At 51.2% G+C, this 280,333-nt stretch overlaps 11 protein-coding genes, 1 long non-coding RNA gene, 1 other non-coding gene and 1 pseudogene across 29 annotated transcripts; 9 read left to right on the top strand and 5 right to left on the bottom strand.

The window, feature by feature from the left end:
* Window positions 1-45,798: 45,798 nt before the first annotated feature.
* Window positions 45,799-51,001, top strand: LOC120382902 (zinc finger protein 300-like). The gene is made up of 4 exons (XM_039500376.1): window positions 45,799-45,852; window positions 46,472-46,585; window positions 46,898-48,063; window positions 50,517-51,001. Exons 1-4 carry the CDS (start codon window positions 45,819-45,821, stop codon window positions 50,520-50,522), a joined length of 1,320 nt encoding a protein of 439 aa, XP_039356310.1. The 5' UTR covers window positions 45,799-45,818; the 3' UTR covers window positions 50,523-51,001.
* A 4,573-nt stretch (window positions 51,002-55,574) lies between these two features.
* LOC120382940 lies at window positions 55,575-58,287 on the top strand. 2 transcript variants are annotated; one of them, XR_005588280.1, is made up of 3 exons: window positions 55,575-55,622; window positions 57,631-57,718; window positions 58,239-58,287. It is a non-coding gene; the product is annotated as an uncharacterized LOC120382940 (long non-coding RNA). The 2 variants fall into 2 exon arrangements; XR_005588279.1 differs by lacking the exon at window positions 55,575-55,622 and adding an exon at window positions 55,861-56,128 and having other exon boundaries at window positions 58,239-58,283.
* A 29-nt stretch (window positions 58,288-58,316) lies between these two features.
* LOC120382903 (zinc finger protein 470-like) lies at window positions 58,317-74,457 on the top strand (the record flags this gene model as incomplete). The annotated part of the gene is made up of 3 exons (XM_039500377.1): window positions 58,317-58,365; window positions 72,856-72,969; window positions 73,286-74,457. Coding segments are annotated over exons 1-3 (1,320 nt in total), but the record flags the coding sequence as incomplete, so codon positions are not given.
* A 15,707-nt stretch (window positions 74,458-90,164) lies between these two features.
* Window positions 90,165-196,741, top strand: LOC120382873 (zinc finger protein 501-like). 9 transcript variants are annotated; one of them, XR_005588266.1, is made up of 4 exons: window positions 188,242-189,410; window positions 190,053-190,166; window positions 190,480-194,074; window positions 195,553-196,741. XR_005588266.1 is itself a non-coding variant. In XM_039500311.1 (3 exons), the coding sequence occupies exons 1-3, from the start codon at window positions 90,181-90,183 to the stop codon at window positions 192,117-192,119; spliced, it is 1,788 nt and encodes a 595-aa protein (XP_039356245.1). In that variant the 5' UTR covers window positions 90,165-90,180; the 3' UTR covers window positions 192,120-194,318. The 9 variants fall into 9 exon arrangements, 8 of the variants coding, with proteins under 8 accessions (XP_039356245.1, XP_039356250.1, XP_039356249.1 ...); XM_039500311.1 differs by lacking the exons at window positions 188,242-189,410; window positions 190,053-190,166; window positions 195,553-196,741 and adding exons at window positions 90,165-90,214; window positions 90,840-90,953 and having other exon boundaries at window positions 190,480-194,318; XM_039500316.1 differs by lacking the exons at window positions 188,242-189,410; window positions 190,053-190,166; window positions 190,480-194,074; window positions 195,553-196,741 and adding exons at window positions 90,165-90,214; window positions 90,840-90,953; window positions 91,268-92,553.
* Window positions 98,895-98,966, bottom strand: TRNAD-GUC. The gene has a single exon. It is a non-coding gene; the product is annotated as a tRNA-Asp (tRNA).
* On the bottom strand, window positions 111,538-117,202 carry LOC120383447 (zinc finger protein 250-like). The gene is made up of 5 exons (XM_039501601.1): window positions 117,152-117,202; window positions 116,413-116,526; window positions 115,157-116,099; window positions 114,801-114,997; window positions 111,538-111,557 (listed from the first exon to the last, which is right to left on the bottom strand). Exons 1-5 carry the CDS (start codon window positions 117,183-117,185, stop codon window positions 111,538-111,540), a joined length of 1,308 nt encoding a protein of 435 aa, XP_039357535.1. The 5' UTR covers window positions 117,186-117,202.
* LOC120382877 (zinc finger protein OZF-like) lies at window positions 133,593-138,926 on the bottom strand. Of its 3 annotated transcripts, XM_039500325.1 has the most exons (5): window positions 138,785-138,844; window positions 138,053-138,166; window positions 137,866-137,951; window positions 136,455-137,740; window positions 133,593-134,070 (listed from the first exon to the last, which is right to left on the bottom strand). In XM_039500325.1, exons 2-4 carry the CDS (start codon window positions 138,064-138,066, stop codon window positions 136,461-136,463), a joined length of 1,380 nt encoding a protein of 459 aa, XP_039356259.1. In that variant the 5' UTR covers window positions 138,067-138,166; window positions 138,785-138,844; the 3' UTR covers window positions 133,593-134,070; window positions 136,455-136,460. The 3 variants fall into 3 exon arrangements, with proteins under 3 accessions (XP_039356259.1, XP_039356256.1, XP_039356257.1); XM_039500322.1 differs by lacking the exon at window positions 137,866-137,951 and having other exon boundaries at window positions 138,785-138,926; XM_039500323.1 differs by lacking the exon at window positions 137,866-137,951 and having other exon boundaries at window positions 136,455-137,737; window positions 138,785-138,926.
* Window positions 144,804-149,949, bottom strand: LOC120382893 (zinc finger protein OZF-like). Of its 3 annotated transcripts, none has more exons than XM_039500356.1 (3): window positions 149,904-149,949; window positions 149,172-149,285; window positions 144,804-145,276 (listed from the first exon to the last, which is right to left on the bottom strand). In XM_039500356.1, exons 1-3 carry the CDS (start codon window positions 149,935-149,937, stop codon window positions 145,161-145,163), a joined length of 264 nt encoding a protein of 87 aa, XP_039356290.1. In that variant the 5' UTR covers window positions 149,938-149,949; the 3' UTR covers window positions 144,804-145,160. The 3 variants fall into 3 exon arrangements, with proteins under 3 accessions (XP_039356290.1, XP_039356288.1, XP_039356289.1); XM_039500354.1 differs by lacking the exon at window positions 144,804-145,276 and adding an exon at window positions 147,331-148,859; XM_039500355.1 differs by lacking the exon at window positions 144,804-145,276 and adding an exon at window positions 147,331-148,856.
* Window positions 161,791-167,233, bottom strand: LOC120382859 (zinc finger protein 271-like). Of its 2 annotated transcripts, none has more exons than XM_039500286.1 (3): window positions 167,183-167,233; window positions 166,465-166,578; window positions 161,791-165,081 (listed from the first exon to the last, which is right to left on the bottom strand). In XM_039500286.1, exons 1-3 carry the CDS (start codon window positions 167,214-167,216, stop codon window positions 162,872-162,874), a joined length of 2,358 nt encoding a protein of 785 aa, XP_039356220.1. In that variant the 5' UTR covers window positions 167,217-167,233; the 3' UTR covers window positions 161,791-162,871. The 2 variants fall into 2 exon arrangements, with proteins under 2 accessions (XP_039356220.1, XP_039356221.1); XM_039500287.1 differs by having other exon boundaries at window positions 161,791-165,078.
* LOC120382856 (zinc finger protein 850-like) lies at window positions 179,203-184,754 on the top strand. 2 transcript variants are annotated; one of them, XM_039500283.1, is made up of 3 exons: window positions 179,203-179,253; window positions 179,879-179,992; window positions 180,715-184,754. In XM_039500283.1, exons 1-3 carry the CDS (start codon window positions 179,220-179,222, stop codon window positions 183,042-183,044), a joined length of 2,478 nt encoding a protein of 825 aa, XP_039356217.1. In that variant the 5' UTR covers window positions 179,203-179,219; the 3' UTR covers window positions 183,045-184,754. The 2 variants fall into 2 exon arrangements, with proteins under 2 accessions (XP_039356217.1, XP_039356216.1); XM_039500282.1 differs by having other exon boundaries at window positions 180,712-184,754.
* Window positions 196,742-204,090: 7,349 nt separating the features above from the next.
* LOC120382908 (oocyte zinc finger protein XlCOF6.1-like) lies at window positions 204,091-206,558 on the top strand. 2 transcript variants are annotated; one of them, XM_039500387.1, is made up of 3 exons: window positions 204,091-204,141; window positions 204,689-204,802; window positions 205,119-206,558. In XM_039500387.1, exons 1-3 carry the CDS (start codon window positions 204,108-204,110, stop codon window positions 206,240-206,242), a joined length of 1,272 nt encoding a protein of 423 aa, XP_039356321.1. In that variant the 5' UTR covers window positions 204,091-204,107; the 3' UTR covers window positions 206,243-206,558. The 2 variants fall into 2 exon arrangements, with proteins under 2 accessions (XP_039356321.1, XP_039356320.1); XM_039500386.1 differs by having other exon boundaries at window positions 205,116-206,558.
* An 11,794-nt stretch (window positions 206,559-218,352) lies between these two features.
* Window positions 218,353-221,652, top strand: LOC120383484 (zinc finger protein 501-like). The gene is made up of 3 exons (XM_039501643.1): window positions 218,353-218,400; window positions 218,948-219,061; window positions 219,378-221,652. Exons 1-3 carry the CDS (start codon window positions 218,367-218,369, stop codon window positions 220,616-220,618), a joined length of 1,389 nt encoding a protein of 462 aa, XP_039357577.1. The 5' UTR covers window positions 218,353-218,366; the 3' UTR covers window positions 220,619-221,652.
* Window positions 221,653-233,746: 12,094 nt separating this feature from the next.
* On the top strand, window positions 233,747-237,865 carry LOC120382871 (annotated as a pseudogene).
* Window positions 237,866-265,471: 27,606 nt separating this feature from the next.
* LOC120382918 (zinc finger protein 707-like) lies at window positions 265,472-278,070 on the top strand. Its single transcript, XM_039500401.1, has 5 exons — window positions 265,472-265,613; window positions 266,240-266,353; window positions 270,182-270,265; window positions 277,356-277,556; window positions 277,943-278,070. Exons 1-5 carry the CDS (start codon window positions 265,487-265,489, stop codon window positions 277,978-277,980), a joined length of 564 nt encoding a protein of 187 aa, XP_039356335.1. The 5' UTR covers window positions 265,472-265,486; the 3' UTR covers window positions 277,981-278,070.
* Window positions 278,071-280,333: the final 2,263 nt, after the last annotated feature.

Here is a 280,333-nt window from a genome sequence, read left to right as displayed (position 1 = left end):
GCTCATGGGTCCCCCCTTTGAGCCTCTAGCTACTTGCTCGTTGTTGTATCTCTCATGGAAGACAGCTTTTCTCGTCACTATCACATCAGCTAGACGAGTCTCGGAACTTCACGCTTTCACCGCGGATCCCCCTTATACTGTCTTTCATAAGGACAGGGTACAGCTCTGACCACACCCAGCTTTTCTCCCTAAAGTGGTTTCTACCTTCCACGTCAATCAAGACGTCTTCCTCCCAGTTTTTTTCCCGAAACCTCACTCATCACGTCGGGAACAACAACTACATAACTTTGGATGTCCGTAGGGCTCTCGCCTTTTATACTGAGAGAACCAGACCCTTCCGGCGTTCACCTCAGCTCTTTGTAGCAGTCGCAGACCGAATGAAGGGCATGCCGGTATCCTCACAATGAATTTCTTCTTGGGTGACATCCTGTATCCGGGCATGCTATGAATTGGCACATGTTCCGGCTGGACATCTCACCGCCCATTCTACTCGGGTTCAAGCCTCCTCTGCCGCCTTCCTGGCCCATGTTCCCATCCAGGAAATTTGTCGTGCAGCTACTTGGTCTTCCATCCACACCTTTGCATCACATTACGCATTGGTCCAACAGTCTAGCGACGATGCCGTCTTTGACTCAGTGGTCTTACATTCTGCGACGTCTCACTCCGACTCCACCGCCTAGGTAAGGCTTGGGAATCACCTAATTGGAATCGATATGAGCAAGCACTCGAAGAAGAAAAGACGGTTACTCACCTTTGTAACTGTTGTTCTTCGAGATGTGTTGTTCATATCCATTCCAAACCCGCCCTCCTTCCCCACTGTCGGAGTAGCCGGCAAGAAGGAACTGAGGGGCGGATGGGTCGGCAGGGGTATATATCTGGCGCTATAGCGGCGCCACTCCAGGGGGCGCCCAGCCGACTCACCAACTGTTGCTAGGGTAAAAATCTTCTGACAAACGTGCACGCGGCGCGCGCACACCTAATTGAAATGGATATGAGCAACACATCTCGAAGAACAACAGTTACAAAGGTGAGTAACCGTCTTTTAAATATAAAGTATAAATAATGTCGCTCTTTTCAAGTGTTTTCTACAAGACTAGGAATTATTTGAGGAAAGTTCTCTGGCCTGTTACACAGGAGGTCAGACTAGATGATCAGTGGTCCCTTCTGGCCTTAAACTCAATGAATATCCATAGAGCCCAAAGTGCCTAAAAGCAAGGTCAATAACATTACCCCTGTTTTTATAGGTTAGGGAAACTGAGGCACAGAGCAGGGGCGTTCCTGGGAGCAGAAAGCAGCCCTTTATGGATGTTTGGATTCAGCTGCATGCTAGGCCTGGTAGATGGGTCCAGAACCTGGGATGCCAATCCACGTTTGGATGTGCTGCTTCCATCTGCAGCTCAGGTTTGCACCTGTCCTCAAGCACAGCAGTCTGAGGTGCCCAGTGCTTCCTGGGAGGTCACTGGGAGCTGGGGACTCTCACCCCTTGGATATACCTGCCCCTGGAAATTTCCACTACTTGCATCCGACGAAGTGGGTATTCACCCACGAAAGCTCATGCTGCAAAACGTCTGTTAGTCTATAAGGTGCCACAGGATTCTTTGCTGCTTTTACAGATCCAGACTAACCCGGCTACCCCTCTGATACTTCACCCCTTGCGGACAGATCTGTAAAAGTAGCTCAGCCCTGAGGTTTCTTCTCCCAGCCGGGCTCCTGAGGGATGACAGCACTTCTGAGCAAAGAGGAGGAAAATGAAGTTTTGTAGCAGCAAAATAGCTGGGAGCCAATAAAAGGACAAACCAGCAGAGCAGGCGTTAAGTGCTGACCGCCAGGCTAAGAAGGTTCCTGTCAGGAGCAGGGCAGGCTGCGAAAGCCTGATTCATTCAGTGGTTGGCAATTGCAAGAGACTCTGGGTTGGTTATTGCAGATTTATAGGCTCACTTTTTTTTTTTAACCTGTTTGATTCAGGAAAACGTTGGGGGTTTTTCCCCCGAGTTTACCGCTCAGCAGCCAAAGCGGGGCCATTGTAATACAGGAATGTGATACCTGGGGCTTTGGGCCCTGGTGCTGCCCATGCAGTTCCCAGATGGCTCCTGAAATAGCCAACCCCGGCTGGGGCCCAGCAGAGACCAACGGCAGCATGCGAATATCCCGGGCCTTGTCAGCTGCTGCCCCAAGCCCTCTGTGGATAAGGAACTGGACTGTGATTCAGGGGAGCTGGGTTAAATTCTGGCTCTGTCCAGAGGCACAACCAGAATTTTCCTAAGGATACTGATTTGGGGAGTGTCCCTGGGGCCAAGTACATGACAGGGTGGCCCCATTGCACAGAGTTATGGCAGGGGCTTCGCCTTTGAGGGATCATAATCTTGAGTTCCCAGCAGCCCTGAGCTCTTCCCAGCCAGGTGTCCCGGTGCTGGACCATGGCCTGTATGGCTCTAGCCGGGCTGTGCTGTGGACTCGGCTGCCCTCGCAGCGGTGGGGGGAGCTCAGCAGCCTGGCCTTGCTCAGCAACTCCATGTGCGGGCTGGAGCTCTGGCTCCTGCACACACCACCTGTGCCATGGAGCTGTCCAGAGGGGTGTGTGGGGGGGGGAGGGGAACGGGGGGCTGCTGGGTAGGGCTTTCTGCAGACCCTTAGGGGATGTGGCTCTAGGGGGGGTTGAGCCCCAGGCAGGGTTAATGGGACCTGTTGCAGTCTGAACCTTGACTGATGTCTTTGGCCAAGGGGGGAAAGGGGACTGCCCTGGCTCTGTCACAGACTCACCGTGTGAACTTGGGCAAGTCACTCAATCTCTCTGGGCCTGATCTTTGCCCATGCGCAGGCACAGAGAGGAGGCAGCTTGTGCCTCCTCCTGGGGCAGCAAGGGGAGGATTCGATTCCTGGCTGTATCTGTGTCTGGCTGCACAAGGCCTCTCTGGGCCTCACAGCAGCTGGAGGAACACCCAGAGTTCAGGACCGCTTTGCCCACACCCACTGAATGCTTCCTGCACTGGGGCATCTTGCAGAGGGTCTCTGGAGCAGGGGTTCCCATGTGGCTGCTTTGTGTCCCCTTTGTGCTGGCATACCTGGCTCAGAGGGACTGTAGGACAACAGTGAACTGGGCTTGTTCCCTGCCTCAGTTTCCCTTTGACAAGGGATGGTGATCTCCCCAGCACATGTTGGTGGGACTCAGATACATGGTGAGGAGGACTACAAGGGAAGAGGAATCCAGACAGCTGGGTTTTTCTGCTAGCAAGAGGCTAGTTTTTTAATAGCAACCCCTCACCGTCAGGCTGCCAGGAGCTGAGCTAAGGGTGGAGTTTTCCTAGGAGAACATCTGCTGCTGGCTGGAGACAGCAGGCTGGATAAACTCTCCATGTGCACTATTAGCTCCATTTGTTTATTGCAGTTAAGAGCCCAGTTCCTTCAATCTGGGGGTCAGGAGGCTTTGAACAGCCGGCCCCAGGCTGCGCACTGGGGACCCTGTTAGAGGGGAGAAGTTAAGTTCAGGTAGAAGAGCAGTTTGTTTACTGATGTGATAATGATTAATTTTAACCCAAGCTCGGGGCAGGGTGGAGAAAGGAAGTGCAGTTCTAGGCCAGGTTGGAAGGGTGCTGTATTAAATGTAAATTTCACCATCGCTGCTCACAAGGTGTTTCCCTAGTTTTAAATTCCAATTAACTTCTCTCTAGCCTGAATCCCCATCCTCCTGTGCACCAGCCTTACACAGCTTGTCTCTTTCACATTCTCCTCACTGCTTTGTTGCCTTTGCAGCTTCCTCTTATACCATGCCATCTCCCATGACCGCCAGACAAATGTGGGCACATGGTTGCTTTTCCAAAAGTCCCGAGGGACACAGAAGAATTCTTGGGAACATGAAGGGGTTGGAGCTCGGTGGGGAGTGGGTCCAGGCTTACTTGCATTAGCTGGGGATCTGGCACAAGATACAGACTGTGATTTGGAATTGGAGTCCTAGCAATCTGCTATACCCAATGCTTCCAACTTGCATGCTGTTTAGTGCTGATCTTAAAGCCCCAGCTCCTGGAGTCAGGTGATGATTGGAAAATGTTGGCTTTCATTTTTCAAAACCAGTAAGTCTAGTCCCTGTGTCTGCAGAGAAACACTTGAATGTGATTCAAGTGGAGCTGCTCAGGAATTCTTCAATAAATGGTTCTTTGTTGAAAAATGCAGATCTGTTGAATCTAAAGCTATTCATGACACAAGGCTGGGTTCAGCAGATGCTCTGGCTCAAAAACGTTCCAAGGGGAAAAATAGAAATTGTTGAAATGAATCTTTGACACTCTTGTGAGGAAAAATTCCAATTTCTGTTTTGAAATTTAAGACAATTAGACTGGGTGTGGAGGGGGGAGGCTGAAAACATTTTGAGTGGCCTGAAGCAAAACCAATTTTTTGGTTTGAATATTTTCAAGGTGGGTTTTTTGTTTTTGTTTTTTAATTTTTGTTCTGATTTGAGGAGAAAAAAATACAGCTTCAATAGCTGTGGGCTGGGAAACCCATTTCCCACAAAGTTCCAGAGCCGGGTGCACCCTCAAGGCTCACTTATCAGAAAGCAAATGGCCCCAGCTTACTACTGTCTGCAAAGTCTTATGACTTTCCAGCTGATCTCATGATTCTTAAAGGCTTGGCTTGGCAGTGGTAATATCTCCTTTCTGCTCCAAGGCTGGCAGAGTAGGGAAGATCAGCTGGCTGTCTAGGGCAGGGTGACACCATATCAGGGTTCTCAGCTGCGCTGTGGTGGCTCAGCAGGGTGTGTGCAAGGCTGCTCAGGGTTGAGGCGTAGCAGCGAGATCTCCCACCGCTAATGACAGTGGATATGGGCCCGCACTGAGATGCTGAGCACTCTCCTCGTCCTCACCCCCACAGTGGCTTCCACAGGAGGCAAAGGGGATCAGCACCCTGCAAGATCAGGCCTGTTCAGTGAGGATTGTGTCAGAGCTATGCCCAGAGGGAATGGGGAAGGATGACAGGAAGCGGCTGTGTGGCTCATGGGGAAAGGAGGTGCTGGGTTAGGGGTCTCATTGGACCACTCCTGCAGCGGATGCCCATGTAGCGGGAGCAGTTGCTTGTCCCTCATGGCTGCATTATTCACAAATCACTATGGTCAGTTACATCAATGGCCCTAGACACTGCAACTTCCCCCAGCCTTTTTGCAGCATTTGGGGCCCTTACGGTAAATGGTGCACCACTCTCCTCCAGGTGCAGAGCCACTCTGGGACATCAGACTCCCGCCTCCCCCACCCCTCCCACCTCCATACCAACCCTTCCAGGGCAGTGGCATCTGATTAGATGCAGATGTGGCTTCAGGCACTGGGGAAGAGGCTGGAAATCTTCCAGCTGGGCCTAACCACTGGTATGTCTTGCAGGGTCTTACAGACTCTCTGTCAGCAAAGCCTGTATCTGTCCCCACGTCACCGAGGTGAAGCAGCAGGCTGACCGCGGGGCAGCGGTTACCCAGACCTGCAATCTAATTGCAGGGTCCCGAGAAACCCTAGCGACTCCTCATCATTTCACGGCTGTGACTGAGACGTGTGCTGCCACTTAACCCTTTCGTAGCTGGGCAAGAGAGCAGGCTTGATTTGTAACCGCTAAGAGCATTTGACCCAGTGAACTGGATGCAGTGGGCAGAGACTGCCGGACTCTCTGGCTGTGGATGTTCCTTGCAATATGCCCCCAAACCAAAGGCCTCTCTGGTCTCCCCAGGAACCTGCGGTGTTCTCTGCGCTGAGATCCATCCCTTCCTGCTTTCTCAGTGCTGCCACTGTGACCTCCAGTGCCCCCTTCCCTGCACTCTGCAGGGTCCTATCCCTACTCCTAAAGGCCAGACAACCTGCAGGGCTCTGATTTGGGGCTTCAGGGGTTAAGATCCAGCCCCCTGTGCCCCAGTTGAGTACAGGGGTGGGGGGAGCTCTGCTGGCAGTACCTGCAACAGTTAGGTGCAGGCAGAGTGTTCACCACCATGGGTTGTCTGCCGCGTGTCAGCGCTGACTCTGGAATAAGTCAGGCTGCGTCCAGCAATATCCACATTCACAGCAGGGACTAGAATGCAGCAGTGCGCATCTATGCACTGTTCTGGGCCCAGTGACTATGAATCAAACCCCTCACCTTCCCTGTGTGGCTCTCTAAGCCCAGCCCCACAATCGCTGTGACCCTGAAGTTCTTGTGGCTGTTCACAATCTCAGCCCCACATTCTGTCACCTTTAAATCCCCCGGGCTCTTACCCTGATCCAGGGCTGCGTTCTCTTAATCCAACTGGGTGTTGTCCTGTCCCCTTTCTCATTCCCTGTGCATTTCCCGGAGCTGATGCCCAGAGGCAGCAGCCGTGCATTATCTGGTACAAACAAAAACAACGAGGAGTACTAGTGGCTCCTTAGAGACTAACACATTTATTTGGGCATAAGCTTTCGTGGGCTAAACCCCACTTCATCAGATGCACGGAGTGGAAAATACAGTAGGAAGATATATATAGCAGTACATGAAAAGATGGGAGTTGCCTTACCAAGTCAGGACTCAAGACAATTCAACTAAAGTGGGCTATTATGAACAGGACGAAAAATCACTTTTGTGGTGGTAATCAGGGTGGCTCATTTCAAACAGTTGACAAGAAGGTGAGAGTTACAGTCGGGGGAAATTTTAGTTCTTGTAGTGACTCATCCACCCCCCGTCTTTATTCAGACCTAATTTGATGGCGTCCAGTTTGCAAATTAATTCCAGTTCCGCAGTTTCTTGTTGGAGTCTGTTTTTGAAGGGTTTTTTTTGTTGAAGAATTGCCACTTTTAAGTCTGTTATTGAGTGTCCAGGGAGGTTGAAGTGTTCTCTGACTGGTTTTTGAATGTTATAATTCTTGACGCCTGATTTGTGTCCATTTATTCTTTTGTGTAGAGACTGTCTGGTTTGTCCAATGTACATGGCAGAGGGGCATTGCTGGCATATATCACATTGGTAGATGTGCAGGTGAATGAGGCCCTGATGATGTGGCCGATGTGGTTAGATCCTATACTGCTAAATTCTTGGCCACATCGATGTCTTGTGGCAGTTAGTTCCGCAGGTGAACCTTTTGTCTGATAGGCCCGTATCCCTTTGTAAAAAATGCCGTGCACTGAGAGATGATTTTGCCTGAACAGAAGCACAGCTCAGCTGCATCTCGCAGCATCCAAAAACCTGAGGGCCAAATCTAGCCCTGGTGTAAACAGGAGTAACTCCCTGGGCTCAAACATCTGCTTTCACCACAGCTAGACTTGGCCCCTGATCTCTGTTAGGATCTGGGCAACTTCTTAAATGTTTGGCCCCTTGTCAGGGTCCCATAGAGTATTTCCTAAAGGCAGCTAAGGTGATGGAGAGCACAATGTAGGCTGCATTTGACCAATATCGCTGAGGACAGTCTAGAATTCAGACCTCTGGAGCCCTGGCAGCAGGCTGGGGACAGGGAGAGACAGCACAGTCTCTTCCGTCGGGCCAGCTTTGGTCTCACGGTGACCTATTGGGTCTGAGAGATCTGGGCAGAAATGGGGGAGCTCTGCCCCAAACTATTGGGGCTGAGGGATTTTGTGTGAGCCGTGATGGGGGAGCTGCCCCCTCCTCACATCCCCTTGGGTCTGCAGGATCCACTCCAGGCTCTGAGCAGGGAGCTGCCACCCATCCTATGAGGATTAGAATGAAGACATTAGGAAAAACTTCCTGTCAGGGTGGTTAAATGCTGGAATAAATTGCCCAGGGAGGCTGTGGAATCTTCATCACTGGAGATTTTTAAGAGTAGGTTGGACAAACACCTGTCAGGGATGATCTAGATAATACTTAGTCCTGCCATGAGTGCAGGGGACGGGACTAGATGACCTCCTGAGGTCCCTTGCAGTTCTGTGGTTCTATGAGGGGTCGAGATCATGAGCAAGGAGCTGCACCCCACCTACTGGGCTCTATCCGTGGCCGTTATCCTTTGCACACCAGTGGTAGGCTTTCCTGCGACTCTGCAGCTGATCCCTAGGCCCAGCGAGGGGCTGGCGGAAGGAGTGCATTCCGCAGCCTGGACAGGGCTGCCTGCCCATGGGAGGGTCCAGGGCGGCCAGCCGGCAGCCAAGCATGACTCAGCGGTAACGCCTTTGCAGAATGGCAGGAGGAGTGATGAGTGTGCCGGCTTTGCAGAGACCCTCTGCCCAGTCCCCTGATTGCCGCTCTGTCATCGTCCTGCAGCCGGGGCTGAGGGAAAGTGCTGGGTCACCGTTGGCTGGGGAGAACGCATGGTCCCTGTCAAGTTTGAGACATCCTCTGGGGAACGGGGAGGACACCCCAGCAGCAGAGGACATTAGGAGCCTCCTGCCGGATGCCTGTTTAGGAGGCAGCTTTCCCTGTTTGATAAGCCTAATATTTATCCTCTTGCCCCATCGCTCTGTCCTGCCCCAACAGTCTCTCCCAGCATAATGGGGATGGTCCCTGAGAGTACTAGTGGGAGAGGAGAGGAGAGGCAGGGCTGGGCTACATTGGCTATAAAGGGCTGCTGGACTCAGACAGAACCTGTGGTTCTCTCTAGCTGCCAGCCTGTGCTGCCTAGTGTCACCACACCAGGGCCTCCCTAAGCCCTGGTCTGGGCTCAGCAGCTCTGGGAAGTGCATGGTGACTTTACTATAGGCCTGAGTCCTGAGCCACAAGTGACTGTGGGTGCTTCCATTCTGGGGCAGGGGCCCACCTTGAGACACCTTAAAGGGGCCCGGTTTTCAGAAAGTGCTGAGCACCCGCCCCCCTGAAAATGTCTTTAAATCGTGAGTTCCTAACACAAACCTTGTGCCCGAACCAAATGACTGCTCAGATCTGAGCCCGTTTCGAAACATCTCCACTGCCCCAAAGGGGCAGAACCAGAACCCTGGCTCCAAAGACTCCTGGACTCCCACGTGGTTTGCATCTGGCTCTGATCTGCTGCGAGGTGGGTCCTATTTATAGCTCTCCAGAATTCAGATGACACAATGGGAAGCTGGTCAGCCATGCAGTGGGAAATTCCCTGCGGCTCTAGAGCAGGGGGAGGGGGTTGTTGTGAGGTAGCAGTGGGCTCCCACTTTTGTGGGTGCTCTCTGCATTGGGAGCTCTTCCCTAGATGAAGGCTCCCTGCTGTGCCGCCTTGCATGCTTGGCAGTAGGGAAGGATGCCAGAAGGAAAGGTCAGGAGGCCCTGTGCTATGCTGTGCTGTGCTGTGCTGTTAACCATCTCATCTCTGAGGAACTCCTCCCACTGCTGCATGATGTTGGAACAGGCAGCTGGCAGGGCTCCCCGTTGTTGGAAAATCATAGTGCTAATGAAGCCTTTCCGTATTAGGCCTGAGTAAACCAAAGTTATGTTATGCTTGTCCAAACTGTGTTGGAAAGCTTACAGAACTCATTAGACTGAAGGCCGTGTATCTACCTAAGTCAGCTATTTCGCTTACCAGTTTTGTTTGGCTCCCCAAGTATATGTTGGCTCCCCAAGTGTATGCAGCTGCGTTCACATGTATGCATCCAAAGTATCTAGTACAAAGGGTCAACGGATGTATCTTGTGTCCCCTTCAGAATGACAAATGTATCCTCAACAGATGTATCTTGTAGCCCCCACAAAATGATATATGTATCCTGCATATCCAATTATCCCCTAACAGATGCATGTACAGGTTCTACAGGTCAACCAAATGACGTAGACAAACGTAGGCTAAGTTGTTTGTTTCGGGGTATGAAGGTAAGCCCATCTGGCCATGTAAGGTGTGTCTCTTTCTCTGGCACTAGCCGAGAGGAACACCCGCTCAGCTGACCGATCAATAAAGGGTGTGGTACTTGTCTTCCTGTCTCCGTGCCTCCTTGGTGTAATTAGGTAAGCTCCGGGGGGAAAACGAGCCCTTTTGGCTAACAAAATGGCGACTCCACGCCGGGACTTCTCTCCCTGTTGGGGGCGCTGACCGGCGGCCGAGGACGGCTCAGGAGAGTGGCCACCTTGAGCTATTGGTTTGCTCAAGCTCCGGGTCGCCGCAATCGGCCGGGACGGCTACGCCCCCTCCATAGAGAACTCCAAACGACACGGAGGCAAGACAGTACCAGAAGAGGGGAGTCCACCTGCCGGACGCGGCCACTCCGGGCGTGGTAAGTGCATTACCTCCTGGGTTTGAGGATTAACGCCCCCGAAGAGTGAGGGTTGGGACCTTGGGCCCCTAATGGTAAAGGAACCCACAAATAGGAAGGTGTGTGGGTAAAAGCTTTCTGGTTAAGGTACCTAGGTTCAGACACGGCTAATGAATAATTCCATTAACTCCACGAGTCCGTGGGCCGTGCTGAACAATTACTGGGACTTAGAGCAGCCCCAGGGCTGGCTTTTCTTTTTGGTAGGGGTACTTTTGTTTCTTGTTCTATTGGTATGCTGGAAGCCAAAACTGTAACCGGGTCTAGGAGCGTGTGAACCCATCTTCTCTCCCCCCCCCTTCTTTTCCGTGTGGGTAAGGGACAGTCTAAACATTCCACCTCACCCCCTAAGGGTACCCCAGCATACTATATGTACGTACATTATGGTTCTAAAACCTGCAGGTATTTAGAGAATTGGAATCTTTATACGCGTGAAGATCCATCTAAACAATGCCCATTAAAAGGTACCTTTAATCTAGATAAGATCATATATCTCAGAGGAGCTTTTAATCACCAAAGAAAAGCCTCTGACACAGTGTGAGCAATTTGTCTAGAAACGGGTTAATTTAAAACTCAGCTTCGCCCAGAGATAAAAAGAGAAAGTTGTTTTATGCTCAAGGTCAAGCAAACCAAAGGCAGTACAAGTTACAGAACTGAGATTACATTTGCAAAGCTTAACTGTTTGGTGAGATCCAACAGTCTGACTTTGTGACGGATGCCGGTGCTGGTGTGGCTTGGTGACACTGGAGAAGCCAGAGGTAGCTGACCTGGACTAGAATCTCTGAAAGAGACACCGCAGGAGATTCCAGGGTGTAAAAGAACAGCCTTCCCAAGAGCAGAAGCATGTTGGAAATTCTGAACAAGCTATATACAGGATAATCTCCCGTCCACCTATTCCCCTTTTCTGAATGTTATATACAGACGTGGCCAGTCTGGATATGTGTAAGTATGGGGCATTCGTATTTTTTATGAGTGATGTGGAAGCGTTCCCAACACTCTCCATTGTTGTTTTATCATTTTAATGAAGCTTTAAAATTTGGTTATATGGTGTATTTTCTCTATCCTCCTGCAACGTCCTGCAGTGTCAGTTTGATCACCTGACATGAGGGATAATTGGTAACAGAAATTTGTCACAGTTTGGTGAGCAATAGAGAATGGGGGAACCCTGTAGAATTTACACCATCTATTTGTTTTACCCTTGTTGTTTTATGTTTGTTTTATTTGGTTCTGTTGGTGTTATATGTTGAGGATTGCATAATTAAAGGTGTGCCCATTCTCAGCTGCAGTAAGTCTGAGAACTGGAGAAGGGTTTAGCATTCCTCTCTCCACCCTGGTTGACCAGGAAGGGTGGCAGGTGAAAGGATCTACCCCCAGTCGTAGCAGGACTGGGCAATAGAGTAGTTGGAGAAAAGGAAGCCCTGGCTAAGCAAGTACCAGTCCTTCAGGGACTTGTTAAAATTTAACCATTTGTGCTCAGCATACGCCGTAACAGCAGTGTGTTTGGTACAAGAGGCAATTAAATAGTTAACGCCAGTGGGCCATGTGTTTTGCCCAGGTGGCGAGCCTCACACGGGAGGACTCGGGTAGTCTTGTGAATAAAATGTTTTAGGGAAAAGACCAGAAAGGTGGGGGCAGAAGCCCATGAAAGAAACGGTTCAGCGCAAAAAAAAAAAAAAAAAAAAAAAAAGGATCGGGCCCAGGCGGGCAGGCAACAGACAGAGAGCTTGGAGAACAGGTTGGAAACTTTTGAGGGTCTAGTGGAAGGAAGAAGTAAGTGAGTGTAAGCATGGGGATTTCAAATACTCAGAAGGATATTTGGAATGGTGATTTGAATTGGTAAGTGGCTGTTGAAAGACAAAGCAAGTGATATAAGGAAAGAGCAAGTGATTTGAAGGAGAGTGAAGAGTTAACTCTGTAGTTGCTGGAGGGAATAGTAGTTGAACTTTGTAAAAATGCTAAAGAGAAAAGTTCTTGGTGTTTTTTTTTAAATGTTTGTAAATAAATTCAGGCAAAGAAATTATTAGATTGCAATCATTTGGCTATGAACAATTTTGTTGCATTAGCTGAAGAATGTATACAGTGCTATGTAAATGAAAATTTATTAGGCTCTAAGGCACTATAAGTGGTGATGTTTTCTTTCAGTGTTTAAAAGCAGGAGTTAAAAGTAAAAAGCAAGCCAGAAAGCATCTGTATTAATGCAAATTATCTAACTGATAAGGTAAAAGCCACTGAAACCTGGGCTGCCTATAAAACATATACAAGAAAATATGGGGTAATTCCCCTGTTTTGCCTAAAATCAACAAGGGTATTTGTATATTTTAAGCAATAATTGACTGCCCAAAAGGGGTAGACCTCTGCTTTTGTCTTTCAGATAATCAAAGAAAACTAATGCCAGCTAAACAGCATACAACATACCATGATTTACTGGCAGAGTAAAAATTATGTTTTGTGTTCTATGTTCTGTCTTGTGGTGTCTGTCTCGTGGTCAGAATTGTTGTGTTTAATATTTTCATGGGATGGTCTGGTTTGAAATAAAGCAGAAGGCTTGAATTGAAATGCAGATATTTGTTTTGTTCAACTTAAAATACAAAGAGTTTGGATACATCAGAAAAATGTGATATACTAAAGTCTTATGTATTTTCTTAAGTAAAAGAAAAAAACTGCATTGGCCAAATTGCATACTAACAGTCTTTGGAAGCAAGGACATAAAAAGTTAACCCACTCCCCATATTGTACATGGGATCCTTCTGGCTACCTCAGATTTCTAGCCAGAGGACTGGGGATGGTGGGAAGCTATTGAACTAGAGCTTGTATTAAATGAACTCATCAAAGTGGGTGTGCTTGTCCTGGCTTGTTGTTCCAAAGCTCTGTAATAAGGTTATTTTAGTAGAAGGGTATATGTGGCATACATTAAATAATAAGACTAATGTACTGTATAACACCAATGTGTATGTGTTCATTGTTAACAAAAGGTGTATAAGTAAAAAGTAAAAGTTTCCTTTGTCGGTTAAAAAGAAGCCAAAAAGGGGAAAAGGAAAAAGAACGGGTTAACTGAGAAAAACTTTAATTAGCAAGCTCAGTCCAAAAAAAAAAAAAAAAAAAAAGAGATACACTGACTTCGTTCAAGGACACTGTTCACAGTTAGCCAAGTTTTAACAACCAGAAAAGGGGGGCTTGAATATACCCAAGCAGATGTAAAATCTGCACAGACACTAATGCAATGTGTTAGGTTTCTTTTCTCACAGGTAAAGAAACACTATCCGAAGACCCTAGCAGCCCCGCTACTCCATGGAACCTGGAGACCGGATCAATGTACAGGTCCACCAACGAAAGACTGCTTTGGCTCCACACTGGAAAGGCCCTTATTGAGTCCTGCTGATTACCAACACCGCTGTGAAATGCCAAAGACTGATTGCTTGGACCCATGATTCTCACTGCAAAAAGACCCGTCCACATCAGGAGAACTCTCCTATATGATTAGCCTATTCTTTCTTCTAGTTCAACTGTGCTTCTGGACAGCAGGGAAAAAGGACAAGGTGACGTGCTAGCTAACCTCTCCCTTGTCCGCTGACAGACCTACTGTGCCTTTGAACTTTTCTAGAAGAAACACTCACTCCACTGACACTGCCAAAGTCCAGGAATTCCTGACTAAAAAGGACATTGAGAACTGACCCTGGTAAAGAAACAAAAATTCTACACTGGCAGGAAGAAACTTGTGGGATCCTGTTTGGAAATGTGGTATTAATTGAATTTTGGGGTTTATTCTACAGGCTGCGCCCTGTGTTTTGGATAAATCCTTTAGTATGTATTGCCCTCCCTAATTGGATTTTAAATGACATTGCCTTTATCCAGTTTTCAGATCACTTTTACATACCCAGATTGCTCACAAGGGGCTGCCATTAGATTAGCACAACAAAGAGCCTGGGTTATTTCCTCTGGAGAAAGGGGAATTGACCAGATCCCTGTGGGCTGGGGCCAATAGTGTTGCAGTCATCTGAATTATTTTTCAAAGCCAAGAATATGCTAAGAAATTGGGCCAACTAGAAAAGGCCACTAGCCTTATTTTTGAAGCTCAGCTATCTTAAGTATAGGCTGGAGTTGGTAAGTTACATGTCATTTCCACCCTTAGTTCTATGACCCAGAAGTTACTGACAGAAATGGTGTTAAATATCACTAAGACTGGGAAGGCATTGCAGTGGGATCTAGTATGTTTAGAAATCCAGGATTTCCTGAATGACCAGCTGATGGCCATTTGGAGTAATCTTGAGCACCAGACTTGGCCCACTGCCCTTACAGACACATCTGAAGTACCATCTGATCTGTGGTCATGGAAACATATTTGGACACTTTCTGGATGAAAGTGTGTACATTTACAGTGCTCCTTCCAAGCATATGAACCGGTTAGGGTGGGTGTGGCTACCACATACCGAATCCTGCCGGGTCCATGGGGAGGATGCATATGGGACTAAATTATTCACTGAGACATCTGGGAAATTAAACCATTAGGTATACCTACCTGAGTTATAGTCAGTGCCCCAATCCCTTAGTTGTTCAATGAACAAGGTTCCACTCTTGTGTCCATGCATTCATTCCTGGGTTGGGGTGACTAAGCTTAAAAGAGCAGTTGTAAATATTTCTGCAGAGCTTCATTGCTTTTTGGCCTCAAAGTGTGAGAAAACTCAGCCAAAAGGTTTGGTGAGTATTCTCAAAGGGGGGAGTTGTTGGAAAATCATAGTGCTAATGAAGCCTTTCCGTATTAGGCCTGAGTAAACCAAAGTTATGTTATGCTTGTCCAAACTGTGTTGGAAAGCTTACAGAACTCATTAGACTGAAGGCCGTGTATCTACCTAAGTCAGCTATTTCGCTTATCAGTTTTGTTTGGCTCCCCAAGTATATGTTGGCTCCCCAAGTGTATGCAGCTGCGTTCACATGTATGCATCCAAAGTATCTAGTACAAAGGGTCAACGGATGTATCTTGTGTCCCCTTCAGAATGACAAATGTATCCTCAACAGATGTATCTTGTAGCCCCCACAAAATGATATATGTATCCTGCATATCCAATTATCCCCTAACAGATGCATGTACAGGTTCTACAGGTCAACCAAATGACGTAGACAAACGTAGGCTAAGTTGTTTGTTTCGGGGTATAAAGGTAAGCCCATCTGGCCATGTAAGGTGTGTCTCTTTCTCTGGCACTAGCCGAGAGGAACACCCGCTCAGCTGACCGATCAATAAAGGGTGTGGTACTTGTCTTCCTGTCTCCGTGCCTCCTTGGTGTAATTAGGTAAGCTCCGGGGGGAAAACGAGCCCTTTTGGCTAACACCGTGTTGGTGGATTCACATCAGTCTGGTGCAAACGTTCCTGCCAGCAGGAGCCGGTGGTTCAGATGCTCGTGGAATGGCAAAGCAGCCATGGGTGTGGAATTGTCTGCAGGTCCGAGTGCAATGAGCTTAGATGGAGGAAACCATAGGAGCTGGGCTATTGGCATTTGCAGTCTGAGTCCCCAGGCAAGCAGGTGAGTAATGCTAACCACTCCCTGTGAATATCCACTCGGACCTGCAGACAATTCCACACTCATGCCTGCTTCACCATTCTGTGAGCCATCGATTTCTGCTAGACAGGAAGGTTTGACTGATCTGAATGCACCAGCACAGGGAGCCCTGCCAGCTACACTCATCCAATCAGGGAGAAGATGCAAAACCATGTGACTTAGCTGGCCAATGTCTGCAAAACAACAGAGCTTGACTATTGGTGATCGATCCATGGAATAAAGATTTGAGGAGGCAACCATGCGTTAAATTGCAGCCATGAGTGAATTGGAGGAAATTGCAGCCAGACCATGGATATCCTGCCAGAGAGGAAAGAAGCTATATTCAGTGGATTCGTTAGCCATTGCCATTAATAAACTCAGGTCTAATCCTGATCAACCTGGATCCATGAGGAGCAGAGAGGCCTTGGTACAGCTCATCAAAACCTCCACTGAGCCCTGGAGGAAAGAGGATTCTAGGGAGGTATTTTCCCCTCTGCTACACAGCATGGTGCCAAGGAACTGCTGTCATCGAGATAAAACAGACAGGAACCTGCAGAACCAAGACACGACTTCATCCGTCTATGATCAGGCTCCTAGCATTCTAGGAGGGGATTTCCAGCTGGTGGGACGTGTGACTATTCAGTGGGCTGTGGGGGTTACCTCTGGCTCTGCCTATCTTGTTTCTGGAGGCCTCTCTTTACCAGCTCCCCTCTTACACAGTCACCTCTCATCAAGGGTTTGCTTTTCCATGAATACATAATCCACTTTCTCCCAGCTCCGGAGAGAGAGACACACAAACTCCTTTCCGCTGGAACACCTCTTCTAGCTTGAGCTTGCTCACCCCTTCCTTGGTTTTGTGAATGTGTTGGCTTGTCACCAGCTGTTCTGTTTAGAGCACAGATGCCAGGACTGACAGATCTGAGAGATAAGAAAGGGCCAAACTGACTTGTCTGATTTCAAACAGTGGCCCTCTTTTGCCCCCACTGTGATGAATCATCAAGGAAGGAAATTAAGATCTCAGGCACTTTCTCTCTGAAAAATAGTCTACTCTGAGAAAGGCTGGTCTGGTTTTCAGAGATACAAATGTTATATCCTTGGGGCAGCCGGTGTAGGAAGCAATAACTTGAGGCCAGAGAGCAGGCAGCTAACCAAAACCTCCATTTTATTTACATATATACAGAGAGCTCCTCAACCGGTTGAAACCGGTTGAGCTAACCCATAATAATCTAACTCAGTTGCCATAGCAACAAAACCATGACAACCAAATACACAACATATTCCTCCCCCCCAATAAGAACATTCCCTAAATAAAACACACACTAGACTAGAGAAGGAGGGTAGACTGCCTCCATTCCTGGCTAAACCCTGGGGATTATTTTGCCCCATAACCGTGGGTTCGCCCTAGCTAAAGATCCAGCCGATGAGGAGGTCTTCTGTCTCTAGGTGGATTACGGCGAACTACTGGTGTTGTTGCACCCGAAAGCACTAGGGGCTCAGGGTCCGCAGCACGAACAGGTGAGGAGGGGGTATCAGCTCGTGCTGGGCAAAGGGGTATCTCAGCCGCCGGCAGTAATGGAGGAGAACAGTCAGAAACAGGTGACTCATGATTCGATCCCTCACCAGAAGAGGTGAAGTCAGACCCCTCAACTGCAGATGGGTCCTGAGGACTGGCATGACCTGGCAACAGCTGATCTACATGTCGCCAGGTAAGATTCTCTGCAGTCCGGACTGTGTAGGAAACAGGTCCTGTTTGAGTGATGACTGTGGCCGGAACCCATTTAGCTCTGGAAGTATAATTCCGAGCCAAAACTGGCTGTCCCGGGCTAAAGGTTCGGTCTTTTGCTCTGGGTGCCCGTCTGATGACTTGATATTGCTGCTGATGTTGCACAATTTGTCGGGGTTCAGAAGGTTTCAGCAGATCAAAGCAAGTGCGCAGCTGTCGTCCCATCATTAGAAAGGCCGGAGATGCGTGGGTCGTAGCATGAGGTGTGTTTCTGTAGGAAAGTAAAAAGGTATCCAGACGCTTTTGAATGGAGTGATGTCCCCTTGCTGATTTCAAAGAGTTTTCATTGTCTGCACAAATCTTTCAGCTAATCCGTTGGTGGACGGATGATATGGTGCTGACGTGATGTGGTGTATCCCATTTGCTTTCATAAAATTTTGAAACTCCTGAGAAACGAACTGCGGTCCGTTGTCGCTCACAAGTTGTTCTGGCAGACCAAAACGACTAAAGAGTCCTCGTAGTTTTGGATAGTACTCTCTGCAGAAGTGGACTGCATTATAGAGACTTCTGGCCATTTAGAATAGGCATCTATTGCCACCAAGAACATGCTTCCTTCAAGGGGGCCAGCAGAGTCAACGTGAATACGTTGCCACGGGTTTTCAGGCCAGTCCCATGGGTGTAGGGGTGCCCACTGGGGTGCATTCCTCACACCCTGACATGACATACAAGCTTTTGCCTTCTCTTCAATAGCGCTGTCCAGTCCAGGCCACCAAAAATAGCTTCGTGCAATTTCCTTCATGCGCACTATTCCACAGTGACCGGAATGTAGCTGTTCTAACATCTGTGATCTCAGTGGTGGTGGAATAATGACACGTCTCCCCCACAACAAACAACCAGATTGGACCGATAACTCAGTCCGCTTGGACATGTAGGGAACAAGGTCAGATGAGACCGGAGAGGTTTGTCGAGATATTCCATGCATCACCAGGTCCATAACGTGGGACAATACTGGGTCAACGCGAGTTGCCTTCTTTATCTGAGTAGCAGTGATGGGTGTATTCTCTACCTGTTCAAAGTAGAAGATTTCCTTGTGGGCACTATCGTGGTGTTTGACCGGCAAAGGCAACCTTGAGAGGCCATCTGCATTGCCGTGTAGAGTGGATTTCCGATATTTGATTTCATATGTGTGTGCTGAAAGTAACAATGCCCAACGTTGCATACGACTAGCAGCTAATGGGGGAATGCCTGTGTAAGGTCCAAAAATTGATGTCAGAGGTCGATGGTCTGTGAGAAGAGTAAATTTTCGCCCAAACAGGTACTGATGAAACTTCCGAATTCCAAAAACAATTCCTAATGCCTCACGTTCGATTTGGGCGTAGTTAGTTTCTGCTTTGCTTAAAGTGCGTGAAGCAAAAGCAATAGGTCTCTCTTCTCCTGAAGGCATAATATGTGACACGACTGCTCCCACTCCATAAGGGGAGGCATCGCAGGCCAATTGCAGTGGTAAGGATGGATCAAAGTGCGTTAGAACTTCAGAATTTAGCAATGCATCCTTAGCTTTGTTAAACGCAACATCACAGGCTTCAGTCCACTTCCAGGCCCAAGGAGCTCATGAAGTGGTTTTAGCAGTGTGGCTAACTGTGAGATGAACTTTCCATAATAGTTCAGGAGTCCTAGAAACGAGCGCAGCTGGCTTACATTTCGAGGTGGGGGAGCCTCCACAATAGCTTTAACTTTTGCAGGGGCCTTATGAAGACCTGCAGAATCAATGATGTGTCCCAAATATTCAACAGAGGGCTTGAAGAATTCACACTTGTCTTTGCGAACTCGTAGGCCATACTCTTCCAGTCTTTGTAGGGTAGCCTCTAAATTCTTTAAGTGATCCTCTTCATTTCTTCCAGTGACCAGGATATCATCCAGATAGCACTGAACTGCTGACAAGCCACACAAGATCTGGTCCATAGCCCTCTGGAACAGGGTGGGAGCAGATGTTATTCCGAAGGGTAGACGACAGTATCGATAAAGCCCCTTATGAGTCACAATAGTCAACAGCTCTTGGGACTTTTCATCGACGTGCATCTGTAAATATGCTTGACTCAGATCAATCTTACTGAACTTTTGTCCCCCAGCCAGGCCTGCGAAGAGGTCATCGATGCGGGGAAGTGGGTATTGCTCTGCACACAACACTGGGTTGACAGTGACTTTTAAATCACCGCAAATCCGGAGAGAGCCATCTTTCTTCACGATTGGAACGATAGGAGTGGCCCATGAGCTATGGGTAACTGGTATTAGGTCTCCATTGGTGACCAGGCGCCCAGGTCTGCTTCAACTTTTGGCCTGATGGCATATGGCACAGTTCGGGCTTTCAGATATTTTGGTGGACTGCCAGGTTTAATGTTCAATGTCACAGTGATTCCCTTCATACTTCCCAAATCATCTCCAAAAACAGCAGCATGTTTCCTTAGTATAGGGGTTAGACTGGTTTCTTCTTTAGTCATCCGGTGCACTTCTGCCCAGTTCAGTTGAATCTTCCCAAGCCAAGACCTACCCATTAAGGCTGGGTAGTTACCTCTCACCACAAACAGTGGCAATTTAGCCACCTGTCCATTGAGCTCCACCTTAACATCAATAGTGCCCAGCATAGGCACAGCTTCTCCCGTATACGTCTTCAGAACAGTTTTTGTTGCCTTAAGCGGAAGATGCTGTAGCTTTTCTTTATACACAGTCTCGGAGATCAGTGAGACGGCTGCACCGGTGTCCAGTTCCATGCGTATACATTTGCCATCCAATAACGGGGTTACCAACTCCACCAGAGAGGTCCTTTGGGGCCATCTGCCTGTCCCAAGTCAGGGTAAAGGAGGAGGGTTGGGCGTGGGGCTAGCAACTCCACCCTGTAAAAATCAGCTTGCTACAGAAACGCCAACAATAGAGTTAACAGAGACTTTTAGCCTAGAAAAAGAAGGGTCTTCAACTCGAAGATGCATGACGCTGGGTGGTGAAAGCCGCGAGGAAGCCACTAAGCCGATCACCCTTCTTGCAGCCAGGAGGATTACCATCGGCACATGGAACGTGAGGACCATGTACGAGTCAGGAAAGACGGCGCAGGTTGCAGCAGAGATGAGGAGCAACAACCTGACCCTACTAGGCATTAGCGAGACAAGATGGACGCAAGCTGGACAGAGACGACTGTTGACAGGAGAGCTGTTGCTGTATTCAGGACATGAAGAGAGCGACGCACACCACACACAGGAGTAGGCTTCATGTTGTCCAAGCAGGCACAGAGAGCACTGATTGGTTGGGAGGCACATGGTCCCAGGATCATCACAGCATCCTTCAGAACTAAAATGAAGAGGATTAAGATGAATGTTGTTCAGTGCTACGCTCCAACCAATGACAGTGAAGAGGAGGACAAAGACTACTTTTACAACAGACTCCAGAAAATATTAGAGACTCTCCCAGACAAAGACATTACCATCCTTATGGGAGACTTTAATGCCAAAATTGGACCTGATAACACAGGATACGAACAAGTCATGGGGACCCATGCTCTGGGAGAGATGAGTGAGAATGGAGAGAGATTTGTGGATCTGTGTGCACTTAACAACCTGGTCATAGGAGGCAGCATCTTTCCTCACAAGCGGATCCACAAGAGTACCTGGGTATCGCCAGCAGGCATGACAGAAAACCAGATCGACCATGTCTGCATTAGCAAGAAGTTCAGAAGATCCTTGCAGGACGTTAGAGTTAGAAGAGGAGCAGACGTGGCGTCCGACCATCACTTAGTGGTGGCCAGATTGAAGCTGAAGCTGAAGAAGAACTGGATAGACGCGTCAGACAGAAGAGCGAAGTACAACGTCAACCTTCTGAAGGACCATAAGACCAAGGAAGATTTTGGATTGACGCTGAAGAATAAGTTTTCAGTACTACAGGATCGGTCTGAAGAAGAGGAAGACAGTGTACTCAACAGATGGCAGAAAGTGAGAGACACACTTAGGTCAGCATGCCAGGAAGTGCTTGGAATTAAGAAACACCAGCAGAAAGAGTGGATCACAGCAGAGTCCTTGACAAAGATAGAAGACAGAAAGAAGAAGAAGGCAGCAGTCAACAACAGCAGGACTAGAGCAGCAAAGCCAAAGCTCAAAAGAGTATGCTGAAGCCCACAGAGCAGTGAAGAGGAATATTAGGAAGGACAAGAGAGATTATGTGGATGGACTGGCAGCAGAAGCAGAGCAGGCAGCATACAGCGGTAACATGAAACAGCTGTACGATACTACCAAGCGACTGTCTGGAAAGTTCAGCAAGCCAGAACGTCCCGTTAAAGACAAGCAGGGAAAGTCTATAACAGGAATAGAACTACAGATGAACAGATGGGCGGAGCACTTTGAGGAACTCCTGAACAGACCAACACCACCAAATCCACCAGACATCGACCCAGCCAACGAGGACCTCCCAATCAATTGCGATAAACCAACCAGAGACGAGATCAGAAAAGCCATCACCATGATGAAGAACAGGAAGGCGGCTGGACCTGACGATATCCCAGCAGAGGCCCTGAAAGCAGACCTGGATGCTTCAGTGGAAATGCTGTACCCTCTTTGAGAAAATATGGGAAGAAGAAGTGATTCCGGCTGACTGGAAAGAGGATATCTCATCAAAATCCCCAAGAAAGGAGACCTCAGCAACTGTGCCAACTATAGAGGAATCACACTCCTGTCGGTGCCATGGAAGGTCTTCAACCGAGTCCTCTTAGAGAGAATGAAGGATGCCGTCGATCCACAGCTACGAGATGAACAGGCAGGTTTCCGCAGAACAGATCATGCACGGACCAGATAGCAACGCCCGCATCATAGTCGAGCAGTCTATGGAGTGGAACTCTCGTTGTACATCAACTTTGTTGACTATGAGAAAGCATTCGATAGCGTGGATCGAGAGACCCTCTGGAAGCTCCTTCGGCACTATGGCATCCCAGCAAAGGTGGTCAACCTGATCAAGAATTCATACGACGGCATACACTGTAGAGTGATCCATGGAGGGCAGCTCACAAACAGCTTCCAGGTGCGAACCGAGTCAGACAAGGATGCTTGTTGTCACCACTTCTCTTTCTTCTCGTCATCGATTGGATTATGAAGACATCCACTTACAAGCGTAGGAATGGAATCCAATGGTCATTGTGGACCCAGCTTGATGACCTGGACTTTGCCGACGACCTTGCACTCCTTTCGCACAGTAAACAGCAGATGCAAGAGAAGACCAACGTAGTGGCAGCCACGTCATCACAGGTTGGCCTCAACATCCACAAGGACAAGACCAAGATCCTTAGGATCAATTCCATCAGCAACGACCCAGTCACACTGAATGGAAGCCCCCTGGAAGAAGTGCAGTCCTTCACCTACCTAGGTAGCATCATCGACCAGCAGGGTGGCACAGACGCAGACATCAAAGTAAGGATTGGTAAGGCAAGAGCAGCCTTCTTACAGCTCAAGAACATCTGGAGCTCCAGAGAGCTGTCTTTGGCAATAAAGATTCGACTGTTCAACTCCAACGTGAAATCAGTCTTACTGTATGGAGCTGAAACCTGGAGGACAACCAAAACAACCACCAGGAAGATCCAGACCTTCATTAATAGCTGCCTCAGAAGGATTCTCCAGATCCGCTGGCCAGACACCATCAGTAACATCCACCTCTTGGAGAGGACCCATCAACTCCCAGCAGAGGAAGAAATTAGAAAGAGAAGGTGGGGCTGGATAGGACATACACTACGCAAGCAGCCAACCAACATCACCAGACAGGCACTGCAGTGGAACCCCCAAGGCAAGCGGAAAAGAGGCCGCCCAAGAAATACCTGGCGACGCGACCTTCAGGTTGATAGCAAAAAAATGGGCTATACCTGGAACCAGCTAGAGCGAATGGCCCAGGATAGAAGACTATGGAGATCTGTGGTTGGCGGCCCATACCCCGGTTGGGGTGACGGGCATGAATGAATGAACGGGGTTACCCAGTATTCATGTGAGCCCATTGCCAAAGACAAAACATGCAGTGGCACTTCCTCTTGCGATGAGGTGTCACCTTGATCATCCTGGGTCTGCTCTAGGGTATGCAGGGTTCCTCTTTTTGTCGGCCAGACCACAGGCCTCTTTTTCTTTTGTTTACAGGCACACTCAATGTGTCCCTTTTTGCCACAGTGTCGACACACCAGGTCCTTACACCAGCATTCTGATGCCTGGTGACCCGGCTTACCACAGCGGTAACATTCTTGACTCTGCACAGTTTTGTGGGTCGGTTCTTGTGACACTTTTTGCACCCTAGGGGGTGCACCGATGTATTGTGCCTCCCTTGTAGCCAGTTCCATGGAGACAGCAATATCAACAGCCTTCTGTAAGGTAAGCTGAGCCTCTGTCAGTAGGCGCTTCCATAGCTTCACTGTACAGGCCACACACTAACCTGTCACGCAGGGCATCATGTAACATTTCTTTAAATTCACAGTGTTCTGCTAGCTTTTTTAAAATGGCTACAAATTGTACAACTGTTTCATCTTCCTTTTGGTCTCTTTTGTGGAACCTATATCTTTCAGCAATTACCAGTGGTTTTGGGGAGAAATGAGACCCCAGGATTTCCACAATGTCACTGTAAGATTTAGTCTCAGGCTTAACAGGGTGTAGTAAGCTGCGTAGCAGAGAGTAGGTTTTAGCCCCTACAACAGTTAAGAATATTGGCACCTTCTTCGCTTCTGTAATGTCATTTGCAATACCAAAAAGCTCAAAACGCTCAGTATACACATGCCACTGCTCTGTATTCTCATCAAAAGGCTCCAGGGGCCTGGTCAGAGTAGCCATGATTTTTAGTTTCACTTTCACAGTCAGTGCAAAGAAGCAGCTTTTTTTCCTTTGTTTGGTCTTTACCTTGACTTCTACTTCCTTCTGTTACTGGAGCAGCACCGGAATCCCATCCTCGTCGCCAGTGTTATATCCTTGGGGCAGCCGGTGTAGGAAGCAATAACTTGAGGCCAGAGAGCAGGCAGCTAACCAAAACCTCCATTTTATTTACATATATACAGAGAGCTCCTCAACCGGTTGAAACCGGTTGAGCTAACCCATAATAATCTAACTCAGTTGCCAGAGCAACAAAACCATGACAACCAAATACACAACAACAAATTCCTGAGATGAAGTTTGATGCTGATTGTTCCTGGTCTGAGACAATGCAACAGCTGACCAGCCAGGTGTCACACCTATCCTGGAGAGAAACTGGAATCTCTTCCCCCAGCTCATTCTGCATCCGATGTGGATCTGCTTGCAGCTTTCCACCAAGAATCCAGCCTGTCAGGTTATTTCAGTGCTGCACATAATGCTCCCCAAAGACTGAAGCTGTTCTAGCGGAACTACAGAGAAAGGTGTGCAATTGAGCCTGGAGCTGGACCAACTTCTGTCTGCATTCACACTGGTGTTAATGAGGAGTGTATCCCACCCTGGAGTCAATGGGGGCTCAGGGTGCTGAGCACCTCTGAAAAATCAAACCACTCAGGGCTTGGACCAAAGCCATTTGAAGTGAATGGCTGACCAATGGGAGGCAGTGATATGTAGTGGTTAGGGCTCTAGCTTGTGAGATAGGAGACATGAGTTCTATTCCTGACTCTCCCTCTGACCTGGGGCAGTCATAAGAATGGCCCTACTGGGTCAGACCAAAGGTCCATCTATCCCAGTATCCTGTCTTCTGACAGCAGCCAATGCCACGTGCATCAGAGGGAACGAACCTCATGCTCACATTGCACACCTGACAGAGATCTTCCATTTTGCATACATGCCTTTGCACACCCAGCTCCATGACTATGCATTGGTTAAATCTATTCCCTGGGGCCCTCTGACCCTTGGAAGGGACAGGTAAGCCAGCACCAGCTGTGCATGGTTTCCATGGGAGCTCTAACTCGGTTTCCTGCCAGAGGATATCAAAGAAGTGGTGGATGGAAGAGGGTGGGAAAGGGTTCATTTGAAAACCAGAAGGTGCTACATGCCTGAAGAATACTGACTTCAAAGGGCTTTGGATCAGGTCTTGTGTGAGCACAACATAGGGTAAGGTCCATATCTTGTGCATATAGACTTAGAGAACTCACTCTTTCTCCCAGCTTCACTGATGCCTTCCCAGGAAAGCCAATGGATGGAGAACTGTGCTGGCAAATTGAATCATACTGAAGGCCCAGCTGCAGTGTGAAGTTACATGTTCAGATGATGCTGAATTCTGGGAGGAGATGGAAGGGTTGAAGAGGAACGCCCAGAGCTCAGTTGCTGCAAAGCCATCGGCTTCAACCTCAGTGCTGACAGAAAGCCGGGCAGGCACAACAAACCCCACGTCCTTTGGACAGTTGTGGGACAGGGAGCTGCAGAGCTGGTGAAGGGCCCTGGCCTAGACAATGAAGGGCAGGCAATTGAGGAGCACCAGGAATGTCAGAGTAAACAAAGCCAGTGCAGGAGCATGCCAAGGTAGGGATGCAGCAGGCAGATGAGGCAACACCCTGATGGGATTGTGCTCCCGGTATAAATCAGTGTCGCTTCAGTGCAAAGCATTATTCTCATCCAATCAGGGATCAGAAACGTGCCATATGCGCTAAGTGTTCTGGCAAAACTATCCCGCGCCGATCAGCGGTTGGCGATTGAATGCTCACATAAGCTGCTCGCATGCAGCCTATAACAACAAACGCTCAGTGGCAAGTGTCCAGCAAATATCACGTACGGCAAATAAACACAAGACGCTCCCATACTGCCATTGCAGGAGGTAAGTATTATCATCAGCGCCGTTTTACAGATGAGGAACGCAGTGCACAGGGTCTTGCCTAAGGACCCCCCCATGAGTCAGAGGTGAGATGAGGCCCACGGTCTCCTGACTCCTAGTCTTATGTTCTAACCATTAGACCATGCTGTTTCCTAGAAATGTGAATGAGGTTCCTTCTGCATTTCCGATGACTGAGTTTGAACTGGCCTACGCCATTCACACTGTGAAGATGCCACCCTATTATAAGACATTCCCCATGGCCCATGAACTTGAGGTATTACAGAACACTGACATGTCATATACACAAACCACATTTTTATTGCTATTAGTTTCATTTCCTCTCCTCAGGGTTCCTGCCTATGGTCGTGGAGGCTAATTTTGTGTTTTGTTTTGTTTTTTAATATTCCCACTACCAGTCCAAGAGGAAGTACAAACATATATGCAAATACAAAGTGGGAGGTATTTATAGAAAAGAGCCTAAATCCCAGGTTTGGATCCAGATTCTGATCTGGAAATGAACTTTGTGGCTGGTCACCTCCCCTCACCATGAAATTTGGGGAAGTTCAAATCCCAGTCTGCCCTGCAGCTCAAGGTGAGCTCCCCAGACTAATATCAATTTTATGATCATTAGTAATAACTCAGGAGCATTTGGTACCCAGTACTCAGCTGCTTCTCCATCAGCCACTCCCCTGGGCCTTCCTGAAATGGTTAATGTGTTGACATTTTTACATCTGATGTGGATGGGAGGAGACGATCAGGAGTTGGTTTGTGCAGGTTGGCAGATCCTGGAGCAAACCCAGAAGTGCCAGCCAAAAGAATAGCGTTGGCTTCTGTCATAAACAGATAGTTAAGGGTTAAGGTCTCTTTTACCTGTAAAGGGTTAACATGCAGTACCTGAGGAACACCTGACCAGAGGACCAATCAGGGACAAGATAATTTCAAATCTCTGTGGAGGGAAGTCTTTGTCTGTGTTCTTTGTGTAAGTGTTCCTTGTTGGCTCTGTGCTCTTTTTGGATCTAAGAGAGGCCAGACATGTCTCCAAGTTCTCCTGGAGTAGTTCCTACTATCCAATAGTGAGTATTAATTAGAAAGGCGGATTAGTCTTATAATTTGATTTCTACATTTGCAATTGTGTGTTTGCTGAAGGAAATTCTTTATTTCTGTTTGCTGTTACATTGCTTTTACTGAGAAAGAAAGGAGGGGGAATTCTCTCCAGAGATTGATAAGTTTAGACCCTGTATTTTTGCATCCTGGTATAACAGAGATGGTGTACTTTCTTTTTTTGTTCTTTTAATAAATTATTTTCTTTTCTGGTAAGGACTTGGTTGATCTTTCCTTGGGTATTCTCAGGGAAAGGGGAGGAGGGAGACATCCCTCTGTAGTGGATCCCAGTATCTCTCCTAGGAAAAGGGAGGGGGGAGGAAGCAGGGGGGAATGGTTTATTTCTCCTAGGTGTAAGAACTCCATGGATTTGGGGCTCTTGGGATCCCCAAGGATTTTGGAGAAGGACTGTGTCCCAATACACGTACATTATTGGGTGGTGGCAGCTTTTACCAGATCTAAACTAGGATTTTAGTTTAGGGGAGCCAAGGCAGGTCCCCATTTTGGAACCCAACAGCTCTAAGTGGGGTTGAGACCTATGACAGCTTCTCTTCAGTGAGTGGTATGAGCCCGCAGGTGGATGATCAGATATAACACAGTGCAGGGACTTCCTCCACTTTGCCCTAAATAGCCTGCAGCATAATGTATACACAACAGGTAACTCACCACATGACTTTGGACATGAGTCTTCCAGCCACTTAAAAGGAAACAACTTGGAGAAATTAAAGAAATAGGGCCAGATCCTCAGAAAAAGTCAGCTTCATTCGGTGGAAACATGGGCAAATGAGTCCACAAGACTAGCATGAGCATGTAGGGACAAAATGAGAAAAGGCACAAAAGGAGTTACCCCTAGCAAGATTATATAAATACAGAAGGAACAAGAGAATGATGAAGGAAAGTGGAGATCCTCTACTTAGCAGAGAAGGAAACCTAATAACAGATGAGATCAAGAAGGCTGAGATGTTTAATGCCTATTTTGCTTGTCTTCACTGACCAGATACTTGACACATTTAAAACAAACCAGGGGGAAGGAATGCAATATTTAGATGTATTCAGGTGGCAGGGCCTGATGAAATTCCTCTTTGAGGAACTAGCTGAAGCAATCTCAGAACTGCTGGCGATTGTTTTCAAGAACTTATAAGGGATGGAAGAGAACTGGAGAAGGGCAAACATAGAAACTATCTTTAAAAAGGGGAACAAAGCAGACCTAGGGAATTAGTCAGCCCAGCTCTGATACCTGGAAAGATATTAAAACAAATTGTTAAACAATCAATTTGTAAGCACCTAGAGGATTACAGGGTTATAAGTACTAGCCGATATGGATTTGTCAAGAACAAATCATGTCAAACCAACCTAATTTCTTTCTTTGACAGGGTTACTGGCCTCGTGGATGGGAGGGGGGGGAAGCGCTAGATGTGATGTATTTTGCTTTTAGTAAGGTTTTTGACACAGTCCCACGTGACGTTCTCGTAAGAAAACTAGGGAAATGTAGTCTAGATTAAATTACTATAAGGCAGGGATGCAAAACTGATTGCAAGACTGTACTCAAAGAGTAGTTATCAATGGGTTTGCTGTCAAACTGGGAGGATGTATCCTGAAGGGTTTCACAGGGGTCTGTCCTTGGTCTGGTATTATGCAATGTTTTCATTAATGATTCCAGAACTGGAGAGGAGAGCATGCTTATAACATTTGCAGGTGACACTAGCTGGGAGGCTTTGGAAGAGAGGGTTAGAATTCGAAACAACCTTGACAAAGGATCTGAAATCAACAAGATGAAAGTCAATAAAAACAAGTGAAACGTACTGCACTGAGGACAAAAAAAAATCAAATGCACAAATATAAAATGGGGAATAATGGGCTGGGCAGCAGTACTGCAAAAAAGGATCTGGGGGTTACTGTAGGTCACTAATTGAATGAATCAACAATGTGATGCAGTTGCAAGAAAGGCTTCTATCCTAGTGTGTGTTAACAGGAGTGTTGTATGTAAAACACAGGAGATTATTGTCCAGCTCTAGTTGGCACTAGTGAGGCCTCAGCTGGAGTGTTGTGTGTAGTTTCGGACACCAGACTTTAAGAAAGATGTAGACACATTGGAGAGAGACCAGAGGAGAGCAACAAGATAAACATTTTAGAAAACTTGACTTAGGAGGAAGGGTTAAAAATGGGCACGTTCAGTGTTGAGAAAAGAAGTCTGAAGGGGGACTAAGGGCTGTTGTCAAGAGGACAGTGATCAATTGTTCTCCTGAAGGTAGGCCAAGAAGTAATGGGCTCAGTGCCGTAACAAGGGCAAGGTGAGTGAGGTACTTGCCTTGGGCGTGCAAAGCAGAGGGGTGCAGCTCTACCGCGATTGGCGGCGCATCAGTGGCACTTCTTCGGCGCCGCCACTTCTTCAGCGGCAGATCCTTCTCTCCAAGAGGGACTCGGAGACTTGCTACCGAAAAATGAAGTGGCTATGGCAATTCAGCGGCAGGTCCTTCCCTCCAACAGGGACTCAGGGACCTGCCGCCGAAGTGCCCCGGAGGCCCGCAGTGGGGGACCCCCCCCCCCCGCTGAATTACCACCGAAGCGGGACCTGCTGCCGAAGTGCAGCCGGGTCTTCGGTGGTAATTTGGTGGCGGGTCCCACCGCAGGTCTCCGGGGCACTTCGGCGGCGGGTCCTGGAACGGAAGGGCCCCCCGCCACCGAATTACCGCCGAAGACCCGGCTGCACTTCGGCGGCGGGTCCCTGTTGGAGGGAAGGACCTATCGCTGAATTGCCATCGCCACTGCCAGCAAAGACCGGGAGTGGAGGAAGCTCTGGGGGCCCAGGCCCCGCAAGAGTTTTCCGGGGCCCCCGGAGCGAGTGAAGGACCCCGCTCCAGGGGCCCCAAAAAACTCTTGTGGGGGCCCCTGCGGGGCCCGGGGCAAATTGTTCATCTTGCTCCCCCCTCTGGGTGGCCCTGCATGACCCCAGCTGAGGATCTGGTTCCTAGGCTATACAAATGGTTCCCTTTCTCTCACCTTTGGACACCACCCCTCCCACTACCACTCTGCCACTCCCTTGGTGTCAGCTGAGTTCTGTCCCTATGATGTTACCCTGTGAATCAAAGAAAACAGATGTGATCAGATTACTGAATGGAAAAACTTGACTTTCTGGTGTGGGGTTTTTTCCCCCTCATGGTTCCTATTTTTAATATAATGACACTGAGCCCTGAAGAGGAATTTATCCAGAATCTCTCTGACTCTGCCTGGAGCAGTTGTTAAAACCAGTGCTCATGCCAAGTGTCGGGGGTCATGGAACCAACCCAAATACATCCCAAGTCTCACACAGTTCTGCCTTCCAGTTCTAGCCCTGGGAACGAAACAACACGTGGGAATAAGACATGCATGTTGTGGCAGAGCTCTGACCTTGCTCCCGTGGATCCTGTGCTTCTAGGCGGTTTATGCTAGCCTCAGTGGCTCACTGTGACCCTCCACGTAGCCCTTCTCTCTCTAGGGCCAGGGTTACAGTCTACTGAGCCCTTTTCATCATAGGCTGCAAGGAGGTTGGTGAGAGAACTCCCACAGTCTCTGTTGAGCCTCCTGTCCTGACAGGGACCTGACTTCCCCTCTCAGGAGATGTTCCTGTAGTGGTGGCTTGGGGGGAACCTGGGCCCGCTCTCTACTCCGGGTTCCAGCCCAGGGACCCTAATGGTAGCAGTTGTTGGCAGCCGACCTTTCACTGCCAGAGTTGCTACATTTCCCTGGGCCACTTCCCCACAGCTCTCCTGCTTCTCCCTTCTTCACCCTTACCTTAGGGCTCCTTTAACGATGGTTTGCGGGTGTCTTCAGTAACCAGCCCTTCAGCTGCACTTCCTCTCCTCTGGCTCCCTCACTCCCCTGCCTGATTGGAGTGAGCCTTTTTTATAGTATCAGCAGGGCCTTAATTAGAGTCAGGTGGTCACATTAACTGAATGGCCTCATCTGACTCGTTACAGGTTAATTAGAGTCAGGTGTTCTCATTAGCCTGGAGCAGCCCCTGCTCTGGTCAGTCAGGGAACAGAAAACTGTTAATCCAGTGGCCAGTATATCTGCCTTCTGCTATTCTGCTGTACCCAACTGGCCTGGGTCTATCACAATGTATAATGTATATGTATGTGGATGCATGCCCACGAACACAGGTCCACATACATTGTGCACACAGAAGTACAGGCATCTACATTTTCACACTGACATGCTCACACCTTTGCATGTGTTATCCATGTTTACACACAAAATACACATACACAAGCACCACACAGATGCAAATGAACACAGATGAACAACGCACATGCAGGTGCCCTTGCACACGCACAGACATATGGAGATACACAGACATTCCTTGTGTACACAGCCATTAATAGACAGGCATCAGCACATATGCACCTATAGACACATATCACACCCGTAGACATACCTGCGCGTAGATACACAAACACATCGGCTTGCACACCCACATACATAGATGCCCATGATCAGATATACACACACTTGAACAAATTTGATTGGGAATGGGCAATATGGGGTGGATCACTCAATGATTACTGTTCTAGTCATTCCCTCTGGGGCACCTGGCATTGGCCACTGTCAGAAGACAGGATACTGGGCTAGATGGTCCTTTGGTCTGAGGCAGTATGGCCGTTCTTATGTACTATCGGTATGACAAGGGAATATTATAAACAGACACATTAATTTCCCTAAAGTACTCATCAGACCTTTAATTATTTTAATTTCCAGTCATTTTCAAGATCCAATTTGAAGCTGCAAAGAATCCTGTGGCACCTTATAGACTAACAGACGTTTTGCAGCATGAGCTTTCGTGGGTGAATACCCACTTCGTCGGATGCATGTAGTGGAAATTTCCAGGGGCAGGTATATATATGCAAGCAAGAAGCAAGCTAGAGATAACGAGGTTAGTTCAATCAGGGAGGATGAGGCCCTGTTCTAGCAGTAGAGGTGTGGAAACCAAGGGAGGAGAAACTGGTTCTGTAGTTGGCAAGCCATTCACAGTCTTTGTTTAATCCTGAGCTGATGGTGTCAAATTTGCAGATGAACTGAAGCTCAGCAGTTTCCCTTTGAAGTCTGGTCCTGAAGTTTTTTTGCTGCAGGATGGCAACCTTAAGATCTGCTATTGTGTGGCCAGGGAGGTTGAAGTGTTCTCCTACAGGTTTTTGTATATTGCCATTCCTAATCTCTGATTTGTGTCCATTTATCCTTTTCCGTAGAGACTGTCCAGTTTGGCCGATGTACATAGCAGAGGGGCATTGCTGGCATATGATGGCGTATATTACATTGGTGGACGTGCAGGTGAATGAACCAGTGATGGTGTGGCTGATCTGGTTAGGTCCTGTGATGGTGTCGCTGGTGTAGATATGTAGGCAGAGTTGGCATCGAGGTTTGTTGCATGGATTGGTTCCTGAGCTAGAGTTACTATGGTGTGGTGTGCAGTTATTGGTGAGAATATGCTTCAGGTTGGCAGGTTGTCTGTGGGCAAGGACTGGCCTGCCACCCAAGGCCTGTGAAAGTGTGGGATCATTGTCCAGGATGGGTTGTAGATACCTGATGATGCGTTGGAGGGGTTTTAGCTGGGGACTGTATATGATGGCCAGTGGAGTCCTGTTGGTTTCTTTCTTGGGTTTGTCTTGCAGTAGGAGGCTTCTGGGTACACGTCTGGCTCTGTTGATCTGTTTCCTTATTTCCTCGTGCGGGTACTGTAGTTTTGAGAATGCTTGGTGGAGATTTTGTAGGTGTTGGTCTCTGTCTGAGGGGTTAGAGCAGATGCAGTTGTACCTCAGTGCTTGGCTGTAGACAATGGATCTTGTGGTGTGCCCGGGATGGAAGCTGGAGGCATGAAGGTAGGCATAGCGGTCGGTAGGTTTTTGGTATAGGGTGGTGTTAATGTGACCATCACTTATTTGCACCGTGGTGTCTAGAAAGTGGACCTCCCGTGTAGATTGGTCCAGGCTGAGGTTGATGGTGGGGTGGAAGCTGTTGAAATCGTGGTGGAATTTTTCCAGAGTCTCCTTCCCATGGGTCCAGGTGATGAAGATGTCATCAATGTAGCGTAGGTAGAGAAGGGGCGTGAGTGGACGGGAGCTGAGGAAGCGTTGTTCCAGGTCGGCCATAAAAATATTGGCATATTGTGGGGCCATGCGGGTGCCCATAGCGGTGCCACTGATCTGGAGATATATATTGCCATCAAATTTGAAATAGTTGTGTGTGAGGATAAAGGCACAGAGCTCAGCAACCAGTTGTGTTGTGGCATCATCAGGGATACTGTTCCTGACAGCTTGTATTCCATCTGTGTGTGGGATGTTTGTGTAGAGAGCCTCTACATCCATGGTGGCTAGGATGGTGTTTTCTGGAAGGTCACCAATGCATTGTAGTTTCCTCAGGAAATCAGTGGTGTCACGGAGATAGCTGGGAGTTCTGGTGGCATAGGGTCTGAGTAGAGAGTCCACATATCCAGACAGTCCTTCAGTGAGAGTGCCAATGCCCGAGATGATGGGGCGTCGAGGATTTCCGGGTTTGTGGATCTTGGGTAGTAGATAGAATAACCCTGGTCGGGGCTCTAAGGGTATGTTGATTTGTTCCGGTGTTGGTGTAGGGAGTGTCCTGAGTAGATGATGCAGTTTCTTAGTGTATTCCTCAGTATAGGCGGCAGGTTATATCTGTGTGAGGTGCCCGGGCTCCAGGAATATTCAGGGCCGGGTGCCCTGCTCCAGCAATATTTGGAGCTGGGTCTCTCCCCCGGCCCTGCCTGGACCGGGCCCCGGCCCTCGCGGGCCGCCCCCGCGCCGCGTCCCTGCCTGGAGCAGGTCCCAGCCCCCTCCTGCCACCCCCCCCCCCCCGCATGTCCCCCTTCCCCGCCGCGCTGCATCCCTGCCTGACAAAAAGCAGCCTTGTGTCTGCCCTGCCTGCTGGAGCTGTCAGAGATCGGCTCGGCAGAACGGCTGTCTGCTGCCCCAGGGTCCTAGTGCCTGACCTCCAATAATGGCAGGGCAGGCTGCCCTTACCCTGCCATTCCGCCCTCGCCCTGAGCCTCCCCAATGCCCCAAACCCGTCATCCCCAGCCAGAGCCCTCATCTCCCCGCACCCTAATCCTCAGCCCCAGCCAGAACCCTCATCCCCCCGCACCCTAATCCTCAGCCCCAGCCAGAGCCCTCATCCCCCGCACCTAATCCTCAGCCCCAGCCAGAGCCCTCATCTCCCGCACCCTAATCCTCAGCCCCAGCCAGAGCCCTCATCCCCCAATCCTCAGCCCCAGCCAGAGCCCTCATCCCCTGCACCCTAATCTTCAGCCCCAGCTAGAGACCTCATCCCCCAGCACCCTAATCCTCATCCCCGGCCAGAGCCCTCATCCCCCCGCACCCTGATCCTCATCCCCGGCCAGAGCCCTCATCTCCCCGCACCCTAATCCTCAGCCCCAGACAGAGCCCTCATCTCCCCGCACCCTAATCTTCAGCCCCAGCCAGAGCCCTCATCCCCCCTGCACCCTAATCCTCATCCCCAGACAGAGCCCTCATCCCCCCGCACCCTAATCTTCAGCCCCAGCCAGAGCCCTCATCCCCCCGCACCCTAATCCTCAGCCCCAGCCAGATCCCTCATCTCCCCGCACCCTAATCCCCAGCCCTGAGCCCCCCTGCATCATGAACCCCTCATCCTCAGCCCCACAGCCCTCACCCCACACCCCCACCCTCTGCCCTGAGCCCCTCCTGCATCATGAACCCCTCAGCACCAGCCAGAGCCCTCATCCCCCGCATCCTAATCCTCATCCCCAGCCAGAGCCCTCATCCTCCGCACCCTAATCCTCATCCCCAGCCCCAACCTTCATCCCCGCACCCTGATCTTCATCCCCAGCCAGAGCTCTCATCCCCGCACCCTAAACCTCAGCCCCAGCCAGATCCCTCATCCCCCCGCACCCTGATCCTCAGCCCCAGCCAGATCCCACAACCCCCCCCACCCAGATCCACAGCCCCACCCCAGAGCCCCCCAGCACCCAGGACCCCACAACCACAGCCCCACACCCCACACCCCTGCACTACCTCCTATCCCCAAACTCCCTCCCTGAGGGTGCACCCCTCACGCCTTCCTATGTCCCCACCCCCAGCCCAGAGCCTGCACCCAAACTCCATCCCAAAGCCTGCACCCTGCACCCCTCCTGCACCCTAATCCCCAGCCCAGGATCTGCACCCCAGACCTCCGCCCTAAAGCCCCCTTCCAGAGCCTTAGGCAGGTGGGGGCGGAGTTTGGGGGGGCGGAGTTGGGGAGCGGGTTCTGGGCACCACCAAAATTTCTACAAACTTGCCACCCATGTTCCTCAGTGGGATCTGAGGGAAGTGGCCTGTAGAATTTGGTATTGGAGAGTTGTCTGGCGGCCTCCTTTTGGTCGTCAGACCTGTTCATGATGACTACAGCACCTCCTTTATCAGCCTCTTTGATTATAATGTCAGGATGGTTTCTGAGGCTGTGGATGGCATTGCGTTCTGCACGACTTAGGTTATGAGGCAAGCGATGCTGTTTTTCCACAATTTCTGCCTGTGCACGTCGGCGGAAGCATTCAATGTATAGGTCTAGACTGTCATTTCGACCCTCAGGAGGAGTCCATGTGGAGTTCTTCTTCTTGTGCTGTTGGTGGGAGGGTAACTGTGTATCAGTGCGCTGTTCAGTGTTGTCCTGAAAGTATTCTTTGAGTCGGAGACGGCGAAAGTAGGCTTCCAGATCACCGCAGAACTGTATCATGTTGGTGGGGGTGGCAGGGCAGGGCAGAGAGTCCCTGAGATAGGACAGACTTTTCTTCTGGGCTGAGTGTGTGGTTGGATAGATTGACGATATTGCTGGGTGGGTTAGGGGTACCACGGTTGTGGCCCCATGTAGCAGATAGGAGTTTAGACAGCTTACAGTCCTTTTTCCTTTGTAGAGAGGTGAAGTGACTAATGTAGATCTCCTGTCTTATTTTAGTGAAGTCCGTTTGTATGGAAGTTTGGTTATTAATGAGAGTCTCCAGGTTGGAGAGCTCTTTTTTGATGTTTTCCTGTTTGTTGTATAGGATGCTGATCAGGTGGGTTCCTCAGTTTCTTTGATAAAGTATGGCATAATCTCTCACTGTGGTCTGTGTAGTATGTAGATAGCAGTGGATTTTTTACCTTTAGTCCATTTGGTATGATGTCCATCTGTTTGCATTTGGAAAGGAAGATGATATCTGTCTGTATTTGTGCAAGTTTCTTCATGAGGTTGATGGTGTCAAAGTTAGACTCAGGACTCACAGTTTGTCAGACCACTCTGTTTTATTAGCACAGCGCTCTGCTAATGACACCCAGATAATGTGAGCACCATGCAAGACACAAACTGTCTTATTTATACAGATAAAAGGGTGAGAACTTAACAAGATAACAAAGGAAGCAGAATCAGATAAGTTTACCTGGGCTAGGCATGCATATCTTATTTCCTTACTAACTATTACCCATCTTCTGTTAATGTTTTGCCATTAGCACCATTGTTTATGCCTAATGTTTCTTTTCCTGGCACCTGTATTTCAACATTTCTTATTTCTGCTTAAAGGTACATACAACATTTCTTTAATCCATTCTTATTTTTACAATATAATTCATTCTACTTTCACAATCCCTCCTTTTGGTCAAGCTCACGCCATGACCAAAATTTTACTGGGTTCCACATATTAACCGTTCTTTATCTCTTTGTTCATCAGCAATATTCAAAATTATCATATTAGCACTCTGTTCTGGGGCAGTCACCTGAGTGGCATGCCTTACGCAATTTTGGGTACAACAGGAGACTAACTGAAAACATACAAAAATTATTAGGATTCCAAACAGGATAGTCAGGGCTCCCTGAAACAACCAGTTTCCTATGCCAGAGAAATTGAACAGGTTACTTAGCCACTTCCATAAAGAACTCGGCTCTTCATGGGGAAGATATGCAATTTGTTCTAAGTGGCTAGTGTGATCTATTACCTCATTGGTATCGTCAGGTATAAACACACAACATTGTTTTCCAATGAGAGCACAGGTCCCTCCTTTGGCCGCCAGCGCTATGTACAATGCCTGACGGTTTTGGAGGCCACCTGTCGGATTGCCCCTGTTTCTTTGGCCAGGGCTCTTAAACTTTCTTCAGTTTTATTTGCCATTATTTTAACTACTTCTTTTAACCTCAGGAGCCTTTTTTTTGCCTGGTGTATTACTCCCCCAAGTGGGTTAAAGGAACTGCCAATAGTCTCTTCCCAGGTGTCATTACTGTTCCATATTGTGTTAAATGGACAAGGTCCTCCAGTGAGGTCTGGAGAATTGAGTGGGATAGCCAGGATAGGAACATCAGTTTGAGAGTGGGCTGGGATGTGGCTGCAGACCCAGCATTTAGAAATATTAAGGGTCTGAGCTATCCACACTTGCTGCTGGATAAAAGAATTGTCATTGTGGACTCCCCAGACCTTCAGACACCAACAGCCGAGGAACAGGCACCACCAGAGGTGCATGTTGGAGGCAGGGCCCTTCTGGTTCTGACAACCTCAACTGAGGGAACTGCAGTCACAGTTTTATGTCCACCAGGCAGCAGGCGCTAGGCTCACTACTGCTTTTTCTTGGGCCTTGCTTTAGGTAGTCGTCTGCTTCTGGCAACTCTTACGAGAACGTAGATTGTAAGGTATTGCAGGCTGTTCCTCTACGTCATCTTCTGGAGTCAAAATTGACTCTGCGTGGTCCTGAGGTGATGATTGGTTCACTGGGGGTGGTGCATTCTTACACGGCAAAGCATGTATCCATGCTGCGGATGCCAGAAAGTTTAACAGCCGTCTGGGTAGTAAGCAGTGCCTGATGATTCTTTGATGCTCTTTAAGGGTATGGCTACACTGGCGAGTTGCAGCGCTGGTAGTTTGCAGCGCTGGTCGTCCAGCTGTGCAGGGCCAGCGCTGCAGTGTGGCCACACTGACAGCTACCAGCGCTGCAGTGTGGCCACATTGGCAGCATTTCCAGCGCTGTACTGAGAGGTGCATTGTGGGCAGCTATCCCACAGAGCACCTCATCCCGTTTTGGCGCCGTTTTGGCGCTGAGTATTGTGGGAAGGGGAAGGAAGTGTGTGGGTCATTCCGCTTCCTGTTCCAACGCCCCGTGGTGCATCGCTTCACTTCCCAGCAGTCACACTTTTGCCGTCCACGTTTCTTGCCATTGTGAGTGCAGCACGCTGTGAAATGGAGCCTGAGCTGCTGAGGAATTTGCTGCTGACTGTTGCCAGCACATCACGTTTGGCAGTTGAGCTATTCCTTCAGCTCCAAAGTGACAGTGAGGATTCCGATGATGATATGGATTTGCCTAAAGCGGGTGACATGAAATTGCTTGTGGCGGTAACAGAAATGCTCAGCACCATGGAACGCTGCTTTTGGGCTCATGAGACAAGCAGTGAGTGGTGGGATCACATTGTCATGGAAGTCTGGGATGACGAGCAGTGGCTGCAGAACTTTCGTATGAGAAAAGCCACTTTCATGGGACTGTGTGCTGAGCTCGCCCCACCCTGTGGCGCAAGGACACAAGATTGAGAGCTGCCCTGACGGTGGAAAAGCGGGTGGCTATTGCAATCTGGAAGCTGGCAACTCCAGACAGCTACCGGTCGGTCGGGAACCAGTTTGGAGTGGGAAAGTCGACCGTTGGAATCGTGTTGATGCAAGTTTGCAGGGCCATTAATCGCATCCTGCTAAGGAGAACCGTGACTGTGGGGAACGTGCAGGACATTGTGGATGGCTTTTCAGAAATGGGTTTCCCTAACTGTGGAGGGGCAATAGATGGGACGCATATTCCTATTCTGGCACCACCCCACCTAGCCTACGAGTACATTAATCGCAAGGTATTTCTATGGTTCTCCAGGCGCTTGTGGATCACCGTGGGCGTTTCACTGATATTTACACAGGCTGGCCTGGAAAAGTGCATGATGCACGCTCTTTCGGAACAGTGGCCTGTTCAGGAAGATGCAGGAAGGTACATTTTTCCCAGACCGAAAGATCACAGTAGGGGACGTTGAAATGCCCATTGTGATCCTTGGGGACCCCGCTTACCCATTAATGCCTTGGCTCATGAAACCCTATACAGGGAAGCTGGACAGGAGCCAGGACCGTTTCAACTACAGGCTGAGCCGAGGCCGAATGACTGTGGAGTGTGCTTTTGGCCGTTTAAAGGGGCGCTGGCGGGCGCTGTATGGGAAGCTAGACTTGGGGGAAAGCAGCATCCCTGCGGTTGTATCCGCGTGCTGTACCCTCCATAATATTTGTGAAGGGAAGGGTGAAACATTCAGCCAGGCATGGAACAACGAGGTGCAAGTCCTGGAGGCTGAATTTGCACAGCCAGACAGCAGGGCTACTAGAGACGCCCACCACAGGGCAACAAAGATTAGGGATGCCTTGAGGGAGGAATTTGAGGCAGAAAGCCAATAGTAATGTTTTTTTGCCTTGACCAGGAGTGACGTGCACTGGTTACAGTGCTTTTAAGTGCCTGTGTTTTCCTTGATGTTTGTTACCTGTGTTTTCATTGGGGTTTGTTATCTTTCACTTTATGCAGTAATAAAAACTGTTTCATAATCAAAGAAATCATTTATTTAAAAAAAAGGAAGTACACGGGCAGGGGGGTTGGTTGTTGAACTGTACATTCATAGTTTTGCATATGTACTGCCAGGAGTGCTGTGCACCTCAGGATTGTACTGTTGCATGGTGATGGGGGTTGAGTGCAGAGGGTAAGGGTCGTAGTTCTCTGGGCTCATAGGTGACCGTACAGGTGTCGGGGGCAGCTGGTGATGGTGTAGGTAAGAACCTGGATGCTGGGGAACGGGACTTGGAGCTGACATTGGTGCATAGGGAAAAGAGGTTTGGGAGGGTGGGGGTTTTGCACGGTAGTGCTCTGCCTGCATTGCTACCAGTGACTGCATACAGTCTGTTTGGCACGCAATGAGGTTTATAAGCTGCCTCGTGGTTTTCTTCTGCGTCAACGCCTTTCTCCTGCTTTCTGTTTCCCTCCAGTGCTGCATCTTTTCTCTCCATTTCTGCGCATTTTTATTCGCTGCTGCACACTGGTTCATAACTGCCTTCACCAGTTCTTCTTTGCTCTTGTTCGGTTTCCTTCTCAGGTTCTGAAGCTTTCTTTCAGTCACTGATAAGACCGGCCCAGGACTACTCAAGGTCACTATAAAAATACAGCAAATGATACATTTTAAGAGAGCTTGCATTGTGTATAATCTGAAGTAAAAGTCTCACACAAGCATTCCTCAGACATTTCAGCAACTGCTAGAGAATTCACAGCCTCCCAGAAATGGTAATGGTAATTAACCCTGGGGTTCCTGCCTGCCGCGGTATGCTTGGGCAGGGGGCTTCAAGCTTCATGGCTAGACTGCCTGTTTTGGGGCTTTGTTAAAGGCAGCACTGCCATGTCCCTCAGGAATTAACCCTGGGGTTCCTGCCTGCCGCGGTCTGCTCAGGCAGGGGGCTTCAAGCTTCATGGCTACACTGCCTGTTTTTGGGCTTTGTTAAAGGCAGCACTGCCATGTCCCTCAGGAATTAACCCTGGGGTTCCTGCCTGCCGCGGTCTGCTCGAGCAGGGTGCTTCTTGCTTCATGGCTAGACTGCCTGTTTTTGGGCTTTGTTAAAGGCAGCACTGCCATGTCCCTCAGGAATTAACCCTGGGGTTCCTGCCTGCCGTGGTCTGCTCGAGCAGGGGGCTTCTTGCTTCATGGCTAGACTGCCTGTTTTTGGGCTTTGTTAAAGGTAGCACTGCCATGTCCCTCAGGAATTAACCCTGGGGTTCCTGCCTGCCGCGGTCTGCTCGAGCAGGGTGCTTCTTGCTTCATGGCTAGACTGCCTGTTTTTGGGCTTTGTTAAAGGCAGCACTGCCATGTCCCTCAGGAATTAACCTTGGGGTTCCTGCCTGCCGCGGTATGCAGTTGGGGAAACCATCACTGAAACACTCCTTCCATTTCCCACAGGAGTTAATACTTGAAGATATCTCCCTTCTGCGGGTTACCAAAGAAGCAAGGGAGGGTCTCCTACAACAATGCGGATTCTGCCCAGGTCCTTATGCAGCGTGCCTCTGTGCAAGCATGGTTCCCCCACCCCTCCTGGAACAGTGGCGCGGACGCGTTAGCCTGAATGGGACAGGGACCACAATGGCTCTCCCTTTAAACTTGGTCACGCGAATTGTCTATGCTCTTGCAGAAACTTTTGAAGAAATTACAGAGGCAGATTACTGCGACGTGATAGACCACATCAATGGGATATTCCATGTCTAGGCATGCAGGCATGCAGCCATACCATCCCCCCTCCTCTCCCAAAACCTTTGCATTGCAATAAAAGCTGCTTACCTGGGACCTGCTCCTGTGATTCTTCTGCACCAAGTTCCAGGGGCTGCGACTGGCTAGCTTCCTCCTGGCTTGAGAAGAGCTCCTGACTGCATGCCTCCTCCGGGGTGTCTTCCCCCACCACAGTAGCCTCACTGTCTGCCTCCCCCTCCCCCTCCTCTACTGGCTCTGAACTGTCCATCGTGGTCCTTGGATTTACAGAGGGGTCACCCCCATAAATCGCATCCAGCTCCTGTAAAACCGGTAGGTCGTGGGGGCACTGCCGGATCTGCGGTTCCCCTCACGTGCTTTGCAATAGGCACTCCGGAGCTCCGTCACGTTTCTCCGGCACTGCAGCGCGTCACGCTCATGGCCCCTTTCCAGCATGGCTCTCGATACCTGAGCAAAGGTATCATAATTCTTACGGCTAGAGCGCAGCTGTGCCTGCACAGATTCCTCCCCCCAAACACTGATGAGGTCCATCAGCTCACCATTGCTCCATGCTGGGACTCGTTTGCCACGTGGCGGCATGGTCACCTGTAAAGATTCACTGATTGCATTCCATACCTGGCTGAGCAAACAGGAAGGGGATTTTTAAAATTCCCGGGGCATTTAAAGGGCGGGTCACCTGAGGCCAGGGAAGTAGAGTCTGACCTGATGAGCAGAGTGGCTGAACAGGCATTCTGGGATACATCCTTATACCCTGGAGGCCAATCACAGCGCTGGTGTGTGGCCACACTTGATGACCAGCGCTGCAGAACCAGCGCTGGAATCCTTATTCCCCATGCCGAGTGAGGTGTACGGCCAGCGCTGCAGCCAGGGAGTTGCAGCGCTGGAAGTGACTTGCAGGTGTGGCCACTTACTAATTGCAGCGCTGGTGGAGGCTTTCCAGCGCTGCAAATCGCCAGTGTAGCCATACCCTGAGTTTGATTCTCAGTAGCCCCAGTGAAGCATTTGGCCAGCGTATTGCGAAGGAACAATTCAAATTGCATGGCCCATCAAGAAGTACCTGACTGACAATGGGCCTCGGGAGATGCCAGTCCACATCTGATGAGCCTTCCTGGGAACATTCAAACTAGTGTGTGCGCCATGGCTTCTGCCTGTAAAGTCATGCGTGGATGGGTTATTTGCCCATGTGATGGCTCATGTGACTAGACATTGTTACTGTTCTTTTCAATGGGATTCCCTGCACATGATGCAAGATATAAAAGACCCTGGATACATCTCCATCTTACCTCTTTCCTGCTCCAGCTTCTCTGCTGCTCAACCCCCTGGACTATGCATTTATACGAAGGGGAGCGTTCCAACCGGGGAACGGAGGTCCTTCTAATGATTTGGGAGTAACCAGAAACTTGATATAAGCCTGCAGTTTATTCCATCACTGCAGAATCAAGAGCTTTGTGATTATTGTATGTATTTGATTCCTTGGACCAATTTTAACTCACCTTTCTTTTTATTAATAAACTTTTAAATGTTAGATACTAAAGAATTGGCAACAGCATGATTTCTGGGTAAGATCTGATTTGTATATTGACATGTGCGTGCAGCTGATCCTTTGGGATCAGGAGAACCTTTAACTGGGGACACTGATTTTAATGACCACTCATCCCTCTAAGCAATGCTTCTAGTGGTGATACAAGGGGACTGGAGTATCCGAGGGAATTGCTCCTCTGACCTTGTTAGCCAGAGCGATGACAAAGAAGTTCGCTTTTTGCTGTACCTTGTGAGTGAAGGACTACCTATCATGGGCTGTGCCTGCCCTTGGTCTCAGCAGTTCATCCTGAATTGGATACTCTCAGTAGTGTCCCACTAAAGCAAACCTTTACACCGCAGAAAGGGGGGGAACGGAGTTTGGGGCTCAGCCAGAGGGCTGTACCCCGAAGAGGACACTGGTCCAGGAGAGATGCGGCTCTGGCTTCTGAAGACATGGAGCCAGCGAAGCGGTGACAGAGCGTGAGACGCCACCAGAGGAGGGTGCCCTGCTGATGGACTGAGATAATTCCCTGGAGGACCAGCAGCAGCTCTCTCCTAGCAATGCGGCTGCACTACAAGCTGTGTGTGACCTGCTGGGCTGCCCCCCTCCACTGCCTCTTCCCCGCAAAGAGTGAGGCAGGAACGTTCCCACCTCTTACCTCTGTGCATATTTATTGGTTTCTCCTAACTTTAGTTAGGATTATAGGGAAAAGTGTCAGAGCGTCAACCAGCGAGAGTTGCTGGCCACACTCTGAGGCCACCAAATTTGGTCATGAGACCCCCTGGGCCAGATGCTCATGACAGGCCCTTCTCATCATAGCGCCTGGGAGTGGAACAGGAGCCGGACCCAGAGATGCTGCAGCGCGATCCCTTCAGCGCTAGGACCCAGGAGCAGCCGGGAGGCGGCTCCGGGCAGCGAGCGCTGGGCTCCGGCCCGGCCGCAGGAAGTGACTCGCAGCCGCTGCGGTGACTCTGGCTCCCAGGCTCCTGGCGAGATCCCCGAGCCCCGGGGGGCGGCTGGTGCTGGGAGCCCGGAGCCCTGGCTGCAGCCGGGAGAGGGGAATCTCCAGCAGGGCCCTTCCCGCTGCTCCCCCCCAGGAGCCTCTCCCAGGGCAGAGCCCCCAGCCCGGCCCGGCCCCTGCCCCGGGGGGCCCCGCTCGGAGGGAAGGTGAGAGAGACCCGCCCCCCCGGCACCCCCGGGCTGCAGGGGGCGGAGGCTAAAGAGGTGCTGGGGGTGAGGGCAGGCGGGGGAGCGGGGTGGGGGCAGGAAGCGGGTGCGGGGTGGGGGCAGGAGGCGGGTGCGGGGGCTGCGGGGGGCAGGCTGGGATGGAATGCGGGAAGGTGTGGGGGGGGGCACTGCGAGGGAAGGGGTGTGTGGGGAGGCGGGAGGGGGACAGAGGCAAAAACCCAGCCCCACGCACCCCCACCCCGTTCCCAGTGTGTGTTATTGTCAGACACCCCCGGGCTGGCGGGGTCTGTGTCTCATGAGTTTTGGGGTCTGCTCGGGGCCCTGCTCTGATTTCTGGGCAGGATTCACATCTCAGCCCCACCGGAGTCACTGCTGCTTTGGGCAGGCAGGGAGTGTGGATGGGCCACTGGGTTCAGCCTCTGCCTGCCTGTCCCTGGGGGCTGCTGGGGGAGTCCAGGGCAGCTCGTTCTTCAGGTGATGCCACCAGAGGGCTCCGGCTGTTCCTCAGGGAGAGGAGTTTACAGGGCAGTGCGAGGAAATCCCCTAACGTGGCCCCTTTAGTTCTGCTCTTTTTCTAGCATTTGGCTCAGAGATGCTGTTACTGGGAGGGTCTGAAGAGTCTGGATGGGAATCCGGGTGTGACATGGACTGAAGCCCCTTCTGTAACCTCTCTCATTGCCTCTCTCGCCCTGAGAGGCTCAGGAATCACTTCCATGTTTCGGTCCAGATGGGCCCATCTTCCAGGACGCAGGGAAGGGAAATGTCTGTGATGGAGCCAGTTTGGGTAGGGGATTTTCAGGGAGCTCCTGGGCAGGGGCAGGGAGGAGACAGGGTGTGATAAACCTGCTGATTCTCTGAGTGGGCCCATTGGTGATGGGGGAGAGGAGACGGGACATTCCCCCATTTCTCAAACAGGATACAACCCCCTTGCACTGGGCTGGAAACATTTTCAAGGCTCCCAGTGCTGGAGTGAGACTCCACTAGCCTGAGGCTGCTGTGAAATAGGCAGGGAAGTATTGTGTATTTGGTTGTCATGGTTTTTGTTCCTATGGCAACTGAGTTAGATTATTAGGTGATAGCCCAGCCAGCTTCCGCCGGTTGGGACAGCTCTGTGTCTGTAAATAAAATGGTAGTTTTGTTAGCTGTCTGCTGTCTGGCCTCAAGTGATTTCTTCCTAAACCGGCTGCCCCCAAGGATGTAACAGGAAGTTGTTGGAATTCCTGTCCCTGTCCCGGGCTCAGAGCTCTGCTTCCCATATCAGCCTGTGTCTGGAAGGAGTGTGAAAAATGAGAAGACCCTGCCTTGCTCCGTGTGCTGGGGGGACAAGGAGCTCTCACCTTCTCCCACCCCCTGAAGCCTCCTGGCTGCTGTGAGCAGAGTGGGGGTGGGATTCTGCTACTCAGGCGCTCCCAGAGCTTCCATTTCTTTATCCTTCCTCCCACGTGACTAGAGGAATTGTGGCTGGAGCAACAGGTAATGACTGGGGCCTTTTGTTGTTTCAGATGCCGGTGACCTTCGAGGAGGTGGCTGTGTATTTCACACAGGCGCAGGGGGCTCTGCTGGACCCCTCTCAGAGAGCCCTCTACAGGGATGTCATGCAGGAGAACTACGAGACGGTGACCTCGCTGGGTAAGGGATTCCCATCCCCTCAGATACCAGATGCCGTGGGGTCTGCATGTCTGAATCTGATCATGTTCTTCCCATGTCAGTTAAATCAGAGGTGAGTGGGTTCCATAATGCACAGCTGCCATGTGAGGGAGACTTGCATCTCCTTGCCCTCTGCAAGGGGGACATGGTTGCAAAACGCAATGGACGAACTAAACCATCCCCACCCCTCCAGCTTTCAAAGGGGCATCATTGTCCTGTCTCTGTGTTGTTTCTTGGCTGCATACACAATCCCTTTTCACCTCCCTCCTTGGGTCTAGCTCCAGCCCAGGGGAGGGCTCTGGACTCTGCAGGTTTAGAAAGAGGCAGGGTTTTAAGTGCAGAGATGTGTGTGAGTCAGCAAGGCCCCCAGAGCGCACAGATTCTGGGATCGCCCAGTGAGGGTGTAGTAATAATTCAACTCCCCTCCCCAGACAAATTCCTCTGCGCAAGGGGGCTCAGTGACCATATTTCCGTCCTCTTGGATTCCACGTTGCTCCAGCAGAGCACAGGGACAGGTTCCGCTCACGGAATGTCCTTTCTGACAAATACTCCACCAATACTCCAGGCACCTTGATCTGGTCTGATTTCACCCTCTGCGCAGGATTTCCCATTCCCAAACCTGACCTGATTGTCCGGCTGGAACAAGGGGAAGAGCCGTGGGTGCCGGATCTCCAGGCCTGCGAGGAAAGAAGGCTTCTGAGATGCCCCCATTCAGGTGAGGACTGACACAGAACCATCTAGGGAGGGAAGGAAAAAGTTGAGAATCCCCAAATATGGTGTGAGTAAGCACCCTCAGTTCTTCCTCATCTCAACCAGGGCAGGGCTGCAGTCATCAGATGTAGCTCACGCCATTCCACCCAGCCTCTTACCTGCAGGAGTTTGCTTCCCAGCTTTCCTTCCCTGTGAGTGTTTGGGTGGGATGTGGAGACAGAGTCCAATTGCTCAGTCTTTGTGTTGGGTTTTCCCTCGGTGCTATTCCTCTTTCTCCCCAGCACAATGACTCGTGTCTGGATTGTGTCTCTCCCAGCAGGTGCTGAGCGAGGGAGTGAGAACGTGGAGGGGAATCATCATGAGGAAGATCCCGGGGAAGTGGAACCACAGGGGACCTTTGTGGAAAGAGCTGAAGGAAATTTTTCCCAGTGCTTGGAGCAGGGAGAATCCTGGGGAAATTACCACAGATCAGAGAGGCTTCTGGGAAAGCTCCCAGGGAAGAAAGTGGATGAATCTATTAACGGTAGGGGAGGAGAGGAGGATCCCAGAGCGCAGCAGACAAATCCCAAGGAAGAGACACCCTGGCAGTACCTTCAGTGTGGGAAAGGGTTCACTGTGAGATCACAGCTTGTGACACATCAGACAATCCATACTGGAGAGAAACCCCTTCAATGCTTGGACCGTGAGGAAAGCTTCAGTAAGCTCTCCGATGTTAATAACCACGGGAGAAGCCACAGTGGAGAAAAACCCTCTCAATCCCTCGAGTGTGGGAAAAGTTTCATTTCGAAGACGCAAATAATTAGACATCAGTTAAGCCACACAGGAGAGAGACCCCACAAGTGCTTGGACTGTGGGAAAAGTTTCATAAGAAGGTCACACCTAGTTCGTCATCAGGCATTACACACAGGAGTGAGACCCCACAAGTGCTTGGAGTGTGGGAAAGATTTCGTACTGAAGTCACACCTAGTTCGTCATCAGGCATTACACACAGGAGCGAGACCCCACAAGTCCTTGGACTTACTGGAAAGTTTCGTACAAAGATCAAACCTTGTTAAGCATCAGGCAATCCACACACGTGAGAGACCCCACAAGTGCTTGGACTGTGGGAAATGTTTCATACAGAGGTCACATCTTGTTGTACATCAGGCAATCCACACAGGAGTGAGACCCTACAAGTGCTTGGAGTGTGGGAAAAGTTTCATAGAAAGGTCAGGCCTTGTTAGACATCAGGCAATCCACACAGGAGAGAAACCCCACAAGTGCTTGGACTGTGGGAAAAGTTTCATACAAAGGTCAGATCTTGTTAATCATCAGGCAATCCACACAGGAGTGAGACCTTACAAGTGCTTGGAGTGTGGGAAAAGTTTCATAATAAAGTCAACCCTTGTTGAACATCAGGCAATCCACACAGGAGAGAGACCCCACAAGTGCTTGGTCTGTTGGAAAAGTTTCCTAAGAAAGTCAAACCTTGTTGAACATCAGGTAATCCACACTGGAGAGAGACCCCACAAGTGCTTGGACTGCGGGAAAAATTTCATACTGAAGTCACACCTAAGTCATCATCAGGCATTACACACAGGAGCGAGACCCCACAAGTGCTTAGAGTGTGGGAAAGGTTTCATATGGAGGTCTGAGCTCATTAAACATGGAAGAATCCACAAAGAATCTAAACCTCTGTGACACATGGCAAGAAAGGGTTAAGCAATTTGCGTGTAATTCACTCAGATTCAACTTTTAGAGAGAGATTTTAAAAGTTTGCCCACCTTAGATAAGCTAGAGTTTGACATGGAATTGTGTATTTTTAGAGACTTGAAAGAAGAGGGCAAGTCATGTCTGAGTAACTAATTGCCTTCTATGAGGAGATAAGTGGCTCTGTGGATGAGGGAAAAGCAGTGGATGTATCATTCCTTGACTTTTGAGCTGTATAAGTAGGGGCATTGCCAGCAGATGGAGGGAGATGATCGTTCCCCTCTATTTGACATTGGTGAGGCCTCCTCTGGAGTATTGTGTCCAGTTTTGGGCCCCACACTACAAGAAGGATGTGAAAAAATTGGAAAGAGTCCAGCGGAGGGCACCAAAAATGATTAGGGGGCTGGAGCACATGACTTATGAGGAGAGGCTGAGGGAACTGGGATTGTTTAGTCTGCAGAAGAGAAGAATGAGGGGGGATTTGATAGCTGCTTTCAACTACCTGAAAAGGGGTTCCAAAGAGGATGGATCTAGACTGTTCTCAGTGGTAGAAGATGACAGAACAAGGAGTAATGGTCTCAAGTTGCAGAGGGGGAGGTTTAGGTTGGACATTAGGAAAAACTGTTTCACTAGTAGGGTGGTGAAGAACTGGAATGGGTTACCTAGGGAGGTGGTGGAATCTCGTTCCTTAGAGGTTTTTTAGGTCAGGCTTGACAAAGCCCTGGCTAGGATGATTTAGTTGGTGATTGGTCCTTCTTTGAGCAGGGGGTTGGAGTAGTTACCTCCTGAGGTCCCTTCCAACCCTGATATTCTATGATTCTAAGAGGCGTAACTGTAGTAGTCTATGTTTAGCTATCCAAAGGTTTCCTGTATTCTGTTAAATCAGGGATCAGCTAGGTGCTAAGTGGCCAGTAATTGCTCAGCCAGCCATTAAGAACATAAGAACGGCCGTACCGGGTCACACCAAAGGTCCATCTAGCCCAGTATCTGTCTATCGACAGTGGCCAATGCCAGGTGCCCCAGAGGAAGTGAACCTAACAGGCAATGATCAAGTGATCTCTCTCCTGCCATCTGTCTCCATCCTCTGACGAACAGAGGCTAGGGACACCATTCTTACCCATTCTGGCTAATAGTCATTTATGGACTTAGCCACCATGAATTTATCCAGTCCCCTTTTAAACATTGTTATAGTCCTGCCTTCACAACCTCCTCAGGTAAGGAGTTCCACAGGTTGACTGTGCGCTCCATGAAGAAGAACTTCCTTTTATTTGTTTTAAACCTGCTGCCTATTAATTTCATTTGGTGACCCTAGTTCCTCATATGGGACCCTCTCCAAACCCCTAATCATTTTAGTTGCCCTTTTCTGAATCTTTTCTAGTGCTAGAATATCTTTTTTGAGGTGAGGAGACCACATCTGTACACAGTATTCGAGGTGTGGGCGTACCATGGATTTATATAAGGGCAATAATATATTCTCAGTCTTATTCTCTATCCCCTTTTTAATGATTCCTTACTTCCTGTTTGCTTTTTTGACCGCCTCTGCACACTGCATGGACATTTTCAGAGAACTATCCACGATGACTCCAAGATCTTTTTCCTGACTCGTTGTAGCTAAATTAGCCCCCATCATATTGTATGTATAGTTGGGGTTATTTTTTCCAATGTGCATTACTTTACCTTTATCCACCTTAAATTTCATTTGCCATTTTGTTGCCCAATCACTTAGTTTTGTGAGATCTTTTTGAAGTTCTTCACAATCTGCTTTGGTCTTAACTATCTTGAGTAGTTTAGTATCATCTGCAAACTTTGCCACCTCACTGTTTACCCCTTTCTCCAGATCATTTATGAATAAATTGAATAGGATTTGTCCTAGGACTGACCCTTGGGGAACACCACTAGTTACCCCTCTCCATTCTGAGAATTTACCAATAATTCCTACCCTTTGTTCCCTGTCTTTTAACCAGTTCTCAATCCATGAAAGGACCTTCCCTTTTAGTCCATGACAGCTTGATTTACGTAAGAGCCTTTGGTGAGGGACCTTGTCAAAGTCTTTCTGGAAATCTAAGTACACTATGTCCACCGGATCCCCCTTGTCCACATGTTTGTTGACCCCTTCAAAGTACTCTAATAGATTAGTAAGACATGATTTCCCTTTACAGAAACCACGTTGACTATTGCTCAACAGTTTGGTTTTTTATGAGTCTGACAATTTTATTTTTAACTATTGTTTCGACTAATTTGCCCAGTACTGACGTTAGACTTACATTCAGAGCTGTGGAGCCAGGAACAAGAGAGCTACAATTCACCGGAAGGACGGTTGTACCCTCAATTAGGCCACAGACTGATTGTCGCCTGTCCCCCAGCTGGGGGGTGAAGCTCAAAGAGGAGAGTGGTACAAAAGCACAAGGGAGAATTGCCTCCATTTTCACCTCTCCTCTCCCATCTTTACAGAAGTCAACAAGATGGCTTGAAAGGCAACAGGGGCCTTGCAGTGGGGAGGGCAGGCCAAGGCTGGAAGGAAATCCAGCCTGGGTATTCAGAACTGTGAACTGCCTGCAACAGGGGGTGGAAAATCCTGTTTGCTTCACATCTTCCTTAGTTTGGTAAAATGTAGGATTTAAATGCATGTTTTAAATTTTGTAGTTTTAACCTTTTGTGACCTTTTACGTCTTTCTCCCTTGTAATCCCTGTAAACCCCCTTGCTCCAGTTAGTAAAGTGGTTTTAGTGTTTTGTCTGGACCTGATTGTTTTCATTGAAATGTTTGGGGGATTTGACTGGAGAGAACAAGGCTGTGGCCTAATCCGGCCCCTCTGTGGAGGTGACCCACTAATGACTGAGTTTGTTCAGCCCAGTGACCAGACTGAGCTGTCCAAGATGCACATTCCCAGGGTGCAAGGCTGGGAGTCGAAAAGTGGCTGATGTTACTGTGTCGTTTGGTAAGTTCCTGAGTGTCTGGCAAGTCACACTCAGTACAGTGCAGCCAGGCGTGACTTTGAAGGCTGGTGGCTGTGTGTGAGCAGAGCGTGGAGGGGTTTGTTGTTCACACAGGGAAGCAGCAGGGTGGATTTGATATAAATCACTAGTCAGGAAGACTCGATTTAATCATGGTTTTCTACATAAAAATTTATTCTTGTTGGTTGTTATAACCTTAATACATATTCTTCAGAATGCAGAGATAGATGTAGGTTTCATTTTTGGAAGGTACACTACATTTTTAAACAATGATTTATTTTGAAAACTTTTTAGATGAGTTTTACAGCTATATCAGACAATGAATGTTTGATTATTTAATTTCATTTTATTTCATTGTTTGGTTATTCCATTCGTGCCATGTTGTATGAGGAGGAGAACATCAGCAGACAGACATTTAAATTGTTTTATTTAACTAAAATAACAATGTTAAGTATTCTGGATTTTTTTCTTCAACAGCAAATATATAATATTGTATCAGAAAAGCAGATGTCCCTCGCTTCTCACATGTCTCTGCAGGCTTCTTTTCCCTGTCCAGATCTATTACGCCTCCAACAGTCTTCTATTCATTCAACTTTTTGAAACTTTGCACTTTTTGAGAGAGGTAAGGGATTAACTCTGTGTACCCACATTTGCAGAGGGACAATAGAGGTGAGGTCTGCTATTTCTCGCCTCTATATATTAATTTATTTTAAAACATTTTTGCTGTTAACAAGCATGTTACCTCTGGAGAGACAAAGCCACAGTTTGAGAACTGGAAAACTAAGCATCTCTGATGGTATCTTCTAGAATGAACACTGAGTCTAAAAAAATTAACCTAAGTAATGTGTACAGAAGCCTGTGGATCCCCATAAGACTGGGTCGTTAACGTATGAACTGTAGGAACTCATTGACAAAACTTTTCTTAAACAAGACGTGTCTATTGTCTCATACTATAGAATTAGAATTTTCAATCCCTATTCCATGAGATACATTATAGCTCAATTACAACTATCTTTAGATAAAAGGGTTTTTGAGGAAAAAAATCCGATTTAAATAACAGAAGTCTGATTTTCTTGATTTTTTTTTTAATGTCATTGATTTTTATTCTCCCTGGGAAGCAGTGTAAAACGTGCCCTGGGATGGAGAATTAAGCGGTTCAACAGTCCAGATTGTACCCTGGGGTATGTCTCACACCCGCTTTCTCCTGGGACACACATGGCACTCTTGGACTTTCATCATCCTGATCCTGAAAGGGAAGCTGAGCAGGGCAAAGCAGAGAAGAGGAACCAACCAACGTCCTCAACTGCTTCAGCTTCAGCTAAATCCTGAACTCCCCCTGGGATTTGAGACTTGAGGTTCTGCCGCCAGCCTTCCCCGCACGCATCTGTTTCCTTCCCAATAGTCAGGGGTAAAAGTAACTTAAAGGACTTAGCAATATGCCAGAGTCCTGAGCAGGGGGAGGGGCCTCAACCAGAATTGGTGGGATCTTTAAATCCCTGGTCCCTTTACATTGAGAATTAAAGGGCCTGGGACTCCGGCTGCCATAGCAGTGGCTGGGAGCCTCAGGCTCTTTAAAGTATGGCGGGAGCTGCGGCAGTGGCCGGGAGCCCCGGGGCTCTGGCAGCAATGTAAAGGGCCCAGGGCTCTGCTGCAGTAGCGGCGGCCAGAGCCCCTGGCCCTTTAAATCGCTGCCAGAGTCCTGCTGCCAGAGCCCCAGGGTAGCAGGAGCAGCCGGGAGCCCCGGTATTTGGGTAGTGATTTAAAGGGTCCAGGGCTCCATAACACAGGAGGCTGAACCTAAAGATGAGGAACCTGGAGTATGAAAGGGGGTTCTGCAGTGAATAAGAAAACAGGAGAGGAAAAGTGGGTACCTGAGAAACTTTAAAGAGAAGAGATCATTAACCTGTGTCAATCTATGGCCCACCGAGGAATAGAAAATACTCTCTTTTAAGGTAAAACCAGTTTGGAATACGGCCTAAGGTGTGAGAGGTAGAAAATTTGGTTAAAAACTGCATAAGGTGTGCAGCAGATGGGAATATACCACCGAATGTGGGACCCTTGTGGCACCAAAGACTTGCAGGGCCATGGAGTAGAATACAGGTTGATTATATTAAGACCCAAAGAGGGAATCAGTATTTATTAGTGATAACAGATTCTTTTTGTGGCTGGGCGGAGGCAATTTCCACCAGGAATCATTCTGCAGAGACCACCACCAATAAGTTGTGGAAAGTTCTGTTTATTAGATATGGGACTCCAAAAGTAATTGGTTCAGAGGATGGAGCACATTTTATAGGAAAAGTAATTATAAAAATATTAAAACCTTTAGGAGTAAAGCTACAGTACCTATCCCCTACCATCCTCAATCGTCAGGGGCAGTAGAAAGGATGGATCAGACTATCAAGCAAGCCCTTCGCAAAGTGGTGCACGTCACTGGCAAAGGTTGGGACAATAAATTACCGATGGTGTTGGCAGCCATCCGGAGCAATGATGGATTGAATACTGACTACCAGCCATATCCCATTCTCTTTGGAAGGTCTATGAGTTTGTGGAACCCTTTAGTGTGGAACCCTTTATTATATGGAGGAGGAGGAGGAGGAGGAGTCTCTGTTGTCCTGGGCCTTCATCTGCAACTCCAAGGAGCCAGTCTTGGGCAGGAAGCCAGGATCCAGGGGGTGCCATTTCCTCCAATTCTTACACAGTTTTAAAGCCGTCCCGCTGGTGTTATTTCCTTTCTTGCCAATTCTTCATTTTTTTCCAGGGACATGACAAAACTGGTGTATTATAAACAGTTCTTTTTGACCAATTCACCCTTCAGTTCGCACTTTGGTTGCCAAAATGCAAATCATGCACTCATGTCGAAACACACTCCAGCCACACTTTGTCGCAAGACCTATAACATGTTACATGGATAGATGGGTTATATATGTACATATCCCAACATTGCCTGCGTCTCCCAAGGGGGCTCAGTGACCCTGTTTCCATCCTCTGGAATTGAATTATTCCTTCAGCTGGTTGGCTGAGGGCTCTGGCTCTACCCAGGATCCCCCTCACCAACTCCCGGGAGCTCAGAGCTGCGCGGAGCCCCTCCCTGCCTGTGGTGGGGGCCCTATGAGACCAGCCAGCGCCAGGAGCAAAAGTTTGTAGCTTGTGAGTGAGCAGGGCCGGGGGAGTGAAACCCGGCAGGGGGGTTGAGCAAGGCTGGGAACAGGCTCTGGAGGCTGGGAAGAGGGGGGTTGGAGCCAAGCCTGGTAGAGCCGGGCATGGGACTTTGTGAAGTGGAGGAGGAGGAACCAGGCTGGGGATGGCTGGGGTGAGCCAGGTTGGGAAGGGAAAAGAGCAAGGAGGGGGAGTGTCTTTGTCTGACTCAGTGAGCTAGCAGCCATAGGTGCTGACTCCATGGGTGCTCTAGGGCTGGAGCACCCGTGGGGAAAAGTTGAAGGGTGCTGTGCACCCACGGGCAGCCAAGCTCCCTGCCCCAGCTCACCTCACCTCCGCCTCCTCCCCTGAGCGCACCGCATCCCCGCTTCTCCTCTCAGCACTTGCTACCGCAAAAGAGCTGTTTTGGGGTGTAAAAGCTCTGGGAGGGAGGGGGAGGAGTGGAACAGTGGCCTGCTCAGGGGAGGAGGTGGGTCCAGGACAGGGATTTGGGGAAGGGGTTGGAATAGGGTCAGGAAGGGGGTGGAATTGGGGTGGGCACTTCTGTGAAGGGGTTGGAATGGGGTTGGGGTAAGTGGGGGAGTCAAGCACCCTCCGGCGCAGGCAGAAGTCGGGGCCTATGTTAGCAGGGAATGTGCTGGGGCTTCCTGGGGAGCAGGCTGGTGCCCCCGGAGGGAGCAGCTGTTCCGAGCTGCCCCATTCTGCATCTCCACCTCTCCCTCTTCTCTCTCCCACAAGTCTGGCTCCCCCAGCCCAGCCAGCTCCAACTTTTGCACCAGTGCTGGTAGGGTGACCAGATGTCCCAATTGTATAGGGACAGTCCCGCTATTTGGGGCTTTGTCTTATACAGGTGCCTATTACCCCCCATCCCCTCCTCATTTTTCACACTTGCTGTCTGGTCACCCAGTGCTGGTAACATGAGCCCAGAGATGCTGCAGAGGGATCCATTGAGCGCTAGGACCCAGGAGCTGCCGGGAGGCGGCTCCGGGCAGCGAGCGCTGGGCTCAGGCCCGGCAGCAGGAAGTGACTCGCAGCCGCTGCGGTGACTCTGGCTCCCAGGCTCCTGGCGAGATCCCCGAGCCCCGGGGGGCGGCTGGTGCTGGGAGCCCGGAGCCCTGGCTGCAGCCGGGAGAGGGGAATCTCCAGCAGGGCCCTTCCCGCTGCTCCCCCCCAGGAGCCTCTCCCAGGGCAGAGCCCCCAGCCCGGCCCGGCCCCTGCCCCGGGGGCCCCGCTCGGAGGGAAGGTGAGAGAGACCCGCCCCCCCGGCACCCCCGGGCTGCAGGGGGCGGAGGCTAAAGAGGTGCCGGGGGTGAGGGCAGGCGGGGGAGCGGGGTGGGGGCAGGAGGCGGGTGCAGGGGTTGCGGGGGGGCAGGCTGGGATGGGGAGGTCCCAGTGTGTTATTGTCTAGGGTGACCAGACAGCAAGTGTGAAAAATCAGGACAGGAGGTGGGGGGTGATAGGAGCCTATATATGAAAAAGACCCCAAAATCGGGACCATCCCTATAAAATTGGGACATCTGGTCACCCTATGTATTGTCAGACACCCCCGTGCTGGCGGGGTCTGTGTCTCATGAGTTTTGGGGTCTGCCCAGGGCCCTGGTCTGTTTTTCCTGCAGGATTCAGTTCACAGCCCCACCGGAGTCGCTGCTGATTCTGGCCGGTAGGGAGAGTGGATGGGCCAATGGAATCAGCCTTTGTCTGCCTGTCCCTGGGGGCTGCTGCGGGAGTCCAGGGCAGCTCGTTCTTCAGGTGATGCCACCAGAGGGCTCCGGCTGTTCCTCAGGGAGAGGAGTTTACAGGGCAGTGCGGGGAAATCCCCCAAAGTGGCCCCTTTTTTTCCTTTTCTTTTTCTAGCATTTGGCTCAGAGTTGCTGTTATGGGAAGTGTCTGAAGAGCCTCGGGGGAATGTGGAAGTGTGAAAAGGGGATTTGCAGCAGCCATCTTGGTGTTTTTAAGAGACAGAGCAGAAGACAGGCTGTGAGGGAAAATTTAGCCGGCCTTAAACTTAAGACAAGGGCCTGAGTTTGGTCAAGCTTGCTTACAGGCCTTGAACTAAGATCCTGCTTGTTTCTGTGTACAAGGGGCAGAAGGAGTCAGAAAGGAAAAAATCCCCTCCCCAGGCTCGACCCAGGTCCACCAGAGCTGCTGGAGAGAGGAACCCCTCCCTCAGCCCGGCTCAGGACCACAGCAGCTGCCGTGGCTGGGGAGAGGTGCCTCTCACGCGGCCCCGAGCTGCTGCGGTGAGAGAGGGCTGGGGGGTGTCCTCTCCCCACCGCAGTCTGCACCCCAGACCCCTTGTAAGGGAAAATCCAGTGGCATCCAAACCTTATAGGCCCAAGCCTCATGTCGAGCTGCCAAGGTCAGCTCGCTGAAATGAGGGCACAGAGGAGGCAGTGGAAAGTATCCTACAGTCCCCTAGCCAAAAACAATTGTGCCATATCCTTCACGGTCACCGTTTAACCGCAAAAGGACAGACAATAAATACCAGGAGAGGCCTAACATGGGAAGAATTTAAGTCTGTTCTAATTTATATTGATTTTGCAACATTTCTAATAAGGAAATAACAATAGCGGTCCTCCCCTGTGCGCTGGTAATAAATCAAAGGCCTCAGGCTGTTCTGATCCAAACACAACGCCTGGTCGTTTTTCCACGACAAGGCTAACCCTAACCCTAACGTCACGAGATTTGTAGAAGCGGGGATTGTGCGAGGCGGATGGGGAAACGACATGGGAAGCTGTTTTCTAACCTTGCTTTCAGATAAGAATGGGAAGGAAAATGTATAACAAGATTCAGCTGTATCCGTTGATATATGTGAGGGGAACCTATAAATATGTGCTTTAAACTGTTGTACTTTGGAGCAGGGGCAGCTCTAGGAATCCGGCCACCCCAAGCAGGCGTCATGCCGCAGGGGGCGCGCTGCCGGTCGCCAGTCCCGCGGCTCCGGTGGAGCTTCCGCAGGCATGACTGCGGAAGGTCCGCCGGAGCCGCCTGCCGCCCTGCTGGCAAAATGCCACTCCAAGCGCGCGCTTGGTGCGCTGGGGTCTGGAGCCAGCCCTGCTTTGGAGACCTGCCTAAGAAAGGGAACCCCGCCTCTCTGTAGGCTCCCCCTGCAATTGCTTGAAATAAACTGCCTCTGACTTGCTGCTAACAAACACAAGAGTGAAGACTCTGTTTCTTCCATGGGAATCTGCGGGTGACATGGACAGAAGCCCCTTCTGTAACCTCCCCCATTGCTCCTCTCGCCCCGACAGACTGAGGAATCACGTCCACATTTCGCTCCAGATGGTCCCGTCTTCCAGGAGACTGGGAAGGGAAATGGCTGTGATGGAGCCAGCTCAGGTAGGAGATTTTCAGGGAGGTACTGGGCGGGGTGAGGGAGAGGCAGAGAGGAGACAGGGTGTGAGAAACCTGCTGATTTTCTGAGTAGGCCCATTGGAGGCGGGGGAGGGGAGAGGGGCCATTCCCCCATTTCTCAAACAGGAATCAACCCTGTAAGCAGGCCTGGGAACATTTTCCAGACTCCCAGTGCTGGAGTCTGGACCCACTGGCCTCAGGCTGCTGTGAAATACGAAGGGAAGCTGTTGGTATTCCGGTCCCTGTCCCCGGCTCAGAGCTCTGCTTCCCATGTCAGCCTGTGGCTGGCAGGCATGTGGGAAATAAGAAATCCCGGCCCTGCTCCGTCTGATGTAGTGGACAGGGAGCGCTCACCTTCTTCCCACCCTGAAGACTCTGAGCTGGGTGGTGGTGGGATTCTGCTAGTCTGGTCCTCCCAGAGCTTCACATTTTTTTCCCCTTCCCGTGACTAGTGGGATTGTATCTGGGGCAGCAGGTGCTGAGGGAGGGACTCTTGTTGTTTCAGATGCCGGTGACCTTCGAGGAGGTGGCTGTGTATTTCACCCAGGGGCAGGGGGCTCTGCTGGACCCCGCTCAGAGAGCCCTCTACAGGGACGTCATGCAGGAGACCTACGAGATGGTGACCTCGCTGGGTAAGGGCTTCCCGTCCACTCTGTCATTAGAAGCCGTGGGACCTACGTATCTGAATGTGTTCAGGTTCTTCCTCAGTCAGTTACATTAGAGGCGAATGGGTTCCATAATGCACAGCTGCCATGTGAGAGAATTGCATCTCTGTGCCCTCTCCAGTGGAACATGGGTGTCAAAACCCAGTGGACAACCAAACCATCCCCCCACGCCACCTTTCAAAGGGGCATAAATCCAGCATTGTCCTGTCTGTGTTGTTTCTTGGCTGCACACACAATCCCTGTTCACCTCCCTCGTTGGGACAGGTTCCACTCACGGAATGTCCTTAGTAACAAATACTCCACCAGTGCTCTATGCACCCTGATCTGGTCTGATTTCACCCCCTGCACAGGATTTCCCCTTCCCAAACCTGAGCTTATCGCCCGCCTGGAGCAAGGGGAAGAGCCGTGGGTGCCCGATCTCCAGGCCTGCGAGGAAAGATGGCTTCCGAGATGCCCCCATACAGGTGAGGACTGACACAAAAACCATCTAGGGAGTGAAGGAAAAAGTTGAGAATCCCCAAATATGGTGTGAGTAAGTACCCTCAGTTCTTTCTCGTTTCAGCCAGGACAGGGCTGTAGTCAGCAAATATCGCTCAAGCCTTTCCACCCATCCTCTTAGCTGCAGCAGTTTCCTTCCCATTTCTCCTTCACTTTGAGTGTTTGGGTGGGATGTGGAGGCAGAATCCAATTGCTCAGTCTCTCTGTTGGGTTTTCCCTCGGTGCTATTCCTCTTTCTTCCAAGCACAATGACTCCTGTGTGGATTGTCTCTCTCCCAGCAGGTGCTGAGCGAGGGAATGAGAATGAGGAGGAGGAGAATCATCAGGAAGTTCCTGGAGAAGTACAACCACAGGCGACCTTTGTGGGAGGAGCTGAAGGGAAATGTTTCAGTCCAAAGTCAGCACAAAAGTCACTTAACAAAAGCCATACAGGAGAGAGACCCCATAAGTGCTTTGAGTGTGGGAAAAGTTTCACGCAAAGGTCACACCTTGTTAAACATCAGGCAATCCACACAGGAGAGAGACCCCACAAGTGCTTGGACTGTGGGAAGAGTTTCATAAGAAGGTCAAACCTTGTTCAACATCAGGCAATCCACACAGGAGCGAGACCCCACAAGTGCTTGGACTGTGGGAAAAGTTTCATACAGAGATCATACCTTGTTCAACATCTGGCAATCCACACTGGAGCGAGACCCCACAAGTGCTTGGACTGTGGGAAAAGATTCAAACAGAGGTCACACCTTGTTCAACATCAGTCAATTCACACAGGAGATAGACCCCACAAGTGCTTGGACTGTGGGAAAAGATTCAAACACAGGTCACACCTTGTTCAACATCAGGCAATTCACACAGGAGATAGACCCCACAAGTGCTTAGACTGTGGGGAAAGTTTCATACCTAGGTCAGACCTTGTTAAACATCAGGCAGTCCACACAGAAGAGAGATCTCATAAGTGCTTGGACTGTGGGAAAAGTTTCACATATAGGTCGGAACTTGTTAATCATCAGCCAACCCACACAGGAGAAAGGCCACATAAGTGCTTGGACTGTGGTAAAAGTTTCAAGCAAAGGTCTCACCTTGTTAAACATCAGGCAATCCACACAGGCGAGAGACCCCACAAGTGCTTGGACTGTGGGAAAAGTTTCATACAGAGGTCAGACCTTGTTTGTCATCAGGCAGTCCACACAGGAGAGAGACCCCACAAGTGCTTGGACTGTGGGGAAAGTTTCATACGAAGGTCAGTCCTTGTTTGTCATCAGTTAGTCCACACAGGAGAGAGACCCCACAAGTGCTTGGACTGTGGGAAAAGTTTCATACAGAGGTCAAACCTTGTTCGACATCAGGCAATCCACACAGGAGAGAGACCCCATAAGTGCTTGGACTGTGGGAAAAGTTTCATAGGGAGGTCACAGCTTGTTCAGCATCAGGCAATCCACACAGGAGAGAAACCCCATAAGTGCTTGGACTGTGGGAAAAGTTTCATACGAAGGTCAGACCTTGTTTGTCATCAGTCAGTCCACACAGGAGAGAAACCCCACAAGTGCTTGGACTGTGGGAAAAGTTTCATACGAAGGGCAGACCTTGTTTGTCATCAGTCAGTCCACACAGGAGAGAAACCCCACAAGTGTGTGGACTGTGAGAAAAGTTTCATAAGAAGGTCAAACCTTGTTCGACATCAGGCAATCCACACAGGAGAGAGACCCCACAAGTGCTTGGACTGTGGGAAAAGTTTCCTAAGAAGGTCAGACCTTGTTTGTCATCAGTCAGTCCACACAGGAGAGAGACCCCATAAGTGCTTGGACTGCGGGAAAAGTTTCATACGGAGGTCAGAATTTGTTTATCATCAGGCAATCCACACAGGAGAGAGACTCCACAAATGCTTGGACTGTGGGAAAAGTTTCCTAAGAAGGTCAGACCTTGTTTGTCATCAGTCAGTCCACACAGGAGAGAGACCCCACAAGTGTGTGGACTGTGAGAAAAGTTTCATAAAAAGGTCAAACCTTGTTCGACATCAGGCAATCCACACAGGAGAGAGACCCCACAAGTGCTTGGACTGTGGGAAAAGTTTCCTAAGAAGGTCAGACCTTGTTTGTCATCAGTCAGTCCACACAGGAGAGAGACCCCATAAGTGCTTGGACTGTGGGAAAAGTTTCATACGGAGGTCAGACCTTCTTAGACATAAAGTAGTCCACACAGGAGAGAGACTTCCACAAGTGCTTGGACTGTGGGAAAAGTTTCCTAAGAAGGTCAGACCTTGTTTGTCATCAGTCAGTCCACACAGGAGAGAGACCCCATAAGTGCTTGGACTGTGGGAAAAGTTTCATACGGAGGTCAGACCTTCTTAGACATAAAGTAGTCCACACAGGAGAGAGACTTCCACAAGTGCTTGGACTGTGGGAAAAGTTTCAAACTGAGGTCACACCTTGTTCAACATCAGGCAGTCCACACAGGAGAGAGATCCCCACAGGTGCTTGCTCTGTAGGTAAACATTCAGACAGAGATCAGTCCTGGTTAAACACCAGAAAATCCACACAGGAGAGTGACTCTGTAAGTGCTTGAACTGTAGGAAAAGTTTCACATGGAGATCAGACCTCGTTCCACATGGGAGAATCCACACAGGAGAGAGACTCCTCACAAGTGCTTGGACTGTGTGAAAAGTTTCATACAGAGATCACAGCTCATTAAACATGAGAGAATCCACACAGGATCTAAACTTCTGTGACACATGACAAACCCTTAACAAGGGTTAAGCAGCTTCCATGTAATTGACTCAAATCAGGCCTTGTTACACGTCAGGGAAAACTAAATCCTCAGTACCACTTCCAGTGCCGGCTCCAGGCACCAGACGAGGAAGCACGTGCCTGGGGCGGCACTTTTTGCTTGGGGTGGCAAAAAAAGCTTGAGCTGGCCCTGATCACTTCAAACTAATCTTATTGAGAGCGGCAACAGTTCCTCAGTACCTCTCTGCATTTGATTTTGTTACAAAATCAATAAGTTCAGATGGCATGAGCCCCAGAGGGACAGACGGTTCCACAGGCAGTCCTCCTTCGATACCCCATTAGAGATTTCAGAAGGTCTCTTACCTCTTGATTGGCGCCTTGGGGTTCGAAGTGGAACAGTCCGCAGTAGCTGCTGCGGGCTCAGCTGAGCGTTACCATCCGAGTCACGGCATCAATAATTGTGGAAGAAAAAAGAGTTTTTACTTTTAGGTTGGTTGTAACAAATCAGAGACAGTTTATTCTTAAGCAATTGCAAGAGAGGAACTGCACACCCGGCAGGGAATCTCTCTTACTCCGGGTATGGCTCCAAAGATAAACAGTTGGAGCAAGACTTTCTACCTTTTTTTTAATCGACAATAATGATTATACATGAACAACCTTGCCACTTGCTGAAACCAGAAAACTGGATCTACATAAAGGTCCATCAGCGAAAGACCACCCTGGCTCCACGCTGGAAAGGGCCTTATCAAGTCCTGCTGACTACCAACACCGCTGTAAAATGCCAAGAACTGACTGCCTGGACCCGTGCTCCTCACTGCAAAAAGGCCTCTCCACCTCGAGGACTTTATGATTGATGATCAGCCTGTTTCTCCTTCTGGTGCCGCTGTTTTTTTGGGGCAGCAGGAAAAAAGGACAAGATAAAGTGCTAGTAACCTCTCCCTTGTCCACTGATGGGGTAGAGAGGTGCTGCCTCTCTTCACTCAGCCCCTCTGCCCCAGCCCGTCTGCATGCAGACAGCACCACTGAGAGGGACTGGTTCCTACAAGGCCTTTTGTGGGAGGCCTGGAGACCCCTCCTCTGCCTCCGCAGCATCAGCCTCTGAAGTTCTGGCTCCACTAGGAGGTGTGATGGGGATTAACCAGCAGATCTCTGTGACCCTCCACCAGATTTCCTAGTGTAAACTCACTCTGAGCATCTTATGTGCTCTTACCAGTGCTCCCTCATCTTTTACATCCATGTGCGGAATGAATTTGGTTCTATGCACCAGGATGTGACACATCATCTCCATATTGGCGCACAGAAGATAATTCATGTGGTGGGGGTGGGGCCAAGGGGTTTGGAGAGTGGGAGGGGGCTCAGGGCTGGGCAGAGGGTTGGGTGTGGAGGGGTGATGGCTCTGGCTAGGCCTGTGAGGTGGGGCTGGGAATGAGGGAATTGGGTTGCAGGCTGCGATGGGGACAGGACTCTCCCCAGCCCACTCTCACCACAGCAGCTCGGGGCCAGGTGAGAGCAGGGCCGGCTCTGGCTTTTTTGCCTCCCCAAGCAAAAAAAAAAGGGGGGGCCCCCGCCGGAGTGGCAAAGCAGGGGAAAAAAAACAAAAACCCACAGTGCGACCAGAGCGGCAAAGCGGGGTAGGAGGAACAAAAAAACGGCGCGGCTGAAACGGCAATGCAGGGGGGGGAAAAAACCCCAAAAAACACTGCACGGCCAGAACTGCAAAGCAGGTGAAAAAAAACTAACCTGCGGAGCGGCTGGAGCGGCAAAGCGGGGTGTGGGGCGGGGGGGGAACAGCGCGGCCTGCAAAGCAGGGGAAAAAACAAAACCCTCCAGGGCTGCCGGAGCCAGGGGACTCCCTGTGCTGCAGTGCACGCCTGGTCTAATGGGGAGGGAGCGGGGGCCAGAGAGAGAAGGGGGTGGCCAGTGCTTCAGCGGGGCGCTCACCCCGCGGCCCTGATCGCCACGCCGCCTGCCGGGAGGGCTCTGTGCTGCTCCGGTCGGCGGGGAGGGAAGGACGCGGGCTGCCCTGCCGAGTTTGCTGCAGAGCGCTCCCCTCCTCCACACTGCCACCCCCTAAAGGGAGGCCAGAGCAGGAAACAACGTGCCGCCCTAGCCTTGGGCGTTGCCGCCCCGTAGAATCTGCCGCCCCAAGCAAGAGCTTGCTTGGCTGGTGCCTGGAGCCGGCCCTGGGTGAGAGGCACCTCTCCCCAGCCATCGCAGCTCCTGTGGTCCTGGGCCGGGCTGAGGGAGGGGTTCCTCTCCCCTGCAGCTCCAGTGGACCCGGGCTAAGCCTTCAGAGGGGCCCCTCCCTGCCTGCCTCCACGGCCCTCGATAGCCTGCAGTGCAGCTGCGTAGCCTGCAGGGAACACAGTTTCTGACCCCCACCCCCACCCCAATCTCCCATTAGCAGAGTGATTGCTAGTTCCTGAGTTCCCCCTTGGCGGATAGACTTTCTCGTTCCCAGATAGTCTCGCATTACACCAGGCCGTGCCGGAAAGCATTTAGTGTTTGTACATTTTATCCCTTATGCACCAGAATTAACTAGATGCTAAAAAAGTGGGGAGCAGGGACAGTAAAATGGGGTGTTTTAGCTTCTCTGCTATTTCAGGGCAACGGGATGAGTGTGAGAGATTCCCTCTTTCCCCTAAAAAAACAATGAGGCGTTCTTGTGGCACCTTAGAAACGAACACCTTTATTTGGGCATAAGCTTTTGTGAGCTAAAACCCGCTTCAGATGCACAGAGTGGAACATACAGGAGGAAGATATACATACAGAGAACATGAAAAGATGGGGGTTGCCACACCAACTCTGAGACTAGTCAATTAAGGTGAGCTATTAGGAGGAGAAAAAAACGTTTGTAGTGATAATCAGGATGGCCCATTTCAAACAATTGACAAGACGGTGTGAGTAACAGTAGGGGAAAACATAATAGCTCACCTGAGTTGATTAGTCTCACAGAGTTGATATGGCAACCTCCATCTTTTCATGGTGTGTGTGTGTGTGTCTTCCTACTGTATGCTCCACTCCATGCATCTGATGAAGTGCGTCATTGCCCACGAAAGCTAATGCCCAAATAAATTTGTTAGTCTCTAAGGTGCCACAAGGAGTCCTCGTTCTTTTTGCGAATACAGACTAATACGGCTCCCCCTCTGAAACCCCCTTCCCCTGTCACTGTCACGCTCCACTCTCAACACAGCAGGCTCTGTTCCAGCCATGGAAAGTTTAACCTGTCTCCGTTCTATCCCTCCATCTCCCAAGGTGTCACTTACCACCCTATCCCTGGCTCTCCAGGCTTAGGAGTCACAGCTTTGATGTCTATGGTCTTAGGTCAGACGCCTGAGTGCTGGAGAAGGAAGTGTCACAGAGTTGGGAGTGGGCAGGGAAATCTCAATGAACTTCAAAGCACAGTTTGACCTTCAGATTTTATAGCCCTGTTTCCATCTATTGGTAAAATTGCTTCCTGGCTTTTTCTAGGTTTAGTCCAGATCATTTATAGATGGGAAGGTTGTATTGTCTTTCATTCTCTTTCTTTTATGATGATGATGCTAAAACTTTTGTAACTCATACAGCCGAATAAGGAGGTGAGAAGTGAAGCTGGTTTAGCCACTTCAGAAGAAAATGGGTAAATTTCTTAAGAGTCTCTGAGATTTTACTTTATGAATGTGAAATCATTTTATAGTCCACCCTGGCCTGTGGGTTTTTCTCTCTTCGTGAAGGCCGTGAGGTCACGTATTTGATATTAGTTTAGTTGGATAGGTTGTAGCTCAGATTTCCTGCAGATTTCAAGAGACAAATGGTCATTTGCACGAATCATCCTTTTTTAGATATTATTTTATTTTAATGTTTGTGTAACCCTTTGTCGTGAGATTTTTGTGTGTGCGGTTTGAACAATGACAGTAATAATAATAATAATTGGAGATATACCAATCTCCTAAAACTGGAAGGAACCTTGAAAGGTCATCGAGTCCAGCCCCCTGCCTTCACTAGCAGGACCAATTTTTGCCCCAGATCCCTAAGTGGCCCCCTCAACCCTGGGTTAGCAGGCCAATGCTCAAACCACTGAGCTATCCCTCCAGTGATCAGTGTCTCTCAGCATGAACACTGATGGTGAGAGCTAGGGTACGTCCAGACTACCCGCCATATCCGCAGGTAGCAATCGATTTTTCGGGGATCGATATATCGCGTCTCATCTAGCCGCGATATATCGATCCCCGAACGCGCTCCTGTCAACTCCGGAACTCCACTGGAGCGAGTGGAGGTAGCGGAGTCGACACGGGGAGCCGCGGACGTCGATCCTGCACCGTGAAGACCTGAGATAAATCGATCTAGGATACTTTGACTTCAGCTATGCTATTCATGTAGCTGAAGTTGGGTATCTTAGATCGATACCCCCTCCCCCAGTGTAGACCAGCCCCTAGATTCAGAATGCGAGAGGCAGAGACTGAAATGGAAGTTACTGCCTGTGAAAGCAATGTTAAGTGAGCCTAAACTTTTGTCAAGTTAACTGTGTACATGATAAAGAGGGGGAATGAGGGAGCTCCGAGAAACACAATTCCAACAGGTAATCTTAAGAAAGCCGTTAACCGCAAAAGAACAACTCTTTCAAACGGGACAACTTGGTTTTGCTGTGTTCCTAATAAGCACATTTCCTCATTAATATTTCCTTATCTGTATATTGTTAAAAATCTATGTAAGCTCTTATTGTTTTCATCTTTGCAGAGCGGCTGGGTGCAGCTGTCTCTCCCTGCATGCTTGTGTTACAATAAAGAAGCCTCAGGCTGTCTGTTCCAAATGTAAGGCCTGGGTAATTTCCATGACACTGTCTGATCCCTGCAGAGATGTGAGATACCGTTGGGAGGGGGAGAAGTTGGGGGAACAGAGCTGGGAAACTGCTGGGTTTGCTCCTCCGAGCCTGACAGCCAAGGCTGAGAACTGTGAACTCGCTGCACTGGTACCAGAGAGGGAGGGACTCAACTTGGACTGGCTGTGTCGTGTGAAGCTGCCCCTGAACTCTAAAGGTCCATGAACGATACCCCGGACAATGATAGGGGAGGCAGTAGCGTCTCCCTATTCTTGAGATGCCAAACTTGGGCTGAGGCAAGAAGGGAGCCGGGGATGTCAACAGACCTGGGCAGCCTTGAAGCCAGGCCGACCCCCATCACTGAGGCCAAAGGGAGATGAGGAACCCGACAGTCCCCCCGGTCACCCCTTCCCCATCTACCTCAGTGTCCTGTGTTGGGATGACAGAGACTCTCTTTGCCCCCCATGCTCACCACTTATGTATGGTTCTGATATATCGTGTACAATGTAGGCCTGGTGAGGGATCATTGGAAAAGTCATGATCTGCCATTGAAATGCGTGTAACACCAGTGCATGTAGAATGGTGAGTTTTTAGTGTATGTTTGTTGCTAGGGTGACCATATCCCAGGTGCCCAAAAAGAGACACTGATGAAGGTGGGAGCTGGAGGGGGTAGAGTGGGTGCTGGAGGGGATGCGGCAGGGGTATTCACAAGGTGAGGTGTAGTTAAGGTGACCAGAAGTCCTGATTTTTATAGGGACAGTCCTGATTTTTGGGTCTCTTTCTTATATAGGCTCCTATTACCCCCACTCCCCCATCCCAATTTTTCACATTTGCTGTCTGGTCACCCTAGGTGTAGTGCAGTTTCCCACTCTGGGAGAAGAGGGGTTAAAGCAGCCCTTGGGGAGGCTGTGCAAAGCCCAGCCAATGAGAGGAGGACTTGCGGACAGAGCCAATGGAAAGGAGGCTTGATGGAGCAGCCAGCGAGGGCCATATAAAAAGGACTGTTCTGCAGAGCAGAGAACAGTCTCTTTCTCCAGCCTGATGGAAGAGGACTAGCTGTCTATAAAGAGAAGTGTCAGGAACAGAAGGGTGGGGTCAGGCGAGTAAGCGGAGCTGCAGCCTGACTGGCTGCCAGACAGAAGCCCCGATAGGAGGCAGGGAAGGGGCTGGGGCTACAGGGAAGTGGCCAGGGATAAAGAGGTAAGCAGCAGCACTTGGAGGGGAGGCATTTAATGCTGCTGCTAGAGGGTCCTGGGGGAGGGGCCCAGAGAAGCAAGCGGGTCTGTCCCACTTGCTGCCAAAGAGAGTGACCCATCGAAGAACCGCAGTTTGCCCCTGAGGGAAGGGCTGTACTAGGGGCTGCAGTTTGGCGCCACGGCGACAGGCTGGGAGCAAGGGCTGCTGGTTCTCCTGTATGATGTGACCTGATTAAAATATCATATGGATCATTGTTGCAACCACTGTTCTACGTTTGCAAGAAATCTTGTGCAAAGGTGGTCAAGAGAGGTGCCTATGGAAAGGATTGCAATAGCTGGGTATGATTGTTCTATTTGCATGCATATGTTATTGATGTGTTTGAAATTATGAGTATTGGCTACATACTTGTACTTCCATGAGTTTGAGTCTCAGTAGCCCCAGTGAAGCATTTGGCCAGCGTATTGCGAAGGAACAATTCAAATTGCGTGGCCCATCAAGAAGTACCTGACTGACAATGGACCTTGGGAGATGCCAGTACACATGTGATGAGCCTTCCTGGGAACATTCAAACTAGCATGTGGGCCATGGCTTCTGCCTATAAAGTCATGCGTGGATGGGTGATTTGCCCATGTGATGGCTCATGTGACTAGACATTGTTACTGTTCTTTTCAATGGGATTCCCTGCACATGATGCAAGATATAAAAGACCCTGGAAACATCTCCATCTTACCTCTTTCCTGCTCCAGCTTCTCTGCTGCTCAAACCCTTGGACTATGCATTTATACGAAGGGGAGCGTTCCAACCGGGGAACGGAGGTCCTTCTAATGATTTGGGAGTACCCAGAAACTTGATATAAGCTTGCAGTTTATTCCATCGCTGCCGAATCAAGAGCTTTGTGATTATTGTATGTATTTGATTCCTTGGACCAATTTTAACTCACCTTTCTTTTTATTAATAAACTTTTAAATGTTAGATACTAAAGAATTGGCAACAGCATGATTTCTGGGTAAGATCTGATTTGTATATTGACATGTGCGTGCAGCTGATCCTTTGGGATCAGGAGAACCTTTAACTGGGGACACTGATTTTAATGACCACTCATCCCTCTAAGCAATGCTTCTAGTGGTGATACAAGGGGACTGGAGTATCCGAGGGAATTGCTTCTCTGACTTTGTTAGCCAGAGTGATGACAAAGAAGTTCGCTTTTTGCTGTACCTTGTGAGTGAAGGACTACCTATCATGGGCTGTGCCTGCCCTTGGTCTCAGCAGTTCATCCTGAATCGGATACTCTTAGTAGTGTCCCACTAAAGCAAACCTTTACACCGCAGAAAGGGGGGGAACGGAGTTTGGGGCTCAGCCAGAGGGCTGTACCCCGAAGAGGACACTGGTCCAGGAGAGATGCGGCTCTGGCTTCTGAAGACATGGAGCCAGCGAAGCAGTGACAGAGCGTGAGACACCACCAGAGGAGGGTGCCCTGCTGATGGACTGAGATAATTCCCTGGACGACCAGCAGTAGCTCTCTCCCAGCAATGCGGCTGCACTACAAGCTGTGTGTGACCTGCTGGGCTGCCCCCCTCCACTGCCTCTTCCCCGCAAAGAGAGAGGCAGGAACGTTCCCCCCTCTTACCTCTGTGCATATTTATTGGTTTCTCCTCAAGTTAGTTAGGATTATAGGGGAAAGTGTCAGAGCGGCCACCAGCGAGAGTTCCTGGCCACACTCTGAGGCCACCAAATTTGGTCATGAGACCCCCTGGGCCAGAGGCTCGTGATGGGCCCTTCTGACCTTAGCGCCTGGGAGCGGAACAGGAGCCGGACCCAGAGATGCTGCAGCGCGATCCCTTCAGCGCTAGGACCCAGGAGCAGCGAGCGCTGGGCTCCGGCCCGGCAGCAGGAAGTGACTCGCAGCCGCTGCGGTGACTCTGGCTCCCAGGCTCCTGGCGAGATCCCCGAGCCCCGGGGGGCGGCTGGTGCTGGGAGCCCGGAGCCCTGGCTGCAGCCGGGAGAGGGGAATCTCCAGCAGGGCCCTTCCCGCTGCTCCCCCGCAGGAGCCTCTCCCAGGGCAGAGCCCCCAGCCCGGCCCGGCCCCTGCCCCGGGGGCCCCGCTCGGAGGGAAGGTGAGAGAGACCCGGCACCCCCGGGCTGCAGGGGGCGGAGGCTAAAGAGGTGCCGGGGGTGAGGGCAGGCGGGGGAGCGGGGTGGGGGCAGGAGGCGGGTGCGGGGGCTGCGGGGGGCAGGCTGGGATGGGGAGGTCCCAGTGTGTTATTGTCTAGGGTGACCGGACAGCAAGTGTGAAAAATTAGGACAGGAGGTGGGGGGGTGATAGGAGCCTATGTATGAAAAAGACCCAAAAATCGGGACTATCCCTATAAAATCGGGACATCTGGTCACCCTATGTATTGTCAGACACCCCCGTGCTGGTGGGGTCTGTGTCTCATGAGTTTTGGGGTCTGCCCGGGTCCCTGGTCTGATTTTCCTGCAGGATTCAGATCTCAACCACACCGGAGTCGCTGCTGATTCTGGCCGGTAGGGAGAGTGGATGGGCCAATGGAATCAGCCTTTGTCTGCCTGTCCCTGGGGGCTGCTGCGGGAGTCCAGGGCAGCTCGTTCTTCAGGTGATGCCACCAGAGGGCTCCGGCTGTTCCTCAGGGAGAGGAGTTTACAGGGCAGTGTGGGGAAATCCCCCAAAGTAGCCCCTTTTTTTCCTTTTCTTTTTCTAGCATTTGGCTCAGAGTTGCTATTACGGGAAGGGTCTGAAGAGCCTCGGGGGAATATGGAAGTGGGAAAAGGGGATTTGCAGCAGCCACCTTAGTGTTTTTAAGAGACAGAGCAGAAGACCGGCTGTGAGGGAAAATTTAGCCGGCCTTAAACTTAAGACAAGGGCCTGAGTTTGGTCAGATCTAAGATCCTGCTTGTTTCTGTGTACAAGGGGCAGAAGGAGTCAGAAAGGAAAAAATCCCCTCCCCAGGCTCTACCCAGGTCCACCAGAGCTGCTGGGGAGAGGAACCCCTCCCTCAGCCCGGCTCAGGACCACAGCAGCTGCCGTGGCTGGGGAGATGTGCCTCTCACGCGGCCCCGAGCTGCTGCGGTGAGAGAGGGCTGGGGGGTGTCCTCTCCCCACCGCAGTCTGCACCCCAGACCCCTTGTAAGGGAAAATCCAGTGGCATCCAAACCTTATAGGCCCAAGCCTCATGTCGAGCTGCCAAGGTCAGCTCGCTGAAATGAGGGCACAGAGGAGGCAGTGGAAAGTACCCAACAGTCCCCTAGCCAAAAACAATTGTGCCATATCCTTCACGGTCACCGTTTAACCGCAAAAGGACAGACAGTAAATACCAGGAGAGGCCTAACATGGGAAGAATTTAAGTCTGTTCTAATTTATATTGATTTTGCAACATTTCTAGTAAGGAAATAACAATAGCGGTCCGCCCCTGTGCGCTGGTAATCAATCAAAGGCCTCAGGCTGTTCTGATCCAAACACAACGCGTGGTCGTTTTTCCACAACAAGGCTAACCCTAACCCTAACGTCACGAGATTTGTAGAAGCGGGGATTGTGCGAAGCGGATGGGGAAACGACATGGGAAGCTGTTTTCTAACCTTGCTTTCAGATAAGAATGGGAAGGAAAATGTATAACAAGATTCAGCTGTATCCGTTGATATATGTGAGGGGAACCTATAAATATGTGCTTTAAACTGTTGTACTTTGGAGACCTGCCTAAGAAAGGGAACCCCCCCTTCTCCGTAGGCTCCCCCTGCAGTTGCTTGAAATAAACTGCCTCTGACTTGCTGCTAACAAACACAAGAGTGAAGACTCTGTTTCTTCCATGGGAATCTGCGGGTGACATGGACTGAAGCCCCTTCTGTAACCTCCCCCATTGCTCCTCTCGCCCCGACAGACTGAGGAATCACGTCTACATTTCGCTCCAGATGGTCCCGTCTTCCAGGAGACTGGGAAGGGAAATGGCTGTGATGGAGCCAGCTCAGGTAGGAGATTTTCAGGGAGCTACTGGGCGGGGTGAGGGAGAGGCAGAGAGGAGACAGGGTGTGAGAAACCTGCTGATTTTCTGAGTAGGCCCATTGGAGGCAGGGGAGGAGAGAGGGGACATTCCCCCATTTCTCAAACAGGATACAACCCCGTAGGCAGGCCTGGGAACATTTTCCAGACTCCCAGTGCTGGAGTCTGGACCCACTGGCCTCAGACTGCTGTGAAATACGAAGGGAAGCTGTTGGGATTCCTGTGCCTGTCCCCGGCTCAGAGCTCTGCTTCCCATGTCAGTCTGTGGCTGGCAGGCATGTGGGAAATAAGAAATCCCGGCCCTGCTCCGTCTGATGTGGGGGGCAGGGAGCGCTCACCTTCTTCCCACCCTGAAGCCTCTGAGCTGGGTGGTGGTGGGATTCTGCCAGTCTGGCCCTCCCAGAGCTTCACATTTTTTTCCCCTTCCCGTGACTAGTGGGATTGTGGCTGGGGCAGCAGGTGCTGAGGGAGGGACTCTTGTTGTTTCAGATGCTGGTGACCTTCGAGGAGGTGGCTGTGTATTTCACCCAGGGGCAGGGAGCTCTGCTGGACCCTGCTCAGAGATCCCTTTACAGGGATGTCATGCAGGAAACCTATGAGATGGTGACCTCGCTGGGTAAGGGCTTCCCGTCCACTCTGTTATTAGAAGCCATGGGACCTACGTATCTGAATGTGTTCAGGTTCTTCCTCAGTCAGTTACATTAGAGGCGAATGGGTTCCATAATGCACAGCTGCCATGTGAGAGAATTGCATCTCTGTGCCCTCTCCAGTGGAACATGGGTGTCAAAACCCAGTGGACAACCAAACCATCCCCCCATGCCACCTTTCCATGGGGCATAAATCCAGCATTGTCCTGTCTGTGTTGTTTCTTGGCTGCACACACAATCCCTGTTCACCTCCCTCGTTGGGACTAGCTCCAGACCAGGGGAGGGCTCTGGGCTCTGCAGGTTTAGAAAGAGGCAGGGGTTTAAGTGCAGAGCTGTGTGTGAGTCAGCAAGGCCCCCAGAGTGCAGAGATCCTGGGAACGCCTAGTGAGGGTGTAGTAATAATTCAACTCACCTCCCCAGACAACTTCCTCCCCAAGGGGGCTCAGTGACCATATTTCCGTCCTCTTGGATTCCACGTTGCTCCAGCAGAGCACAGGGACAGATTCCGCTCACGGAATGTCCTTTCTGACAAATACTCCGCCAGTGCTCCATGCACCCTGATCTGGTCTGATTTCACCCCCTGCACAGGATTTCCCCTTGCCAAACCTGAGCTTATCGCCCGCCTGGAGCAAGGGGAAGAGCCGTGGGTGCCCGATCTCCAGGCCTGTGAGGAAAGAAGGCTTCCGAGATGCACCCATACAGGTGAGGACTGACACAGAAACCATCTAGGGAGTGAAGGAAAAAGTTGAGAATCCCCAAATATGGTGTGAGTAAGTACCCTCAGTTCTTCCTCATTTCAGCCAGGACAGGGCTGTAGTCAGCAAATATCGCTCAAGCCTTTCCACCCATCCTCTTAGCTGCAGCAGTTTCCTTCCCATTTCTCCTTCACTTTGAGTGTTTGGGTGGGATGTGGAGGCAGAATCCAATTGCTCAGTCTCTCTGTTGGGTTTTCCCTCGATGCTATTCCTCTTTCTTCCAAGCACAATGACTCCTGTGTGGATTGTCTCTCTCCCAGCAGGTGCTGAGCGAGGGAATGAGAATGAGGAGGAGGAGAATCATCAGGAAGTTCCTGGAGAAGTGCAACCACAGGAGACCTTTGTGGGAGGAGCTGAAGGGAAATATTTCAGTCCAAAGTCAGCACAAAAGTCACTTAACAAAAGCCATACAGGAGAGAGACCCCATAAGTGCTTTGAGTGTGGGAAAAGTTTCATGCAAAGGTCACACCTTGTTAAACATCAGGCAATCCACACAGGAGAGAGACCCCACAAGTGCTTGGACTGTGGGAAGAGTTTCATAAGAAGGTCAAACCTTGTTCAACATCAGGCAATCCACACAGGAGCGAGACCCCACAAGTGCTTGGACTGTGGGAAAAGTTTCATACAGAGGTCATACCTTGTTCAACATCTGGCAATCCACACTGGAGCGAGACCCCACAAGTGCTTGGACTGTGGGAAAAGATTCAAACAGAGGTCACACCTTGTTCAACATCAGTCAATTCACACAGGAGATAAACCCCACAAGTGCTTGGACTGTGGGAAAAGATTCAAACACAGGTCACACCTTGTTCAACATCAGGCAATTCACACAGGAGATAGACCCCACAAGTGCTTAGACTGTGGGAAAAGTTTCATACCTAGGTCAGACCTCGTTAAACATCAGGCAGTCCACACAGAAGAGAGATCTCATAAGTGCTTACACTGTGCGAAAAGTTTCACATGTAGGTCGGCACTTGTTAATCATCAGCAAACCCACACAGGAGAAAGGCCACATAAGTGCTTGGACTGTGGGAAAAATTTCAAGCAAAGGTCTCACCTTGTTAAACATCAGGCAATCCACACAGGAGAGAGACCCCACAAGTGCTTGGACTGTGGGAAAAGTTTCATACAGAGGTCAGACCTTGTTTATCATCAGGCAGTCCACACAGGAGAGAGACCCCACAAGTGCTTGGACTGTGGGGAAAGTTTCATACGAAGGTCAGTCCTTGTTTGTCATCAGTCAGTCCACACAGGAGAGAGACCCCACAAGTGCGTGGACTGTGAGAAAAGTTTCAGAAGAAGGTCAAACCTTGTTCGACATCAGGCAATCCACACAGGAGAGAGACCCCATAAGTGCTTGGACTGTGGGAAAAGTTTCCTAAGAAGGTCAGACCTTGTTTGTCATCAGTCAGTCCACACAGGAGCGAGACCCCATAAGTGCTTGGACTGTGGGAAAAGTTTCATACGAAGGTCAGAATTCGTTTATCATCAGGCAATCCACACAGGAGTGGGACTCCATATGTGCTTGGACTGTGGGAAAAGTTTCATAGGGAGGTCACAGCTTGTTCAACATCAGGCAATCCACACAGGAGAGAGACCTCACAAGTGCTTGGACTGTGGGGAAAGTTTCTTACGAAGGTCAGACCTTGTTTGTCATCAGTCAGTCCACACAGGAGAGAAACCCCACAAGTGCTTGGACTGTGGGAAAAGTTTCCTAAGAAGGTCAGACCTTGTTTATCATCAGTCAGTCCACACAGGAGAGAGACCCCATAAGTGCTTGGACTGTGGGAAAGGTTTCATACGGAGGTCAGACCTTGTTTGTCATCAGTCAGGCCACACAGGAGAGAGACCCCACAAGTGTGTGGACTGTGAGAAAAGTTTCATAAAAAGGTCAAACCTTGTTCGACATCAGGCAATCCACACAGGAGAGAGACCCCACAAGTGCTTGGACTGTGGGAAAAGTTTCCTAAGAAGGTCAGACCTTGTTTGTCATCAGTCAATCCACACAGGAGAGAGACCCCATAAGTGCTTGGACTGTGGGAAAGGTTTCATACGGAGGTCAGACCTTCTTAGACATAAAGTAGTCCATGCAGGAGAGAGACTTCCACAAGTGCTTGGACTGTAGGTAAACATTCAGACAGAGATCAGTCCTGGTTAAACACCAGAAAATCCACACAGGAGAGTGACTCTGTAAGTGCTTGAACTGTAGGAAAAGTTTCACATGGAGATCAGACCTCGTTCAACATGGGAGAATCCACACAGGAGAGAGACTCCTCACAAGTGCTTGGACTGTGTGAAAAGTTTTACAGAGATCACAGCTCATTAAACATGAGAGAATCCACACAGCATCTAAACTTCTGTGACACATGACAAAAAGGGTTAAGCAGCTTCCATGTAATTGACTCAAATCAGGCCTTGTTACATGTCAGGGAAAACTAAATCCTCAGTACCACTTCCAGGGCCGGCTCCAGGCACCAGACGAGGAAGCACGTGCCTGGGGCGGCACTTTTTGCTTGGGGTGGCAAAAAAAGCTTGAGCTGGCCCTGATCACTTCAAAGTAATCTTATTGAGAGCGGCAACAGTTCCTCAGTACCTCTCTGCATTTGATTTTGTTACAAAATCAATAAGTTCGGATGGCATGAGCCCCAGAGGGACAGACGGTTCCACGGGCAGTCCTCCTTCGATACCCCATTAGAGATTTCAAAAGATCTCTTACCTCTTGATTGGCGCCTTGGGATTCGAAGGGGAACAGTCCGCAGTAGCTGCCGCGGGCTGAGCTGGGCGTTACCATCCGAGTCACGGCATCAATAATTGTGGAAGAAAACAGAGTTTTTACTTTTAGGTTGGTTGTAAGAAATCAGAGACAGTTTATTCTTAAACAATTGCAAGATGGGAACTGCACACCCGAGCAGGGAATCTCTCTTACTCCAGGTAGGGCTCCAAAGATAAACAGTTGGAACAAGACTTTCTACCTTTTTTTTAATCGACAATAATGATTATACGTGAACAACCTTGCCACTTGCTGAAACCAGAAAATTGGATCTACATGAAGGTCCATCAGCGAAAGACCACCCCGGCTCCACGCTGGAAAGGCCCTTATCAAGTCCTGCTGTCTACCAACACCGCTGTAAAATGCCAAGAACTGACTGCCTGGACCCGTGCTTCTCACTGCAAAAAGGCTTCTCCACCTCAAGAGGACTTTACGACTGATGATCAGCCTGTTTCTCCTTCTGGTGCCGCTGTTTTTTTTGGGCAGCAGGAAAAAAGGACACGATAAAGTGCTAGTAACCTCTCCCTTGTCCACTGACAGGGGTAGAGAGGTGCTGCCTCTCTTCACTCAGCCCCTCTGCCCCCGCCCGTCTGCATTCAGACAGCACCACTGAGAGGGACTGGTTCCTACAGGGCCTTTTGTGGGAGGCCTGGAGACCCCACCTCTGCCTCCGCAGCATCAGCCTCTGAAGTTCTGGCTCCACTAGGAGGTGTGGTGGGGATTAGTCAGCAGATCTCTGTGACCCTCCACCAGATTTCCTAGTGTAAACTCACTCTGAGCATCTTATGTGCTCTGACCAGTGCTCCCTCGTCTTTTACATCCATGTGCGGAATGAATTTGGTTCTTTGCACCAGGATGTGACACATCATCTCCAGATTGGCGCACAGAAGATAATTCATGTGGGGGTGGGGCCAAGGGGTTCGGAGAGTGGGAGGGGGCTCAGGGCTGGGCAGAGGATTGGGTGTGGAGGGGTGAGGGCTCTGGCTAGGCCTGTGGGGTGGGGCTGGGAATGAGGGAATTGGGTTGCAGGCTGCGTTGGGGACAGGACTCTCCCCAGCCCACTCTCACCACAGTAGCTCGGGGCCAGGTGAGAGCAGGGCCGGCTCTGGCTTTTTTGCCGCCCCAAGCAAAAAAAAAAAGAGGGGGGGGCGCCGGAGTGGCAAAGCAGGGAAAAAAAAACAAAAACCCACAGTGCGGCCAGAGCGGCAAAGCGGGGTAGGGGGAACAAATAAACAGCGCGTCTGTAACGGCAAAGTGTGTGGGGGGGGAGGGGAATGCAGCAAAGCCGGAGCAGCAAAACAGGGGAAAAAAAAAACAAAAAAAACCCACGGTGCGGCCGGAGCGGTAAAGCAGGGTGGGGGGAACAAAAAAACGGCGCGGCTGAAACGGCAAAGCAGGGGGGGGAAAGAAACCTGCAGCACAGCCGGAGCGGGAAAGCACGGGGGGAAAAACAAAACAAAAAACACTGCACGGCTCGAGCTGCAAAGCAGGTGAAAAAAAAACAACCTGCGGAGCGGTTGGAGTGGCAAAGCGGGGTGTGGGGTGGGGGGGAACGGCGCAGCCGGCAAAGCAGGGGAAAAAACAAAACAAAACCCTCCAGGGCTGCCGGAGCCAGGGGACTCCCTGTGCTGCAGTGCACACCTGGTCTAATGGGGAGGGAGCGGGGGCCAGAGAGAAAAGGGGGTGGCGAGGGCTTCAGCGGGGTGCTCACCCCGCGGCCCTGATCGGCGCGCCACCTGCCGGGAGGGCTCTGCGCTGCTCCGGTCGGCGGGGAGGGAAGGACGCGGGCTGCCCTGCCGAGTTTGCTGCCGGTCGCTCCCCTCCTCCACACTGCTGCCCCCTACAGGGCGGCCAGAGCAGGAAACAACGTGCCGCCCTAGCCTTGGGCTTTGCCGCCCCATAGAATCTGCCGCCCCAAGCAAGAGCTTGCTTGGCTGGTGCCTGGAGCCGGCCCTGGGTGAGAGGCACCTCTCCCCAGCCATCGCAGCTCCTGTGGTCCTGGGCCGGGCTGAGGGAGGGGTTCCTCTCCCCTGCAGCTCCAGTGGACCCGGGCTAAACCTTCAGAGGGGCCCCTCCCTGCCTGCCTCCATGGCCCTCGATAGCCTGCAGTGCAGCTGCGTAGCCTGCAGGGAACACAGTTTCTGACCCCCCCCCACCCCAATCTCCCGTTAGCAGAGTGATTGCTAGTCCCTGAGTTCCCCCTTGGGGGCCAGACTTTCTCGTTCCCAGATAGTCTCGCATTACACCAGGCCGTGCCGGAAAGCATTTAGTGTTTGTACATTTTATCCCTTATGCACCAGAATTAACTAGATGCTAAAAAAGTGGGGAGCAGGGACAGAAAAATGGGGTGTTTTAGCTTCTCTGCTATTTCAGGGCAACGGGATGAGTGCGAGAGATTCCCTCCTTCCCCTAAAAAAAGAATGAGGCGTTCTTGTGCCACCTTAGAAACGAACACCTTTATTTGGGCATAAGCTTTTGTGGGCTAAAACCCACTTCAGATACATAGAGTGGAACATACAGGAGGAAGATATACATAGAGAGAACATGAAAAGATGGGGGTTGCCACACCAACTCTGAGACTAGTCAATTAAGGTGAGCTATTAGGAGGAGAAAAAAAACGTGTGTAGTGATAATCAGGGTGGCCCATTTCAAACAATTGACAAGACGGTGTGAGTAACAGTAGGGGAAAACATAATAGCTCACCTGAGTTGATTAGTCTCACAGAGTTGGTATGGCAACCTCCATCTTTTCATGGTGTGTGTGTGTGTGTGTGTCTTCCTACTGTATGCACCACTCCATGCATCTGATGAAGTGCGTCATTGCCCACGAAAGCTTATGCCCAAATAAATTTGTTAGTCTCTAAGGTGCCACAAGGAGTCCTCATTCTTTTTGTGGATATAGACTAATACGGCTCCCACTCTAAAACCTCCTTCCCCTGTCACTGTCACGCTCCACTCTCAACACAGCAGGCTCTGTCCCAGCCATGGAAAGTTTAACCTGTCTCCGTTCTATCCCTCCATCTCCCAAGGTGTCACTTACCACCCTGTCCCTGGCTCTCCAGGCTTAGGAGTCACAGCTTTGATGTCTATGGTCTTAGGTCAGACGCCTGAGTGCTGGAGAAGGAAGTGTCACAGAGTTGGGAGTGGGCAGGGAAATCTCAATGAACTTCAAAGCACAGTTTGACCTTCAGATTTTATAGCCCTATTTCCATCTATTGGTAAAATTGCTTCCTGGCTTTTTCTAGGTTTAGTCCATCATTTATAGATGGGAAGGTTGTATTGTCTTTTATTCTCTTTCTTTTATGATGATGATGCTAAAACTTTTGTAACTCATACAGCCGAATAAGGAGGTGAGAAGTGAAGCTGGTTTAGCCACTTCAGAAGAAAATGGGTAAATTTCTTAAGAGTCTCTGAGATTTTACTTTATGAATGTGAAATCATTTTATAGTCCACCCTGGCCTGTGGGTTTTTCTCTCTTCGTGAAGGCCGTGAGGTCACGTATTTGATATTAGTTTAGTTGGATAGGTTGTAGCTCAGATTTCCTGCAGATTTCAAGAGACAAATGGTCATTTGCACGAATCATCCTTTTTTAGATATTATTTTATTTTAATGTTTGTGTAACCCTTTGTCATGAGATTTTTGTGTGTGTGGTTTGAACAATGACAGTAATAATAATAATGATTGGAGATATACCAATCTCCTAAAACTGGAAGGAACCTTGAAAGGTCATCGAGTCCAGCCCCCTGCCTTCACTAGCAGGACCAATTTTTGCCCCAGATCCCTAAGTGGCCCCCTCAACCCTGGGTTAGCAGGCCAATGCTCAAACCACTGAGCTATCCCTCCAGTGATCAGTGTCTCTCAGCGTGAACACTGATGGTGAGAGCTAGGGTACGTCCAGACTACCCGCCATATCCGCAGGTAGCAATCGATTTTTTGGGGATTGATATATCGCGTCTCATCTAGACGCAATATATCGATCCCCGGACGCGCTCTCGTCGACTCCGGAACTCCACTGGAGCGAGTGGAGGTAGCCAAGTCGACACGGGGAGCCGCGGACATCGATCCTGCGCCGTGAAGACCCGAGATAAATCGATCTAGGATACTTTGACTTCAGCTATGCTATTCATGTAGCTGAAGTTGCGTATCTTAGATCGATACCCCCTCCCCCAGTGTAGACCAGCCCCTAGATTCAGAATGCGAGAGGCAGAGACTGAAATGGAAGTTACTGCCTGTGAAAGCAATGTTAAGTGAGCCTAAACTTTTGTCAAGTTAACTGTGTACATGATAAAGAGGGGGAATGAGGGAGCTCCGAGAAACACAATTCCAACAGGTAATCTTAAGAAAGCAGTTAACCGCAAAAGAACAACTCTTTAAAACGGGACAACTTGGTTTTGCTGTGTTCCTAATAAGCACATTTCCTCATTAATATTTCCTTATCTGTATATTGTTAAAAATCTATGTAAGCTTTTATTGTTTTCATCTTTGCAGAGCGGCTGGGTGCAGCTGTCTCTCCCAGCATGCTTGTGTTACAATAAAGAAGCCTCAGGCTGTCTGATCCAAACACAAGGCCTGGGTAATTTCCACGACACTGCCTGATCCCTGCAGAGATGTGAGATACCGTTGGGAGGGGGAGAAGTTGGGGGAACAGAGCTGGGAAACTGTTGGGTTTGCTCCTCCGAGCCTGACAGCCGAGGCTGAGAACTGTGAACTCGCTGCACCGGTACCAGAGAGGGAGGGACTCAACGTGGACTGGCTGTGTCATGTGAAGCTGCCCCTGAACTCTAAAGGTCCATGAACGACATCCCGGACAATGATAGGGGAGGCAGTAGCGTCTCCCTATTCTTGAGATGCCAAACTTGGGCTGAGGCAAGAAGGGAGCCGGGGATGTCAACAGACCTGGGCAGCTTTGAAGCCAGGCCGACCCCCATCACTGAGGCCAGAGGGAGATGAGGAACCCGACAGTCCACCTGGTCACCCCTTCCCCATCTACCTCAGTGTCCTGTGTTGGGATGACAGAGACTCTCTTTGCCCCCCATGCTCATCACTTATGTATGGATCTGATATATCGTGTGTAGTAATGAATGAAGCCAAGTCCGTCAGTCTGTTCCAGTGGAGCGCCCCAAGCGGGGGTTTTCCACGTCTTTTATTATAATGGTTACATAAATCATTCTATTATGCGCATGTGCTAACATAAGCCAACTACTTCGCCCCCTCCCCTGATTGGTGCCTTATGCCCTGTGTACTCCAGAAATATGCACCTGGTCGGCGCTTTATCTATGTGTCTCCTGATCGGGAGTGTGGGGGTGTGGGAATCACTTCAGCCGCTCTAAATCCGGGGGCGGCATTCCAACCCCCTTAGCGCTTAGGAAGTGTAACATTCCTACATCCCCTCCTTTTCTGTTTTGTCGACCCGTGCCTGGTCCGCATGTTTCATGATTCTATGGGCATACATGACGGCTTGGAATGTAGGCAGGGGTTTGCGCCGACAGGGTGTAAAACACATCCTAATATTATTAGAAATACACTGAGCAAAGCAACAAAAACCAGTCAAGCAGGCGATAACAATCAAAGCATATTGCAAAACAGTTCGGACCCATCCCATGGATGGCAGCCACGCCCAAAGGTCATCCCACCATGATGGGTTCCTGTCCTGCTGAATGTATTATGCCAATTCTTGGAGGTTATCTATGTGTGCATAAATCCGTTTAAAATTGTCTGTCAGATTAAAACAACACATGTCATATACCTCCTCACAACCCACATGGCTAAGCAATAGCAGATAATCAATTGCCGCTCTATTATCTAATATGGCATTTATAAAATTAAACATCCCCATTGCATGTGCAGCACTGCCCAGCGCCTTACATACTGGGACCAGGCAAGTGCCCAACAGGCCATACATCTCAGGGGCCTGCTGTAAACAAGGGGAGGATTGATTGGCAAGGATCACAAATCAAGCCCATATATTATAACACATACGGTTATGCAATTTGAGTTCGGCCCTAGCCTGTAACACACAAAAACAACACAACAATATGGTAAAAAAATTAGCAATCAAACAAGCAAAAATAACAGCAGTAAAATTCTCGGGGATAGGCTTGGCCTTGTTATTCTCCAGCGTTTGCTGAGCCTGCTGCGCCAGTCGTTTCACCTGCCCCCAGGTAACCTTTGGTGCCGTCTTTGTGGCTCAGCACGCTGGAAAGGTCTCGGTTAGGGTCAGATTGAAGTTGGGTATCGGATTCTTGAGGCTTTGATGCCACGTCATTGTGCCACGGTCGCACATTCTTGGCAGGGACCCACAACAAACCTGTGGGAGTAAGCACAGCGGCATGCCCCCGTCCCCAGATTCTCAATGGAACGGGGCCATACCAATTAGGGTCTGGGCTCTGCCTATAATTGACAGATGGGCATGGGAGCGGGGTTTCCATCTTAAAATGTCATTCAGTGGCTGTAAAATTCTGAAAGATATTTAAAATATTTAGGGTAAACAATACTATCGCTAATTAATTTTGCTTGGCTCCCATGGTTGGCCCATCATCCCCCACTGTTTTGTTTTGCTTTTTCAGGGACTCTTTAAGTGTACGATTGGTTCATTCCACAATGGCGTGACCCGTGGAATTATACAAAATACCAAAAACATGGTTAATTTGCCACTGCGTGCAAAAATCCGCAAATCTGTGAAAAATGTAGGCAGGGCCGTTATCGATTTTTTATCTATCGAGGGCGGCCCATAACGGCCACCGCAGCAAAAACAAAATTAATTACATGTTTGGTCTATTCGCCCCGTTGGGGGGTGGCCCAAATGTAATAAAAGTAGGTATCAATGGTAACATGTAAATATTTCCAGGGGAAAAAAAAAGGGGGATAAAGCGTGACATCCATTTGCCAAATTTGGTTGGAGTAAAAACCGCGGGGATTAACACCCAGTTCGGGGTAATGATGAAGACTTGCACAATAATTACAGATTCAAACAATACATTGGGCCTGAATTAGGGGGATCTTAAAATGCTTCACTAAAAATTTAGCATTTTAATAAAAAATGCATAACTATCAATGAAATCCAAAAGGAACAAAATGGGTTAACTGAAAAAAGCTAAAGGAAAAAAAAACACTGGCCTCAAGGACACCCCGTGCAACTGAAACTTGGCGGACAGCCAAGAGAAAGGGGGGGGCTTGGCAAACAGCCAAGAAGAAGGGGAACTTGGCGAACAGCCAAGAAAAGCTGCAATGAAAACGGCAGGACTCAGCCAGACAACAGCAAAATATATTAACCAAAAAGGGAAGGGAAGGATCACTATCTGGGCCCATGAGTCCCCTTGGTGCTGCTGTTTTGGCGTATGAGCCCAAATCTGAACATAAATTCTTCCCACATAATCACTATCTATTACCCTGGGGACTATCTAAACGCCATATTTCCCAGCATGGGAACGAGGGAGGATTAGCCCCATCGTGCCCGGGGGCAGGGGTCCAAAAAATTAAATAAAAACCATCACCACCTCCCTGGGGAAAAATAAGCTCCCTATCTTTAAAACCAAGGAAAAATCATTAAAAAAAACCTTTAAAACCTATCATCATAAGCTAATAATCATATGGAATAAAACTGGAATTTGGGGTTCCACACTGCAGGGGTCCCATGGATTAAATGCAGGCGTTAATAACTCTAAAATCATGGAGCATTCGCCATTTACCAAATTTTTACTTGATAACCAAAACAGGCGAATGCCAGGGGCTAGTGGATTTTTCCACATGGCCCGCCTGGTATTGTTCCTCACATAAATGATACAATGCAAAAAGCTTCTCCTGGGGCAGTGGCCACTATTCCACCCACACAGGGGTACTGGTTAGCCATACAAGGGGAAGGGCAAAAACTCAGTCATGAATGGTAAAATGTAAACAAAATGAATTAACTGAAAAAGGCTGAAAATAAAACACTGGCCTCAAAAACACCACTAGCTACTAAAACCTGGCAAACAGCCAAGAGAAAGGGGGGCCTAACTACACCCAAGCAAAAGCGGCAAAACTTGGCCAGGCACTAACAGCCCCGGCCTCAGTCATAAATAGTAAAATGCAATCCACATTTGCTTAACAAGTCTTTTCCCCATAGGGATACAGCAATATCCATGATATAGGGCTTAAGGAGAATCTCCTTTCCCCCTTCTCTCAAAGTTATAGCAATCCATTGGGTGCTTTGTTGAGCAGCCTGCAATCCACCCACTCCCCAAATGGCTGGCACTTCAAACCTGTCCCAGGTGAATGGCCACTGCCAAGCGGAGATGACTGTAACGTCAGCTCCAGTATCCGCCAGTCCCTCAAGGGGATACCGATAAGCGAGTTTCCTCATTAATTTCCACTGGGCATCAGGATTATCTGCCTGCTCTCGTATAGCGGCGAACTGTCCTGCTCCATACAATCGCTCGGGAGTATAGGCCCCCCCCAATGCCTGCCTCTGTTGTACGGGCTTAAAAGCATCCTACAAGGATCCTTCCAATCTTGGGGGAGCATGCTATACCCATTTGCAATCCCTTCTAACATGCCTCAGGTAAAGGTGGATTCCAATCCAGACTCAATAACTGCTCGTCTCGCCTCTCGGAGAACAGGATAGGGGAGGGCTGTGATCTCCCCTTCAGCCAGACCCTCTGCGTTGCCAGGGCGATGTGTCACTGGGAACGCAGCCAATAACTTTCTTATCTCCTCAGAGCTCAGTGCTCCCTCCGCATTTTCCCTATGTAACACTGCCTGAAAAGGGGACAGCTGAAAATTCAGCTGTGAAGAGCCATCCGTACCCGGACATGCATCATGGCAGTCGGGTACCGCCTCAGGCGGCAGAGGGGGCAAGATCCGAGGGTAAGGAGGGGGGGCCGAAGGCGCGGGGGTGAGAAGGATAGCCCTGGATAACGCTCCAACTCTGATTGAATCCAGAGCCTCTGTACATCGCTGCCAAAGCAGGAGCCACTGCACCGTGGCTCTAGGCTCTGCGTGCAGTGTCGCCCCTATCTTTATCCAATCATCCACTGACAGTGACCCGTGATCCGGGTACCAAGGACATTGGCGATTGATTTCAATTAGTAGCTTTTCTAACTGACCCAGGGAAACTGGCCTGCCAGTTTGTCGTATGATATCTTGCAGCTCTTTCGCATGAGCCGTCTGCCGAGCTGACAATTTCCCCCACATACTCACGAAATGGGGCTATTTAGCGAGGGTCGATGCATCGAAGGCTGTTCCAGCCGGTGAGCAGGGGGAATCACGTCGGGGTTACCAGATGTAGTAATGAATGAAGCCAAGTCCGTCAGTCTGTTCCAGTGGAGCGCCCCAAGCGGGGGTTTTCCATGTCTTTTATTATAATGGTTACATAAATCATTCTATTATGCGCATGTGCTAACATAAGCCAACTACTTCGCCCCCTCCCCTGATTGGTGCCTTATGCCCTGTGTACTCCAGAAATATGCACCTGGTCGGCGCTTTATCTATGTGTCTCCTGATCGGGAGTGTGGGGGTGTGGGAATCACTTCAGCCGCTCTAAATCCGGGGGCGACATTCCAACCCCCTTAGCGCTTAGGAAGTGTAACATTCCTACAATCGTGTACAATGTAGGCCTGGTGAGGGATCATTGGAAAAGTCATGATCTGCAGTTGAAATGCGTGTAACACCAGTGCATGTAGAATGGTGTGTTTTTAGTGTATGTTTGTTGCTAGGGTGACCATATCCCAGGTGCCCAAAAAGAGACACTGAGGAAGGTGGGAGCTGGAGGGGGTAGAGTGGGTGCTGGAGGGGATGCGGCAGGGGTATTCACAAGGTGAGGTGTAGTTAAGGTGACCAGAAGTCCTGATTTTTATAGGGACAGTCCTGATTTTTTGGGTCTCTTTCTTATATAGGCTCCTATTACCCCCACTCCCCCATCCCAATTTTTCACATTTGCTGTCTGGTCACCCTAGGTGTAGTGCAGTTTCCCACTCTGGGAGAAGAGGGGTTAAAGCAGCCCTTGGGGAGGCTGTGCAAAGCCCAGCCAATGAGAGGAGGACTTGCGGAGAGAGCCAATGGAAAGGAGGCTTGATGGAGCAGCCAGTGAGGGCCATATAAAAAGGACTGTTCTGCAGAGCAGAGAGCGGTCTCTTTCTCCAGCCTGATGGAAGAGGACTAGCTGTCTATAAAGAGAAGTGTCAGGCAGAGCAGGGTGGGGTCAGGCGAGTAAGCGGAGCTGCAGCCTCACTGGCTGCCAGACAGAAGCCCCAATAGGAGGCAGGGAAGGTGCTGGGGCTACAGGGAAGTGGCCCAGGGATAAAGAGGTAAGCAGCAGCACTTGGAGGAGAGGCAGTAAGTGCTGCTGCTAGAGGGTCCTGGGCGAGGCGCCTAGAGAAGCAAGCGGGTCTGTCCCACTTGCTGCCATAGAGAGTGGCCCATCGAAGAACCGCAGTTTGCCCCTGAGGGAAGGGCTGTACTAGGGGCTGCAGTTCGGCACCACGGCGACAGGCTGGGAGCAAGGGCTGCTGGTTCTCCTGTATGACGCAATCTGATTAAAATATCATATGGATCATTGTTGCAACCACTGTTCTACGTTTGCAAGAAATCTTGTGCAAAGGTGGTCAAGTGAGGTGCCTATGGAAAGGATAGCAATAGCTGGGTATGATTGTTCTAGTTGCATGCATATGTTATTGATGAGTTTGAAATTATGAGTATTGGCTACATACTTGTACTTCCATGAGTTTGATTCTCAGTAGCCCCAGTGAAGCATTTGGCCAGCGTATTGTGAAGGAACGATTCAAATTGCGTGGCCCATCAAGAAGTACCTGACTGACAATGGGCCTTGGGAGATGCCAGTACACATCTGATGAGCCTTCCTGGGAACATTCAAACTAGCATGGGCCATGGCTTCTGCCTGTAAAGTCATGCGTGGATGGGTGATTGGCTCATGTGACTAGACATTGTTACTGTTCTTTTCAATGGGATTCCCTTCACATGATGCAAGATATAAAAGACCCTGGAAACATCTCCATCTTACCTCTTTCCTGCTCCAGCTTCTCTGCTGCTCAAACCCCTGGACTATGCATTTATACGAAGGGGAGCATTCCAACCAGGGAACGGAGGTCCTTCTAATGATTTGGGAGTAACAAGAAACTTGATATAAGCCTGCAGGTTATTCCATCGCTGCCGAATCAAGAGCTTTGTGACTATTGTATGTATTTTATTCCTTGGACCAATTTTAACTCACCTTTCTTTTTATTAATAAACTTTTAAATGTTAGATACTAAAGAATTGGCAACAGCATGATTTCTGGGTAAGATCTGATTTGTATATTGACATGAGTGTGCAGCTGATCCTTTGGGATCAGGAGAACCTTTAACTGGGGACACTGATTTTAATGACCACTCATCCCTATAAGCAATGCTTCTAGTGGTGATACAAGGGGACTGGAGTATCCGAGGGAATTGCTTCTCTGACTTTGTTAGCCAGAGCGATGACAAAGAAGTTCGCTTTTTGCTGTACCTTGTGAGTGAAGGACTACCTACCATGGGCTGTGCCTGCCCTTGGTCTCAGCAGTTCATCCTGAATTGGATACTCTCAGTAATGTCCCACTAAAGCAAACCTTTACACCGCAGAAAGGGGGGGAACAGAGTTTGGGGCTCAGCCAGAGGGCTGTACCCCGAAGAGGACACTGGTCCAGGAGAGATGCGGCTCTGGCTTCTGAAGACATGGAGCCAGCGAAGCAGTGACAGAGCGTGAGACGCCACCAGAGGAGGGTGCCCTGCTGATGGACTGAGATAATTCCCTGGACGACCAGCAGCAGCTCTCTCCCAGCAATGCTGCTGCACTACAAGCTGTGTGTGACCTGCTGGGCTGCCCCCCTCCACTGCCTCTTCCCCGCAAAGAGTGAGGCAGGAACGTCCCCCCCTCTTATCTCTGTGCATATTTATTGGTTTATCCTCAAGTTAGTTAGGATTATAGGGGAAAGTGTCAGAGCGGCCACCAGCGAGAGTTGCTGGCCACACTCTGAGGCCACCAAATTTGGTCATGAGACCCCCCTGGGCTAGATGCTTGTGATGGGCCCTTCTGACCTTAGCGCCTGGGAGTGGAACAGGAGCCGGACCCAGAGATGCTGCAGCGCGAACCCTTCAGCGCTAGGACCCAGGAGCAGCCGGGAGGCGGCTCCGGGCAGCGAGCGCTGGGCTCCGGCCCGGCAGCAGGAAGTGACTCGCAGCCGCTGCGGTGACTCTGGCTCCCAGGCTCCTGGCGAGATCCCCGAGCCCCGGGGGGCGGCTGGTGCTGGGAGCCCGGAGCCCTGGCTGCAGCCGGGAGAGGGGAATCTCCAGCAGGGCCCTTCCCGCTGCTTCCCCCAGGAGCCTCTCCCAGGGCAGAGCCCCAGCCCGGCCCGGCCCCTGCCCGGGGCCCGCTCGGAGGAAGGTGAGAGACCCGCCCCGGCACCCCGGGCTGCAGGGGCGGAGGCTAAGAGGTGCAGGGGTGAGGGCAGGCGGGGAGCGGGGTGGGGGCAGGAGGCGGGTGCAGGGGCTGCAGGGGGCAGGCTGGGATGGGGGCGGGGGCACTGAAGGGAAGATGGGGCGATGCGGGGGGATTGTGGGGCCGACGGGAGCAAGGCTGGACTGGGGGAAGAGGTGGGGGGGGCACTGCGAGGGAAAGGGGGATTTGGGGAGACTGCCGGTGGTAGGGGGGGAGATGCCCAGGCAGCTTCTCCGCCCCACGGGACACGAGGGGGGAGGGGCGGAGAGAAGCTTTTCTTCTCCTGGAACTGATCAAACTAGCTTTGGGAGTGATGAGGAGAAGGGGGGGACCAGGGCCGCCCAGAGGATTCCGGGTCTTCGGGGCACTTCGGCAGCGGGTCCCGGAACGGAAGGGCCCCCCGCCGCCGAATTACCGCCGAAGACCAGGCTGCAGTTCGGCAGCGGGTCCCGCTTCCGCGGTAATTCGCCAGCGGGGGGTCCTTCCGCCCCGGAGCGGAAGGACCCCCCCGCCGGCGAAGACCGGGAGCAGAAGAAGCCCCTGCGCCCGGCCCCGCAAGAGTTTTCCGGGCCCCCCGGAGCGAGTGAAGGACCCCGCTCCAGGGGCCCCGAAAAACTCTGGTGGGGGCCCCTGTGGGGCTCGGGGCCTGGGGCAAATTGCCCCTCTTGCCCCCCGCTCTGGGCGGCCCTGGGGGGGACTAACTCCTCAGGGCGCAGAGGCTACAAGGCAAAAACCCAGCGCCCCACCCACACCCTGCTCCCTGTATGTTACTGTCACACACACCCGTGCTGATGGGGTCTGTGTGTCCTGAGTGTTGGGGGCTGCCCGGGGGCCTCATGGGATTTCCCTGCAGGATTCAGATCTCAGCCACCCTGGAGTCAGATCGGAGTCACTGCTGGCTCGGGCGGAGGGTGGTCGGGAGGGAAGGGGAGTGTGGATGGGCCAATGGGCTCAGCCTCTGCCTGCCTGTCCCTGGGGGCTGCCAGGAGAGTCCAGGGCAGCTCTTTCTTCAGGTGTTGCTACCAGAGGGTTCCTGCTGTTCCTAAGGGAGTGGGGTTTACACTGCAATGGGGGGCAATCCTCCAAAATGGCCCCTTTGATTCTATTCTTCTTCTAGCATTTGGCTCAGAGATGCTGTTACTGGGAGGGTCTGAAGAGTCTGGGGGGAATTGGGGTGTGACATGGACTGAAGCCCCTTCTGTAACCTCCCCCATCACCCCGACAGGCTGAGGAATCGTGTCCACATTTCAGTCCAGATTGGCCCATCTTCCAGGAGACAGGGAAGGGAAATGGCTGTGATGGAGCCAGGTCAGGTAGGGGATTTTCAGGGAGCTACTGGGTGGGGTGAGGGAGAGGCAGGGAGGAGACAGGGTGTGAGAAACCTGCTGATTTTCTGAGTAGGCCCATTGGTGGCAGGGGATGGGAGAGGGGACATTACCCCATTTCTCAAACAGGATACAACCCCCTTGCACAGGGCTGGGAACATTTCCCAGACTCCCAGTGCTGGAGCCTGACCCCACTGGCCAGAGGCTGCTGTGAAATACGAATAGAAGCTGTAGGGATTCATGTCCCTGTCCCCGACTCAGAACTCTGCTTCCGTATCAGCCTGTGGCTGGCAGGCGTGTGGGAAATGAGAAGACCCTGCCCTGCTCTGTGTGCTGGGGGGACAAGGAGCTCTCACCTTCTCCCACCCCCTGGAGCCTCCTGGCTGCTCTGAGCAGGGTGGGGGTGGGATTCTGCAACTCTGGCCCTCCCAGAGCTTCCATTTCTTTATGCTTCCTCCCTTGTGACTATTGGGATTGTGGCTGGAGCAGCAGATAATGACTGGGGCCTTTTGGTGTTTCAGATGCCGGTGACTTTCGAGGAGGTGGCTGTGTATTTCACCCAGGGGCAGGGGGCTCTGCTGGACCCCGCTCAGAGAGCCCTCTACGGGGACGTCATGCAGGAGAACTACGAGACGGTGACCTCGCTGGGTAAGGGATTCCCGTCCACTCTGTTATTAGAAGCCATGGGACCTACCTATCTGAATGTGTTCAGGTTCTTCCTCAGTCAGTTACATTAGAGGCGAATGGGTTCCATAATACACAGCTGCCATGTGAGGGAGACTTGCATCTCTGTGCCCTCTCCAGTGGGACATAGGTGTCAAAACCCAGTGGACAAGCTAAACCATCCCCACCCCTCCAGCTTTCAAAGGGGCATAAATCCAGCATTGTTCTGTCTGTGTTGTTTCTTGGCTGCACACACAATCCCTGTTCACCTCCCTCGTTGGGACTAGCTCCAGCCCTGGGGAGGGCTCTGGGTTCTGCAGGTTTAGAAAGAGGCAGGGGTTTAAGTCCAGAGCTGTGTGTGAGTCAGCAAGGCCCCCAGAGTGCACAGATCCTGGGAACATGTAGTGAGGGTGTAGTAATAATTCAGCTCACCTCCCCAGACAACTTCCTCTGCCCAAGGGGGCTCAGTGACCATGTTCCCGTCCTCTTGGATTCCACGTTTCTGCAGCAGAGCACAGGGACAGGTTCCGCTCACGGAATGTCCTTTCTGACAAATACTCCACCAGTGCTCCATGCACCCTGATCTGGTCTGATTTCACCCCCTGCACAGGATTCCCCATTCCCAAACCTGAGCTGATCGCCCGGCTGGAACGAGGGGAGGAGCCGTGGGTGCCCGATCTCCGGGCCTGCGAGGAAAAAGAGATCCCGAAAGGAACATGCACAGGTGAGGATTGACACAGAATCCATCTGGGGAATGAAGGAAAAAGTTGAGAATCCCAAAATATGGTGTGAGTGATGCCCTCAGTTCTTCCTCATCTCACCCAGAGCAGGGCTGTGATCAGCAGATATTGCTCACGCCATTCCACTCAGCCTGTTAGCTGCAGAAGTTTCCTTCCCAATTTTCCTTCCCTGTGAGTGTTGGGTGAGAAGTGGAGGCAGACTGAGCAATTGGATTCTTTGTGTTGGGTTTGCCCTTGGTGCCATTCTTCTTTCTCCTCAGCACAATGACTCTTGTCTGGATTGTCTCTCTCCCAGCAGGTGCTGAGCGAGGGAGTGAGAATGAGGAGGGGAATCATCATAAGGATGTTCCTGGGGAAGTGGAACCACAGGGGTCATTTGTGAGAAGAGCTGAAAGGAATTTTTCCCAGTGCTGGGAACAGGGAGAAGCCTGGGGAAATCGGCACACATTAGAGAAGCTACTGGAAAACCACCCAGGGAAGACAGTGGATGAATCTATTAACAGTAGGGGAGGAGACAAGGATCCCACAGCCCAGGAGACAAATCCCAAGGAACAGACATCCTGGCCCCGCCTGCAGTGTGGGAAAGGATTCATTGTGAGATCACAGCTCGTGACACATCAGACAATCCTTACTGGAGAGAAACCCCTTCAATGTTTGGACCGTGGGGAAAGCTTCAATAAGCTCTCAGATCTTAATAACCATGGGAGAAGCTACATTGGAGAGAGATCCATTCAGTGCCTCGAGTGCGAGAAATGTTTCAGTTCAAAGTCAGCACTAATTTCACATCAAGAAAGCCACACAGGAGAGAAACCCCATAAGCACTTAGATTGTGGGAAAAGTTTCAAGCGGACATCAGACCTTGTTAATCATCAGGCAATCCACACAGGACAGAGATCCCACAGTTGCTTGCACTGTGGGAAAAGATTCAGACAGAGATCAGACCTTGTTTCACTTGAGAGAACTCACAGGAGAGAGGCCCTATAAGTGCTTGTACTGTGGGAAAAGATTCAGACAGAGATCAGATTTTGTTTCACATGAGAGAATCCACACGGGGAGAGACCCCATAAGTGCTTGGACTGTGGGAAAAGTTTCATATGGAGGTCAAACCTTGTTAAACATCAGATAATCCACACTGGAGAGAGACCCCATAAGTGCTTGGAGTGTGGGAAAAGTTTCAGACAGCGATCACACCTCATTACACATGGGAGAATCCACACAGGATCTAAACTTCTGTGACACGTGACAAGAATGGGTTAAGGAGCTTGCATATAATTCACTCAGATCAGGCATAAATATACTGGCCCATGAAGAGAAGGGAGTTACCTTAGGAGTGGAGAACCAGAGTTGACAAGGCCAATTCAGTCAGGGTGGATGTGGTCCCCTCCCAATAATTGAGGTGGAGGTGTCAGTACCAAGAGAGGGAAAATTGCTTTTGTAGTGAGCCAGCCACTCCCAGTCCCTATTGAGGCCCAAATTGACTGTGTGAAGTTTGCAAATGAATTGTAGCTCTGCAGTTTCTCTCTGAAGTTTGTTTTTGAAGTTTTTTGGTTGCAGGATGGCTACTTTTCAATCTATTATTGAATGTCCAGGGAGATTGAAGTGTTCTCTTACTGGCTTTTGTATGTTACTGTTCCTGATGTCTGATTTGTGTCCATTTATTCTTTTGCGTAGAGACTGTCCGTTTTGGCCAATGTACATGGCAGAGGGGCATTGCTGGCACATGATGGCGTATATCACATTGGTAGATGTGCACGTGAATGTGCCCCTGATGGTGTGGGTGATTGGTTGAGTCCTATGATGGTGTCGCTAGAGTAGATATGGGGACAGAGTTGGCAATGGCGTTTGGTGGGATAGTATTTCTGTGTGTAGTTGCTGGTGAGTATTTGCTTCAGGTGGGGGGCTGTGTGTAAGTGAGGACTAGCCTGCCTCAAGGTCTGTGAGAATGAGGGATCATTTTCCAGGATAGGTTGTAGATCCTTGATGATGTGCTGGAGAGGTTTTAGCTGGGTGCCGTACGTGATGGCCAGTGGTGTTCTGTTATATTCCTTGTTGGGCCTGTCCTGTAGTAGGTGACTTCTGGGTACCCGTCTCACTCTGTGAATCTGTTTCCTCACATCCCCAGGTGGGTATTGTAGTTTTAAGAATGCTTGATAAAGTTCTTATAGGTGTTTGTCTCTATCTGAGGCATTGGAGCAAATGCGGTTGTATCTTAGGGCTTGGCTGTAGACAGTGGATCGTGTGATGTGTCCTGGATGGGAGCGGGAGGCATGTAGGTAAGTACAGCGATCAGTAGGTTTCCAGTATAGGGTGGTGTTTATGTGGCCATCACTTATTTGCACTGTAGTGTCCAGGAAGTGGTTCTCTTGTGTGGACTGGTCCAGGCTGAGGTCAATGGTGGGGTGGAAATTGTTGAAATCCTGGTGGAATTCTTCAAGGGCCTCCTTTCCATGGCAGGGGGGGCTGCAGTGTGGTGGGTTTGGGGGCTATTTGGAGAGGGTTTGGCCCCTGGCTGCGATTGCCTGCCCTGGGCCCAGGAAAGCTGCCGCCAGCTCCCGACGTGTGCACAGTTGGGGGCAGGATCATGTTACCACCCATCTCTCACCACCCCACACACTCCCATCTGCTGCTTTGTTTCCCTGACCCTGGCCTTGCTGGTGTGGATGGAGGCTACAGGTCAGGGGGATCTGAGGGGGGCAAATAGGGAGGGGTGGAAGGTGGGCCAGGGCCAAACTGAACACAGAGTGAGGGGGGCCCAGCTGGGGCCGGGGAAGGAGAGGGGCCCAGGGGCACAATCAGGGTGGGGAGGGGGGCAGCACAGGTGCTGGACCGGGACTGGGATCTGGCTGAGGTTCTGCTGCGGCCACGTGGCCGAGACGAGCGCTGGGGTCCCAGCACCAGGGGGTCCCTCCAGCCAGCATGGGGGTGCCGGAGTTAATGGTTAAGGCCGGTTAACTGAGAAGCCTAATGTTTACCGGTTAAGTTTTACATCCCCCTCAGCAACCACATCTCCCGGTGTGTCTGGTGTAACAGTTCCTGTGTCTATTGCAATGGCGTAATGTGAGCGCAGCGCTGACTGATTTCCTGGGCTGGTCTCAAAACTCCTTCAGCTTCCTTTGATCCCCCAATGGGGGTTGCCTTAGCCAATTGCTATTTTGTCTCTCTGTCCAGCACCCCAGTGCTTTATCCCATGTCCCATTTGTGTGTGGAACTTGGTTCCCAAATACTCACTAGCAGCTTCAAGGTTGAAGGCACCTGGATACTTTGTAATATGCCACTAGTGGCCAAAATCCCTTTAGAAATCTGTCCCTACGGGCCTTAGAGTGTGTCCTATACAGGGCTTCTCAAAAGGAACTTTGTGATTTCCACCCCCCAAACATAAATATACAACCCCAAGAATTCAAATCCCGTGAGTCCTGCACCCAACAGTTTAGAATTTAAATAAAGAAATGAATAAACTTTGTTTTTTGTCTTATTATCTTTTTGTGTTTGAGCCTTTGGGGTGTACTAGCTTCTTAATTTTACTGCTCCCTGTTCCAAATGGTCCCTATATCTAGGATGGTTGTACAATCCTGTAACATTTGATGCTATTCTACACTTCTGGGAAAATGTGATTCCCTCCACCACTTGCAATTGAAAATTGATTTTAAAACCTTATTTCTGTAAGTAACCCCCGCCTCCCCCCCCCCCCACACACACTCTGAATGGCCCACTTGACTTTTCTATGACTTCATTTATTGCATGCAGTGATGTAGATTTTTCTACCATGTTGTTTGTACTTCTAATTGTGAAGGCTAGGACTATAACAGGGTTTAAAAGAGAACTGGATAAATCCATGGTGGTTAAGTCCATACATGGCTATTAGCCAGGATGGGTAAGGAATGGTGTCCCTAGCCTCTGTTTGTCAGAGAGTGGTGATGGATGGCAGGAGAGAGATCACTTGATCATTGCCTGCTAGGTTCACTCCCTCTGGGGCACCTGGCATTGGCCACGGTCGGTAGACAGATACTGGGCTAGATGGACCTTTGGTCTGACCCGGTACAGCCGTTCTTATGTTCTTAATTGCCTATTTAAGTTCCCAGTCTTTTTTGCATGCTACATTTTTTGTTGTGATACAGGTCGGTCTCATCTCACGCTGGGGTTATGCTCCGCAGTCAGTGCGTAAAGCGAACATTGCGTATAGTCAAAATTACATTGAGTGTAATGGCGGGCGGAATCGCCCACACTACAGAAACGGTATTTTAATTGTTATTTTTCTCCTTTTTTTTTTTTCTTGTTTTTTTTCCGACCGCGTAAAGCTGAAATTGTGCATGTTAAATGCGCCTAAGATGCGACAGACCTGTACATTTCAGGGATGTTCTTCCTTCTGGCAACTGTACCGATTTCTACGGCTCAAGTCAAATAATTTTTAAAACAAATTGCTCTGTTTCTCCTTTGCATTGGTCAGGCCGGGGGACACCATGCCGACCTCACCCTTTCTTTTATGTTTTCGCAGTAGGCTAGTTAATGCAGGTTAGTTTTCCCATGGTAAATGTGCCCATTTACTTATAGACACAGACTCTATTGCTGATTCCGATGTTAAACGACCCATTATTGTTCATGGACTGAAAACTCTGACACCGATTGTGTGGCTACTGCTCCTGTTCCTTTGCCAAGCGCTGCCTCTGAATGTCTGCACCTGTTTGGGGGGGGGGGGGCATCATGGAAAAGAAAAGAAAAAATTTAAAACTAAAGAGTTAGCACTCTCCCACCACCACCGATTTCCCACATTCCCTTTCCTTTCCTTCCTCACGGCTTGTCTGATGCTATGGTCAGAAGTAAGGTGGCCTTAGTTTCGACAGTGGCAGTCAAGGCAACCACAGATAAGTGCAGGAGACCTTCCCCCCAACACTAAATCCCCAGCCCACACCCCCAACCCTCTGCTCACCCTGACCCCTGCAACCCTCCGCCCCAGCCCCCTGCACCCCCTCACACACCCCCAGCCCCTGCATCCCTCACATACCCTGAGCCCCCTACCCTGACTCCTGCACCCTCCACACACACACCCAGCCCCCTGCACCTCCTCACACACATCCAGCCCCCTGTCCTGACCCCTGCACTCCCCTCACACCTCCCCAGCCCTGACTCCTGCATCCCCCCTCATGCCTTCCAGCCCCTGCCCTGAAACCTGCACCCCCTCACACATCCCCAGCCCCCTGCCCTGACTCTTGCACCCCCCCACGTCCCCACCCCCCTCCTGAGAACCAAACAGGAGCTGCCCCACACAAGCGCTCCACACCCCAACCTCCTGCCCCAACCCCAAGTCCCCTCCCTCGCCCTAGCTCCTGGCCAGACCCCGCACCCCAATGTTTTTTTACAATATTTGGAAAGCTCATTAAGTAGTCAGTCAAGACCCTCTGTGATTTTCAAATGGTCTGTGGAAAAATAAGTTAGACTCCAAGAACAATCAAGGTTCCTCACTTTATTTTCATTTACTTGCTATTACTTATAGGAGGAGGATGAAGAAAAAAAGAATGAAAAACGGGGGCAGGAGGAGATACGAGAGAATGGTCTTTTTCTTGGCCGGATCCCAAGGAGGTGCCCCCGAAATGAAGCTGAGCACAGGGCCAGGGGGGCCCCACTAACTCTAAATCCACCACTGGCTGTCACGTCACCTGGGCTGGGGATACTGTCAGGGCCGGTGTAACTACTAGGCGACCGCCTAGGGCGCCAAGATTTGGGGATGCCAAAAAGGGGTGTCCCAAAAACTTTTTTTACACTACAGTGGAATCACATCTTACACGGGGGTTAGGTTCTAAAGTCACCGTGTAAAAGGAAAATCGTGTATAGTGAAAATTACCATAAAGTACAGTATACGCTAGAACAGGGGTCCTCAACCTACGGCAGGCCTGCACAACATGTGGCCCGGGGGCCACAGGCGGCCCGCGTGGGCTCACTGGTGGCCCGCAGGGGGTGAGTAGGCAAGTGGCAGGTGAGGGAGGGGGGCTGAAGAGGCGGGTGGGCAGTGGTAGGGGGTGAGGAGGTGAGCCGGGGATGGGGGGGCTGAGGAGGTGAGCGGGCGGGCAGTGGTGGGGGCTGAAGAGGTGAGCCAGTGGGGTGGGGGGCTGAGGAAGCGAGTAGGTGGGGGGTGAGGAGGCAAGCTGGGGGGATGGGGGGCTGAGGAGGTGAGCGAGCCGAGGGGTCAGTGGCTGACCTGTTCTACTGATCTGGTCTGGCTCCCAGCCCCTCTCCAAGGGTTGCAGCTGACGGGAGGTGCTGCCTTCCAAGTCTTCCTCATTCACACCTCGTTCCTTCAACAGGACAATCGATTACAAAGTGGGGGGAAGATCTTATTCTACTTCTGGCAAAAAGACATTTTTCTTTTACCTTAATTATCCTACCTTAGGGGGCCCCTATAACATATTACCAAGGTTCAATACAAAGTCATATAAAACTTATACAAAAATGCATAATGCAGAGATTTATCTACAACTGCATTGATTGACTGCTGTGTGCAGTAATATAGTCATCCCTGGGCAGGGCCGGCTCCAGACCCCAGCGTGCCAAGCGCGCGCTTGGGGCGGCGTCCCGCGGGAGGGTGGCAGGCGGCTCCGGTGGACCTCCCGCAGGCGTGCCTGCGGAGGGTCCGCTGGTCCTGCGGCTCTGGTGGAGCATCCGCAGGCATGCCTGCGGGAGGTCTACCGGAGCTGTGGGACCGGCGACTGCCAGAGCACCCCCCGCGGCGTGCCGCCCTGCTTGGGACAGCGCAAATCCTAGAGCCGCCCCTGTCCCTGGGTCTTTGAATGAGGCTTTATACTGGGGGGGTGAGCAGCGAGCAGGGGTGGGAGCGGGAGGACAAGTGGCAGGTGAGCAGTGAGCCAGCAGGAGTTCTAGGAGCGGGAATGGGGGTTTCTGGCAGGGGAGGGAGAAGGTGAAAGGAGGCGGTGAGTGGTGGATGGGGGACAGACTAGGACGGATGCAGCAAGCCATCAGGATGCTAGGGGGTAAAGAGGGGTGTGATGGCGGGGCCATGCAGGGGAGAGGGCAGCTCCTATTTTACTGTTGTGGTCTGGTCACCCTATGCATGCCGTTTCTCTCACACACACACCCTTCCTTTTCGGCCCACAGTTGTTTCGGTGGGGCGGCGCTGGGGAAGGAGGGTTTGTTTCCATGGGGTGGGCAGCGCTGGGGGGTATCTTTCCACAGGGCTGGGCAGCACTGGGGGGGTGCTTTGGGGGGCTGGGTGAGGCGGCGGGGAGGCACAATTTTATATTCTTGCCTCAGGCGCAAAAATAGCTAGTTACGGCTCTGCCCCCAACCAAGGGTCTCACAAAATCTCATAACCCTGGCCCACAGGAGGGTTAATCCGGCCCTGCTCACAGAGCGGGGTGATGTGTTTTCCTTTCACCTTTCCCATTTTTTCCTTAATTTTCTTTATTACTTGCTGCTTAATCAATTGTATTTGTTGTGAACTCTATGCAATAGTCAGGGAAGCGTCGAAGGAGAAGAGAGCACCCCGGAGTGGAGACGCCCTAGTCTCCTTCCTCAGTGATCCCAACAAGATTGCAGGTTAAGTCCCCTCAGGAATCCTTGGTCCAACACCGTCAAAGTCTCGGGGACTAGTCCTTGAGGTCAGGCAGGCTTCTGGGTCAACGGAGTGGGAGCAAGGACTCCGATCCTTCTGCTATTCTATTCCACCAGGGTGGTGTATAAGCCAGGAAAGTTCCCCACAATAGCCCTCCCCGCTTACCTAAGACCATATTTATTAGTTTTGCCAATCCAGGCCATAAAAACTTGTAAGGAAGGATGGAGATTCCAGCAGCTCCCTAGGGAACCCATTCCAGTGCTTCCCCACCCTCCTCATGAACCAGTGTTTCCTAATCTCCAACCTAGATTTCCCCCATTGCGATTTAAGATATTGCTCCTTGTTCCAGCCAAAAGACATTACACTCCCCGTCGGGGAATCGAACCCCGGTCTCCCGCGTGACAGGCGGGGATACTCACCACTATACTAACGAGGAAGTGGTTGTATGGGCTCTGGGCGAGATGCTCATGACGGGCCCTTCCGTCCTGAGCGCCTGGGAGCGGAACAGGAGCCGGACCCAGGGATGCTGTATGGAGCCGGGTTGATCGCTAGGACCCAGGAGCAGCCGGGAGGCGGCTCCGGGCAGCGAGCGCTGGGCTCAGCCCCGGCAGCAGGAAGTGACTCGCAGCCGCTGCGGTGCCTCTGGCTCCCAGGCTCCTGGCGAGATCCCCGAGCCCCGGGGGGCGGCTGGTGCGGGGAGCCCGGAGCCCTGGCTGCAGCCGGGAGAGGGGAATCTCCAGCAGGGCCCTTCCCGCTGCTCCCCCCCAGGAGCCTCTCCCAGGGCAGAGCCCCCAGCCCGGCCCGGCCCCTGCCCCGGGGGGCCCCGCTCGGAGGGAAGGTGAGAGAGACCCGCCCCCCCCCGGCACCCCCGGGCTGCAGGGGGAGGTTTGGCCCCAGGCTGCTCCCAGCGGAGCTGGCTGCGATTCCCGCCCGGGGAAGCTGCCGCCAGCCCCGGTGGGGGCGGGGCTGGGGAGCCGAGGCACAGGCCCTGCCAGACAGGGCGGAAGTGGAAACTCAGGCATGAAGCGGGGAGAGAATAAACATTGCCCCCAGATGGGTTGAGGCGGGTGCAGTGGTTGCAAAAATAGGGAGGGGGCTTTTCCTCCCCCCTTTCTCAGGAGCTCAGCTCCCATTTCCCAGGGTCGTGTCTTTAAAGTGCATCGCTGGCTAGGGCTGCTCCCGTCCCCCATAAGATATTACTGAGCTGCTAGAGGGGACTTCATCCAGTAAAATATTTACAGACACCCCCACAAAGATCTCACTGTCACATCTGCTTCGAGTGTTTAAAGAATCCGGGTCTCAGTTCCTGTGTCTGCGTAAAGCCGCCCAGCGCTTCACCCGTGTGTCCTCGCCACTGTCCCTGTTCCTAGGGTGACCAGATGTCCTGATTTTACAGGGACAGTCACTATATTTGAGGCTTTTTTGTATATAGAAGCCCATTACCCCCCACCTCCTGAGCCGATTTTTCACACTTGCTGTGTGTTCACCCTACCTGTTCCCCTGAGTTTCACTCCTCTTGGAATCCAGTCTGGGCAGTTTCACTCCTTTACGTTAAAAGCAGCAGAGTCTTGTGGCGCCTTATAGACTAACAGACGTTTTGGAGCATGAGCTTTCGTGGGTGAATACCCACTTCGTTGGATGCATGGGACGAAGTGGCTATTCACCCACGAAAGCTCATGCTCCAAAACGTCTGTTAGTCTATAAGGTGCCACAAGACTCTTTGCTGCTTTTACGGATCCAGACTAACACGGCTACCCCTCTGATCCTTAACATTAGTTCCTTATGAAAATATTCTTTTCATTACTCTGAGCTCTTCATCTTCAACTCCATTAGTGTTGTGCGGAGGAACATCACTGTGCCCTGGAATTCATATTTTTAATGGCAAATAATCATGGGAAATATTAATAGTTGTGATCACATCTCAGGGTGACACTGTAACAGTTCCTGTTTCTATTGCAATGTTGTCATTTGAGTTCAGTGCTGACTGAGTTCATAGGCTGGTCTGAAAACTCCTTCAGTTTCCTTTGCTTTAGGTAATTGTTATTTTCTCTATCTAGCACCCTAGTGTTTTTTTCTCATGTCTCATTTGAATATAGAACTTGGTTCCCAAATATTCACTAAAAGACAGAAGTTTCAAGGTTAGAATAATAGAATATCAGGGTTGGAAGGGACCTCAGGAGGTATCTACTCCAACCCCCTGCTCAAAGCAGGACCAGTCCCCAACTAAATCATCCCAGCCAGGGCTTTGTCGAGCCTGACCTTAAAAACCTCTAAGGAAGGAGATTCCACCACCTCCATAGGTAACCCTCCACCTCCAGTGCTTCACCACCCTCCTAGTGAAAAAGTTTTTCCTAATATCCAAACTAAACTTTTTCCACTGCAATTTCAGACCATTACTCCTTGTTCTGTCATCTGCTACCACTGAGAACACTCTAGATCCATCCTCTTTGGAACCCCCTTTCAGATAGTTGAAAACAGCTATCAAATTCCCCCTCATTCTTCTCTTCTGCAGACTAAACAATCCAAGTTCCCTCAGCCTCTCCTCATAAGTCATGTGCTCCAGCCCCCTAATAATTTTTGTTGCCCTCCGCCAGACTCTTTCCAATTTTTCCACATCCTTCTTGTTGTGTGGGTCCCAAAACTGGACACAGTATTCCAGATGAGGCCTCACCAGTGTCGAATAGAGGGGAGTGATCACATCACTTGATCTGATGGCAGCACCCCTACTTATACAGCCCAAAATGTCATCAGCCTTCTTGGCAACAAGGGCACACTGTTGACATTCACCCATTTCAAAAACAGGACAGACCCCCATGCACAGGGTTGGAGCCTGACCCCACTGGCCCGAGGCTGCTGTGAAATACGCAGGGAAGCTGTTGAGATTCCTGTCCCTGTCCCCGACTCAGAGCTCTGCTTCCCGTATCAGCCTGTGGCTGGCAGATGTGTGGGAAATGAGAGGACCCTGCCCTGCTCCGTGTGCTGGGGGGACAAGGAGCTCTCACCTTCTCCCACCGCCTGAAGCCTCCTGGCTGCTCTGAACGATAGGGGTCAGATTCTGCTACTCTGGCCTCCCAGAGCTTTGAGGTTTTTTCCTTTTCCTGTGACTAGCGGGATTGTGGCTGGGGCAGCAGGTGCTGAGTGGGGGACTCTTGTTGTTCCAGATGCCGGTGACCTTCGAGGAGGTGGCTGTGTATTTCACCCAGGGGCAGGGGGCTCTGCTGGACCCCGCTCAGAGATCCCTCTACACGGACGTCATGCGGGAGAACTATGAGACGGTGACCTCACTGGGTAAGGGATTCCTGTCCCCTCGATTAGAATGTTCTGCATAATGCACAGCTGCCATGTGAGAGAGACTTGCATCTCCGTGTCCTCTTCAGTGAGACATGGTGTCAAAACCTTATGGCCATGCCAGCTCATCTCCACCCCTCCAGCTTTCAAAGGGGCAGAATTCATTCATTGTCCTTTCTGTATTGATTCCTATTTGCACACACAATCCTTATTTACCGCCCTTCTTGGGAATAGCTCCTGCCATTGAGACAGCTTAGAAACAGGCAGGGGTTTAATGCCAGAGCTGTGTGTACATCAGCAAGGCCCCCAGACTGGGCAGATCCTGGGAACTCCTAGTGAGGGTGTAAAAATTCCCCTCACCTCCCCAGACATCTGCCTCTCCCAAGGGGGCTCAGTGACCACGTTCCCGTCCTCTTGGGTTCCATGTTCCTCAGCAGAGCACAGGGACACGCTCCGCTCACAGAATGTCCTTTGTGACAGATGCGCTCCCAATCCTCCATGCACCCTGATCTGGTCTGATTTCACCCCCTGAGCAGGATTTCCCATTCCCAAACCTGAGCTGATCTCCCGCCTGGAACGAGGGGAAGAGCCGTGGGTCCCGGATCTCCAGGTCTGCGAGGAAAGAGAGAGCCTGAGAGGTGATCGCACAGGTGAGGACTGACTCAGAAATGGGGAATGAAGGAAAAACTTGAGAATCCCAAAAATATGATGCGCCCTCAGTTCTTCCTCATCTCACCCAGGGTAGCGCAGTAGTCAGCAGATATCACTCATGGCTTTCTACCCAGCCTGTTGGCTGCAAGAGTTTCCTTCCCATCTCTCCTTCCCTGTGAGTGTTTGGGTGGGTTGTAGATGCACAATCCAATTGCTCAGTCTTTGTGTCATGTTCACCCTTGTTGCTATTCCTCTTTCTCTCCAGCAAAATAATTCCTTTCTGGATCGTCTCTCTCTCCCAGCAGGTGCTGAGCGAGGGAGTGAGAACGAGAAGGGGAATCATCATCAGGAAGTTCCTGGGAAAGCAGAACCACTGGGGACCTTTGTGGAAAGAGCTGAAGGGAATTTTTCCCAATGCTGGGAACAGGGAGAAACCTGTGGAAATTGGCACAGGTCAAAGAAGCTGCAGGAAAACCACCCAAAAAAGAAAGTGGATGAATCTATTAATTATAGGGGAGGAGACAAGGATCCCATAACCCAGCAGACAAATTCCAAGGAAGACAAATGCTGTGAATGCCTCAGTTTTGGGAAAGGATTCATTCTGAGATCACATCAGACAATCCATACTGGAGAGAAACCCCTTCAGTGCTTGGACAGTGGACAAAACTTCAATAATCACTCAGACCTGAATAACCATGGGAGAAGCCACACAGGAAAGAAACCCTATCAATGCCTCAAGTGTGGGAAATGTTTCCTTTGGAAGTCAGAGCTAATTAGACATCAGCTAAGCCACACAGGAGAGAGACCCCATAAGTGCTTCGAGTGTGGGAAAAGTTTCATACAGAGGTCTGACCTTCTTAAACATCAGGCAATCCACACAGGAGATAGACCCCATAAGTGTTTCAACTGTGGGAAAAGTTTCATACAGAGGTCAGACCTTTTTAATCATCAGGCAATCCACACAGGAGAAAGACCCCATAAGTGCTTGGACTGTGGGAAAAGTTTCATACGGAGGTCAGATCTTGTTAAACATCAGGCATTACACACAGGAGAGGGACCCCATAAGTGGTTAGTCTGTGGAAAAAGTTTTGTATGGCAGTCAGACCTTATTCAACATCAGAGAATCCACACAGGAGAGAGACCTCACAAGTGCGTGGACTGTGGGAAAAGTTTCAAACGGAGGTCAGTTCTTTTTAAACATCAGGCATTACACAGAGGAGAGGGACCCCATAAATGTTTAGTCTGTGGAAAATGTTTTGTATGGAGGTCAGACCTTGTTAAACATCAGGTATTCCACACAGGAGAGAGACCCCATAAATGTTTAGATTGTGAGAAAAGATTCATACGGAGGTCAGACCTTGTTAAACATCAGGCAATCCACACAGGAGAGAGACCCCAGAAGTGCATGGAATGTGGAAAAAGTTTCATACGGAGGTCAGACCTTCTTATACATCAGAGAATCCACACAGGAGAGAGACCACACAAGTGTTTATTCTGTGGAAAAGGTTTCATATGGAGGTCACGCCTTTTTAAACATCAGAGAATCCACACAAGAGAGAGAGATCTCACAAGTGTTTAGATTGTGTGGAAATTTCACTTATAAACTTCTCTGATGCAGGGACAGAAGGTTTTAAGGAAATTGCATGTAATTGACCTAGATTCAACCTTTAGAGACATGTTAGAAAAGTGTGTCCTCCTCAGATAAACTAGAGCTTCGAGAGGTAACCGTGTATTGTTAAAGACATGGAAGAAGATGGTAACTGTAGTAGTCTTTGTTTAGCTGTATCTTGTTAGAGGTTAACAATGGAAATAAACAGTTCCTGTCTAGGGCTGTATTCTGTGAATTCAGAGATCAAAAAGGAATATTAACATTTAGACAAAACTTGGCTGTAATAATGTCACTGTTTGTCTCCTGAAAGTTTGTGGTAAACTGTCTATGAACTGCTTTATGGAGAATCACCTCATGTTAATCCATGTAATTAATTACCAGTGATGTTTAGGAAATAGGTTATTTCAAAAGCCTATTGTTCAGCCAATGACTGTGTGCTGTCTAGATGCTGCAAAAATTATCCTTTTGTCTCTGATCTGCTTAAGCAGGTTTTGTTGTTTTTTTGGGGGTGGGGTGGGGAAGGGAGAGTCAGAAGACAGAGATCTCCAGTCCCTTCTGGACCACCCTGACATTGAAATTGGACATTGGACTAGAACTTGATGAAATGATTCTGTAAAGGACTCTTTGCAATTCTAAAGCATCATCTCTACAGTGAAACTGACCTAAGAACTCTCTGCATCGCTGTATGGATAATGATCGTTTAAGCAGCACACACTCTCGTTTCTTCTTTTAATAAATCTTAGTTGAGTTAATAAGAATTGGCTGCAAGTGTGTATTTGGGTCAGAACTGAAGTATTCCTTAACTCGGTGGATAGTGTATAGCATCCTTTGGGATTGGTGGAACTTTGTAATGTGATGAATAAGATTTTCCACAATCCCCATCTTGTTGAAGTGGGCTGTCTGGGAGGGAGCCCAAGGCTGGGTTGCTGGGAGGGAGCTGTGTTTTGGCCTCTGTGTAGCAGCAAGGTATTGCAGGAGCTGCTTTGTTGCTGGCTTGGTGACTCTAAGGATTGCAATATCCCCCCGTTTTGAGGATTGTCGTCCCCATTCTTTGCAGTTTGCCCTATTTGAACAATTGCAGTGTGGATCCCTGGAACCCTGGCCACAATTTCATAAATGCCTCACGTGTGGTGGAAGTTTCATTCCGCCGTCGTGAAACACACCCCGCAGATTGCAAGCCACCACCAACGGAGGTGGGGGAATCCACCAATGATCCCCAATTCTCGTGGGCCCATGGCTCCCAACTCTTCCCGGGCACTGGGGAATGCCCCACAGGTCCCCACTACCCGCAGGCATTGTGGAATACCTCTCAGTTCCCAGTCGCCATGCAAATCCGCCCCCAGCGCAAGGTGCAGGGAGGAAACCCTTTAGGCATCTGGGTGAGGAGGATATGGAACTTGGGGAGGAGGGCAGGCGGTTATACAGGGGCTGCAGCAGCAGTCTGTGCTCTTGCTGCCTTTCCCGCATCAGATCCACCAGACACCTGAGCATGTCCGTTTGCTCCCCCATTAGCCTGAGCATCGCATCCTGCCTCCTCTCTCTGAGCTCCTGCCTCCTCTCATTGCACTCACTTAATGCTTTCCTGGACTCTGCCATTGTTTGCCTCCACACATTCAACTGTGCTCTATCAGTGTGGGAGGACTGCATGAGCTAGGAAAACATGTCATCACGAGTGCGTTTTTTTGTTTGTTTTTGCCTTCTAATCTGCGATAACCTCAGGGATGGAGATGATAGACATTTGCATCTGTGGGAGGAAAAAAAGGGAGAGTAGAATTTTAAAAGATACATTTCAGAAAAGAAAAGGGAGACTCTTTCACAGTGAATCAAGCAATTCTCAGCAGACTGCACATGTGCTTTAGGTACAAGGTCGCATTTTGCCTTTTATATCAAGTGCTTGCTGGTATGGTGTGACACATCACACACGGCTGGGCAATAGAGTTCGGTTTGCAGGCAGCCATGGTAAGCCAAAGGGTACGTGGGGTTGGCTTCTTCCTCCATAACATATGGGAATGCTTTTGAACTGCAGCACCCTCCTTTCCCATAGCAACCAATACCACTTGGGTTGGCCATTTAAAAGCAGGGGCTGCGGTTTTCGGGTGGATGTGCAGCACAAACCCTCCCCCAACCCAATTCTCTGGGCTGATCCCTTCACCCCTCCCCACACCGCGTGGCTATTATCAGGGGTGATCCCTTTCAGCTAAACGCAAACAGCTCAGCATGAACTGGCGCCTCTGACTGTCCCCTTAAACAAATTCCCCTATTTCAACCAGGTGACCATGAATGATATCACTCTCCTGAGGCTACCACAGAGAGATAAAGACCGAGTGTTGCTTGAATGCGACCAAAGCCCAGGCCCATTCCCTGCCATGCTTTGTGCTGCAATGATTCCAGACTACTTGCTTCTGGCTTGACGTGGTAAAATGTCCAACCATGGAGGATGGAATAAGGCAGCCCTACCCAGAAACCTTCTGTGAAGGCTTTTGGAGTACCTCCAGGAGAGCTTCATGGAGATGTCCCTGGAGGATTCCTGCTCCATCCCCAGACACATTAACAGACTTTTCCAGGGGCTGTACTGGCCGCGAATGCATCCCAAGTCTTCAGGGCAAATGAATCATTAAACACGTTGCTTTTAAACCCTGTAGTGTATTTACAAAGGTACACTCATCAGAGGTGCCTTCTCAGGCTTCGTGGTCCGGGAGCCCGCCTTTGGACTCAGCGTATGAAAAATAATATTTTCATAAGGAACTAATGTAAAGGAGTGAAACTGCCCAGCCTGGATTCCAAGAGGAGTGAAACTCAGGGGAACAGGGACAGTGGCGAGGACACACGGATGAAGCGCTGAGCGGCTTTACGCAGACACAGGAACTGAGACCTGGATTCTTTTAAACACTCAAAGCAGGTGTGACAGTGAGCTCTGGGGGGGCGGGTGTGTGTGTCTGTAAATAGTTCACAAGATCAAGTGTCCTCTAAGAGATCAGTAACATCTTGGGGGAGGGGGGGGGAGAGCGTGGCCGTGTCTGGGCACTGTGATGCACTGGGCCTTTAAGGACACGGCCCTGGGAAATGGGTGCTAAAAGCCTAGGAAAGGGGGGAGGAAAAGCCCTAATGCCCCCCCCACACACACACAATTTTGCAACCACTGCAGCTGGCTCAGCCCATCTGGGGGAGCTTTTATCCCCTCTGCTCCTCCCTATGCCTGGGTTTTCCCCTGCAGCCTGCCTGACAGGGCCTGTACCCCGGTTCTCCTCCCTCAGTCCCCCCGACATGCCTCTGTCCCAGCCCCCAGCATGGCCCAGCCAGGCTCCCCCTGACCCCCCACACACCAGGGCTGGCGGCAGCTTTCCCGGGCCCCGGGCAGGAATCGCAGCCAGCTCCGCTGGGAGCAGCCTGGGGCCAAACCTCCCCCTGCAGCCCGGGGGTGATGGGGGGTGGCGGGTCTCTCTCACCTTCCCTCCGAGTGGGGCCCCCGCCCAGGGCAGGGGCCAGGCTGAGCAGGGGCCCTGGCCAGGCTGGGGGCTCTGCCCTGGGAGAAGCTCCTGAGGAGCAGCGGGAAGGGCCCTGCTGGAGATTCCCCTCTCCCGGCTGCAGCCAGGGCTCCGGGCTCCCAGCACCAGCCGCCCCCCGGGGCTCGATGATCTCGCCAGGTGCCAAAGTCACCGCAGCAGCTGCGAGTCACTTCCTGCGGCCGGGCCTGAGCCCAGCGATCGCTCCCCCCCCCCAGCTTCTCCTGGGTCCTAGCGATCAACCCAATGCGCTGCAGCATCTCTGGGCGCCTGTTACCAGCATTTGGTGACCAGACAGCAAGTGTGAAAAATCAGGACGGGGATGGGGGGTAATAGGCACCTATATAAGACAAAGCCCCAAATATCGGGACTGTCCCTATATAATTGGGACATCCGGTCACCCTACCAGCACTGGTGCAAAAGTTGGAGCTGTCTGGGCTGCCTGAACCAGAGTTGTGGGCCCCCCTGAGGAATGAAGAGGCCGGGGGCAAGAGCACAGCGGGCAGGGGGGATTTGATTTAAATCACTAGTTAGGAAGACTCAATTTAATCATGGGTTTTTACATAAAAGGCCATTCTTGTTGGTTGTTATAACCTTAAAACATATTCTTTACAACTCAGAGATAGATTTAGGTTTCATTTTTAGAAGGTATGATGAATGGTTGGTTGGTTACTTCATTTCATGTAATTTCATTTGGTTATTTCATTGTTTGGTTATATCATTCGTGCCATGTTGTATTAGGAGGAGAACATCACCAGACAGACATTTAAATTGTTTTATTTAACTAAAATAACAACGTTAAGTATTCTGGATTTTTTTTTCTTCAACAGCAAACATATAATATTTTAACAGAAAAGCAGATGTCCCTCACTTCTCACATTTATCTCCAGACTTCTTCTCCTTGTCCAGATGTATTATGCCTCCAACAGTCTTCTATTCATTCAACTTTTTGAAACTTTGGCCTGGTCTACACTACGCGTTTAGGTCGAATTTAGCAGCGTTAAATCGAATGAACCCTGCACCCGTCGACACAACAAAACCATTTACTTCGACATAAAGGGCTCTTAAAATCGATTACTGCGGTCCTCCCTGATGAGGGGAGTAGCGCCGAAATTGACATTGCCATTTCGAATTAGGGTTAGTGTGGCCGCAGTTCGACGGTATTGGCCTCCGGGAGCTATCCCACAGTGCACCATTGTGACCGCTCTGGACAGCAACCTGAACTCGGATGCACTGGTCAGGTAGACAGGAAAAGCCCTGTGAACTTTTCAATTTCATTTCCTGTTTGCCCAGCATGGAGAGCACAGGTGACCATGCAGAGCTCATCAGCACAGGTGACCACGCAGAGCTCATCAGCACAGGTAACCATGCAGTCCGAGAATCGAAATAAGAGCAACAACATGGACCATATGGGAGGTACTGGATCTGATCGCTATATGGGGAGAGGATTCCGTGCTAGCAGAACTTCGTTCCAAAAGATGAAATGCCAAAACATTTGAAAAAATCTCCAAGGCCATGATGGAGAGAGGCCACCATAGGGACTCACTACAGTGCTGCGTGAAAGTTAAGGAGCTCAGACAAGCCTACCAGAAAACCAAAAAAGCAAACGGAAGATCCGAGGCAGGGCCGCAAACATGCCGCTTCTACGCTGAGCTGCATGCAATTCTAGGGGGGGTCTGCCACAACTACCCCACCCCTGACCGTGGATTCTGAGGCCAGGGTAATCTCAGCCATGCCTGAGGATTCTGCAGAAGGGGAGGAGGAGGAGGAGGCCGAGCTTGCGGAAAGCACACAGCACTCCATTCTCCCCAACAGCCAGGATCTTTTTCTCAGCCTGAATGAAGTACCCTCCCAAGGCAGTATCCTGGACCATGAAGCAGTAGAAGGGACCTCTGGTGAGTGTACCTTTGTAAATATAAAACATGGTTTAAAAGCAAGTGTTTTTTAATGATTAATTTGCCCTGAGGACTTGGGATGCATTCGTGGCTAGTACAGCTACTGGAAAAGTCTGTTAACGTGTCTGGGGATGGAGCAGTAATCCTCCAAGGACATCTCCATGAAGTTCACCTGGAGGTACTCCAAAAGCCTTGGCAGGTTTCTGGGCAGTGCAGCCTTATTCCGTCCTCCATGGTAGGACACTTGACCACACCATGCATGTAGCCAAGAATTCCGGTATCATTGCATGACAAAGCCTGGCAGCATAAGGTCCCAGAGTTTGCTGGCATTCAAACAACATTCATTCTGTATCTCACTGTGTTATCCTCAGGAGAGTGATATCATTCAAGTCTCAGTGATTTACGCAGGAATTGGATTGACAGTGAAATTTACAATGGGAACTGGCTGAACAGCTATGACTCTTAACAAGCATCTTAATTCTCAATTAGCCAGTTATTGGGGTAACCGGTTTTATGAATGAATGTTGTTTCATTCATAAACTTTACTTATGAAGTTACATTTAAAAAGTGAACAATTAAAAACAATTTCATTCATCAGTTCTACAGGCTTAGGGACCCAGTCTTATGGTGTTCCACAGACTTCTGTATAGATTATTTAGGTTAATTTTTCTATCTACCCAATGGGACTCAGTGTTCAGTCTAGAAGATACCATCAGAGATGCTGTTTTGCAGTTCTCAAATTGTGGATTTGTGTCTCCAGAGGTAACATGCTTGTTAACAGCAAAAATGTTTTTAAATAAATAAATAATGTATAGAAGTGAGAAATAACAGACCTCAACTCTATTGTCCCTCTGCAAATTTGTGTACACAGGGTCAACCCCTTACCTCTCTTTAAAAGTGAAAAGTTTCAAAAAGTTCAATGAATAGAAGATTGTTGGGGGCAGAATAGATCTGGACAAGGAGAAGTCTGGAGATAAATATGAGAAGTGAGGGTCATATGTTTTTTTGTTAAAATATTATGTTTGCTGCTGAAGGGAAAAAAATCCGGAATACTTAACGTTACAGTCTTAATTAAATAAAGCAATTTAAATGTCTATTTGGTGATGTTCTCCTCCTAATACAGCCTGGCAAGAAAATCCTCCAAATATTAATGATTAACCTCTTGAATTGGCGATAGTTCACCTCCCAGTGACTTCATAAATATTTGCTTCAATGATCTTTGGTAAATGAAATAACCAAACAATCATTTATTTTCTGATATAGCTGTAAAACTCATCTGAAAAGTTTTAAAAATAAATCACTGTTTAAAAATGTATAGTGTGTACCTTCCAAAAATGAAACCTACATCTATCTCTGCCTTGTGAAGAATATGTACTAAGGTTATAACAACCAACAAGAATACATTTTTATGTAGAAAACCATGATTAAATTGAGTCTTCCTGACTAGTTATTTAAATCAAATCCATCCTGCTGCTTCCCTGTGTGAACAACAAACCCCTCCACACTCTGCTCACACACAGCCACCAGCCTTCAAAGTCACTCCTGGCTGCACTGTACTGAGTGCGACTAGCCAGACACTCAGGAACTTACCGAACGACACAGCAACAACAGCCAGTTTTCTCCTCCCAGCCTTGCGCCCCGGGAATGTGCATTTTGGACAGCTCAGTCTGGTCACTGTGCTGGACAAACCCAATCATTAGTTGGTCACTCCCACAAAGGGGCCGGATTAGGCCACAGCCTTGTTCTTTCCAGTCAAATCCCCCAAACACTCCAATGAAAACACATGGGTCCAGACAAAACACTAAAACCACTTTACTAACTGGAGCAAGGGGGTTTTCAGGGATTACAAGAAAGAAGGATGTCAAAGGTCAGAACCGGTTAAAACTACAAAATTAAAACATGCATTTTAAATCCTAAATTTTACCAAGCTAAGGAAAATGCAAAGCAAGCAGGTTTTCGCACCCCACCCGCTGTAGTAGGCAGTTCAGAGTTCTGAGTACCCAGGCTGGATTTCCTTCCAGCCTTGGTCCGTCCTCCCCACTCAAAGGCCCCTGTTGCCCTTCAAGGCATATTGTTGACTTCTGTAAAGATGGGAGAGGAGAGGTAAAAATGGAGACAATTCTCCCTTGTTCTTTTGTACCACTCTCCTATGTGAGGTTCACCCCCCAGCCGGGGGGCAGGCAACAATCAGTCTGTGGCCTAAGTGAGCGTCCAGCCGTCCTTCCGGTGAATTGGAACTCTCTTGTTCCCAGCTCCACAGCTCGTGAATGGCCGGCTGAGCAATTACTGGCCACTTAGCACCTAGCTGCTGTGCAGGTGCCACTGTCTCTGGGGAGCTCGTTTGTGGGCGTTTTCCAGCTTTACAGAATGTAACAAACATACAGCAAACTCTCCGAGCTCCACGGACATTGCTGATAGGCACATTTTAATGGGACAATAATATTCCGCAGATGATGGCTTTTCCTATGATACCTCACAGGACATACTTTGGAGAAGATTTATCATTTTGTAAAAATTGGTGACCATAATAGTGTAGACCAGTATTTCTCAAAGGTGTTTCATCAGCACCCCCACTCTCCCTCCCCTCCACATGCACACTTTGTGTCTGTGGTCATTTACGCCCCCGCCCTCACAAGCACATATATCACCACCCAGCTCTAACAGCAGAGTAGTTGCTGGTGATGCACCCAGCTCTGAAGCCCTCCAATAGCAGCACAGCACAGCGGGTGGCCACGTGAAAAGTGATGTTCCTCAATATCGCTGTTCACAGCAGACTTATCACCCCATTGACACCTACTTCTGTGCTGCTGCTCCACCTGGGTTTGAGAGCCTGAGCATTTATCCCCACCTCCCAGATGGGCCTGTTCCTCCTTCATGAGCCCCAGCCACCTGGGGACGAGAGCCAGTGCTCTTTAAAAAACAAACAACCCACACTGATCACGCCTCCCTTGACACATTCCTGTGCCTCCATTGGGAGGCTCTGCCCACAGTTTGAGAATTGCTAGTGTAGAGTCACCGTGGGGATTGGTAGCCAAGATGGTAACACCTGCTTCTTTCCGTCTCCGGGATCCCCAGAGAAAATGTCCGAGCAGGAGAGCGGAACAGATCCGATTAACACTAACCTTGCAAAACACATTTTGGTGATTTCAGCTATAAACGTTCCCTCGATCTTTCAGCCCCAACCCCCAGCAAAATTTAATGAGACTGGGCTAGAATTGGGAAGGTGGCCTGGGTGACGGGTATAATCGCTGAATTATTGATCTTTGAGTGAACAGAACACAGGAACCCTTTGGATAGCTAAACATAGACTACTACAGTTACCCTTCTTAGAATCATAGAATATCAGGGTTGGAAGGGACCTCAGGAGGTCATCTACTCAAAGCAGGACCAATCACCAACTAAATCATCCCAGTCAGGGCTTTGTCAAGCCTGACCTTAAAAACCTCTAAGGAAGGAGAGTCCACCACCTCCCTACATAACCCATTCCAATGCTTCACCACCCTCCTAGTGAAAAAGTTTTTCCTAATATCCAACCTAGGCCTCCCCCACTGCAACTTGAGACCATTACTCCTTGTTCTGTCATCTGCTACCACTGAGCACAGTCTAGATCCATCCTCTTTGGAACCCCCTTTCAGGTAGTTGAAAGCAGCTATCAAATCCTCCCTCTTTCTTCTCTTCTGCAGACTAAACAATTCCAGTTCTCTCAGGCTCTTCTCATAAGTCATGTGCTCCAGCCCCCTAATCATTTTTGTTGCCCTCTGCCAGACTCTTTCCAATTTTTCCACATCCTCCTTGTAGTGTGGGTCCCAAAACTGGACACCTCACCAATGCCGAATAGAGGGGAACTATCACGTCCCTCGATCTGCTGGCAATGCCCCTACTTATACAGCCCAAAATGCTGTTAGCCTTCTTGGCAACAAGGGCACACTGTTGACTCATATCCAGCTTCTGGTCCACTGTAACCCCTAGGTCCTTTTCTGCAGCACTGTTGCCTAGCCATTTGGTCCCTAGTCTGTAGCAGTGCATGGGATTCTTCCGTCCTAAGTGCAGGACTCTGCACTTGTCCTTGTTGAACCTCATAAAATGTATTTTGGCCCAATCCTCTAATTTGTCTACATCCCCCAGTATCCTATCCCTACCTTCCAACGTATCTACCACTCCTCCCAGTTTAGTGTCATCTGCAAACTTCCTGAGAGTGCAGTCCATACCATCCTCCAGATCAATAATAAAGATATTGAACAAAAACGGCCCCAGGACCGACACTTGGGCACTCTGCTTTATACCGGTTGCCAACTAGACATGGAGCCATTGATCAATACCCACCGAGCCCAATGATCTAGACAGCTTTCTATCCACTTAATGGTCCATTCATCCAGCCCATACTTCTTCAACTTGCTGGCAAGAATCCTGTGGGAGATCATACCAAAAGCTTTCCTAAAGTCAAGGAATAACATATCCACTGCTCTCCCCTCATCCACAGAGCCAGTTATCTCCTGAAAGAAGGCAATTAGGTTACTCAGACATGACTTGACCTCTTCTTCCAAGTCTTTAAAAATACACATTTACATTTCAAACTCTAGATTATCTAAGGTGGACAAACTTTTAAAACCTCCCTATAAAAGTTGAATCTGAGTCAATTACATGCAAGTTGCTTAACCCTTTCTTGCCTTTTGTCACAGAAGTTTACATCTCGTGTGGATTCCTCCATGTATAATGAGGTCTGGCTTCCGTTTGAAACTTTTCCCACAGTCCAAGCACCTGTGGGATCTCTCCTATGTGGACTGCCTGATGTTTAACAAGGTGTGACTTTCTTATAAAACTTTTTCCACAGTCCAAGCACTTGTGGGGTCTCTCTCCTGTGTGGATTGGCTGATGTTCAACAAGGTGTGACTTTCTTATGAAACTTTTCCCACAGTCCAAGCACTTGTGGAGTCTCTTTTTTGTGTGGATTGCCTGACGTTTAACAAGGTTTGACCTCTCTATGAAACTCTTCCCACAGTCCAAGCACTTGTGGGGTCTCTCTCCTGTGTGGATTGCCTGATATTCAACAAGGTGTGACTTTCTTATGAAACTTTTCCCACACTCCAAGCACTTGTGGAGTCTCTCTTTTGTGTGGATTGCCTGATGTTTAACAAGGTTTGACCTCTCTATGAAACTTTTCCCACAGTCCAAGCACTTGTGGGGTCTCTCTCCTGTGTGGATTGCCTGATGTTGAACAAGGTATGACCTTGTTATGAAACTTTTCCCACAATCCAAGCACTTGTGGGGTCTCTCTCCTGTGTGGATTGCCTGATGTTCAACAAGGTGTGACTTTCTTCTGAAACTTTTCCCACACTCCAAGCACTTGTAGGGTCTCTCTCCTGTGTGGACTGCCTGATGTCCAACAAGGTTTGACTTTCGTATGAAACTTTTCCCACACTCCAAGCACTTGTGGGGTCTCTCTTCTGTGTGGATTGCCTGATGGTTAACAAGGTATGACTTTCTTATGAAACTTTTCCCACACTCCAAGCACTTGTGGGGTCTCTCTTCTGTGTGGATTGCCTGATGTTGAACAAGGTATGACCTTGTTATGAAACTTTTCCCACAATCCAAACACTTGTGGGGTCTCTCTCCTGTGTGGATTGCCTGATGTCTAACAAGTTTTGACCTCTCTATGAAACTTTTCCCACACTCCAAGCACTTGTGGAGTCTCTCTCCTGTGTGGAGTGCTTGATGTTTAACAAGGTTTGACCTCTCTATGAAACTTTTCCCACACTCCAAGCACTTGTGGGGTCTCTTTCCTGTGTGGAGTGCTTGATGTTTAACAAGGTGTGACATCTGTATGAAACTTTTCCCACACTCCAAGCACTTGTGGGGTCTCTCTCCTGTGCGGATTGCCTGATGTTTAACAAGGTTTGACTTTCTTCTGAAACTTTTCCCACAGTCCAAGCACTTGTGGGGTCTCTCTCCTGTGTGGATTCCCTGATGCTGAACAAGGTGTGACCTTCTTATGAAACTTTTTCCACAGTCCAAGCACTTGTGGGGTCTCTCTCCTGTGTGGATTGCCTGATGTTCAACAAGGTGTGACCTCGTTATGAAACTTTTTCCACAATCCAAGCACTTGTGGGGTCTCTCCCCTGTGTGGCTTAACTGATGTCTAATTATTTGTGTCTTTGAAATGAAACATTTCCCGCATTCGAGGGATTGAGAGCGTTTTTCTCCACTGTGGCTTCTCCCGTGGTTATTAACATCGGAGAGCTTATTGAAGCTTTCCCCACGGTCCAAGCATTGAAGGGGTTTCTCTCCAGTAAGGATTGTCGGATGTGTCACAAGCTGTGAGCTCACAGTGAATCCTTTCCCACACTGAAGGTACTGCCAGGGTGTTTCTTCCTTGGGATTTGTCTGCTGCGCTCTGGGATCTTCCTTTCCTCCCCCACCATTACTAGATTCATCCACTTTCTTCCCTGGATAGTTTCCCAGAAGCCTCTCTGACCTGTGCCAATTTCCCCAGGATTCTCCCTGCTCCAAGCACTGGGGAAAATTCCCTTCAGCTCTTTCCACAAAGGTGCCCTGTGGTTGCACTTCCCCGGGAACTTCCTCATGATGATTCCCCTCCTCATTCTCACTCCCTCGCTCAGCACCTGCTGGGAGAGACACAATCCAGACAGGAGTCATTGTGCTGGGGAGAAAGAGGAATAGCACAGAGGGAAAACCCAACACAAAGACTGAGCAATTGGACTCCACCTCCACATCCCACCCAAACACTCACAGGGAAGGAAAGCTGGGAAGCAAACTCCTGCAGGTAGGAGGCTCGGTGGAATGGCGTGAGCGATATCTGATGACTGCAGCCCTGTCCTGGCTGAAATGAGGAAGAACTGAAGGTGCTAACTCACACCATATTTGGGGATTCTCAACTTTTTCCTTCATTCCCTAGATGGTTTCTATGTCAGTTCTCACCTGTATGGGGGCATCTCGGAAGCCTTCTTTTCTTGCAGGCCTGAAGATCCGGCACCCACGGCTCTTCCCCTCGTTCCAGCCGGGCGATCAGCTCAGGTTTGGGAATAGGGAATCCTGCGCAGAGGGTGAAATCTGACCAGATCAGGGTGCATAGAGCATTGGTGGAGTATTTGTCAGAAAGGACATTCCGTGAGCGGAACCTGTCCCTGTGCTCTGCTGGAGGAACGTGGAATCCAAGAGGATGGGAAAATGGTCACTGAGCCCCCTTGCACAGAGGAAATTGTCTGGGGAGGTGAGTTGAATTATTTCTACACCTTCACTAGGCGTTCCCAGGATCTGTGCACTCTGGGGGCCTTGCTGACTCACACACACCTCTGGCCTTAAACCCCTGCCTCTATCTAAACCTACAGAGCCCAGGGCCCTCCACAGGGCTGGAGCTAGTCCCAACGAGGGAGGTGAACAGGGACTGTGTGTGCAACCGAGAAACACCACAGACAGGACAATGCTGGATTTATGCCCCTTGGAAAGCTGGAGCAGTGGGGATGGTTTAGCTTGTCCATTGGTTTTTGACACCCATGTCCCACTGGAGAGGGCACAGAGATGCAAGTCTCTCTCACAAGGCAGCTGTGCATTATGGAACCCTCTCACCTCTGATCTAACTGACATGGGAAGAACATGACCAGATTCAAACATGTAGACCCCACAGCTTCCAATAATCGAGGGGACGGGAATCCCTTACCCAGCGAGGTCACCGTCTCATAGTTCTCCTGCATGACGTCCCTGTAGAGGGCTCTCTGAGCGGGGTCCAGCATAGCCCCCTGCGCCTGGGTGAAATACACAGCCACCTCCTCGAAGGTCACCGGCATCTGAAACACCAGAAGGCCCCAGTCATTATCTGCTGCTTCTGCCACAATCCCAGTAGTGACATGGGAGGAAGGATAAAGAAGTGGAAGTTCTGGAAGGGCCAGAGTTGCAGAATCCCACCCCCACCCTACTCAGAGTAGCCAGGAGGCTTCAGTGGGTGGGAGAAGGTGAGAGCTCCTTGTCCCCCCCAGCACACGGAGCAGGGCAGGGTCTTCTCATTTCCCACACACCTGCCAGCCACAGGCTGATACGGGAAGCAGAGCTCTGAGCCAGGGACAGGGACAGGAATCCCAACAGCTTCCCTGCGTATTTCACAGCAGCCTCTAACCAGTGGGGTCTCACTCCAGCGCTTGGAGCCTTGAAAATGTTCCCAGCCCAGTGCAAGGGGGTTGTATCCTGTTTGAGAAATGGGGGAATGTCCCGTCTCCCCTCCCCCATCACCAATGGGCCTACTCAGAAAATCAGCAGGTTTATCACACCCTGTCTCCTCCCTGCCCGTCTCCAGGAGCTCCCTGAAAATCTCCTACCCCAGCTGGCTCCATCACAGACATTTCCCTTCCCTGCGTCCTGGAAGACGGGCCCATCTGGACTGAAACATGGACATGATTCCTCAGCCTGTCGGGGTGATGGGGGAGGTTACAGAAGGGGCTTCAGTCCATGTCACCCCCTGATTTCCCCAGGCTCTTCAGACCCTCCCAGTAACAGTATCTCTGAGGCAAATGCTAGAAAAAGAGCAGAACTAAAGGGGCCACTTTGGGGGATTTCCCCGCACTGTCCTGTAAAGTCCTCTCCCTGAGGAACAGCCGGAGCCCTCTGGTGGCATCACCTGAAGAACGAGCTGCCCTGGACTCCTGCAGCAGCCCCCAGGGACAGGCAGGCAGAGGCTGAGCCCAGTGGCCCATCCACACTCCCTGCCTGCCCAAAGCAGCAGCGACTCCGGAGGGGCTGAGATGTGAATCCTGCCCAGAAATCAGACCAGGGCCCCGGGCAGACCCCAAAACTCATGAGACACAGACCCCGCCAGCACGGGGGTGTCTGACAATAACACACACTGGGAGCGGGGAGGGGGGTCTCTGGGGCTGGGTATTTGCCTCTGTCCCCCTCCCCACACCCCCCTTCCCTCGCAGTGCCCCGCCCCCACATCTTTCCCCATTCCAGCCTCACTCCCCTCAGCCCCACAATCCCCCCGATTCTCCCCATCTTCCCTTCAGTGTCCCCCGCCCCATCCCAGCCTGCCCCCCGCAGCCCCGCACCCGCCTCCTGCTCCCACCCCGCTCCCCCGCCTGCCCCCACCCCCTGCACCTCTTTAGCCTCCGCCCCCTGCAGCCCGGGGGTGCCGGGGGGGGCGGGTCTCTCTCACCTTCCCTCCGAGCGGGGCCCCCCGGGGCAGGGGCCGGGCCGGGCTGGGGGCTCTGCCCTGGGAGAGGCTCCTGGGGGGGAGCAGCGGGAAGGGCCCTGCTGGAGATTCCCCTCTCCCGGCTGCAGCCAGGGCTCCGGGCTCCCAGCACCAGCCGCCCCCCGGGGCTCGGGGATCTCGCCAGGAGCCTGGGAGCCAGAGTCACCGCAGCGGCTGCGAGTCGCTTCCTGCGGCCGGGCCGGAGCCCAGCGCTCGCTGCCCGGAGCCGCCTCCCGGCCGCTCCTGGGTCCTAGCGCTCAGTGGATCCCTCTGCAGCATCTCTGGGTCCGGCTCCTGTTCCACTCCCAGGCGCTAAGGTCTGAAGGGCCCGTCATGCGCATCTAGCCCAGGGGGTCTCACGAACAAATTTGATGATCTCAGAGTGTGGCCAGAAACTCTCACTGGTGGCTGCTCTGACACTTTCCCCTATAATCCTAACTAACTTTAGGAGAAGCCAATAAATATGCACAGAGGTAAGTCCCCTACTAGCGTGGGGAATTTTTCCGGCTTATTCACCACCTTGATAGAATCGAATAGCAAAAGGGGCTGAGTCCTCGCTCCCACTCCCTTTACCCGGAGACCTGCCTAACCTCAAGGACTACCCTTCCACGCTGGTGTCTGAAACCCAAACAGGGCTGGGCCCAAGATTCCTGAGGGGGCTTCACCCCTAATTTTGTTGTGATGATGCAGGACAGAGGCTAGGGTGTCGTATCCCCACTCTGGGGTGCTCTCCTCACTCCGGACACATCCCTGATGTCACCACTCACCGTTACATAGAGTTCAGAACAAATACGATTTATTAAACAGCAAGTAATAAAAAAAAATAAGGAAAAATGGGAAAGGGGAAAGGACAACATGTCATCCCACGCTGCCCAGAGTCCCCCCTCGCTCTCCCCGGCTACTCACCACACCCCGCTCCAGACTCAGCTGCCCTCTGCCTCACTGCTTCTGCTGCTCCGCCTCCAGCCCAGTTCCGGCTGCTCCTCTCCCCTTAGCTCTGCCCTTTTCTGGCAGGCAGCTCCAGTTCACACAGAGAACGAGCTCCTGACTCCCTCATTGGCCTGCCTGCCCTGTCAACGAGGTTGATCTAGAGCCTTGGCCTCTCTCCATTTGCCCTGAGGACTAGTCGCAGGGTTTTCATTTCTCATTGGCCCTTCCTCTCTTTTGGTACTGGGAGAGGCCAACCAAACCCTCCCACTAAGTTTCAGTAAGGGGCCAACAGTCATAGGGCCAGGCAACTTTATGGGGTGTGTGAGCTCCAAAGCATCCATCAGGTGAATTATACATTTCTTTGTTTACCCCCTTTCTTCCTGTTCGTGATGGACGGCCAGATAAGAGTTTTCTAACACCCACAGTCAGTCCTTTGTCATCTCTGAGGAGTTTGAGTGGAACAATCCCCAGAACTATGACATATTTCAGTAACAAAAACTTTGACCTATGTCTGGGTTTCTATGGACAGATCCTCTTCTTTGAACCTGCTGAGCGGGTTTTGCCATAACAGCAAATGTCCAGGGGTGTTTCGAGAGCACAAGCACTGAAGCTCAGAAACAGCCCTGATTAGTCACCTTCCCAACTAGCCAATTGTCCTTCATCCACAGCTGATTGATTGCTGCCAGATCCCGCCCACCCAGGCCCAGGCTCCCAGCCTGGGGGAGGTCCCCCTGAGGTCGGCGCTGACTGACAGCTGTTGCCACTGCCCTGCCACTCTGACAGCGGCCAACACTGCCCTCACCTCATGAGTACCAGCTTCAGCACCCCCTCCAGCACCCCTCACTCAACAACCCCCCGCCAGCTCCCACCCCCCATCAGTGTCCTCTTTTGAGGCACCTGGAATGTGGTCAGCCTAGCAACAAACATACATTAAAAACTCACCATTCTACATGCACTGATGTCACAGGCATTTCAAGGGCACAATATTCAGCAGATCATGAGTTTTCCAATGATCCCTCACCAGGCACACTTTGCACACACTATATCATAATCATACACAAGAGGTGAACATGGGATGCAGAGGTTATCACAAGAGGGATGCAGTGTGGGGAGAGTGGAGCAAAGAAACTCTGTCATCCCAACGCAGGACACGGAGGGACATGGGGAGGGCGTGACCGGCTGGCTAGCGAGGGCCATGAAGGCAGGCAAGCAGGGAGAGGAGCCCCTCCCTCACCCCAGCCCAGGTCCACCAGAGCTGCTGGGGAGAGGAACCCCTCCCGCACCCCAGCCCCGGACTACAGAAGCTGCCACGGCTGGGGAGAGGTGCCTCTCACCTGGCCCCGAGCTGCTGCGGTGAGAGAGGGCTGGGGGTGTCCTCTCCCCACTGCAGTCTGCACCCCAAACTCCTCATCTGCATCCCCATCCCACAGCGACACACCTAGCCAGAGTCTTCACCCCCTGCACCCAACCCTCTGCCCAGCCCTGAGCCCCCTCCCAAAACCCCAATTCCCTCATCCTCAGCCCCATCCCAGAGCCCACGCCTGCCCCAGCCCCCCAGCCCTGAGCCCCCTCCCACACGCTGAACCCCCTCGGCCCCACCCCCACCACATGAATTATGTTCTGTGCACCAATATGGAGATGATGTGTCACATACTGGTGCATAGAACCAAATTCATTCCGCACATGGATGTAAAAGATGAGGGAACACTGGTCAGAGCACACAAGATGCTCAGAGTGAGTTTACACTAGGAAATCTGGTGGAGGATCACAGAGATCTGCTGGCAAATCCCCACCACACCTCCTAGTGTAGCCAGAACTTCAGAGGCTGATGCTGCGGAGGTAGAGGTGAGCTCTCCAGGCCTTCCCCAAAAGGTCCTGTGGAATCAGTCCGTCTCAGTGGCACTGTCTGAATGTGCTTATCCTATGATCCCCAAACACTCGATAACCCAGCACCCAGTCCCCCCGATATCAAGCACTTAGTGGGGACACACACAATTGACTGTATCAAATGGCTTCCAAAAAATCAACTTCTATGAAATCGACCTAATTTTGCAGTGTAGATATAGCCTTAGATTCTCCAAGCCAGCAGCCAAACAGCTTCTTACTGGCTACACAGAGGCCAAAGCACAGCTCCCTTACAGCAACCCAGCTAAACATGATGGGGCTTACTAAAAATCTTATTCGTCTTGAGATACTGAACTACTGGAAAGTGAGATACTCGATCTGATCGCTGTATGGGGAGACAAATCTGTTCTATCAGAGCTCTGTTCCAGAAGACAAAATGCCAAAGCATTTAAAAAATCTCCAGGCTATGATAGACAGAGGCCACAGCAGGGACTCAGCACAGTGCTGCGAGACAAGCGTAACAGAAAGCCAAAGAATCAAATGGATGCTCATGGAGGGAGGGAGCAGGGACTGAGGACTCGAGCTCTCCCACAGTTCCCGCAGTCTCCAAAAAGCATTTGGCTGAGCTCCCAATGCCTGAAGGGTCAAAAACATTGTTGCCAGTGGTTCAGGGTCTATGTCGTCTATTCCTCCCCTCCCCACCCCGTGAAAGAAAAGGGAAAAAAATCATTTCTCACCTCTTTTCAATGTCACCGTATGTCTACTGGATGCTGCTGGTAGACGGGGTGCTGCAGCGCTAAACAGCAGCATCCTCTCCCCGATGGCAGATGGTACACTAGGACCGATAACCGTCGTCATCATCCCGTGAGTGCTCCTGGCTGGCCTCGTTGAGGTCAGCTGGGGGCACCTGGGCAAAAATGGGAATGACTCCCAGCCATTCCCTTCTTTAAGTTTTGTCTCCTGGAGATTCAGTCCTGGCTGGAATACCATAGCAGCAGGAGGCTGCGCTCCTCTCTTCCCCCACCCTTTAATGAGTAATGGAGATTCTGTCCTGCCTATACTATCATAGCAGCTGGAGGCTCCTCCCCCTCATTTTATCTCACTAAAAAGTCAGTGTTTCTTATTCATGCATTCTTTATTACTTCATCACACAAATCGGGGGATAACTGCCATGGTAGCCCAAGAGGTGTGTGGGATTGTTGCAGGGGCACCCCCTAGAATGGCATGCAATTCATCATATCTGCAGGATGTCTGGGGCTCTGACCCAGAGTGGCTGTGCTCTCTGGTAGGCTTGCCCCATATTCTAGGGCAGGACTGACTCTATTTTTAGACAAACAATAAGAAAGGAATGACCTGGGGAGTCATTCCCATTTTTGTCCATGCGCCCCCAGCCGACCTCAGCGAGGCCAGCCAGGAGCACCCATGACTGTAGCAGATGGTGCAATAGGACTGATTACCATCTCTGCTACCTTGCAAAGGCAAATGAATGCTGCTGTGTACCACTGCAGTACCGCATTTGTCAGCAGCATCCAGTACACATATGGTGAGAGTGAAAAAAGGCTAAACGGGCTCCATGGTTGCCATGCTATGGCGTCTGCCAGGGCAATCCAAGGAAAAAAGGGGGCAAAATGATTGTCTGTCATTGCTTTCACGGAGGGAGGATTGAGTGACGACATTTACCCAGAATCACCCACAACACTGTTTTTGCCCCATCATGCATTGGGATCTCAACCCAGAATTCCAATGGGTGGGGGAGACTGCAGGAACTATGGGATAGCTATGGGATAGCTACCCATAGTGTAATGCTCCAGAAATCGACGCTGCGTGCACTCGACTTTATACAATCTGTTTTAAAAAACTGGTTTCTGTAAAATCGGAATAATCCCGTAGCGTAGACATACCTAGAGAGTTTACCACAAACTTTCAGGAGACAAACAATGACATTATTACTGCCAAGTTTTGTCTAAATGTTAATATTCCTTTTTGATCTCTCAAGTCACAGAATACAGCCCTAGACAGGAACTGTTTATTTCCATTGTTAACCTCTAACAAGATACAGCTAAACAGAGACTACTACAGTTACCATCTTCTTCCATGTCTTTAACAATACATGGTTACCTTTCAAAGCTCTAGTTTATCTAACGAGGACACACTTTTCTAACGTGTCTCTAAAGGTTGAATCTAGGTCAATTACATGCAAATTCCTTAACACCTTCCGTCTCTGTGTCAGAGAAGTTTAGATCCTGTGTCAATTCTCTCATGTTTAATGAGGTGTGATCTCCGTGCAAAATTTCCCCATGGTCCAAGCACTTGTGGGGTTTCTCCCTTGTGTGGATTGACTGATGTCTAACAAGGACTGACTTCTGTGTGAAACTTTTCCCACAGTCTAAACACCTATGGGGTCTCTCTCCTGTGTGGATTGCCCGATGTCTAACAAGGTCTGACCTCCATGTGAAACTTATCCCACAGTCCATGCACTTGTGGGGTCTCTCCCCTGTGTGGATTCTCTGATGATTAACAAGAACTGACCTCCGACTGAAACTTTTCCCACAATCCAAGCACTTATGTGTTCTCTCTCCTGTGTGGATTACCTGATGATTAACAAGGACTGATTTCCAGTTGAAACTTTTCCCACAGTCTAAGCACTTATGGGGTCTCTCTCCTGTGTGGCTTAGCCGATGTCTAATTAGTTCTGACTTCCAAATGAAACATTTCCCGCACTCGAGGCATTGAGAAGGTTTCTCTCTTCTGTGGCTTCTCCCATGATTACTCAGGGCTGAGCGATTATTGAAGCTTTCCCCACAGTCCAAGCATTGAAGGGGTTTCTCTCCAGTATGGATTGTCTGATGTGTAACAAGCTGTGATCTCAGAATGAATCCTTCCCCATAACCGAGGCATTCATAGCGTTTGTCTTCCTTGGAATTTGTCTGATGGGTTGTGGGATCCTTTTCTCCTCCTCCACATTTAATAGATTCATCCACTTTCTTCCTTGGGTGGTTTCCCTGCAGCCTCTCTGACCTGTGCCAATTTCCCCAGGCTTCTTCGTGTTTGAAGCACTGGGGAAAATTCCCTTCAGCTCTTCCCACATGTGTCCCCTGTGGTTCCACTTTCCCAGGGACTTCCTCATGATGATTCCCTTCCTCCTTCTCACTCATTGCCTCATCACCTGCTGGGAGAGAGACAATCCAGACAGGAGTCATTGTGCTGCAGAGAAAGAGGAATAGCACCGAGGGAAAACCCAGCTCACTAAATTTGGGAAGAATCAGTAATTGGATTCTGCTTCCACATTCCACACAAACACTCACAGGGAAGGAGAGACAGGAGGAAAACTCCTGCAGCTAACAGGACGGGTGGAAAGCGATGAGCAATATCTGCTCACTACTGCACTGCCCTGGGTAAGAGGAGGAAGAACTGAGGGCCCTTACGCACACCACATTTTTAGGATTCTCAACTTTTTCTTCATTCCCCAGATGATTTCTGATTCAGTCCTCACCTGTGCGGTTGCCTCTCAGGCGCTCTCTTTCCTCGCAGGCCTGGAGATCCAGGACCCACGGCTCTTCCCCTCGTTCCAGGCGGGAGATCAGCTCAGGTTTGGGAATGGGGAATCCTGCGCAGCGGGTGAAATCAGACCAGATCAGGGTGCATGGAGGATTGGGAGCGCATCTGTCACAAGGGACATTCTGTGAGCGGAACCTGTCCCTGTGCTCTGCTGAGGAACATGGAACCCAAGAGGACAGGAACGTGGTCACTGAGCCCTCTTGGGAGAGGCAGACCTCTGGGGAGGTGAGGGGAATTTTTACACTCTCACTAAGAGTTCCCAGGATCTGCGCAGTCTAGGGGCCTTGTTGACTCACACACAGCTCTCACGTGAAACCTCTGCCTATTTCTAAGCCTTCCCAAGAAGGGAGGTAAATAAGGATTTGGTGTCTATGGGAATCAATAGAGAAAGGACAATGAATGAATTCTGCCCCTTTGAAAGCTGGAGGGGTGGGGATGAGCTAGCATGGCCATTAAGTTTTGACACCATGTCACACTGGGGAGGGCACGGAGATGCAAGTCTCTCTCACACGGCAGCTGTGCATTATGCAAAACATTCCCCTCGGATCTAACTGATCAGGGAAGAACCTGACCATATTCATACATACAAACTCAACAGCTTCTAATAACCGAGGAGACGGGAATCCCTTACCCAGTGAGGTCACCGTCTCGTAGTTCTCCTGCATGACATCCCTGTAGAGGGCTCTCTGAGCGGGGTCCAGCAGAGCCCCCTGCCCCTGGGTGAAATACACAGCCACCTCCTCGAAGGTCACCGGCATCTGAAACAACAAGAGTCCCCCACTCAGCACCTGCTGCCCCAGCCACAATCCCACTAGTCACAAGGAAAGGAAATAAAAACTCGAAGCTCTGGGAGGGTCAGAGTAGCAGAATCTGACCCCTACTGTTCAGATCAGCCAGGGGGCTTCAGGGGGTGGGAGAAGGTGAGAGCTCCTTGTCCCCCCAGCACACGGAGCAGGGCAGGGTCTTCCCATTTCTCACACACCTGCCAGCCACAGGCTGATACGGGAAGCAGAGCTCTGAGCCAGGGACAGGGACAGGAATCCCAACATCTTCTCTGCGTATTTCACAGCAGCCTCTGGCTACTGGGCTCAGGGTCCATCCCTGTGCAGTGGGGTTGTGTCCTGTTTTTGAAATGGGCAAATGTCTCTCCCTCCCCATCACCAATGGTCCTACTCAGAAAATCAGTAGGTTTCTCACACCCTGACTCCTCCCTTCCTCTCCCTACCCAGCAGCTCCCTGAAAATCCCCTACCTCAGCTGGCTCCATCACAGCCATTTCCCTTCCCTGTCTCCTGGAAAATGGGCTGATCTGGAGCGAAATGTGGACCTGATTCCTCAGCGTTTCGGGGTGAGAGGGGCAATGGGGGAGATTACAGACGGGGCTTCAGTCCATGTCACACCCCGGTTCCCCCCAAGCTCTTTAGACGCTCCCAGTAACAGCATCTCTGAGCCAAATGCTAGAAAAAGAGCAGAATCAAAGGGGCCATTCTGAGGGATTGCCCCAATTTGCAGTGTAAACCCCTCCCTCTTAGCAATAGCCCGAGCCCTCTGGTGGCAACACCTGAAGAATGAGCTGCCCTGGACTCCCCCGGCAGCTCCAAGGGACAGGCAGGCAGAGGCTGATCCCATTGGCCCATCTGCACTCTCCCCTGGCCAGAGCCAGCAGTGACTCCGGTCTGACTCCGATGTGGCTGAGATCTAAAACCTGCCTGGAAATCAGACCAAGACCTAGGCCAGCCCTGAACATTCAGGAATCAGAGCCCCAACAATCATGAGTTAGTCTCTGTTTTAAAAAATCCAGCATAAGCTGGGAGCAGTGGGTGTGTGTGCGCGGGAAGGGAGGGGGCTGCCTGTGGATAGTTCTCTTGTAACTAGGCTCTGCCAAGGAAATGTGACTTAGACAGACAGCAATGTCGGTTACCCCTGTCGTACATCAGAACGCAGGGGCGGCCCTACACCAGGTGCCAAAGGCGAACCATGCAATCGGCGCCCCCAGCCCCAAACCCCAAGGGCAGATATAGGCTGAGGAGTTCCGTAAACTAGGAAACATTTTGCCCCTTTTATCATTTTTTACACATTTTCTTTTAAACAGAGGCATAATTATTCGGTTTGTCCGTCCACACTACTGTCCAACTCATGTTTCTGAGATCAGATAAAATAGAGACATGAAATTTTCAGAATAGATTTGTACATGAGAGCTAGATGATATTTCAGTCCAATTTCAAAGAAAAATGTTAATTATAATTTTTATTAGTACAAATCCAAAATCATCCATTACGCTAAACGCCTTTAACTGCCTTTACCACCACATCCAATAGAGAAAGAAATAAGAAAACTCTTCAATGAACTTTAACCTGTATTTAACAAAACACTGAATAAAAAAAACACTTTGTGCTCATAAAACATGACTTTTCTTGCTTTAAGTTTTGAAAATTCAGACACTAGTTCTTTTAGCCTTGGTCTACGGCGGGGGACGGGGGAGACTCAAAATAAGGTATGTAACTTCAGCTAAGTGAAGACCTGGATCAACTTACCGCAGCATCTTCATGGCATGGGGTCAACTGCCGCTGCTCCCCCATCGACTCTGCTTCCACCAGGATCGATGGCAGAGCAATCAGGGATTGATTTAACGTGTCTAGACTAGACACGATAAATCAACCCCGAATAGCTCGATATTTAGTTTAGACATTCCCTTAGATCCAGTTTTCCAGCTATTTCATGCTCTATCGACAAATCTCTCTTGCACCATTTTTAAAGCAGATAAGTTTTTATCAATTTTAACTTTGAGAAGCTATGTTCCCCACTAGCGACCGAAACTGGCAAAATTAAAAGAATGCGTAGAGTTATAAAAATGTTTGGAAAACTGTCTGTGAGTTTATTTTCACAAACAAACTTCAGTACTTCTTCAGGAGTGGAATGTTTCTTAAGTCGACATGAAAAAGTCTGAAGCTCCCTACACAAATCTGTAGCATCAACGTCTTTTGAATTTTCATGAGTCAATGCCGACCCCAGATTTATATAAAATTCTCTTATCTGTTTTGCTGTTTCCTTTCCCAAGCTGTAGATAACACAAAGCAATCCAAATACAGACTCTAGCTGCTGCATCTGTTGAAACCTTTTGTCAACCAGGTGAATAGCAGTATCAAGGACTGCGAAGTAGAAATTCACTTTGAAGCTTTGTTTTGGGTTCTGAATGGGTGTATCTCATCCTTTCTACGAAAACTGCTGTTCAGTTCATTTCACTGGATCAAGTCTCCTTTAGCAGCTCAGTAACATCTTATACAGGAGGAGAGTGGCCCTGTCTGAGCACTGCGATGCACTGGGCCTTTAAGGACACGGCCCTGGGAAATGGGAACTAAAAGCCTAGGAAAGGCGGGAGGAAAAGCTCCAATGCCCCCCTACCCCCATTTCTGCAACCGCTGCAGCTGGCTCCGCCCATCCGGGGGAACTTTTATCCCCTCTGCCCCTCCCTAGTCCTGGGTTTCCCTCTCAGCCCTGCCTGGCGGGGCCTGTGCCCCAGTTCTCCACCCTCAGTCCCCTCCACATGCCGCTGTCCCAGCCCCCAGCACGGCCCAGCCGGGCTCCCCCCGCCCCGCACCCACCGGGGCTGGCGGCAGCTTTCCCGGGCCCCGGGCGGGACTCGCAGCCAGCTCCGCGGGGAGCAGCCTGGGGCCAAACCTCCCCCTGCAGCCCGGGGGTGCCGGGGGTGGGGGGCGGGTCTCTCTCACCTTCCCTCCGAGCGGGGCCCCCCGGGGCAGGGGCCGGGCCGGGCTGGGGGCTCTGCCCGGGAGAGGCTCCTGGGGGGGGAGCAGCGGGAAGGGCCCTGCTGAGATTCCTCTCCCGGCTGCAGCCAGGGCTCCGGGCTCCCAGCACCAGCCGCCCCCCGGGGCTCGGGGATCTCGCCAGGAGCCTGGGAGCCAGAGTCACCGCAGCGGCTGCGAGTCGCTTCCTGCTGCCGGGCCGGATCCCAGCGCTCGCTGCCCGGAGCCGCCTCCCGGCTGCTCCTGGGTCCTAGCGATCAACCCAGCTCAATGCAGCATCTCTGGGCGCATGTTACCAGCACTGGGTGACCAGACAGCGAGTGTGAAAAATCAGGCGGGGATGGGGGGTAATAGGCACCTATATGAGACAAAGCCCCAAATAGCGGGACTGTCCCTATTCAATTGGGACATCTGGTCACCCTACCTGCACTGGCGCAAAATTTGGAGCTGGTTGGGCTGGCTGAGCCAGACTCCTGGGAGAGAGAAGCAAAAGGAGAAAGAGAGGAAATAAGGGGGGAGGGGAAGGGTGACAGCAGAAACCCACCCTCATATCCACCAGGGGGCAGGGCCGGCCTCAGGGCCTTTTCTCCTAGCCCCTGCCGGCTCCCCATCCTGCACCCCCTTTGCCACTAATCCTCGCCCCCTTCTGCACCCTAACTCCTACACTATGCCCCAACCCCTACATTTTGCCACCTTCACCCCAACCTCTCCACAGTGCCACCTTCACCTTAACTCCTTCACTTCCCTCCCACCTGTGCCCCCTGTCCCAGCCCTGTGCTGCCTCTGTGCCTGCCACACCGCTGTCCTGCCGAGGTCCCCCCACCCCCTTATGCCCAGCAACCCCCATGCCCCGGGGCCTCCCACCCACAGACTCCCCACACTGCCCAGCACCCCCTCACAGCCCCCACCCCACAACTGTCCAGCCTGCCATATTCCCAAGGGCTTTCAGCACCAAAAAATTAAAAATTCTGTGCACAATATCTTAAAATTCTGTCCATTTTATTTGTCAATACCAGGGCCGTCCCTAGCTATTCTGGGTCCCTACACAACCCCCCTGGGGTGGGGGAAAGACCTCCATGGCGGGGGGAAGCCCCAGGCCTCCACAGGGGCGTTGGCTTGGGAGACAGGGAGGAACCACCCCCCAGCACTCACTGGGGGCACGGCTGGGGCCAGGTCTCTGTACTTCTTGCCACCGGTGAGTGTAGGCCAGACCCTGCTGCAGAGTCCTCAGGGGCGGGGCTGGGGTGGAGCAGGGGCAGGAAGAGGCAGGGTGGGGCAAAGCCAGGGCAGGGGCTTTGGGGAAGGGGTGAAGTGAGGGCAGGGCTGGGGCAGAGCAGGGACAGAGGTCCTGGGGAAGAGGCAGAGCAGGGGCTGGAGCAGCATGCAGCTGCGCAGGGCACCAGGAAATATGGTGCCCCAAACCTCCTGGTGCCCTACATAGCTGCCTACTTTGTGGATGGCCCTGGTCAGTACATACATGTGAAGGCTCCAGCATGGCAGTGGGAAGCATTGGCCCCTGGCTGCACGGAGGTGGGAGATCACCCTGCAGCCTTCCCCCTCCCCTCCCCTCCTAGGAGAGGGACTTGGCAGTGACATACCTCGGTGTGCATGTCAGAAGGCCACAGGGAAGCGTTTCACATGGTGGCTGGCATGTCAGCCAGGACCCAAAATAGCTGATACCAATGGCTGAGTCCAGCCCCCACCAGGCCCTTGCCTGACAGGGCTCTGGGCCATCACCTCCCAAATGGCCTTTCATCCTCCCTAGAATGGAACATTTCCCTCTCGGCCTGAACAGCCCAGCAGTGCTTGGAGTGCGCAGTGTAGTAAGAACAGGAATTCTGTTCAGGCACCAGCCTTTTTTTCTGCCCTGATTCACACAGGGCTTGTCTACACCACGCCGAGTTTTAGCGACGAGGCCGTGTCCATACAGCCTCATCGCTAAAAGCCGGCGTGTGTAAATGCTCTTTGTCAGCAAAATACTTCCAGCCCCACAAGCGGCGTTCGCGCTGCCAGCAAAGCTGTGTTCACACTGCCACTTGCTGCGGCAAAACTTTTGTCTTTCGGATGGGGGAGCTTTTTTAAGTACCCGGGAAAGACAAAAGCTTTGTCGACAACGTGGCAGCATAGACAATCCCATACCTGGTTGCCACACACGGCTCTGTGGGGCTGTACTGGGGATAACTCGGCACTTGCTTTCAACAGTGCCAGCCAAGCCGCATTTGAAGAGTGGCTCTTGGTTAGGATGATTTAAGGCAGTTTTTAAAGGTCTTTCCCATAGGTGAGGCAGCATGTGCTGCATTCTTGAAGGGCCCTTTAAAATCCCAATTGACTAGGGTGACCGGATGAGAGACGTGAAATACTGGGACGCGGGCAGGGTGGGGGGGTGCTGGCAGAGCTTAAAAAAACCCCAAGAGCTGGCGGCAGAGGAAAAAACTAAAGCAAAAGTGCCGCCGGAGCATAGCACTCACCGGCTGAGCACCCACCGGCAGCTCCACCCCCCACTTCCCTGCACCAGCTCCCCTCCGCTGCGCCACCACCTCCCCTGAGCTGGCTGCCACATCCTGCTTCTCCCCCTTCCCTCCAGTGCTTGCGCTGCCAGACAGCTGATTAGTGCAAGCCTGGGAGGGAGGGGTGAGGAGGGGGAGGAATGTGGCATCCTTGGGGAAGAGGCAGGGCCATGGCAGGGATTTGAGGAGGGATCCAATGGGGCAGTGAGGGGGCAGGGCTGGGGGCGGGGCAAGGGCGGGAATTTGGGGAGGGATCCAATGGGAGAGGGAGGGGTGGTGCCAGGGCGGGGCCGGGGCAGGGGGGGTGTGCAAGAGCAAAATATCGGGACAATTCGCATCCTGACTGATGTTCAGTTGGGACGTGGGACAAACAAGTACATATCGGGACAGTGCTGATAAAATCAGGACGTCTGGTCACCCTGCACTCGACTCTACACTGTTTAGGACTCTACCTCGTTCAAACTGTTTCCAGCTGGAGAGACAGAGCTGCAGATACTTGGATCCTAAAGAAAATAAAACAAACCATGTCCCTTTCCCCTAAATAAAAGTGTTCAGCTACTCCAGCCTTCTTAAGAGTGAATCCATCTTCTTCCCCAGCTAACAGGTCGCTCCCTCCCTTGCACTCTGCATCCCCGATTGCTGCTTTTCTGCTCCAGGTACAACCATAGGCACTGACTCCGTGGGTGCTCTGGGGCTGGGGCACTTATGGGGAAAAATTGGTGGGTGCTCTGCACCCACTGGCAGCTCCCCGGCCCACTCCCTGACCCCAGCTCACCTCCACCTCTGCTCCACTATTGCCTCCTCCTCTGAGCATCCTGCGGCTCCGCTTCTCCGCCCAGCTCCCAGCACGTGCTGCTGCAAAACAGCTGTTTCATGGCAACAAGTGCTGGGAGGGAGGGGGGAAGAGGTGGGGCTGGGGCATGGATTTGGGGAAGGAGTCCAATAGGGGCAGGGAGGGGGTGGAGTTGGGGCAGGGACTTTGGGACAGGTGTTGGAATGGGGATGTGGTGGGGGGGCAGTGGTGGAATTGGGGTTGGGCCAGGGGGGTTGAGCACTGGACTGTTGAACTGCTTAATTCTCCATCTCAAGGCATGTTTTACACTGCTTCCCAGAGTGAATAAAAATGAATGACATAAAAAAAAAAATCAAGAAAATCAGATTTCTGTTATTTAAATTGGATTATTTTTCCACAAAAACCCTTTTATCTAAAGATAGTTGTAATTGAGCTATAATGTATCTTAAAGATAGCTCATCATGGAATAGGGATTGTAAATTCTAATTCTATAGTATGAGACAATACACACGTCTTGTTTAAGAAAAGTTTTGTCAATGAGTTCTTAAAGTTCATAAGTTAACGACCCAGTCTTATGGAGATCCACAGGCTTCTGTACAGATTACTTAGGTTAATCTTTCTAGCTACACAATGGGACTCAGTGCTCAGTCTAGAAGATACCATCGGAGAAAGTGGCGATTCACCCACGAAAGCTCATGCTCTAAAACGTCTGTTAGTCTATAAGGTGCCACAGGATTCTTTCCTGCTTTTACAGATCCAGACTAACACGGCTAACCCTCTGATACTTGACATCATCAGAGATGCTTAGTATTCCAGTTCTCAAACTGTGGCTTTGTGTCTCCAGAGGTAACATGCTTGTTAACAGCAAAAATGTTTTAAAATAAATTAATATATGGAGGCGAGAAATAATAGACCTCACCTATATTGTCCCTTTGCAAATGTGGGTACACAGAGTTAATCCCTTACCTCTCTCAAAAAGTGAAAAGTTTCAAAAAGTTGAATGAATAGAAGACTGTTGGAGGTGTAATAGATCTGGACAGGGAGAAGAAGTCTGGAGACACATGTGAGAAGCGTTAAAATATTATGTTTTCCGCAGGAAAATATTATATGTTTGCTGTTGAAGAAAAAAATCCAGAATACATTTTTATGTAGAAAACCATGATTAATCGCGTCTTCCTGACTAGTGATTTAAATCAAATCCACCATGCTGCTTCCCTGTGTGAACAACAAACCCCTCCACGCTCTGCTCACACACAGCCACCAGCCTTCAAAGTCACTCCTGGCTGCACTGTACTGAGTGTGACTTGCCAGACACTCAGGAACTTAACAAACGACACAGCAACATCAGCCAGTTTTCGACTCCCAGCCTTGCGCCCCGGGAATGTGCATCTTGGACAGCTCAGTCTGGTCACTGGGCTAGACAAACTCATTCATTAGTGGGTCACCCCCACAGAGGGGTCAGATTAGGCCACAGCCTTGTTCTCTCCAGTCAAATCCCCCAAACACTTCAATGAAAACACACAGGTCCAGACAAAACACTAAAACCACTTTACTAACTGGAGCAAGGGGTTTTTCAGAGATTACAAGGGAGAAAGATGTAAAAGGTCAGAAAAGGTTAAAACTACAACATTAAAACATGCATTTAAATCCTACATTATACCAAACTAAAGAAGATGTGAAGCAAACAGGATTTTCCACCCCCTGTTGCAGGCAGTTCACAGTTCTGAATACCCAGGCTGGATTTCCTTCCAGTCTTCGCCTGCCCTCCCCACTGCAAGGCCCCTGTTGCCTTTCAAGCCATCTTGTTGACTTCTGTAAAGATGGGAGAGGAGAGGTGAAAATGGAGGCAATTCTTCCTTGTGCTTTTGTACCACTCTCCTCTTTGAGGTTCACCCCCCCACTGGGGGACAGGCGACAATCAGTCTGTGGCCTAATTGAGGGTCCAGCCGTCCTTCCAGTGAATTGTAGATCTCTTGTTCCTGGCTCCACAGCTCTGAATGTAAGTCTAACGTCGGTACCGGGCAAATCAGTGGAAACAACAGTTAAAAATAAAATTGTCTAACACATAGAAAAACAAACTATTGAGCAATAGTCAACGTGGTTTCTGTAAATCGTGTCTTACTAATCGATTAGAGTTCTTTGAAGGAGTCAACAAACATGTGGACAAGGGGGATCCAATGGACATAGTGTACTTAGATTTCCAGAAAGCCTTTGACAAGGTCCCTTACCAAAGGCTTTTACGTAAATTAAGCTGTCATGGGATAAAAAGGAAGGTCCTTTCATGGACTGAGAACTGGTTAAAAGACAGGGAACAAAGGGTAGGAATTAATGGTAAATTCTCAGAATGGAGAGGGGTAACTAGTGGTGTTCCCCAAGGGTCAGTCCTAGGACCAATCCTATTCAATTTATTCATAAATGATCTGGAGAAAGGGGTAAACAGTGAGGTGGCAAAGTTTGCAGATGATACTAAACTATTCAAGATAGTTAAGACCAAACAGATTTGGAAGTTCATCACAAAGATATCACAAAACTAAGTGATTGGGCAACAAAATGGCAAATGAAATTTGATGTGGATAAAGATAAAGTAATGCACATTGGAAAAAATAACCCCAACTATACATACATTATCATGGGGGCTAATTTAGCTACGAGTAAGGAAAAAGATCTTGGAGTCATTGTGGATAGTTCTCTGAAAATGTCCATGCAGTGTGCAGAGGCGGTCAAAAAAGCAAACAGGATGTTAGGAATCATTAAAAAGGGGATAGAGATTACGACTGAGACTATATTATTGCCCTTATATAAATCCATGGTACGCCCACACCTCGAATACTGTGTACAGATGTGGTCTCATCACCTCAAAAAAGATATTCTAGCACTAGAAAATATTCAGAAAAGGGCAACTAAAATGATTAGGGGTTTGGAGAGGGTCCCATACGAGGAAAGATTAAAGAGGCTAGGACCCTTTAGCTTGGAAAAGAGGAGACTAAGGGCGGGTATGATAGAGGTATATAAAATCATGAGTGATGTTGAGAAAGTGGATAAGGAAAAGTTATTTACTTATTCCCATAATACAAGAACTAGGAGTCACCAAATGAAATTAATAGGCAGCAGGTTTAAAACAAATGAAAGAAAGTTCTTCTTCACGCAGCACAAAGTCAACTTGTGGAACTCCTTACCTGAGGACGTTGTGAAGGCTAGGACTATAACAATGTTTAAAAGGGAACTGGATAAATTGATGGTGGCTAAGTCCATAAATGACTATTAGCCAGAATGGGTAAGAATGGTGTTCCTAGCCTCTGTTCATCAGAGGATGGAGATGGATGGCAGGAGAGAGATCACTTGATCATTGCCTGTTAGGTTCACTTCCTCTGGGGCACCTGGCATTGGCCACTGTCGATAGACAGACACTGGGCTAGATGGACCTTTGGTCTGACCCGGTACGGCCGTTCTTATGTTCTTAATGGCTGGCTGAGCAATTACTGGCCACTTAGCACCTAGCTGATCCCTGATTTAACAGAATACAGGAAACCTTTGGATAACTAAACATAGACTACTACAGTTACCCCTCTTAGAAACATAGAATATCAGGGTTGGAAGGGACCTCAGGAGCTATCTACTCCAACTCCCTGCTCAAAGCAGGACCAATCACCAACTAAATCATCCTAGCTACGGCTTTGTCAAGCCTGACCTTAAAAACCTCTAAGGAACGAGATTCCACCACCTCCCTACGTAACCCATTCCAGTGCTTCACCACCATCCTAGTGAAAAAGTTATTCCTAATATCCAACCTAAACTGTCCCCACTGCAACGTGAGATCATTACTCCTTGTTCTGTCATCTGGTACCACTGAAAACAGTCTAGATCCATCCTCTTTGGAACACCCTTTTAGGTAGTTGAGAGGAGTGACCAAACCCCTTTCTTCTTTTCCATAGACTAAACAATCCCCGTTCCCTCAGCCGCTCCTCATAAGTCATGTGCTCCAGCCCCCTAATCATTTTTAGTGCCCTCCGCTGGACTCTTTCCAATTTTTTCACATCCTTCTTGTAGTGTGGGCCCAAAACTGGACACAATACTCCAGAGGAGGCCTCACCAATGTCAAATAGAGGGGAACGATCATCTCCCTCCATCTGCTGGCAATGCCCCTACTTATACAGCTCAAAAGTCAAGGAATAACACATCCACTGCTTTTCCCTCATCCACAGAGCCACTTATCTCCTCATAGAAGGCAATTAGGTTACTCAGACACGACTTGCCCTCTTCTTCCAAGTCTTTAAAAATACACATTTACATGTCAAACTCTAGCTTATCTAAGGTGGACAAACTTTTAAAATCTCTCTCTAAAAGTTGAATCTGAGTGAATAACACACAAGTTGCTTAACCCTTTCTTACCATGTGTCACAGAGATTTAGATTCTGTGTGGATTCTTCCATGTTTAATGAGGTCAGACCTGCATATGAAACCTTTTCCACACTCCAAGCACTTGTGGGGTCTCGCTCCTGTGTGCAATGCCCGATGACGACTTAGGTGTGACTTCAGTATGAAACTTTTCCCACAGTCCAAGCACTTGTGGGGTCTCTCTCCAGTGTGGATTATCTGATGTTCAACAAGGTTTGACTTTCTTAGGAAACTTTTCCAACAGACCAAGCACTTGTGGGGTCTCTCTCCTGTGTGGATTGCCTGATGTTCAACAAGGGTTGACTTTATCATGAAACTTTTCCCACACTCCAAGCACTTGTAGGGTCTCACTCCTGTGTGGATTGCCTGATGATTAGCAAGTTCTGACTTTCGTATGAAACTTTTCCCACAGTCCAAGCACTTGTGGGGTTTCTCTCCAGTGTGGATTGCCTGATGTCTAATAAGGCCTGACCTTTCTATGAAACTTTTCCCACAATCCAAGCACTTGCAGGGTCTCTCTCCTGTGTGGATTGCCTGATGTACAACAAGGTGTGACCTCTGTATGAAACATTTCCCACAGTCCAAGCACTTGTGGGGTCTCTCACGTGTGTGGACTGCCTGATGTCTAACAAGGCCTGACCTTTCTATGAAACTTTTCCCGCACTCCAAGCACTTGTAGGGTCTCACTCCTGTGTGGATTGCCTGATGTGCAACAAGGTGTGACCTCTGTATGAAACATTTCCCACAATCCAAGCACTTGTGGGGTCTCTCACGTGTGTGGCTTAACTCATGTCTAATTATTTGCGTCTTCGAAATGACACATTTCCGGCATTCGATGGATTGAGAGGGTTTTTCTCCACTGTGGATTCTCCCGTGGTTATTAACATCGGAGAGCTTATTGAAGCTTTCCCCACGGTCCAAGCATTGAAGGGGTTTCTCTCCAGTATGGATTGTCTGATGTGTCACAAGCTGTGATCTCACAGTGAACCCTTTCCCACACTGAAGGTACTGCCACGGTGTCTCTTCTTTGAGATTTGTCTGCTGCGCTCTGGGATCCTCCTCTCCTCCTGCAACATTACTAGATTCATCCACTTTCTTCCCTGGGTGGTTTCCCAGAAGCCTCTCTGACCTGTGCCAGTTTCCCCAGGATTCTCCCTGCTCCAAGCACTGGGAAAAATTCCCTTCAGCTCTTCCCACAAAGGTCCCCTGTGGTTCCACTTCCCCGGGATCTTCCTCATGATGATTCCCCTCCATGTTCTCACTCCCTCGCTCAGCACCTGCTGGGAGAGACACAATCCAGACAGGAGTCATTGTGCTGGGGAGAAAGAGGAATAGCACAGAGGGAAAACCCAACACAAAGACTGAGCAATTGGTCTCTGTCTCCATATCCCACCCAAACACTCACAGCGAAGGAAAGCTGGGACGCAAACTCCTGCAGGTAAGAGGCTGGGTGGAATGGCGTGAACTACATCTGATGACTGCAGCCCTGTCCTGGTTGAGATGAGGAAGAACTGAGGGTGCTTACTCACACCATATTTGGGGATTCTCAACTTTTTCCTTCATTCCCTAGATGGTTCTTTGTCAGTCCTCACCTGAATGGGGGCATCTCAGAAGCCTTCTTTCCTCGCAGGCCTTGAGATCCGGCACCCACGGCTCTTCCCCTTGTTCCAGCCGGACAATCAGATCAGGTTTGGGAATGGGAAATCCTGCGCAGAGGGTGAAATCAGACCAGATCAAGGTGCCTGGAGTATTGGTGGAGTATTTGTCAGAAAGGACATTCCGTGAGCGGAACCTGTCCCTGTGCTCTGCTGGAGCAACGTGGAATCCAAGAGGACGGAAATATGGTCACTGAGCCCCCTTGCGCAGAGGAATTTGTCTGGGGAGGTGAGTTGAATTATTACTACACCCTCACTGGGCGATCCCAGAATCTGTGCGCTCTGGGGGCCTTGCTGACTCACACACATCTCTGCACTTAAAACCCTGCCTCTTTCTAAACCTGCAGAGTCCAGAGCCCTCCCCTGGGCTGGAGCTAGTCCCAAGGAGGGAGGTGAAAAGGGATTGTGTATGCAGCCAAAAAACAACACAGAGACAGGCCAATGATGCCGCTTTGAAAGCTGGAGGGGTGGGGATGGTTTAGTTCGTCCATTGGGTTTTGCAACCATGTCCCACTGCAGAGGGCAAGGAGATGCAAGTCTCCCTCACATGGCAGCTGTGCATTATGGAACCCACTCACCTCTGATTTAACTGACATGGGAAGAACATGATCAGATTCAGACACACAGACCCCACGGCTTCTAGTATCTGAGGGGATGGGAATCTCTTACCCAGCGAGGTCACCGTCTCGTAGTTCTCCTGCATGACATCCCTGTAGAGGGCTCTCTGAGAGGGGTCCAGCAGAGCCCCTTGTGCCTGTGTGAAATACACAGCCACCTCCTCGAAGGTCACCGGCATCTGAAACAACAAAAGGCCCCAGTCATTACCTGCTGCTCCAGCCACAATCCCACTAGTCACGTGGGAGGAAGGATAAAGAAATGGAAGCTCTAGGAGGGCCAGAGTAGCAGAATCCCGCCCCCAGCCTGCTCGGAGCAGCCAGGAGGCTTCAGGGGGTGGGAGAAGGTGAGAGCTCCTTGTCCCCCCAGCACACAGAGCAGGGCAGGGTCTTCTCATTTTCCACACGCCTGCCAGACACAGGCTGATACGGGAATCAGAGTTCTGAATCAGGGACAGGGACAGGAATCCCAACAGTTTCCCTGCGTATTTCACAGCAGCCTCAGGCTAGCACGGTCTCACTCCAGCACTGGGAGCCTTGAAAATGTTCCCAGCCCTGTGCAAGGGGGTGTATCCTGTTTGAGAAATGGGGGAATGTCCCATCTCCCCTCCCCCATCACCAATGGGCCCATTCAGAAAAGCAGCAGGTTTATCACACCCTGTTTCCTCCCCTGCCCAGGAGCTCTCTGAAAATCCCCTACCCAAGCCGGCTCCATGACAGACATATCCCTTCCCTGCGTCCTGGAAGACGGGCCTATCTGGAGCGAAAGATGGGCGCGATTCCTCAGCCTGTCAGGGCGAGAGAGGTCACGGGAGAGGTTACAGAAGGGGCTTCAGTCCATGTCACCCCCCAATTCCCCCAGGCTCTTCAGACCCTCCCAGTAACAGCATCTCTGAGCCAAATGCTAGAAAAAGAGCAGAACTAAAGGGGCCACTTTGGGGGATTTCCCCGCACTGCCCTGTAAACTCCTCTCCCTGAGGAACAGCAGGAGCCCTCTGGTGGCATCACCTGAAGAACGAGCTGCCCTGGACTCCTGCAGCAGCCCCCAGGGACAGGCAGGCAGAGGCTGAGCCCAGTGGCCCATCCACACTCCCTGCCTGCCCAAAGCAGCAGTGACTCCGGTGGGGCTGAGATGTGAATCCTGCCCAGAAATCAGACCAGGGCCCCGGGCAGACCCCAAAACTCATGAGACACAGACCCCGCCAGCCCGGGGGTGTCTGACAATAACACACACTGGGAACGGGTGGGGGGGCTGTCCCCCTCCCGCCTCCCCACACCCCCCTTCCCTCGCAGTGCCCCCACATCTTCCCCCATTCCAGCCTCGCTCCCCTCAGCCCCACAATCCGCCCGCATCGCCCCATCTTCCCTTCAGTGCGCCCCGCCCCCATCCCAGCCTGCCCCCCGCAGCCTCCGCAGCCGCCTCCTGCCCCCACCCCGCTCCCCCGCCTGCCCTCACCCCCGGCCCCTCTTTAGCCTCCGCCCCCTGCAGCCCGGGGGTGCCGGGGGGGGCGGGTCTCTCTCACCTTCCCTCCGAGCGGGGCCCCCCGGGGCAGGGGCCGGGCCGGGCTGGGGGCTCTGCCGTGGGAGAGGCTCCTGGGGGGGAGCAGCGGGAAGGGCCCTGCTGGAGATTCCCCTCTCCCGGCTGCAGCCAGGGCTCCGGGCTCCCCGCACCAGCCGCCCCCCGGGGCTCGGGGATCTCGCCAGGAGCCTGGGAGCCAGAGTCACCGCAGCGGCTGCGAGTCACTTCCTGCGGCCGGGCCGGATCCCAGCGCTCGCTGCCCGGGGCCGCCTCCCGGCCGCTCCTGGGTCCTAACGATCAACCTGCAACATGCAGCATCCTCAGGAGGAGATGGGGGGTAATAGGCACCTGTATAAGACAAAGCCCCAAATAGCGGGACTGTCCCTATACAATTGGGACATCTGGTCACCCTACCAGCACTGGTGCAAAAGTTGGACCTGGCTGGGCTGGGGGAGCCAGACTTGTGGGAGAGAGAAGCAGGAGAGGTGCAGATGGACAATGGGGCAGCTCGGAACAGCTGCTCCCTCAAGGGGCACCAGCCTGCTCCCCAGGAAGCCCCAGCACATTCCCTGCTAGCATAGGCCCCGACTTCTGCCTGCGCCAGAGGGTGCTTGACTCCCCCCCTTACCCCAACCCCATTCCAACCCCTTCGCAGAAGTGCCCACCCCAATTACACCCCCTTTCTGCCCCTCTTCCAACCCCTTCCCCAAATCCCTGTCCTGGACCCACCTCCTCCCCTGAGCACGCCACTGTTCCACTCCTCCCCCTCCCTCCCAGAGCTTTTACCCCACAAAACAGCTCTTTTGCGGCAGCAAGCGCTGAGAGAAGCGGGGATGCGGCGCGCTCTGGGGAGGAGGCGGAGGCGAGGTGAGCTGGGGCAGGGAGCTTGGCTGCCCGTGGGTGCAGAGCACCCTCCAATTTTTCCCCAATTTTTCCAGCCCTAGAGCACCCATGGAGTCAGCGCCTATGGCTGCTAGCTCACTGAGTCAGACAAAGACACTCCCCCCCCCCTTGCTCTTTTCCCTTCCCAACCTGGCTCACCCCAGCCATCCCCAGCCTGGTTCCTCCTCCTCCACTTCACAAAGTCCCATGCCCGGCTCTACCAAGCTCGGCTCCAACCCCCCTCTTCCCAGCCTCCAGAGCCTGTTCCCAGCCTTGCTCAACCCCCCTGCCGGGTTTCACTCCCCCGGCCCTGCTCACTCACATGCTACAAACTTTTGCTCCTGGCGCTGGCTGGTCTCATAGGGCCCCCACCACAGGCAGGGAGGGGCTCTGCGCACCTCTGAGCTCCCGGGAGTTGGTGAGGGGGATCCTGGGTAGAGCCAGAGCCCTCAGCCAACCAGCTGAAGGAATAATTCAATTCCAGAGAAAGGAAACAGGGTCACTGAGCCCCCTTGGGAGACGCAGGCAATGTTGGGATATGTACGTATATAAGCCATATATCCATGTAACATGTGGCTGGAGTGTGTTTCGACATGAGTGCATGATTTGCAGTTTGGCAACCAAAGCGAGAACTGAAGGGAGAATTGGTCAAAAAGAACGGTTTATAAAAAACCAGTTTTGTCATGTCCCTGGAAAAAAATGAAGAATTGGCAAGAAAGGAAATAACACCAGCGGGACGGCTTTAAAACTGTGTAAGAATTGGAAGAAATGGCACCCCTTGGATCCTGGCTTCCTGCCCAAGACTGGCTCCTTGGAGTTGCAGATGAAGGCCCAGGACAACAGAGACTCCTCCTCCTCCTCCATATAATAAAGGGTTCCACACTAAAGGGTTCCACAAACTCATAGAACTTCCAAAGAGAATGTGATATGGCTGGTAGTCAGTATCCAATCCATCATTGCTCCGGATGGCTGCCAACACCATCGATAATTTATTGTCCCAACCTTTGCCAGTGACATGCACCACTTTGCGAAGGGCTTGCTTGATAGTCTGATCCATCCTTTCTACTGCCCCTGACGATTGAGGATGGTAGGGGATAGGTACTGTAGCTTTACTCCTAAAGGTTTTAATATTTTTATAATTACTTTTCCTATAAAATGTGCTCCATCCTCTGAACCAATTACTTTTGGAGTCCCATATCTAATAAACAGAACTTTCCACAACTTCTTGGGGGTGGTCTCTGCAGAATGATTCCTGGTGGAAACTGCCTCCACCCAGCCACAAAAAGAATCTATTATCACTAATAAATACTGATTCCCTCTTTGGGTCTTAATATAATCAACCTGTGTTCTACTCCACGGCCCTGTAAGTCTTTGGTGCCACAAGGGTTCCACATTCGGTGGTATATTCCCATCTGCTGCACACCTTATGCAGTTTTTAACCAAATTTTCTACCTGTCGCACCTTAGGCCGTATTCCAAACTGGTTTTACCTTAAAAGAGAGTATTTTCTATTCCTCGGTGGGCCATAGATTGACACAGGTTAATGATCTCTTCTCTTTAAAGTTTCTCAGGTACCCACTTTTCCTCTCCTGTTTTCTTATTCACTGCAGAACCCCCTTTCATACTCCAGGTTCCTCATCTTTAGGTTCAGCCTCCTGTTTTATGGAGCCCTGGACCCTTTAAATCACTACCCAAATACTGGGGCTCCCGGCTGCTCCTGCTACCCTGGGGCTCTGGCAGCAGGACTCTGGCAGCGATTTAAAGGGCCAGGGGCTCTGGCCGCCGCTACTGCAGCATAGCCTTTGGCCCTTTACATTGCTGCCAGAGCCCCGGGGCTCCCAGCCGCTGCCGCAGCTCCCGCCATATTTTAAAGAGCCTGAGCCTCCCAGCCACTGCTATGGCAGCCAGAGTCCCAGGCCCTTTAATTCTCAATGTAAAGGGCCCAGGGATTTAAAGATCCCACCAATTCTGGTTGAGGCCCCTCCCCCTGCTCAGGACTCCGGCATATCGCTAAGTCCTTTAAGTTACTTTTACCCCTGACCATTGGGAAGGAAACAGACGCGTGGGGGGAAGGCTGGCAGCAGAACCTCAAGTCTCAAATCTCAGGGGGAGTTCAGGATTTAGCTGAAGCTGAAGCAGTTGAGGATGTTGGTTGGTTCCTCTTCTCTGCTTTGCCCTGCTCAGCTTCCCTTTCAGGATCAGAATGATGAAAGTCCAAGAGTGCCATGTGTGTCCCAGGAGAAAGTGGGTGTGAGACATACCCCAGGGTACAATCTGGACTGTTGAACCGCTTAATTCTCCATCCCAGGGCACGTTTTAAACTGCTTCCCAGGGAGAATAAAAATCAATGACATTAAAAAATACATCAAGAAAATCAGACTTCTGTTATTTAAATCGGATTTTTTTCCTCAAAAACCCTTTTATCTAAAGATAGTTGTAATTGAGCTATAATGTATCTCATGGAATAGGGATTGTAAATTCGAATTCTATAGAATGAGACAATAGACACGTCTTAAGAAAAGTTTTGTCAATGAGTTCCTACAGTTCATACGTTAACGACCCAGTCTTATGGGGATCCACAGGCTTCTGTACACATTACTTAGGTTAATTTTTTCAGACTCAGTGTTCAGTCTAGAAGATACCATCAGAGATGCTTAGTTTTCCAGTTCTCAAACTGTGGCTTTGTCTCTCCAGAGGTAACATGCTTGTTAACAGCAAAAATGTTTTACAATAAATTAATATATAGATGGGAGAAATAACAGACCTCACCTCTATTGTCCCTTTGCAAATTTGGGTACATAGACTCAATCCCTTACCTCTCTCAAAAAGTGCAAAGTTTCAAAAAGTTGAATGAATAGAAGACTGTTGGAGGCGTAATAGATCTGGACAGGGAAAAGAAGTCTGGAGAGACATGTGAGAAGCGAGGGACATCTGCTTTTCTGATACAATATTATATATTTGCTGTTGAAGAAAAAAAATCCAGAATACTTAACATTGTTATTTTAGTTAAATAAAACAATTTAAATGTCTGTCTGGTGATGTTCTCCTCCTAATACAACATGGCATGAATGGAATAACCAAACAATGAAATAACCAAATGAAATTAAATTAAATTAAATAATCAAACATTCATTGTCTGATATAGCTGTAAAACTCATCTAAAAAGTTTTCAAAATAAATAATTGTTTAAAAATGTAGTGTACCTTCCAAAAATGAAACCTACATCTATCTCTGCATTCTGAAGAATATGTATGAAGGTTATAACAACCAACAAGAATACATTTTTATGTAGAAAACCATGATTAAATCGAGTCTTCCTGACTAGTGATTTATATCAAATCCACCCTGCTGCTTCCCTGTGTGAACAACAAACCCCTCCACGCTCTGCTCACACACAGCCACCAGCCTTCAAAGTCACTCCTGGCTGCACTGTACTGAGTGTGACTTGCCAGACACTCAGGAACTTACCAAACGACACAGCAACAACAGCCAGTTTTCACCTCCCAGCCTTGCGCCCCGAGAATGTGCATCTTGGACAGCTCAGTCTGGTCACTGGGCTGGACAAACTCAGTCATTAGTGGGTCACCCCCACAGAGGGGCCGGATTAGGCCACAGCCTTGTTCTCTCCAGTCAAATCCTCCAAACACTTCAATGAAAACACACAGGTCCAGACAAAACACTAAAACCACTTTACTAACTGGAGCAAGGGGTTTTTCAGGGATTACAAGGGAGAAAGATGTAAAAGGTCAGAAAAGGTTAAAACTACAAAATTTAAAACATGCATTTAAATCCTACATTTTACCAAAGTAAGGAAGATGTGAAGCAAACAGGATTTTCCACCCCCTGTTGCAGGCAGTTCACAGTTCTGAATACCCAGGCTGGATTTCCTTCCAGCCTTGGCCTGCCCTCCCCACTGCAAGGCCCCTGTTGCCTTTCAAGCCATCTTGTTGACTTCTGTAAAGATGGGAGAGGAGAGGTGAAAATGGAGGCAATTCTCCCTTGTGCTTTTGTACCACTCTCCTCTTTGAGCTTCACCCCCCAGCTGGGGGACAGGCGACAATCAGTCTGTGGCCTAATTGAGGGTACAGCCGTCCTTCCGGTGAATTGTAGCTCTCTTGTTCCTGGCTCCACAGCTCTGAATGTAAGTCTAATGTCGGAACCGGGCAAATCAGTCGAAACAACAGTTAAAAATAAAATTATCAGGCACATAAAAAAACAAACTGTTGAGCAATAGTCAACGTGGTTTCTGTAAAGGGAAATCGTGTCTTACTAATCTATTGGAGTACTTTGAAGGGGTCAACAAACATGTGGACAAGGAGGATCCAGTGGACATAGTGTACTTAGATTTCCAGAAAGCCTTTGACAAGGTCCCTCACCAAAGGCTCTTACGTAAATCAAGCTGTCATGGGATAAAAGGGAAGGTCCTTTCATGGATTGAGAACTGGTTAAAAGACACGGAACAAAGGGTAGGAATTAATAGTAACTTCTCAGAATGGAGAGGGGTAACTAGTGGTATTCCCCAAGGGTCAGTCCTAGGACCAATCCTATTCAATTTATTCATAAATGATCTGGAGAAAGGGGTAAACAGTGAAGTGGCAAAGTTTGCAGATGATACTAAACTACTCAAGATAGTTAAGACCAAAGCAGATTGTGAAGAACTTCACAAAGATCTCACAAAACTAAGTGATTGGGCAACAAAATGGCAAATTAAATTTAAGGTGGATAAAGATAAAGTAATGCACATTGGAAAAAAAAACCCCAACTCTACATACAATATGATGGGGGCTAATTTAGCTACAACTAGTCAGGAAAAAGATCTTGAAGTCATTGTGGATAGTTCTCTGAAAATGTCCATGCAGTGTGCAGAGGCGGTCAGAAAAGCAAACAGGATGTTAGGAATCATTAAAAAGGGGATAGAGAACACGACTGAGACTATATTATTGCCCTTATATAAATCCATGGTACGGCTACATCTCGAATACTGTGTACAGATGTGGTCTCCTCACCTCAAAAAAGATATTCTAGCACTAGAAAAGGTTCAGAAAAGGGCAACTAAAATGATTAGGGGTTTGGAGAGGGTCCCATACGAGGAAAGATTAAAGAGGCTAGGACTCTTCAGCTTGGAAAAGAGGAGACTAAGGGCGGGTATGATAGAGGTATATAAAATCATGAGTGATGTTGAGAAAGTGGATAAGGAAAAGTTATTTACTTATTCCCATAATACAAGAAGTAGGGGTCACCAAATGAAATTAATAGGCAGCAGGTTTAAAACAAATAAAAGGAAGTTCTTCTTCACGCAGCACAAAGTCAACTTGTGGAACTCCTTACCTGAGGAGGTTGTGAAGGCTAGGACTATAACAATGTTTAAAAGGGAATTGGATAAATTGATGATGGCTAAGTCCATAAATGACTATTAGCCAGGATGGGTAAGAATGGCGTCCCTAGACTCTGTTCGTCAGAGGATGGACATGGATGGCAGGAGAGAGATCACTTGATCATTGCCTGTTAGGTTCACTTCCTCTGGGGCACCTGGCATTGGCCACTGTCGATAGACAGATACTGGGCGAGATGGACCTTTGGTCTGACCCGGTACGGCCGTTCTTATGTTCTTAATGGCTGACTGAGCAATTACTGACCACTTAGCACCTAGCTGATCCCTGATTTAACAGAATATAGGAAACCTTTGGATAGCTAAACATAGACGACTACAGTTACCCCTCTTAGAATCATAGAATATCAGGGTTGGAAGGGACCTCAGGAGGTAACTACTCCAACCCCCTGCTCAAAGCAGGACCAATCACCAACTAAATCATCCTAGCCAGGGCTTTGTCAAGCCTGACCTTAAAAACCTCTAAGGAACGAGATTCCACCACCTCCTTGTTCTGTTATCTGGTACCACTGAAAACAGTCTAGATCCATCCTCTTTGGAACCCCCTTTCAGGTAGTTGAAAGCAGTGACCAAACCCCTCCCTTTCTTCTCTTCTATAGACCAAACAATCTCCGTTCCCTCAGCCTCTCCTCATAAGTCATGTGCTCCAGCCCCCTAATCATTTTTGGTGCCCTCCGCTGGACTCTTTCCAATTTTTTCAAATCCTTCTTGTAGTGTGGGGCCGAAAACTGGACACAATACTCCAGAGGAGGCCTCACCAATGTCAAATAGAGGGGAACGATCATCTCCCTCCATCTGCTGGCAATGCCCCTAAATATACAGCTCAAAAGTCAAGGAATAACACATCCACTGCTTTTCCCTCATCCACAGAGCCACTTATCTCCTCATAGAAGGCAATTAGGTTACTCAGACATGACTTGCCCTCTTCTTTCAAGTCTCTGAAAATACACAATTACATGTCAAACTCTAGCTTATCTAAGGTGGACAAACTTAAAATCTCTCTCTAAAAGTTGAATCTGAGTGAATTACACGCAAGTTGCTTAAACCTTTCTTGCCATGTGTCACAGAAGTTTAGGTTCTGTGTGGATTCTTCCATGTTTAATGAGGTCAGACCTCCATATGAAACCTTTCCCACACTCCAAGCACTTGTGGGGTCTCGCTCCTGTGTGTAATGCCCGATGACGACTTAGGTGTGACTTCAGTATGAAATTTTTCCCGCAGTCCAAGCACTTGTGAGGTCTCTCTCCAGTGTGGATTACCTGATGTTCAACAAGGCTTGACTTTCTTTGGAAACTTTTCCCACAGACCAAGCACTTGTGGGGTCTCTCTCCTGTGTGGATTGCCTGATGTGCAACAAGGCTTGACTTTATTATGAAACTTTTCCCACACTCCAAGCACTTGTACGGTCTCACTCCTGTGTGGATTGCCTGATGATTAACAAGGTCTGACCTTCGTATGAAACTTTTCCCACAGTCCAAGCACTTGTGGGGTTTCTCTCCTGTATGGATTGCCTGATGTCTAACAAGGCCTGACCTTTCTATGAAACTTTTCCCACACTCCAAGCACTTGTAGGGTCTCACTCCTGTGTGGATTGCCTGATGTACAACAAGGTGTGACCTCTGTATGAAACATTTCCCACAGTCCAAGCACTTGTGGGGTCTCTCTCCTGTGTGGATTGCCTGATGCTTAACAAGGTTTGATCTTTGTACGAAACTTTTCCCACAGTCCAAGGACTTGTGGGGTCTCGCTCCAGTGTGTAATGCCTGATGACGAACTAGGTGTGACCTTCTTATGAAACTTTTCCCACAGTCCAAGCACTTGTGGGGTCTCTCTCCTGTGTGGCTTAACTCATGTCTAATTATTTGCGTCTTCGAAATGAAACATTTCCCACACTCGAGGGAGTGAGAGGGTTTTTCTCCAGTGTGGCTTCTCCCGTGGTTATTAACATCGGAGAGCTTACTGAAGCTTTCCCCATGGTCCAAGCATAGAAGGGGATTCTCTCCAGTATGGATTGTCTGATGTGTCACAAGCTGTGATCTCACAGTGAATCCTTTCCCACACTGAAGGTAGTGCCAGGGCGTCTCTTCCTTGGGATTTGTCTGCTGTGCTGTGGGATCCTCCTCTTTTTCCCCACCGTTAATAGATTCATCCACTTTCTTCCCTGGGAGCTTTCCCAGAACCCTCTCTGATCTGTGATAATTTCCCCAGGATTCTCTCTGCTCCAAGCACTGGGAAAAATTCCCTTCAGCTCTTCCCACAAAGGTCCCCTGTGGTTCCACTTCCCCGGGATCTTCCTCATGATGAGTCTCCTCCTCATTCTCACTCCCTCGCTCAGCACCTGCTCGGAGAGACACAATCCAGACAGGAGTCATTGTGCTGGGGAGCAAGAGGAATAGCACAGAGGGAAAACCCAACACAAAGACTGAGCAATTGGACTCCACCTAAACATCCCACCCACACACTGACAGGGAAGGAAAGCTGGGAAGCAAACTCCAGCAGATAAGAGGCTGGGTGGAATGGCGTGAGCTATATCTGATGATTGCAGCCCTGTCCTGGTTGAGATGAGGAAGAACTGAGGGTGCTTACTCACACCATATTTGGGGATTCTCAACTTTTTCCTTCATTCTCTAGATGGTTCTTTGTCAGTCCTCACCTGAATGGGGGCATCTCAGAAGCCTTCTTTCCTCGCAGGCCTGGAGATCCGGCACCCATGGCTCTTCCCCTTGTTCCAGCCAAACAATCAGGTCAGGTTTAGAAATGGGAAATCCTGTGCAGAGGGTGAAATCAGACCAGATCAAGGTGCCTGGACTACTGATGGAGTATTTGTCAGAAAGGGCATTTCGTGAGCGGAACCTGTCCCTGTGCTCTGCTGGAGCAACGTGGAATCCAAGAGGACGGAAACGTGGTCACTGAGCCCCCTTGTGCAGAGGAATTTGTCTGGGGAGGTGAGTTGAATTATTACTACACCCTCATTGGGCGATCCCAGAATCTGTGCGCTCTGGGGGCCTTGCTGACTCACACACATCTCTGCACTTAAAACCCTGCCTCTTTCTAAACCTGCAGAGCCCAGAGCACTCCCCTGGGCTGGAGCTAGTCCCAAGGAGGGAGATGAAAAGGGATTGTGTATGCAGCCAAGAAACAACACAGAGACAGGACAATGATGCCCCTTTGAAAGCTGGAGGGGTGGGGATGGTTTAGTTCGTCCATTGGGTTTTGCAACCATGTCCCACTGCAGAGGGCAAGGAGATGCAAGTCTCCCTCACTTGGCAGCTGTGCATTATGGAACCCACTCACCTCTGATTTAACTGACATGGGAAGAACATGATCAGATTTAGACACACAGACCCCACGGCATCTGGTATCTGAGGGGATGGGAATCACTTACCCAGCGAGGTCACCATCTCGTAGTTCTCCTGCATGACATCCCTGTAGAGGGCTCTCTGAGCGGGGTCCAGCAGAGCCCCCTGCGCCTGTGTGAAATACACAGCCACCTCCTCGAAGGTCACCGGCATCTGAAACAACAAAAGGCCCTAGTCATTACCTGCTGCTCCAGCCACAATTCCTGTAGTCACGTGGGAGGAAGGATAAAGAAATGGAAGCTCTGGGAGCGCCTGAGTAGCAGAATCCCACCCCCACCCTGCTCAGAGCAGCCAGGAGGCTTCAGGGCATGGGAGAAGGTAAGAGCTCCTTGTCCCCCCAGCACATGGAGCAAGGCAGGGTCTTCTCATTTTTCACACTCCTTCCAGACACAGGCTGATACAGGAAGCAGAGCTCTGAGCTGGGGACAGGGACAGGAATCCCAACAGCTTCCCGTTACATCCTTGGGGGCAGCCGGTTTAGGAAGAAATCACTTGAGGCCAGACAGCAGACAGTTAACAAAACTACCATTTATTTACAGACTCAGAGCTCACCCAACCAGCCGAAGCTGGCTGGGCTATCCGCTAATAATCTAACTCAGTTGCCATAGGAACAAAAACCATGAAAACCAAATACACAACATATACCTCCCCCCCTAATAAGAACATCCCCTAAATAAAACACACACGAGACTAGAGAAGGAGGGTAGACTGCCTCTATTCCCAGCTAAACCTGGGGATTATTTTGCCCCATAACTGTGGGTTCGCCCTAGCTAAAGATCCAGCCGATGAGGAGGCCTTCTGTCTCTAGGTGGATTACGGCGAACTTCTGGTGTTGTTGCACCCGAAAGTACCATGGGCTCAGGGTCTGCAGCACGAACAGGAGAGGAGGTGGTATCAGCTCGTGCTGGGCAAAGGGGTATCTCAGCCGCCGGCAGTAATGGAGATGAACAGTCAGGAACAGGTGATTCATGATTCAGTGTCTCACCAAAAGAGGTGAAGTCAGACCACTCAACTACAGATGTGTCCTGAGAACTGGCATGACCTGGCAACAGCTGATCTACATGTCGCCACCAGGTAAGATTCTCTGCAGTCTGGACTGTGTAGGAAACAGGTCCTGTTTGAGTGATGATTGTGGCAGGAACCCATTTAGCTCTGGAAGTATAATTCCGAGCCAAAACTGGCTGTCCCGGGCTAAAGGTTTGGTCTTTTGCTCTGGGTGCCAGTCTGATGACTTGATATTGCTGCTGATGTTGCACAATTTGTCAGGGTTCAGAAGGTTTCAGCAGATCAAAGCAAGTGCCCAGCTGTCGTCCCATCATTAGAAAGGCCGGGGATGCCTGGGTCGTAGCATGAGGTGTGTTTCTGTAGGAAAGTAAGAAGGTATCCAGACGCTTTTGAATGGAGCGTTGTCCCCTTGCTGATTTCAAAGCGTTTTTCATTGTCTGCACAAATCTTTCAGTTAATCCGTTGGTGGATGATATGGTGATGACGTGATGTGGTGTATCCCATTTGCCTTCATATAATTTTGAAACTCCTGAGAGACGAACTGCGGTCTGTTGTCGCTCACAAGTTGTTCTGGCAGACCAAAACGACTAAAGAGTCCTCGTAGTTTTTGAATAGTACTCTCTGCCGTAGTGGACTGCATTATAGAGACTTCTGGCCATTTAGAATGGGCATCTACTGCCACCAAGAACATGCTTCCTTCAAGGGGGCCAGCGAAGTCAATGTGAATACGTTGCCACGGGTTTTCAGGCCAGTCCCGTGGGTGTAGGGGTGCCCACTGGGGTGCATTCCTCACACCCTGACGTGACATACAAGCTTTTGCCTTCTCTTCAATAGCACTGTCTAATCCAGGCCACCAAAAATAGCTTCGTGCAATTTCCTTCATGCGCACTATTCCACGGTGACCGGAATGTAGCTGGTGTAACATCTGTGATCTCAGTGGTGGTGGAATAATGACACGTCTCCCCCACAACAACAAACCAGATTGGACCGATAACTCCGTCCTCCTGTACATGTAGGTAAGAAGGTCGGGTGAGACCGGAGAGGTTTGTCGAGATTTTCCATGCATCACCAGGTCCATAACTTGGGACAATACTGGGTCAACGCGAGTTGCCTTCTTTATCTGAGTAGCAGTGATGGGTGTATTCTCTACCTGTTCAAAGTAGAAGATTTCCTTTTGGGCACTATCTTGATGTTTGACCGGCAAAGGCAATCTTGAGAGGCCATCTGCATTGCCGTGCAGAGTGGATTTCCGATATTTGATTTCATATGTGAGTGCTGAAAGTAACAATGCCCAACATTGCATACAACTAGCAACTAATGGGGGAATGCCTGTGTAGGGTCCAAAAATTGACGTCAGAGGTCGATGGTCTGTGAGAAGAGTAAACTTTCGCCCAAACAGGTACTGATGAAACATCCGAATTCCAAAAACAATTCCTAATGCCTCACGTTCGATTTGGGCGTAGTTAGTTTCTGCTTTGCTTAGAGTGCGTGAAGCAAAAGCAATAGGTCTCTCTTCTCTCGAAGGCATAATTGTGACACGAGTGCTCCCACTCCATAAGGAGAGGCATCGCAGGCCAATTGTAGGGGTAAGGATGGATCAAAGTGCGTTAGAACTTCAGAATTGAGCAATGCATCCTTAGCTTTGTTAAATGCAACATCACAGGCTTCAGTCCACTTCCAGGCCTTGTTCTGCCCAAGGAGCTCATGAAGTGGTTTTGGCAGTGTGGCTAACTGTGAGATGAACTTTCCATAATAGTTCAGTAGTCCTAGAAACGAGCGCAGCTGGCTTATATTTCGAGGTGGGGGAGCCTCCACAATAGCTTTAACTGTTGCAGGGGCCTTATGAAGACCTGCAGAATCAATGATGTGTCCCAAATATTCAACAGAGGGCTTGAAGAATTCACACTTGTCTTTGCGAACTCGTAGGCCATACTCTTCCAGTCTTTGTAGGGTAGCCTCTAAATTCTTTAAGTGATCCTCTTCATTTCTTCCAGTGACCAGGATATCATCCAGATAGCACTGACCTCCTGACAAGCCACACAAGATCTGGTCCATAGCCCTCTGGAACAGGGCAGGAGCAGACGTCATTCCGAAGGGTAGGCGACAGTATCCATAAAGCCCCTTATGAGTCACAATAGTCAACAGCTCTTGGGACTTTTCATCGACGTGCATCTGTAAATATGCTTGACTCAGATCAATCTTACTGAACTTTTGTCCCCCAGCCAGGCCTATGAAGAGGTCATCAATTAGGGGAAGCGGGTATTGCTCTGCACACAACACTGGGTTGACAGTGACTTTAAAATCACCGCAAATCTGGAGAGAGCTATCTTTCTTCACTATTGGAACAATAGGAGTGGCCCATGACCTATGGGTAACTGGTATTAGGACTCCATTGGTGATCAGGCGCTCCAGGTCTGCTTCAACTTTTGGCCTGATGGCATATGGCACAGTTCGGGCTTTCAGATATTTTGGTGGACTGTCAGGTTTAATGTTCAATGTCACAGTGATTCCCTTCATACTTCCCAAATCATCTCCAAAAACAGCAGCATGTTTCCTTAGTATAGGGGTTAGACTGGTTTCTTCTTTAGTCATCCGGTGCACTTCTGCCCAGTTCAGCTGAATCTTCCCAAGCCAAGACCTACCCATTAAGGCTGGGTAGTTACCTCTCACCACAAATGGTGGCAATTGAGCAGCCTGTCCATTGAGCTCCACCTTAACATCAATAGTGCCCAACATGGGCACAGCTTCTCCCGTATACGTCTTCAGAACAGTTTTTGTTGCCTTAAGCGGAAGATGCTGTAGCTTTTCTTTATACACAGTCTCGGAGACCAGCGAGACGGCTGCACCGGTGTCCAGTTCCATGCGTATAGGTTTGCCATCCAACAACGGGGTTACCCAGTATTCATGTGAGCCCACTGCCAAAGACAAATCATGCAGTGGCACTTCCTCTTGCGATGAGGTGTCACCTTGATCATCCTGGGTCCGCTCTAGAGTATGCAGGGTTCCTCTTTTTGTCGGCCAGACCACAGGCCTCTTTTTCTTTTGTTTACAGGCACACTCAATGTGTCCCTTTTTGCCACAGTGTCGACACACCAGGTCCTTACACCAGCATTCTGATGCCTGGTGACCCGGCTTACCACAGCGGTAACATTCTTGACTCTGCACAGTTTTGTGGGTCGGTTCTTGTGACACTTTTTGCACCCTAGGGGATGCACCGATGTATTGCTCCTCCCTTGTAGCCAGTTCCATGGAGACAGCAATATCAACAGCCTTCTGTAAGGTAAGCTGAGCCGCTTCCATATAGCTTCACTGTAGAGGCCACACACTAACCTGTCATGCAGGGCATCAATTAACATCTCTTTAAATTCACAGTGTTCTGCTAGCTTTTTTTTAAATTGCTACAAATTGTACAACTGTTTCATCTTCCTTTTGGTCTCTTTTGTGGAACCTATATCTTTCAGCAATTACCAGTGGTTTGGGGGAAAAATGGGACCCCAGGATATCCACAATGTCACTGTAAGATTTAGTCTCAGGCTTAACAGGGTGTAGTAAGCTGCGTAGCAGGGAGCAGGTTTTAGCCCCTACAACACTTAAGAATATTGGCACCTTCTTCGCTTCTGTAATGTCATTTGCAATAACAAAAAGCTCAAAACGCTCAGTATACACATGCCACGGCTCTATATTCTCATCAAAAGGTTCCAGTGGCCTGGTCAGAGTAGCCATGATTTTTAGTTTCCCTTTCACAGTCAGTGCAAACAAGCAGGTTTTTTGTTTGTTTGTTCTTTACCTTGACTTCTCCTTCCTTCTGTTACTGGAGCAGAACCGGAATCCCATCCATCGTCGCCACTTGTTATATCCTTGGGGGCAGCCAGTTTAGGAAGAAATCACTTGAGGCCAGACAGCAGACAGCTAACACAACCACCATTTTATTTACAGACACAGAGCTCACCCAACCGGTGGAAGCTGGCTGGGCTATCCCCTAATAATCTAACTCAGTTGCCATAGGAACAAAAACCATGACAACCAAATACACAACACTTCCCTGCCTATTTCACAGCAGCCTCAGGCTAGTGGGGTCTCACTCCAGCACTGGGAACCTGGAAAATGTTTCCAGCACAGTGCAAGGGGGTTGTATCCTGTTTGAGAAATGGGGGAATGTCCTGTCTCCCCTCCCCCACCAATGGGCCCACTCAGACAATCAGCAGGTTTATCACACCCTGTCTCCTCCCTGCCCCTGCCCAGGAGCTCCCTGAAAATCCCCTACCTCAGCGGGCTCCACCACAGACATTTCCCTTCCCTGCATCCTGGAAGACGGGCCCATCTGGACCGAAACATGGACCTGATTCTTTAGCCTCTCAGGGCGAGAGAGGCAATGAGAGAGGTTACAGAAGGGGCTTCAGTCCATGTCATAACCGGATTCCCATCCAGACTCTTCAGACCCTCCCAGTAACAGCATCTCTGAGCCAAATGCTAGAAAAAGAGCAGAACTAAAGGGGCCACTTTGGGCGATTTCCCCGCACTGCCCTGTAAACTCCTCTCCCTTAGGAACAGCCGGAGCCCTCTGGTGGCATCACCTGAAGAACGAGCTACCCTGGACTCCTGCAGCAGCCCCCAGGGACAGGCAGGCAGAGGCTGAGCCCGGTGGCCCATCCACACTCCCTGCCTGTCCAAAGCAGCAGTGACTCCGGAGGGGCTGAGATGTGAATCCTGCCCAGAAATCAGACCAGAGCCCCGGGCAGACCCCAAAACTCATGAGACACAGACCCCGCCAGCCCGGGGGTGTCTGACAATAACACACACTGGGAACAGGTGGGGGGCTGTCCCCCTCCTGGCTCCCCACATCCCCCCCTTCCCTCGCAGTGCCCCCCACATCTTCCCCCATTCTAGCCTCGCTCCCCTCATCCCCACAATCCCCCCGATCCCCCGCATCGCCCCATCTTCCCTTCAGTGCCCCCCGCCCCCATCCCAGCCTTCCCCCCGCAGCCCCGCACCCGCCTCCTGCCCTCACCCCCGGCACCTCTTTAGCCTCCGCCCCCTGCAGCCCGGGGGTGCCGGGGGGGCGGGTCTCTCTCACCTTCCCTCCGAGCGGGGCCCCCCGGGGCAGGGGCCGGGCCGGGCTGGGGGCTCTGCCCTGGGAGAGGCTCCTGGGGGGGAGCAGCGGGAAGGGCCCTGCTGGAGATTCCCCTCTCCCGGCTGCAGCCAGGGCTCCGGGCTCCCAGCACCAGCCGCCCCCCGGGGCTTGGGGATCTCGCCAGGAGCCTGGGAGCCAGAGTCACCGCAGCGGCTGCGAGTCACTTCCTGCGGCCGGGCCGGAGCCCAGCGCTCGCTGCCCGGAGGCGCCTCCCGGCAGCTCCTGGGTCCTAGCGATCAAGCCGGCTCCATGCAGCATCTCTGGGTGCATGTTACCAGCACTGGGGGACCAGACAGCAAGTGTGAAAAATCAGGAGGAGACGGGGGGTAATAGGCACCTGTATAAGACAAAGCCCCAAATAGCGGGACTGTCCCTATACAATTGGGACATCTGGTCACCCTACCAGCACTGGCGCAAAAGTTGGAGCTGGCTGGGCTGGGTGAGCCAGACTTGTGGGAGAGAGAAGCGGGAGAGGTGCAGATGGACAATGGGGCAGCTCGGAACAGCTGCTCCCTCCGGGGGCACCAGCCTGCTCCCCAGGAAGCCCCAGCACATTCCCTGCTAGCATAGGCCCCGACGTCTGCCGGCGCCGGAGGGTGCTTGACTCCCCCCATTACCCTAACCCCATTCCAACCCCTTCGCAGAAGTGCCCACCCCAATTCCACCCTCTTCCTGACCCTATTCCAACCCCTTCCCCAAATCCCTGGCCCAGACCCACCTCTTCCCCACCTCCTCCCCTGAGCATGCCACATTCCCTTTCTTCCCCCCTCTCTCCCAGAGCTTTTACACCATGAAACAGCTGTTTTGCGGTGGCAAGCGCTGAGAGGAGAAGCGGGGATGCTGTGCGCTCACAGGAGGAGGCGGAGGTGAGGTGAGGTGAGCTGAGCTGGGGCAGGGAGCTTGGCTGCCGGTGGGTGCAGAGCACCCTCCAATTTTTTCCCATGGGTGCTCCAGCCCTAGAGCACCCATGAAGTCAGCGCCTATGGCTGCTAGCTCACTGAGTCAGACAAAGACACTCCCACCTTTGCTCTTTTCCCTTCCAAACCTGGCTCACCCCAGCCAGGTTCCTCCTCCACACCCAGGGGCGGCTCTAGGAATCAGGCTGCCCCAAGCAGCGCGGTGCGCTGCGCCGCCCTTCGCCGGTCCTGCGGCGGGTCCCCTCTTCCCGCGGCTCCGGTTGAGCTCCCGCCGGCATGCCGGCGGCAGGTCCACCGGAGCCTGGGACGAGCGGACCTGTCGCAGGCATGCCTGCGGGAGCTCAACCGGAGCCGCGGGAAGAGGGGACCCACCGCAGTTATGCCTGCGGCAGGTCCGCTCGTCCCGGGCTCCGGTGGACCTGCCGCTGGCATGCCGGCGGCAGGTCCACCGGAGCCAAATGCCGCCCCCCGGGAAAGGGCCGCCCCACGCGCCTGCTTGGCGCGCTGGGGTCTAGAGCCGCCCCTGTCCACACCACAAAGTCCCATGCCCAGCTCTACCAAGCTCGGCTCCAACCCCCCTCTTCCCAGCCTCCAGAGCCTGTTCCCAGCCTTGCTCAACCCCCCTGCCGGGCCTCACTCCCCCGGCCCTCCTCAATCACATGCTACAAACTTTTGCTCCTTGCTCTGGCTGGTCTCATAGAGCTCCCACCACAGGCAGGGAGGGACTTCGCTCACCACTGAACTCCCAGGAGGAGATGAGGGGGGCCCTGGATAGAGCCAGAGCCCTCAGCCAGCCAGCTGAGGGATAATTCAATTCCAGAGGATGGAAACAGGGTCACTGAGCCCCCTTGGGAGACGCAGGCAATGTTGGGATATGTACATATATAACCCATCTATCCATGTAACATGTGGCTGGAGTGTGTTTCGACATGAGTGCATGATTTGCATTTTGGCAACCAAAGTGAGAACTGAAGGGTGAGTTGGTCAAAAAGAACTGTTTATAATACACCAGTTTTGTCATGTCCCTGGAAAAAAATGAAGAATCGGCAAGAAAGGAAATAACACCCGCGGGCCGGCTTTAAAACTGTGTAAGAATTGGAAGAAATGGCACCCCTTGGATCCTGGCTTCCTGCCCAAGACTGGCTCCTTGGAGTTGCAGATGAAGGCCCAGGACAACAGAGACTCCTCCTCCGTATAATAAAGGGTTCCACACTAAAGGGTTCCACAAGCTCATAGACCTTCCAAAGAGAATGGGATACGGCTGGGAGTCAGTATCCAATCCATCATTGCTCCGGATGGCTACCAACACCATTGGTAATTTATTGTATCAACCTTCGTCAGTTTCTTGCATCACTTTGCTAAGGGCTTGCTTGATAGTCTGATCCATCCTTTCTACTGTCCCTGACGATTGAGGATGGTGGGGGATATGTAGTTGTTGCTTTACTCCTAAAGCTTTTAACATTTTTAGAATTATTTTTCCTATAAAATGTGCTCCATCATCTGAACCAATTACTTTTGGAGCCCCGTATCTACTAAACAGAACTTTCCACAACTTCTTGGCGGTGGTCTCTGCAGAATGATTCCTGGTGGAAACTGCCTCCACCCAGCCACAAAAAGAATCTATCATCACTAATAAATACTGATTCCCTCTTTGGGTCTTTATACAGTCAACGTGTGTTCGGGGAGGGATAGCTCGGTAGTTTGAGCATTGGCCTGCAAAACCCAGGGTTGTGAGCTCTATCCTTGAGGGGGCCATTTCAGGAACTGGGGTAAAAATTTGTTTAGGGATTGGTCCTGCTTTGAGCAGGGAGTTAGACTGGATGACCTTCTCAGCTCTCTTCCAACCCTCATCTATGATTCTACTCCATGGCCCTACGAGTCTTTGGTGCCAAAAGGGTCCCAAATTCAATAGTCTATTCCCATCTCCTGCACACCTTATGCAGTTTTTAACCACATTTTCTACATCCTCTCACACCTTAGGCCATATTCCAATCTGTTTTTACCTTAAAAGAGAGTATTTTCTACTCCTCAGTGGGCCATAGACTGACACAGGTTAATGATCTCTTTTCTTTAAAGTTTCTCAGGTACCCACTTTTTCTCTCCTGTTTCCTTATTCACTGCAAAACCCCCTTTCATACTCCAGGTTCCCCATCTTTAGGTTCAGCCTCCTGTTGTATGATGTGAGCTTTCGTATTTACCATAACCCCCAAAGGGGGAGGGGTGATTTTTCACACCCCAGCGAGCAAGTTACTGCGCTGTAACACGCCAGTGTAGACATGGCCTAAGAGCTCTGATCTCTGCTACCTGAGCTGAAGTCATGCCCATGGATCCAGAGAGTCTCCCCATTAGCTTGCACAGCAGCATCACTCATATACTGCTTACACCTTTCACGGTAGAAACGACCATCTGTGAACCAAACCTCTTTTTCTCCAAGGTGTAACGCTTCATCTACCAGGGGTGCTGCTTCAACTAACTTTGGTTCAGTTTCTGGAAGTGGGGACTCATGCTCTTCTCCTTCCATTTTAAGTCACAAAAAGCTTTTTCTTGTTCAGGCCGCCACACCCATTCTACTTCCTTTTTCAATCAATGCCACAAGGGTCTAGTTATAATGGCAACATTCCAAATGTGCTTCCTCCAATCAGGGCCGCCCAGAGGATTCAGGGGGCCTGGGACAAAGCAATTTTGGGTGCCCCTTCCATTAAAAAAATGGCAATAGTATACAATACTATATTCTCGTGGGGGCCCCTGTGGGGCCAGGCACAAATTGCCTCACTTGCTCCCCCCCACAGGTGGCCCTGGGAAAAATAAACCTTCTGCATCTCAGCACAAACCCAGTTTTGAGAAAGCTTCTTTACAAGGTATCACTGGTTCTCAGCATCAGCTAGTGCTAAAAGGCACTAAAGCTCATTTAAAGGGTTGGAAAAATATTTTCTGTCAAAACTTTTTCAGGATCAAAAACTAGAGCTTTTTAAAAAGCAGAAAAAAATCACGGACAATATCCGCTTTCCTTCAAAATTTGTTGTGGTTTTTTTAATTGAAAAGCTGAAATTAGTCTGCCAAAACCTGACTATGGTTTGGGGTTTCAGAAGTGTGTGGCCAAATATATGCTGCTTGCTGTGTTTGATTGTTTAAAGAAACAATAAAAAAAATTCTGCTTAAAAAAAAATCCAAAACTTTTGAAGCACCTGAGCTTGCGACCAAAGGCCTGAGCCCATCCAGGCAGAGACTTTTCCAGGTTTCTGATACTCTGCTGGCTTCCTTGACTCATATCTGTCTCCATAGTTTTGGGTTCATTTAGGTTACAACATAAGAACAGCCATATTGGGTCAAACCAAAGGTCCATCCAGCCCAGTATCCTGTCTATCGACAATGGCCAATGCCAAGTGCCCCAGAGGGAGTGAACCTAACAGGTAATGATCAAGTGATCTCTCTCCTGCCATCCATCTCTACCCTCTGACAAACAGAGTCTAGGGACACCATTCCTTACCCATCCTGGCTAATAGCCATTAATGGACTTAACCTCCATGAATGTATCTGTTTCCTAGAGACTGGTCCACGGGGTTCCTCGCAAACTGGAGACGGTTACTGTGGGTTTGTCTTTAGTATAGCTTATGTACATACTCCACGAACTGAGCATTTGAGCTTGTTCCAGAATCTGGGATGAGCCTATGTGGTGAAAACTGAAATGCTCAAAATAGCACATGCATGTGAATGGACACAGGGTGCTAAAATTAAATTAACCCAGGAGGTCTCAAACTCAGGACCCCTCGGGGGTCACGAGGTTATTACTGGGGGTCGCGAGCTGTCAGCCTCCACCTCAAACCCTGCTTTGCCTCCAGCATTTATAATAGTGTTAAATGCATAAAAAAGTGTGTTTAATTTATAATGGGGGGGGTCGCACTTAGAGGTTTGCTATGTGAAAGGGGTCACCAGGACAAAAGTTTGAGAACCACTGAATTAACCCCTCTGGAGCCTCAGGGAATGCAGGGGAGGGAAGTCTCCCTTGGTAGGGTTGGGAAGGATATTGCTCTTCTCATGTGATCCCTCCCCCGGTGGCTAATTTTAAATGAAGCTACTCTCCCCTGATAAGAATCTCCCTATGGCACTGAAATTAAATGTAGACTATAACTTGGCAGTTGAGAAGTGAAAGGGATGGTAGCCCTAATGGAAAAGCTAACAGCTTGGCTCTTCTGCAAGCCTCAAACTGCTGAATGAGCTTTAGGGTAGGGAAGGCTGTGCCTCCCAAACAGCCTGGCCCTGCCCCCTAGCCGACCCCCCCCACACACTTCTTGCCCCCCCTCAGAATACCCAACCCATCCTGCTCTTTGTCCCCTCACCATGCCCCAGAGACCCCCCCCCCCAACACCACCCCAGGACCCCACCCCTGCTCCCTGTCCGCTGACTGCCCCAATCCCTATCCACCTCCCTGCTGAGTCCTGACAGACCCCCAGAATGCCCATGATCCAACTTCCCTGTTCCCCATCCCCTGACTGCCCTCCCCCACTTCTGCCCCCTCCCTGTCCCCTGACTCCCCGGGACTCCCTGCCCCTTAGCCAACCCCCCGACCCAGCCCTGGCCCCATACCCGCCTCCCTTACCTGGAGCCTCAGCGAATCCAAGAGCGTCCCTCAACAGTGGCAGCATGGCTCCGGCAGAACCTGAGCTCCGCCCTGCTCAGAGCCGCGTGGTCAGGGGGCAGGGCTGCGAGCTCCAGGCTGAGCTCAGCTCCCTACGCTCAGTCTATTCACTGGGATGGACAAACTCAGTCATTAGTGGGTCACCCCCACAAAGGGGCCGGATTAGGCCACAGCCTTGTTCTCTCCTGTCAAATCCCCCAAACACTTCAATGAAAACACACAGGTCCAGACAAAACACTCAAACCACTTTACTAACTGGAGCAAGGGGGTTTTCAGGGATTACAAGGGAGAAAGCTGTCAAAGCTCAGAAACTGTTAAAACTACAAAATTAAAACATGCTTATTAAATCCTAAATATTACTAAACTAAGGAAGATGCGAAGCGAACAGGATTTCCCACCCCACCCGCTGTTGCAGGCAGTTCACAGTTCTGAGTACCCAGGCTGGATTTCCTTCCAGCCTTGGTCTGTCCTCCCCACTCCAAGGCCCCTGTTGCCTTTCAAGCCATCTTGTTGCCTTCTGTAAAGATGAGAGAAGAGAGGTGAAAATTGAGGCAATTCTCCCTTGTGCTTTTGTACCACTCTCCTCTTTGAGGTTCACCCCCCAGCCGGGGGCAGGGGACAATCAGTCTGTGGCCTAAGTGAGCGTCCAGCCGTCCTTCCGGTGAATTGTAACTCTCTTGTTCCCAGCTCCACAGCTGGTGAAGGGCCGGCTGAGCAATTACTGGCCACTTAGCACCTAGCTGGTGTGCAGGTGCCACTGTCTCTGGGGAGCTCCTCTGTGGGCGTTTTCCAGCTTTACAGCATGTAACGAACATACAGCAAACTCTCCGAGCTCCATGGACAGTGCTGACAGACACAATTTAATGGGACAATAATATTAAGCAGACTGTGACTTTCCTTGTGATACCTCACAAGACATACTTTGGAGAAGATTTATCATTCTGTAAATGTGATGATCATAATAGTGTAGACCAGTGGTTCTCAAAGGCATTTCATCAGCCACCCACCGCCCCAGATTCTGTGTGTCTTTGGTCATTACGCCCACACCCTCACAAGCACATATATCGCCACTCAGCTCTAACAGCAGAGTAGTTGCTGGCGATACACCCAGCTCTGAAGCCCTCCAAGAGCAGCACAGAAGTGAGGGTGGCCACGTGAAAAGTGATGCTTGTGAGGGTGGGGGCGTAAAGACCAAAGACACAAAGAAGGGGGAGAGGAGGGCGAAGGCTGATGAAATGCCTTTGAGAACCACTGGTCTACACTATTATGATCATCAAGTTTACATCTTGTGGAATTCTTCCATGTTTAATGAGGTTTGACCTCCGTTTGAAACTTTTCCCACAGTCCAAGCACCTGTGGAATCTCTTCTGTGTGGATTGACTGATGTTGAACAAGGTTTGACCTCTTTATGAAAATTTTCCCACATTCCAAGCACTTGTGGGGTTTTTCTTCTCTGTGTAATGCCTGATGTTTAACAAGGTGTGACATTTTCATGTAACTTTTCCCACAGTCCAAGCACTTGTGGGGTCTCTCTCCTGTGTGGATCGTCTGATGATAAACAAGGTGTGACCTTCTTATGAAACTTTTCCCACAGTCCAAGCACTTGTGGGGTCTCTCTCCTGTATGAATTGCCTGATGTTCAACAAGGTTTGACTTTCTTATGAAACTTTTCCCACACTCCAAGCACTTGTGGGGTCTCTCTTTTGTGTGGATAGCTTGATGTTTAACAAGATTTGACCTCTCTATGAAACTTTTCCCACAGTCCAAGCACTTGTGGGGTCTCTCTCCTGTGTGGAGTGCCTGATGTTGAACAAGGTGTGAGATCTGTATGAAACTTCTCCCGCAGTCCAAGCACTTTTGGGGTCTCTCTCCTGTGTGGATTGCCTGATGTTTAACAAGGTCTGAGCTTTTCAGGAAACTTTTCCCACAGTCCAAGCACTTGTAGGGTCTCTCTCCTGTGTGGATTGCCTGATGTTTAACAAGGTCTGAGTTTTTCAGGAAACTTTTCCCACAGTCCATGCACTTGTGGGGTCTCTCTCCTGTGTGGATTGCCTGATGCTGAACAAGGTATGACCTTCTCATGAAACTTTTCCCACAGTGCAAGCACTTGTGGGGTCTCTCTCCTGTATGGATTGCCTGATGTTCAACAAGGTTTGACTTTCTTCTGAAACTTTTCCCACACTCCAAACACTTGTGCGGTCTCTTTCCTGTGTGGATTGCTTGATGTTGAACAAGGTTTGACCTCTCTATAAAACTTTTCCCACAGTCCAAGCACTTGTGGGGTCTTTTTCCTGTGTGTAATGCTTGATGTTTAACAAGCTGTGACATTTTCATGAAACTTTTCCCACAGTCCAAGCACTTGTGGGGTCTCTCTCCTGTGTGGATTGTCTGATGATAAACAAGGTGTGACTTTCTTATGAAACTTTTCCCACAGTCCAAGCATTTGTGGGGTCTCTCTCCTGTATGGATGGCCTGATGTTCAACAAGGTTTGACTTTCTTATGAAACTTTTCCCACACTCCAAGCACTTGTGGGGTCTCTCTTTTGTGTGGATTGCTTGATGTTTAACAAGATTTGACCTCTCCATGAAACTTTTCCCACAGTCCAAGCACTTGTGGGGTCTCTCTCCTGTGTGGATTGCCTGATGTTCAACAAGGTGTGACATCTGTATGAAACTTCTCTCACAGTCGAAGCACTTGTGAGGTTTTGCTCTTGTGTGGATTGCCTGATGTTGAACAAGGTGTGACCTCAGTAAGAAAATTTTCCCACAGTCCAAGCATTTTTGGGGTCTTTCTCTTGTGTGTAAGGCCTGATGTTTAACAAGGTCTGCACTTTTCATGAAACTTTTCTCACAGTCCAAGCACTTGTGGGGTCTCTCTCCTGTGTGGGTTGTCTGATGATAAACAAGGTGTGACCTTCTTCTGAAACTTTTCCCACAGTCCAAGCACTTGTGGGGTCTTTCTCCTGTGTGGATTGCCTGATGTTCAACAAGGTGTAACCTTCTTATGAAACTTTTCCCACAGTCCAAGCACTTATGGGGTCTCTCACGTGTGTGGCTTAACTGATGTCTAATTATTTGCGTCTTCGAAATGAAACATTTCCTGCACTCGAGGGATTGAGACGGTTTCTCTCCACTGTGGCTTTCCCCGCGGTCCAAGCATAGAAGGGGATTCTCACCAGTATGGACTGTCTGATGTGTCACAAGCTGTGATCTCACAATGAATTCTTTCCCAAACTGAATGTAGTGCCAGGGTGTCTCTTCTTTGAGAGTTGTCTGCTGCGCTCTGGAATCCTCGTCTCCTCCCCCATCATGACTAGATTTATCCACTTTCTTCCCTGGATAGTTTCCCAGAAGCCTCTCTGATCTGTGCCAACTTCCCCAGGCTTCTGCCTGCTCCAAGCACCAGGGAAAATTCCCTTCAGCTCCTCCCACAAAGGTGCCCTGTGGTTCCACTTCCCCAGGAACTTCCTCATGATGATTCCCATCCTCATTCTCACTCCCTCGCTCAGCACCTGCTGGGAGAGACACAATCCAGACAGGAGTCATTGTGCTGGGGAGAAAGAGGAATAGCACAGAGGGAAAACCGAACACAAAGACTGAGTAATTGGACTCCGCCTCCACATCCCACCCAAACACTCACAGAGAAGGAAAACTGGAAAGCAAACTCCTGCAGTTAAGAGGTTGGGTGGAATGGTGTAAGCTATATGAATGGATGGTAAGGTGGACAGAAAACTGGCTAGATGGTCGGGCTCAATGGGTAGTGATCAATGGTTCCATGTCTAGTTGGCAGCCGGTATCAAGTGGAGTGCCCCAAGGGTCGGTGCTGGGGCCGGTTTTGTTCAATATCTTCATTAACGATCTGGAGGATGGTGTGGACTGCACCCTTAGCAAGTTTGCAGATGACACTAAACTGGGAGGAGTGGTTGATACGCTGGAGGGTAGGGATAGGATACAGAGGGACCTAGACAAATTAGAGGATTGGGCCAAAAGAAATATGATGAGGTTCAACAAGGACAAGTGCAGAGTCCTGCACTTAGGACGGAAGAATCCCATGCACTGCAACAGACTAGGGACTGAATGGCTGGGTAGCAGTTCTGCAGAAAAGGAGCTAGGGGTTACGGTGGACGAAAAGCTGAATATGAGTCAACAGTGTGCCCTTGTTGCCAAGAAGGCTAATGGCATTTTGGGTTGTATAAGTAGGGGCATTTCCAGCAGATCAAGGGATGTGATCATTCCCCTCTACTCAGCACTGGTGAGGCCTCATTTGGAGTACTGTGTCCAGTTTTGGGTCCCACACTACAAGAAGGATGTGGATAAATTGGAGAGAGTCCAGCGGAGGGCAACAAAAATGATTAGGGGGCTGGAGCACATGACTTATGAGGAGAGGCTGAGGGAACTGGGATTGTTTAGTCTGCAGAAGAGAAGAATGAGGGGGGATTTGATAGCTGCTTTCAACTACCTGAAAGGGGGTTCCAAAGAGGATGGATCTAGACTGTTCTCAGTGGTAGCAGAGGACAGAACAAGGAGTAATGGTCTCAAGTTGCAGAGGGGGAGGTTTAGGTTGGATATTAGGAAAAACTTTTTCACTAGTAGGGTGGTGAAGAACTGGAATGGGTTACCTAGGGAGGTAGTGGAATCTCCTTCCTTAGAGGTTTTTAAGGTCAGGCTTGACAAAGCCCAGGCTGGGATGATTTAGTTGGGTTTGGTCCTGCTTTGAGCAGGGGGTTGGACTAGATGACCTCCTGAGGTCCCTTCCAACCCTGAGATTCTATGATATTGATGACTCCAGCCCTGTTCTGGCTGAAACGAGGAAGAACTGAAGGTGCTTACTCACACCATATTTGGGGATTCTCAGCTTTTTCCTTCATTCCCTAGATGGTTTCTGTGTCAGTCCTCACCTGTATGGGGGCATCTCGGAAGCCTTCTTTCCTCGCAGGCCTGGAGATCGGGCACCCACGGCTCTTCCCCTCGTTCCAGGCGGGTGATCAGCTCAGGTTTGGGAACGGAAAATCCTGCACAGAGGGTGAAATCAGACCAGATCAGGGTGCATGGAGCACTGGCGGAGTATTTGTCAGAAAGGACATTCCGTGAGCGGAACCTGTTCCTGTGCTCTGCTGGAGAAACGTGGAATCCAAGAGGATGGGAAAATGGTCACTGAGCCCCCTTGCACAGAGGAAGTTTTCTGGGGAGGTGAGTTGAATTATTACTACACCCTCACTGTGCACTCTGGGGGCTTTGCTGACTCACACAGTTCTGGACTTAAACCCCTGCCTCTTTCTAATCCTGCAGAGACCAGAGCCCTCTCCAGGGCTGGAGCTAGTCCCAAGGAGGGAGGTGAACAGGGATTGTGTGTGCAGCTGAGAAACAACACAGACAGGACAATGATGGATTTATGACCCTTGGAAAGGTGGAACGGGGGGATGGTTTGGTTGTCCCTTTGGTTTTGACACACATGTCCCACTGGAGGGGGCACGGAGATGCAAGTCTCTCTCACATAGCAGCTGTGCTTTATGGAAACCACTCACCTCTGATCTAACTGACATGGAAAGAACCTGACCAGATTCAGACACACAGACCCCACGGCTTCTAGTATCTGAGGGGACAGGAATCCCTTACCCAGCGAGGTCACCGTCTCGTAGTTCTCCTGCATGACATCCCTGTAGAGGGCTCTCTGAGCGGGGTCCAGCAGAGCCCCCTGCCCCTGGGTGAAATACACAGCCACCTCCTCGAAGGTCACTGGCATCTGAAACACCAAAAGGTCCCAGTCATTACCTCCTGCTCCAGCCATAATCCCCCTAGTCACGTGGGAGGAAGAATAACGAAATGGAAGCTCTGGGAGGGTCGGAGTAGCAGAATCCCACCCCCACCCTGATCAGAGCAGCCAGGAGGCTTCAGGGGGTGGGAGAAGGTGAGAGCTACTTGTCCCTCCACGTTGGGGGATTTCCCCACACTGCCCTGTAAACTCCTCTCCCTGAGGAACAGCCGGAGCCCTCTGGTGGCATCACCTGAAGAACGAGCTGCCCTGGACTCCTGCAGTAGCCCCCAGGGACAGGCAGGCAGAGGCTGAGCCCAGTGGCCCATCCACACTCCCTGCCTGCCCAAAGCAGCAGCGACTCCGGTGGGGCTGAGATGTGAATCCTGCCCAGAAATCAGACCAGGGCCCCGGGCAGACCCCAAAACTCATGAGACACAGACCCCGCCAGCACGGGGGTGTCTGACAATAACACACACTGGGAGCAGGGTGGGGAGCTGTCCCCCTTCCGCCTCCCCACACACCCCTTCCCTCGCAGTGCCCCCCCCACATCTTCCCCCCATTCCAGCCTCACTCCCCTCAGCTCCACAATCCCCCCGATCACCCGCATCGCCCCATCTTCCCTTCAGTGCTCCCGCCCCCATCCCAGCCTGCCCCCCGCAGCCCCAGCACGCGCCTCCTGCCCCCACCCCCTGCACCTCTTTAGCCTCCGCCCCCTGCAGCCCGGGGTGCGGGGGCAGGTCTCTCACCTTCCTCCGAGCGGGGCCCCGGGGCAGGGGCCGGGCCGGGCTGGGGGCTCTGCCCTGGGAGAGGCTCCTGGGGGGGAGCAGCGGGAAGGGCCCTGCTGGAGATTCCCCTCTCCCGGCTGCAGCCAGGGCTCCGGGCTCCCAGCACCAGCCGCCCCCCGGGGCTCGGGGATCTCGCCAGGAGCCTGGGAGCCAGAGTCACCGCAGCGGCTGCGAGTCACTTCCTGCGGCCGGGCCGGAGCCCAGCGCTCGCTGCCCGGAGCCGCCTCCCGGCTGCTCCTGGGTCCTAGCGCTGAAGGGTTCGCGCTGCAGCATCTCTGGGTCCGGCTCCTGTTCCACTCCCAGGCTCTAAGGTCAGAAGGGCCCATCATGAGCATCTCGCCCAATGCCATTCTAAACCACTTCTTCTTAGTATAGTGGTGTGTATCTCCGCTTGTCACTCAGGAGACCGCGTTTGATTCCCCAATGGGGAGTGTAATGCCTTTTCGCCCGTACAATGATCTCAAATTGCAATGGGGGAGATCTAGGTTGGAGATTAGGAAACACTGGTTCATGAGGAGGGTGGGGAAGCACTGGAATGGGTTCCCTAGAGAGCTGCTGGAATCTCCTTCCTTAGAAGTTTTTAAGGCCTGGATTGACAAAACTAATAAATATGGACTTAGGTAAGCGGGGAGGGCTATTGTTGGGAACTTTCCTGGCTTATACACCACCCCGGTGGAATAGAATAGCAGAAGGATCGGAGTCCTTGCTCCCACTCCCTTGACCCAGAAGCCTGCCTGACCTCAAGGACTAGTCCCCGAGACTTTGACGGTGTTGGAACAAGGATTCCTGAGGGGACTTAACCTGCAATCTTGTTGGGATCACTGAGGAAGGAGACTAGGGCGTCTCCACTCCGGGGTGCTCTCTTCTCCTTCGACGCTTCCCTGACTATTGCATAGAGTTCAAAACAAATACAATTGATTAAACAACAAGTAATAAAAAAATTAAGGAAAAAATGGGAAAGGTGAAAGGAAAACATGTCACCCCGCTCTGTGAGCGGGGCCGGATTAACCCTCCTGTGGGCTGGGGTTATCAGATTTTGTGGGACCCTTGGTTGGGGGGATCTCCCTGTGCTGGGCCCTCTGCCCAGGTTTCCCCCTCGCTTTCCCCAGCTGCTCACTGCACCCAGCTCCGGACTGCTCCAGCCTCCCTCTGGCTCAGCACTGCTGTCATAGGCCCTGACTTCCGCTCTGGCTGGTAGATGCTAAACCTGCCTCTGCCCCCATCCATTTCCCCAAGCCCCCGCTCTTCCTCTCCCATTCTCTGGCAGGCAGCTCCAGCTCCCACAGAGGACAGACTCCTGACTCCCTCAGGGTAGGTCTACACTACGAAATTAGGTCAATATTTTAGAAGTCGATTTTTCGGTACAGATCGTATAAAGTCGGATGCATGCGTCCCCACTAAGCACAGTCAATTGGTGGACTGCGGCCACAGTACCGTGGCTAGAGTCAACTGTGACTTTGGGTACATGTCATCAGTCGCCCCTCCCTCCGTGAAAGCAATGGCAGACAATCATTTTGCACTCTTTTCCCTGGATTTCCCATGCAGATGCCATAGCACCACAAGCATGGAACCCACTCAGATCACCGCAGCTGATACCAGACACCTCTGTGTTCTTGGGGAACCAGGGTGCAGTATCCAGCTTGACTCATGAAAGACACCCCCCCACCACCAGCAGCCTTTGCTTAAACCAAAGCCCTTCAGAGGAAAAAACCTTGCAGAGAGCAGTGAAGGGCACTGGGAGACACACCTAGACTCCTCCTGACAAGGGTGACAAGATTAAGACATCTCCATTAGCATACAGAATGGAGAGCAGAGACAACTCCCCTAGCCTCATCTGCATGAAAGATGGGACAGGAAGACATCTCAATTTACATACAGAATGGAGAACAGAGAACCTCACTGAACTCTGGGACCAGAAAAAGCAGGGAAGCACTGCATCATGGGAATCTCTGCTCCAGATGCTAATGAACCTATGTCTGCACACACCCAGCTCAGCAATTATCAGACCAATTCTAGTAATGAATCCTTAATTGATATCCAAATAGTGAAGCAGCCTAGTTGCATTGTGAGCTCCCTGGAAGAAAACACCACCCACAGCCAAGAATGATCTGCTCCTATTGTCTAGAAAATGGTGCTCGCGGGGACATCTAAATGCGCCCGCATCCTGACCGGCAGTCGAGCATCCGCTGAAATGCTGCTAAAATGCCACGTCTCTCGATGACGCTGCTTGCCGCTGATAAGCAGCGTCATCAAGAGGCATCACTGCTGAAATGCCGCCAAAATTTGGTGGCATTTCGGCAGATGCTCAGCTGCCGCCATGGTCCTTCGTCTAGCGCCTGCCAGACAAAAAGGTTGGGGACCACTGGTATAACCTAAAGAAAACCCTTGAGTCATCATCTTACCTATAAACAAATCTAGTGTTCTCCCTTCAACCACTGTAATTTCTGTACAAAAATCCCCAATCACCCTCCAGTCAGTGTTCTTCTGATGCTTAGATCCAAACTCTGCATCAGTTCCACTGGGACTCCATATTCTCCTGACTGATCGTGCTGGGGACTATGCCTATCTCTCAGCTACCAGCATCACCTGGGAACCCCGACCAATTCAAGCTTCAGGGAGCGGTGAGATCCCCTTCTCTCTATCTATCTCTTCATTTTCCTTTCTACCTTAGGTATTAACCTGTAATAATGTAGGTTATGTTGGTTTAGGCTCCTTGTGCAGTTATCACTATGATTCAATAAATAACTTTTATGATTCAGCTGGTTGCTTCTCTCTCTCTTGCTGAACTTTACTCTTTTGTGTTTTTAGCTTCCCCCATTCACTCTACAGCAACACTTCTCTTACCTAAGCTAAAGATCCCTGCAGCGCCCAGAATACTGTGGGGTTTGCTCATCAAGTAGGTTACTGCCGGTACAATTGTGTTGTGAAGGTGGGGATAGGGACGTGCTGAATCTGGGACGCATAAGGGTAACAGCTTGAAAGTGCTGCTTGACCCAGTCCATGGGGCCCAGGGGCATATAAGGAGAGTCAGCTTGGAAGTGCTGCTTCCTCCAGCCCAGTGAGTCCAGAGACATGTAAGGGGTCAGCTTGACAGTGCTGATTGACCCGGTCCGCTCAGACTTGCTCTGTTAATGTATGTGTGGGTGGGTGTGTGCTCATCTGGTTCTGGGGCTGGAGTAACCCAGCCCTAGGGAACCGAGGTCCTGCAGGGTAGCTCCATTGGGAGGGGACTTGCAGAAGGGAGAAATAAGGCTCCATATGAAAACACACGTGACACAAGCAGCACGTTGATAGAATTACAGAATCCCCTTCCCCAGAAGAGTAACCCGAATAAATGAGCCTACCCCAAAATAATGGGCAAATCTGGTAACACAGCAGTGATGAGCATTGTAAACACCTCGCACATTATCGTGCAGTATGTGCAGAACAAGAACCTACAAAAGCAGGTGAGGAGGCAACGGCAACGCAGTGACGAGAGTGATGAGGACATGGACACAAACTTCTCAGGCCCCAGCAATTGGACATCCTGGTGGGCAGTGGGGCTGGCTCATGCCATGGAATGCCAATTCTGGGCCCAGGAAACAAACACAGATTGGTGAGACTGCATAGTGTTGCAGGTATGGGATGATTCCCCGTGGCTGTGAAACGTCTGCATGCGTAAGGGCACTTTCATGGAACTTTTGACTTGCTTTCCCCTGCCCTGAAGTACAAGAATATGAAGATGAGAACAGCCCTCACAGTTGAGAAGCGAGTGGCGATAGCCCTCTGGAAGCTTGCAACGCCAGACAGCTACCAGTCAGTTGGGAATCAATTTGGAGTGGGCAAATCTACTGTGGGGACTGCTGTGATCTAAGTAGCCAACACAATCACTGAGCTGCTTCTACCAAGGGTAGTGACTCTGGGAAATGTGCAGGTCATAGTGGATGGCTTTGCTACAATAGGATTCCCTAACTGTGGTGGGGTGATAGACAGAACGCATATCCCTGTCTCGGCACTGGACCACCTTGGCAGCCAGTACATAAACTGCAATGGGTACTTTTCAGTGGTGCTGCAAACACTGATGAATCATAAGGGATGTTTCACCGACATCAACGTGGGATGGCCAGGAAAGGTACATGATGCTGGCAACTTCAGGAACTCTGGTCTGTTTGAACAGCTGCAGGAAGGGACTTACTTCCCAGACCAGAAAATAACTGTTGTGGATGTTGAAATGCCTATAGATATTCTTGGGGACCCAGCTTATCCCTTAATGCCATGGCTCATGAAGCCTTACAGGCAGCCTGGGCTGTAGTAAGGAGCCGTTCAACTATAGGCTGAGCAAGTGCAGAATGGTAGTAGAATGTGCATTTGGATGTTTAAATGCACGCTGGTGCAGTTTATTGACTCGGTTAGACCTCAGCGAAACCAATATTCCCTTCCTGTGTGCTCCACAATATCTGTGAGAGTAAGGGGGAGATGCTTATGGTGGGTGGGAGGTGGAGGCAAATTGCCTGACCGCCGATTACGTGCAGCCAGACACCAGGACGATTAGAAGAGCGCAGCAGGATGTGCTGCACATCAGAGAAGCCTTGAAAAACAATTTCATGACTGGCCATGATACAGTGGGACAGTTCTGTTTCTTTCTCCTTGATGAAAACCCACCCCCTTGGTCCACTCAACTTCCCTGTAAGCCAACCGCCCTCCTCCCTTCGATCACCTCTTGCAGAGGCAATAACGTCATTGTTGTTTCAAAATCATGCATTCTTTATTAATTCATCACACAAACATGGGGATAACTGCCAAGGTAGCCAGAAGGGGTGGGGGAGGAGGGAAGCACCGGGTGGGGTGGTGGTGGAGGAGGGGAGGAGGGAAGGACAAGGTCACACTGCACTTCAAAATGTATTGAAGGCCAGCCTTCTGTTGCTTGGGCAGTCCTCTGGGGTGGAGTGGTTGGGTGCCCAGATCCTCCCCCCACATTCTTGGGAGTCTGTGTGAGGAGGCTATGGAACTTGGAGAGGAGGGCGGGCGGCTACACAGGGGCTGAAGCGGCAGTCTGTGCTCCTGCTGCCTTTCCTGCAGCTCCACCAGACGCCGGAGCTTGTCAGTTTGATCTCTCAGTAGGCACAGCATTGCATCCTGCCTCCTCTCATCGCACTCCCGCCACCTCTCATCTTGATCATCCCTCCTGTCCCCATGTTCATTTACCACTTTCGTGGACTCTAACATTGTTTGCCTCCATGCATTCTGCTCAGGTCTTTCAGTGCAGGAGGACTGCATGAGCTCAGAGAACATTACATCACACGTGCGGTTTTTTTTCACCTTCTTATCTGCGCTAACCTCTGGGATGGAGATGATAGGGGGAGTGTTGAAGCATTTGCAGCTGTGGGAGGGAAAAAAGGGAAAATAGTATTTAAAAAGACACATTTTAGAGAACCATGGGTAGACTCTTTCATGGTGAACCAAACTATTCACATTCAGCAGCACATGTGCTTTCAGTACAAGGTCGCATCTTGCCTCTTATATTGAGTGCCTGCTGGTTTTGTGTGAGAGATCACACATGCAGGGCTGGGCAACAGAATTCAGCTTGCCGGCAGCCATGGTAACCCATAGTCTTTTGGCTTCTTCAACCTTCATAACATGTGGGAATGGTTTCAAACAGCAGCACCCTCCTTTCCCATACCAAGCAAAGCCCATTGAGTTGGCCATTTAAAAGGAGGTGTTGCGGTTTTCGGGTTAATGTGCAGCAGAAACCCAACTAACCCCTCCCCCCCCGCATCCAATTATCTGGGATGATCGCTTCATCCCTCCCCCCACTGTGTGGCTGGTATCCAGGAAGATCCCTGCTAGCCAAACGCAAACAGCTCAGCGTGAACGGCCCACTCCCCTACGACGTGGCTAACTGCGGGGAGGATTTCTTTTCAGCAACAGGCAAACAGCGCAGCAGGAACGGACACCTCTGAATGTCCCCTTAATAAAATTCCCCTATTTCAACCAGGTGACCCTGAATGATATCACTCTCCTGAGAATAACACAGAGAGATAAAGAACGGGTGTTGCTTGAATGCCAGCAAACTCCAGGACCCTACGCTGCCAGGCTTTTTTATGCAACGATACCAGACTACTTGCTACTGGCATGGCATGGTAAAATGTCCTACCATGGAGGACGGAATAAGGCTGCACTGCCCAGAAACCTTCTCGAAAGGCTTTTGGAATACCTCCAGAAGAGCTTCATGGAGATGTCCCTGGAGGATTTCTGTTCCATCCCCAGACACATTGACAGAGTTTCCCAGTAGCTGTACTGGCTGCAAATGCATCCCAAGTCTTCAGAGCAAATGAATCATTGAACATGCTTGCTTTTAAACCATGTATTATATTTACAAAAGTACACTCACCAGAGGTGCCTTCTCTGGCTTCACGGCCCAGGAGCCCGCCTCAGAAGGTTGGGCGGGGGGGGATTGGTTCCAGGGTGATAAAAAGTTCCTGGCTGTCGGGGAGAACAGTCTCTCCACTTGCCTGCTGTGCACTATCCTCAACTTCCTCCTCCTCATGTTCCTCATCCCCCAAATCCTCATCCCTGTCATGTGAGACTCCCCCTTTTCAGGTGTCCATGGACAGGGGTGGGGTAGTGGTAGGGCCCTCCCCTAGAATTACATGTAGCTCATCATAGAAGTGGCGTGTCTGGGGCTCTGGCCCAGAGCATCCATTTGCCTCTTTGGTTTTCTGGTATGCTTGCCTGAGCTCCTTTTTTTTTTTTTTTACATCATCTTAATTTTTAAATCTGAAACCTTTCCCACAGTCCAAGCACGTATAAGGTCCCTCTCCTGTGTGAAGTGTCTGATGTGTGAGAAGTGCTGATCTCTGTGTGCAGCTTTCCCCACATGCCAAGGCAGGTTTAGCCAGAAGATCTCTGTGACCCTCCACCAGATTTCCTAGTGTAAACTCACTGTGAGCATCTTATGTGCTCTGACCAGTGTTCCCTCATCTTTTACATCCATGTGCAGAATGAATTTGGTTCTATGCACCAGTATGTGACACATCATCTCCATACTGGTGCACAGAACATAATTCATGGGGTGGGGGTGGGGTTGAGAGGTTCGGCGTGTGGGAGGGGGCTCAGGGCTGGGGGGCTGGGGCAGGCGTGGGCTCTGGGATGGGACTGAGGATGAGGGAATTGGGGTTTTAGGAGGGGCGCAGGGCTGGGCAGAGGGTTGGGTGCAGGGGGTGAAGGCTCTGGCTAGGTGTGTGGGCTGTGGGATGGGGATGCAGATGAGGAGTTTGGGGTGCAGACTGCAGTGGGGAGAGGACACCCCCAGCCCTCTCTCACCGCAGCAGCTCGGGGCCAGGTGAGAGGCACCTCTCCCCAGCCGTGGCAGCTCCTGTAGTCCGGGGCTGGGGTGCGGGAAAGGTTCCTCTCCCCAGCAGCTCTGGTGGACCTGGGCTGGGGTGAGGGAGGGGCTCCTCTCCCTGCCTGCCTGCCTTCATGGCCCTCGCTAGCCAGCCAGTCACGCCCTCCCCATGTCCCGCCGTGTCCTGCATTGGGATGACAGAGAGTTTCTTTGCCCCACTCTCCCCCACACTGCATCTCTCTTGTGATAACCTCTGCATCCCATGTTCACCTCTTGTGTATGATTATGATATACTGTGTGCAAAGTGTGCCTGGTGAGGGATCATTGGAAAACTCATGATCTACCGAATATTGTGCCCTTTAAATGCATGTGACATCAGTGCATGTAGAATGGTGAGATTTTAATGTATGTTTGTTGCTAGGCTGGCCACATTCCAGGTGCCTCAAAAGAGAACACTGATGGGGGGTGGGAGCGGGCGGGGGGTTGTTGAGTGAGGGGTGCTGGAGGGGGTGCAGTGGGGGTACTCATGAGGTGAGGGCAGTGTCAGACGCTGTCAGAGTGGCAGGGCAGTGGCAACAGCTGTCAGTCAGTGTGGACCTGTGGGACCTCCCCACCCCCAAGGGCTGAGAGCCTAAGCCTGGGGTGGGGGGGCGGATCTGGCAGCAATCAATCAGGTGTGGATGAAGGGCAATTGGCTAGTTGAGAAGGTGACTAATCAGGGATGTTTCTGAGCTTCAGTGCTTGTGCTCTGCAAACACTCCTGGCCATTTGCTGTTATGGCAAAACCCACTCAGCAGGCTCAAAAATGAGGATCTGTTCATAAAGACCCAGACATAGGTCAAAGTTTTTGTTACTGAAATATGTCATAGTTCTGGGGATTGTTCCACTCAAACTCCTCAGAGACGACAAAGGACCGACTGTGGGTGTTGGAAAACTCTTATCTGGCCGTCCATCACCAATAGGAAGAAAGGGGGTAAACAAAGAAATGTATAATTCACCTGATGGATGCTTTGGAGCTCACACACCCCATAAAGTTGCCTGGCCCCATGACTGTTGGCCCCTTACTGAAACTTGGGGGGGAGGGGTTGGTTGGCCTCTCCCAGTACCAAAAGACAGGAAGGGCCAATGAGAAATGAAAACCCTGAGACTAGTCCCCAGGGCAAATGGAGAGAGGTCAAGGCTCTAGATCAACCTTGTTGACAGGGCAGGCAGGCCATTGAGGGAGTCAGGAGCCCGTTCTCTGTGTGAGCTGCAGCTGCCTGCCAGAGAAGGGCAGAGCTAAGGGGAGAGGAGCAGCCAGAGCTGGGCTAGAGGCAGAGCAGCAGAAGCTCTGAGGCAGAGGGTAGCTGGGTCTGGAGCAGTCTGGAGCTGGGTGTGGTGAGCAGCTGGGGAGAGCGAGGGGTGGACGCTAGGCAGCGTGGGATGGCATCATGTTTTCCTTTCCCCTTTCCCTTTTTTTCCTTATTTTATTTTATTACTTGCTGTTTAATAAATCGTATTGGTTCTGAACTCTATGCAATGCTGAAAGGCGACATCAGGGACGTGTCCAGAGTGAAGAGAGCACCTCAGAGTGGGGCTACGAAACCCTATCCCCTGTCCTGAGTGATTGCAACAAAATTGGGGGTGAAGCCCCCTCAGGAATCCTGGGCCCAGCCTTGTCGGGGCTTCAGGGACGAGCGTGGAAGGGGAGTCATCGAGGTCAGGCAGGCCTTTGGGTAAAGGGAATGGGAGCGAGGACTCAGCTCAGTTTGCTATTTGATTCCATCCGGGTGGTGAATAAGCCAGAAAAGATCCCCGCATTGGGAGGACCGTTCCCCTGCTTACCTCTATGCATGTTTAATGGTTTCTTATAAAGTTAGTTAGGATTAGAGGGAAAAGTCTCAGAGTGGGCACCAGAGAGTGTTACTGGACACACTCTGAGGCCACCAAATTTAGTCGTGAGACCCCACCCTGGGCGAGATGCTCATGATGGGCCCTTCTGACCTTAGAGTCTGGGAGTGGAACAGGAGCCGGACCCCGAGATGCTGCAGCGCGATCCCTTCAGCGCTAGGACCCAGGAGCAGCCGGGAGGCGGCTCTGGGCAGCGAGCGCTGGGCTCCGGCCGGGCAGCAGGAAGTGACTCGCAGCCGCTGCGGTGACTCTGGCTCCCAGGCTCCTGGCGAGATCCCCGAGCCCCGGGGGGCGGCTGGTGCTGGGAGCCCGGAGCCCTGGCTGCAGCCGGGAGAGGGGAATCTCCAGCAGGGCCCTTCCCGCTGCTCCCCCCCAGGAGCCTCTCCCAGGGCAGAGCCCCCGGTCCGGCCCGGCCCCTGCCCCGGGGGGCCCCGCTCGGAGGGAAGGTGAGAGAGACCCGCCCCCCCCCCCAGCACCCCCGGGCTGCAGGGGGCGGAGGCTAAAGAGGTGCCGGGGGTGAGGGCAGGCGGGGGAGCGGGGTGGGGGCAGGAGGCGGGTGCTGGGGCTGCGGGGGGCAGGCTGGGATGGGGGCGGGGGCGCACTAAAGGGAAGATGGGGCGATGCGGGAGGATCGGGGGGATCCTGGGGCTGAGGGGAGCGAGGCTGGAATGGGGGAAGATGTGGGGGGGCACTGCGAGGGAAGGGGGGTGTGGGGAGGCGGGAGGGGGACAGCCTCCCACCGTGCTCCCAGTGTGTGTTATTGTCAGACACCCCCGGGCTGGCGGGGTCGGTGTCTCATGAGATTTGGGGTCTGCCCGGGGCCCTGGTCTGATTTCTGGGCAGGATTCACATCTCAGCCCCTCCGGAGTCACTGCTGCTTTGGACAGGCAGGGAGTGTGGATGGGCCACTGGGCTCAGCCTCTGCCTGCCTGTCCCTGGGGGCTGCTGCAGGAGTCCAGGGCAGCTCGTTCTTCAGGTGATGCCACCAGAGGGCTCTGGCTGTTCCTAAGGGAGAGGAGTTTACAGGGCAGTGCAGGGAAATCCCCCAAAGTGGCCCCTTCAGTTCTGCTCTTTTTCTAGCATTTGGCTCAGAGATACTGTTACTGGGAGGGTCTGAAGCGCCTGGAGGGAATCGGGGGGGGGGGGTGACATGGACTGAAGCCCCTTCTGTAACCTCCCCCATCACCCCAACAGGCTGAGGAATCACATCCATGTTTTGGTCCAGATGGGCCCATCTTCTAGGATGCAGGGAAGGGAAATGTCTGTGATGGAGCCAGCTTGGGTAGGAGATTTTCAGGGAGCTCCTGGGCAGGAGCAGGGAGGAGACAGGGTGTGATAAACCTGCTGATTTTCTGAGTGGGCCCACTGGTGATGGGGGAGGGGAGATGGGACATTCCCCCATTTCTCAAACAGGATACAACCCCCTTGCACAGGGCTGGGAACAGTTTCAAGGCTCCCAATGCTGGAGTGAGACCCCACTAGCCTAAGGCTGCTGTGAAATATGCAGGGAAGCTGTTGGGATTCCTGTCCCTGTCCCTGGCTCAGAGCTCTGCTTCCCGTATAAGCCTGTGGCTGGCAGCTGTGTGGGAAATGAGAAGACCCTGCCCTGCTCCGTGTGCTGGGGGGACAAGGAGCTCTCACCTTCTCCCACTCCCTGAAGCCTCCTGGCTGCTCTTAGCAGGGTGGGGGTGGGATTCTGTAACTCTGGTCCTCCCAGAACTTCCATTTCTTTATCCTTCCTGCCACATGACTAGTGGGATTTTGGCTGGAGCAGCTGGTAATGACTGGGGCCTTTTGCTGTTTCAGATGCCGGTGACCTTCGAGGAGGTGGCTGTGTATTTCACCCAGGGACAGGGGGCTCTGCTGGACCCCGCTCAGAGAGCCCTCTACAGGGACGTCATGCAGGAGAACTATGAGATGGTGACCTCACTGGGTAAGGGATTCCTGTCCCCTCAGATACTAGAAGCCGTGGGGTCTGCATGTCTGAATCTGGACATGTTCTTCCCTGTTCAGTTTGATCAGAGGCGAGTGTGTTCCATAATGGACAGCTGCCATGTGAGAGAGACTTGCATCTCCGTGCTCTCTGCAGTGGTACATGGGTGTCAAAACCCAATGGACAAGATAAACCATCCCCACCCCTCCAGCTTTCAAAGGGGCATTAATCCAGCATTGTCCTGTCTGTGTTGTTTCTTGGCTGCACACACAATCCCTGTTCACCTCCCTCCTTGGGACTAGCTCCAGCCTTGGGGAGGGCTCTGTTCTCTGCAGATTTAGAAAGAGGCAGGGGTTTAAGTGCAGAGATGTGTGTGAGTCAGCAAGGCCCCCAGAGTGCACAGATCCTGGGAACGCCTAGTGAAGGTGTAGTAATAATTCAACTCACCTCCCCAGACAACTTCCTCTGTGCAAGGGGGCTCAGTGACCATTTTCCCATCCTCTTGGATTGCACGTTCCACCAGCAGAGCACAGGGACAGGTTCCGCTCACAAAATGTCCTTTCTGACAAATACTCTACCAGTGCTCCATGCACCCTGATCTGGTCTGATTTCACCCTCTGTGCAGGATTCCCCATTCCCAAACCTGAACTGATTGTCCGGCTGGAACGAGGGGAAGAGCCTTGGTTGCCTGATCTCCGGCCCTGCAAGGAAAGAAGGCTTCAGAGATGCCTCCATACAGGTGAGGATTGACACAGAAACCATCTAGGGAATGAAGGAAAAACCTGAGAATCCCCAAAAATGGTGTGAGTAAGCACCTTCAGTTCTTCCTTGTTTCAGCCGGAACAGGGCTGGAGTCATCAATATAGCTTACACCATTCCACCCAACCTCTTAACTGCAGGAGTTTGCTTTCCAGTTTTCCTTCTCTGTGAGTGTTTGGGTGGGATGTGGAGGCAGAGTCCAATTGCTCAGTCTTTGTCAGGGGCGGCTCTAGGCACCAGCAAAACAAGCTGGTGCCTAGGGCGGCAAAATCTAGGGGGCGTCCCCTGTCGCCGAGGGGGGCGGGAGGCTGGTCCGGCGGACCTGCCGCAGTCATGCCTGCGGGAGGTCCACCGAGGACTGGACCTGCCGCAGGCATGACTGCGGAGGGGACGCTCGTCCCGCGGCTCGGCTGGACCACCCGCAGGCATGACTGCGGCAGCTCAAGCGGAGCCGCCGGACCCGCGAACCGTCCGCAGCCGCGGGAGGTCCAGCCGAGCCACGCGGGACCAGCGGTCCCTCTGCAGTCATGCCCGCGGGAGGTCCGCTGCTCCCGTGGCTCCAGGGCGCCTCCCGCGCATGAATGCTTGGGGCGGCCAAAAACGTAGAGCCGCCCCTGGTCTTTGTGTTGGGTCTTCCCTTTGTGCTATTCCTCTTTCTCCCCAGCACAATGACTCCTGTCTGGATTGTGTCTCTCCCAGCAGGAGCTGAGCGAGGGAGTGAGAATGAGGAGGGGAATCATCATGAGGAAGTTCCTGGGGAAGTGGAACCGCAGGGGGCGTTTGTGGGAAGAGCTGAAGGGAATTTTCCCCAGTGCTTGGAGCAGGCAGAAGCCTGGGGAAGTTGGCACAGGTCAGAGAGGCTTCTGGGAAACCACCCATGGAAGAAAGTGGATGAATCTAGTAATGGTGGGGGAGGAGAGGAGGATCCCAGAGCGCAGCAGACAAATCCCAAGGAAGAGACACCCTGGCACCACCTTCAGTGTGGGAAAGGATTCATTGTGAGATCACAGCTTGTGACACATCAGACAGTCCATACTGGAGAGAAACCTCTTCAATGCTTGGACCATGGGGAAAGCTTCAATAAGTTCTCAGATCTTAATAACCACGGGAGAAGCCACAGTGGAGAAAAACCCTCTCAATCCCTCAAGTGCGGGAAATGTTTCATTTCGAAGACTCAAATAATTAGACATCAGTTAAGCCTCACAGGGGAGAAACCCCACAAGTGCGTGGACTGTGGGAAAAGTTTCAAACATAGGTCAGACCTTGTTAAACATCAGGCAATCCACACAGGAGAAAGACCCCATAAGTGCTTGCAGTGTGGGAAAAGCTTCATAAGAAAATCACACCTTGTTGAACATCAGTCAGTCCACACAGGAGAGAGACCCCACAACTGCATGTACTGTGGGAAAAGTTTCATAAGAAGGTCACACCTTGTTTATCATCAGACAATCCACACAGGAGAGAGACCCCACAAGTGCTTGGACTGTGGGAAAAGTTTCATGAAAAGCTCAGACCTTGTTAAACATCAGGCATTACACACAAGAGAAAGACCCCACAAGTGCTTGGACTGTGGGAAAAGTTTCACACAGAAGTCAGAGCTTGTTAAATATCAGGCAATCCACACTGGAGAGAGACCCCACAAGTGCTCGGACTGTGGGAAAAGTTTCACAGAGAGGTCAAACCTTGTTAAACATCAGGCAATCCACACAGGAGAAAGACCCCACATGTGCTCGCAGTGTGGGAAAAGCTTCATAAGAAAGTCAAATCTTGTTGAACATCAGGCCATCCATACAGGAGAGAGACCGCATAAGTGCTTGGAGTGTGGGAAAAGTTTCATAAGAAGGTCACAGCTCGTTTATCATCAGGCAATCCACACAGGAGAGAGACCGCATAAGTGCTTGGACTGTGGAAAAAGTTTCATAACAAGGTCACACCTTGTTAAACATCAGGCACACCACACAGAAGAGAGACCCCACAGGTGCTTGGACTGTGGGAAAAGTTTCATACAGAGGTCAAACCTAGTTCATCATCAGACAATCAACACAGGAGAGAGACCCCACAAGTGCTTGGACTGTGGGGAAAGTTTCATACAAAGGTCAGACCTTGTTGAACATCAGGCAATCCACACAGGAGAGAGATCCCACAAGTGCTTGGACTGTGGGAAAAGTTTCATACAAAGGTCAGACCTTGTTAAACATCAGGCACACCACACAGAAGAGAGACCCCACAAGTGCTTGGACTGTGGGAAAAATTTCATACAGAGGTCACAGCTTGTTCAACATCGGGCAATCCACACAGGACAGAGACCCCACAAGTGCTTGGACTGTGGGAAAAGTTTCAAAAGAAGGTCACACCTTGTTTATCATCAGGCAATCCACACAAGAGAGAGACCCCACAAGTGCATGGACTGTGGGAAAAGTTTCATACAAAGATCAAACCTTGTTAAACATCAGGCACTCCACACAGAAGAGAGACCCCACAAGTGCTTGGACTGTGGGAAAGGTTTCATAGAGAGGTCAAACCTTGTTAAACATCAGGCGATCCACACAGGAGAGAGACCCCACAAGTGCTTGGAATGTGGGAAAAGCTTCGTAAGAAAGTCAAACCTTGTTGAACATCAGGCAATCCACACAGGAGAGAGACCTCACAAATGCTTGGACTGTGGAAAAAGTTTCATAAGAAGGTCACACCTTGTTCAACATCAGGCAATCCACACAGGAGCAAGACCACACAAGTGCTTGGACTGTGGGAAATGTTTTATACAGAAGTCACACCTTGTTCAGCATCAGGCAATCCACACAGGAGAGAGACCCCATAAGTGCTTGGTCTGTGGGAAAAGTTTCATACAAAGTTCAGACCTTGTTAAACATCAGGCATTACACCCAGGAGAGAAATCCTATAACTGCTTTCATTGTGGGAGTACTTTCATACAGATTTCACACCTTGTTCAACATCAGTCAGTCCACACAGAAGAGAATCCACAAGTGCTTGGACTGTGGGAAAAGTTTCATGGGGAGGTCAGACCTCATTAAACATGGAAGAATCCACACAAGATGTAAAGTTCTGTGACACATGGCAAGGAAGTGTTAAGCAACTTGCATGTAATTTACTCATGTTCAATGTTTAGAGAGAGATTTTAAAAGTGTGTCCACTTTAGATAAGGTAGAGTTTGAAATGTAAACGTGTATTGTTAAAGAATTGGAAGAAGAGGGGTAACTGTATTGGTCTCTGTTTAACTATATCTTGTTAGAGGTTAACAATGTATCCCAAGCGTTCCTGTGTTCTGTTAATTCAGGGATCAATAATTTAGAAATTATACCCATCACCCATTCCACCTGCCCAATTCTAGCTCAGTCTCATTGAATTTGCTGGGGGTAGGGGCTAAAAGATGGAGGGAATGTTTATAGCTGAAATGTGTTTTGCAAGGTTAATGTGAATTGGATCTGTTCCGCTCTCCTGCTCAGATATTTTCCCTGGCGATCCTGGAGACAGAAAGGAGCAGGTGTTACCATCTTGGCTACCAATCCCCACGGTGATTTTCTACACTAGCAATTCTCAAACTGAGGGGCAGAACCTCCCAATGGAGGAACAGAAATGTGTCAAGGGAGGCGTGATCAGTGTGGGTTGTTTTTTTTTAAGAGCACTGGCTGTCGTCCCCAGGTGGTTGGGGCTCATGAAGAAGGAACAGGCCCATCTGGGAGGTGGGGATAAATGCTCAGGCTCTCTAACCCAGGTGAAGCAGCAGCACAGAAGTAGGGGTGTCAATGGGGTGATAAGTCTGTTGTGAACAGCGATATTGAGGAACATCACTTTTTACGTTGCCACCCTCACTTCTGTGCTGCTATTGGAGGACTTCAGAGCTGGGCACGTCGCCAGCAACTGCTCTGCCGTTAGAGCTGAGTGGCGATATATGTGCTTGTGAGGGTGCGGGTGTAAATGAGCAGAGACACAAAGTTTGTGTGGGGGGAGCTGATAAAACACCTTTGAGAGCCACTGGTCTACACTATTGTGGTCACCACATTTACAGAATGATAAATCTTCTCCAAAGTGTGTCTTGTGAGGTATCATAGGGAAAGTCATTGCCTGCTGAATATTATTGTCCCATTAAAATGTCTATCAGCACTTTCCATGGAGCTCGGAGAGTTTGCTGTATGTTTGTTACATGCTGTAAAGCTGGAAAACGCCCACAGACGAGCTCCCCAGAGACAGTGGTACCTTCACAGCAGCTAGGTGCTAAGTGGCCAGTAATTGCTCAGCCGGCCCTTCACCAGCTGTGGAGCTGGGAACAAGAGAGTTATAATTCAACGGAAGGACGACTGGACGCCCACTCAGGCCACTGACTGACTATCACCTGCCCCCCAGCTGGGGGTTGAACCTCAAAGAGGAGAGTGGTACAAAAGCACAACGCAGAATTGCCTCCATTTTCACCTCTCCTCTCCCATCTTTACAGAAGGCAAGAATATGACTTGAAAGGCAACAGGGGCCGTGGAGTGGAGAGGACGGACCAAGGCTGGAAGGAAATCCAGCCTGGGTACTCAGAACTGTGAACTGCCTCCAATAGCAGGTGGGGTGCAAAAACCTCCTTGCTTCACATTTTCCTTAAATTGGTAACATTTAGGATTTAAATGCATGTTTTATTTTTATATTTTTAACCGATTCTGATCTTTGACATCCTTCTCCCTTGTAATCCCTGAAAACCCCCTTGCTCCAGTTAGTAAAGTGGTTTTAGTGTTTTGTCTGGACCTGTGTGTGTTCATTGGAGTGTTTGGGGGATTTGACTGGAAAGAACAAGGTTGTGGCCTAATCCGGCCCCTCTGTGGAGGTGACCCACTAATGACTGAGTTTGTCCATCCCAGTGACCAGACTGATCAGTTCAAGATGCACATTCCCGGGGCGCAAGGCTGGGAGTAGAAAACTGGCAGATGTTGCTGTGTCGTTTGGTAAGTTCCTGAGTGTCTGGCTAGTCGCACTCAGTACAGTGCAGCCAGGAGTGACTTTGAAGGCTGGTGGCTGTGTGTGAGCAGAGCATGGAGGGGTTTGTTGTTCACACAGGGAAGCATCAGGGTGGATTTGATTTAAATCACTAGTCAGGAAGACTCGATTTAATCATGATTTTCTACATAAAAATATATTCTTGTTGGTTGTTATAACCTTAGTACGTATTCTTCACAATGCAGAGATAGGTTTCATTTTTAGGTTACATTTCAAATGTAGGTTTCATTTTTAAACAGTGATTTATTTTGAAAACTTTTCAGATGAGTTTTACAGCTATATCAGACAATGAATGTTTGGTAATTTCATTTGGTTATTTCATTTGTGCCGTGTTGTATTAGGAGGAGAACATCACCAGACAAACATTTAAATTTTTTTATGTAACTAAAATAACAATGTTTAAGTATTCTGGATTTTTTTCTTCAACAGCAAACATATAATATTATAACAGAAAAGCAGATGTCCCTCGCTTCTCATATGTCTCTCCAGACTTCTTCTCCTTGTCCAGATCCATTACGCCTCCAACAGTCTTCTATTCATTCAACTTTTTGAAACTTTGCACTTTTTGAGAGAGGTAAGGGATTAACTCTGTGTACCCACATTTGCAGAGGGACAATAGAGGTGAGGTCTGTTATTTCTCACTTCTATATATTAATTTATTTTAAAACATTTTTGCTGTTAACAAGCATGTTACCTCTGGAGAGACAAAGCCACAGTTTGAGAACTGGAAAACTAAGCATCTCTGATGGTATCTTCTAGACTGAGCACTGAGTCCCATTGGGTAGATAGAAAGATTAACCTAAGTAATCTGTACAGAAGCCTGTGGATCCCCATGAGTCGTTAATGTATGAACTGTAGGAACTCATTGACAAAACTTTTCTTAAACAAGATGTGTATATTGTCTCATACTATAGAATTAGAATTTAAAATTCCTATTCCATGATGAGATATCTTTGAGCTATAATGTATCTTAATTACAACTATCTTTAGGTAAAATGGTTTTTGAGGAAAAAAATTATCCAAAAAAACCGATTTAGATAACAGAAATCTGATTTTCTTGATTTTTTTTAAAAAGAGTAATTGATTTTTATTCACCCTGGGAAGCAGTGTAAAACATGCCCTGGGATGGAGAATTAGTCAGTTCAACAGCCCAGATTGTACCCTGGGGTATGTCTCACACCCGCTGTCTCCTGGGCCCCACATGGCACCGTTGGGCTTTCATCATCCTGATCCTGAAAGGGAAGCTGAGCAGGGCAAAGCAGAGAAGAGGAACCAGCCGACATCGCCAACTGCTTCGGCTTCGGCTAAATCCTGAACTCCCCCTGGCATGTGAGACTTGAGGTTCTGCCGCCAGCCTTCCCCCCATTCGTCTGTTTCCTTCCCAATGGTCAGGAGTGAAAGTAACTTAAAGGACTTAGCGATATGCTGGAGTCTTGAGCAGGGGGAGGGGCCTCAACTGGAATTGGTGGGATCTTTAAATCCCTGGGCCCTTTACATTGAGATTTAAAGGGCCCAGGACTCTGGCTGCCGTAGCAGTGGCTGGGAGCCCCAGGCTCTTTAAATCATGGCGTGAGCTGCAGCAACGGCCGGGAGCCCCGGGGCTCTGGCAGCAATGTAAAGGGTCCAGGGCTCTGCTGCAGTAGTCGCGGCCAGAGCCCCTGGCCCTTTAAATTGCCACCAGAGCCCTGCTGCCCGAGCCCCGGGGCAGCAGCAGCAGCCTGGAGCCTCAGGCTTTGGGTGGTGATTTAAAGGGCCCAGGGCTCCAGCCAGTGCCAGGAGCAATTTAAATCGCTGGCCTGGGGAAGCTGCCCCTTGCTGGTGAGGTCAGGGGTGTACCGGCTCTTGTCAGTATGCCAGACTGGACCAGCTTATTTTCATCTCTCCCACTGGTCTAAACAATTATGCCACCCCCACTTCTGCTCTCTCCCCTTTTGCCTTCTCTCTCTCCCCTACAAATCTGGCCCAGCCAGCTGAGACACCCAGATATTTTGCACCAGGGCCGGCTTTAGGCCTATTCCACCAATTCACCCAGATTGGGCCCCGCACCTAAGAGGGCCCTGTACCCAGTGAGAATCCCTTCCTTGGATAGAGGCACCTTTTTTATTTTTACTCACCTGGCGGTGCTCTGGATCTTCAGAGGCACTTTGGCAGAGGGTCCTTCACTTGCTCTGGGTCTTCGGCAGCACTTGGGCGGTGGGTCCTTCAGTGCCGCTGAAGACCTAGAGTGAGTGAAGGATCCGCCGCCGAAGTGCCGCCAAAGACTTGGAGCACCGACCAACCGGTGAGTACAAGCCCCACGTGGTTTTTTACATGTTTTTTTTTTTTAGTCATCCCTCCTGGGGCCCTGTCGAAACTGTTCAAATTGGGCCTCGCACTTCCTAAAGCCGGCTCTGAGTGCCGGTAGCCTGTGACCGGAGAAACAGGTTAGGGCAAGGCCTTAGCCAGCCCAATGCAGAGAGAAGTTTTTCAAGTCTCAGGCAGGCTGACCAGCCAGCAACCGGAGCTCGGGTTTGTCCTGCAGGGAGGCTGCAAGAGAGACTGAAGTCTGACAGGATAAGTTTCTACAGAGGACTGGGAGAAGCTGCCTGAGCCCAATGGAGGTGGGTCCCCAGGGGGCAGGGCCTGGGGCAGCGGGGCTGCAATTTTGTGCGTGATCGCTAGGACCCAGGAGCAGCCGGGAGGCGGCTCCGGGCAGCGAGCGCTGGGCTCAGGCCCGGCAGCAGGAAGTGACTCGCAGCCGCTGCGGTGACTCTGGCTCCCAGGCTCCTGGCGAGATCCCCGAGCCCCGGGGGGCGGCTGGTGCTGGGAGCCCGGAGCCCTGGCTGCAGCCGGGAGAGGGGAATCTCCAGCAGGGCCCTTCCCGCTGCTCCCCCCCCAGGAGCCTCTCCCAGGGCAGAGCCCCCAGCCCGGCCCGGCCCCTGCCCCGGGGGGCCCCGCTCGGAGGGAAGGTGAGAGAGACCCGCGCCCCCCCGGCACCCCCGGGCTGCAGGGGGCGGAGGCCAAAGAGGTGCCGGGGGTGAGGGCAGGCGAGGGAGCGGGGTGGGGGCAGGAGGCGGGTGCGGGGCTGCGGGGGGCAGGCTGGGATGGGGGTGGGGGGGCATCGGAGGGATTGTGGAGCCGAGGGGAGCGAGGCTGGAATGGGGGGAACTGTGGGGGGGGGCACTGCGAAGGAAGGGGGGTGTGGGGAGGCGGAAGGGGGACAGCCCCCCCCCTGCTCCCAGTGTGTGTTATTGTCAGACACCCCCGGGCTGGCGGGGTCTGTGTCTCATGAGTTTTGGGGTCTGCCCGGGGCCCTGGTCTGATTTCTGGGCAGGATTCACATCTCAGCCCCACCGGAGTCACTGCTGCTTTGGGCAGGCAGGGAGTGTGGATGGGCCACTGGGCTCAGCCTCTGCCTGCCTGTCCCTGGGGGCTGCTGCAGGAGTCCAGGGCAGCTCGTTCTTCAGGTGATGCCACAAGAGGGCTCCGTCTGTTCCTCAGGGACAGGAGTTTACAGGGCAGTGCGGAGAAATCACCCAACGTGGCCCCTTTAGTTCTGCTTTTTTTTCTAGCATTTGCCTCAGAGAAGCCGTTACTGGGAGGGTCTGAAGAGCCTGGGGGGAATCCGGGTGTGACATGGACTGAAGCCCCTTCTGTAACCTCCCCCATCACCCCGACAGGCTGAGGAATCACGTTAATCTTTCGATCCAGATGGGCCCGTCTTCCAGGATGCAGGGAAGGGAAATGTCTGTGATGGAGCCAGCTGGGCTAGGGGATTTTCAGGGAGCTCCCGGGAGGACGGGGGCACGAAGGAGACAGGGTGTGATAAACCTACTGATTTTCTGAGTGGGCCCATTGGTGATGGGGGAGGGGAGATTGGACATTCCCCCATTTCTCAAACAGGATACAACTCCCTTGCACTGGGCTGGGAACATTTTCCAGGTTCCCAGTGCTGGAGTGAGACCCTGCAAGCCTGAGGCTGCTATGAAATACGCAGGGAAACTGTCAGGATTCCTGTCCCCGTCCCTGGCTCAGAGCTCTGCTTTCTGTATCAGCCTGTGTCTGGAAGGAATGTGGAAAATGAGAAGACCCTGCCCTGCTCTGCTCTGTGTGCTGGGGGGACAAGGAGCTCTCACCTTCTCCCACCCCCTGAAGTCTCCTGTCTGCCCTGAGCAGGGTGGGGTGGGATTCTGCTACTCTGGCCCTCCCAGAGCTTCCATTTCTTTATCCTTCCTCCCACATGACTAGTGGGATTGTGGCTGGAGCAGCAGGTAATGACCGGGGCCTTTTGGTGTTTCAGATGCCAGTGACCTTCGAGGAGGTGGCTGTGTATTTCACCCAGGGGCAGGGGGCTCTGCTGGACCCTGCTCAGAGAGCCCTCTACAGGGACGTCATGCAGGAGAATTATGAGACAGTGACCTCGCTGGGTAAGGAATTCCCGTCCCCTCAGATACTAGAAGCCCTTGGTTATTAGAAGCCATGGAGTCTGCGTGTCTATATGTGGTCATGTTCTTCCCCAGTCAGTTAAATCAGAGGCGAGTGAGTTCCATAATGCACAGCTGCCATGTGAGAGATACTTGCATTTGTGTACCCCCTCCAGTGGCACATGGGTGGCAAAACCCAGTGGACAAGCTAAACCATCCCCACCCCTCCAGCTTTCAAAGGGGCATAAATCCAGCATTGTCCTGTCTGTGTCGTTTCTCGGCTGCACACACGATCCCTGTTCACCTCCCTCCTTGGGACTAGTTCCAGCCCTGGGGAGGGCTCTGGGCTCTGCAGTTTTAGAAAGAGGCAGGGGTTTAAGTCCAGAACCTTCTGTCAGTCGGCAAGGCCCCCAGAGCGCACAGATCCTGGGAACGCCTAGTGAAAGTGTAGTAATAATTCAACTCACCTCCCCAGACAACTTCCTCTGCGCAAGGGGGCTCAGTGACCATGTTCCCGTCCTCTTGTATTCCACGTTCCTCCAGCAGAGCACAGGGACAGGTTCCGCTCATGGAATGTCCTTAGTGACAAATACTGCACCAGTGCTCCACGCACCCTGATCTGGTCTGATTTCACCCTCTGCGCAGGATTTCCCATTCCCAAACCTGAGCTGATTGTCCGGCTGGAACAAGGGGAAGAGCCGTGGGTGCCCGATCTTCAGGCCTGCGAGGAAAGAAGGCTTTCTAGATGCCCCCATACAGGTGAGGACTGACACAGAAACCATCTCGGGAATGAAGGAAAAAGTTGAGAATCCCCAAATATGGTGTGAGTAAGCACCTTCAGTTCTTCCTCATCTCAGCCAGGACAGGGCTGCAGTCATCAGATATAGCTCACACCATTCCACCCAGCCTCTTACCTGCGGGAGTTTGCTTCCCAGCTTTCCTTCCCTGTGAGTGTTTGGGTGGGATGTTGAGGCAGAGTCCAATTGCTCAGTCTTTGTGTTGGGTTTTCCCTCGGTGCTATTCCTCTTGCTCCCCAGCACAATGACTCCTGTCTGGATTGTGTCTCTCCGAGCAGGTGCTGAGCGAGGGAGTGAGAATGAGGAGGGGAATCATCATGAGGAAGTTCCTGGGGAAGTGGAACCACAGGGGACCTTTGTGGAAAAAGCTGAAGGGAATTTTCCCCAGTGCTTCGAACTCGAAGAATCCTGGGGAAGTTGGCACAGGTCAGAGAGGCTCCTGGGAAACCACCCAGGGAAGAAAGTGGATGAATCTATTAACAGTGCGGGAGGAGAGGAGGATCCCATGGAAGAGACACCCTGGCACTACCTTCAGTATGGGAAAGGATTAATTGTGAGCTCACAGCTTGTGACACATCAGACAATCCTCACTGGAGAGAAACCCCTTCAATGCTTGGACCATGGAGAAAGCTTTAATAAGCTCTCAGATCTTAATAACCACGGGAGAAGCCACACTGTAGAGAAACCCTCTCAAACCCTCGAGTGCGGGAAATGTTTCATTTCGAAGACACAAATAATTAGACATGAGTTAAGCCACACAGGGGAGAGATCCCATAAGTGCTTGGACTGTGGGAAAAGTTTCATACAGAGGTCACACCTTGTTAAACATCAGGCAATCCACACAGGAGAAAGACCCCACAAATGCTTGGACTGTGGGAAAAGTTTCATAAGAAGGTCACACCTTGTTCAACACCAGGCAATCCACACAGGAGAGAGACCCCACAAGTGCTTGGAGTGTGGGAAATGTTTCACAGAGAGGTCAAACCTTGTTAAACATCAGGCAATCCACACAGGAGAGAGACCCCACAAGTGCTTGGACTGTGGGAAAACTTTCATACAGAGGTCACACCTAGTTCGTCATCAGGCAATCCACACAGGAGAGAGACCCCACAAGTGCTTCGACTTCGGCGAAAGTTTCATAAGAAGGTCACACCTTGTTCAACATCAGGCAATGCACCCAGGAGAGAGACCCCACAAGTGCTTGGACTGTGGGAAAAGTTTCAAAAGAAGGTATCACCTTGTTCAACATCAAGCAATCCACACAGGAGAGAGACCGCACAAGTGCCTGGAGTGTGGAAAATGTTTCACAGAGAGGTCAAACCTTGTTAAACATCAGGCAATCCACACAGGAGTGAGACCCTACAAGTGTTTGGACTGTGGGAAAAGTTTCAGAAGAAAGTCAAACCTTCTTAAACATCAGGAAATCCACACAGGAGAAAGACTCCGCAAGTGCTTGGAGTGTGGGAAAAGTTTCGTAAGAAAGTTAACTCTTGTTGAACATCAGGCATTACACACAGGAGCCAGACCCCACAGGTTCTTGGACTTAGGGGAAAGTTTCATAAGAAGCTCACATCTTGTTCAACATCAGGCAGTCCACCCAGGAGAGAGACCCCACAAGTGCTTGGACTGTGGGAAAAGTTTCAAAAGAAGGTATCACCTTGTTCAACATCAGGCAATACACACAGGAGAGAGACCCCACAAGTGCTTGGAGTGTGGGAAATGTTTCACAGAGAGGTCAAACCTTGTTAGACATCAGGCAATCCATACAGGAGAGAGACCCCACAAGTGCTTGGACTGTGGGAAAAGTTTCAGAAGAAAGTCAAGCCTTGTTTATCATCAGGTAGTCCACACAAGAGAGACTCCAGAGGTGCTTGGACCGTGGGAAAAGTTTCATACAGAGGTCACACCTTGTTAAACATCAGGCAATCCACACAGAAGAGAGACCCCAGAAGTGCTTGGAGTGTGGGAAAAATTTCATACAGTTGTCACACCTAGTTCGTCATCAGGCATTACACACAGGAGAGAGACCCCTCAAGTGCTTGGACTGTGGGAAAGGTTTCAAAAGAAGGTCTCACCTTGTTCAACATCAGGCAATCCACACAGGAGTTAGACCCTACAAGTACTTGGACTGTGGGGAAATGTTTCATATCGAGGTCTGACCTCATTAAACATGGAAGAATCCACACAGGATCTAAACTTCTGTGACATATGGCAAGAAAGGATTAAGCAAGTTGCATGTAATTGATTCGATGGGGGTAGGGGCTGAAAGATGGAGAGAATGTTTATAGCTGAAATCACCAAAATATGTTTTGCAAGGTTAGTGTTAATCGGATCTGTTCCGCTCTCCTGCTCGGACATTTTCTCTGGGGATCCCAGAGATGGAAAGGAGCAAGTGTTACCATCTTGGCTACCAATCCCCACGGTGACTCTCTACACTAGCAATTCTCAAACTTTGGGCTGAGCCTCCCAATGGAGGGACAGGAATGTGTCAAGGGAGGCGTGATCAGTGTAGGTTGTTTGTTTTTTAAAGAGCACTGGCTGTCGGCCCCAGGTGGTTGGGGCTCATGAAGAAGGAACAGGCCCATCTGGGAGGTGGGGATAAATGCTCACGCTCTGAAACCCATGTGGAGCAGCAGCACAGAAGTAGGGGTGTCCTCTCCCTTCTCTACAGAAGGCAAGAACATGACTTGAAAGGCAGCAGGGGCCGTGGAGTGGACAGGACAGACCAAGGCTGTGAACTGCCTGCAACAGGTGGAGCAGCAGCACAGAAGTAGGTGTCAATGGGGTGATAAGTCTGCTGTGAACAGCGATATTGAGGAATATCACTTTTCATATGGCCACCCTCACTTCTGTGCTGCTATTGGAGGGCTTCAGAGCTGGGCGCATCGCCAGCAACTGCTCTGCCGTTAGAGCTGGGTGGCCATATATATGCTTGTGAGGGTGGGGGCATAATGACCAAAAACACAAAGAATGCCGGTGGGTGGGGGGGCGCGGTGGAGCTGATTAAACGCATTTGAGAACCACTGGTCTACACTATTATGGTCACCACATTCATAAAATGATAAATCTTCTCCTGCTGAATATGATTGTCCCATTAAAATGTGTCTATCAGCACTGTCCATGGAGCTCGGAGAGTTTGCTGTATGCTTGTTACCTGCACACCAGCTAGGTGCTAAGTGGCTAGTAATTGCTCAGCCGGCCCTTCAGCAGCTGTGGAGCTGAGAATAAGAGAGTTACAATTCACCGGAAGGACGGCTGGACGCTCACTTAGGCCACAGACTGATTGTCGCCTGCCCCCCGGCTGGGGGGTGAACCTCAAAGAGGAGAGTGGTACAAAAGCACAAGAGAGAATTGCCTCCATTGTCACCTCTCCTTTCCCATCTTTTCAGAAGGCAAGAATCCGCCTTGAAAGACAACAGGGGCCGTGGAGTGGGGAGGACAGACCAAGGCTGGAAGGAATCCAGCCTGGGTACTCAGAGCTGTGAACTGCCTGCAACAGCAGGTGGGGTGCAAAAACCTCCTTGCTTCACATTTTCCTTAAATTGGTAAAATTTAGGATTTAAAATGCATTTTATAATTTTATAGTTTTAACCGGTTCTGACCTTTGACATGTTTCTCCCTCGTAATCCCTGAAAACCCCCTTGCTCCACTTAGTAAAGTGGTTGTAGTTTTTTGTCTGGACCTGTGTGTTTTCATGGAAGTGTTTGGGGGATTTGACTGGAGAGAACAAGGCTGTGGCCTAATCCGGCCCCTCTGTGGGGGTGACCCACTAATGACTGAGTTTGTCCAGCCCAGTGACCAGACTGAGCTGTGGAAGATGCACATTCCTGGAGCGCAAGGCTGGGAGGAGAAAACTGGCTGATGTTGCTGGTAAGTTCCTGAGTGTCTGGCTAGTCGCACTCAGTACAGTGCAGCCAGAAGTGACTTTGAAGGCTGGTAGCTGTGTTTGAGCAGAGCGTGGAGGGGTTTGTTGTTCACACAGGGAAGCAGCAGGGTAGATTTGATTTAAATCACTAGTCAGGACGACTCCATTGAATCATGATTTTCTACATAAAAATGTATTATTGTTGGTTGTTATAACCTTAGTACATATTCTTCACAATGCGGAGATAGATGTAGGTTTCATTTTTGGAAGGTTCACACTATAGATTTTTAAACCGTGATTTATTTTGAAAACTTTTCAGATGAGTTTTACAGCTATATCAGACAATGAATGTTTGGTTATTTCATTTCATTTAATTTCATTTGGTTATTTCATTGCTTGGTTATTTCATTTATGACGTGTTGTATTAGGAGTAGACCATCACCAGACAGACATTTAAATAACAGAAAGATGATTTTCTTGATTTTTTTTTTTAATGTCATGTGAGATGAGGTTCTGCTGCCAGCCTTCCCCTCACGCGTCTGTTTCCTTCCCAGTGGTCAGGGGTGAAAGTAACGTAAAGAACTTAGCGATATGCCGAAGTCCTGAGCAGGGTGAGGGTCCTCAGCCGGAATTGGTGGGATCTTTAAATCCCTGGGCCCTTTACACTGAAATTTAAAGGGCCCAGGACTCTGGCTGCGGTAGCAGTAGCTGGGAGCCCCAGACTCTTTAAATCACTGCAGGAACAGTAGCTGTGGCAGCAGCCGGGAGCCCTGGGGCTCTGTCAGTGATGTAAACAGCCCAGGCCTCTGCTGCAGTAGCCGCGGCCAGAGCCCCTGGTCCTTTAAATCGCTGCCAGAGTCCTGCTGCCGGAGCCCTGGCGTAGGAGCAGCAGCCTGGAGCCCCAGGATTTGGGTGGTGATTTAAAGGGTCCAGGGCTCCATAAAACAGGAGGCTGAACCTAAAGGTGGCGAACCTGGAGTATGAAAGAGGGTTCTGCAGTGAATAAGGAAACAGGAGAGGAAGAGTGGGTACCTGACAAACTGTAAAGAGAAGAGATCATTAACCTGTGTCAGTCTATGGCCCACCGAGGAATAGAAAATACTCTCTTTTAAGGTAAAACCAGTTTGGAATACGGCCTAAGGTGCGAGAGGACGTAGAAAATTTGGTTAAAAACTGCATAAGATGGGCAGCAGACGGGAATAGACCACCGAATGTGGGACCCTTGTGGCACCAAAGACTTGCAGGGCCGTGGTGTAGAATCCAGGTTGATTATATTAAGACCCAAAGAGGGAATCAGAATTTATTAGTGATAATAGATTCTTTTCTGGCTGGATGGAGGCAGTTTGCACCAGGAATCATTCTGCAGAGACCACCCCCAAGAAGTTGTGGAAAATTCTGTTTAGTAGATACGGGGCTCCAAAAGTAATTGGTTCAGATGATGGAGCACATTTTATAGGAAAAGTAATTCTAAAAATGTTAAAAGTTTTAGGAGTAAAGCAACAACTGCCGATCCCCTGCCATCCTCAATCGTCAGGGGCAGTAGAAAGGATGGATCAGACTATCAAGCAAGCCCTTCGCAAAGTGGTGCACGTCACTGACAAAGGTTGGGACAATAAATTACCCATGGCGTTGGCAGCCATCGGAGCAATGAGGGATTGGATACTGACTAGCAGCCGTATCCCATTCTCTGTGGAAGGTCTGTGAGCTTGTGGAACCCTTTAGTGTGGAACCCTTTATTATATGGAGGAGGAGGAGGAGTCGCTGTTGTCCTGGGCCTTCATCAGCAACTCCAAGGAGCCAGTCTTGGGCAGGAAGCCAGAATCCAAGCCGTGCCATTTTCTGCAGTTCTTACACAGTTTTAAAGCCGTCCCGCTGGTGTTATTTCCTTTCTTGCCGATTCTTCATTTTTTTCCAGGGACATGACAAAACTGGTTTTTTATAAGCAGTTCTTTTTGACCAATTCACCCTTCAGTTCTCGCTTTCCAGCCACACTAGGTTGCAAGACCTATAACATGTTACATGGCTAGATGGGTTATATATGTACATATCCCAACATTGCCTGCGTCTCCCAAGGGGGCTCAGTGACCCTGTTCCCATCCTCTGGAATTGAATTATCCCTCAGCTGGCTGGCTGAGGGCTCTGGCTCTACCCAGCGCCCCCCTCACTTCCTCCTGGGAGCTCAGAGCTGCGCGGAGCCCCTCCCTGCCTGTGGTGGGGGCCCTATGAGACCAGCCAGCGCCAGGAGCAAAAGTTTTTAGCATGTGAGTGAGCAGGGCTGGGGGAGTCAGGCCTGGCAGGGGGGTTGAGCGAGGCTGGGAACAGGCGCTGGAGGCTGGGAAGAGGGCTGGTGGAGCCGAGCTTGGTAGAGCCGGGCATGGGACTTTGTGAAGTGAAAGAGGAGGAACCAGGCTAGGGATTGCTGGGGCGAGCCGGGCTGGAAAAGGAAAAGAGCAAGGAGGGGTGTCTTTGTCTGACTCAGTGAGCTAGCAACCATAGGGGCTGACTACATGAGTGTTCTGGGGCTGGAGCACCCACGTGGAAAAATTGGAGGGTGCTCTGCACCCACGGGCAGCCAAGCTCCCTGCCCCAGCTCACCTTGCTTCCGCCTTCTCCACTGAGCGTGCAGCATCTCTGCTTCCCCTCTCAGCGCTTGCCGCCACAAAAGAGCTGTTTTGTGGTGTAAAAGCTCTGGGAGGGAGGGGGGAGTGGGAATGTGACGTGCTCAGGGGAGGAGGCAGGGAAGAGGTGGGGCCAGGACAGGGATTTGGGGAAGGGGTTGGAATAGGGCAGTGGTCCTCAACGCGGTGCCCACGGGCGCCATGGTGCCTGCCAGGGCATTTATGTGCACCCACCTAGCGCCCAGTAGGAGAGAGAAGCCGCAACCCCGTTGCTGCCGGGGACAGAGAACTCTGGGCCTGCAGTCTGCGGCCGCCGGTGTTCTGTGTCCCTGGCAGTCACGGGGGTGCAGCTTCTCTCCGGCTTCTCCAGGGCTGCAGGCTGCGGGTGCTAGTGTTCTCGCTCCCCGGCCAGGGCAGCCCAGAGGATTCTGGGGGCCTGGGGTCTTCGGCGGCGGGGGTCCCCCGCTTCTGCAGTAATTCGGTGGCACGGGGCCCCTTCCATTCCGGGACCCGCCGTGGAAGTACCCCGAAACCCGTGGCGGGGGCGCCCTGCTGCCAAAGCGGGACCCGCCGCTGAAGTGCAACCAGGTCTTCGGCGGTAATTCGGCGGCGGGGGGCCCCCGCTGTGGGTCTTCGGGGCACTTCGGCGGCGGGTCCCGGAATGGACGGGGCCCCCTGCTGCCAAAGTACTGCCAAAGACCGGGCTGCATTTCGGCGGCGGGTCCCGCTTTGGCCATAATTCACCGGCAGGGGGGTCCTTCTGCCCCGGAGCGGAAGGGCCCCCCGCCGGTGAAGACCGGGAGCGGAAGAAGCTCCGGGGGCCCGGGTCTACAAGAGTTTTCCTGGCCCCCCAGAGCGAGTGAAGGACCCCGCTCCAGGTGCCCTGAAAAACTCGTGGGGGCCCCGGCGGGACCCTGGGCTTGGGGCAAATTGCCCCTCTTGCCCCTCCTCTGGGTGGCCCTGTCCCCGGCAAGCACAGGGCCGCGGCTTGAGCCGGAGAGAAACCATGTCACTGTGCTTGCCGAGGACAGAGAACTCCGGGGCTGCAGGCTTCATTCTATGTTAAACTAAGAATAATAAATATATTTGAACCAGCAGTTCAACAGTGTTTTGCTTTTTTTAAAATAAATAAGATGAAAACTGTTTATGATATTTATTTGGTAAAAACTCCTTAATTTTTCTTACAGGTAGATAAAAAAGAGCAAAATCACATAGTACGGTGAAAGAGTAATTGCCAAATAATTTAATTAATACCTTTTACATGTAAAATTGCCCTTTTTATCTTATGGATTCATATATTCTATATATATTAATATTAAATATGATTTTTGTCTTATTTAATGTACAAATACAAAATAAGGCTTGAAAAATTGGTGCCCACCACACTCTTCTGAAAACATGACTGTGCTACTGGCCCCCAAAAGGTTGGGGACCACTGGAATGGGGCAGGAAGGGGGTGGAGTTGGGGTGGGGACTATGGGGAAGGGGTTGGAATGGGGGTGGGGTAAGGGGGGGAGTCAAGCACCCTCCGGCGCCGGGGGGGCCTATGCTAGCAGGGAATGTGCTGGGGCTTCCTGGGGAGCAGGCTGGTGCCCCCGGAGGGAGCAGCTGTTCCGAGCTGCCCCATTCTGCATCTGCACCTCTCCCATCTGTGCCCGGTGCTCTGCGGGCACCTCCCTGCAATCTCCTTTTCACGCTGCCTCCCTCTGCTCTGAAGTTGAAGGCCAGATGCCGAGGATCCCCTTTGGCCGTTTCCCTCCCCTCCCTTCCACAGCAGGGATCAGCAGCAGAGGTGGGCTGGGAGGAGGGAGAGGTACACACATAACCTGGCTAGGGAGGAGAGACAGTTACAGGAATATAAAAGAAGGGAGCATTTGCTTTTCCTGCTTACAGGTGGAGAGGGGATAGCTCAGTAGAGCGTTGGCCTGCTAAACCCCAGGTTGTGAGTTCAATTCTTGAGGGGGTGATTTGGGGCCAAAATTTGTCTGGGGATTGGTCCTGCTTTGAGCAGGGGGTTGGGCTAGATACCTCCTGAGGTCCCTTCCAACCCTGATATTCTGTGATTAACAATATGTCTGTGTCAACAGGAAACGGACACTAAAACAAAAGTGGGGGAATGTACCCATGGGCACCAACTTTTCCTGGTGCTAGGGGGTGCTCAACGCCCCTGGCCCAACCCCAACTCCACCACTGCCCCACCCACCCCTGCCGAACATCTGCCCTCTCCCTGCCCCATTGGACTCCTTCCCCAAATCCACACCCCAGCACCACATTCCCCCTCCTCCTCCTCCCTCCCAGCACTTGCTGCCGTGAAACAGCTCTTTTGCAGCAGCAAGCGCTGGGAGCGGGGGGGAGAAGCGGAGCCGCAGGACGCTCAGGGGAGCAGGCAGAGGCGGAGCAGAGGTGGAGGTGAGCTGGGGTCAGCGGGTGGGCCGGGGAGCTGCCAGTGGATGCAGAGCACCCACCAATTTTTCCCTATGAGTGCCCCAGCCCCAGAGCACCCCCGGAGTCAGCGCCTATGGATGTACCTGGAGCAAAAAAGCAGCAATCAGGGCTGCAGAATGCAAGGGAGGGAGCGACCTCTTAGCTGGGGAAGAAGGTGGATTCACTCTTAAGAAGGCTGGAGTAGCTGAACACTTTTATTTAGGGGAAAGGGACGTTTATTTTTTTCTTGAGGATCCAAGTGTCTGCAGCTCTGTCTCTCTGGCCGGAAGCAGTTTGAACAAGAGAGAGTTCTAAACAGTGTAGAGTCGAGTGTAGGGTGACCAGACGTCCCGATTTTATCAGGACTGTCCCGATATTTACTTGTTTGTCCCACGTCCCGACTGAACATCGGTCAGGACACAAACTGTCCCCACATTTTGCCCTTGCGCCCTCCCGGCCCCGCCCCGACACCACCCCCTCCCTCCCCCATTGGATCCCTCCCCAAATTCCCGCCCTGGCCCTGCCTCGTCCCCAAGGACGCCGCATTCCTCCCCCTCCTCACCCCTCCCTCCCAGGCTTGCGCTAATCCACTGTCTGGCGGCGCAAGCACTGGAGGGAAGGGGGAAAAGCAGGACGCGGCAGCCAGCTCAGGGGAGGTGGAGGCGCAGTGGAGGGGAACTGGTGCAGGGGATGGAGCTGCCGGTGGGTGCTCAGTCGGTGGGTGCTATGCTCCGGTGGCACTTTTGGTTTTGGTTTTGTTTTTTTCCTCCACCGCCAGCTCTTGCTTTTTCGTTTTGTTTTGTTTTTGCTCTGCCAGCACCCCCCCACCCCGCACGCATCCTGATATTTCATGTCTCTCATCTGGTCACCCTAGTCAAGTGGGCCTTTAAAGGGCCCTTCAAGAATGCAGCACATGCTTCCTCACCTATGGGAAAGACCTTTAAAAACTGCCTTAAATCATCCTAACCAAGAGCCACTCTTCAAATGAGGCTTGGCCGGCACTGTTGAAAGCAGGTGCCGAGTTATCCCCAGTACAGCCCCACAGAGCCGTATGTGGCAACTAGGTATGGGATTGTCTACGCTGCCAAGTTGTCGACAAAGCTCTTGTCTTTCCCGGGTACTTAAAAAAGCTCCCCCATCTGAAAGACAAAAGTTTTGCTGCAGCAAGTGGCAGTGTGAACACAGCTTTGCCGGAAGCGCAAACGCCGCTTGTGGGTGTCATAAACAGATAGTTAAGGGTTAATGTCTCTTTTACCTGTAAAGGGTTAAGAAGCTCAGTAAACCTGGCTGACACCTGACCAGAGGACCAATGAAGGGACAAGATATTTTCAAATCTTGTTGGAGGGAAGTCTTTGTTTTGTGTTCTTTGTTTGGTTGTTGTTCTCTCTTGTATCTAAGAGGGGCCAGACGTGCAACCAGGTTTCTCCAAACTTTCTGAAACAGTTTCTCATGTGCAAGATAGTAAGTACTAGCTAGAAGGTGGATTAGTCTTTTGTTTGTTTTCTTTATTGCAAATGTGTATTTTGCTGGAAGGATTTGTTACCTCTGTTTGCTGTAACTTGTACTTATGCTAGGGGGGAGGGAATCCCTCTAGTCTATATAAGCTGAATACCCTGTAAGCATTTCCATCCTGATTTTACAGAAATAATTTTTACCTTTTCTTTTTCTTTAATTAAAAGCTTTCTTTTTAAGAACCTGATTGATTTTTCTTTGTTTTAAGATCCAGGAAATTGGGTCTGGACTCACCAGGGATTGGCGGGGAGGGAGGAGGAGGGATGGTTAATTTCTCCTTGTGTTAAGATCCAAGGAGTTTGGATCTGTGTTCCCCAGGGAAAGGTTTGGGGGGAATGGAAAGTGTACCAAAACACTCTCTTTTTGGTTGGTGGCAGTGCTATCAGATCTAAGCTAGGATTTAAGCTTAGAAGGGTACATGCAGGTCCCCACTTTTGGACGCTAAAGTTCAAAGTGGGGAATCATACCTTGACAGTGGGACTGGAAGTATTTGGCCGACAAAGAGAATTTACACACGCTGGCTTTTAGCGACGAGGCTGCATGGACATGGCCTCATCGCTTAAACTCGGTGTGGTGTAGACAAGTCCTGTGTGAATCAGGGCAGAAAAAAAAGGCTGGTTCCTGAAGAGAATTCCTGTTCTTACTACACTGCGCACCCCAAGCACTGCTGGGCTGTTCAGGCCTAGAGGGAAATGTTCCATTCTAGGGAGGATGAAAGGCCATTTGGGAGGTGATGGCCCAGAGCGCTGGCAGGCAAGGGCCCGGTGAGAGCTGGACTCAGCCATTGATATCAGCTATTTTGGGTCCTGGATGACATGCCAGCCACCATGTGAAACGCTTCCCTGTGGCCCTTTGACCTGCACACCGAGGTATGTCACTGCCAAGTCCCTCGCCTAGGAGGGGAGGGGAGGGGGAAGGCTGCAGGGTGATCTCCCACCTCCGTGCAGCCAGGGGCCAATGCTTCCCACTGCCATGCTGGAGCCTCCACATGTGTGTACTGACCAGGGCCCAGGGGGCCGTTCACAAAGTGTGCAGCTATGTGGGGCACCAGGAAGTTTGGGGCACCAAAGCCCCTGCCCTGGTTTTACCCCACCCCGCCTCTTCCTGCCTGTGCCCCACTCCAGCCCCGCCCCTGAGGAATCTGCAGCAGGGCCTGGCCTACACTCACCGGGGGCAAGAAGTACAGAGACCTGGCCCCAGCAGTGACCCCGGTGGGTGCTGGGGGGTGGTTCCTCCCTGTCTCCCTGGCCAACCCCCCTGTGGAGGCCTGGGGCTTCCCCCCTTCCCCAGGGGGGTTGTGTAGGGGCCCAGAATAGCTAGGCACGGCCCTGGTATTGACAAATAATATGGACAGAATTTTAAAATATTGTGCACAAAATTTTTAATTTGTTGGTTCTGAAAGCCCTGGGGAATATGGCAGGCTGGACAGTTGTGGGTGGAGGCTGTGAGGGGGTGCTGGGCAGTGTGGGGAGTCTGGGTGGGAGGCCACTGGGCATGGGAGTTGCTGGGCATAAAGGGGTGGGGGGACTTTGGCAGGACAATGGTGTGGCAGGCACATGGGCAGTGCAGGGCTGGGGTTGGGGGCGCAGGTGGCAGGGAAGTGCAGGGGTTAAGGTGAAGGTGGTACTGTGGAGAGGTTGGGGTGAAGGTGGCAAAATGTAGGGGTTGGGGCACAGTGTAGGAGTTAGGGTGCAGAAGGGGGCAAGGATTAGTGGCAAAGGGGGTGCCAGATGAGGATCCCCCCAGGGGCTAAGGCCCTCAGGCCAGCCATGCACCCTGGGGGATATGAAGGTGGGTTTCTACTGTTACCCTTCCCCCTCTCTCCCACAAGTCTGGCTAATAATTGGAGATATACCAATCTCCTAGAGCTGGAAAGGACCATCTAGTCCAGCCCCCTGCCTTTACTAGCAAGACCAATTTTTGCCCCACATCCCTAAGTGGTCTCCTCAAGGATTGAACTCAGAACCCTGGATTTAGCAGGCCAATGCTCAAACCACTGAGTTATCCCTCCCCCCAAGGGATAACTCCACCAGCCCAGCGAGCTCTAACTTTTTCACCACTCCTGGTAGGGTGACCAAATGGTCACCCAGTGCTGGTAACACGCGCCCAGAGATGCTGCATGGAGCCGGCTTGATCGCTAGGACCCAGGAGCAGCCGGAGGCGGTTCCGGGGCAGCGAGCGCTGGGCTCAGGCCCGGCCGCAGGAAGTGACTCGCAGCCGCTGCGGTGACTCTGGCTCCCAGCGAGATCCCCGAGCCCCGGGGGGCGGCTGGTGCTGGGAGCCCGGAGCCCTGGCTGCAGCCGGGAGAGGGGAATCTCCAGCAGGGCCCTTCCCGCTGCTCCCCCCCAGGAGCCTCTCCCAGGGCAGAGCCCCCAGCCCGGCCCGGCCCCTGCCCCGGGGGGCCCCGCTCGGAGGGAAGGTGAGAGAGAACCGCCCCCCCGGCACCCTCGGGCTGCAGGGGGCGGAGGCTAAAGAGGTGCCGGGGGTGAGGGCAGGCGGGGGAGCGGGGTGGGAGCAGGAGGCGGGTGCGGGGCTGCGGGGGGCAGGCTGAGATGGGGGCGGGGCGCACTGAAGGGAAGATGGGGCGATGCGGGGGGATCGGGGCCATTGTGGGCCTGAGGGGAGCGAGGCTGGAATGGGGGAAGATGTGAGAGGGGGGCACTGCGAGGGAAGGGGAATGTGGGGAGGCGGAAGGGGGACAGCCCCCCCCCTGCTCCCAGTGTGTGTTATTGTCAGACACCCCCGTGCTGGCGGGGTCTGTGTCTCATGAGTTTTGGGGTCTGCCCGGGGCCCTGGTCTGATTTCTGGGCAGGATTCACATCTCAGCCCCACCGGAGTCACTGCTGCTTTGGGCAGGCAGGGAGTGTGGATGGGCCACTGGGCTCAGCCTCTGCCTGTCTGTCCCTGGGGGCTGCTGCAGGAGTCCAGGGCAGCTCGTTCTTCAGGTGATGCCACCAGAGGGCTCTGGCTGTTCCTCAGGGAGAGGAGTTTACAGGGCAGTGCGGGGAAATCCCCCAACGTGGCCCCTTTAGTTCTGCTCTTTTTCTAGCATTTGGCTCAGAGATACTGTTACTGGGAGGGTCTGAAGAGTCTGGGGGGAATTCGGGGGGTGTCCCTGTCCCCGGCTCAGAGCTCTGCTTCCCGTATCACCCTGTGGCTGGCAGGAGTGTGGGAAATGAGAAGACCCTGCCCTGCTCCGTGTGCTGGGGGGACAAGGAGCTCTCACCTTCTCCCACCCCCTGAAGCCTCCTGGCTGCTCTGAGCAGGGTGGGGGTGGGATTCTGCAACTGTGGCCCTCCCAGAGCTTCCATTTCTTTATCCTTCCTCCCACGTGACTATTGGGATTGTGGCTCGAGCAGCAGGTAATGACCGGGGCCTTTTGTTGTTTCAGATGCCAGTGACCTTCGAGGAGGTGGCTGTGTATTTCACCCAGGAGCAGGGGGCTCTGCTGCACCCCGCTCAGAGAGCCCTCTACAGGGACGTCATGCAGGAGAACTACGAGACAGTGACCTCGCTGGGTAAGGGATTCCTGTCCCCTCAGATACTAGAAGACGTGGGGGGTTTGTGTCTATATGTGGTCATGTTCTTCCCATGTCAGTTAAATCAGAGGTGAGTGGGTTCCATAATGCACAGCTGCCGTGTGAGAGAGACTTGCATCTCCGTGCCCCCTCCAGTGGGACATGGCTGTCAACACCCAAGGGACAAGCTAAACCATCCCCACCTCTCCAGCTTTCAAAGGGGCATTAATCGAGCATTGTCCTGTCTGTGTTGTTTCGAGGCTGCACACACAATCCCTATTCACTTCCCTCGTTGGGACTAGCTCCAGCCCTGGGGAGCGCACAGATCGTGGGAACGCCTAGTGAGGGTGTAGTAATAATTCAACTCACCTCCCCAGACAAATTCCTCTCTGCAAGGGGGCTCAGTGACCGTTTTCCCATCTTCTTGGATTCCACGTTCCTCCAGCAGAGCACAGGGACAGGTTCCGCTCACAGAATGTCCTTTCTGACAAATACTACACCAATGCTCCATGCACCCTGATCTGGTCTGATTTCACCCTCTGCACAGGATTCCCCCTAACCAAACCTGAACTGATTGTCCGGCTGGAACGAGGGGAAGAGCCTTGGTTGCCTGATCTCCAGGCCTGCGAGGAAAGAAGGCTTCCGAGATGCATCCATAGAGGTGAGGACTGACACAGAAACCATCTAGGGAATGAAGGAAAAAGCTGAGAATCCCCAAATATGGTGTGAATAAACACCCACAGTTCTTCCTCATCTCAGCCAGGACAGGGCTGCAGTCATCAGATATAGCTCATGCCATTCCACCCAGCCTCTTACCTGCAGGAGTTTGATTCCCAGTTTTCCTTCCCTGTGAGTGTTTGGGTGGGATGTGGAGGAGGAGTCCAATTGCTCAATCTTTGTGTTGGGTTTTCCCTCAGTACTATTCCTCTTTCTCCCCAGCACAATGACTTATGACTGGATTGTGTCTCTCCCAGCAGGTGCTGAGCGAGGGAGTGAGAATGAGGAGGGGAATCATCATGAGGAAGTTCCCGGGGAAGTGGAACCGCAGGGGACCTTTGTGGGAATTGCTGAAGGGAATTTTTCCCAGTGCTTCGAACCCAAAGAAGCCTGTGGAAATTGGCACAGGTCAGAGAGGCTGCTAGGAAACCACTCAGGGAAGAAAGTGGATGAATCTATTAACAGTGGGGGAGAAGAGGAGGATGCCAAGGAAGAGACACCCTGGCACTACCTTCAGTGTTCGAAAGGGTTCATTGTGAGATCACAGCTTGTGACTCATCAGACAATCCTTACTGGAGAGAAACCCCTTCAATGCTTGGACCGTGGGGAAAGCTTCAATAAGCTCTCAGATCTTAATAACCATGGGAGAGGCCACACTGGAGAAAAACCCTCTCAATCCCTCGAGTACGGGAAATGTTGCATTTCGAAGACACAAATAATTAGACATCAGTTAAGCCACAGTGGGGAGAGACCCCACAAGTGCTTGGACTGTGGGAAAAGTTTCCTAAGAAGGTCACACCTTGTTAAGCATCAGGCAGTCCACACAGGAGACAGACCCCACAAGTGCTTGGACTGTGGGAAATGTTTCACAGAGAGTTCAAACCTTGTTAAGCATCAGGCAATCCACACAGGAGAGAGACCCCACAATTGCTTGGACTGTGGGAAAAGTTTCATACGAAGGTCACATCTTATTCAACATCAGGCAATACACACAGGAGAGAGACCCCACAAGTGCTTGGACTGTGGGAAAAGTTTCATACGAAGGTCACACCTAGTTCGTCATCAGGCATTACACACGGGAGAGAGACCCCACAAGTGCTTGGACTGTGGGAAAAGTTTCATACGAAGGTCACACCTAGTTCGTCATCAGGCATTACACACGGGAGAGAGACCCCACAAGTGCTTGGACTGTGGGAAAAGTTTCATACAAAGGTCACATCTTATTCAACATCAGGCAATCCACACAGGAGAGAGACCCCACAAGTGCTTGCAGTGTGGGAAAGGTTACATACAAAGGTCAGAGCTTGTTCAACATCGGGCAATCCACACAAGAGAGATTCCAGAGGTGCTTGGACTGCGGGAAAAGTTTCATATAGGGGTCTGACCTCATTAAACATGGAAAGATCCACACAGGATTTAAACTTCTCTGGCACATGTCAACAAAAGATTAAGCAACTTGAATGTAATTCACTCAGATTCAACTTTTAGAGAGAGATTTTAAAAGTATGTCCACCTTAGTAAGCTAGAGTTTAACATGTAAATATGTTTTTTGAAAGACTTGAAAGAAGAGGGCAAGTCATGGCTGAGTAACTAATTGCCTTCTATGAGGAGATAAGTGGCTCTGTGGATGAGGGAAAAGCAGTGGATGTGTTATTCCTTGACTTTTGAGCTGTATAAGTAGGGGCATTGCCAGCAGATTGAGGGACGTGATCATTCCCCTCTATTCAACATTGGTGAGGCCTCCTCTGGAGTATTATGTCCAGTTTTGGGCCCCACACTGCAAGAGGGATGTGGAAAAATTGGAAAGAGTCCAGCAGAGGGCAGCAGAAATGATTAGGGGTTAGAGCACATGACTCATGAGGAGAGGCTGAGAGAACGGGGGTTTAGTCTACAGAAGTGAAGAAAGACGGGGGATTTGGTAGCTGCTTTCAACTACCTGAAAGGGTTCCAAAGAGGATGGATCTAGACTGTGCTCATTAGTACCAGCTGACAGAACAAGGAGTAATGATCTCAAATTGGGTGAGGAAAGTTTAGGTTGGGTATTAGAAAAATCTTTTTCACTAGGAGGGTGGTGAAGCACTGGAATGGGTTACGTAGAGAGGTGGTGGAATCTCCTTCCTTAGAGGTTTTTAAGGTCAGGCTTGACAAAGCCCTGGCTGGGATGATTTAGTTGGGGTTGGTCCTGCTTTGAGCAGGGGGTTGGAGTAGATACCTTCTGAGGTCCCTTCCAACCCTGATATTCTATGATTCTAAGAGGGGTAACTGTAGTAGTCTATGTTTAGCTATCCAAAGAGTTCCTGTATTCTGTTAAATCAGGGATCAATAATTCAGAGATTATACCTGTCAGCTGTGCCTCCTGCCTAGTTCTAGCTCAGTGTCATTGCATTCGCTCAGGGTAGGGGCTGAAGGATGGAGGGAATGTTTATAGCTGAAATCACCAAAATGTGTTTTGCGAGGTTAGTGTTAATCGGATCTGTTCCCCTCTCCTGCTCGGACATTTTCTGTGGGGATCCCGGAGACGGAAAGTAGCAGGTGTTACCATCTTGGCTACCAATCCCCACGGTGACTCTCTACACTAGCAATTCTCAAACTCTGGGAAGGGCCTCCCAATGCAGGCTCAGGAATGTGTCAAGGGAGGGGCGTGATCAGTGTGGGTTGTTTGTTTTTTAAAGAGCACTGGCTGTCGTCCCCAGGTGGCTGGGGCTCATGAAGGAGGAACAGGCCCATCTGGGAGGTGGGGATAAATGCTCAGGCTCTCAAACAGAGGTGGAGCAGCAGCACAGAAGTAGGTGTCAATGGGGTGATAAGTCTGCTTATTGAGGAACATCACTTTTCACATGGCCACCCTCACTTCTGTGCTGCTGTTGGAGGGCTTCAGAGCTGTGACCTTCACCAGCAATTGCTCTGCCATTACAGCTGGGTGGCGATATATGTGCTTGTGAGGGTGCGGGCGTAATGACCAAAGACACAAAGAATCTGGGGCGGTGAGTGGCTGATGAAACACATTTGAGAACCACTGGTCTACACTATTATGGTCACCACATTTACAAAATGATAAATCTTCTCCAAAGTATGTCCTGTGAGGTATCATAGGGAAAGTTATCGCCTGCTGAATATTGTTGTTCCATTAAAATGTGTCTAGCCGCACTGTCCATGGAGCTCGGAGAGTTTGCTGTATGTTTGTTACATGCTGTAAAGCTGGAAAACGCCCACAGACGAGCTCCCCAGAGACAGTGGCACCTGCACACCAGCTAGGTGCTATGTGGCCAGTAATGTGCTCAGCCTGCCCTTCACCAGCTGTGGTGCTGGGAACAAGAGAGTTATAGTTCACCAGAAGGATGGCTGGACGCTCAATTAGGCCACAGACTGATTGTCGCCTCCCCCCTGGCTGGGGAGTGAACCTCAAAGAGGAGAGTGGTACAAAAGCACAAGGGAGAATTGCCTCCATTTTTACCTCTCCTCCCATCTTTACAGAAGGCAAGAATCCGCCTTCAAAGGCAACAGGGGCCGTGGAGTAGGGAGGACGGACCAAGTCTGGAAGAAATCCAGCCTGGGTACTCAGAACTGTGAACTGCCTGCAACAGTTCTAGTTTTAGAACTGTGAACCGCAATTTTCTAGTTTTAACCAGTTCTGACCTTTGACATCCTTCTCCCTCCTAATCCCTGAAAACCCCCTTGCTCCAGTTAGTAAAGTGGTTTTAGTGTTTTGTCTGGACCTGTGTGTTTTCATTGAAGTGTTTGGGGGATGTGACTGGAGAGAACAAGGCTGTGGCCTAATCCGGCCCCTTTGTGGGGGTGACCCACTAATGACTGAGTTTGTCCATCTCAGTGACCAGACTGAGCAGTTCAACATGCACATTCTTGGGGCGCAAGGCTGGGAGGAGAAAACTGGCTGATGTTGCTGTGTCGTTTGGCAAGTTCCTGAGTGTCCAGCTAGTCGCACTCAGTACAGTGCAGCCAGGAGGACCCACATGGCACCGTTGGGCTTTCATCATCCTGATCCTGAAAGGGAAGCTGATCAGGGCAAAACAGAGAGGAGGAACCAGCCGACATCCTCAACTGCTTCTGCTTTGGCTAAATCCTGAACTGCCCCTGGCATTTGCGATTTGAGGTTTTGCCACCGGCCTTCCCCCCCCGTATCTGTTTCCTTTCCAATGGTCAGGGGTGAAAGTGACTTAAAGGATTTAGCGATATGCTGGAGTCCTGAGTAGAGGGAGGGGCCTCAACCGGAATTGGTGGGATCTTTAAATCCCTGGGCCCTTTACACTGAGATTTAAAGGGCCCGGGACTCTGGCTGCGGTGCAGTGGCTGGGAGTCCCAAGCTCTGTAAATCATGGCGGAAGCTGCGGCAGCGGCCGGAAGCCCCGGGGCTCCGGCATTGATGTAAACGGCCCAGGGCTCTGCTGCAGTAGTGGCAGCCAGAGCCCCTGCCCCTTTAAATCGCTGCCAGAGCCCCGAGATAGCAGCAGCAGCCGGGAGCCCCAGGATTTGGGTGGTGATTTAAAGGGTCTAGGGCTCCATAAAACAGGAGGCTAAACCTAAAGATGGGGAACCTGGAGTATGAAAGGGGGTTCTGCAGTGAATAAGAAAACGGGAGAGGAAAAGTGGGTACGTGAGAAACTGTAAAGAGAAGAGATCATTCACCTGTGTCAGTCTATGGCCCACCGAGGACTAGAAAATACTCTCTTTTAAGGTAAAACCAGTTTGGAATGCGGCCTAAGGTGCGAGAGGACGTAGAAAATTTGGTTAAAAGCAGCATAAGATGGGCAGCAGACGGAAATAGACCACCGAATGTGGGACCCTTGTGGCACCAAAGACTTGCAGGGCCGTGGAGTAGAATACAGGTTGATTATATTAAGACCCAAAGAGGGAATCAGTATTTATTAGTGATAAGAGATTCTTTTTCTGGCTGGGTGGACGCAGTTTCCACCAGGAATCATTCTGCAGAGACCACCCCCAAGAAGTTGTGGAAAGTTCTGTTTAGTAGATACGGGGCTCTAAAAGTTATTGGTTCAGATGATGGAGCACATTTTATACGACAAGTAATTATAAAAATGTTAAAAGCTTTAGGAGTAAAGCAACAACTGCCGATCCCCCCACCATCCTCAATCGTCAGGGACACTAGAAAGGATGGATCAGACTATCAAGCAAGCCCTTTGCAAAGTGGTGCACGTCGCTGACAAAGGTTGGGACAATAAATTACCGATGGTGTTGGCAGCCATCCGGAGCAATGATGGATTGGATACTGACTAGCAGCCGTATCCCATTCTCTGTGGAAGGTCTATGAGCTTGTGGAACCCTTTAGTGTGGAACCCTTTATTATATGGAGGAGGAGGAGGAGTCTCTGTTGTCCTGGGCCTTCATCTGCAACTCCAAGGAGCCAGTCTTGGGCAGGAAGCCAGGATCCAGGGGGTGCCATTTTCTCCAGTTCTTACACAGTTTTAAAGCCGTCCCGCTGGTGTTATTCCTTTCTTGCCAATTCTTCATTTTTTGCCAGGGACATGACAAAACTGTTTTTTTATAAACAGTTCTTTTTGACCAATTCACCCTTCAGTTCTCGCTTTGGTTGCCAAAATGCAAATCATGCACTCATGTCAAAACACACTCCAGCCACACTAGCTCGCAAGACCTATAACATGTTACATGGATAGATGGGTTATATATGTACATATCCCAACATTGCCTGCGTCTCCCAAGGGGGCTCAGTGACCCTGTTCCCATCCTCTGGAATTGAATTATCCCTCAGCTGGCTGGCTGAGGGCTCTGGCTCTACCCAGCGCCCCCCTCACCTCCTCGTGGGAGCTCAGAACTGTGCGGAGCCCGTCCCTGCCTGTGGTGGGGGCCCTAGAGACCAGCCAGAGCCAGGAGCAAAAGTTTGTAGCATGTGAGTGAGCAGGGCTGGGGGAGTCAGGCCCGGCAGGGGGGTTGAGCAAGGCTGGGAACAGGCTCTGGAGGCTGGGAAGAGGGGGGTTGGAGCCGAGCCTGGTAGAGCCGGGCATGGGTCTTTGTGGTGTGGAGGAGGAGGAACCTGGCTGGGGTGGGGCGATCCGGGCTGGGAAAGGAAAAGAGCAAGGAGGGGAGTGTCTTTGTCTGACTCAGTGAGCTAGCAGCCATAGGCGCTGACTCCATGGGTGCTCTAGGGCTGGGGCACCCACTGGGAAAAATTGGAGGGTGCTCTGCACCCACCGGCAGCCAAACTTCCTGCCCCAGCTCACCTCCGCCTCCTCCCCTGAGCGCACCGCATTCCCGCTTCCCCTCTCAGCGCTTGCCGCCGCAAAACAGCTCCGGGAGGGAGAGGGGAGGAGTGGAAATGTGACGTGCTTAGGGGAGGTGGCAGGGAAGAGGTGAAGTCAGGACAGGGATTTGGGAAAAGGGTTGGAATAGGGCTGTGGTCCCCAGCGCAGTGCCTGCAGGCGCCATGGTGCCCGCTGGGGCATTTATGTGCGCCCACCTAGTGCCTAGTAGGAGAGAGAAGCCGCGGCCTCGAGTCTGCCAGGGACAGAGAACTCTGGGCCTGCAGTCTGCGGGTGCCGCTGTTCTCTGTGCCCGGCCGGCATGGGGGTGCGGCTTCTCTCCGGGTTCTCCGGTGCTGCAGGCTGCGGGCGCTGGTGTTCTCGATCCCCGGCAAGCACAGTGCCGCGGCTTAAGCCGGAGAGAGACCGTGTCACTGTGCTTGCGGAGGACAGAGAACTCTGGGACTGCAGGCTTCGTTCTATGTTAAACTAAGAATTATAAATATATTTGAACCAGCAGTTCAAGAATGTTTTACTTTTTTTTAAAATAAATAAGATGAAAACTGTGTATGATATTTATTTTGTAATTTTTCTTATGGTGAAAGAATAATTGCCTAATAATTTAATTAATACCTTTAACATGTAAAATTGCCCTTTTCATCTTATGGATTCATATATTCTATAATATAAATTCTGATGTTTTTTGTCTTATTTAATGTACAAATACAAAATAAGGCTTGAAAAATTGTTGGTGCCCCCCCCCCCACTCTTCTGAAAACATGATTGTGCTACTGGCCACCCAAAGGTTGGGGACCACTGGAATGGGGGAGGAACGGGGTGGAGTTGGGGTGGGGACTTTGGGGAAGGGGTTGGAATGGGGGTGGGGTGAGGGGGGGTCGAGCACCCACCGGCGCCAGCAGAAGGCCACACCTATGCCAGCAGGGAATGTGCTGGGGCTTCCTGGGGAGCAGGCTGGTGCCCCCGGAGGGAGCAGCTGTTCCGAACTGCCCCATTCTGCATCTGCACCTCTCCCACCTGTGCCCGCTGCTCTGCGGGCAACTCCCTGCAATCTCCTTTTCACTCTGCCTCCCTCTGCTCTGAAGTTGAAGGCCAGACGCTGAGGATCCTCTTTGGCTGTTTCCCTCCCCTCCCTTCCCCAGCAGGGATCAGCAGCAGACGTGGGCTGGGAGGAGGGAGAGGTACACACATAACCTGGCTGGGGAGGAGGGACAGTTACAGGAATATAAAAGAAGGGGGCATTTGCTTTTCCTGCTTACGGGTGGGAAGGGGATAGCTCAGTGTTTTGAGTGTTGGCCTGCTAAACCCGAGGTTGTGAGTTCAATCCTTGAGGGGGTCATTTAGGGATTTGGGGCCAAAATTTGTCTGGGGATTGGTCCTGCTTTGAGCAGGGGGTTTGGCTAGATACCTCCTGAGGTCCCTTTCAACCCTGTTATTCTGTGATTAACAATATGTCTGTCAACAGGAAACTGCACTAAAACAAAAGTGGGGGAATGTACCCATGGGCACCAACTTTTCCTGGTGTTAGGGGGTGCTCAACGCCCCTGACCCAACCCCAACTGCCCCACCACTGGGATAGCTCAGTGGTTTGAGCATTGGCCTGCTAAACCCAGGGTTGTGAGTTCAATCCTTGAGGAGGCCACTTAGGGATCTGGGGCAAAAATTGGTCCTGCTAGTGAAGGCAGGGGGCTGGACTCGATGACCTTTTGAGGTCCCTTCCAGTTCTAGGAGATTGGTATATCTCCAATTATTACCTTTATTACACCCCTGCCAAACATCTGCCCCCTCCCTGTCCCATTGGACTCCTTCCCCAAATCCACACCCCAGCCCCACCTCTTCCCCAAGCGCAAGACATTCCCCCTCCTCCCGCCCCCTCCCAGCACTTGCCGCCGTGTAACAGCTGTTTTGCAGTAGCAAGTGCTGGGAGCTGGGGGGAGAAGCGGAGCCGCAGGACGCTCAGGGGAGCAGGGAGAGGCGGAGCAGAGGTGGAGGTGAGCTGGGGTCAGGGGGTGGGCCGGGGAGCTGCCAGTGGGTGTGGAGCACCCACCAATTTTTCCCCATGAGTGCCCCAGCCCCAGAGCACCCCCGGAGTCAGCGCCTATGGATGTACCTGGAGCAGAAAAGCAGCAATCAGGGATGCAGAGTGCAAGGGAGGGAGCGACCTGTTAGCTGGGGAAGAAGGTGGATTCACTCTTAACAAGGCTGGAGTAGCTGAACACTTTTACTTAGGGGAAAGGGACATTTATTTTTTTCTTGAGGATCCAAGTGTCTGCAGCTCTGTCTCTCTGGCCGGAAGCAGTTTGAACAAGGGAGAGTTCTAAATAGTGTAGAGTCGAGAGCAGGGTGACCAGACGTCCCGATTTTATCAGGACTGTCCCGATATTTACTTGTTTGTCCTGCGTCCCGACTGAACATCGGTCAGGACACAAACTGTCCCCACATTTTGCCCTCGCGCCCTCCCGGCCCCTCCCCGACACCACCCCTTCCCTCCCCCATTGGATCCCTCCCCAAATTCCCGCCCTGGCCCCGCCTCTTCCCCAAAGACGCCGCATTCCTCCTCCTCCTCGCCCCTCCCTCCTAGGCTTGCGCTAATCAGCTGTATGGCGGCGCAAGCACTGGAGGGAAGGGGGAGAAGCAGGATGCGGCAGCCAGCTCAGGGGAGGTGGAGGCGCAGCGGAGGGGAGCTGGTGCAGGGGGGTGGGGGGTGGAGCTGCCGGTGGGTGCTCAGCCGGTGGGTGCTATGCTCCGGTGGCACTTTTGCTTTTTTGTTTGCTTTTTCCTCTGCCACTGGCTCTTTTTTTGTTTGTTTTTGCGCCTGCCAGCCCCCACCCCGCGCCCGCATCCTGATATTTCGTGTCTCTCATCTGGTCACCCTAGTCAAGTGGGACTTTAAAGGGCCTTTCAAGAATGCAGCACATGCTGCCTCACCTATGGGAAAGACCTTTAAAAACTGCCTTAAATCATCCTAACCAAGAGCCACTTGGCTGGCACTGTTGAAAGCGGGTGCCGAGTTATCCCCAGTATGGCCCCACAGAGCCGTGTGTGGCAACCAGGTATGGGATTGTCTTTGCTGCTAAGTTGTCAACAAAGCTCTTGTCTTTCCTGGGTACTTTAAAAAGCTCCCCCATCTGAAAGACAAAAGTTTTGCCGCAGCAAGTGGCAGTGTGAACACAGCTTTGCCGGTAGCGCAAACGCCGCTTGTGGGTGTCATAAACAGATAGTTAAGGGTTAATGTCTCTTTTACCTGTAAAGGGTTAAGAAGCTCAGTAAACCTGGTTGACACCTGACCAGAGGACCAATGAAGGGACAGGATACTTTCAAATCTTGTTGGAAGGAAGTCTTTATTTTGTGTTCTTTGTTTGGTTGTTGTCCCTTGGATCTAAGAGGGGCCAGACATGCAACCAGGTTTCTCCAATCTTTCTGAAACAGTTTCTCATGTGCAAGATAGTAAGTACTAGCTTTTCATAGAATATCAGGGTCAGAAGGGACCCTCAGGAGATCATCTAAGTCCAACTCTCTGCTGAAAGCAGGACCAATCCCTAAATAGCCCCCTCAAGGATTGAACTCACAACCCTGGGTTTAGGAAGTCAATGCTCAAACCACTGAGCTAGAAGGCAGATTTTTGTTTTCTTTATTGTAAATGTGTATTTTGCTGGAAGGATTTGTTATCTCTGTTTGCTGTAACTTGTACTTATGCTAGGGGGGAGGGAGTCCCTCTAGTCTATATAAGCTGAATACCCTGTAAGCATTTCCATCCTGATTTTACAGAAATAATTTTTACCTTTTCTTTTTCTTTAATTAAAAGCTTTCTTTTTAAGAACCTGATTGATTTTTCTTTGTTTTAAGATCCAGGAAATTGGGTCTGGACTCACCAGGGATTGGCGGGGAGGGAGGAGGAGGGATGGTTAATTTCTCCTTGTGTTAAGATCCAAGGAGTTTGGATCTGTGTTCCCCAGGGAAAGGTTTGGGGGGAATGGAAAGTGTACCAAAACACTCTCTTTTTGGTTGGTGGCAGTGCTATCAGATCTAAGCTAGGATTTAAGCTTAGAAGGGTACATGCAGGTCCCCACTTTTGGACGCTAAAGTTCAAAGTGGGGAATCATACCTTGACAGTGGGACTGGAAGTATTTGGCCGACAAAGAGAATTTACACACGCTGGCTTTTAGCGACGAGGCTGCATGGACATGGCCTCATCGCTAAAACTCGGTGTGGTGTAGACAAGTCCTGTGTGAATCAGGGCAGAAAAAAAAGGCTGGTGCCTGAAGAGAATTCCTGTTCTTCCTACACTGCGCACCCCAAGCACTGCTGGGCTGTTCAGGCCTAGAGGGAAATGTTCCATTCTAGGGAGGATGAAAGGCCATTTGGGAGGTGATGGCCCAGAGCGCTGGCAGGCAAGGGCCCGGTGAGGGCTGGACTCAGCCATTGATATCAGCTATTTTGGGTCCTGGATGATATGCCAGCCACCATGTGAAACGCTTCCCTGTGGCCTTTTGACCTGCACACCGAGGTATGTCACTGCCAAGTCCCTCGCCTAGGAGGGGAGGGGAGGGGGAAGGCTGCAGGGTGATCTCCCACCTCCGTGCAGCCAGGGGCCAATGCTTCCCACTGCCATGCTGGAGCCTCCACATGTGTGTACTGACCAGGACCCAGGGGGCCGTCCACAAAGTGTGCAGCTATGTGGGGCACCAGGAAGTTTGGGGCACCAAAGCCCCTGCCCTGGTTTTACCCCACCCCGCCTCTTCCTGCCTGTGCCCCACTCCAGCCCCGCCCCTGAGGACTCTGCAGCAGGGCCTGGCCTACACTCACCGGTGGCAAGAAGTACAGAGACCTGGCCCCAGCAGTGACCCCGGTGAGTGCTGGGGGGTGGTTCCTCCCTGTCTCCCTGGCCAACCCCCCTGTGGAGGCCTGGGGCTTCCCCCCTCCCCCAGGGGGGTTGTGTAGGGGCCCAGAATAGCTAGGCACGGCCCTGGTATTGACAAATAATATGGACAGAATTTTAAAATATTGTGCACAAAATTTTTAATTTGTTGGTTCTGAAAGCCCTGGGGAATATGGCAGGCTGGACAGTTGTGGGTGGGGGCTGTGAGGGGGTGCTGGGCAGTGTGGGGAGTCTGGGTGGGAGGCCACTGGGCATGGGAGTTGCTGGGCATAAAGGGGTGGGGGGACTTTGGCAGGACAATGGTGTGGCAGGCACATGGGCAGTGCAGGGCTGGGGTTGGGGGCGCAGGTGGCAGGGCAGTGCAGGGCTGGGGTTGGGGGCGCAGGTGGCAGGGAAGTGCAGGGGTTAAGGTGAAGGTGGCACTGTGGAGAGGTTGGGGTGAAGGTGGCAAAATGTAGGGGTTGGGGCACAGTGTAGGAGTTAGGGTGCAGAAGGGGGCAAGGATTAGTGGCAAAGGGGGTGCCAGATGAGGATCCCCCCAGGGGCTAAGGCCCTCAGGCCAGCCATGCACCCTGGGGGATATGAAGGTGTGTTTCTGCTGTTACCCTTCCCCCTCTCTCCCACAAGTCTGGCTAATAATTGGAGATATACCAATCTCCTAGAGCTGGAAGGGACCATCTAGTCCAGCCCCCTGCCTTTACTAGCAGGACCAATTTTTGCCCCAGATCCCTAAGTGGTCTCCTCAAGGATTGAACTCAGAACCCTGGATTTAGCAGGCCAATGCTCAAACCACTGAGTTATCCCTCCCCCCAAGGGATAACTCCACCAGCCCAGTGAGCTCTAACTTTTTCACCAGTGCTGGTAGGGTGACCAAATGTCCCAATTGAATAGGGACAGTCCTGCTGTTTGGGGCTTGGTCTTCTATAGGTGCCTATTACCCCCCATCCCCTCCTGATTTTTCACACTCGCTGTCTGGTCACCCAGTGCTGGTAACACGCGCCCAGAGATGCTGCATGGAGCGGGGTTGAGCGCTAGGACCCAGGAGCAGCCTGGAGGCGGTTCCGGGGCAGCGAGCGCTGGGCTCAGGCCCGGCCGCAGGAAGTGACTCGCAGCCGCTGCGGTGACTCTGGCTCCCAGGCTCCTGGCGAGATCCCCGAGCCCCGGGGGGCGGCTGGTGCTGGGAGCCCGGAGCCCTGGCTGCAGCCGGGAGAGGGGAATCTCCAGCAGGGCCCTTCCCGCTGCTCCCCCCCAGGAGCCTCTCCCAGGGCAGAGCCCCCAGCCCGGCCCGGCCCCTGCCCCGGGGGGCCCCGCTCGGAGGGAAGGTGAGAGAGAACCGCCCCCCCGGCACCCTCGGGCTGCAGGGGGCGGAGGCTAAAGAGGTGCCGGGGGTGAGGGCAGGCGGGGGAGCGGGGTGGGAGCAGGAGGCGGGTGCGGGGCTGCGGGGGGCAGGCTGAGATGGGGGCGGGGCGCACTGAAGGGAAGATGGGGCGATGCGGGGGGATCGGGGCCATTGTGGGGCTGAGGGGAGCGAGGCTGGAATGGGGGAAGATGTGAGTGGGGGGCACTGCGAGGGAAGGGGAATGTGGGGAGGCGGAAGGGGGACAGCCCCCCCACCCTGTTCCCAGTGTGTGTTATTGTCAGACACCCCCGTGCTGGCGGGGTCTGTGTCTCATGAGTTTTGGGGTCTGCCCGGGGCCCTGGTCTGATTTCTGGGCAGGATTCACATCTCAGCCCCACCGGAGTCACTGCTGCTTTGGGCAGGCAGGGAGTGTGGATGGGCCACTGGGCTCAGCCTCTGCCTGCCTGTCCCTGGGGGCTGCTGCAGGAGTCCAGGGCAGCTCGTTCTTCAGGTGATGCCACCAGAGGGCTCCGGCTGTTCCTCAGGGAGAGGAGTTTACAGGGCAGTGCGGGGAAATCCCCCAAAGTGACCCCTTTAGTTCTGCTCTTTTTCTAGCATTTGGCTCAGAGATACTGTTACTGGGAGGGTCTGAAGAGTCTGGGGGGTGTCCCTGTCCCCGGCTCAGAGCTCTGCTTCCCGTATCACCCTGTGGCTGGCAGGAGTGTGGGAAATGAGAAGACCCTGCCCTGCTCCGTGTGCTGGGGGGACAAGGAGCTCTCACCTTCTCCCACCCCCTGAAGCCTCCTGGCTGCTCTGAGCAGGGTGGGGGTGGGATTCTGCAACTGTGGCCCTCCCAGAGCTTCCATTTCTTTATCCTTCCTCCCACGTGACTATTGGGATTGTGGCTCGAGCAGCAGGTAATGACCGGGGCCTTTTGTTGTTTCAGATGCCAGTGACCTTCGAGGAGGTGGCTGTGTATTTCACCCAGGAGCAGGGGGCTCTGCTGGACCCCGCTCAGAGAGCCCTCTACAGGGACGTCATGCAGGAGAACTACGAGACGGTGTCCTCGCTGGGTAAGGGATTCCTGTCCCCTCAGATACTAGAAGCCGTGGGCGGTTTGTGTCTATATGTGGTCATGTTCTTCCCATGTCAGTTAAATCAGAGGTGAGTGGGTTCCATAATGCACAGCTGCCGTGTGAGGGAGACATGCATCTCCTTGCCCTCTGCAGTGGGACATGGCTGTCAACACCCAAGGGACAAGCTAAACCATCCCCACCTCTCCAGCTTTCAAAGGGGCATTAATCGAGCATTGTCCTGTCTGTGTTGTTTCTCGGCTGCACACACAATCCCTATTCACTTCCCTCGTTGGGACTAGCTCCAGCCCTGGGGAGCGCACAGATCGTGGGAACGCCTAGTGAGGGTGTAGTAATAATTCAACTCACCTCCCCAGACAAATTCCTCTCTGCAAGGGGGCTCAGTGACCGTTTTCCCATCTTCTTGGATTCCACGTTCCTCCAGCAGAGCACAGGGACAGGTTCCGCTCACAGAATGTCCTTTCTGACAAATACTACACCAATGCTCCATGCACCCTGATCTGGTCTGATTTCACCCTCTGCACAGGATTCCCCCTAACCAAACCTGAACTGATTGTCCGGCTGGAACGAGGGGAAGAGCCTTGGTTGCCTGATCTCCAGGCCTGCGAGGAAAGAAGGCTTCCGAGATGCATCCATAGAGGTGAGGACTGACACAGAAACCATCTAGGGAATGAAGGAAAAAGTTGAGAATCCCCAAATATGGTGTGAATAAACACCCACAGTTCTTCCTCATCTCAGCCAGGACAGGGCTGCAGTCATCAGATATAGCTCATGCCATTCCACCCAGCCTCTTACCTGCAGGAGTTTGATTCCCAGTTTTCCTTCCCTGTGAGTGTTTGGGTGGGATGTGGAGGAGGAGTCCAATTGCTCAATCTTTGTGTTGGGTTTTCCCTCTGTGCTATTCCTCTTTCTCCCCAGCACAATGACTTATGACTGGATTGTGTCTCTCCCAGCAGGTGCTGAGCGAGGGAGTGAGAATGAGGAGGGGAATCATCATGAGGAAGTTCCCGGGGAAGTGGAACCGCAGGGGACGTTTGTGGGAAGAGCTGAAGGGAATTTTTCCCAGTGCTTCGAACCCAAAGAAGCCTGTGGAAATTGGCACAGGTCAGAGAGGCTGCTAGGAAACCACTCAGGGAAGAAAGTGGATGAATCTATTAACAGTGGGGGAGAAGAGGAGGATGCCAAGGAAGAGACACCCTGGCACTACCTTCAGTGTTCAAAAGGGTTCATTGTGAGATCACAGCTTGTGACTCATCAGACAATCCTTACTGGAGAGAAACCCCTTCAATGCTTGGACCGTGGGGAAAGCTTCAATAAGCTCTCAGATCTTAATAACCATGGGAGAGGCCACACTGGAGAAAAACCCTCTCAATCCCTCGAGTACGGGAAATGTTGCATTTCGAAGACACAAATAATTAGACATCAGTTAAGCCACAGTGGGGAGAGACCCCACAAGTGCTTGGACTGTGGGAAAAGTTTCCTAAGAAGGTCACACCTTGTTAAGCATCAGGCAGTCCACACAGGAGACAGACCCCACAAGTGCTTGGACTGTGGGAAATGTTTCACAGAGAGTTCAAACCTTGTTAAGCATCAGGCAATCCACACAGGAGAGAGACCCCACAATTGCTTGGACTGTGGGAAAAGTTTCATACGAAGGTCACATCTTATTCAACATCAGGCAATACACACAGGAGAGAGACCCCACAAGTGCTTGGACTGTGGGAAAAGTTTCATACGAAGGTCACACCTAGTTCGTCATCAGGCATTACACACGGGAGAGAGACCCTACAAGTGCTTGGACTGTGGGAAAAGTTTCTTACAAAGCTCCAACCTTGTTAAGCATCAGGCAATCCACACAGGAGAGAGACTCCACAAGTGCTTGGACTGTGGGAAAAGTTTCTTACAAAGGTCAAGCTTTGTTAAGCATCAGGCAATCCACACACGAGAGAGACCCCACAAGTGCTTGGACTGTGGGAAAAGTTTCATAAGAAGATCACACTTAGTTTGTCATCAGGCATTACACACAGGAGCGAGACCGCACAAGTGCTTGGAGTGTGGGAAAAGTTTCATAAGAAGGTCACACTTAGTTCGTCATCAGGCATTACACACAGGAGCGAGACCGCACAAGTGCTTGGACTGTGGGAAAAGTTTCATACGAAGGTCAAGCTTTGTTTATCATCAGACAATTCACACGTGAGGGAGACCCCACAAGTGCTTGGACTGTGGGAAAAGTTTCCTAAGAAGGTCACACCTTGTTAAACATCAGGCAATACACACAGGAGAGAGACCCCACAAGTGCTTGGAGTGTGGGAAAAGTTTCATACGAAGGTCACATCTTATTCAACATCAAGCAATCCACACAGGAGAGAACCCCCACAAGTGCTTGGACTGTGGGAAATGTTTCACAGAGAGGTCAAACCTTGTTAAGCATCAGGCACTCCACACAGGAGAGAGACCCCACAATTGCTTGGACTGTGGGAAAAGTTTCTTAAGAAGGTCACACCTTGTTAAGCATCAGGCAGTCCACACAGGAGACAGACCCCACAAGTGCTTGCAGTGTGGGAAATGTTTCACAGAGAGTTCAAACCTTGTTAAGCATCAGGCAATCCACACAGGAGAGAGACCCCACAATTGCTTGGACTGTGGGAAAAGTTTCATACAAAGGTCACATCTTATTCAACATCAGGCAATCCACACAGGAGAGAGACCCCACAAGTGCTTGCAGTGTGGGAAAAGTTTCAAAAGACAGTCAAACCTTGTTGAACATCAGGCAATCCACACAGGAGAGAGACCCCACAAATGCTTGGACTGTGGGAAAGGTTACATACAAAGGTCAGAGCTTGTTCAACATCAGGCAATCCACACAAGAGAGATTCCAGAGGTGCTTGGACTGCGGGAAAAGTTTCATATAGGGGTCTGACCTCATTAAACATGGAAAGATCCACACAGGATTTAAACTTCTCTGGCACATGTCAACAAAAGATTAAGCAACTTGAATGTAATTCACTCAGATTCAGCTTTTAGAGAGAGATTTTAAAAGTATGTCCACCTTAGTAAGCTAGAGTTTAACATGTAAATATGTTTTTTGAAAGACTTGAAAGAAGAGGGCAAGTCATGGCTGAGTAACTAATTGCCTTCTATGAGGAGATAAGTGGCTCTGTGGATGAGGGAAAAGCAGTGGATGTGTTATTCCTTGACTTTTGAGCTGTAAGTAGGGGCATTGCCAGGAGATTGAGGGACGTGATCATTCCCCTCTATTCAACATTGGTGAGGCCTCCTCTGGAGTATTATGTCCAGTTTTGGGCCCCACACTACAAGAGGGATGTGGAAAAATTGGAAAGAGTCCAGCAGAGGGCAGCAGAAATGATTAGGGGTTAGAGCACATGACTCATGAGGAGAGGCTGAGAGAACGGGGGTTTAGTCTACAGAAGTGAAGAAAGACGGGGGATTTGGTAGCTGCTTTCAACTACCTGAAAGGGTTCCAAAGAGGATGGATCTAGACTGTGCTCATTAGTACCAGCTGACAGAACAAGGAGTAATGATCTCAAATTGGGTGAGGAAAGTTTAGGCTGGGTATTAGAAAAAAAATTTTCACTAGGAGGGTGGTGAAGCACTGGAATGGGTTACGTAGAGAGGTGGTGGAATCTCCTTCCTTAGAGGTTTTTAAGGTCAGGCTTGACAAAGCCCTGGCTGGGATGATTTAGTTGGGGTTGGTCCTGCTTTGAGCAGGGGGTTGGAGTAGATACCTTCTGAGGTCCCTTCCAACCCTGATATTCTATGATTCTAAGAGGGGTAACTGGAGTAGTCTATGTTTAGCTATCCAAAGAGTTCCTGTATTCTGTTAAATCAGGGATCAATAATTCAGAGATTATACCTGTCAGCTGTGCCTCCTGCCTAGTTCTAGCTCAGTGTCATTGCATTCGCTCAGGGTAGGGGCTGAAAGATGGAGGGAATGTTTATAGCTGAAATCACCAAAATGTGTTTTGCGAGGTTAGTGTTAATCGGATCTGTTCCCCTCTCCTGCTCGGACATTTTCTGTGGGGATCCCGGAGACGGAAAGTAGCAGGTGTTACCATCTTGGCTACCAGTCCCCACGGTGACTCTCTACACTAGCAATTCTCAAACTGTGGGCAGAGCCTCCCAATGGAGGGACAGGAATGTGTCAAGGGAGGCGTGACCTCTGTGGGTTGTTTTTGTTTTTTGTTTTTTAAAGAGCACTGGCTGTCGTCCCCAGGTGGCTGGGGCTCATGAAGGAGGAACAGGCCCATCTGGGAGGTGGGGATAAATGCTCAGGCTCTCAAACAGAGGTGGAGCAGCAGCACAGAAGTAGGTGTCAATGGGGTGATAAGTCTGCTTATTGAGGAACATCACTTTTCACGTGGCCACCCTCACTTCTGTGCTGCTGTTGGAGGGCTTCAGAGCTGTGACCTTCACCAGCAATTGCTCTGCCATTACAGCTGGGTGGCGATATATGTGCTTGTGAGGGTGCGGGCGTAATGACCAAAGACACAAAGAATCTGGGGCGGTGAGTGGCTGATGAAACACATTTGAGAACCACTGGTCTACACTATTATGGTCACCACATTTACAAAATGATAAATCTTCTCCAAAGTATGTCCTGTGAGGTATCATAGGGAAAGTTATCGCCTGCTGAATATTGTTGTTCCATTAAAATGTGTCTGTCCGCACTGTCCATGGAGCTCGGAGAGTTTGCTGTATGTTTGTTACATGCTGTAAAGCTGGAAAACGCCCACAGACGAGCTCCCCAGAGACAGTGGCACCTGCACACCAGCTAGGTGCTAAGTGGCCAGTAATTGCTCAGCCGGCCCTTCACCAGCTGTGGTGCTGGGAACAAGAGAGTTATAGTTCACCAGAACGATGGCTGGACGCTCAATTAGGCCACAGACTGATTGTCGCCTCCCCCCTGGCTGGGGGGTGAACCTCAAAGAGGAGAGTGGTACAAAAGCACAAGGGAGAATTGCCTCCATTTTTACCTCTCCTCCCATCTTTACAGAAGGCAAGAATCCGCCTTCAAAGGCAACAGGGGCCGTGGAGTAGGGAGGACGGACCAAGTCTGGAAGAAATCCAGCCTGGGTACTCAGAACTGTGAACTGCCTGCAACAGTTCTAGTTTTAGAACTGTGAACCGCAATTTTCTAGTTTTAACCAGTTCTGACCTTTGACATCCTTCTCCCTCGTAATCCCTGAAAACCCCCTTGCTCCAGTTAGTAAAGTGGTTTTAGTGTTTTGTCTGGACCTGTGTGTTTTCATTGAAGTGTTTGGGGGATGTGACTGGAGAGAACAAGGCTGTGGCCTAATCCGGCCCCTTTGTGGGGGTGACCCACTAATGACTGAGTTTGTCCATCTCAGTGACCAGACTGAGCAGTTCAACATGCACATTCTTGGGGCGCAAGGCTGGGAGTAGAAAACTGGCTGATGTTGCTGTGTCGTTTGGTAAGTTCCTGAGTGTCCAGCTAGTCGCACTCAGTACAGTGCAGCCAGGAGGACCCACATGGCACCGTTGGGCTTTCATCATCCTGATCCTGAAAGGGAAGTTGATCAGGGCAAAACAGAGAGGAGGAACCAGCTGACATCCTCAACTGCTTCGGCTTTGGCTAAATCCTGAACTGCCCCTGGCATTTGCGATTTGAGGTTTTGCCACCGGCCTTCCCCCCCCCGTATCTGTTTCCTTTCCAATGGTCAGGGGTGAAAGTGACTTAAAGGATTTAGCGATATGCTGGAGTCCTGAGTAGAGGGAGGGGCCTCAACCGGAATTGGTGGGATCTTTAAATCCCTGGGCCCTTTACACTGAGATTTAAAGGGCCCGGGACTCTGGCTGCGGTAGCAGTGGCTGGGAGTCCCAAGCTCTGTAAATCATGGCGGAAGCTGCGGCAGCGGCCGGAAGCCCCGGGGCTCCGGCATTGATGTAAACGGCCCAGGGCTCTGCTGCAGTAGTGGCAGCCAGAGCCCCTGCCCCTTTAAATCGCTGCCAGAGCCCCGAGATAGCAGCAGCAGCCGGGAGCCCCAGGATTTGGGTGGTGATTTAAAGGGTCTAGGGCTCCATAAAACAGGAGGCTAAACCTAAAGATGGGGAACCTGGAGTATGAAAGGGGGTTCTGCAGTGAATAAGAAAACGGGAGAGGAAAAGTGGGTACCTGAGAAACTGTAAAGAGAAGAGATCATTCACCTGTGTCAGTCTATGGCCCACCGAGGACTAGAAAATACTCTCTTTTAAGGTAAAACCAGTTTGGAATGCGGCCTAAGGTGCGAGAGGACGTAGAAAATTTGGTTAAAAGCAGCATAAGATGGGCAGCAGACGGAAATAGGCCACCGAATGTGGGACCCTTGTGGCACCAAAGACTTGCAGGGCCGTGGAGTACAGGTTGATTATATTAAGACCCAAAGAGGGAATCAGTATTTATTAGTGATAAGAGATTCTTTTTCTGGCTGGGTGGAGGCAGTTTCCACCAGGAATCATTCTGCAGAGACCACCCCCAAGAAGTTGTGGAAAGTTCTGTTTATTAGATACGGGGCTCCAAAAGTAATTGGTTCAGATGATGGAGCACATTTTATACGAAAAGTAATTATAAAAATGTTAAAAGCTTTAGGAGTAAAGCAACAACTGCCGATCCCCCACCATCCTCAATCGTCAGGGACAGTAGAAAGGATGGATCAGACTATCAAGCAAGCCCTTTGCAAAGTGGTGCACGTCGCTGGCAAAGGTTGGGACAATAAATTACCGATGGCGTTGGCAGCCATCGGAGCAATGATGGATTGGATACTGACTAGCAGCCGTATCCCATTCTCTGTGGAAGGTCTATGAGCTTGTGGAACCCTTTAGTGTGGAACCCTTTATTATATGGAGGAGGAGGATGAGTCTCTGTTGTCCTGGGCCTTCATCTGCAACTCCAAGGAGCCAGTCTTGGGCAGGAAGCCAGGATCCAGGGGGTGCCATTTCCTCCACTTCTTACACAGTTTTAAAGCCGTCCTGCTGGTGTTATTTCCTTTCTTGCCAATTCTTCATTTTTTGCCAAGGACATGACAAAACTGTTTTTTTATAAACAGTTCTTTTTGACCAATTCACCCTTCAGTTCTCACTTTGGTTGCCAAAATGCAAATCATGCACTCATGTCGAAACACACTCCAGCCACACTAGCTCGCAAGACCTATAACATGTTACATGGATAGATGGGTTATATATGTACATATCCCAACATTGCCTGCGTCTCCCAAGGGGGCTCAGTGACCCTGTTCCCATCCTCTGGAATTGAATTATCCCTCAGCTGGCTGGCTGAGGGCTCTGGCTCTACCCAGCTCCCCCCCCCCCCCCACCTCCTTCCGGGAGCTCAGATCTGTGCGGAGCCCCTCCCTGCCTGTGGGGGGGCCCTAGAGACCAGCCAGAGCCAGGAGCAAAAGTTTGTAGCATGTGAGTGAGCAGGGCCGGGGGAGTCAGGCCGGCAGGGGGGTTGAGCAAGGCTGGGAACAGGCTCTGGAGGCTGGGAAGAGGGGGGTGGAGCTGAGCTTGGTAGAGCCGGGCATGGGACTTTGTGGTGTGGAGGAGGAGAAACCTGGCTGGGGATGGCTGGGGCGATCCGGGCTGGGAAAGGAAAAGAGCAAGGAGGGGAGTGTCTTTGTCTGACTCAGTGAGCTAGCAGCCATAGGCGCTGACTCCATGGGTGCTCTAGGGCTGGGGCACCCACTGGGAAAAATTGGAGGGTGCTCTGCACCCACCGGCAGCCAAGCTTCCTGCCCCAGCTCACCTCACCTCCGCCTCCTCCCCTGAGCGCGCCGCATTCCCGCTTCCCCTCTCAGCGCTTGCCGCCGCAAAACAGCTCCGGGAGGGAGAGGGGAGGAGTGGAAATGTGACGTGCTTAGGGGAGGTGGCAGGGAAGAGGTGAAGTCAGGACAGGGATTTGGGAAAAGGGTTGGAATAGGGCTGTGGTCCCCAGCGCAGTGCCCGCAGGCGCCATGGTGCCCGCCGGGGCATTTATGTGCGCCCGCCTAGTGCCTAGTAGGAGAGAGAAGCCGCGGCCTCGAGTCTGCCAGGGACAGAGAACTCTGGGCCTGCAGTCTGCGGGTGCCGCTGTTCTCTGTGCCCGGCCGGCATGGGGGTGCGGCTTCTCTCTGGCTTTTCCGGGGCTGCAGGCTGCCAGCACAGTTGTCTGTCCCCGGAAGGCGCTGGGCCGCGGCTTCTCTCCGGGTTCTCCGGTGCTGCAGGCTGCGGGCGCTGGTGTTCTCGATCCCCGGCAAGCACAGGGCCGCGGCTTAAGCCGGAGAGAGACCGTGTCACTGTGCTTGCGGAGGACAGAGAACTCTGGGACTGCAGGCTTCGTTCTATGTTAAACTAAGAATTATAAATATATTTGAACCAGCAGTTCAAGAATGTTTTACTTTTTTTTTAAATAAATAAGATGAAAACTGTGTATGATATTTATTTTGTAATTTTTCTTATGGTGAAAGAATAATTGCCTAATAATTTAATTAATACCTTTAACATGGAAAATTGCCCTTTTCATCTTATGGATTCATATATTCTATAATATAAATTCTGATGTTTTTTGTCTTATTTAATGTACAAATACAAAATAAGGCTTGAAAAATTGTTGGTGCCCCCCCCCCCCCGACTCTTCTGAAAACATGATTGTGCTACTGGCCACCCAAACGTTGGGGACCACTGGAATGGGGCAGGAAGGGGGTGGAGTTGGGGTGGGGACTTTGGGGAAGGGGTTGGAATGGGGGCGGGGTGAGGGGGGGTCGAGCACCCACCGGCGCCAGCAGAAGGCCACACCTATGCCAGCAGGGAATGTGCTGGAGCTTCCTGGGGAGCAGGCTGGTGCCCCGGAGGGAGCAGCTGTTCCGAGCTGCCCCATTCTGCATCTGCACCTCTCCCACCTGTGCCCGGTGCTGTGTGGGCAACTCCCTGCAATCTCCTTTTCACTCTGCCTCCCTCTGCTCTGAAGTTGAAGGCCAGATGCTGAGGATCCTCTTTGGCTGTTTCCCTCCCCTCCCTTCCCGAGCAGGGATCAGCAGCAGACATGGGCTGGGAGGAGGGAGAGGTACACACATAACCTGGCTGGGGAGGAGGGACAGTTACAGGAATATAAAAGAAGGGGGCATTGGCTTTTCCTGCTTACGGGTGGGAAGGGGATAGCTCAGTGTTTTGAGTGTTGGCCTGCTAAACCCGAGGTTGTGAGTTCAATCCTTGAGGGGGTCATTTAGGGATTTGGGGCCAAAATTTGTCTGGGGATTGGTCCTGCTTTGAGCAGGGGGTTTGGCTAGATACCTCCTGAGGTCCCTTTCAACCCTGATATTCTGTGATTAACAATATGTCTGTCAACAGGAAACTGCACTAAAACAAAAGTGGGGGAATGTACCCATGGGCACCAACTTTTCCTGGTGTTAGGGGGTGCTCAACGCCCCTGGCCCAACCCTAACTCCACCACTGCCCCACCACTGGGTTAGCTCAGTGGTTTGAGCATTGGCCTCCTAAACCCAGGGTTGTGAGTTCAATCCTTGAGGGGGCCACTTAGGGATCTGGGGCAAAAATTGGTCCTGCTAGTGAAGGCAGGGGGCTGGACTCGATGACCTTTCGAGGTCCCTTCCAGTTCTAGGAGATTGGTATATCTCCAATTATTACCTTTATTACACCCCTGCCAAACATCTGCCCCCTCCCTGTCCCATTGGACTCCTTCCCCAAATCCACACCCCAGCCCCACCTCTTCCCCAAGCGCACCACATTCCCCCTCCTCCCGCCCCCTCCCAGCACTTGCCGCCGTGTAACAGCTGTTTTGCAGTAGCAAGTGCTGGGAGCTGGGGGGAGAAGCGGAGCCGCAGGATGCTCAGGGGAGCAGGGAGAGGCGGAGCAGAGGTGGAGGTGAGCTGGGGTCAGGGGGTGGGCCGGGGAGCTGCCAGTGGGTGTGGAGCACCCACCAATTTTTCCCCATGAGTGCCCCAGCCCCAGAGCACCCCCGGAGTCGGCGCCTATGGATGTACCTGGAGCAGAAAAGCAGCAATCAGGGATGCAGAGTGCAAGGGAGGGAGCGATCTGTTAGCTGGGGAAGAAGGTGGATTCACTCTTAACAAGGCTGGAGTAGCTGAATTCTTTTACTTAGGGGAAAGGGACATTTATTTTTTTCTTGAGGATCCAAGTGTCTGCAGCTCTGTCTCTCTGGCCGGAAGCAGTTTGAACAAGGGAGAGTTCTAAACAGTGTAGAGTCGAGAGCAGGGTGACCAGACATCCCGATTTTATCAGGACTGTCCCGATATTTACTTGTTTGTCCCGCGTCCCGACTGAACATCGGTCAGGACACAAACTGTCCCCACATTTTGCCCTCGCGCCCTCCCGGCCCCTCCCCGACACCACCCCTTCCCTCCCCCATTGGATCCCTCCCCAAATTCCCGCCCTGGCCCCGCCTCGTCCCCAAAGACGCCGCATTCCTCCTCCTCCTCGCCCCTCCCTCCCAGGCTTGCGCTAATCAGCTGTCTGGCGGCGCAAGCACTGGAGGGAAGGGGGAGAAGCAGGATGCGGCAGCCAGCTCAGGGGAGGTGGAGGCGCAGCGGAGGGGAGCTGGTGCAGGGGGGTGGGGGGTGGAGCTGCCGGTGGGTGCTCAGCCGGTGGGTGCTATGCTCCGGTGGCACTTTTGCTTTTTTGTTTGCTTTTTCCTCTGCCACTGGCTCTTTTTTTGTTTGTTTTTTTGCGCTCTGCCAGCCCCCCCACCCCCCGCGCCCGCATCCTGATATTTCGTGTCTCTCATCTGGTCACCCTAGTCAAGTGGGACTTTAAAGGGCCTTTCAAGAATGCAGCACATGCTTCCTCACCTATGGGAAAGACCTTTAAAAACTGCCTTAAATCATCCTAACCAAGAGCCACTCTTCAAATGAGGCTTAGCTGGCTCTGTTGAAAGCGGGTGCCGAGTTATCCCCAGTACCGCCCCACAGAGCCGTGTGTGGCAACCAGGTATGGGATTGTCTACGCTGCCACGTTGTCAACAAAGCTCTTGTTTTTCCCGGGTACTTTAAAAAGCTCCCCCATCCGAAAGACAAACGTTTTGCCGCAGCAAGTGGCAGTGTGAACACAGCTTTGTCGGCAGCGCAAACACCGCTTGTGGGTGTCATAAACAGATAGTTAAGGGTTAATGTCTCTTTTACCTGTAAAGGGTTAAGAAGCTCAGTAAACCTGGTTGACACCTGACCAGAGGACCAATGAAGGGACAGGATACTTTCAAATCTTGTTGGAAGGAAGTCTTTATTTTGTGTTCTTTGTTTGGTTGTTGTCCCTTGGATCTAAGAGGGGCCAGACGTGCAACCAGGTTTCTCCAATCTTCCTGAAACAGTTTCTCATGTGCAAGATAGTAAGTACTAGCTTTTCATAGAATATCAGGGTCAGAAGGGACCCTCAGGAGATCATCTAGTCCAACTCTCTGCTCAAAGCAGGACCAATCCCTAAATAGCCCCCTCAAGGATTAAACTCACAACCCTGGATTTAGGAGGTCAATGCTCAAACCACTGAGCTAGAAGGCAGATTTTTGTTTTCTTTATTGCAAATGTGTATTTTGCTGGAAGGATTTGTTATCTCTGTTTGCTGTAACTTGTACTTATGCTAGGGGGGAGGGAGTCCCTCTAGTCTATATAAGCTGAATACCCTGTAAGCATTTCCATCCTGCTTTTACAGAGTTAATTTTTACATTTTCTTTTTCTTTAATTAAAAGCTTTCTTTTTAAGAACCTGATTGATTTTTCTGTTTTAAGATCCAGGAAATTGGGTCTGGACTCACCAGGGATTGGTGGGGGGGCGGGGAAGGAGGGGGGATGGTTAATTTCTCCTTGTGTTAAGATCCAAGGAGTCTGGATCTGTGTTCCCCAGGGAAAGGTTTGGGGGGAATGGAAAGTGTACCAAAACACTCTCTTTTTGGTTGGTGGCAGTGCTATCAGATCTAAGCTAGGATTTAAGGGTACATGCAGGTCCCCACTTTTGGACGCTAAAGTTCAAAGAGGGGAATCATACCTTGACAGTGGGACTGGAAGTATTTTGCCGACAAAGAGCATTTACACGTGCCGGCTTTTAGCGACGAGGCTGTATGGACACGGCCTCGTCGCTAAAACTTGGCGTGGTGTAGACAAGCCCTGTGTGAATCAGGGCAGAAAAAAAAATGCTGGTGCCTGAAGCGAATTCCTGTTCTTACTACACTGCGCACCCCAAGCACTGCTGGGCTGTTCAGGCCTAGAGGGAAATGTTCCATTCTAGGGAGGATGAAAGGCCACTTCGGAGGTGATGGCCCAGAGCCCTGGCAGGCAAGGGCCTGGTGAGGGCTGGACTCAGCCATTGGTATCAGCTATTTTGGGTCCTGGCTGACATGCCAGCCACCATGTGAAACGCTTCCCTGTGGCCTTTTGACATGCACACCGAGGTATGTCACTGCCAAGTCCCTCTCCTAGGAGGGGAGGGGAGGGGGAAGGCTGCAGGGTGATCTCCCACCTCCGTGCAGCCAGGGGCCAATGCTTCCCACTGCCATGCTGGAGCCTCCACGTGTATGTACTGACCAGGGCCCAGGGGGCCGTGCACAAAGTGTGCAGCTATGTGGGGCACCAGGAAGTTTGGGGCACCAAAGCCCCTGCCCTAGTTTTGCCCCATCCCTCTTCCTGCCTGTGCCCCACCCCAGCCCTGCCCCTAAGGACTCTGCAGCAGGGCCTGGCCTACACTCACCGGTGGCAAGAAGTACAGAGGCCTGGCCCCAGCCGTGCCCCCGGTAAGTGCTGGGGGGTGGTTCCTCCCTGTCTCCCTGGCCAACCCCCCTGTGGAGGCCTGGGGCTTCCCCCCACCATGGAGGTCTGCCCCCCCCCACCGGGGGGTTGTGTACGGGCCCAGAATAGCTAGGGACGGCCCTGGTATTGACAAATAAAATGGACAGAATGATAAAATATTGTGCACAGAATTTTTAATGTTTTGGTTCTGAAAGCCCTGGGGAATATGGCATGCTGGACAGTTGTGGGGTGGGGGGCTGTGAGGGGGTGCTGGGCAGTGTGGGGAGTCTGTGGGTGGGAGGCCACTGGGCATGGGGGTTGCTGGGCAAAAGGGGGTGGGGGCATGGGTGGCAAGTTTGTAGAAATTTTGGTGGTGCCCAGAACCCGCCTCCCAACTCCATCCCCCCAAACTCCGCCCCCACCTGCCTAATGCTCTGGCAGAGGGCTCAGGAGGGAGAGGTCTGGGGTGCAGATCCTGGGCTGGGAATTAGGGTGCAGGAAGGGTGCAGGGTACAAGCTTTGGGCTGGAGTTTGGATGCTGGGTGCAGGCTCTGGGCTGGGGCAGGGGTGGGTGTGCAGGAAGGGGTGAAGGGTGCAGGCTTTGGGACAGAGTTTGGGGTCGGCAAGGGGTATGTGGGAACGGGGAGGGAGTGCACCTTGTGGGGAGGGAGTTTGGGGATAGGCGGGAATACAGGGGTGAGGGCTGTGGGGCTGAGGATGAGGATGAGGGATTCATGATGCAGGAGGAGGCTCAGGGCTGGGGCAGAGTATGAGGGCTCTGGCTGGGGCTGAGAGTTTGGGGCGTTGGAGAGGCTCAGGGTAAGGGCAGCCTGCCTTGCCAATATGGGGGGGCAGGCACTAGGACCCTGGGGCAGCAGACAGAAGAAGAGGCTCGCCCTGCTTTCTGCAGCATGGCGCAGGGTCGGGCTGGGGGAGGGGGGAGGCCAGCGGGGGCTGGGGCCCGATCCAGGCAGGCAGGGCCGGCTTTAGGAGGTGTGGGGCCCAATTCAAACAGTTTCCACGGGGCCCCAGCAGGGATCACTGAAAAAAAAAACCAAAAAAAAAGACACATGAGGCTTGTACGCACCAGGCAGTGCTCCAAGTCTTTGGCGGCACTTCAGCGGTGGGTCCTTCACTCACTCCAGGTCTTCAGCGGCACTGAAGGACCCGCCGCCGAAGTGCCGCTGAAGACCCAAAGCGCCGCCAGGTGAGTAAAAATTAAAAAGGTGCCTCTAGCCAGGGAAGGGATTCTCACTGGGCGCGGGGCCCGATTCGGAGGAATTGGTGGAATAGGCCAAAAGCCGGCCCAGAGACCCAGCTCCAAACACTGCTGGAGCACGGCACCCGGCCCTGAATATTCCTGGAGCCCGGGCACCGCAGGTCTATAGAAACTGCCGCCCATGGGTGGGGGGACTTTGGCAGGACAATCGTGTGGCAGGCACACGGGCAGCGCAGGGCTGGGGTTGGGGGCGCAGGTGGCAGGGAAGTGAAGGGGTTAAGGTGAAGGTGGCACTGTAGAGAGGTTGGGGTGAAGGTGGCAAAATGTAGGGGTTGGGGCACAGTGTAGGAGTTGGGGTGCAAAAGGGGGCAAGGATTAGTGGCAAAGGGGGTGCAGGATGGGGAGCCCGCAGGGGCTAAGGGAAAAGGCCCTGAGGCCGGCCCTGCCCCCTGGTGGATATGAGGGTGGGTTTCTGCTGTCACCCTTCCCCTCCCCCTTACTTCCTCTCTTTCTCCTTTTGCTTCTCTCTCCCAGGAGTCTGGCTCAGCCAGCTCCAGCGTTTGCACCAGTGCTGGTAGGGTGACCAGATGTCCCAATTGAATAGGGTCAGTCCTGCTGTTTGGGGCTTTGTCTTCTATAGGTGCCTATTACCCCCCATCCCCTCCTGATTTTTCACACTTGCTGTCTGGTCACCCAGTGCTGGTAACATGCGCCCAGAGATGCTGCATGGAGCCGGCTTGATCGCTAGGACCCAGGAGCAGCCGGGAGGCGGCTCCGGGCAGCGAGCGCTGGGCTCCGGCCCGGCCGCAGGAAGTGACTCGCAGCCGCTGCGGTGACTCTGGCTCCCAGGCTCCTGGCGAGATCCCCGAGCCCCGGGGGGCGGCTGGTGCTGGGAGCCCGGAGCCCTGGCTGCAGCCGGGAGAGGGGAATCTCCAGCAGGGCCCTTCCCGCTGCTCCCCCCCAGGAGCCTCTCCCAGGGCAGAGCCCCCAGCCCGGCCCGGCCCCGGGGGGCCCCGCTCGGAGGGAAGGTGAGAGAGACCCGCCTCCCCCCCCCCCGGCACCCCCGGGCTGCAGGGGGCGGAGGCTAAAGAGGTGCAGGGGGTGCGGGCAGGCGGGGGCAGCGGGGTGGGGGCAGGAGGCGGGTGCGGGGCTGCGGGGGGCAGGCTGGGATGGGGGCGGGGGCACTGAAGGGAAGATGGGGCGATTCGGGGGATCGGGGCGATTGTGGGGCTGAGGGGAGCGAGGCTGGAATGGGGGAAGATGGGGGGGCACTGGAAGGGAAGGGGTGTGTGGGGAGGCGGAAGGGGGACAGCCCCCCACCCTGCTCCCAGTGTGTGTTATTGTCAGACACCCCCGGGCTGGCGGGGTCGGTGTCTCATGAGTTTTGGGGTCTGCCCGGGGCCCTGGTCTGATTTCTGGGCAGGATTCACATCTCAGCCCCACCGGAGTCGCTGCTGCTTTGGACAGGCAGGGAGTGTGGATGGGCCACTGGGCTCAGCCTCTGCCTGCCTGTCCCTGGGGGCTGCTGCAGGAGTCCAGGGCAGCTCGTTCTTCAGGTGATGCCACCAGAGGGCTCCGGCTGTTCCTAAGGGAGAGGAGTTTACAGGGCAGTGCGGGGAAATCCCCCAACGTGACCCCTTTAGTTCTGCTCTTTTTCTAGCATTTGGCTCAGAGATACTGTTACTAGGAGGGTCTGAAGAGCCTGTGGGGAATCGGGGGTGACATGGACTGAAGCCGACAGGCTGAGGAATCAAGCCAATGTTTTGCTCCAGATGGGCCCGTCTTCCAGGACGCAGGGAAGGGAAATGTCTGTGATGGAGCCAGCTGGGGTCGGGGATTTTCAGGGAGCACCTGGGCAGGGGCAGGAAGGATACCGGGTGTAATAAACCTACTGATTTTCTGAGTGGGCCCATTGGTGATGGGGGAGGGGAGATGGGACATTCCCCCATTTCTCAAACAGGATACACCCCCTTGCACTGGGCTGGGAACACTTTCAAGGCTCCCAGTGCTGGAGTGAGACCCCACTAGCCTGAGGCTGCTGTGAAATACGCAGGGAAGCTGTTGGGATTACTGTCCCTGTCCCCGGCTCAGAGCTCTGCTTCCCGTATCATCCTGTGGCTGGCAGGCGTGTGGGAAATGAGAAGACCCTGCCCTGCTCCGTGTGCTGGGAGGGACAAGGAGCTCTCACCTTCTCCCACCCCCTGAAGCCTCCTGGCTACTCTGATCAGGGTGGGGGTGGGATTCTGCTACTCTGACCCTCATAGAGCTTCCATTTCTTTATCCTTCCTGCCACGTGACTAGTTGGATTGTGGCTGGAGCAGCAGGTAATGTCCGGGGCCTTTTGGTGTTTCAGATGTCGGTGACCTTCGAGGAGGTGGCTGTGTATTTCACCCAGGGGCAGGGGGCTCTGCTGGACCCCGCTCAGAGAGCCCTCTATAGGGATGTCATGCAGGAGAACTACGAGACGGTGACCTCGCTGGGTAAGGGATTCCTGTCCCCTCAGATACTAGAAGCCATGGGGTCTGTGTGTCTATTTGTGGTCATGTTCTTCCCATGTCAGTTAGATCAGAGGTGAGTGGGTTCCATAATGCACAGCTGCCATGTGAGAGAGACTTGCATCTCCATGCCTCCTCCAGTGGGACATGGGTGTCAAAACCCAATGGACAAGCTAAACCATCCCCACCCCTCCAGCTTTCAAAGGGGCATAAATCCAGCATTGTCCTGTCTGTGTTGTTTCTCAGCTACACACACAATCCCTGTTCACCTCCCTCATTGGGACTAGCTCCAGCCGAGGGGAGGGCTCTGGTCTCTGCAGGTTTAGAAAGAGGCAGGGGTTTAAGTCCAGAGCTGTGTGTTAGTCACCAAGGCCTCCAGAGCGCACAGATCCTGAGAACGGCTAGTGAAGGTGTAGTAATAATTCAACTCACCTCCCCAGACAAGTTCCTCTGCGCTCAGTGGGCTCAATGACCATTTTCCACTCCTCTTGGATTCCACGTTCCTCCAGCAGAGCACAGGGACAGGTTCCACTCACAGAATGTCCTTTCTGACAAATACTCCACCAATGCTCCATGCACCTTGATCTGGTCTGATTTCACCCTTGGCACAGGATTCCCCCTTGCCAAACCTGAACTGATTGTCCAGCTGGAACGAGGGGAAGAGCCATGGGTGCCGGATCTCCAGCCCTGCAAGGAAAGAAGGCTTCCGAGATGCACCCATACAGGTGAGGACTTCCACAGAAACCATCTAGGGAATGAAGGAAAAAATTGAGAATTCCCAAATACGGTGTGAGTAAGCACCCTCAGTTCTTCCTCATCTCAGTCAGGGCAGGGCTGCAGTCATCAGCTCATGCCATTCCACCCAGCCTCTTACCTGCAGGAGTTTCCTTCCCAGCTTTCCTTCCCTGTGAGGGTTTGGGTGGGATGTGGAGTCCAATTACTCAGTCTTTGTGTTGGGTTTTCCCTCTGTGCTATTCCTCTTTCTCCCCAGCACAATGACTCCTGTCTGGATTGTGTCTCTCCCAGCAGGTGCTGAGCGAGGGAGTGAGAATGAGGAGGGGAATCATCATGAGGAAGTTCCCGGGGAAGTGGAACCGCATGGGACCTTTGTGGGAAGAGGTGAAGGGAATTTTTCCCAGTGCTTTGAACTCGAAGAGGCCTGGGGAAATTGGCACAGGTCAGAGAAGCTGCTGGGAAACCACCCAGGGAAGAAAGTGGATGAATCTATTCATGGTTCGGGAGGAGAGGAGGATCGCAGAGCGCAGCAGACAAATCCCAAGGAAGACACACCCTGGCACTACCTTCAGTGTGGGAAAGGATTCATTGTGAGATCACAGCTTGTGACACATCAGACAATCCATACTGGAGAGAAACCCCTTCAATGCTTGGACCATGGAGAAAGCTTTAATAAGCTCTCAGATCTTAATAACCACAGGAGAAGCCACAGTGGAGAAAATCCCTCTCAATCCCTCGAGTGCGGGAAATGTTTCATTTCGAAGACACAAATAATTAGACATCAGTTAAGCCACACAGGGGAGAGACCCCACAAGTGCTTGGAGTGTGGGAAAAGTTTCATAAGAAAGTCAAACCTTGTTCAACATCAGGTAGTCCACACAGGAGAGAGACCCCATAATTGCTTGGACTGTGGGAAATGTTTCAAAGGGAGGTCAACCCTTGTTAGACATCAGGCAATCCACACAGGAGAGAGACCCCACAAGTGCTTGGACTGTGGGAAATGTTTCACAGAGAGGTCAACCCTTGTTAAACATCAGTCAATCCACACAGGAGAGAGACCCCACAAGTGCTTGGACTGTGGGAAAGGATACATACGAAGGTCAGACCTTGTTAAACATCAGGTAGTCCACACAGGAGAGAGACCCCACAAGTGCTTGGACTGTGGGAAAAGTTTCATACAGAGGTCACACCTAATTCGTCATCAGGCATTACACACAGCAGAGAGACCCCACAGCTGCTTGGACTGTGCGAAAAGTTTCATACAGAAGTCACAGCTAATTCGTCATCAGGCAGTCCACACAGGAGAGAGACCCCACAGCTGCTTGGACTGTGGGAAATGTTTCATACAGAGGTCACAGCTAATTCGTCATCAGGCAGTCCACACAGGAGAGAGACCCCACAAGTGCTTGGACTGTGGGAAATGTTTCACAGAGAGATCAAGCCTTGTTAAACATCAGGCAATCCACACAGGGGAGAGACCCCACAAGTGCTTGGACTGTGGGAAATGTTTCACAGAGAGATCAAGGCTTGTTGAACATCAGAGAATTCACACAGGAGAGAGACCGCACAAGTGCGTGGACTGTGGGAAAAGTTTCATAAGCAGGTCACACCTTATTCAGCATCAGAAAATCCACACAGGAGAGAGACCCCACAAGTGCTTGTACTGTGGGAAATGTTTTATACGAAGGTCAAGCTTTGTTTATCATCAGGCAATCCACACAGGAGAGAGACCCCACAAGTGCTTGGACTGTGGAAAAAATTTCATACAGAGGTCAGACCTTGTTAAACATCAGGCAATCCACACAGGAGAGAGACCCCACAAGTGCTTGGACTGTGGGAAATGTTTCACAGAGAGATCAAGCCTTGTTAAACATCAGGTAATCCACACAGGAGAGAGACCCCACAAGTGCTTGGACTGTGGGAAATGTTTCACAGAGAGATCAAGCCTTGTTAAACATCAGAGAATCCACACAGGAGAGAGACCCCACAAGTGCTTGGACTGTGCGAAAAGTTTCATAAGCAGGTCGCACCTTGTTCAGCATCAGAGAATCCACACAGGAGAGAGACCCCACAAGTGTTTGGACTGTGGGAAAAGTTTCCGAAGAAGGTCATGCCTTGTTAAACATCAGGCAATCCACACAGGAGAGAGACCCCACAAGTGCTTGGAGTGTGGGAAAGGTTTCAATAGACAGTCAAAGCTTGTTAAGCATCAGGCAATCCACACAGGAGCGAGACCCCACAAGTGCTTGGACTGTGGGAAAGTTTACATACAAAGGTCACACCTTATTCAACATCAGGCAGTCCACACAGGAGAGACTCCAGCGGTGCTTGGACTGCGGGAAAAGTTTGATATGGAGATCTGATGTCATTAAATATGGAAGAATCCACCCAGGATCTAAACTTCTGTGACACATGGCAAGAAAGGATTAAGCAAGTTGCATGTAATTGATTCGCTGGGGGTAGGGGCTGAAAGATGGAGAGAATGTTTATAGGTGAAATTACCAAAATGTGTTTTGCAAGGTTAGTGTTAATTGGATCTGTTCCGCTCTCCTGCTTGGACGTTTTCTGTGGGGATCCCGGAGATGGAAAGGAGCAGGTGTTACCATCTTGGCGGCACTTTGGCACGTGCTTGGGGCAGTACCTTGGGAGGAGGCGGCGATCGGGGTTTGTTTTTGTTGTTTTTGGTTAAGTCAGGTGCCATGGGGGGGGGGGTGCGATGCGGCGTTGTGGGCCGGGGACTTGGGCGGCCCAACGCGACACTGGCGGGGGCAGGGACTTGGGCAGCGCGACGCGACTCTGGCGGGGCCGGGACTTGGGCAGCGCGCCGCGACTCTGGCGGGGGGAGGGTCTTGGGTGGCGCAACGCGACTCTGGCAGGGGCAGGGACTTGGGCGATGGGACGTGACTCTGGCAAGGGTGGGGTCTTGGGCGGCGCGACGCGGCGCTGAGGGTGGCGGGAACTTGGGCGGTCCGACGTGTCGCTGGGTGGGCAGGGACTTGAGTGGTGCGATGTGACGGGGCGCTGTGGGGGCGGGGACTTTGGCGATGCAATGCAATGCTCTGGGGGGCGGGGACTCTGGCAATGCGACGCGACACTCAGGGGGGTGGGGACTTGGGCGACGCGATGCAGTGCTGGGGGGGGCGGGGACTTGGGCGGCCGGACACAGCGCTGAGGGGGCAGGGACTTGGGGGATGCAACGCAACGCTCGGGGAGGGGTTGGGCGGCTCTCTTTTTTTTTTTGCTTGGGGCGGCAAAATGTTAGAGCCGGCCCTGTTGGCTACCAGTCCCCACGGTGACTCTCTACACTAGCAATTATCAAACTGTGGGGAGAGCCTCCCAATGGAGGCTCAGGAATGTGTCAAGGGAGGTGTGATCACTGTGGGTTGTTTGTTTTTTAAAGAGCACTGGCTGTCGTCCCCAGGTGGCTGGGGCTCATGAAGAAGGAACAGGCCCATCTGGGAGGTGGGGATAAATGCTCAGGCTCTCAAACCCAGGTGGAGAAGCAGCAAAGAAGTAGGTGTCAATGGGGTGATCAGTCTGCTGTGAACTGCGATATTGAGGAACATCACTGTTCACGTGGCCACCCTCACTTCTGTGCTGCTGTTGGAGGGCTTCAGAGCTGGGCACATCGCCAGCACCACATTTACAAAATTATTAATCTTCTCCAAAGTATGTCCTGTGAGATATCATAGGGAAAGTCATCGCCTGCTGAATATTATTGTCCCATTAAAATGTGTCTATCCGCACTTTCCATGGAGCTCGGAGAGTTTGCTGTATGTTTGTTACATGCTGTAATGCTGGAAAACGCCCGCAGAGGAGCTCCCCAGAGATAGCGGCACCTGCACACCAGCTAGGTGCTAAGTGGCCAGTAATTGCTCAGCCGGCCCTTCACCAGCTGTGGAGCCGGGAACAAGAGAGTTACAATTCACCAGAAGGACGGCTGGACGCTCACTTAGGCCACAGACTGATTGTCGCCTGCCCCCCGGCTGGGGGTGAACCTCAAAGAGGAGAGTGATACAAAAGCACAAGGGAGAGTGGTCTCCATTTTCACCTCTCCTCTCCCTTCTCTACGGAAGGCAAGAACATGACTTGAAAGGCAGCAGGGGCCGTGGAGTGGAGAGGACGGACCAAGGCTGGAAGGAAATCCAGCCTGGGTACTCAGAACTGTGAACTGCCTGCAACAGCAGATGGGGTGCAAAAACCTCCTTGCTTCACATTTTCCTTAAATTGGTAACATTTAGGATTTAAAATGCATTTTATAGACTCATAGACTCTAAGGTCAGAAGGGACCATTATGATCATCTAGTCTGACCTCCTGCACAATGCAGGCCACAGAATCCTACCCATCCACTTCTATAACAAACCTCTAACCTATGTCTGAGTTATTGAAGTCTTCAAATTGTGGTTTGAAGACCTCAAGCTGCAGAGAATCCTCCAGCAAGTGACTCATGCCCCACGCTGCAGAGGAAGGCAAAAAACCTTCAAGGCCTCTGCCAATCTGCCCTAGAGGAAAATTCCTTCCCGATCCCAAATATGGTGATCAGTTAAACCCTGAGCATATGGGCAAGACTCACCCGCCAGCACCCAGGAAAGAATTCTCTGCAGTAACTCAGATCCCGTCCCATCTAACATCCCATCACAGACCACTGGGCATACTTACCTGCAGATAATCAAAGATCAATTGCCAAATTAATTGCTAAAATTAGGCTATCCCATCATACCATCCCTTCCATAAACTTATCAAGCTTAGTCTTAAAGCCAGATATGTCTTTTGCCCCCACTTCTCCCCTTGGAAGGCTGTTCCAGAACTTCACTCCTGTAATGGTTAGAAACCTTCGTCTGATTTCAAGTCTAAACTTCCTAGTGTCAAGTTTATTATACCCATTTGTTCTTATGCCCACACTGGTACTAAGCTTAAATAATTCCTCTCCCTCCCTGATATTAATCCCTCTGATATGTTTATAAAGAGCAATCATATCCCCTCTCAACCTTCTTTTGGTTAGACTAAACAAGCCAGGCTCTTCAAGTCTCCTTTCATAAGACAGGTTTTCCATTCCTCGGATCATCCTAGTAGCCCGTCTCTGAACTTGTTCCAGTTTGAATTCATCCTTCTTAAACATGGGAGACCAGATCTGCCCACAGTATTCCAGATGAGGTCTCACCAGTGCCTTATATAACGGTACTAACACCTCCTTATCTTTACTGGAACTACTTTGCCAGATGCATCCTAAAACTGCATTAGCTTTTTTAACGGCCATATCACACTGGCGGCTCATAGTCATCCTGTGATCAACCAATACTCCGAGGTCCTTCTCCTCCTCTGTTCCTTCCAACTGATGCGTCCCCAATTTATAACAAAATTCTTGTTATTAATCCCTAAATACATGACCTTGCACTTTTCACTATTAAATTTCATCCTATTACTATTACTCCAGTTTACAAGGTCATCCAGATCTTCCTGTATGATATCCCGGTCCTTCTCTGTGTTAGCAATACCTCCCAGCTTTGTGTCATCCGCAAACTTTATTAGCACATTCCCGCTTTTTGTGCCAAGGTCAGTAATAAAAAGGTTAAATAAGATTGGTCCCAAAACTGATCCCTGAGGAACTCCACTAGTAACCTCCTTCCAGCCTGACAGTTCACCCTTCAGTACGACCCGTTGTAGTCTCCCCTTTAACCAATTCCTTATCCACCTTTCAATTTTCATATTGATCCCCATCTTTTCCAGTTTAACTAATAATTCCCCATGTGGAACCGTGTCAAATGCCTTACTGAAATCGAGGTAAATTAGATCCACTGCATTTCCTTTGTCTAAATAATCTGTTACCTTCTCAGAGAAGGAGATCAGGTTGGTTTGGCATGATCTCCCTTTGGTAAAACCATGTTGTAATTTACCCCAATTACCATTGACCTCAGTGTCCTTAATTATTTTCTCCTTCAAAATTTTTTCCAAGACCCTTACATACTACAGAGGTCAAACTAACAGGCCTATAGTTACTCAGATCGTGTTTTTCCCCTTTCTTAAAAATAGGAACTATGTTAGCAATTCTCCAGTCGTACGGTACCACCCCTGAGTTTACTGATTCATTAAAACTTCTTGCTAATGGGCTTGCAATTTCATGTGCCAGTTCCTTTAATATTCTTGGATGAAGATTATCTGGGCCCCCCGATTTTGTCCTGTTAAGCTGTTTGAGTTTGGCCTCTACCTTGGATGGTGTAATATCTACCTCCATATCCTCATTCCCATTTGTCATCCTTCCTTCCATTATCCCGAAGCTCCTCATTAGCCTTATTAAAGACTGAGGCAAAGTATTTATTTAGATATTGGGCCACGCCTAGGTTATCCTTAACCTCCATTCCATCCTCAGTGTTTAGTGGTCCCACTTCTTCTTTCTTTGTTTTATAGTGATAGGGATTTTAAGGGGTCCCACACTCCCCCGGCTAGCTAAGCATGGGTATTTGCAGGCCATTGCAGACCAACTTACTGTTAAAGCATAGGAAAATTTGTAATGGCCTGTGGCAATGTAATTAAGAGGTCAGAAGGAAAAAGGGGAACCAAAATCAACGACGGTGGCGCAAGATGACCTTAGCATAGCAGCTTATTAGCAATGGAAAATAATTAAGCAGAACAATGTTGTACAATGTAACCGCACGTAGGTGGGCAAACTAATTTAAGAAAGGGCTTATTGTACAACAGTATTGGAAATAGTTGCAAAGTTAAATTAGTAAGCAATAAGGTAACGCAAGAAGAGGGACATGGCACAAGCAAGGAGCATCTAGGACAATAACAGGAAAACCCCTAGATGGTGAGGGGCTCTGATTGGCTTGCTGATAATAAATCTATACCAAATAAGGAGTTAATGATAAATATTTGTAATGTAGTGTGTGATTACGCGTTGTGGTTTTTGCCTTTATAAGCTTGAAGCAATTTAGCCAAAGCAAGGCAGCTAACCTCTTGCATGGGGCCACGCTGACCTTCCCTATATGCATATTTGTATTTTAATAAAGGAGCCTCAAGGCTGTGTCTGACCCAAAAGCAACGGTGTGGTTAATTTTCCACAACAATAGTTTTAACCAGTTCTGACCTTTGATATCTTTCTCCCTTGTAGTCCCTGAAAACCCCCTTGCTCCAGTTACTAAAGTGGTTTTAGTGTTTTGTCTGGACCTGTGTGTTTTCATTGAAGTGTTTGGGGGATTTGACTGGAGAGAACAGGGCTTTGACCTAATCCGGCCCCTCTGTGAGGGTGACCCACTAATGACTGAGTTTGTCCATCCCAGTGACCAGACTGAGCTGTCCAAGATGCACATTCCTGGGGTGCAAGGCTGGGAATGGGTCCTAGCACTGAAGAGGCTCCTGTGCAGCATCTCTGGGTGCATGTTACCAGCACTGGGTGACCAGACAGCAAGTGTGAAAAATCAGGAGGGGATGGGGGGTAATAGGCACCTATATAAGACAAAGCCCCAAATAGCGGGACTGTCCCTATTCAGTTGGGACATCTGGTCACCCTACCAGCACTGGTGCAAAAGTTGGAGCTGGCTGGGCTGGCTGAGCCAGACTCGTGGGAGAGAGAAGCAAAAGGAGAAAGAGAGGAAGTAAGGGGGAGGGGAAGGGTGACAGCAGAAACCCACCCTCATATCCACCAGGGTGCAGGGCCGGCCTCAGGACCTTTTCTCCTAGCCCCTGCAGGCTCCCCATCCTGCACCCCCTTTGCCACTAATCCTTGACCCCTTCTGCACCCTAACTCCTACACTGTGCCCCAACCCCTACATTTTTTACCTTCACCCCAAGCTCTCCACAGTGCTACTTTCACCTTAACCCCTGCACTTCCCTGCCACCTGCGTCCCCAACCCCAGCCCTGCGCTGCCCGTGTCCATTTTATTTGTCAATACCAGGGCCATCCCTAGCTATTCTGGGCCCCTACACAACCCCCCTGTGTAGGAGGGGGGGCAGAACTCCATGTGGGGGAAGCCCCAGGCCTCCACAGGGGGTTGGCTTGGCAGACAGGGAGGAACCACCCCCCAGCACTCACTGGGGGCACGGCTGGGGCCAGGTCTCTGTACTTCTTGCCACCGGTGAGTGTAGGCCAGGCCCGGCTGCAGAGTCCTCAGGGGCGGGGCTGGGGTGGATCAGGGGCAGGAAGAGGTGGGGTGGGGCAAAGCCAGGGGCTTTGGTGCCTCAAACTTCCTGGAGCCCTACATAGCTGCGCACTTTGTGGACGGCCCCCTGGGCCCTGGTCAGTACATACACGTGGCGGCTCCAGCATGGCAGTGGGGAGCATTGGCCCCTGGCTGCATGGAGGTGGGAGATCACTCTGCAGTCTTCCCCCTCCCCTCCCCTCCTAGGAGAGGGACTTGGCAGTGACATACCTCGGTGTGCATGTCAGAAGGCCACAGCTAAACATTTCACATGGTGGCTGATATGTCAGCCAGGACCCAAAATAGCTGATACCAATGGCTGAGTCCAGCCCACACCGGGCCCTTGCCTGCCAGGGCTCTGGGCCATCACCTCCCAAATGGCCTTTCATCCTCCCTAGAATGGAACATTTCCCTCTCGGCCTGAACAGCCCAGCAGTGCTTGGGGTGCGCAGTGTAGTAAGAACAGGAATTCTCTTCAGGCACCAGCCTCTTTTTTCTGCCCTGTCTCAGACAGGGCTTGTCTACACCACGCCGAGTTTTAGCGACAAGTCAGCGTCTATGGCTGCTAGCTCACTGAGTCAGACACAGACACCCCTCCTTGCCCCTTGCCCCAGCCATCCCCAGCCCGGTTCCTCCTCCTTCACTTCACAAAGTCCCACCCCTGGCTCTACCAAGCGCAGCTCCAAGCCCCCTCTTCCCAGCCTCCAGAGCCTGTGTCAAGGTTCCTTCCCCACTCTGAACTTTAGGGTAGAGTTGTGGGGATCTGCATGGACACTTCTAAGCTTAATTGCCAGCTTAGATCTGGTATTGCTGCCACCATCCAGAATTTTCAGTGTCTGGATCACTCCCTGTCACGGAGTGTAGGGGAGTCAGGCCCTGCACCCCCGGGCTCCCTGCCGATTCACCAGGACTCTCAGCCAGCCAGTAAAGCAGAAGGTTTATTTAGACGACAGGAACACAGTCCAACACAGGTCTTGCAGGCACAGATAACCGGATCCCCCCGGTTAGGTCCATCTTGGGGCCTCACAGCCCCCCTCGGGGATCAGAGCCCTCTCTCCCTGCTTCCCCTCTTTCCCCAGCCAACTCCAGTCTGTCCAACCCCCTCCGGCCCCTCCTCTCTCCTCCGCTTCTTTCCCGGGCCAGGAGGTCACCTGACCCCTTTGTCTCCAACACCTTTAGCCAGCACCTTTGCAGGGAGGGGCCCAGCCATCAGTTGCTAGGCGACAGAACATCAGGCATTTGCTGTATGGACTTTTGCTGCTAGAAACTTAGGATCTGTACCCAGCCTCCAGTAAGACCTGTCCCACTTCGTCACACCTCTCCCCCCATAGGCCTTGTCTACACTACAAGACTATTTCGAATCAACTTAGTTCGAATTTGTGGATTCGACCTTATTAAGTCGAATTTGTGTATCCATACTAAATACACTAATTCGAATTTCTGAGTCCACATTCACAGGGCCAGCGTCGACTTTGGAAGCGGTGCACTGTGGGAAGCTATCCCACAGTTCCCGCAGTCCCCGCTGCCCATTGGAATGCTGGGTAGAGCCCCCAATGCCTGCTGGGGGGAGAAATGTGTCGAGGGTGGTTTTGGGTAAGTGTCGTCATTGAACCGTCAATCACAACCTCCCTCCCTCCCTCCTTGAAAGCGCCTGCGGGCAATCTGTTCGTGCACTTTTCTAGTCAGTGACAGCGCGGACGCCACAGCACTGCAAGCACGGAGCCCGCTGCGATCATCGCCGTTTTCTCCTCCTCGCACTTTATCGTCCACGTCTTCCATAGTCAGCTGCTGAGAAATTGGGCTACTTTTCAATGGTGCTGCAAGCACTGGGGGACCATAGGGGACGTTTTACAAACATCAACGTCGGGTGGCCGGGCAAGGTTCATGATGCGTGTGTTTTCAGGAACTGTGGGCTGCTCAGATGCCTGCAGGAAGGTAGTTTCTTCCCGGACCACGAAATAACTGTTGTGGATGTGCAGATGCCTATAGTCATCCTCGGGGACCCAGCCTGCCCGCTAATGCACTTGCTCATGAAGCCCTATACAGGCGCCTGGGACAGCGACAAGGAACTCTTCAAATACCAGCGAGCAGCGAGCAGCGTGACCTGTGACTGTTCAGTTTCTTTACAGAGAAGCTGAACCTGCCCCTGTTTCTTTACCCAGTTACTGTTGACTCTCCTCTTCGGTTACATACCCCGTTCACCCCGTTACCCCCACTTCCAGTACACGTGTAAAAATAAAATACATGTCCCATTATTACTTAACAAAGGTTTCTTTATTCATGACTTTTCTTGAAAGGGTTGAAACTGGGACGCAGGCTGTGCTGGCTAGGGTGTGCGGTGATGTAAAGACCGCCTCTAAACTCAAGGAATGACAGGCTCCTGCTCCTAGAGCGGTCCGCAGTGCCGGACTGCTTCTTTCAACGGAGCCTGCCATCCCTCTTTATGGAATTCTGTGTGCGGGCGGATATGTGACCTTGTGGTGGAGGAGGACGGATACAGATTCCTCAGCTGCGTGACTCAGCGGTCCAGGACAAGGACCGCTGTATAAGATCTGTAACCGCCCTCCCCCGCTGCAAAGTCACATCTCCCCCGCCCACACAGATCCTGGAAACCACCTCCAAAAACCGACCAGGGTGCCTACTGACTGCACCGTGTGTGTGACCCACTGCTGATCCTGCTCCCATGTCTGTACCCTGGGAAAGGTGACTGTCCTATGCAATTAACCACCCCCTTCCCCACGCCCCCCATTCGAACACAGTCTTCTTTGAAAAAACATAACGGAAACAGTAATTAACAGCAAATCATTTTTATTAATTAAGTAGACAGGGGATGGGACTGGGATTGGGACTACTGTGAGTCTGGAAGTGAAGGACTTCGGCAACTGTAGGGTATGAGAGCTTTTGGGTACTTGAGCATGTGCTGTGGTGCAGTGACAGTATTCACGTCCCCAGCCGCCCCTCCTCCTGATTATTTTCGGTGAGGGGGGTATGGGACTTTGTGGCGGGGGAGGGCGGTTGCAGATACACTGCAGGGGGGCTCTGTCCTCCTGCGGTCCTGCAGAACATCCACAAGGCGCCTGAGCGTGTCCGTTTGCTCCCTCACTAGTCCAAGCATTGTTTCAGTCGCCTGCTTGTCTTCCTCACGCCACCTCTCTTCCCGTTCGCTGTGTGAGCGCTGGCACAGAGAGACGGTCTCCCTCCACTGGCTCTGCTGGTCCGCCTCTGCTAGGTAGCAGCCCATACGTTCCTCGAACATCTTGTCCCTTGTCTTTTTCTTTCGCCGCCTAATCTTCACCAGCCTCTGCGAGGGGGATGCTGTGGCAGGTCTGGAGACAGTGGAAGCTGTGAGATGGGAAACAGGGAGTGAATTCCTTGCAAAGATACATTTTTGCGAACAATTAACTGAGTCTAGGCTGTCTCTGTGAATTCTGGGTTGAGACCCCTGTGCCTGCTGGGGCAGAAATCATTTTCGCGGTGGATTCTGGGTAAATGTCGCCAGTCATTCCTTCCTCCGGGAAAGCAACGGCAGACAATCATTTCAAGCCCGTTTTCCAAGAATTGCCCTGGCATACGCCATAGCGTGGCAACCATGGCCACTGTTTTGCCTCTTGTGTATGTGTACTAGATGCCACTGACAGAGGCGGGCCAGCAGCGCTACACAGCAGCATGCTTTTGCTTTTGCATGACAGCAGAGATGGTTACCAGCCATATTGCACCATCCAAACCCTTCCATAAATTGGAACTAAGATGATCATGGCTACCAGTCCTTTTGTACCATTTGCTGCTGTCATAAGTGCCCCTGGCTGCTCTTAGCCAGGGGCGCAAAAGCCAAAATTGGGAATGACTCCCTGAGTCAATCCCTCCTTTTTGGTATCTAAAAATAGAATCAGTCCTGCCTAGATTATGGGCAAGTGTACTAGAGAACCACTGTATCATAGAACCAGAGAGCACAGCTGCTCTGTGTCTGATCCTGCATAAATTATGAGCTGTATGCTATTCACAGGGGGTGCTCCTGCAACAACAACACCTGTTCATTCCGTTCTTACCCCAGCCTTCCTGGGCTACCATACCATTGTCCCCCCACTTGTGTGATGAAGTAATAAAGAATGCAGGAATAAGACACAGTGACTTGTTTGTGAGAAATGACTGGAAGGAAGCCTCCAGCTGCAATGATAGTCCAGGCAGGACATTAAGGAGTGTGGATGAAGGAGCCCATCATCCCTCTGCTAGTCCAGGGGCAATTGAATCTTTTATTTACAATGAAGGGTGGGGGCTGATGGAGCTCAGCCCCCCTGTTGCAATGATGAGGACGGTTACCAGCCATATTGTACCATCAGCCATCAAAAATTAGGGACAGGCGCCCTTGATTGACCTTACTGATACTAGTCGGCATGGTTACCAGCCCTTTTGCACTGCCCCATGTGCCAATAGGCTGATGATGAGGATGGATTTCCATCTTTTTGCACCATCAGCCATCCATAGCGTGGGGGGAGCAAGGATGTTGGTGTTGAGTGCTGCACCATCGCGTCTATCTGCAGCATTCAGTAAAGATAGGGTGACATGTAAAAGAGTCAACAGAGGATTGTTTTCACTTCTGGTGGTGGGTGGGGTGTGTGCGCAAATTGCCGAACTATGCCCTGACCCACCGCAGACACTGTGTTTGGCCCTAGAAGCATTTGGAGCTCATCCAAGAATGCAAATACTTTTCGGAGACAGCAGGAACTGTGGGATACCTTGCGTCCTCATTCCCCCCTCCCTCCATGAGCGTCCATTATATTCTTTGGCTTTCTGTTACGCTCCTCACGCAGCTGCGTGCTGAGTCTGTGCTATGCCGTCTGTCCGTAGATTTCTTAAAAATACTTTGGACCAGGCGTAAAATTACAGTAATTACCCTAATTAGATGCAGGAGTCTCCGAGCGAGATCACCCTGAGGAGGGTCACTGAAGGAGATAGAGAGCGCATGCTGCATGAAAGCTAGTACGAACCAGGGCCCGATGCAGCCGTGCTCGGGGAGGCAGTGCTCCCTGAGTTCCTCATGAAAGCCTCGCGCGGAAAGCTGTGCTACCACGGAGCACCCAATAAGGCAGCTCTCCCCAGGAACCTCCTGCGGATGCTTTTCCATTAACGCAAGGAGAGCTTCGTGGAGATCTCAAAGGATGATTTCTGTTCTATCCCCATATCTAGAGAGCCCTCCTTTTCACACAGTTAAGATTCCTGTTATATTAAGAATAAAAGTTAACATGGTTACAGCACTTACCGACTGCTCCTTCCCCTGATTCAGGGTCCGGGTTAATGGCCGGGGAGGGTTGTTGGGGGATCTCCGTGACAGTGATGAAGAGATCCTGGCTGTCGGGGAAACCAGCGTTGTAAGCGCTGTCGCCTGCCTCGTCCTCCACAAACCCTTCCTCATCTTCCCCGTCCGCGAACATCACCGAGGAACTGGCTGTCGACACTGTCCCATCGTCAGAGCCCACGGTCACTGGTGGGGCAGTGGTGGCAGGCTCCGTAGCGTCCGTTTGCCGCTTTGAATTTTTGGTAGCCTTGTCTGGGGTCCTTGATTTTCACGCGGCGCTGCGTTGTATCCCGCCTGTATCCTCTGTCTCTCATGGCTTTGGAGACCTTCTCGTAGGTCTTCGCATTCCCTGTTTTGGAGCGCAGCTCCGAAAGCACAGACTCCTCGCCCCACATACCGATCAGATCGAAGAGTTCCCAGTCAGTCTATGCTGGGTCCCTCTTTCTATTCACAGATAACATGAACTCCTCTGCTGGAGAGCTCTGCATCGTTGCAGGTGCTGCGGAGCTCGCCCCGATGTCCAGCCAGGACGTCAGATTCAAAGTGCCCAGACAGAAAAATGAATTCAAATTTTCCCGGGTCATTTCCTGTGTGGCTGGTCAGAGCATCCAAGCTCGGACTGCTGTCCAGAGCGTCAACAGAGTGGTGCACTGTGGGATAGCTCCCGGAGCTACTAAGTTAGATTTGCATCCACACCTAGCCTAATTTGAGCTGGCCATGTCGAATTTAGCGTTACTCCACCTGCCGGGGTGGAGTACCAAATTCGAACTAAAGAGCCCTCTAGTTCAAATTAAATGGCTTCCTGGTGTGGACGGTTGAGCGGTTAGTTCGAATTAACGCTGCTAAATTCGAATTAAAGTCCTAGTGTAGACCAGGCCTAAGAGACCGAACTGAGCGGGGTCACTCCAGCCAGTGACCTGGGGAAGTTCGAACCCACCTACATTCCCATGGCTGCCCCAGGGTCCCCCCTGTTCTGGGGGAAGAGTTACCCCAGGTCATTCCAGTTTCCTGTCCCCCTGTAGGTCGGGGGGACTCGAGGGCACTTGCAGGTTGCAGGGGGGAAGCCTTATGCCGCCCGCGCCCTTTCCCCACCCCAATACCCCTGGGGTGCACGCTGGGTTGGGGCCTTCTCCCCACATTCCAATCTGGGGGGCTGTGATTCGGGCTCTCTTGGTTCAGAGCCCCCCTTTTGACCCTGGCCCCCCTCTGGACAGGCTCCTCAGGGCGGGGCAAGGGTCTTACAGCCATCTTCCCCCTGTCCCGGGCCTTCCTCCCCCTCTGGCAGAAGTCACAGGAGCGGCAGTGCTGCTGGACATGGGCAAAGACCCCAGGCCAGTAAAAGCTCCGTAGCAGCTTCTGCTGGGTACGCCAGGCTCCCTGGTGCCCTGAGGGGGGAATGTCATGGGCCTGGCACAGCAGCTGGTGGTGATACTCCTGGGGTACCACCAGCTGCTTCCTGATCCCCCCTGACTCCATCTTCCCTGGGGGAGCCCATTCTCGGTACAGGAACCCCTTCTCCCACAGGAACCTTTTCCGGCCACCTCATCCCATGGTCTGTCCCCCCCCCACCCCGAGGCTGGCCAGGTCCCCTATCCTCCGCAAGGAGGGGTCTTCCCGCACCGCGGCCTGGTACTCAGCCGCTGGGGCTCTCTCTCACCGGCTGGGTCTGAGGCCACAGCCTCTCTGAGCCCTGTCCCTGGGCATTCCCTCCCCACCGGGTCAGGGTCCGGTGCCTCGGGCAGAGTACCTTCCCCGGTGTCAGGGTGCAGAGCCCTGCGTCGACTCTGACTACGGTTCACGGCCAGGGCACCCCGGGTGTTGCTGGGCCAGTCCTCGAGATCCCCCCCCATTAACACCTCCGTGGGCAAATGTGGGTGCACCCCCACATCCTTGGGGCCCTCCTTGTCCCCCCACTTTAGGTGTACCCTCGCCACAGGCACCTTGAATGGGGTCCCGATCACACCCCTCAGGGTCAGGTAGGTGTTGGGCACCATCCGATCTGGGCCCACCACCTCGGGCCGGGCCAGCATCACCTCTGCGCCCGTGTCCCAGTACCCAGTGACCTCCCTCCCGTCTACCTCCAGGGGGACAAGGCACTCACTCCGGAGGGGCAGCCCTGTGCCCACCCTGTAAACCCAAAACTCAGGGCGGGGAGCATCCAGCCCCTCGGAGGGGCCGACCCGGGGCCCCCCTCCCTCCTTCGCAGGTGGTACGCGGCCAGCCCCCCTTTCCTGCGAACGCTGCCCCTCATCCAGCTGGGTCTCTACCAAGTTGACCCGGTGTGGGGTTGGTCTGCTCAGTTTGTCCCGGAGCTTGGGGCACGGGGGCCCGTATGTGGCCTTGTTGGCCACATTGATAGCAGCCCATGTCTCGTGGGTCCCCTCGAGTGGGACAGCTGGACCTGATGCCAGATGTTTCCCTTTGGTGGGGGTTCTCCCGATTCCCCTTTTGGGTGGTCTCAGGATGACTCTCTCTCTGCGTCGCGACGGACCTGTTCCTTTGGGGCTCCTCCCTGCCACCCCCCAACCGGCTCTTCACATAGTCATCGGCCAGCCGCCCTGCATGTCGCGGGTTCTCCGGCTTTTGGTCCCTCAACCACAGCCTCAGGTCGGATGGGCACCGCTCATACAGCTGCTCCAGTACCAGCAGTTTAACCAGGTCCCCCTTCGTCTGGGCCCCATCTGCCCACTTGCTAGCGTACCCCTCCATGCGGACGGCCAGTTGCAGATAGGAGACCTCAGGGGTTTTATCCTGACTCCGGAACCTCTCCCGGTACATCTCAGGAGTCAGCCCAAACTCGCGCAGCAGGGCCTGCTTGAATGGTTCGTAGTTCCCTTTCTCCTCCTCTCCCAGCTGGCCGTACAATGCCACGGCTTTGGGGTCCAGTAAGGGGGTGAGAACCCGGAGCCTGTCCGCAGGATCCACCTGGTGCAGCTCGCAGGCCGTCTCAAAGGCATCTAGGAAGTCACCCATGTCCTTCCCCTCCTTGCGCGGGGCCAGGATGGACTTATCAAAGCTCCGCGCAGTCCTGGGCCCCCCTTCACTCACCGCCGCCCGGGGCCTGCTGCCCCCCAGCCTCGCCAGGTCCAGCTCATGTTGACGCTGTCACTCTTTCTCCGCCAGTTCCTGCTCCCTCTGTCGCGCCTCATGTTCCCTCTGTTCCGTACGATCCTCCAGCTCTCTCCATTTTTGTTCCCTCTGTTCCTTACGATCCTCCAGCTCTCTCAGTTTTAGCTCTCTCTCCCATTCTAGCCGCTGGCGCTCCATGGATGAGCGTCGCCGGGACGATTCCCTGCTGGGGGGGTGAGCTTCGCCGGGAGGATCCCCTGCTGGCCGGGGGGGTCACGGTGCCCTCGGTAGCTGGGCTCCTCCTCCCCCTCCCCCTAGGCCTAGGGGTGGGAGGTCTCGGGGAGACCTCAGCGGCAGGCTGACCACTCCCAGCGGGGACAGACACTGGTGCCTGCGCTGCATCTGCCCGGCTGCTTCCCTCAGAGACAGGGATCGGTTCATTCACATGATCTCCCTCCTCCAGCCGGTCAATCAGCTGGTCCTTGGTGAGTTTCCCACTGCGCAGCCCCCTGTGCTTGCAAAGCTCCACCAGGTCGCACCTGCGCCGCTTGGCATACATCTTCCTGCTGGCCACTTGCAGGCCGGGGTGCTCGCCGCTTCCCACGGGTTCCAGGGTGACCCCTAGTGTGCCAGTCCTTGAGGTCACCCCCTCTCTGCCAGGGTCGAGCTGCAGACTCCTCCGCCCCTGGGACCGCTCGCTGTGATCCCCCGGGTGACCCTTGTTACTGCAAAGTCCTGCTCTCTGGTCACACTCTCCCAGGGGTTAATCGCCCCTTCGTTTTACTGCTCCCCAGTCACTTACTGCAGGAAGCGCCGTCCACGGGGTGCAGTCATCCCACCGCTGGCACCAGTTGTCACGGAGTGTAGGAGAGTCAGGCCCTGCACCCCCGGGCTCCCTGCCGATTCACCAGGACTCTCAGCCAGCCAGTAAAGCAGAAGGTTTATTTAGACGACAGGAACACAGTCCAACACAGGTCTTGCAGGCACAGATAACCGGATCACCACGGTTAGGTCCATCGTGGGGCCTCACAGCCCCCCTCGGGGATCAGAGCCCTCTCTCCCTGCTTCCCCTCTTTCCCCAGCCAGCTCCAGTCTGCCCAACCCCCTCCGGGTCCTCCTCTCTCCTCCGCTTCTTTCCCGGGCCAGGAGGTCACCTGACCCCTTTGTCTCCAACACCTTTAGCCAGCACCTTTGCAGGGAGGGGCCCAGCCATCAGTTGCTAGGCGACAGAACGTCAGGCATTTGCTGTATGGACTTTTGCTGCTAGAAACTTAGGATCTGTACCCAGCCCCCAGTAAGACCAGTCCCACTTCGTCACAATCCCTTTCCCCACAAAACCTTCCCCTCCCTGGGTAGCCTTGAGAGACTCCTTCACCAATTCCCTGGTGAGTCCAGATCCAATCTCTTGGATTTTAAAACAAGGAGAAATTAACCATCCCCCCTCCTTTCTCCCACCAACTCCTGGTGGATCCAGATCCAACCCCCTTGGATCTAAAAACAAGGAAAAAATCAATCAGGTATTAAGAAAAAGGCTTTTAATTCAAGAAGAGAAAGGTAAAAGAAAACCCTCTGGGAGACATTAGCATACCAGCTAATCTCACAAACAACAGATTCAAAACACAGAGGATGTTCCCCTGGGCAAAAACTTAGTACACTAATGAAAAATAGCCAATTTGATTCTCCCTCTAATTGCACAAGACAGTTTACAAAGAAATAAACATAAACCTATTTATTCCTTTCTAAAACTTACTACTCTGATAAGAGGCTGGTTCCTTGATCTTTTTCACTCCCGCTGAAACTGAGACTCTCTAAACAAAGGAAAACTTCCCTCCTTCCTTCTGAAACATCTTGTTCCCCCATTGGTTCCTCTAGTCAGGTGTCAGCCAGGCAAGGTGAACTTCTTAACCCTTTGCAGGTAAAAGAGGCATTAACCCTTAACTATCTGTTTATGACAGCCTGTTCCCAGCCTTGCTCAACCCCCCTGCCAGGTCTGACTCCCCCGGCCCTGCTCACTCACATGCTACAAACTTTAAAATTCACCGGAAGGACGGCTGGACGCTCACTTAGGCCACAGACTGATTTTCACCTGCCCCCCGGCTGGGGGTTGAACCTCAAAGAAGAGAGTGGTACAAAAGCACAAGGGAGAATTCCCTCCATTTTCACCTCTCCTCTCCCATCTTTACAGAAGGTAAGAGTATGACTTGAAAGGCAACAGGGGCCATGGAGTGGGGAGGACGGGCCAAGGCTGGAAGGAAATCCAGCCTGGGTACTCAGAACTGTGAACTGCCTGCAACAGCAGGCAGGGTGGAAAAACCTCCTTGCTTCACATTTTCCTTAAATTGGTAAAATTTAGGATTTAAAATGCATTTTATTATTTTATAATTTTAACCGGTTCTGACATCTGACATCTTTCTCCCGTCATCCCTGAAAACCCCCTTGCTCCAGTTAGTAGAGTGGTTTTAGTGTTTTGTCTGGACCTGTGTGTTTTCATTGAAGTGTTTTGGGGATTTGACTGGAGAGAACAAGGCTGTGGCCTAATCTGTTCCCACTGTGGGGGTGACCCACTAATGACTGAGATTGTCCATCCCAGTGACCAGACTGAGCTGTCCAAAATGCACATTCCCGGGGCGCAAGGCTGGGAGTCGAAAACTGGCTGATGTTGCTGTGTCGTTTGGTAAGTTCCTGAGTGTCTGGCTAGTCGCCCTCAGTGCAGTGCAGCCGGGAGTGACTTTGAAGGCTGGTGGCTGTGTGTGAGCTGGGCGTGGAGGGGTTTGTTGTTCACACAGGGAAGCAGCAGGGTGGATTTGATTTAAATAACTAGTCAGGAAGACTGGATTTAATCATGGTTTTCTACATACAAATGAGTTCTTGTTGGGTGTTATACCCTTAGTACATGTTCTTCACAACACAGAGATAGATGTAGGTTTCATTTTTGGAAGGTTCACACTGTACATTTTTAAACAGTGATTTATTTTGAAAAATTTTCAGATGCGTTTTACAGCTATATCAGACAATGAATGTTTGGTTGTTTCATTTCATTAAATTTTATTTGGTTATTTCATTCTTTGGTTATTTCCTTCATGCCATGTTGTATTAGGAGGAGAACATCACCAGACAGACATTTAAATAACAGAAATCTGATTTTCTTGATTTTTTTTAAAGTCATTGATTTTTATTCACCCCGGGAAGCAGTGTAAAACATGCCCTGGGATGGAGAATTAAGCAGTTCAACAGTCCAGATTGTACCCTGGGGTGTGTCTCACACCCGCTGTCTCCTGGGCCCCACATGGCACCGTTGGGCTTTCATCATCCTGATCCTGAAAGGGAAGCTGAGCAGGGCAAAGCAGAGAAGAGGAACCAGCCGACATCCTCAACTGCTTCGGCTTCGGGATGTGAGACTTGAGGTTCTGCCGCCAGCCTTCCCCCCCTGCGTCTGTTTCCTTCCCAATGGTCAGGGGTGAAAGTCACTAAAAGGACTTAGCGATATGCCGGAGTCCTGAGCAGGCGGAGGGGCCTCAACCGGAACTGGTGGGATCTTTAAACCCCTGGGCCCTTTACATTGAGATTTAAAGGGCCCGGGACTCTGGCTGCCGTAGCAGTGGCTGGGAGCCCCAAGCTCTTTAAACCATGGGGGGAGCTACGGCAGTGGCCAGGAGTCCCGGGGCTCTGGCAGTGATGTAAAAGACCCAGGGCTCTACTGTAGTAGTGGAGGCCAGAGCCCCTGGCCTTTTAAATCGCTGCCGGAGACCTGCTGCCAGAGCCCCGGGGTAGCAGCAGCAGCCGGGAGCCCCAGGATTTGGGCGGTGATTTAAAGGGTCCAGGGCTTCATAAAACAGGAGGCGAAAGCTAAAGATGGAGAACCTGGAGTATTAAAGGGGGTTCTGCAGTGAATAAGAAAACAGGAGAGGAAAAGTGGGTACCTGAGAAACTGTAAAGAGAAGAGATCATTAACCTGTGTCAGTCTATGGCCCACCGAGGAATAGAAAATACTCTCTTAAGGTAAAACCAGTTTGGAATACAGCCTAAGGTGCGAGAGGACGTAGAATATTTGGCTAAAAACTGCATAAGATGGGCAGCAGATGGGAATAGACCATCGAATGTGGGACCCTTGTTGCACCAAAGACTTGCAGGGCCATGGAGTAGAATACAGGTTGATTATATTAAGACCCAAAGAGGGAACCAGTATTTATTAGTGATAACAGATTCTTTTTCTGGCTGGGTGGAGGCAGTTTCCACCAGGAATCATTCTGCAGAGACCACCGCCAAGAAGTTGTGGAAAGTTCTGTTTAGTAGATACCGGGCTGCAAAAGTAATTGGTTCAGATGATGGAGCAAATTTTATAGGAAAAATAATTATTAAAATGTTAAAAGCTTTAGGAGTAAAGCAACAACTGCCGATCCCCCACCATCCTCAATCGTCAGGGACAGTAGAAAGGATGGATCAGACTATCAAGCAAGCCCTTCGCAAAGTGGTGCACGTCGCTGGCAAAGGTTGGGACAATAAATTACCGATGGCGTTGGCAGCCATCGGAGCAATGATGGATTGGATACTGACTCCCAGCCGTATCCTATTTTCTGTGGAAGGTCTGTGAGCTTGTGGAACCCTTTAGTGTGGAACCCTTTATTATATGGAGGAGGAGGAGGAGTCTCTGTTGTCCTGGACCTTCATCTGCAATTCCAAGGAGCCAGTCTTGGCCAGGAAGCCGGGATCCAAGGGGTGCCATTTCCTCCAATTCTTACACAGTTTTGAAGCCGTCCCGCTGGTGTTATTCCTTTCTTGCCGATTCTTCATTTTTTTCCCATGGACATGACAAAACTGATGTATTATAAACAGTTCTTTTTGACCAATTCACCCTTCAGTTCTCGCTTTGCTTGCCAAAATGCAAATCATGCGCTCATGCCGAAACACACTCCAGGCACACTTTGTTGCAAGACCTATAAGATGTTACATGGATAGATGGGTTATATATGTACATATCCCTACATTGCCTGCGTCTCCCAAGGGGGCTTAGTGACCCTGTTTCCTTCCTCTGGAATTGAATTATCCCTCAGCTGGCTGGCTGAGGGCTCTGGCTCTACCCAGCGCCCCCTCACCTCCTCATAAGAGCTCTGGGCCTGCATTCTGCAGGCACTGGGTGTTTGTCCCCGTCGTGCACTGGGGTGCAGCTTCTCTCTGGCTTTTCCAGAGCTGCAGGCTGCTGGCACAGTTCTCAGTCCCTGGCAAGCACAGTGCCGCGGCTTAAGCCGGAGGGAAACCGTGTCACTGTGCTTGCCAAGGACAGAGAACTCTGGGGCTGCAGGCTTCATTCTATGTTAAAATAAGAATAATAAATATATTTGGACCAGCAGTTCAAGAATGTTTAACTTTTTTTAAAATAAATAAGATGAAAACTGTTTATGATATTTATTTTGTAAAAACTAATTAATTTTTCTTACAGGTAGATAAAAAAGAGCAAAATCATATAGTACGGTGAAAGAGTAATTGCCGAATAATTTAATTAATTCCTTTAACATGTAAAATTGCCGTTTTTCTCTTATGGATTCATATATTCTATAATATAAATTATGATGTTTTTCATCTTATTTAATGTACAAATACAAAATAAGGCTTGAAAAATTGTTGGTGCCGCCACACTCTTTTGAAAACATGATTGTGCTACTGGCCACCCAAAGGTTGGGGACCACTGGGATGGGGGAGGAAGGGGGGGGAGTTGGGGTGGGGACTTTGGGGAAGGGGTTGGAATGGGGGCAGGGTAAGGGGGGGTCGAGCACCCACCATTGCCAGCAGGAGTCCGCACCTATGCTAGCAGGGAATTTGCTGGGTCCTCCTGGGGAGCAGGCTGGTGCCCCTGGAGGGAGCAGCTGTTCCGAACTGCCCCATTCTGCATCTGCACCTCTCCCACCTGTGCCCGCTGCTCTGCGGGCACCTCCCTGCAATCTCCTTTTCACGCTGCCTCCCTCTGCTCTGAAGTTGAAGGCCAGATGCCGAGGATCCCCTTTGGCCGTTTCCCTCCCCTCCCTTCCCCAGCAGGGATCAGCAGCAGACGTGGGCTGGGAGGAGGGAGAGGTACACACATAACCTGGCTGGGGAGGAGGGACAGTTTCAGGAATATAAAAGAAGGGGGCATTTGCTTTTCCCGCTTACGGGTGGGGAAGGGATAGCTCAGTAGAGTGTTGGCCTGCTAAACCCCAGGTTGTGAGTTCAATTCTTGAGGGGGGGATTGGGGGCCAAAATTTGTCTGGGGATTGGTCCTCCTTTGAGCAGGGGGTTGGGCTAGATACCTCCTGAGGTCCCTTCCAACCCTGATATCTGTGATTAACAATATGTCTGTGTCAAAAGGAAACTGACACTAAAACAAAAGTGGGGGAATGTACCCATAGGCACCAACTTTTCTTGATGCTAAGGGGTGCTCAATGCCCCTGGCCCAACCCCAACTCCACCACTGCCCCACCCACCCCTGCCGAGCATCTGCCCTCTCCCTGCCCCATTGGACTCCTTCCCCAAATCCACACCCCAGCCCCACCTCTTTCCCAAGCGCACCATATTCCCCCTCCTCCCCCTCCCTCCCAGCACTTGCCGCCATGTAACAGCTGTTTTGCAGCAGCAAGTGCTGGGAGCTGGGGGGAGAAGCGGAGCCGCAGGATGCTCAGGGGAGCAGGCAGAGGCGGAGCAGAGGTGGAGGTGAGCTGGGGTCAGGGAGTGGGCCGGGGAGCTACCAGTGGATGCAGAGCACCCACCAATTTTTCCCCATGAGTGCCCCAGCCCCAGAGCACCCCCGGAGTCATTACCTATGGATGTACCTGGAGCAGAAAAGCAGCAATCAGGGCTGCAGAATGGAAGGGAGGGAGCGACCTCTTACCTGGGGAAGAAGGTGGATTCACTCTTAAGAAGGCTGGAGTAGCTGAACACTTTTATTTAGGGGAAAGGGACGTTTATTTTTTTCTTGAGGATCCAAGTGTCTGCAGCTCTGTCTCTCTGGCCGGAAGCAGTTTGAACAAGGGAGAGTTCTAAACAGTGTAGAGTCGAGTGCAGGGTGACCAGACATCCCGATTTTATCAGGACTGTCCCGATATTTACTTGTTTGTCCCACGTCCCGACTGAACATCGGTCAGGACACAAACTGTCCCCACATTTTGCCCTCGCGCCCTCCTGGCCTGACACCACCCCTTCCCTCCCCCATTGGATCCCTCCCCAAATTCCTGCCCTGGCCCTGCCTCTTCCCCAAGGACGCCGCATTCCTCCCCCTCCTCACCCCTCCCTCTCAGGCTTGCGCTAATCAGCTGTCTGGCGGAGCAAGCACTGGAGGGAAGGGGGAGAAGCAGGACGCGGCAGCCAGCTCAGGGGAGGTGGAGGGGAGCTGGTGCAGGGGGTGGAGCTGCCGGTGGGTGCTCAGCCGGTGGGTGCTATGCTCTGGCGGCAATTTTGCTTTTGTTTTTGTTTTTTCCTCTGCCCCTGGCTCTTGCTTTTTTGGGTTTTTTTTGGTTTTTTCTTTTTTTTGCGCTCTGCCAGCCCCCCCCCCCCCCTGCGCCCGCATCCTGATATTTCATGTCTCTCATCTGGTCACCCTAGTCAAGTGGGACTTTAAAGAGCCCTTCAAGAATGCAGCACATGCTGCCTCACCTATGGGAAAGACCTTTAAAAACTGCCTTAAATCATCCTAACCAAGAGCCACTCTTCAAATGAGGCTTGGCCGGCACCGTTGAAAGCAGGTGCCGAGTTATCCCCAGTACCGCCCCACAGAGCCGTGTGTGGCAACCAGGTATGGGATTGTCTACGCTACCAAGTTGTTGACAAAGCTCTTGTTTTTCCCGGGTACTTTAAAAAGCTCCCCCATACGAAAGACAAAAGTTTTGCCGCAGCAAGTGGCAGTGTGAACACAGCTTTGCCGGAAGCGCAAACGCCGCTTGTGGGTGTCATAAACAGATAGTTAAGGGTTAATGTTTCTTTTACCTGTAAAGGGTTAAGAAGCTCAGTAAACCTGGCTGACACCTGACCAGAGGACCAATGAAGGGACAAGATACTTTCAAATCTTGTTGGAGGGAAGTCTTTGTTTTGTGTTCTTTGTTTGGTGGTTGTTCTCTCTTGGATCTAAGAGGGGCCAGACGTGCAACCAGGTTTCTCCAAACTTTCTGAAACAGTTTCTCATGTGCAAGATAGTAAGTACTAGCTAGAAGGTGGATTAGTCTTTTGTTTGTTTTCTTTATTGCAAATGTGTATTTTGCTGGAAGGATTTGTTACCTCTGTTTGCTGTAACTTGTACTTATGCTAGCGGGGAGGGAGTCCCTCTAGTCTATATAAGCTGAATACCCTGTAAGCATTTCCATCCTGCTTTTAGAGAGATAATTTTTACCTTTTCTTTTTCTTTAATTAAAAGCTTTCTTTTTAAGAACCTGATTGATTTTTCTTTGTTTTAAGATGCAGGAAATTGGGTCTGGACTCACCAGGGATTGGTGGGGGGGCGGGGAAGGAGGGGGGATGGTTAATTTTTCCTTGTGTTAAGATCCAAGGAGTTTGGATCTGTGTTCCCCAGGGAAAGGTTTGGGGGGAATGGAAAGTGTACCAAAACACTCTCTTTTTGGTTGGTGGCAGCGCTATCAGAGCTAAGCTAGGATTTAAGCTTAGAAGGGTACATGCAGGTCCCCACTTTTGAACGCTAAAGTTCAAAGTGGGGAATCATACCTTGACAGTGGGACTGGAAGTATTTTGCCGACAAAGAGCATTTACACGTGCCGGCTTTTAGCGACGAGGCTGTATGGACACGGCCTCGTCGCTAAAACTCGGCGTGGTGTAGACAAGCCCTGTGTGAATCAGGGCAGAAAAAAAAAAGGCTGGTGCCTGAAGAGAATTCCTGTTCTTACTACACTGCGCACCCCAAGCACTGCTGGGCTGTTCAGGCCTAGAGGGAAATGTTCCATTCTAGGGAGGATGAAAGGCCATTTGGGAGGTGATGGCCCAGAGCCCTGGCAGGCAAGGGCCTGGTGCGGGCTGGACTCAGCCATTGATATCAGCTATTTTGGGTCCTGGCTGACATGCCAGCCACCATGTGAAACGCTTCCCTGTGGCCTTTTGACATGCACACCGAGGTATGTCACTGCAAAGTCCCTCTGCTAGGAGGGGAGGGGAGGGGGAAGGCTGCAGGGTGATCTCCCACCTCCGTGCAGCCAGGGGCCAATGCTTCCCACTGCCATGCTGGAGCCTCCACATGTATGTACTGACCAGGGCCCAGGGGGCCATCCACAAAGTGTGCAGCTATGTGGGGCACCAGGAAGTTTGGGGCACCAAAGCCCCTGCCCTGGTTTTTACCCACCCCTCTTCCTGCCTGTGCCCTGTAGCAATGACAAAGCCAAGTCAGTCAGTCTGTTCCCGTGGAGCGCCCCCAACGGGGCTGTCCACGTCTATTTATTATAAGTGGTTATATAAATCATGCTATTATACGCATATACAAACTCAAGCCAACATCTCGCCCCCTCTCCTGGTTGGTGCTTTATGCACTGTGTACTCCAGAGATATACACCCAGTCAGCGCTTAATCTATGTGTCTCCTGACCGGAAGTGTGGGGGGGTGTGGGAACCACTTCAGCCGCTCTAAATCCGGGGGCGGCATTCCTACCCCCTTAGCGCTTAAGAAGTGTAAAGTTCCTACAGTGCCCCGCCCCAGCCCCGCCCCTGAGGACTCTGCAGCTGGGCCTGGCCTACACTCACCGGTGGCAAGAAGTACAGAGACCTGGCCCCAGCTGTGCCCCTGGTGAGTGCTGGGGGGTGGTTCCTCCCTGTCTCCCAAGCCAACCCCCCTGTGGAGGCCTGGGGCTTCCCCCCACCATGGAGGTCTGCCCCCCGCCACCGGGGGGTTGTGTAGGGGTCCAGAATAGCTAGGGACAGCCCTGGAATTGACAAATAAAATGGACAGAATGATAAAATATTGTGCACAGAATTTTTAATGTTTTGGTTCTGAAAGCCCTGGGGAATATGGCAGGCTGGACAGTTGTGGGGTGGGGGGCTGTGAGGGGGTGCTGAGCAGTGTGGGGAGTCTGTGGGTGGGAGGCCACTTGGCATGGGGGTTGCTGGGCAAAAGGGGGTGGGGGCATGGGTGGCAAGTTTGTAGAAATTTTGGTGGTGCCCAGAACCCGCCTCCCAACTCCATCCCCCCAAACTCCGCCCCCACCTGCCTAATGCTCTGGCAGGGGGCTCAGGAGGGAGAGGTCTGGGGTGCAGATCCTGGGCTGGGGATTAGGGTGCAGGAAGGGTGCAGGGTACAAGCTTTGGGATGGAGTTTGGATGCTGGGTGCAGGCTCTGGGCTGGGGCAGGGGTGGGTGTGCAGGAAGGGGTGAAGGGTGCAGGCTTTGGGACAGAGTTTGGGGTCGGCAAGGGGTATGTGGGAAGGGGGAGGGAGTGCACCTTGTGGGGAGGGAGTTTGGGGATAGGCGGGAATACAGGGGTGAGGGCTGTGGGGCTGAGGATGAGGGATTCATGATGCAGGAGGAGGCTCAGGGTTGAGGCAGAGTATTAGGGTGCAGGGGGATGAGGGCTCTGGCTGGGGCTGAGAGTTTGGGGCGCTGGAGAGGCTCAGGGTAAGGGCAGCCTGCCTTGCCAATATGGGGGGCAGGCACTAGGACCCTGGGGCAGCAGACAGCAGTACTGCTGGGAGCCCCTCTACTCCGACAGCATGAAGAAGAGGCTCGCCCTGCTTTCTGCAGCATGGCGCAGGGTCGGGCGGGGGGAGGGGTGGCAGGCGGGGGCTGGGACCTGCTCCAGGCAGGGATGTGGCGGGGGGGTGGGGAGGTCAGCGGGGGCTGGGGCCCGATCCAGGCAGGCAGGGCCAGCTTTAGGAGGTGTGGGGCCCAATTCAAACAGTTTCCACGGGGCCCCAGCAGGGATCACTGAAAAAAAAAACCAAAAAAAAAGACACATGAGGCTTGTACTCACCGGGCGCTGCTCCAAGTCTTTGGCGGCACTTCGGCGGTGGGTCCTTCACTCACTCCAGGTCTTCAGCGGCACTGAAGGACCCACCGCCGAAGTGCTGCTGAAGACCTGGAGCGCCACCAGGTGAGTAAAAATTAAAAAGGTGCCTCTAGCCAGGGAAGGGATTCTCACTGGGCGCGGGGCCCGATTCGGAGGAATTGGTGGAATAGGCCAAAAGCCGTCCCAGAGACCCAGCTCCAAACACTGCTGGAGCCCGGGCACCGCAGGTCTATAGAACCTGCCGCCCATGGGTGGGGGGACCTTGGCAGGACAATCCTGTGGCAGGCACACGGGCAGCGCGGGGCTGGGGTTGGAGGCGCAGGTGGCAGGGAAGTGAAGGGGTTAAGGTGAAGGTGGCACTGTGGAGAGGTTGGGGTGAAGGTGGCAAAATGTAGGGGTTGGGGCACAGTGTAGGAGTTAGGGTGCAGAAAGGGACAAGGATTAGTGGCAAAGGGGGTGCAGGATGGGGAGCCTGCAGGGGCTAAGGGAAAAGGCCCTGAGGCCGGCCCTGCCCCCTGGTGGATATGAGGGGGGTTTCTGCTGTCACCCTTCCCCTCCCCTTTACTTCCTCTCTTTCTCCTTTTGCTTCTCTCTCCCAGGAGTCTGGCTCAGCCAACTCCAGCGTTTGCACCACTGCTGGTAGGGTGACCAGATGTCCCAATTGAATAGGGACAGTCCCGCTATTTGGGGCGTTGTCTTCTATAGGTGCCTATTACCCCCCATCCCCTCCTGATTTTTCACACTCGCTGTCTGGTCACTCAGTGCTGGTAACATGCGCCCAGAGATGCTGCATTGAGCAGGGTTGATCGCTAGGACCCAGGAGCAGCCGGGAGGCGGCTCCGGGGCAGCGAGCGCTGGGCTCAGGCCCGGCCGCAGGAAGTGACTCGCAGCCGCTGCGGTGACTCTGGCTCCCAGGCTCCTGGCGAGATCCCCGAGCCCCGGGGGGCGGCTGGTGCTGGGAGCCCGGAGCCCTGGCTGCAGCCGGGAGAGGGGAATCTCCAGCAGGGCCCTTCCCGCTGCTCCCCGTCCAGGAGCCTCTCCCAGGGCAGAGCCCCCAGCCCGGCCCGGCCCCTGCCCCGGGGGGCCCCGCTCGGAGGGAAGGTGAGAGAGACCCGCCCCCCCGGCACCCCCGGGCTGCAGGGGGCGGAGGCTAAAGAGGTGCCGGGGGTGAGGGCAGGCGGGGGAGCGGGGTGGGGGCAGGAGGCGGGTGCGGGGCTGCGGGGGGCAGGCTGGGATGGGGGCGGGGGCACTGAAGGGAAGATGGGGCGATTCGGGGGATCGGGGCGATTGTGGGGCTGAGGGGAGCGAGGCTGGAATGGGGGAAGATGTGGGGGGGCACTGCGAGGGAAGGGGTGTGTGGGGAGGCGGAAGGGAGACAGCCCCCCACCCTGCTCCCAGTGTGTGTTATTGTCAGACACACCCGGGCTGGCGGGGTCTGTGTCTCATGAGTTTTGGGGTCTGCCCGGGGCCCTGGTCTGATTTCTGGGCAGGATTCACATCTCAGCCCCACCGGAGTCACTGCTGCTTTGGGCAGGCAGGGAGTGTGGATGGGCCACTGGGCTCAGCCTCTGCCTGCCTGTCCCTGGGGGCTGCTGCAGGAGCCCAGGGCAGCTCGTTCTTCAGGTAATGCCACCAGAGGGCTCCGGCTGTTCCTCAGGGAGAGGAGTTTACAGGGCAGTTGGGGGAAATCCCCCAAAGTGGCCCCTTTAGTTATGCTCTTTTTCTAGCATTTGGCTCAGAGATACTGTTACTAGGAGGGTCTGAAGAGCCTGTGGGGAATCGGGGGTGACATGGACTGAAGCCGACAGGCTGAGGAATCACGCCAATGTTTTGCTCCAGATGGGCCCGTCTTCCAGGATGCAGGGAAGGGAAATGTCTGTGATGGAGCCAGCTGGGGTCGGGGATTTTCAGGGAGCACCTGGGCAGGGGCAGGAAGGATACCGGGTGTAATAAACCTACTGATTTTCTGAGTGGGCCCATTGGTGATGGGGGAGGGGAGATGGGACATTCCCCCATTTCTCAAACAGGATACACCCCCTTGCACTGGGCTGGGAACACTTTCAAGGCTCCCAGTGCTGGAGTGAGACCCCACTAGCCTGAGGCTGCTGTGAAATACGCAGGGAAGCTGTTGGGATTCCTGTCCCTGTCCCCGGCTCAGAGCTCTGCTTCCCGTATCATCCTGTGGCTGGCAGGCGTGTGGGAAATGAGAAGACCCTGCCCTGCTCCGTGTGCTGGGGGGGACAAGGAGCTCTCACCTTCTCCCATCCCCTGAAGCCTCCTGGCTACTCTGATCAGGGTGGGGGTGGGATTCTGCTACTCTGACCCTCATAGAGCTTCCATTTCTTTATCCTTCCTGCCACGTGACTAGTTGGATTGTGGCTGGAGCAGCAGGTAATGACCGGGGCCTTTTGGTGTTTCAGATGTCGGTGACCTTCGAGGAGGTGGCTGTGTATTTCACCCAGGGGCAGGGGGCTCTGCTGGACCCCGCTCAGAGAGCCCTCTATAGGGATGTCATGCAGGAGAACTACGAGACGGTGACCTCGCTGGGTAAGGGATTTCTGTCCCCTCAGATACTAGAAGCCATGGGGTCTGTGTGTCTATTTGTGGTCATGTTCTTCCCATGTCAGTTAGATCAGAGGTGAGTGGGTTCCATAATGCACAGCTGCCATGTGAGAGAGACTTGCATCTCCATGCCTCCTCCAGTGGGACATGGGTGTCAAAACCCAATGGACAAGCTAAACCATCCCCACCCCTCCAGCTTTCAAAGGGTCATAAATCCAGCATTGTCCTGTCTGTGTTGTTTCTCAGCTGCACACACAATCCCTGTTCACCTCCCTCGTTGGGACTAGCTCCAGCCGAGGGGAGGGCTCTGGTCTCTGCAGGTTTAGAAAGAGGCAGGGGTTTAAGTCCAGAGCTGTGTGTGTGTCAACAAGGCCTCCAGAGTGCACAGATCCTGAGAACGGCTAGTGAAGGTGTAGTAATAATTCAACTCACCTCCCCAGACAACTTCCTCTGCGCTCAGTGGGCTCAGTGACCATTTTCCACTCCTCTTGGATTCCACGTTCCTCCAGCAGAGCACAGGGACAGGTTCCACTCACAGAATGTCCTTTCTGACAAATACTCCACCAATGCTCCATGCACCTTGATCTGGTCTGATTTCACCCTTGGCACAGGATTCCCCCTTGCCAAACCTGAACTGATTGTCCAGCTGGAACGAGGGGAAGAGCCGTGGGTGCCGGATCTCCAGCCCTGCAAGGAAAGAAGGCTTCCGAGATGCCCCCATACAGGTGAGGACTGACACAGAAACCATCTAGGGAATGAAGGAAAAAGTTGAGAATCCCCAAATATGGTGTGAGTTAGCACCCTCAGTTCTTCCTCATCTCAGTCAGGGCAGGGCTGCAGTCATCAGCTCATTCCATTCCACCGAGCCTCTTACCTGCAGGAGTTTGCTTCCCAGCTTTCCTTCCCTGTGAGTGTTTGGGTGGGATGTGGAGGTGGAGTCCAATTGCTCAGTCTTTGTGTTGGGTTTTCCCTCTGTGCTATTCCTCTTTCTCCCCAGCACAATGACTCCTGTCTGGATTGTGTCTCTCCCAGCAGGTGCTGAGCGAGGGAGTGAGAATGAGGAGGGGAATCATCATGAGGAAGTTCCCGGGGAAGTGCAACCACAGGGCACCTTTGTGGAAAGAGCTGAAGGGAATTTTCCCCAGTGCTTGGAGCAGGGAGAATCCTGGGGAAATTGGCACAGGTCAGAGAGGCTTCTGGGAAACTATCCAGGGAAGAAAGTGGATGAATCTAATAATGGTGGGGGAGGAGAGGAAGATCCCAGAGCGCAGCAGACAAATCCCAAGGAAGAAACACCCTGGCAGTACCTTCAGTGTGGGAAAGGATTCACTGTGAGCTCACAGCTTGTGACACATCAGACAATCCATACTGGAGAGAAACCCCTTCAATGCTTGGACCATGGAGAAAGCTTTAATAAGCTCTCAGATCTTAATAACCACGGGAGAAGCCACAGTGGAGAAAAACCCTCTCAATCCCTCGAGTGCGGGAAATGTTTCATTTCGAAGACACAAATAATTAGACATCAGTTAAGCCACACAGGGGAGAGACACCACAAGTGCTTGGAGTGTGGGAAAAATTTCATACAGATGTCACACCTAGTTCGTCATCAGGCAGTCCACACAGGAGAGAGAACCCCCAAGTGTTTGGACTTAAGGGAAAGTTCCATACAAAGGTCAGACCTTGTTAAACATCAGGCATTACATACAAGGGAGAGACCCCACAAGTGCTTGGACTGTGGGAAAAGTTTCATAAGAAAGTCAAACCTTGTTCAACATCAGGTAGTCCACACAGGAGAGAGACCCCATAAATGCTTGGACTGTGGGAAATGTTTCAAAGAGAGGGCAACCCTTGTTAGACATCAGGCAATCCACACAGGAGAGAGACCCCACAAGTGCTTGGACTGTGGGAAATGTTTCACAGAGAGGTCAACCCTTGTTAAACATCAGTCAATCCACACAGGAGAGAGACCCCACAAGTGCTTGGACTGTGGGAAAGGTTACATACGAATGTCAGACCTTGTTCTACATCATAGAATCCACACAGGAGAGAGACCCCACAAGTGCTTGCAGTGTGGGAAAAGTTTCATAAGCAGGTCAAACCTTGTTCAACATCAGAGAATCCACACAGGAGAGAGACCCCACAAGTGCTTGGACTGTGGGAAATGTTTCACAGAGAGGTCTAACCTTGTTAAACATCAGGCAATCCATACAGGAGTGAGACCCCACAAGTGCTTGGATTGTGGGAAAGGTTACATACAAAGGTCAGCCCTTGTTGAACATCAGGCAATCCACACAGGAGAGAGACCCCACAAGTGCTTGGACTGTGGGAAATGTTTCACAGAGAGGTCAACCCTTGTTAAACATCACCAGGCAATCCACACAGGAGAGAGACCCCACAAGTGCTTGGATTGTGGCAAAGGTTACATACAAAGGTCAGAACTTGTTAAACATCAGTCAATCCACACAGGAGAGAAACCGCACAAGTGCGTGGACTGTGGGAAAGGTTACATACAAAGGTCAGACCTTGTTAAGCATCAGGCAATCCACACAGGAGAGAGACCCCACAAGTGTATGGACTGTGGGAAAGGTTACGTACAAAGGTCAGACCTTGTTAAACATCAGGCAATCCACACAGGAGAGAGACCCCACAAGTGCTTGGACTGTGGGAAAAGTTTCCTAAGAAGGTCAAACCTTGTTCAACATCAGAGAATCCACACAGGAGAGAGACCCCACAAGTGCTTGGTCTGTGGGAAATGTTTCACAGAGAAGTCAAACCTTGTTAAACATCAGGCAGTCCACACAGGAGAGAGACCCCACAAGTGCTTGGACTGTGGGAAAGGTTACATACAAAGGTCAGCCCTTGTTAAACATCAGTCAATCCACACAGGAGAGAGACCCCACAAGTGCTTGGACTGTGGGAAAAGTTTCATAAGCAGGTCAGACCTTGTTCAACATCAGAGAATCCACACATGAGAGAGACCCCACAAGTGCTTGGACTGTGGGAAAGGTTATATACAAAGGTCACACCTTATTCAACATCAGGCAATCCACACAGGAGAGACTCCAGAGGTGCTTGGACTCCGGGAAAAGTTTCATATGGAAGTCTGACCGCATTAAACATGGAAGAATCCACACAGGATCTGAACTTCTGTGACACATGGCATGAAATGATTAAGCAAGTTGCATGTAATTGATTCGATGGGGGTAGGGCCTGAAAGATGGAGAGAATGTTTATAGGTGAAATCACCAAAATGTGTTTTGCCAGAGTAGTGTTAACTGGATCTGTTCCGCTCTCCTGCTTGGACATTTTCTGTGGGGATTCCAGAGATGGAAAGGAGCAGCTGTTACCATCTTGGCTACCAATCCCCAGGATGACTCTCTACACTAGCAATTCTCAAACTGTGAGCAGAGCCTCCCAATGGATGGACAGGAATGTGTCAAGGGAGGCGTGATCACTGTGGGTTGTTTGTTTTTTAAAGATCACTGGCTGTCGGCCCCAGGTGGTTGGGGCTCATGAAGAAGGAACAGGCCCATCTGGGAGGTGGGGATAAACGCTCAGGCTCTGAAACCCAGGTGGAGCAGCAGAACAGAAGTAGGGGTGTCAATGTGGTGATAAGTCTGCTGTGAAGAGCAATATTGAGGAACATCACTTTTCACGTGGCCACCCTCACTTCTGTGCTGCTATTGGAGGACTTCAGTTCTGGGCACACTGCCAGCAGCACGTTTACAAAATGATAAATCTTCTCCAAAGTATGTCCTGTGAGGTACAATAGGGAAAGTCATCGCCTGCTGAATATTATTGTCCCATTAAAATGTGTCTATCCGCACTGTCCTTGGAGCTCGGAGAGTTTGCTGTATGTTTGTTACATACTGTAAAGCTGGAAAATGCCCACAGAGGAGCTCCTCATAGACAGCGGCACCTGCAGACCAGCTAGGTGCTAAGTAGCCAGTAATTACTCAGCCGATCCTTCACCAGCTGTGTAGCTGGGAACAAGAGAGTTACAATTCACCGGATGGACGGCTGGATGCTCACTTAGGCCACAGACTGATTGTCGCCTGCCCCCGGGCTGGGGGGTGAACCTCAAAGAAGAGAGTGGTACAAAGGAAAAAGGGGGAGTCGCCTCCATTTTCACCTCTCCTCTACCTTCTCTACTTGACTTGAAAGGCAGCAGGGGCCGTGGAGTGGAGTGGAGAGGACGGACCAAGGCTGGAAGGAAATGCAGCCTGGGTACTCAGAACTCTGAACTGCCTGCAACAGCAGGTGGGGTGCAGAAACCTCCTTGCTTCACATTTTCCTTAAATTGGTCAAATGTAGGATTTAAAATGCATTTTATAATTTTGTAGTTTTAATCGGTTCTGAATTTTGACATCTTTCTCTCTCGTAATCCCTGAAAACCTCCTTACTCCAGTTACTAAAGTGGTTTTAGTGTTTTGTCTGGACCTGTTTGTTTTCATTGAAGTGTTTTGGGGATTTGACTGGAGAGAACAATGCTGTGGCCTAATCCAGCCCCTCTGTGGGGGTGACCCACTAATGACTGAGTTTGTCCATCCCAGTGACCAGACTGAGTTGTCCAAGATGCACATTCCCGTGGCGCAAGGCTGGGAGGAGAAAACTGGCTGATGTTGCTGTGTCGTTTGGTAAGTTCCTGAGTGTCTGGCTAGTCGCACTCAGTACAGTGCAGCCAGGAGTGACTTTGAAGGCTGGTGGCTGTGTGTGAGGTGGGCGTGGAGGGGTTTGTTGTTCACACAGGGAAGCAGCAGGGTGGATTTGATTTAAATAACTAGTCAGGAAGACTGGATTTAATCATGGTTTTCTACATAAAAATGTATTCTTGTTGGGTATTATAACCTTAGTACATATTCTTCAAAACACAGAGATAGATGTAGGTTTCATTTTTGGAAGGTACATACTGTACATTTTTAAACAGTGATTTATTCTGAAAACTTTTCAGGTGAGTTTTACAGCTATATCAGACAATGAATGTTTGGTTATTTCATTTCATTTAATTTAATTTGGTTATTTCATTGTTTGGTTATTTCATTCATGCCATGTTGTATTAGGAGGAGAACATCACCAGACAGACATTTAAATAACAGAAATCTGATTTTCTTGATTTTTTTTTAAAGTCATTGATTTTTATTCACCCTGGGATAAAACATGCCCTGGGATGGAGAATTAGTCAGTTCAACAGTCCGGATTGTACACTGGGGTATGTCTCACACCCGCTGTCTCCTGGGACCCACATGGCACCGTTGGGCTTTCATCATCCTGATCCTGACAGGGAAGGTGAGCAGGGCAATGCAGAGAAGAGGAACCAGCCGACATCCTCAACTGCTTCGGCTTCGACTAAATCCTGAACTCCCCCTGGCATGTGAGACTTGAGGTCCTGCCGCCAGCCTTCCCCCCCTGCGTCTGTTTCCTTCCCAATGATCAGGAGTGGAAGTAACTGAAAGGACTTAGCGATATGCTGGAGTCTTGAGCAGGGGGAGGGGCCTCAACCGGAATTGGTGGGATCTTTAAACCCCTGGGCCCTTTACATTGAGATTTAAAGGGCCCGGGACTCCGGCTTCGGTAGCAGTGGCTGGGAGTCCCAGGCTCTTTAAATCATGGGGGGAGCTGTGGCAGTGTCTGGGAGCCCTGAGGCTCTGGCAGTGATGTAAAAGGCCCAGAGCTCTGGTGCAGTAGCGGTGGCCAGAGCCCCTGGCCCTTTAAATCGCTGCCAGAGCTCTGCTGCCGGAGCCCTGGGTAACAGCAGCAGCCGGGAGCCCCAGGATTTGGGCGGTGCTTTAAAGGGTCCAGGGCTCCATAAAACAGGAGGCTGAACCTAAAGGTGGGGAACCTGGAGTATGAAAGGGGGTTCTACAGTGAATAAGGAAGCAGGAGAGGAAAAGTGGGTACCTGAGAAACTGTAAAGAGAAGAGATCATTAACCTGTGTTAGTCTATGGTCCACCGAGGAATAGAAAATACTCTGTTTTAAGGTAAAAACAGTTTGGAATACGGCCTAAGGTGCGAGAGGACGTAGAAAATTTGGCTAAAAACTGCATAAGATGGGCAGCAGATGGGAATAGACCACCGGATTTGGGACCCTTGTGGCACCAAAGACTTGCAGGGCCATGGAGTAGAATCTAGGTTGATTATATTAAGACCCAAAGAGGGAATCAATATTTATTAGTGATAATAGATTCTTTTTGTGGCTGGGCAGAGGCAGTTTCCACCAGGAATCATTCTGCAGAGACCACCGCCAAGAAGTTGTGGAAAATTCTGTTTAGTAGATACAGGGCTCCAAAAGTAATTGGTTCAGATGATGGAGCACATTTTATACGAAAAGTAATTATAAAAATGTTAAAAGCTTTAGGAGTAAAGCAACAGCTGCCTATCCCCCACCAACCTCAATCGTCAGAGACAGTAGAAAGGATGGATCAGACTATCAAGCAAGCCCTTCGCAAAGTGGTGGACGTCGCTGGCAAAGGTTGCGACAATAAATTACCGATGGTGTTGGCAGCCATCCGGAGCAATGATGGATTGGATACTGACTACCAGCCGTATCCCATTCTCTTTGGAAGGTCTATGAGTTTGTGGAACCCTTTAGTGTGGAACCCTTTATTATATGGAGGAGATGGAGGAGTCTCTGTTGTCCTGGGCCTTCGTCTGCAACTCCAAGTAGCCAGTCTTGGGGAGGAAGCCAGGATCCAAGGGGTGCCCTTTTCTCCAGTTCTTACAGTGTTTTAAAGCCGTCCCGCTGGTGTTATTTCCTTTCTTGCCGATTCTTCATTTTTTTCCAGGGACATGACAAAACTGGTGTATTATAAACAGTTCTTTTTGACCAATTAATCCTTCAGTTTTCGCTTTGGTTGCCAAATGCAAGTCATGCACTCATGTCGAAACATACTCCAGCCACATGTTACATGGATAGATGGGTTATATATGTACATATCCCAACATTGCCTGCGTCTCCCAAGGGGGCTCAGTGACCCTGTTCCCATCCTCTGGAATTGAATTATCCCTCAGCTGGCTGGCTGAGGGCTCTGGCTGTACCCAGCACCCCCCTCCCCTCCTCCCGGGACCTCAGAGCTGTGCGGAGCCCCTCCCTGCCTGTGTTGGGGGCCCTAGAGACCAGCCAGAGCCAGGAGCAAAAGTTTGTAGCATGTGAGTGAGCAGGGCTGGGGGAGTCAGGCCAGGCAGGGGGGTTGAGCAAGGATGGGAACAGACTGTCATAAACAGACTGTTAAGGGTTAATGCCTCTTTTACCTGCAAAGGGTTAAGAAGTTCACCTAGCCTGGCTGACACCTGACTAGAGGAACCAATGGGGGAACAAGATGTTTCAGAAGGAAGGAGGGAAGTTTTTCTTTGTTTAGAGAGTCTCAGTTTCAGCAGGAGTGAAAAAGATCAAGGAACCCAGCCTCTTATCAGAGTAGTAAGTTTTAGAAAGGAATAAATAGGTTTATGTTTATTTCTTTGTAACCTGTCTTGTGCAATTAAAGGTAGAATCTAATTGGCTATTTGGATATTTTTCATTAGTGTACTAAGTTTTTGCCCAGGGGAACATCCTCTGTGTTTTGAATCTGTTGTCTGTAAGGGTACGTCTACACTATGGGATTATTCCGATTTTACATAAACCGGTTTAGTAAAACAGATTGTATAAAGTCGAGTGCACGCGGCCACACTAAGCACATTAATTCGGTGGTGTGCGTCCACGGTCCGAGGCTAGCGTCGATTTCTGGAGCATTGCACTGTGGGTAGCTATTCCGTAGCTATCCCATAGTTCCCGCAGTCTCCCCCACCCCTTGTAATTCTGGGTTGAGATCCCAGTGCCTGATGGGGCAAAAATCATTGTCGCGGGTGATTCTGGGTAAATGTCGTCAGTCACTCCTTCCTCTGGGAAAGCAACGGCAGACAATCATTTCACGCCCTTATTCCCTGGATTGCCCTGGCAGACGCCATAGCATGGCAACCATGGAGCCTGTTTTGCCTTTTGTCACTGTCACCGTATGTGTACTAGATGCCGCTGACAGAGGCGATTCAGCAGCGCTACACAGCAGCATTCATTTGCTTTTGCATGATAGCAGAGATGGTTATCAGCCATTCTGTACCATCTGCTTCCATTGTAAATTGACAATGAGATGATGGTTACCAGTCTTTCTGTACTGTACTGTCTGCTGCTGTCATGGGTCCCCTGGCTGAGGTCGGCCGGGGGCGCAAAAGACAAAAATGGGAATGACTCCCTGAGTCAATCCCTCCTTTATGGTATCTAAAAATAGAATCCGTCCTGCCTAGAATATGGGGCAAGTGTACTAGAGAACCAGTGTATCAGAGAACCAGCAGAAATGATGAGCTGCATGCCATTCACAGGGGGTGCCCCTGCAACAACCCCACCTGTTGCTTCCCTCCTCCCCCAGCCTTCCTGGGCTACCATTGCAGTGTCCCCCCATTTGTGTGATGAAGTAATAAAGAATGCAGGAATAAGAAACAGTGACTTGTTAGTGAGATAAAATGAGGGGAAGGCAGCCTCCAGCTGCTATGATAGTCCAGACAGGACATTAAGCAGTGTGGGGGAGAGGAGCCCAGCATCCCGCTGCTAGTCCAGGCAGTACAGAATCTTTTCTTTACACATGAAGGGCGGGGGCTGATGGAGCTCAGCCCCCTGTTGCTATGATGAAGACGGTTACCAGCCGTTCTGTACCATCTACTGGGAATGACCGGGAGGCCAGCTAGGAGCACTCATGGGCTGATGATGAGGATGGATACCAGTCCTTCTGTACTGTACCGTCTGCCATCAGGTTGATGATGACAATGGATAGCAGTCATAAGGGGGGGGGGGGGGGCAAGGATGCTGCAGTTCACTGCCGCAGCATCGTGTCTACCAGCAGCATTCAGTAGACATATGGTGACATTTAAAAGAGTCAAGAGATGATTTTTTTCCCTTTTCCTTCTGGGAGTGGGTGGGGGTAGGGGTAAATTGACAAGCTATGCCCTGAACCACCCCGGACAATGTGTTTGACCCTACAAGCACTGGGAGCTCAGCCAAGAATGCAAATGCTTTTCGGAGACTGCAGGAAGTGTGGGATAGCTTGAGTCCTCAGTCCCCCCTCCCTCCCTCCTTCCATGAGCGTCCATTTGATTCTTTGGCTTTCCGTTACGCTTGTCACGCAGCAGTGTGCTGAGTCCCTGCTGGGGCCTCTGTCTGGAGATTTTTAAAAAATGCTTTGGAATTTCATCTTCTGTAATGGAGCTCTGATAGAACAGATTTGTCTGCCCATACAGCGATCACATCCGTACGGTCAATGCTGGAGCTCTTTTTGGATTTGGGACTGCATCGCCACCCGTGCTTATCGGAGCTTCACGCTGGCAAGCAGGAAATGATATTTAGAAGTTCGCGGGGCTTTTCCTGTCTACCTGGCCACTGCATCCGAGTTCTGATTGCTGTCCAGAGCGGTCACAGTGGTGCACTGTGGGATACCGCCCGGAGGCCAATACTGTCGATTTGCGGCCACACTAACCCTAATCCAATATGGTAATACCGATATTAGCGCTACTCCTCTCGTTGGGGAGGAGTACAGAAACCAGTTTAAAGAGCCCTTTACATCGATATAAAGGGCCTCTTAGTGTGGACGGGTGCGGCGTTAAATCGGTTCAACACTCCTAAAATCGGTTTAAATGCGTAGTGTAGACCAGGCCTGAGAGTAGCTGGTATGCTAATGTCTCCCAGAGGGTTTTCTTTTACCTTTCTTTTCTTTAATTAAAAGCCTTTTTCTTAATACCCGATTGATTTTTTCCTTGTTTTTAGATCCAAGGGGGTTGGATCTGGATCCACCAGGAGTTGGTGGGAGAAAGGAGGGGGGATGGTTAATTTCTCCTTGTTTTAAGATCCAAAGGATTGGACCTGGACTCACCAGGGAATTGGTGAAGGAGTCTCTCAAGGCTACCCAGGGATGGGAAGGTTTTGCGGGGAAAGGAAGTGATCCAGACACTGAAAACTCTGGATGGTGGCAGCGATACCAGATCTAAGCTGGTAATTAAGCTTAGAAGTGTCCATGCCGGTCGCCACATCTGTACCCTAAAGTTCAGAGTGGGGAAGGAACCTTGACATGGTGAGCAGCAGTGTGGGATTTTTAGGAACCAAAAGCCAGATTTTTTTTCCTCTTTTGAGATGCTGGGGAAGCAGTGAAGGAGAGATACCCTGAAGGCAAACAGATAAAGGTGTTTCTAACAAGGCTTTGTTAGAAAGGATTTCCAGCTGGGCTTAGTTGGAGGGTAATTAACAGTTTGCAAAAGACAAGTAACAAGCCAGTTTTTCTGGTCTCTTCTCATTCTGAGAAGTCCAGATAAAAGCTGTGGGTGTTTTATTTTTATCTCTCAAACCAAGATAGCTCAGGCAGAACACGGAAACATGTCAAGCAAAGGAAAAAGAAACCATACTATAGGAGCTGGAATTAGCCAACCTCTGGGCTGAGGAGATCCAAAAGGAACCTGACAGACAGATGGCCAGAGATGAGGCTGCCCACAAAAGAGCTATGGAGGAGAAACCAAAAGAGATGGAGGCGAGAGAAAAAGAGATGGAGGCGAGGGAAAGAGAGAGAAAGCATGAGCTGGAATTAGCAAGGGCTAAGCAGGCGTCCTCAAAGATAGTTGGCAGTTCCAACTAAGTACCGGGTAAATCTCTTGAGCTTATCCCATGGTCATCCCAGCGGCCATTCCAGAGTGAACAGAACCAAGGACCGGTTGGGGAAGTCTTTCCACTGGGAGGGAATGGGCAAGGACGTTGCTAATTATGTCCAGTCTTGTGAGGTGTGCCAACGAGTGGGAAAGCCCCAAGACCAAGTCAAAGCCCCTCTCCAGCCACTCCCCGTAATTGAGGAGCCATTTCAGCGAGTAGCTGTAGATATTCTGGGTCCTTTCCCAAAAAAGACCCCCACAGGAAAGCACTACATACTGACTTTCATGGATGTTGCTACCTGATGGCTGGAAGCAGTAGCTTTAAGCAACACCAGGGCTAAAAGTGTGTGCCAGGCATTAGCAGACATTTTTGCCAGGGTAGGTTGGCCCTCCGACATCCTTACAGATTTGGGAACTAATTTCCTGGCAGGGACAATGAAAAACCTGTGGGAAGCTGATGTGGTGAATCAGTTGGTTCCACCCCTTACCACCATCAAACCAATGGCCTGGTGGAGAGGTTTAATGGAACTTTGGGGCCCTCATATGTAAATTTGTAAATGAACACTCCAATGATTGGGATCTAGTGTTGCAGCAGTTGCTTTTTGCCTACAGGGCTGTACCACATCCCAGTTTAGGGTTTTCCCCATTCGAGCTTGTGTATGGCCACGAGGTTAAGGGGCCATTACAGTTGGTGAAGCAGCAATGGGAGGGGTTTATGCCTTCTCCAGGATTTAACATTCTAGACTTTGTAAGCAACCTACAAAGCACCCTCCGATACTCTTTAGCCCTTGCTAAAGAAAACCTAAAGGACGCTCAGGAAGAGCAAAAGGCCTGGTATGATAGACATACCAGAGAGCGTTCCTTCAAAGTAGGGGACCAGGTTATGGTCTTAAGGGCGCTACAGGCCCATAAGATGGAAGCGTCATGGGAAGGGCCATTCACGGTCCAAGAGTGCCTGGGAGCTGTTAACTATCTCATAGCATTCCCCACCTCAACCCTAAAGCCTAAAGTGTACCATGTTAACTCTCTCAAGCCCTCTTATTCCAGAGAATTAAAGGTTTGTCAGTTTACAGCCCAGGGAGGAGATGACGCTGAGTGGCCTGAAGGTGTCTACTACGAAGGAAAAAGTAACGGTGGTGTGGAAGAGGTGAACCTCTCTGCGACCCTTGGACGTCTGCAGCGACAGCAGATCAAGGAGCTGTGCGCTAGCTTTGCACCAATGTTCTCAGCCACTCCAGGACGGACCGAACTAGCATACCACTCCATTGACACAGGTAATGCTCACCCAATTAGAACCCCACCCTACCGGGTGTCTCCTCATGCCCAAGCTGCTATAGAACGGGAGATCCAAAGCATGCTACGGATGGGTATAATCCACCCCTACAGTGCATGGGCATCTCCAGTGGTTCTAGTTCCCAAACCAGATGGGGAAATACGCTTTTGCATGGACTACCGTAAGCTAAATGCTGTAACTCGTCCCGACAACTATCCAATGCCATGCACCGATGAACTATTGGAGAAACTGGGACGTGCCCAGTTCATCTCTACCTTAGACTTAACCAAGGGGTACTGGAAAGTACCGCTAGATTAACCCACCAAGGAAAAGGTCAGCCTTTATCATCCATGCAGGGGTATATGAATTTAATGTGCTTCCCTTCAGGCTGCGAAAAGCACCCGCCACCTTCCAAAGACTTGTAGATGGTGTCCTAGCAGGATTCGGAGAATCTGCAGTTGCCTACCTTGATGATGTGGCCATTTTTTCTGATTCATGGGCAGAACACCTGGAGCACCTGGAAAAAGTCTTGGAGCGCATCAGGCAGGCAGGACTAACTGTTAAGGCTAAAAAGTGTCAAATAGGCCAAAACAGAGTGACTTACCTTGGGCACCAGGTGGGTCAAGGAACGATAACTCCCCTACAGGCCAAGGTGGATGCTATCCAAAAGTGGCCTGTCCCAAAGTCAAAGAAACAGGTCCAATCCTTCTTAGGCTTGGCCGGATATTACAGGTGATTTATACCTCACTACAGCCAAATCGCTGCCCCACTAACAGACCTGACCAGAAAGACACAGCCAAATGCAGTTAAGTGGATTGATGAATGTCAGAAGGCCTTTAACCAGCTTAAGGCAACAATCATGTCTGACCCTGTGCTAAGGGCCCCAGACTTTGACAAACCATTCCTAGTAACCACCGATGCATCTGAGCGTGGTGTAGGAGCAGTTTTAATGCAGGAAGGACCGGATCAGGAATTCCATCCTGTCGTGTTTCTCAGCAAGAAACTGTCTGAGAGGGAAAGCCACTGGTCAATCAGTGAAAAAGAATGCTACGCCATTGTGTATGCCCTGGAAAAGCTACACCCATACGTTTGGGGATGGCATTTCCAGCTACAAACCGACCATGCTGTGCTAAAGTGGCTTCATACTGCCAAGGGAAACAACAAAAAACTTCTTTGATGAAGTTTAGCTGTCCAAGATTTTGATTTTGAAATTCAACACATTTCAGGAGCTTCTAACAAAGTAGCTGATGCACTCTCCCCTGAAAGTTTCCCAGAGTTAACTGGTTACAATTGTCCTTAAAATGTGAAAAATCTTGTAGTTTTACATAATTAGTAGTATATGTAAAGGTGCATGTGTTTTATTAATCTGTTTATTCTAAGGTTCTAGGAAGAAATCACCGCCAGTGTGGTTCAACACTGTCTGAGATTTGGGGTTTGTGTCATAAACAGCTAGTTAAGGGTTAATGCCTTTTTACCTGCAAAGGTTAAGAAGTTCACCTAGCCTGGCTGACACCTGACTAGAGGAACCAATGGGGGAACAAGAAGTTTCAAAAGGAAGGAGGGAAGTTTTCCTTTGTTTACAGAGTCTCAGGCCTGGTCTACACTAGGAGGTTATGTCGAATTTAGCAGTGTTGAATCGAATTAATCCTGCACCCATCCACACAAGGAAGCTATTTAGTTCAACATACAGGTCTCTTTAGTTCGATTTCTGTACTCTTCCCCGACGTGGGGAGTAGCGCTAAATTCGACATGGCCATGTCGAATTAGGCTAGGTGTGGACGGAAATCGAACGTAGTAGCTCCGGGAGCTATCCCACACTGCACCACTCTGTTGACGCTCTGGACAGCAGTCCGAGCTCGGATGCTCTGACCAGCCACACAGGAAAAGCCCCGTGAAAATTTGAATTTCTTTTCCCGTCTGGCCAGTTTGAATCTCATTTCCTGTTTGGACATCGTGGCGAGCTCAGCAGCACTGGCATCGATGCAGAGCTCTCCAGCAGAGGTGTCCATGCAATCTCAGAATAGAAAGAGGGCCCCAGCATGGACTGATCGGGAAGTCTTGGATCTGATCGCTGTGTGGGGCGATGAGTCTGTGCTTTCGGAGCTGCGCTGCAAAAAACGGAATGTGAAGGTCTACGAGAAGATCTCCAAAGCCATGACAGAGAGAGGATACAGCCGGGATGCAACGCAGTGCCACATGAAAATCAAGGACCTGAGTCAAGGCTACCAGAAGACCAAACGGCTCTGGGATCCGGGACGCTCCGGATCCCAGCCCCAGAAATGCCGCTTCTATGAAGCACTGTAGTCGATTCTAGGTGCAGCTGCCACCACTACCCCACCACTGGCTATGGACTCTGAGGATGGGATAGTGTCGACTGCCGGTTCCTCTGAGATGTTCTTGTATGGGGAAGATGAGGAAGGAGATGAGGAGGATGAGGCAGTTGACAGCGCTTACAACACTGATTTCCTCTATAGCCAGGATCTCTTCATCACCCTCATGGAGATCCCCTACCAACCCTCCCCAGCCGTTAACCCGGACCCTGAATCAGGGGAAGGATCAGTCGGTAAGTGCTTTAAACATGTAAACATTTATTTTTAACAGAACAGGAATATTAACAATGGAAAAGAAGGTCAATATGTATGGGGATAGAACAGAAATCCTCTTGGGAGATCTCCACGAAGCTCTCCTGGAGGTAATTGAAAAGCCTCTGCATGAGGTTCCTGGGGAGAGTGGCCTTATTGCGTCCTCCGTGGTAGCACACTTTTCCGCGCCAGGCTA

This window comes from Mauremys reevesii, linkage group 15 (assembly GCF_016161935.1).
Source record: "Mauremys reevesii isolate NIE-2019 linkage group 15, ASM1616193v1, whole genome shotgun sequence".
In the NCBI taxonomy this organism is placed as follows: domain Eukaryota; kingdom Metazoa; phylum Chordata; order Testudines; family Geoemydidae; genus Mauremys; species Mauremys reevesii.
Note: the sequence above shows the minus strand (reverse complement) of the source record. Positions and strands in the feature narration are given on the sequence as shown.

Bases quoted from the DNA above. Each gene is read 5' to 3' on its own strand.
- LOC120382873 (XM_039500309.1), top strand. From the start codon at position 189,224: ATGACTAGTGGGATTGTGGCTGGAGCAGCAGGTAATGACCGGGGCCTT. The intron at 189,411-190,052 runs GTAAGGAATTCC...CCCTCTGCGCAG, and splicing joins TGAGACAGTGACCTCGCTGG to GATTTCCCATTCCCAAACCT. The intron at 190,167-190,479 runs GTGAGGACTGAC...TGTCTCTCCGAG, and splicing joins TTCTAGATGCCCCCATACAG to CAGGTGCTGAGCGAGGGAGT.
- LOC120382918 (XM_039500401.1), top strand. From the start codon at position 265,487: ATGTCGGTGACCTTCGAGGAGGTGGCTGTGTATTTCACCCAGGGGCAG. The intron at 265,614-266,239 runs GTAAGGGATTTC...CCCTTGGCACAG, and splicing joins CGAGACGGTGACCTCGCTGG to GATTCCCCCTTGCCAAACCT. The intron at 270,266-277,355 runs GTAAGTTCCTGA...GTCAGTTTACAG, and splicing joins TGATGTTGCTGTGTCGTTTG to CCCAGGGAGGAGATGACGCT.
- LOC120382877 (XM_039500322.1), bottom strand. From the start codon at position 138,911: ATGCCGGTGACCTTCGAGGAGGTGGCTGTGTATTTCACACAGGCACAA. The intron at 138,167-138,784 runs GTAAGAGATTCC...CCCTCTGCGCAG, and splicing joins CGAGACGGTGACCTCGCTGG to GATTTCCCATTCCCAAACCT. The intron at 137,741-138,052 runs GTGAGGACTGAC...TGTCTCTCCCAG, and splicing joins TCTGAGATGCCCCCATTCAG to CAGGTGCTGAGCGAGGGAGT.
- LOC120382902 (XM_039500376.1), top strand. From the start codon at position 45,819: ATGCAGGAGAACTACGAGACGGTGACCTCGCTGG. The intron at 45,853-46,471 runs GTAAGGGATTCC...CCCTCTGCGCAG, and splicing joins CGAGACGGTGACCTCGCTGG to GATTTCCCATTCCCAAACCT. The intron at 46,586-46,897 runs GTGAGGACTGAC...TGTCTCTCCCAG, and splicing joins TCTGAGATGCCCCCATTCAG to CAGGTGCTGAGCGAGGGAGT.
- LOC120382893 (XM_039500354.1), bottom strand. From the start codon at position 149,937: ATGCAGGAGAACTACGAGATGGTGACCTCGCTGG. The intron at 149,286-149,903 runs GTAAGTGATTCC...CCCTCTGCACAG, and splicing joins CGAGATGGTGACCTCGCTGG to GATTTCCCATTTCTAAACCT. The intron at 148,860-149,171 runs GTGAGGACTGAC...TGTCTCTCCGAG, and splicing joins TCTGAGATGCCCCCATTCAG to CAGGTGCTGAGCGAGGGAGT.
- LOC120382859 (XM_039500286.1), bottom strand. From the start codon at position 167,216: ATGCAGGAGAACTACGAGACGGTGACCTCGCTGG. The intron at 166,579-167,182 runs GTAAGGGATTCC...CCCTCTGTGCAG, and splicing joins CGAGACGGTGACCTCGCTGG to GATTTTCCGTTCCCAAACCT. The intron at 165,082-166,464 runs GTGAGGACTGAC...TGTCTCTCCCAG, and splicing joins TCCGAGATGCCCCCATACAG to CAGGTGCTGAGCGAGGGAGT.
- LOC120382908 (XM_039500386.1), top strand. From the start codon at position 204,108: ATGCAGGAGAACTACGAGACAGTGACCTCGCTGG. The intron at 204,142-204,688 runs GTAAGGGATTCC...CCCTCTGCACAG, and splicing joins CGAGACAGTGACCTCGCTGG to GATTCCCCCTAACCAAACCT. The intron at 204,803-205,115 runs GTGAGGACTGAC...TGTCTCTCCCAG, and splicing joins TCCGAGATGCATCCATAGAG to CAGGTGCTGAGCGAGGGAGT.
- LOC120383447 (XM_039501601.1), bottom strand. From the start codon at position 117,185: ATGCAGGAGAACTATGAGACGGTGACCTCGCTGG. The intron at 116,527-117,151 runs GTAAGGGATTCC...CCCTCTGCGCAG, and splicing joins TGAGACGGTGACCTCGCTGG to GATTCCCTATTCCCAAACCT. The intron at 111,558-114,800 runs GTTTCAGAAGAA...CCATCTTTACAG, and splicing joins GTGCTTGGAGTGTGGGAAAA to AAGTCAACAATATGCCTTGA.
- LOC120383484 (XM_039501643.1), top strand. From the start codon at position 218,367: ATGCAGGAGAACTACGAGACGGTGTCCTCGCTGG. The intron at 218,401-218,947 runs GTAAGGGATTCC...CCCTCTGCACAG, and splicing joins CGAGACGGTGTCCTCGCTGG to GATTCCCCCTAACCAAACCT. The intron at 219,062-219,377 runs GTGAGGACTGAC...CTCTCCCAGCAG, and splicing joins TCCGAGATGCATCCATAGAG to GTGCTGAGCGAGGGAGTGAG.
- LOC120382856 (XM_039500282.1), top strand. From the start codon at position 179,220: ATGCAGGAGAACTATGAGATGGTGACCTCACTGG. The intron at 179,254-179,878 runs GTAAGGGATTCC...CCCTCTGTGCAG, and splicing joins TGAGATGGTGACCTCACTGG to GATTCCCCATTCCCAAACCT. The intron at 179,993-180,711 runs GTGAGGATTGAC...TGTCTCTCCCAG, and splicing joins TCAGAGATGCCTCCATACAG to CAGGAGCTGAGCGAGGGAGT.